The sequence below is a fragment of the Phycodurus eques genome, chromosome 10 (assembly GCF_024500275.1).
Source record: "Phycodurus eques isolate BA_2022a chromosome 10, UOR_Pequ_1.1, whole genome shotgun sequence".
NCBI classification, from domain to species: domain Eukaryota; kingdom Metazoa; phylum Chordata; class Actinopteri; order Syngnathiformes; family Syngnathidae; genus Phycodurus; species Phycodurus eques.
The window spans coordinates 518,770-807,127 of NC_084534.1; the positions used below are offsets into that span (position 1 = coordinate 518,770).

The 288,358-nt window shown below is 43.9% G+C and overlaps 6 protein-coding genes across 16 annotated transcripts in view; all 6 read left to right on the top strand.

Annotated features, from left to right (window-relative positions):
* The first annotated feature begins 468 nt into the window (after nucleotides 1–468).
* plxnb1b (plexin b1b) lies at nucleotides 469–115,530 on the top strand. Its single transcript, XM_061688818.1, is given in 41 exon segments — nucleotides 469–964; nucleotides 11,246–11,306; nucleotides 44,604–44,653; nucleotides 44,942–44,995; nucleotides 45,141–46,308; nucleotides 48,612–48,794; nucleotides 52,727–52,855; nucleotides 53,134–53,234; nucleotides 53,960–54,092; nucleotides 61,844–62,000; nucleotides 68,081–68,094; nucleotides 68,096–68,190; nucleotides 69,330–69,438; nucleotides 71,354–72,232; nucleotides 72,634–72,768; nucleotides 72,927–73,049; nucleotides 79,664–79,757; nucleotides 79,871–80,037; nucleotides 80,179–80,330; nucleotides 80,451–80,556; nucleotides 80,937–81,073; nucleotides 83,312–83,488; nucleotides 83,602–83,809; nucleotides 83,888–84,130; nucleotides 84,560–84,739; nucleotides 84,857–85,005; nucleotides 86,571–86,671; nucleotides 89,397–89,614; nucleotides 89,695–89,873; nucleotides 89,959–90,025; nucleotides 91,752–91,898; nucleotides 92,022–92,187; nucleotides 97,168–97,271; nucleotides 97,390–97,474; nucleotides 99,347–99,513; nucleotides 102,634–102,794; nucleotides 102,874–103,021; nucleotides 103,095–103,159; nucleotides 103,270–103,345; nucleotides 112,961–113,035; nucleotides 113,568–115,530. Coding segments are annotated over 38 exon segments (6,720 nt in total). The 5' UTR covers nucleotides 469–964; nucleotides 11,246–11,306; nucleotides 44,604–44,653; nucleotides 44,942–44,978; the 3' UTR covers nucleotides 113,673–115,530.
* Nucleotides 115,531–127,173: 11,643 nt separating this feature from the next.
* Nucleotides 127,174–138,274, top strand: si:dkey-19e4.5 (UBA_like_SF and PTH2 domain-containing protein). 3 transcript variants are annotated; one of them, XM_061689124.1, is made up of 7 exons: nucleotides 127,176–127,418; nucleotides 128,697–128,813; nucleotides 129,005–129,076; nucleotides 129,182–129,253; nucleotides 134,139–134,236; nucleotides 135,944–136,058; nucleotides 136,212–137,772. In XM_061689124.1, the coding sequence occupies exons 2-7, from the start codon at nucleotides 128,703–128,705 to the stop codon at nucleotides 136,296–136,298; spliced, it is 555 nt and encodes a 184-aa protein (XP_061545108.1). In that variant the 5' UTR covers nucleotides 127,176–127,418; nucleotides 128,697–128,702; the 3' UTR covers nucleotides 136,299–137,772. The 3 variants fall into 3 exon arrangements, with proteins under 3 accessions (XP_061545111.1, XP_061545108.1, XP_061545109.1); XM_061689125.1 differs by lacking the exon at nucleotides 127,176–127,418 and adding an exon at nucleotides 127,719–127,795 and having other exon boundaries at nucleotides 136,212–138,273; XM_061689127.1 differs by lacking the exon at nucleotides 129,182–129,253 and having other exon boundaries at nucleotides 127,174–127,418; nucleotides 136,212–138,274.
* An 8,316-nt stretch (nucleotides 138,275–146,590) lies between these two features.
* Nucleotides 146,591–208,994, top strand: setd5 (SET domain containing 5). The gene is given in 26 exon segments (XM_061687026.1): nucleotides 146,591–147,049; nucleotides 174,746–175,037; nucleotides 178,140–178,242; nucleotides 180,258–180,493; nucleotides 181,585–181,643; nucleotides 181,754–181,941; nucleotides 182,033–182,071; nucleotides 182,155–182,439; nucleotides 182,607–182,755; nucleotides 183,187–183,304; nucleotides 183,400–183,509; nucleotides 183,705–183,945; nucleotides 185,391–185,468; nucleotides 185,573–185,719; nucleotides 185,799–186,029; nucleotides 186,031–186,207; nucleotides 190,319–190,579; nucleotides 190,746–190,863; nucleotides 190,997–191,226; nucleotides 191,506–191,562; nucleotides 191,689–192,168; nucleotides 192,436–192,528; nucleotides 199,150–199,430; nucleotides 199,506–199,627; nucleotides 206,284–206,375; nucleotides 206,550–208,994. Coding segments are annotated over 25 exon segments (4,491 nt in total). The 5' UTR covers nucleotides 146,591–147,049; nucleotides 174,746–174,966; the 3' UTR covers nucleotides 207,075–208,994.
* Nucleotides 208,995–209,563: 569 nt separating this feature from the next.
* On the top strand, nucleotides 209,564–250,792 carry mtmr14 (myotubularin related protein 14). 8 transcript variants are annotated; one of them, XM_061687582.1, is made up of 19 exons: nucleotides 209,564–210,239; nucleotides 213,046–213,194; nucleotides 214,725–214,833; nucleotides 220,304–220,379; nucleotides 228,897–228,957; nucleotides 229,068–229,190; nucleotides 232,385–232,458; nucleotides 233,182–233,252; nucleotides 233,350–233,424; nucleotides 233,761–233,827; nucleotides 235,885–235,970; nucleotides 240,131–240,207; nucleotides 241,836–241,872; nucleotides 242,006–242,076; nucleotides 242,811–242,869; nucleotides 244,951–245,083; nucleotides 247,757–247,933; nucleotides 248,160–248,357; nucleotides 248,551–250,792. In XM_061687582.1, exons 1-19 carry the CDS (start codon nucleotides 210,105–210,107, stop codon nucleotides 248,729–248,731), a joined length of 1,959 nt encoding a protein of 652 aa, XP_061543566.1. In that variant the 5' UTR covers nucleotides 209,564–210,104; the 3' UTR covers nucleotides 248,732–250,792. The 8 variants fall into 8 exon arrangements, with proteins under 8 accessions (XP_061543566.1, XP_061543567.1, XP_061543568.1 ...); XM_061687583.1 differs by lacking the exon at nucleotides 214,725–214,833 and having other exon boundaries at nucleotides 213,046–213,210; XM_061687586.1 differs by lacking the exons at nucleotides 209,564–210,239; nucleotides 213,046–213,194; nucleotides 214,725–214,833; nucleotides 220,304–220,379 and adding exons at nucleotides 220,428–223,972; nucleotides 224,166–224,252; nucleotides 225,991–226,162.
* A 3,858-nt stretch (nucleotides 250,793–254,650) lies between these two features.
* On the top strand, nucleotides 254,651–269,447 carry si:dkey-156n14.3 (zinc finger protein ZXDC). Its single transcript, XM_061687422.1, has 12 exons — nucleotides 254,651–256,599; nucleotides 257,083–257,235; nucleotides 258,960–259,038; nucleotides 261,370–261,500; nucleotides 263,831–264,001; nucleotides 264,317–264,939; nucleotides 265,393–265,471; nucleotides 265,572–265,714; nucleotides 266,269–266,370; nucleotides 266,452–266,534; nucleotides 269,250–269,384; nucleotides 269,438–269,447. The coding sequence occupies exons 1-12, from the start codon at nucleotides 254,916–254,918 to the stop codon at nucleotides 269,445–269,447; spliced, it is 3,393 nt and encodes a 1,130-aa protein (XP_061543406.1). The 5' UTR covers nucleotides 254,651–254,915.
* A 2,473-nt stretch (nucleotides 269,448–271,920) lies between these two features.
* aldh1l1 (aldehyde dehydrogenase 1 family, member L1) overlaps nucleotides 271,921–288,358 on the top strand; it is a 48,979-nt gene continuing 32,541 nt past the window's right edge. Inside the window, exons 1-5 of one of the 2 annotated variants that reach the window (XM_061688361.1) lie at nucleotides 271,921–272,012; nucleotides 273,495–273,639; nucleotides 277,945–278,179; nucleotides 278,257–278,422; nucleotides 286,088–286,189. In XM_061688361.1, coding sequence (XP_061544345.1) covers nucleotides 273,513–273,639; nucleotides 277,945–278,179; nucleotides 278,257–278,422; nucleotides 286,088–286,189 — 630 coding nt within the window. In that variant the 5' untranslated portion in view covers nucleotides 271,921–272,012; nucleotides 273,495–273,512. Of the gene's footprint in view, nucleotides 272,013–273,494; nucleotides 273,640–277,944; nucleotides 278,180–278,256; nucleotides 278,423–286,087; nucleotides 286,190–288,358 lie in introns of those variants that run through there. The other variant, XM_061688362.1, reaches the window with a different exon arrangement.

Consider the following 288,358-nt stretch of genomic DNA (forward strand, 5'->3'; position numbering starts at 1 on the left):
TGGTGCTTCGTGGGACGCGTGTTTTTAGTCGGCCAGAGGGTGTCAGCAAATTCCCAGAGGTTTTTTTCCCTTCTTTTTTAAAGAAAAAAAAACAAACAAAAAAAAGATATTAAACCGGCAACTATGCTGCCTTCAATGTCTGCCGTACTTTTCAGTGGCGACTTCGCTCCTATTTATTTTTTTGGTCCCGCTCTTCTAAAGTGCCGGTTGACCAGCATGGTGCTTCGTGAGACGCGTGTTTTTAGTCGGCCAGAGGGTGTCAGCAAATTCCCAGAGGTTTTTTTCCCTTCTTTTTTAAAAAAAAAAAAAAAAGGTATTAAACCGGCAACTATGCTGCCTTCAATGTCTGTCGTACTTTTCAGTGGCGACTTCGCTCCTATTTATTTTTTTGGTCCCGCTCTTCTCTCTGACGCAAATGAGTTCAAAGAAAGGACACAGTGAGCAATCAGCGCGCTTCCACGACAACGGTAACGGGGGAAAGGGATTTGACGTCGTTGCACGATACGTCGAGCAGAGGATAGGGTTTTGGAAAGAACGAGCAGCCGTGAATGCGGCAAGATATGCCCCTTTGAACTCGCAGAAGAGCTGGGCGCTGTTTCCAGCTCCAAGCCGCTCGCACGACTCCATGCGGGCGGGGGGGGAGGAGAGGGGAGAGGGGGGGGGGGGGGGCATCTCCACCGAGATGATGGGGAACTTCGCGCGAATGTTAGCACGTGAACCGCCTGTTTGCGGAGACGCGTGAACGTCGGATCGTTGAGGAGGAATGCGCAAGTCCGAACTCGCCGGCGGTGGAATTTCGGAACTCGTAACTCGGGGGGGTAAAAAAGTTGACTGTCCGGGCCAACGGGATAGCGTGGCTATTTTGCGCGGAAGCGCTGAACTTCGGCGCACTGCAGCGAGGAGGAGGAGGAGGAGGAGAAAGGCACCGTTTGGGAAAATGGACGGCATCGTCGCACACGTAAAGGTGAGGGGGCAGTAAACTTTGAAGCTCGTCTCGCTCTCATGCCTAAATCCCGGCGTCCCGTACGTGCGAAGTCTCGCGATAGCTAGCCCCCGCGGGTAGCTCAACCAGCGCCGCTCCTTTGGGGTCGGTTGACGTCGGCGGCGTCGCCTTTCCGTTCGCCGCGTTTGGTAACGGAACGCAACGTGAGTTTCAAAACCGGTAGGCTTTTGCAAGGGAACCATTGGTTATCAATTCACAGCTGCGTTTAACACGTGATCTTTGCATTGAACCCATGTCAGAGTTGGGGTGTAACTTAATTACATGGAACAGGTTCTGTGTGCCCTGCGATTGGCCGGCGACCGGTTCAGGGCGTGCCCCGCCTCTCGCCCGGCGATTGCTGGGATGGGCTCAGAAAATGAATGAATGAATGAATGAATGTGAATTTCATTGGATGACAAAATTACGCAGTTGTAATCTTTTATATTCGCGGGCGAAAATGTGTAGCTCAATTACAGTTGCTTTTGGAAATTTGCATTCTTATGATTTTGGTTTGAATTGAAAAAAACCCCCCAAAACAAAACATTCTTTTTCCTATCACGTCCTCCTCCCGAAGAGGAGGCACGCGATTGGCTCTCTGTGGTCGTGTGCCATTCGACCGTCGTCTGTAACGTCACATAGTTTTCCAAATATGACCTCGAAGCTCGAAAAGGTTAGATTCAGTTACTTTTGAACGCATACTGTCGAAGAACATTGATTTTTCAAGTTTCAGGGTTGTTCGATGAAGCACTATTGTCTGAATTGTGCACATTGGCCACGAGGTTAGGGCTTATGAACTCAGTGGAGCTGTGCAATAGGGACTACGCAAGGGGCACCGTGTCAAAGGAGTATGTCGATAAGATGACGAAATAAGCGATGGGGAAGTAGTGTTATGTCTCGAAGGCCAGGATGTAATAACAGCTCATAACGTAATACGTTTGCCCTTTTTAAAATGTAATTAGGCCCAGAACGTAATAATTGGTGAATAACGCAATAAAAGTCCCGACGTTCTCGCAATGTTGTTTCATCCAACCATTCATTGTCCTTTTTATGTGAACCGTCAATCCAAAGGCGATGCAAATAGATTCCGTTCGGAAATGTCGCAACTTGTGGAGCTGTGATCTGGGGTCTTTGTCTCCTCTGCTACTATGGCCAGATTAAATACTTAATTTAATTTTGTCACCAAGCATTAAGTCGCTAACCTCATCAGTATGGTCTGCCTACTTTAATGGGGCTCTGTGAGCCAACAGATCCAATAAGATTAGCGACAATATGCTGCTGGGGCAAACCCCGATTTGGAGGTACACAGTGAGGCAATTTCTTTGTTTGCTGTCGACCGAAAATAGTGGATGCGATCTCAAAAGATGACTTGGAGACGAGGTCAACGTTTTAGTTTTTATTTCCAGGTACATCTGGATCGGGAACACATTTTATAATAGCTCGAGCTACCCACGATCCTGCCAAAAGTATTCGCTCATCTGCCTTGACTCACGTATGATTTGAAGTAATATCCCATTCTAAATCCATCCATCCATTTTCTCTACTGCTCCTCACGAGGGTCGCGGGTGCGCCGGAGCCTATCCCGGCTATCTTCAGGCGAGAGGCGGGGCACACCCTGAAACTGGTCGCCAGCCCATCGCAGGGCATACATAAACAAATAACCGTTCGCACTCACCTTCACACCTATGGGCAATTTGGAGTCTTCAATGAACCTACCATGCATGTTTTTGGGATGTGGGAGGAAACCGGAGTACCCGGAGAAAACCCCCGCAGGCACGGGGAGAACATGCAAAGTCCACCCGGGCGGGGCCAGGGTTGGAACCCCGGTCCTCAGAACGGTGAGGCAGATGTTCTAACCCATAGGCCACCGTGCCGCTCATTCTAAATCCATATAGTTTATTATGATGTTGGTCTACCTTTTACAGCTTCACCTCTTGTTGGAAGGCTTTCAACAAGGTTTAGGAGTGAGTTTATGGTCATTTTTGCCCATTCCTCCAGGTGCATATTTGGGATGTCACACATTGATGTTGGATGAGGAGGCTTGCCTCATTGTGCGCTCAAAATCAATGCAAAGATCTTCTATCGGGTTGCGGGCAGGACTCTGTGCAGGCCGATAAAGTTCATCCACGCCAAATTCTCTCGTCCATGTCTTTATGGACCTTGCTTTGTGCACTGGTGCACAGACATGCTGGAACAGGACCAGAGAACAGCACGGATGTACCAGGACCCGGAGCGACATCCGCCCCATCACGCATCGTGCCAGCCCCCCAGGGGACCCTGAATGAGATGTGAATGCGCTCGACGTGGGAAATACGTAGAGTGTGAATAAAAAAAAAAAGTGCTGAGTGTCGAAAGTAAGAGGCGAGACTCCTCGAGCACACTTTTGGATGAATACATTGAATCCAATACATCCATACATTGTGGAAATCTTTGCATGAAAATTGAATGAATGAACCAGAGAACAGGTCTATGTCAAAAGACACGCGACAAGGCTAAAAATACACTGGCTTTTGGATTCAAATATACTGTGCACGATGGCGTGAATGTCTTTTGCGGAGCATATTGATCGGATCGGCGAATTGCGACATTAAAGCCGATCGGCACAAAATGCTAATTATCGTCCGATACCGATAGGGCCGATAAAATCGGTGTAAAGTCTAGTTTTAGGTAGCGTACCGTCCCACAACTGTAGCTTGACACATAACGCAGAAGCATGGTTCCCAGTGTGCTTGTTGTCCTTCCCCCACCAGCTTAATGGCGGTTCAAAAATGCCCTCCCTCCCCCATTAGTTGGCTTTCTACAGACCAGTGAGGTTGAGTAATGGCAAAACACGACTGCCTGGAACTGGCTATTTAAAGGGGCTTTTGTCTGTCCCGTGCTACTATGACAGTAGCCTCATTCCAAAGAATGACATGCACTATACAGTTTCACATAAAATGTGATCTGTTGTTTAATCCACCTGGCTAGACAATCATTGCCTCTGTACTTTCTTGTACTCTACATCTATCACATATGTAGATTTGTGTTTTAGGATTTTTAGTTTTCACTTGTGATTTGGTTTTTGGTCTGTTGCATTTTCAAAGTGGTGGTGTGAAGCTCTTGTTTCCACAGAGGTCCTTTTGTTTCTGTTGTTGAGTGTAGCTGAACGGAGCAGCCAACTGGAGAGGAGGATTTGTAGTTGGGGAGGGAATAGGGGTGGGGTTGTGTTGTGGGGGCAGAGGGGGAGAGAGAGTTGAGACGTGAAGGCATTCCTCAGGGAGAAAAGTTTAGAGCCACAAATTAATCCGGTTCCTGACATAGTTTGCTTTCATGACTGACCCCCCCCCATACTTCTCTGTAATGTCCCAGTTTACATGCACGCAGTTAAATTTCAATCTTTACCCAAACCGTCTGCCTCTGAATGCTCGGTGGCAACAATGTTCCTTTCACCTGGTTTAGCTGTGGATTTTTCAACAAGGAATGGGTTTCTGCGCAGAGGTCGTGTGCGGTGTCTCCTTGCTAACTTGTGCAAGTCGACTGGTTCGTCGGAGAACTTTACAATACTTTCCATCTTGTGATGCTTGCTGATGGGTTAGGTTTTGGACAAAAGGGGCCTGAACTCACGGTCACGGTGGCGCTCGAAGGCAGAAAGAAATAATTGCCGAAAGCTCCCGGTGAGTTTTTTGCACTTTTGCAACAAAGGTCCTCGTGGAATAATGATTGTAGACTGCAAGTAAAGTATACAAAATATGTCAATAAACACTCCACAGCAACAATATGAGAAGCATCTGCTGTGATTTGTTTTTGCCGTCTTCATGGCCAGCAGACAAACATGATAAGCAGCTTTGTGTGATGACTTTTATGTGGACAGCTTGTTGCTAAGTGATGACACTGAAAACGTTCGAAAACAGCTAACCAGAAACCCATTTGCCCGAACACTGTCTATATCGAGTCGCTTTAGACACACGGGGAAAAGCGAACGTCTTTCCTGGGAAAAGGGGGTTGCCATGGAGCGCACAATGTGAATGTTAAGGCATGTCAAAAGTCCACAACCTTGGCTGAGTGCTGCAAGGAATGTACAAGAGCAGCACAGTGTTCTCGCATGCCTGAAGCTCCCAAGCTTCAGGCATGCGAGTAGAGCAGTGTGACACGATGCCCTTTGAAATTTTGCACGAGAGTCAAATAAGCAAGAAACTGTACTTCGTTTTTTGTTTGAATCCGCAATGAGTCAATTTGTCATGACTGAACAAGGAATACCGCTGATTATGAGGACAAATAGCAAAAGAAATATGGCTACCAAAGGTGATTGATGCGCCACAAATGAAAGTTTAATGTTGGAAGCAATCTAAAAAGTAGATATTGTGGTACAATTTCTTCACCTCGCGAGCTCATTATTGTTAACGTAAATGAACGGAATTGCAAAAATGAATTGTTTATGAAATAAAAACGATTGTTTTTTTTTTTTTTTTTTTTTAAAAAGGAAGGTATATTTTACATTTCCAAAAACAAAGGGAACTATAATTATTAGGCTTTACATGATCAGGATTTTTGGGGCCGATCAGTGAGTTTAAAAAAGGGATAACCGATCACAAGATGGAGCAATGTGTCTATTTAAATGACCTGTTCATTTCCTGTATATATACTTGTGTACTTAATTGCTCCAAAAAAAATCTATTTACAATAAATGTATCTTTGTGACAGACAGAACAAATGAATGGTCTTCTCTTAGATGGCAGGAAGGAAATACAGACTTTTGCGGAGTCATTGATCGGATCGGCAAATTATGACATTAAAGCCGATCAGCACAAAAGGCTAAATATCAGCCGATACCGATCAGCCCGATTAAAATCGGTGTAAAGTCCAATAATTATACTGCGTTCCAAATATATTGTGCACATCTTTTTCTCTCTGCAGCATTCGGAAGTCGTGCGTCGTGAAATCCAAATCAATTTCATTGTAAAAACGTCATAAGTCAAGTAACGAGGGCTTGTCAGGGAAAATGACTTCCGAAAAGTATCCGGAGTTATGACTGACCACTTTCCTCAGTGGTACCAAAAGAAGAACCATGCTGTCATGAACAAAATCAGCTTCAAGCATGACAGTGCGCCATCGCGAAGGAAATTCAAGCAGAAACTCTCCAAAAACTCACAATTAATGGAGGATGATCCTCAACTGCCATCAAATGAGGTTCTATGTCAAAATGTCAGTCGGTAAGTCATTTTTCCGACCGGCTTATCCTCACTAGGGTCGCGGGAATGCCGGAGCCTATCCCAGCATTGTTGTGTGTTGCCAACAGGCAACACACAACAACAATTAACACATATAACAATTCGTTACAGTATTAAAGGGCGATACGAGTATTGAAGTACATTCATTATTTAGTGTCGAACGAAACAGTTTTTTAAAAAAAAAAGCAGTGAGAGCCTCATTTGTTGTGGAGAAAATTGCAAAATGAATCAATCAAAGGCTGGACCTCGATGTTATAGAAATGACAGATTTTTGTATTAGTTCTCTCTTACTAACACTCATTCACAAGAACTGCATTTTCTCTTATTTTTGTAGATATTTCTCAACATCCGAAATATAATCCAAATGCAGATGCCAATGCACTTAAAGCACCTCATTGCTCGAGACAAATGTAAGGAATGAAACTTCTTGATGAACTGTCAAACTACTGCATGCTAAAATACAATGAGACAAAAGGAAAATGTTTCTTGGTCAATTGATTAAAATCCAGATGGCATAGGATTTTTAAGGCAACCATCTCCGGCAGATGGGAAGCACTGAAGCGGACTCAGACGCGGGGGACTGGAGTGACCCGAGACGTTTTGACTGGTGGTGGAAGGTGTCCATTGTCATTCTCTGCATCTGCAACGTGAGCCTCTTTATGAATGACATCACGCTTGTAACCTGAGCCACAACCCTCCGAAACTCCGGAAACTTCATGCTCGCTTTCCTTGGGGTACCAATTACCTGGTTATCCCTGCGGTACGCGAGCCAGCTGTCAAGGTCTTTTGCATCAGCATGCGAATGGTCCACTTCTTTGTTGGCAAACTCATTTGGTAGTAGCTTGTCATCCTGTCTTGACAAGTCAACTCCTCCCAACTTTTGAGTTTTACTCGCGCACAATTCTTTCGGCTTTCGTGGCACGTACTGCCCTAATGGACATGCCCCTTTAAATGAGATCATCCGTTCAACTACCGAGACGCATTCTGGTCGAGCCTGAGCCTGAAGGCGGCAGCCTTTGATTATTCTCACCCTCCAGAGGTTTTCTTCGGTTTTCCTCGTGTCTTCGGGAAGATCATCATCGATGACCACTTTCAAATGGCTCCGCAGTTTGAAGAACCGAGCACGTTACATTTTGATGGCAAAACGATCTCATTAAGTCCACATTCAAATCAAAACCGAGAGCAGAGACAGATGGCTGACAGATATTGTAGTTATTTAGCTTTTGGGCTAACTAGCAATTGACTGTGGTAAAAAAATGTTCACTTAAGTGTTGATCAAAAGTATCCTTCAGTTCTCTATGAAAAGATAACATGGAATAATCTTACGTTACCACAAACAGCACTCTAGTAAACATAATTGAGATACTTTGTGTTGCAGCTTCAATACATGTACAATCCAGTCTCCCTTTAGGGCCAAGGGTTGTATTGGTTTTGCACAATGACTTCGTGACTTATACACGAGGCAATCAAACGACAATGGCATCATTTTTGTCGGTCACCTCATTTACACCTTTTGTTTTAAAAACATTTGTTCAAATGTAAAAGTAGGTGCTTCTTAAGGGCAAACGCATAGTCCTGTTGAGCTGCATTAATTTGCAGCGAGCAAGGCAGCTGCGAAGCAATTAGTTCCTTGTAAAGTGGATTACAGGTGTGATCAGCTAAAGGAGGAAGTCCTCATCTCAAAAGGACCATGATTCAGGTTATCCTGATTTGACATTAAATCTAACATTCCAACCAAATGATGCGTCCTGGACAGTATGATCCTCTCTATTTACGTAGAACAATTAATTCAGTTACTGTGAACACGCATTGGTTGGTAAACGAATACAGTTTGGTGGGCTGAAATTAACACCACAAGGCAACACACTGGGAAAGTATTGGAAAAACAAATTGATTGACCCTGGTCGTGTTGCGCGTATCATGCCCAATCAGATACAGATGCAGTCGTAGGTTTCTGCTCGACACAGGCAGAACTACCTTTACGGAGTTAAAAGTCTACTCTCATTGTGGAGCTACGGAACTGCAGTCTGGTCTGGCTGCCTACAGGAACTCCGACCCCGACTCCTGCATCGCTCCGCCCCCCCCCAGTGGACACGCCACGAACGGCAAAGGAGGAAGCAGCCACCACAGCCGGTCCGTGAGAAAAATGCCGACTCCGAACCGGTCCGCGGTGCGAAGAAGGTTGGGGAACGCTGCTGTACATGACTCTGCCAGTCCGCCACCTCCTTGCTGATTTCGCACCCTTGTTGGGACATGGTAGACCTCCACCAAGCATCCACTACTCCATCCATCGGGACCATCTAGGCTTGCACGACATTCATCAGTGGACAATCTCATGCTGCAAGATATAACTCTGAATCATTTGCTATTATGGGCATAAAAGGAGAGAAAGTCATGTTGCACTCATCCTCCCCTGACCTCGAACCCGATTAAGAACCGTCAGAGCATGGCGTGGGGGCGGCATTGCGGAGGTGGTACAGTGTTCGTCTCTTAACCCAGAGGTTGTAACCATCTCCCAAGTGTCCTTGAGCAAGATACTGAACCCCCGGTTGCTCCTGATGCTGCGTCATCAGTAGGTGAATGAGGAGACAGTGTTAAAGCGCTTTGAGTATCTTAGGTAGAAAAGCGCTATTCAAGTGAAAGCCCATTTACCATCCTCAAGCAAAAGACTGTTTGTTGACTTTGGGAGGCAGTTGACATCCAAACGGCAGCCCTTGGGAGGCTTTTTTGACACCCTGCAAAGAAATTCAAGTAGAAACTCTTCTAAAACTCGTATTGTACATATTGTATTTGGGCAGAAACATGCAGAAGAGCGAGCTTGTCAGCACCTTTAAGGTCCCTGAAGGTGTGAAAATGACCTGAAAAGTACATGGCGTTTCTGACTGACCACTTCCTTGGTACCAAAAGAAGAACCGTGCTTCCATGAACAAAATCATCTTCAAGGATGACAATGCACTATCTCAAAGAAACTAGGGCTGGTCGAAGAATCAAAATTGAATCGTGATTTTGACTATGAACATTATAATCAAAGCGAAACGATTAACGCGCCGAACAGTGGCGTGTGTATGCACGTTCCTGTGTTGCAAAAGCACCCTGACCGCTGTTGTTGCTTGCTGCCCTTCCTGAGTGTGCTCAAAGCTGTTTATTGGCACTGCCGTTGGAGTTTACTGTATAACTAAATACAAAACAACTACAATTACACACATTGTATATTTAGGTACAAGACACACTTGGGTTTAGAAACAAATTAAGCTGTAGCACCCTCTCAAAGATGATCCGTGGAAACATGATGCGCCTGAGCTCAATTTGGAGCTTCGTGGCAAAGACTGTGAATACTTATGTACATGTGGAAAAAACTCACAAGTTTAAACCGATTTTAAGAATTGTGAAGCTGCTCTCAAATAAGGGGCCCTATGTCAAAATGTAAAAAAAAAAAAAAAAAAATGCTCCAAATCTCATAAATTACGATTTGTATTTCTTTAAAACCTCTCAAATGTCTTGAAACGCTGTTGTGCGTAATAATTTGGAATAGTGCCTTTGAAGTTGTTTTTTTCGTCTTGGGCCAGAGGGGAGAATCTGTTGTTCAGATGGATGTGGTGAATGGGAGAAGAGCGGTCGGCTCTTCTGCCATGACCACCAATTACGTACCATTCCCTTTTACTGTCACACAAGTTTAAACCTTTGCTGGGGGGGAAAAAGCATTCTGCACTTCATTGGTTTCCGTCATTTGTGGTTTTTATATCCAAAAGTTGTGACTTGGGGGACCAGTATCACTCCCACAATGATGATACAGTGAGAATGGGCTTCTCTTCAGCGAGGGTTAGGACTGATCAACAGTCAGTCATGAAAGTGCTATTCCCAGTGTGTGCTCGCATGCCGATATGTCACGTTAGATTGTTGTTCATTTTATATTTCGTCTTTAAACCAAACATAAATTGAACAACAGTCAAGTCTTTCTCATCATCACGTCTCAAGTCAAGTCCCAAATCATTAATACCCAAGTCACAATCAAGTCTCTTTGTTTTTGTCAAGTCGCAAGTCAATACAGTGACTCCCAGTCAGCTCGAGTCTCAAGTCACAATGACTCCAGTCCCCGTCTCTTGTCACGGGTTCGAATTTTTTTACTCCGATGAAAAATGGGCGGATTCAAGCAAATTGTGCTGTCTTCTTAGTTGTTTTAAATACCTAGAAATATAAGACATGACATGTTGATCTCTCATTCATCTTTTCATGTCAAACAGTTCAGTCCGCGGGGAGAAAAAAAAGAATAAATTGGCCTCACTGTCCCAATACTTTCAGAGAAGAGTGTCAATGAATTGCATCCCAAACCTAACCCTAGATCCGGTAAGTGTCAGTAATGAGCAACATCAGCCAACATTTGCTTCAGCTAGCCTCAACTAATAAGTGCAATGGAGACACAAACCCTATGGGCCACAGGAACCTTTTGCTACCACGAACTCCTGCTACCATCCATCCATTTTCCGTACCGCTTTATCCTCACAAGGGTCACAGGCGTGCCGGAGCCAATCCCAGCCATCTTGGGGCCAGAGGCGCGGTGCGCCCTGAACTGGTCGCCAGCCAATCGCAGAGCACATATAAGCAAACAACTGTTCGCACTCACATGCACACCTACGGGCAATTTAGAGTCGTCAATTAACCTACCGTGCATGTTTTTGGGGATGCGGGAGGAAAGCGGAGTGCCCGGAGAAAAGCCACGCAGGCACGGGGAGAACATGGAAACTCCACACAGGCGGGGCCGGGGATTTGAAGCCCGGTCCTCAGAACTGTGAGGCAGATGTGCGAACCAGTCGGCCATATACAGTTTAAACAATGATTGCTTAGGGATAATGTGTTGATGTGTTGGCCTTATTCCAAACATACTGAATCTCTTTTTGATTTGCATAACTCCCAGACATTTTGTGATACCTTTTCATACTGAGACTGGTATAACGTCACTTGACTTTGTCACCCGTCCACATCTTTCATATCTTGTTTTGATTGTCGTCTTTCAGTCATTCTCTCAGTCACAGTGTATAACTGAAGTCATGTTTTCCTCTAGGTTTTGGAACTCAAGTGAACCATGGAAAGAAATAAAGGAAACTAGCTGTTTGATTCCACAGGTAAGAAAACAAAAACAACTTTGTGTAGATTCTGTGTCCAAACATAAATAGCAAGATTAAGGGGGGGTGATCTTGCAGCCATTTTGTATCGTTTCCCTCAATTCATCAGAAGGACGCAATAACTCATCAATTTGAATTTACTCCACCTGCAGTGTCCAGTCCGCTTCAGAGCCGTATATAAAGATACAAATATAGCATATAAGTATAATATATACATATATCTTTATATCGGGCTCTGCTTCACTTCCCTCCTTGCCACACACCACAACCCAGCAGTTATTTAAAGCGTAAGCGGCTGGTCCCAATTACTCCTCCCCATGTTAAACCAGTAGCCCTAGCCACACAAACAGACGCCTCCCTCCCGAGACTTTTCTCTTTTCATATTTCCCTTCCCAAACCCTCATCTCTTGCACTTTCACTGTTTGTCTTTGCCAAGATGGCGCCTAACTGTGTGGTCGCCTCGGTTACGGGCTCTCAAGTATTGCCTCTGTTTTTGTGTCTTTGGAGACATTACGGGACTCACTTATACAAGGGAAGACTTGCTAAACATTGGGGAGTCTACCCCGGACTTTGTTTCACCGACTTTCAAAAATCTGCCCAATTCTTTTCTCCGAGTCACTCAGCGGTGTATGGCGTATGGAGGTGTAGACGACACAGGGGGAACCGAGCAGGAGTGCAGATCAAGCTGCTACAGGCAAAATCTTAAATGTGTGAAAACAGTGAAGAAATTGACTAATCGAGCAAAGATAGAACTTCGAAGCTGTTTGGACTGCACAGACTGGAGTGTCTTTGAAACTTCAATTGGCAGCCTGGATGAATATACGGACACTGTTACATCCTATATCCGTTTCTTTGAAGATGTGCGTGTACCAACAAAGTCATATTGCACGTTCAATAACAACAAGCCGTGGTTCACTGCCAAACTTAAGCAACTTCTCCAGGCGGAAGAGGACGCCTATCGAAGTGGGGATAGAACCCTATGTAATTGCGCTAGAAACCAGCTGACGAAAGAAATTAACATCGCAAAGAGAAATTTGGCAGTAAAGCTCGAAAAACAGTTTACCGCTAACTCTGAATCAGTTTGGCGTGGATTACAATCGCAAACCAGTTCCAAGCGACCATCCCCCTAAGTCGAGAACAATAAAGGACTAACTGACGACTTGAACACCTTCTACTGCAAATTTGAAAAGGACGCTTTCAGAAACCACATCCACCCAGCCGCACCACCGACCACCATCACACCTCTGACTCAGCCTCCTGCGTTGACCAGCCACGAACAGAATGTGAGACGTATCTTCAAACAACAAAAGATCAACAAAGCGGCAGGTCCAGACCTTGCGTCTCCACCCTGCCTCAAAGTCTGCACGGACCAGCTCGCTCCAATCCTCACACAGAACTTCAATAGATCTATGGAACTCTGTGAGGCACCATCCTGTTTCAAAGCTCCACCATCATCCCAGTTCCCAAGAAACCTGCAATCTCGGGTTTGAATGACTACAGGCCTGTCACCCTGACATCTGTGGTCATGAAGTCCTTTGAACGCCTCGTGCTGGACCACCTCAAGAGCGTCACAGGTCTCCTGGTGGACCCTCTGCAATTTGCCTACCGAGCAAACAGGTCTGCGGATGACACAGTTAACATGGGACTGCACTTCATCCTAGAACACATCAACAGTGCGGGGACCTACGCGGGGATCCTGTTTGTGGACTTCAGCTCTGCCTTCAACACCATCCCCGAACTCCTTTCCTCCAAGCTTCTCCAGCTCAGCATCTCGCCTGCGATCTCCCAGTGGCAGCTTCCTGATGGGCAGGACACAGCCGGTGAGGCTAGGGGACACGCACCCCAAGGATGTGTCCTCTCTCCGCTGCTCTTCTTTCTCTGCACGAACGACTGCACCTCAACGCACCCGGCTGTCCAACTCCTGAAGTTTGCAGATGACACCACTGTCATCGGCCACATCAAAGACTGTGACGAGTCTGCGTATTGACAGGAAGTGGAGCGACTGGAGCTGTGGTGCGGCCGACACAGCCTGGAGCTAAACACGCTCAAGACTGTAGAGATGATTGTGGATTTCAGTAGGTATCCTTTGCCACAGCTGCCCCTCACAATGTCCAACTGCCCTGTGTCAACCGTCGAGACCTTCACGTTCCTGGGAATTACAGTCTCTCAGGACCTGGAGTGGGTGACCAACATCAAGTCCTTCCTCAAAAAGGCCCAACAGAGGATGTACTTACTGTGACTTCTGAGGAAGCACGGCCTGCCACAGGAGCTGCTGAGGCAGTTCTACACATTACTCATCAAATCAGTCCTGTGTTCATCCATCACAGTCTGGTTTGGTACTGCTACAAATAAAGTTGAACAGTTTGAAGATTAAATATTTAGTCTTTGGAGTGTATTCAATTAAATATAGGTTGAACATGATTTGCAAATCACTGTATTCTATTTTTATTTATGTTTAACACAACGTCATTGGAATTGGCGTTGTACATTTAGACAAACAAAAACAACAGCTTTCATGTATTGTAGTATTTGTCTGGCACTGTCTGCCCAAACGTGGATATTGCAGCTCACTTCTAACTTGAGAAAACACCGTGCAGTAAATTGCAGAGGTTTTGTTGTAGTTTTGACTGCGCATACACACACACACGCACACACAGCAATATCAGAATTTGCACATTCACATTTTATTTTGTAATTCTTTTTTTATTGATGTTCATGCTGTGGTTAAAAAAATCTGAAGTTACTATTTTTGAGTAATTACTTCATTGTGTACTTTTTACTCTTACTCAAGTAATTTTTTAGAGGACTACTTTTTACTTTAATTGGGTCACATTATTGTCAAGTAACACTACTCTTACTTGAGTACAATGCTACTCGACCTACCTCTGAAGCGGACATCCTCTGTTGTATGTATGTATAATACGCACCCCCAAAGTTGACCTCAAAATTCTGGAAAACCCTTCTACCCATGTATAATGCATTTTTACAATGCATGATTTTGCTTCTACCCATATGATCAAAACATGAAGTATTATCTGTATTTCGTTAGTTTTTTCAAATAATGATTCAGAAGTTAAGCACTTTATTTGAACATGTAATACTTTATTTTTATTTACTTGCTCTTATTTAGAAATTCACAGCCCTACTTTTATTTGGTAAATGAGAAAACAGTGCTCATATGTTTGATTACCCGGGCAGAATTTATGAGATGAGTGCAATTCTTGAAAGAAAACATGAATGCCCAGTCGAAACACATTTAGTTTTATTTTAATGGGATTCAAATTAAACTGGCAAGCATTTCAGAAAAGCATTATCATTAAACAAAACATAACCGTAAAGAAATTAGTCATCAGTCGTATTTACAAAAAACAATATTTCACAAATTCCGACAGGGTATGTAAACTTATGAGCACAACTGTACATACTATGCAGTCATACGTATCCCTGTCATATTGGAATGAAAGTGTAGACTACACCTTTTTCATAGCTTCTCGGTGGAGCTGACATATTAGAATGAAAGTGTACACCTTTCTCATAATCTCTAGGTGGCAGTGGCATATTAAAATGAACATGTACCGCTTTTTCATAACCTCTAGAAAGAGAATACATTTATAAAATGGGAAAGTTCTTTTTCATTTTGCCCGCTACCTATGTATAATGCGCACCATTTATTATTATTTTTTTAAAATTGTGTGTGTGGGGGGGTGGATGCGCATTATACACGAGAAATTTCTTTAAGGATGTTAATGTTAAATGTATTAAGCGACGGAGCGATGTTAGGGATTATGTCACAACACAGAATGAACTTCAAATTCAGAAATGGATGATAAAAACAGAAAATTATTGTACTTAATATTTTCCTGGAGGATGCATTTGGGATTAGCCTTTGAAGTTGGTCAGAGTGAAAAATGAAGTGAAACAATGATTTTCGTCAATTCTTTTCCAGAATGAGTGTTCTTAAAGAAGAGGATGTTTTTCATGTGGCACAGCTTCAGAATCAGAATCATCTTTATTTGCCAAGTATGTCCAAAAAACACACAAGGAATTTGTCTCCGGTAGTCGGAGCCGCTCTAGTACGACAACAGACAGTCAAATGACAGAGAACACTTTTGAGACATAAAGTCATGGACAAAAAACAGTCACTGAGCAATAAAGGGTTGCTAGTTATCTGGTAATGCCGGTACATCACAGTCACTGAACAATAAAAGGTATATAAATAATGTGGTATTTGCCAATATTAATTTATTTTATTTTTACAATTGTGCAAATGATGCAGAGTCCTCTAGCAATTTAGAGCCGTTTGAAATGTCTACAAGACCAATAGTCTGGTATCGTGACCATTGTGCAAATGGCACAGAGACTTGAAGAAATTTAGGCAATTTAAAGTGACTAGTAGTGCGATAATCTGGAAGTGTCAATTGTGCAAATGGTGCAGATACATGAATGGCCAGTATTGCTCAACAACAGATATGCAAGTAGTGCAGAGTGGCGAGACTACTCCAGTGACTGCACGAGTAATGTATAATTGGCCCCACAGAAATGTGACAACGAACTCAAGTCAAAAAATTGCCAGCATGTTGCAATGGAATTGTAGGTTAACCTTTGAGGAAATGAATGTCAAGAGGGAAGTAGCTGTTTGGATGCCTGCAAGTTTTTGTTTCAATTGTTCGATAGCGCCTACCCGAGGCAGACATGCAAACACCAAAGGCATGAAAAACGTGACCAAAAAAAAACGATTGCGTGGGGGGGGTTCAGGGGGAGAGAATGTTTCAGATTTTTACATAAATTAAGCAATCTGGAAGACTCCGAAGAGTACAATAAGGCAGATTTTACAAAAAAACTTCATGCAGAAAAACATTTTACACCGCTCAAGTACATGTTAACGTACAAATTTAAGTTTCAAATTAAATTGCTTTGCTTTTTTTTTGTGTTCTGGCCTCCAATTTGAGTCAGGCCTCTCACCACCTGCACCTGATTCCTGCTTAAAGTTCAGTTTCTGTGAAGAGGTGTGTGTACCAACAAAGTCATTTCGCACATTCCACAACAACAAGCCGTGGTTCACTGCCAAACTTAAGCAGCTTCGCCAAGCCAAGGAGGGCGCTTATCAGAGCGGGGACATGGCCCTGTATAATCACGCTAGAAACAAGCTGACTAAAGAAATTAACATTGCAAAGAGGAACTATGCAGCAAAGTTGGAAAAACAGTTTAGCGCTAACGACTAAATCAGTCTGGCATGCATTCCAAACGCCTACAAATTACAAGCGACGATTCCCCCCAAGCTGAGAACAATAGCACACCAGCCAACGACTTGAATACCTTCTACTGCAGATTTGAAAAGGACAGTTTCACACCACACACCCACCAGGCCGCACCCGCGACCACAATCACACCTCTGACTTCTGCGTTAACCATCCATGAACAGGATGTGAGACGCATCTTCAAACAACAAAAGATTAACAAAGCGGCAGGCCCGGACCATGTGTCCCCATCCTGCCTCAAAGTCTTCGCGGACCAGTTCGCTCCAGTCTTCACTCAGATCTTCAATAGATCTCTGGAACTGTGCGAAGTACCATCCTGTTTCAAACGCTCCACCCTCGTTCCAGTCCCCAAGAAACCTACAATATCGTCTCTAAATGACTACATGCCTGTCGCCTTGACATCTGTGGTCATGAAGACCTTTCAAGAACTCGTGCTGGACCACCTCAAGAGCGTCACAGGTCCCCTGCTGGAACCCCTGCAGTTCGCCTCCTGAGCGAACAGGTTTGCAGATGATGCAGTCAACATAGGACTGCACTTCATCCTAGAACACCTCGACAGTGCAGGGACCTATGCGAGGATCCTGTTGGTGGACTTCAGCTCAGCGTTCAACACCATCATCCCTGAACTCCTTTCATCCAAGCTTCTCCAGCTCAGCGTCTCACCTGCCATCTTGCCAGTAGATTTACAGCTTTCTGACGGGCAGGACACAGCAGGTGAGGCTGGGGGAGGCCACCTCATGCACACACCCTCTTGCAATCAACTTCTTAAAACACCTAACCTACAATTCCATTGAAACATGCTGGCAATTGTTTGACTTGAGTTTGTTGTCACAGTTCTGTGGGGCCAATTATACATTACTCGTGCACCCACTGTAGTAGTCTCGCCACGCTGCACTATTTGGATATCTGTTGTTGACCAATACTGGCCACTCATGCCAGAGTAGCATCTGCTCCATTTGCACACTGATTTGAGGAGTATCTGCAACATTTGCACAATCAACATTGTCCCAGATTATTGCACTACTCGCTTGAAGTCTGGGCGCCCTTTGCACAATGGTCATTGCACCGAACTATTGCAATATTAGTCTTTTGAACTGCTCTAAGAGCTAGAGGACTCTGCATCTTTTTGCACAATTGTCAAAAAAAAAAAAAACAAATATTGGCAAATACCACATTATTTATATACCTTTTATTGTTCAGTGACTGTGATTTTATGTTTTTCTGTCTCAAAAGTATTCTCTGTCAATTGACTGTCTGTTGTCATACGAGAGCGGCTCCAACTACCGGAGACAAATTCCTCGTGTGTTTTTGACATACTTGGCAAATAAAGATGACTCTGATTCTGATTGTTTTCTCTTCTAGCTGATCTTTGTTGCATAAACTGCGGACCCTCTGTTCTTCTGTGATAGCCCTACTTGTCTAATTCTTCTATTGTGTCCAACTTTTCTGTCAGGCTCCTCTCCTCTTGGCACTCTTAGAAAACCAAGTGTTTTGATTACACTGTATGCAAGCCAGTCGTCTTTATTCCCAGGCAGGCAGAATGGAGTGTTGTTAACTTCCACCATTGCCAAACCCAATCCAGAGCTCTCTCTGCATTGGGAAATTTACCACCCTACTTTTTCTGGCATCACCTGCCTGTCAGACCTCTACCGAACGCTTCAACACGCAGTTGTTTGCGCGTTCAGCCGGCAAGCTACCAGCTGGTTGCCAACGCTAGCTACTCCTGTAAACAAAATTCCTCACATACTCAACATTTGAATTACTCCTGAGTTATTTTTAAGCACCTTCCATCACTTGATAGGCGCTGTGTTATTATTATTATTGTTATTGTCCTTGTTATTAGTGGCTGTTCAATGAGGCTTGTCAGTGACAGTTCAACTGCCGCTACTCCTGATATAAAGGACATTTCTTAACAATATACAGGTAACGAGAAGCCGTGCATGCTAGTGTGAGTGTTTCATATATAAGGTACAGTAAAATAAAGCATGGCAGTTTCCCCCCAATTGTGCTACATTAGTGTTGTGCATGGACCGTAGTGCAAATGCTTCTCCAGCTGAGTCCCAGAATTAGAATAGCCGACTCAACACTTAATTAGTCCACGGTTAACACATCACCCTCCACTTCGTGGGATTGTGCCACTGACCTTTGGAATGCTAGTGCAACCTTCTTCGTAGATACATGCAAACTGCTTTTCAGCCTGTGGACACAATCAATGCAAGCAAGCAGTGTGCTGCTCTTGGCTCACTTCATTGAAGTCATGATGGTTGCATATGGGCAGCAAGATGAAATAATGTTTCGTATGTCTGCCTCACATTTCTGAGGCTCAGGGTTGGAATCTCTCTCTGATGCGGTCTTCCCGTGTGGAGTTTGCATATTCTCCCTGTGCTTGAGTGGGTTTTCTCTGGGTAGGCCAGCTTGCTCCAGTATTCCAAAGACATGCATGTTAGGTTAACTGAAGACTCTAATGTGTCCCTAGGTGGGAATGGGTGGGAGTTTTGAATGTTTGTCTTCATGTGCCATGGGATTGGCTGGCGACGGATGGCAACCAGTTCATGGCGTACCAATCCGCTCGCATAAATGAGGACAAGTGGTATAGAAAATGGATGGATTGACGGATGAATGCATGTTTTATAACAAAGTATTTTGTCCTTAAAGTAAGAAAAACATATTTTGCCGTTCTAGGAGAGAGCGCACAGAGCTGTAAAACGTGCACTTGGTAACAGCCACATAAAAAACTGTGGAAATTCCCTCAGCTAATTAATGGCGGAAGACTCGTACAATTATAGGATTTTTGAGTATGATTGTAGCGGCTGTGTTGGATGTTTACAAAATGGTACCCTCAGGAGACTGTCCGGTGGATACATAATTTGAAGAATAATACAAATAATGTTGGAATGTCAATAATGAGATGATGTTCATTTGCTCTCTTTATTGTTTGCATGTCTTTTTGTGCCACATTTTAAATACACAAACCATCTGAAATTAGCAATGGAGCCCTACGGTTACTTGCGTTTGTGATATACTGATATTTTTGTAACTGCAACATATGTGAGCGAGTGTTAATATGGTTACACGATGAGCATGCTAGCGAATAGAGGGCGGCATCGACTTTATGATATTATGAGCCCAAACATGGGAGAGGTCAGCATGTCAGCGCAATGGGCCTCATTCACTAACTGTACGCAGGTTTGACGCAAAAACCTGTGATTTATCAGTATGTTCATACTTGATTTTGTTTGTACTCTGCAAACAAATTTCGAACACCCTCAGACCAGTGACGTGCGGTGACGTTCATGATTGGCGAGAGACTGACTAAGTCGCGTGACGTCTGGAGCTCGATGAAGCTCAACTCAACACTGCCACATGCCGGCTGTGGCAGCGTACATACCAGACTCCACCGTGCACCTTTTGTGGCTTTTCTGGTCGATAAAAAAGACACTTTCATTCAATATATTACAGTCTGTTCCACGTCAGTAAGTGCAGTACATGTGTGATAAAACATATATTGTTGGCGATGAAATGAGGAAACACCAATGTCTCTTGTGTGAAGCCACGGACCAATCGCAGCCTGCCTGAATGGATGTGTGCGTGGTCTCTTGAAGCATCAAGATGACTCCGGTGACTCAACGTGACTCGCAGCTGCGCTTCCTATGCATTTGAACAGGAAATATGAAAATTCAGCTATTTTAATGAGGAAATTATTGGATTGAAAAAGAAAATCGATGTAAAGCACGGACCGTAGAACTAAAATGGAACAATTTAATGTAATCATAAGGTTTTATTTACGCTTCACATGTAGTAGAAAGGAAATACCACCAGGGGGCAGTGAGGCTCTGCCCCACTTGCCTACCCTGACTCGGACCATGCGTACGCACAAATAATGTAGGATCAGCTTTGGAAAAAGAAAACTTTTACCCAAGATGCACAATGTATTGATACACAATCATTCATAGAAAACTAAGAATTGTAATGATAATGACGTAAATTAGGAATTTGCTAAAGAGTTGGCTAATGTCCTAACCATGAAAAGTACACTTCTCGTCAAATTGACCCTTGTTTCTTTCAAGTGCTGTGTGTACCGCTGCTGTCTGTGGGTCGGCAGTTGTCACGCAAACAAGCAGATTTTGCGCGAGTTCATGCTTTGATCGCGCACCTGGAAAAGCCATCAACTCTCAAGATGTGAAAATAAAAACTTCTGTATGAGATGGTCCTCATTTAAAACTAAAACAGCGATTGTAAATGATCTGTTTATTGTTGTTCAATCGAACAATCTTCGGGTGAGAGGAGGGGTACACTCTGAACTCTTCAATCAACCTACCACACGTTTTTGGGTTGTGGGAGGAAACCTGAATGGGCCTGGAGAAAATCCAGGCAGGTACGGGAAGAACATGCAAACTCCACACAGGCGGGGCCGGGATTTGAACCCCAGTCCTCAGAACTGTGAGGCGGATGTACGAAGCAGTCCCACACCGTGCCGCCTTCTCACAAAATAAAACAACAACAACAACAACAACAGGGCATCGTGAAAGCACTATTTCAAACCAAAAGAAAAGTCCCCATTCCAGTCCCCATTTGACAGTCCTTGGATTGGGAAAATCCACATATAAGCCACATCTTTTTTTTAAAAGACACAGGTGTTAAAGCTGGAGAAACATAGTCCAAAATAGTCCAGACTTTACAGTACACACAGCAGCATTTCTACACTAACGCCAAGGCTTGATGGAGCAGGGCTTGGCAAGCTGTGCCTGAGGGCCTTTACAGTGGGTACGGAAAGTGTTCAGACCCCCTTCAATTTGTCACACTTATGTTATATTGCAGCCATTTGCAAAGATATTTTCAGTTCCTTTTTTCCTCATTAATGTCCACACAGCACCCCATATTGACAGAAAAAAACGGAATTGTTGAATTTTTCAACATTATCTTTTTTTTTTGTAGCCCGCTGCCTTTAACACCCTCCACAAACTTGGGCGGGTAATTTTGCCAATATTTAATTCCATTTGCGTGCTGGCCACAAAGGGATTAATACACTGCATCTCATCTACGACGACCTCTTTGAATGTAAAACAAAGCCACATGGGGCTTTTTGCCCAGTTTTCAACCGCGATTGAGCTCGGCGTGTCGCATTTTAACGTCTGCTAGCTGCACGAATCTCCCTCCGACTGACTTTTGACCAATCAGCGATCTCGTAGCTGTTTACCTCTGCACGCTACACACTTTTCATTTCTGTGATGACTCAATCCTCTCTGCATCGAGTTACGAGAAATAATCGCTTCAAAACATGCATTGCATATTGTACCGATGGAAACTGAGAAATACATCGGCAAATACCTCATTTTACGTCACATTTGGTGACGTAATACCGGATATTTCGGACCCTGGAAGATGATGATCATTTTTCTTCAAATATCATGAGCTGCCGAATAATATTTTTGAATGAATAACATTTCAAGTGTCATGTTTCGTTGTCAATGATTCCACTGCTTTTACCGAGGTTTTCGGTTTTTGCCATGATATGGTTTCACTATTAGTATCGAGGTACTTTATGCAAGTATAGTATCGAAGGCATCATTTTGGTCTCATGTCCAATATTGATCTTTATGCATTTCCTACCTTGTTAAACCATGTTCTGTCTCTGTTTTGAACCTTCATGAAAGCGTTAAAGGACAAGTGAACATGTTTATCTCCACACCCAAAGCAAGTCAAGGTGACATTCCTGGAGCAAAGTAGGCATGCTTGCAGTAAGCGGAACAATATCATCAAATTCCCCTCCTTGTTTGTCAGGAGCTGAATGGGCCATGCCCAAATATGACATAAGTTTAACAAAGGAGACAGAGAAGAGGATTCCAATGCTGTCATTTCGATTGTTTTGTTGCTCTTCTTTTCAAAGTCACCTTATTTGTCTTGTTTTCCCTGATAGGTAGTGTATGATACGCTAAACTGAGCACTGTGACCGTCCTGGGCCCGGTTGTTCAAAACGTACTTATTTTAACCAGCGGTTAAATTCTTAACTCTCCGTTAGCCAACTGACCGTTAAATATGCGTTGTTCAAAACACGGTCAGTCGTTAGTTAACGGCACCGTCAAAAGTTAACCGTGTGGTTGACGTCACTGGTCGGCGCCAATGTAGCCCACAATTCCTCATTTTGTTGACTTCCGGTTTAGCGCAAAAAGCTGTCGCGAGCAGAGCCGGGCCATTTCGCACAAATGTTGGCGAACTTTCCTGTAAGATTACACAACCGTAAACGTATGATTGTTTCGTACACTGTAACATAGTCTGCAGGAACGATTGTGGCGTCCCTGTCGTGATAATGGGTGACATATTGAAACGAAATTCACCGAATTTATCGGTAATATTAATGTTCCAAACACGTACAGCTCTCTGTTTTGAATACAGAGAAGGGGCATCACCTACAATTACTCGAGGTTTTATAGGCGATTCATTGATTTTTATGCTTCATATCAAGCAATAATTACCACACCCCATATTTAATTTTGATACGCATGATTTGAAAAAAACAACAACAAACAAACACAAAAATGAACTCATCTCTTTTATCATTATTATACTGAATGCCAGTTTAGGTTTCATTGTACTTTCTATTGTTTATTTATTTGTTTATAATACTTTGAAATATCACAATCAATATAAACACGAATGACTTCTACATATATTCATATAAAAGGCATAATCATTGCGATGTGTCTTTGAACGAACTTCAAATGGTCCTCAATGATCCAGTGAAGAGAGAAAATCAGTCCAAACTTTACAGCTGATATTTTGTGGGTGCTTCACATGGACGTAATATGATTCTGTCAATATCTCTTCCTGAAAAACTGATGAATAAATCCCCGAGCTCATTCTTTTGGATTGTTATATCTATTTTAACCTATATTATATCGAATCGAATCCAATTTTAGACTGTTATTCAAGTTACCGTGGACAAGGAAATTGAGATTGTACGGGCGCTTCATACAGACGCAATGTTTATCTATCACAACTTCATTATTTAAGATCGTTCAAATGTCCAAATAGATCACAGTCATTCATGTCTTATTTATTGACTAAATCTATGAAATATATGTTATTTTCCCAACTTTGAATGCCCCATGTCTTGAGATGATACACACCAAGTTTGAAGCCATCGTGAGAGTTAACCACACTGTTAAAATGTTAGAGGTGTGTTAACTTTAACGTCAAGTTACCAGCCGGTTAAAGTTAACAGAGTTTTGGGACAACAAGATAACGGTGCCGTTAAAGTTAACGGTCGGTTAAGTCTACTTAACCGGTGGTTAAAAAATAACCGGGTTTTGAACAACCGGGCAATGGTCGATAAAAGTAGATCATCTCAGCGGGCTTTATCGGCTTCACCCTGGACCGGTCGCCAGTCGAACACTGGGCACACAACCATTCACAGTCGCATTCGAACCGCTGGCGTTCCCGAACGTACACGTCTTTACGATGTGGGACGTAGCCGGTGAATCCAGAGAAACCCCGTGCAAAACACTGGGAGGACAATGCAACCTCCACGCAGGAAGACCGGAGCCAAGACCAGAACCCCCAGCCTCACAACCGCGACGCAGACGTGCTAACGCTACTTACCGTGCTGCCCAAAACTACCGTTAATTATTTGGAATGAAATAAAAGAAGAATTAGCTCTTGTTTGGAAAGAGAGATTCTAACTCAGTACATAAGAACCGCCCTCTGTCACAGACTAGACACTAGTGTTTTAGTGAGCTTGGATGAGTCCTAAATCAAGCGTATGATGTGTTCTACCTCCCCCCCCCCCCCCTTTTTTTTAATCAGATGTGCATCTGGTTTCTCTGGGAATAGATTTATACCATCATGTGATGTAGGAGGAGGGGTGAGGTGCACTATTATCCCCTCGGTTTTATAGCACTCTCAGACAAATGGATTTTCACTTGGAGCAGAGGCGTGTGAGAGCGAGGACCAATATTGACAGTGACAATGGACTGGAGTAAATCTTTTGAGTTTGTCAGGTGGCGTTTTCCGAGCTTGAAGGCTGCTCTTCATCCGAAGTCCTCATTCTATCTGCATTTACGATAAAATACATATTTTAATGAGAGACGACAACTCTCATCCGTCCATTTCCTGTACGGCTTTATCCTCACGCGGGTCGCGGGCGTGCTGGAGCCTATCCCAGCTATCATCGGGCAGGAGGCGGGGTACACTGCTGAGAGTGTTGTTGAATGCGGAGTGTCTACATATGGGGCGCACATAGCACATGAGGAAGAAAAGAGACAAAGAAGAATTTAGTGTTGTAGAAGAAGAGTGCTGTGAACAGAGTGAGTTGGCGGAAGCTAATTGCTCTGTGCAAACTGAACAGTCGGGCTGAGTAACAAGAATTGCAAGTGTGTTTCTTGGAAGTACGACACACACACACACACACACACACACACACACACACACCTTCATATGAAGTCTGCTGTGTGTAAAGCCAATGTGCTATTTCCTCGTATCCATACAATCGATTGATTGCCTTTTGAAATGATTGAGACTAACTTTCTGATGACAGTTGGATTGTAGAAATATAAATCGATCAACCGATGTAATGAATGAATTGTTACACGCCGAGTGAAGAGCGTATTGTAAAGTTTTTGCTCACATTGTGTCCACTGAAATTGCACCTAGTTAAAACAAACTAGACTCATAAGCACTCATAAGATTTGGAAAACTAAGACAAGGTAACTAACTGGTATAGCAGAACGTTTCTCGCATGTTATCCAATCAAAGCAAAACATTATACTTTTACATTTTTTCACACAGTCAATGGACTTGCATTGGCTCCAAACCCTGAGATATCAGAATCGGGATCATCTTTATTTGCCAAACATGTCCAAAAACACACACGAGGAATTTGTCTTCGGTCGTCGGAGCCGCTCTAGTACGACAACAGACAGTCAATTGACAGAGAACACTTTGGAGACAGAAAGACATTGAGAAAAAACAGTCACTGAGCAATAAAGGGTTGCTAGTTATCTGGTAATGCCGGTACAATTAATTTAATTTTTTTGACAATTGCGCAAAAAGATGCGGAGTCCTCTCGCACTTAAAGCAGTTCGAATGACTCATATTGCAATAGTCCGGTGCAATGACCATTGTGCAAAGGGCGCCCAGACTTCAAGGAGTGGATGCGGTTTAAAGTGACGAGTCGCGCGATCATCTGGGACGATGTCGATTGTGCAAATGTTGCAGAAACTCCTCAATCAGTGTGCAAATGGGGCAGATGCTACTCTGGCATGAGTGGCCAGTATTGGTCAACAACAGATATGCAAATAGTGCAGCGTGGCGAGACGACTAGAGTGAGTGCACGAGTAATGTATCATTGGCCCCACAGAAATGTGACAACGAACTCAAGACAAACGAAATTGCCGGCGTGTTGCAATGGAATTGTAGGTTAGCTGTTTAAGAAGTTGATGGCAAGAGGGAAGAAGCTGTCGGAATGTCTGCTAGTTCTGGTTTGCATTGATCGGTAGCGCCTACCTGAGGGAAGGAGCCGGAAGGGCCGGTGAGCGGGATGCGGAGGGCCCGAAAGGCTATTTTTGTCCTAACAGCTTTTACAAACATCGTTGCGAGCGTGGCTCATCAACCAATTAATTATTCCTGCCTTCTGGCCAGATGGAAGCTGAGTGCGGCCTGACCTCCAAGGTCAGGTCACTCCGAGTTTGTTTAATGCGGATGATGCTTTGTGTGAATTCAGAGCCGAGGCAGTAGCTGTTATCCGGTCTTCCAGTATAAATATATTATACAGCGTGTGTGCATGTCTGTGCGTAACGAGTGGTGGATCAGTGACCCTTGTGCTGTCTGGGCCCCATGACGAATGGGCCTATTCAAGTGGATATGTTGTATTTAATTAGCGATAACAAAAACAGGGGCTATTTTCCAAAGCAAATTAAAATGTAGGACACACAATTATGCAGCGTGTGCCTTTAGATTGTGATTAATTCACCCATGTAGAAATGACAAGTGAGCTGCATGCTGAAAACTAGTGCTGGGACCAAAAAATGTATATCACTGTGTTTAACATTTTCACGCGATATGGAGTATTTTTTATTTTATTTTTTTTAATGCATAATCAGGTGTTCACAACATTTTTTTTTTTTTACTAATTCAGAGAGGAATGACTGTACTAGATTGACTTAGGATGGACTATATTTGTGTTATGATGAGTCGTGGTTCATTCATTACATTGACGTATCGATTCATATTCCGACTATCGATCTGTGCTCAGCAAGTTAGCCGTTCGTAGGAAAATATACGGAATCAATCGTTTCGATACAAGGAAAAACCGCATTGGATTTACGCACGGCAGACTTTATACAGAGGTGGATGGATACAGATCAGTCCATATCACTGAAATACAAACATACAGATATTTACATTCAGCTAAAATAACATGATTCAATGTACAGTCCACAGTCTAGACACAAATCTGACAGCTGCGTTTAGGGTTGGCTACACCAGTGATAATGTCGTTTTCCGACACGTCAATCCCGCACATACATTTACAAATACGATTTTAAAGTACGGCAAGGTAGGTGGGATAATGGTCGTCTCAGGCTATTCAGTCTATATCTGCATCAAAGGTGGGCAGTATAGTGGGGAGTCCAGAAGCTTTTAAATGGGGCTACCTTAACAGGAACTGAGCACATGCTAAATTTATGACACAGCTTATTTGCTTGTGCGTACAATTTCCAACATTGTCTGTTTGTACCTTTATCATCCGAAAGATCATTACTGATAAAAATGTCCAAGGTATTTAACCAGTTAAAGAAAAAACAGGGAACTTAGATTGGCGCTCTTTTTAGCACTGAATTTAATATCACACTCTATCCCATATTGGGCGCATACTCTCGGTAGGTTGTAGACCAACATTGCACGGGCTGAGTCGCCAGCCGTCCAACCTGTACGACATGAATTGAGACTCTTGTTAAGATCATCCATATAAATATGAAACAAAAGAGGTGACACAATTCCGCCTTGGCGAACACCATTGCTCACATGGATCGAGTCGGATGTAGAATGGATTCAGAATTGCATCGCTAACGTCAAAGGGAGTAACCAACCCCTCATCAAAGTCTACCTTAGCAGCAGCTAATTACTTTAGACACAGTTAAACACATCGTATTTCACTGCCACAGCAGGGAGAGTTCATCTGGGCCACTCACACCAGAGTCCTTATTTTGATTGCAAGACAATTCAAATGTTCGTCTTCCACAGTAGTTCCCCACTAATAGTTTTATAAATCTCGCGTTTAGCACGGAGGCGCACAGAGCCACCCGCTCATGCCGCCGCCATGGCCACACATCGATCAGACGAGAAGGCGGCGAGCAAGAAATTAGCGATAAGGATTGCGTGTGTGTGACTCGCGGCACTCGCCGTGCGCGTTGAAGCCTTTCAAGCTCGCTAGCTTAACTTAGCACGCAAGCCGCTAACGCGTTTGAGATCAACACATGGCTCAGTGTGTACAGTAGAAATGCTGAGAGTGTTGTTGAATGCGACACCACGTGCGGCCGTCGAAGAAATATTTGCAGCTTTTGAAATAACTCGTAATAGTTGTACTATTCCAAAATTATAGTCCAAGAAATGAAAAGTCCAATTTGATTCTTTGAAGACTATCTTTTGAACCGGTAACAGAGGATGCGGGCATGTTTAGACTTTTGACTGGTGCATTTTAGCTACCGTGTCTCCGTAAAGAAAAGATCCGTTGCTATAGCTCGGCCACAGGTCGAATCTCGGCCGGATCTGTTTTGCGCCAAAAATCCTCACGGACCAAGCTGCTACCTTTCCAGGCTGCCGGCTGCCGAGCTGCTGGAGTTTCACGCCAGTGGCCGCGGCGGCGGTCACGATCGCCTCCCTTTCCATGATATCCATGTAGCAAGCCGGGCTAACGGCAAGCCTCCATTAGCCGTGACACCGTTTTTTTGTATTTTTTTTTTTTTTTTTAAACTAACTTTATGATGCTCCCTGTGAAACCACAATGCGAAATACATGCCTGAAAATCTGGGACAATGTCAATTGTGCAAATGGTGCAGATACAGATATTATTTTTAATTTTTTTTGTCCTGTTCGGCTCTTAGGTCAAGCAGAATGGATGATCTGTATCCTTTTTATGCCGAAACAGTTTTACTGTGTCACGGTGGAGTTTTTAAGCTGCCGCTGTGTTCTCTTACTATTATAATGGATATTTATTGAGAATCAGAGTCGATCAGTCAAACACAACAAAGCTTCTAGAGGTGAGTGAGAAAAGAAGACAAAAGACAAAGCACTAATTGTAAACAGGATGAGAAAAGTAAATCATTACATATCTACAACAATGAAGCATTCGATATGAGTGTTGTATGCAGCTGTAGTGCGACACCCTGTGAGGGAAGGACAGGACAAGATAGAACAGGACAAGGACAGGAGAAGAAGCATGCAGGACAAGGGTCGTGAACCCGGCTGTACAACTGAAGTGTGGTGGGATTGACTACGTCAATTATAAAAATCCATAGGACGAGAGTGTGAGTAAGGGGATACCCAAGCAATTCACATATTCATGAGTTATTTGATGTGCCTCCGGACACATCCAAGTGAATTGACACCGTTTCGCATGCACAATGACGTGGCAAAAGTGTCCTGTAATGGCTGTGCCTGCACCGCAGTGGCTGAGGACCCCACACAATCAATTGAGAGGCGGGATCGGGCCCAGGAGTCCACCAAAGAGCAGCCCGGCGGACGGGATAGGTCCCACACCGAGGGACCCGGGGTCCCAGACTGGCAGTCATTGGCCCTACCCCGTGTATCAGTGCCCATGAGTGGTGTGTGGTGCATTAACATCTGGAGAGGCCAGTGAGCCGGGGCGGCAGGGCTGCCAGGCCCTGCTGCCTAACAGCCAAATCCCCCCCACCCAAGACCCACCGTCCCCCAGCTATGGGTGTGTGTGATGCATTAAAATCCAGGGGGGCAGGCAGGGCCGAGGAGAGTATTCAGACCACTGCACAGGTATTTATTTCACAGTCACACTGGATGAATGTTTGGCTAAAAAGATACTGAGCCGATTTCCAGCCACTGAATCGTTTCGCATTGTCTCGTTCTAAATGAACCAATATCGTCCTTGAATAGAATCGGCAACCACGAATCGGGATACGAATCGAATCGTTGCGAAAACGAATCATTACACCCCTAATGATCAGTGAATATTGTAGAATAATCAAACACCAGTAGTAATACAGGTGTGCGCACCCACCCACCCACGCACACACACACACACACACACACACACACACACACACACTGCTGTTTACTTAGAAGAGCCACTCATGATTCTAATGAAGTGAGGAATCAAAATGCAAAGACAATTGCAGTCAAAATACAGCACTGTTACTATGGATATTTCAAAAACATCTTTATAAAATATATAAAATAGCATATATGTGAAGTGTAGTCTGATTTTCACCTGCTGTAAATCACCAAAAATAAACAAACAAATGCTACTTCAACAAATGCAACCAATTATGCACTTTTTTTTTTTTCTTCACATTTTTTTCAATGGAGCACAACATGTACGCCCATACTACGATATACTACGCCCCTCCACCATGCTTGACAGTTGGGGAAAAAGGTTTTATGTTTGTGTGCTGTGCCATTTCTCCTCCGCACATGACATTGTGTGCCCCTCCCAAACAATTCAACTTTGGATTCATCCGCCCACGGAATATTTTAAACGTAGTGCTGTGGAACATACAAATTCCCTTTAGCAAACTTCAAATGTTATTTTTAGACGGCAACGGCATGCTCGTTGGTGTTCTCCCACGATCCTCATTCTTTTTTTAATGGTTTACGTATGATAGTTTTGTCAATGGAGATGCTGGCATGTGCCAGTGATTTCTGGTAATCTTTAACTGGCACTCTTGGGTTGGTTTTTATCTCATTGAGCATTCTGTGCTGTGCTCTTGCAGTCATTTTTACAGGCGGGCCACTCCTTGGAAGAGAAGTAACAGTGCTGAAGTTCTCCATTCATAGAAAATGTATCTATCCGTGGACTGATGAAGATCAAGACTTTCAGAGATCGTTTTGTAACCTTTCCAGCTTTATACAAACAAGCAATTCTTAATAGTAGATCTTCTGAGAGCTCTTTTGAGCAAGCCATGGTACACATCAGGCAATGCTTCTTGACAGGAGACAATGCTAACCTGTTGTGTATTTCCTAGTGGCCAAATCAGCTATAAGCCACACCTCCAACCTTGGATCATTGATTGGACTCCAGGTTGGCTCAAACTTGAGTGGTTAACTCATGGAGCATCCAAAGCCGAGAGGTTTACTTACGTTCTCCACCCTGTCCTGTGAATATTTACACGTTACGTCCAAGTACAACCCCAATTCCAATGGAGTTGGGACGTTGTGTTAAATATAAATAAAAACACAATACAATGATTTGCAAATCATGTTCGACCTCTATTTAATTGAGTACACTACAAAGACGAGATATTTCATGTTCCAACGGATAAACTTGAGGCGAGGTTCACCTCTCTGTGAACAAATGCCTGAGGAAATAGTCGAGCAGTTTAAGGGCTGCTGGCAAAATACAAACGAAAATCCACTCTCACGTTTGCACCCTTTTGGAGTCAGGTACAGTTGACGGGTGCATCACGAATTGCTTCATAATGTTGACTTCAAAGAGACATCATGTCTTTGTCTTGATTTGAAGCGGAAAAATAAAAGCACTCCCTAAAGCCCATTATTATGGGACTGCCATAAAATGAGGTGTTTCAATTGGTCTTTAATGCCCATGTGTGACGTTAAGTGTGTCGAATGGGAATTGGTGCTTCTGACGCTTCCCTTTTCTTCTCCCTCGCTCACACCTCTCACACCTCCCCTGATTAATAAACAGCCTGACGTGTGCCCTTCGGGACCTTTGAAATGCTTGGCTTTCGGAACAAAACACGGAGGAGACGAGGACAGTCAAGGTGATTCTATTTCTAATTGTCTTTCGGGCATGCGCACAAAAACACAGACTAAATCTATGCTAATGCTATTGGGAATATAACTTGTTAGTCCCCAGTTGCATATCAATGTGGAGATTTTTTACATATGGTCTTAGTTTGTTATTTACTTTATTATTATTATATATGTTTTCATTATTATATTGAATGTCCATCGTGTTCTTTGGCGAGTCACTCGACCGTGATGGCAAGTCCGCCTTCAGGGTGGCCCACTCTGGCAGAGCAGGTTTGTTGTCGGACATTGCTGATAGATTCAGACAGTGTTACTTTTTCTCGTGCCGCGCTAAACTGAAAGGTAGCTCGTTCGAGTTGTCGCCGAGTTCAATTGAATTATGCGACTCGCGTTGTGAGCTTGCGCCGGTTGTTGGGAATGCATCCGGACAGACAAAATAAGAGCGGAGTGCTTTGTGTGTCGAACAGTGGAAAAGTAAAGAACCCAACTCCAAGTCAAAACACAATAATGCAAAATAGAAAACGTGAAATGATTGATAACACCCTCGCTGTCATTGCTAAGCAATTTATAGATACAGATTCATGGAATGTCACTCGCTGTTTTTAGTTTCTATGCATGAGGTGAAGAACATTGAAAAAACATCAAAACCAAACAAGCCTTGACTGTGTCGAATATGAATGTTTGCTTTTCTGATGAGACCTATGACTTATAATTTCAGTTATGTGTTGTTGCTATTTACTGTACTGTACATTTTGTGTCTGCTCAGTTTTTAAATATCGATATTTCCAAGCAGAATGTTTCTTAAATTGTAACGCTAGACCCGGGGTCGGCCCTTTCGCTTCCTTGTACTGGCTCTCTTTCGACCTTGACAAAAAAACAACAACAAACGTAACTTAAAAATGGAAACTTCATTTGTGATTTATTTCTATGTGATCCTTTTTACATTTATTTTGTTCCACAGTTGGAGTTTGAAGTGATACTTTAACATTGAATTTGACATTAAAACTGAGTTATTGCCTGCACACTATCCTGAGCAGTGCAAGCTGTCAGTTGGATGATGCCACCAAACACACTTTTACGGTTAACATCATTTTCCTCCCTGTATTTAATATATAGGACTAGCATTTTGTGCTCTCATCTACTATCAGGGCATGCCAGGGTGCCTTTTTAACACTGCACGTCGTCTTTCATTGATTGAGTTCACAAATTCAAAGGCATAGCTTTTACTTGGCCAGCTTTCTGGTATACTTACATACTTTGCCATGTGATCGTTGACCGCATGGATGCATTCATTATGATAGCAAGTAAAATATTGTCAATGAGAACTTCAACTTGCCCGGGGTCAGATTTTGCTTTGTGTGACAGCTCGTTGTTTTGCGCTCGCCCGCAATAATGCACCGATCCCCTGTCCCGTCTTGAGTCTTCGTACAATTCCAACAGCGTTCAAATGACATTTCTGCTGAATACGACGCTTGAGGTGGTCCAACCTCCATTCAGTCCACATTTGTCCCTCCGAAAACTCACTTGCTACTTTGGCTTCGCTGCATGTTTTGCACGGTACACCTTTCTCACTAGAAAAGGATCAAATATCACCCAGTCTCATCGCTCGTTCTTCTAGTTGCACGTACTCCGGCAGCCATTCCATCTTAAAAGAACCGCATTTCTTTTTCACGTTGGCTTGATGAGTGGATGTGTCGCTGCCCGTTCGTTTCGCCATGACAAGGGGTTAGCGTTTGCGTCTCTTAACTCCGCCGTTGTTAGCCAACTGTAGATGAGCGAAAGAGAGCAATTTTGGAACTGCAACGGAAAGTTGAGCAGAGTAAACCTGCTTTCAAGGACTGGATCACTTCTCCACAGAAGATAACTACAGCTGCTGGGTTTGTGGCAGCTCAGGAGATCGCAAGGAGGGGGGAGCCGTTCACAGATGGAGAGCACACGAAAGAATTGTTTCAAACACAAGCAGGAAATTGTTCCGAAAATGAGAAAAATGTCTCTCTCTGCAATGAGCGCCAAGGAAAGGACCATTAAAAGGGCAACAAACTGATGATAAATTCAGCTCGGGCATTTTCAGTTGCCTGTGATGAGTCAAGCGACATCAAGGATATTTAGCAGACAGCACTGTTTATGCAGATATGTGAAGGAAGAGCTGCTGGAACTCATACCGCTAAAGTGCCGAATGCAGAGACAGGACATCTGTGAGAGGCTGTTGTGAGTTGTCTAGCAGCCGAAGGAATTAAACCACTGACTGTGTATAACCCGTAGTGGTGGTGGCCATCGTGCTCGTATGTTTCATGTTGCGGGTGGGACATCTCTTACCCAACAGATGGGATAATAGTTGAATCTAATTTTAATCCAATGTTGGGTAAAATTGACCCAACCTCTAAGCCAACACTGTCAGACCAACAGTTGAATTATAAACTTGACCCAGCGGTTTCAAGGGTGTAATCAATGGTTTTGCCACTCTTTGCAGCAAATAACTGAAATCCAGCGTTTTGTGATAACTGGTGATGATTTTTGCACACCCTTCTTCACAGGATTAATTTAACTCTGTCATATTGGAGGATATTCGAGCGTGAGCATCTCAATTGGATTTAAGTCTTTTGTTGTTGTCCTGCCGGATAACCCGAGAGTGATTGAGCTTGAGGGCACAAACTGATGGCCAGATGTTCACTGGCAGGATTTTCGAGTAGACGGCAGTATTCTTTTTTTCTATTAATCACAGCGAGTCATCCAGTAGAAAACAACCTCAAAACATCACGCTCCCACCACCATGTTTGACTGTGGGCATCGTTTTTGTTGTTGATCGAGTGCGGTGTTAATTTTACACCAGATATAACAGACCTCACACCTTCCGAAAAGTTCTGTTTAACTCTTGCCAGTCCAAAGAGTATTGCTCTAAATGTCTTGGGGCTCATCAAGATGTTTTTTGACTAATGTAAGACAAGCCTTGGAAATAGTTTATTAACCATTTCCAGGCAAATATATAGATTTCCCTTCGCTTTGTTACTCATTTGTTTTGGAATTTCTCAATGTCGTGTCACGATGCGTTTATCTTAAAAATGTTGTCTCACTTTGTCTGAGAGCCCACAGTAGATGCGAAGGAAAATGAAAATCTAAAATGACGATATCAACGTTTTTATATCACAGCTACGATATACAGGTATGTGCCCAAAAAACATAACATCGAGGGAAAGTCCATTTATTTCAATAATTTATTTCAAAAAGGGGAATTTTGTTATATTAGTTCACCACACACAAAGTGAAATATTTCAAGCCTTTATTTGTTTCAATTTTGATGATTATGACAGAAAGACAAAAAAAAAAACACAAATTCAGGATTTCACAAAATTAGAATATTTCATTCATTCATTTCATTAATTTTTCTGAACCGCTTCTCCTCACTCGGGTCACGGGCGTGCTGGAGCCTATCCCAGCTATCAACAGGCAGGGTACACCCCGAACTGGTCGCCAGCCAATCGCAGGGCACATATAAACAAACAACCATTGGAGTGCCCTGAGAAACTCCACACAGGATTTGAACCCAGGTCCTCAGAACTGTGAGGCAGACGTGCTAACCGGTCGCCCACTGTGCCGCTTTCCTCCTGACAATACCCCATAAACTTTCAATGGGGTTCAAGTCAGGGGAGTTTGCTGGCCAATAGTTTTGGCTTTGTGGGCAGGCGCCAAGTCCTGCTGGAAAATAAAATCATTGCCTCTAAAAAGCTCGTTGGCAGCGGGAAGCATGAAGTAACTCTAAAAGGTCCTGGTAGCCGGCTGCGTTGACTCTGGACTTGACAAAAGACAATGGACGTGGAAACGATCGTGGAAACTTCACACTGAACTTTAAGCCGCCGGACCTTTGTGTTTCTCCAGTTTTCCTCCAGACTCTGGGACGTTGATATCCAAATGAAATACAAAATGTACTTTCATCTGAAAAGAGGACCTGGGACCACCGGGCAACAGACCAGTACTTTTTCTCCTTAGCCAACCACAGACGCTTTTGATGTTCTTTTTGGTTCAGGAGTGGCTTGACACGTGGAATTCTACAGCCGGAGCCCATGTCACGCAGACGTCTGTATGTGGTGGTTCTTGATGCACTTTAGAAAGAAAAAAAAATAAAAATAAAAAATGAAAAAAATAAGGTTCCGGCTTGCCATTGTGCTTTCCAGCATTCAAGAGCAACATGACCCATCACTGTTATGAGGCTTCCCATTCATTTGTTTTTGGGCAATCACATCTTCATGGTTTGACAAAATGTCCTCTTTTTTTGCACGTATGCCGGGAATTATTATTGGGATTCCTTATGGTCAGATCTTGCCCAAGCTTCTCATAACATGAATGTGAAGCTGCCTGGCTTCTGTCTCTCTCCCACCACTAATTCTAATCATAACTTTGCTTTGATACTTTCTGTACCCAGGGAGTGAAAATATTTGTCTTTCCGCCCATCGCTGCCCCCACCACTACCAACAATTGGAAGCTAAAAGATCACCTCGCTGCAACTATCTGCCTATTCTTCACTTACAACTTCATTAATGCATTTTTTTTTGACATCAGGTTGACTTAATAAGCTTATTTGTTATTATTGTTGAAATTGATGGGCAGGAACTTATCTGAGGCGGCACGGTGGCCGACTGGTTAGAACATCAGCCTCACGTTTCTGAGGACCGGGGTTCAAATCCCGGCCTCGCCTGTGTGGAGTTTGCGTGTTCTCCCCAGTGCCGGCGTGGGTTTTCTCCGGGCACTCCGGTTTCCTCCCACATCCCAGAAAACGTGCACGGTAAGTTCATTGAGGACTCTAGATTGCCCGTAGGTGTGAATGTGAGTGCGAACGGTCGTTTGCTTCTGTGTGCCCTGCGATTGGCTGGCGACCAGTTCAGGGTGTACCGCGCCTCCCGCCCGAAGATCGTTGCGACAGGGTCCAGAACCTGTACAGAAAATGGATGGATGGATAGCTTAGCTGAAATGACATGGATTTTGGAACCAGAGGGATCGTGGTTAGAGACAAAAATAAAGGAAAATGGCAACTTGCTTTTGGAGAGAGGCAAGTCTATATCTGACTACTGTAGAGGAAGAAAGAGTTTCAGTGACAGAGAGAGGTTGAACACAATCTGATTTCCAATTCCTTTCGATTTTCAAACAGTTTCCCCATGTAATGGAAATAGAAATACAATAGTCTACCGTGTTCCAGGTTCGAAACACATAATATGTTTCGGTGAGACGCGTCCTCAAGCATCATGTTATGAACATTCTTTTCCTTCATACTCATACTCAAAGTTCAGTAAGAAGTGACCATGGGTATAGCTTGCCAGCAACCAGCAGCTACATTGTAAATTGGGTGTATGCTCCAGGCCTAAATGATAAACTTCAAACTGTGTCAAATCAGCAATCATCACCGTTGTTCTGTGTGTCCTACTGCTGAGAATGAGACATTCGGGGGAAATCCTTTTATCCTTCATTCATTTTCCATCAGACTGAATAGATTCTATATTTGTACTGTGAGCTGCTGGACAGAACTGACGGGTTCACTCGGCCTACCACAACACACAGAGTGGGTCCACAAAATGTCCACCAGTCTGGAGCAAAGTCCAAGAAGTCTTGCGGCAACAGGCTCGTGGCCATAACTGGCCCTTTCCGTGTGATTGGCAGGGCCAGAGTCAGTGAGACATGGCGGACCGATGTCAAAGGTTGTGTTTGCATAATTTGCCTCTCGATGACTGTTGCTCTGCCCGCTGAAGCTCCCGGCGGGACAGCAAAGTCGTTAACGGCTCTGGCGTGACAGAGTCTTACTCCAATAACGAGCCCTCTAATCATCTCAGTGTAATTTTTGGATGGATGATGTGTGCATCCCCTTCCTCCTCTGGCTTTAAAGGTTCACGTATTACATTCAACCTATCTTTATAACTGGGAAATTGATGGCGATCTCATTTCACACACCCTCAAGCTGTTAAATGCACCCTAATACAGGGGTCACCGACGGTTTTGTAAAGCGACAGCTACCCGGTACATCTTGGTCATGATTAAAACCAAGGGCTACCAGTTTGATACACACTTCTGAATAGGCATGATCAGGGATTTTATGCTACTTTTTCATGTTGCAAATTGGCCCAAATTTACCTGACCAGAAATCAACGGGAATCTTTGGGAAATTTGCAATTTGTTAATGTTATTGACAATACAAAGCCAGAAAAAAAGACATATTAAGTCGCCTGTATGTCGAATGCAGCTGCTGCTACCTTGCTGCTGATGCTGGAGACTGTGCATTGCAGCAACGTCAGTCCCGACAAGGTTGTTGTAGTAAACGAAAACAAACGGAACACCTGAAACTAAAATTGAAAAAAAACAAAAACATTTTTCTCAACGAAATAAAAAATGAGTGTTTGAAAAAAAAACTTTAAATACAACATTTTATGTTTGAAAAACTAACAAACCAACTATAATTATACCAAAAATGTCCTTCGTTTTCGTCTTTGTCAATTAATTTCATACATGAGCTTTCGGCGTTGATTCTAAATGTCTTTATTTCGATACAGCCATAGATACAGAACGGATATGGAAGGACGCTCGAACAGTCGTTTGGGAATTGTAGTTCACTTACTGTGTCGCCTGGAAGTGACGTCCTTAGGCAGCTCCGTCGTGTTTGCTGCTTCCCAGCCCAAGCGGAAGTTTTGCCTCGAAGCTAATTTTTACGTCCGAGCTGTTTTTGTTGCTACATGTTGCGAATGGAAATGGCTAAAATGGCTACCAACTAGCTCTTGCCTTCATGGAACCTGCACGTCGGTTATTCGTCTTTTGGGGAAAACTCAGAAAATGATAACTGCTAAGCGTCTCAAAATGCCGCTGTTTCCCGCCACGAAAGGCAGATGGAGTGTAAGTTACCCATGCCATTGGCACTAACACAGCCCCATACCATCACAGATGCCGGCTTTTGAACTTTGCGTCCATAACAGTCCGGATGGTTCTTTTCCTCTTTGGCCCGGAGGACACGACGTCCACAATTTCCAAAAACAATTTGAAATGTGGACTCGTCGGACAACAGAACACTTTTCCACTTTGCATCAGTCCATCTTAAGATGAACTCGGGCCCAGAGAAGCCGGCGGCGTTTCTGGGTGTTGTTGATAAATGGCTTTTGCTTTGCATAGTTCAGTTTCAAGTTGCACTTACGGATTTAGCGCCAAACTGTATTTACTGGCATTGGTTTTCTGAAGTGTTCCTGAGCCCATGTGGGGTGATATCCTTTACACATTGATGTCGGTTTTTGATGCAGCGCCGCCTGAGGGATCGAAGGTCACGGGCAATCAATGGTGGTTTTCGGCTTTGCCGCTTACATGCAGTGATTTCTCCAGATCCTCTGAAGCTTTTGATGATGTTATGGACCGTAGAAATGCTAAAAAAAAAAAAAAAACATGTTTGGAATATTCCACAGGTGAGCAGGTTTATCGGAGAGAGGTGAGTGTCATGATTATGTATAAAAGGAGCATCCTCGAAAGTCTCAAGCCAGAACAGGTAGAATTTCTGATATTTAATTTTTTCTTTGCTTTTGAAGAGTTAATGCACTCTCCCGTTCCAATGCTATGAGATGTACACAAGTGAATTGTGATCCATCCAGATAAACTCTCAAGGCTTTCTGTTTGGCAACTGTGGCTGTTTGTTTATGATTCGTGATTACCTGCTCGTTGCACTATTTGTTGTTGTTGAAGTGTATACCCTTCAACATCTATTGTGGCAAAGTGTTGTCACTTCAGAGCTGAATCAAATTTTATTGACTGAGAAAAGGGAAGGGGGGGGGACAAAGGTCCACTCAAATTTGTGTAATTTCTGGGATCCGGATATCTGTTCTGTTATGTCGAGGCTAACCTTTAATTAGCCGGGGTTAGTTCTTTGGTCTATTAAGTTCAGCAATCATGGGAACGTCCCTTGACCCATCCAGTTCCTCTGCATTGACAAGTGGAGCAACCACACACCCTGTCAAAACTTGAAGTCACTTTGAGTTCATTTCTGGAACAGGTTTGCATTCATGGCCAGATTTAAGGCAGTGATTGCTGCTTTATGCTTACGATAAAAAGGTTCAAAGCCAACACGATAGCCCATAAGACCTTTCGTGATGCGCTACACTGTATTTCTGTTGGAGTCTGCCTTTTGCCTGTTTTGACTACTGTACTGCCATCAGAAAATGACACATGAATATAAATAACCATGCACTTTCATTGTATATAAAAATAATCTCTGGAGATCAGAGTTGATGACAAGCATTCAGTTATATTACATAGCTAGCCTTGTATCCAAACGTTATTCGTAGACACCATAATTATAGCAATTCTGGCAAAATGTTACCACCAAGATAGGTCAACTTCATTTTCACAGCATGTCTCGAATTAGATGCCTTATTGTGGTTTATGTCAAATTGAAATATAAAATGGATAAGATTTGCATATCTCCCTGATTGTTTGGTTGCCTCCAATTTTTCTCTCTCAAAGCAAACCACAGTGCGAGCTAATTATATATGTCATGCCTTTGTGCCTGTGCATGTGGGGAGGAGGTTTTTTCCAAAACATATTTGCTCAAATTGTACTGGGGAGACAAAGTAGCACTTCTCATTAGAGAATGAGTGGGTGTTGAATGAGACATTGTGGGTATGCCCTATAATTAATGTCTGTCTCCCACTCTTTTTATCATGATTAATCACATTCCATCGTTTTTCTGTGCTCACTCAGGCTTGCAAGTACAAATATACTTGTGTGTCATTTCCTTTGCCATTTCTCCAGTTTTGTTGTGTTACACCACAGATCACTCGAGTAATTATTCCAGCATTTTGCTGCAGGTGACGAATGTTGGCTGGTTGAGTTTAAAATAAAAGCCAGGTAAAGATTCAATGACTGCACTGAATGTATTGGGCATCGAGATTCGAGAAACGACGGGAACCGAGACTAACATGCCGTTTCTCCCGGAATCGTTCAAATTTAAAGAATTCGGTTTTCGGTTTCGCCGAGAGTGCACCGAGGACGAAGAAGAAAGTGGCGAAAACCAACGAAGAAGAACGCGCACGAAAAGGTGCTTTTGCCCAATGGCAGCGGCGAACAAAAGTGTTAACAGTGTTAAAATAAATGACCAGTCACCTCAGGGCAGCACTTGGGTTCAGATTATATTATGGAAAGGACGCTTTCACGATGTGTAGAAGTCTGACGCGCTCCCTCCCGCTTCGAGCCTCAGCCTACACCGTGCGAAACTTCAGTCAATTGAAACCAACGTTGAGGCAGCTAACAAGTTAAACGGTGGGTTGCACTCTTTCTTGCACTGATGGTTTGGAGTGATTATTATTTATATATTTATTATTAAGCAAGGGAATTCACTGCCATACTGCTTGTGGCTGTCTATATTCCTCCAAACTCCAGCGATAACAGGAGTCAGGCGCTAAATGAGCTTTACCATCATATCAGTGAAAAGCTGATGCTTTCCTCATCCTAGCTGGGGACTTTAACAATGGTGACCCCAAGGCTGTGCTTCCGAGACTCTACTCAAACATCGACTTTCCAACACGGGGAAATGACACTCTGGACAATGTCTTTAGACCCCTGAGAGGGGCCTACAAGGCCTTTCCCCTCCCCCACCTCGCCGCCTCAGACCATCTCACTGTTATGCCAATGCTTACAGGCCACTGGTTAAAGTCTTCCACCAGTTAAGAAACAGGTACGAGTGTGGCCATAAGAGTCCCTTGAGGCACTTCAAGACTGTTTCGCCACCACAGACTGGACCATGTTCAAACAGGCTGCCACCTACAACTCCATCACAGACCTTCAGGAGTACACAGAGACTGTTACTGCCTACATCACCAAGTGCATGGATGATGTCACCACCACTTAGTCCACCACTGTCTGTGCTAATCAGAAGCCAAGGCTGTCGAGGGAGGTCTACAGACTACAGAAGGTCCGTAACACGGCTTTCAGATCTGGGGATGGGGAGGGCCTGAGGACAGCCAGGGTCAATTTGTCCCGTGGGATCAGAGAGGCCAAGAGGGAGTACTCCAGGAAGATCGCCCACCACTACAGCAGTGACGAGCGACTAGTCATGCACCACATCAAGTCCTCCCCCCTTGGACTCCTTCCAGTTTGCATATCGGTCCAACCAGTCAACCGATGACGCCGTTCTCCACCGCCCTCCACTCTGCCCTCACACACCTGGGGCCTCATGTACAAAGACTTGCGTGGATTTCCTCCTAAAACATGGCGTAAGCTCAAATCCAGAAAACGTCGTACGCACAAAAATATCCAGATGTACGAATTTGTGCGTACGCAAGAATCCAAGCACATTCGTACATCCCAATCAACGTGGAAATGTGCGCACATGTTGGAGTAGCCGACCCCTCCTTGTCCACGCCCACATTTAAATATGCGAATCATATTTAAATGAACCCTGCACCTGAGATCCCGATCTCTGCATGATCAGGGGAAAAGAAGGAAAATGAGCAAGGTTAATGAAGAAAAATCATTTTGCTCAATGTGAAGTTGCTCAATGAAGTGGAGGCGCGCAAGAAAATTCTCTTTGGCACGCTGTCCTCCGGCGTTAACAACACGCGAAAGAGGAACGAATGGGACACCGCGTGTGCGGCTGTCGATGCTGTGGCGACAGAATAGCGCGCGCACGCTGAACGAAAAAAGAAGTGGTTAGTCATTAAGGTGGATGTGAAGCGGGCGACTTCTGCCCACCGCCAAAGTGTGGCCAAAACAGGCGGAGGAATCGGCGCCGAGGGCCTCACCCCGTTCGAGGAGAGAATCGCTGCGATCATGGGTGACGCTGCCCTCTCAGGGGTGATGGGAGCACACGTGGCTGACTAGGATGACCCCACAAGGTTAATACCTTGTATTTTTAGAACTCATAACAAATGTGTTCATACAGTAACCTACACTCAGCCCCGTGAGATAAAGGTTCATGCGGAAATGTTGGATGTGTGGTATTTTTCATAAATCTTTTGATTTCTCTTGGAAGCACATCAGCATATCAAAGAAGATATCAAAAACTTTGCCTCCTTTTTGGTGACTCAATTTATTATTTTAACACACAGGAGAGGACACGCACACTGACAAAAAAAACAAAATGTTTTTTCTTTAGGAGAAGAGGGGTTAATTATGTCCATTTCAACACATTTGAATCATGTGCAACCGATGCACATGTATCAGTGCAGTCGCAGCCACGCGCTACATGTTCGGCGGATTCGTCCACCGTCCCTAACGTCGGTGAGAAGAAGAGGGAAGATTCCAACAGCTTCTTCTAAGAGGGAAGAAGCTGTTGGAATGTCTGCTAGTTCTAGTTTGCGTTGATCGGTCGCGCCTACCTGAGGGAAGGAGCCGGAAGAGCCAGTGACCGGGATGCGGAGGGCCCGAGAGGATTTTGCACGCTCTTGTCTTAGTTCTGGCAGCGTGCAACTCCTCAAGGGTGGGTAAGGGGGTACCGACAATCCTTTCGGCAGTTTTGATTGTCCGTTGCAGTCGGAGTTTGTCCTTTTTTGTAGCAGCACCAAATCAGACTGTGATGGAAGAACACAGGACCGATTCGATGACCGCTGTGTAGAACTGCCTCAGCAGCTCCTGTGGCAGGCCGTGCAGAGTCCTGACGTCAACCCGATAGAACACCTTCTGGATAAATTAGAGCAGGGACTGAGAGTCAAGCCTTCTTGTCCAACATAAGTGTGTGGCCTCACAAATGTGCTTCTGGAAGAATGGTCGAGAATTCCCATAAACACACTCCTAAACCTTTTAGACAGCCGTCCCAGAAGAGTTGAAGCTGTTATAGCTGCGAAGGGTGGACCAACATCATATTGAACCCTATGGATTAGCAATGGGATGTCACTTAAGTTCATATGTGATTCAAGGCAGGTGAACGAATATGTTTGCCAATATAGTGTAGATGAAGACCCCAAAGACTAATTTATTGTCATTATGGGAGCTGAGGTATGTGTTACGTGGGATCGACTCCTGTTGGCTCCCATTGAACTCAAACCCTGATGAAACGGATGGTTTTCTTTTTACATACCCGTTTGTTTACCTCCATTTCTTCTTTGTGACCACATTTGGACACACTTGCACAGCTTTCCACGATCACCAAATTCATTAAATAGTCGCAATAATGTGACATGAATTTATACTGATAAAATGGTAGTTAACGATATTTTACAGTGAGCCTGCAAATCGCCTGGGGCCTCATGTACAAAGATTTGCGTGGATTTCCGACTGAAACAAGGCATACGCTCAAATCCAGAAAACGTCGTAAGCGTAAAAACATCCAAATGTATGAATCTACGTCCATATGAATCCAAGCACATTTCCTTCGTAGATCCCAATCAACGAAGAATTGAGCGCACACGTCGAAGTAGCTGGGGTCAGAAGAGCGCACACACGGTGAACTACAAAAGAAGTGGTCAGACATAAAGGTGGATGTAAAGCAGAGGATTTCCTTATTTTCCTTTGTAAAAAGGGTATTTGATTGTTGTTACTTTTCTATTTACACGTGCAGAATACAGTTTTACTGTAATGGAAAATAACCACCAATAAAGAATGGATTCTAACTCTTTCTTTGGTAAGGAAACGGGTAAATGTGCTCTAATTGAAGAGTCACATTGTCGAACAGTATTTCTTTCCATTTTCTTTATCGGCTCAGCCAATTGAAGATGCCCCTGAACTTGTCAGTGATAATCCTGTTTCTCAGATTTGGCATGCTGGGATGTTAAAAGAGTCAAGGGAAAAAAAATGGTTCACAAACTGAACATGGGACGACAGTCAGGTTCTTTGGTTGTGTTGTTGTTTTGGCTGTATCTTTGAAACGAAAGACCTTTTGTTGAAGACCTTTTACGAGGACCAACTCACTGGAGGGTACTTCGATTGACACGATTTACTGGGGGCTTTTTCTTTTTTTTTTTTACATGCAAAAAGGATGTAGTCAGTCTAACAATAGTGTGACAAGAATTTGATTTGGAAAAGGCTTCCCACGGTCTTTTACAACACGAGCTTTCCTGCCAAAACTCATACTGTATGGAAATCACATTTCATCCCAAAAATAATTTTGATTGATTTGGTCTTTCTCGGTGTGTTTCAGATTATGTACGCCACAACTGCTGTACGAATAAGAGGTGACGAAAACAAATGGTAAGTTGTCAAAACATATTAATAGTTTATACCATAAATGTACCACAATGTACGATCCCAAAACACCTCAATATAATTTCAAACTCATTTTACCCTTAAAAACAATGGCTGAACGATGATTTGATTTCGACAAAATGCCCCAGGAGTGTGTGTGTACTGTTCCTGCACATGCGGCGAAGCGTCGAAGCTAAATTAAGCTCCTCTTTGACTTACGAAGATGTTGGCCACTCAGTTGACATGTATCCCTGCAACATACGTCCTTGACACCAATGACTGCTTTCCTTTTAGGAGCCATCTTGTGGCATCTTAGTGTTATAGGAAGAGTATGAAAACCGGGAATAGGTAAGTTTTTGAATGAATAGCTGATGAATAGAATAGGTTCTACAGCAAAAAACACAAATAGGTGAATTCGCAAATAGCCAGCAGTGACTGTCGGGATGTATATTCTGTTTTTAAGAGCCTGCTCTTCCTTTTTTCTTTTCATTAGATCTGCTGCCATGCCAGTGTGGGTGATATGTCATCTTCCAGTGGTCGCAGTGCGATCACTGCTATCACTTGTGCTATTAGCAACAGGCTGGGGCCTTACCTCGAAGCCTGGTTTTGTGGTACAAGGAAAGGACTCGTATTCTGCCTTATATCCGACTTTCGTACGGAATGACACAGAATTTGAGCACTTGGCCTTGCATCCTCACCCCAATGTGGGTCGAGTTTATGTTGGCGCTTGTGACAACTTGTTTCAGTTGGACAAATTGCTCCAGCCTGAGCTCCAGGATCACACTGGACCAGTCAAAGACAGCCCAGAGTGCTTGCCACCTGTAACCGAGAGTAACTGCCCTCAAGCAAGGCTCACCAGCAACCACAACAAGCTCTTGCTGATTAACCCGTACTCCATGGAACTTATTACTTGCGGCAGTGTCAACCAAGGTATCTGCCAGAAACGAAGTCTTGATTCTATCAAAAAGGTGCTGTTCTCCACTGAGACACCAGTGGATACTCAATATGTAGCAGCTAATCACCCCAATGTTAGTACTGTTGGACTCATCGTTCAGTCCCATCCGCACAGGCAGCCGGTTCTTTTTGTTGGTCGAGGCTACACAAGCAGCCACCCACCCATCGCCACACGAAACCTGGACCAGGAGCCCATCTTTTCTTATGAGGAAACTGCAAAGTTGGCTGTGGCTGGTCGCCTCTCTGAATATGACCATCATTTTGTAGCATCCTTTGCCCACCATCATCACGTGTACTTCCTCTTCTACAGGCGAGACTTGAAGTCAAAATCACGCGAGTACCGCACCTACATCTCACGTGTATGTTTGGATGACCAAGCCTATTATTCGTATGTGGAAGTGCCCCTGACATGCCATTCCCGGGCAGGGAAAAATTATAATCTCCTTCAAGCAGTCCAGCTTGGGTTCTCCAAAGATGGCACAGGGAGTCAAGGGTCTGAGATTGTTCTCGGTGTTTTTTCCACTCGGTTGGCTTCATCAAATCGACCCAGTGAGGACTCTGCCCTATGCATGTTTAACCTGGAAGATGTGGACCGCAGGATTAACTCCACCAGAGACCTGTGTTACACAAAGATGGGCAGAGTGTCCGGAACGGAGGCAGCCTACATCGAGTACGAAGTCAAATCTAAATGTGTCAACCTGCTAGAGGTGAGTTAACCCAAACAAAAAATTTAATTCAAAAGAAAGCCGTGTCTTCATGCTTTGAATTACTGAAGTGTACCCTGCCATGATTATTATTATTATTATTATTATTATTATTATTATTATTATAATACATCCAGTTTCCGTACCGCTTATCCTCACTAGGGTCGCGGGCGTGCTGGAGCCTATCGCAGCTGACTCTGGGCGAGAGGCGGGGTACACCCTGAACTGGTTGCCAGCCAATCGCAGGGCACATATAGACAAACAACCATTCGCTCTCACATTCACATCTACGGGCAATTTAAAGTCTTCAATTAACCTACCAAACCATGACCATTGGTCAGAATGAACTTGAATGACAGTATTTCTGCTTATTAAACAAGTTCCACTTGTGAAGCGCATTAAGAGCACTTTTGGGATGCCCTCAACTCCTCAAGTTTTCGTTTGAAGCGCTCCACTCGTTTGTCTTAAATGTGTTTTTAGCTAGCCTGTTGTGCCGTACATGATGCATGAAATAAGACGCTGCACAGAAGAGAAATAAAATGCAGCAGCAACACTTTTGACACTTTAGCGGTGTCAGCTTTAAAGCTTTTAAACAAACATATCAGTATGCCAACAGTTTAGAGACATAACAAAGGGCAAAACGTGAACGATAATCCCCCAACCTCCTTCGCGTTATATTTCATTTAAGACAGCCGAGCATGAAACATCGAACTGGCCAATTGTCTGCTTGTTTCATTCGTCTAAAATCATTGGAGAAACGGAAATATAAGCAGCAACCCGAATTCAATGTGACCTTACTACAGAGGCTGAGGAGTGTGATGGCCCTGTAGTTGGAACACACCCTCCTTAAAAAGGGGGACCACCACCCCAGTCTGCTAATCCAGAGGCACTGTCCCCGATGTTCACGCGATGTTGCACAGGCGTGTCAACCAGGACAGCCCGCCTCAGAGAACCCAGACTCTGCTCCCTCATGGGAAGGCGTGTCGGTGGAATTGAGGAGGTCTTCGAAGTATTCTCCCCACCACCTCACAACGTCCCGAGTCGAGGTCAGCAGCGCCCCATCCCCACTATACACAGTGTTGATGGTGCACTGCTTCCACCTCCTGAGACGCCGGATGGTGGACCAGAATTTCCTCGAAGCCGTCCGGAAGTCTTTCTCCATGGCCTCATCGAACTCCTCCCATGCCCGAGTTTTTGCTTCTGTAGCCGGGGATCGGATCGCCAAGGTCCCCGCCTTCGGCCACCGCCCAGCTCGCACTGCACCCGACCCCTATGGCCCCTCCCACAGGTGGTGAGCCCACGGGAAGGGGGACAAACCTTATATAGGGATATTCGGCTTTTTCGGGTGAAATTTCAGGATGAACCTAAAATGCACTGTAACCTTTACAGGTACAGTCGTGCTCATCATTATTGGCACCCATGAAGTTTAGGTACTAAATGTGGAATATCTCCTCAAGAAAATCTGCCTCACAGTTCTGAGGACCGTGGTTCAATCCCTGGCCCCGCCTGTGTGGAGTTTGCACGTTCTCCCCGTGCCCGCCTGGGTTTTTTCCGGGCACTCCGGTTTCCTCCCACATCCCAAAAACATGCATGAATTGGAGACTCTAAATTGCCCGTAGGCATGATTGTGAGTGCGAATGGTTGTTTGTTTGTATGTGCCCTCCGATTGGCTGGCGACCAGTTCAGGGTGTACCCCGCCTCTTGCCCGAAGATTGCGGGGATAGGCTCCAGCACGCCCGCGACCCTGGTGAGGATAATTTCCTGGTTCAGTTTTCCTTGTTCAATGCAAATTGGTATTTAAACAGACCTCTTCTTCATGCTATTTCCATTTGGATATATTGAGAGGTGTCTCGCACATGGCATGGTTCACATTTGGAACCGGGGGAGAATAGGAAATGCAAAACCAGTTTGGGGTTTTTATCGGGCAGGGCAGCTCTAACCAACACTTCCAATCTCTTCATATTGATTGGTCTCTGAGTCGGCTGAGTGCTGACTCTGATTTAGCTCTTGAAGAAGTCCGTAGCCGAGGGGTTCACATACTTTTTCCACCCTGCACTGTAAATCATTGCATGATGTGTCCCATAAATACATAAAAACATAATTGTTTGCGTGATATTAGTTTTAAGGAGACTGTGTCTATTGTTATGACTTAGATTTAAAAAATCTGCTCATTTGATGACCAGTTTATGCAGAAATTGTGTTATGGTGTTTCCAAAGGGTTCACATACTGTTTCTTGCAACAATACGTTTTATGAGCCGTCATTTCATGACGTGGCAGCAACTGACTGCCATATCCTGTCTTACAGAATACTCTCGATAGGTACCCTTGCGGCTCGGATCACACGCCCAGCCCCATGGGTAGTCGGATTGCTGTGGAAGCTGAAACCATTTTGGACAGCCCCTCTGCTCGACTCACAGCGGTTGCCGTGAGCATGAGGGCGGGCCATACAATTGCATTCTTGGGAGACTCCAAGGGAAACCTGCACAAGGTAAATCTTCACAGAGGCAACTTGCACCTTCACGTTTTCACATAAACACACGCATACACTTGTGTCTTGATGTTGAGTTCGTGTTTTACTTCCTGGAGATGCAGTTGTAATAAAAACGAAATAAATACAAACATTGCATCCATCCATTCTCTTACACTGTCAATATTTATTTCGCTCTTGGAGTCACACCCTCTATTCACCAGCCGCCACTGACTTCGTGCCGCCTATTCATTTCCCTAAAATGAATGAAGTATGTCCTGTCTGCGTGTTTGTTCGCTACGGTCACGGACGTGCTGGAGCCTATCCTAGCTATCTTCGGGTGAGAGGCGGGGTACACCCTGAACTGGTCGCCAGCCAATCGCAGTGCACATATAAACAAACAACCACTCACATTCACAACTCCGGGCAATTTGGAGTCTTCAATTAACCTACCGTGCATGTTTTTGGGATGGGGAAGGAAACCGGAGAACCCGGAGAAAAGCCACGCGGGCACGGGGAGAACATGCAAACTCCACACAGGCGGGGCCGGCGATTGAACCCCGGACCTCAGAACTGTGAGGCAGACGTTGTAAGCATTCGGCCCACCGTGCCGCCTGCACAAAGTTATTATAAATAAAGATAAAAAAGCCTGAAAATGTTTGCAAATTTTCATCGAAGCTTACCATGCTGGTGTGCTTGATGACATTGTTGACGTACTCATCATAGGCGAATTGAGGTCGCTTTCAGTAGCCCCGAGGAATTGTTGTGCTTCCTAGTTCTGAATCCGTTGTCATAGATGAACAGCTCCACACAAAAAAAAATGTTACTGTACTAAAAATAGCGCATTCCAGATTCCAGAGACTTGTTTTGTATTCCTCAGTTAAAACCACCGCCATGCTCCTCTCTCTCTCTCTCTCTCTCTCTCTCTCTCTCTCTCTCAGCGAGACATTCAACCTGGCCGCCACATAGGCACAGGAGGGAAGCCTGATGGTTGGATTTAGTCATATTGTATCTCTGCGACTCGGAAAAACGGATGTCCTATTCTCTGCCTCTATTGCGCCACAGCGCCAGTAAACAACAGCGCCCAATTCTGGAACGAACAGACTTTGTCAACGGCGGTTTTAAATGGAAACAGTTCTCGGCCGCATTGTTCAGTCTCAACGGTCCGTTTGATCCGATATCCGTTATATCGGGGTCCGTTTTATCGAGGTTCCACTGTAAACCAAAAAAGAAATTGATGGTAGCTAGATCATGTGAATCTGCTCTGGAATTATGTCAGTTCAGATTGCATTAAGCTTGATTTAGAAAAGCGCTGTTTGAACTGACCTCCCAAACGAGTACCATGAGGTCACATATGGGTAGTGGTTTTCTGGGTTCAGCGACAGTTCATGGTGCAGCACAAGGAAACAAAAGGAACGTCATGTTGCGGATGTGTTAGTAGAACATCTTTGTAGTTGGGAAGCATGAAAAATGACACATAATAGTTGCCGTAATGACAAAATGGCGACGTCTTTGCATTTCGATGAATTACACAGTATGTGACTTAGGCCTGAAAGCCATTTACACTTTGACACTGATCAGAGCGGTGATGCTTTTGGAAGACCCTTGATATATCATAAATTTCCGTATTTTTAGCACACCTGCAAACACAGGCCTCTTTGTATCATTTTGTGGCGTGTGGTTGAGCCCCCCGCCCCCACCGCCCTGTCCAAGCAACAGCCGTACAATGGCACCCATTCACATACAGTATTACGGCAAGATTACATCACTGAGAGTTTACAGACCACCCATTGCTTTGCGTGGACATCCAACAGAGCTTCACACTCTTGTCGTGCACAGCTCCAGCTGACTGGTGCATGTACTTCCGAACAGAAAGCCACATTCAGAATGATGTGGAGTTGAGTACATGACCTGACAGTCCATGATGTCTCGCTACCCCACCACCGATTCCAGTTGCTTGCACTCGTAATTAGCAAATTAAAGTGTTTCAATACTATTAACTTGTGGTGTTAAGGCCCGGCAAAGAAACTAACCCGGAGGGGAGCCCGGTCAGTCTGGCTTCTTGGTAAATGCTCACGCCATATCATGTTGTGTGATTGACTGTGATTGACAAATTAATTGTTGTGTGATTGACTGTGATTGACAAATTAATTGACTCTAAAATAAACTCTGGATTTGGCCCGCGATGTAGTTATATTTGGCCCACAAGACCGTATCAAATGTGTATTAGAGCTGGCCCGCGAGTATACAGACCCTTTCCAAAAAATGTGAATATCATGGAAAAGTTCATATTCATCCATCCATAATTCCATTCAAAAAGGAACATTTTCATAGGTTATTGATTCGGGGCCCACAATTTCAACAATTTCAAGTATTGATTGGTTTATTTTTACATAATTTGGGCTTCCAGCTCATAAAACCCACAAAATCAGGCAAATTTTGCATGCCATTAATGTTTTAAACTGAATGTAGCTTGTATGTTGGTCGTTGAATCACATTGGCCTTGGTTTGAACCAAAACAGCTCCTCACAAAGCCGTTGGCATCCAGAAAGGTTTGTATAGTATGACCTAGAATCCAAGAGTTTCTTGGTGCTGCGTTATCAACGATGATGAGCAGATCCTTTTTATGCTGTTCCATCTGCTTCTTTTTTGTCCTGTTTGGCTGTTAGGTCAAGCAGAATGGGGAATCTCTATCGAATAGCACAGGGACCGAATAGCACATATCTGGGGGTTCGATACCCCATACTCCAGTTGACCCCCCACGGGACTCCCCGAGGGACATGGTTAAACGCCTTCTCCATGTCCACAAAGCACATGTAGATTGGTTGGGTAAACTCCCAAGCAACTTTGAGGACCCTACCAAGGGTTTAGAGCCTGTCCACTGTTCTACGGCGACAACGAAAACCACACTGCTCCTGTTGAAACTGAGCTTCAACGTTGCCGTGGATCCTTCTCTTGAGAACTCCTGAATAGATCTTACCAGTGAGTCTGAGGCGTTGGATCCCCCTGTAGTTGGAACACACTCTCTGGTCCCCCTTCCGAAAAAGGTGCCGATGTCCACCCGACATTTTTTAAATGCATGTCAACCAAGACAGGCCCACAACACCCAGAGCCCTTTAAGAACTCTTATTTACACCCGGGGCCTAGTCAATGAGGAGGTTTTTAACTACCTCAGCGACCTCAACCCCAAAGACAGGAGAGCCTGACCTACCTCAGCCTAGCTATGTTCCGACCGCACATATTCAGAACATTTTCAGCCTCACACACCAGCTCGGGCTCCTTTCCTGCCAAAAAAGTGACATTCCACATGCCTAGAGCCAGCTTCTGTAGCTGGGGATCGGATGGCCAAGGTCCCCACCTTCAGCCATCGCCCAGCTCTCTATGCATCCTACCCCCTTTTTTCCCTACCCCAGGTGGTGAGCCAGTGGGAAGGAGGACCTATGTTACGTCTCTAAGCTGTGTCCGGCCAGACCTCTTGTGTGCAGGACCAGCCTCCTGGCGCTTGCAATTGAGCCCCATCTCCAGACCCAGTTCAAGATGGGGGGCCCTCGTGACCCGCGTCTGGGCAAAGAAAACAAGGCCTCAAAAATTGGCTTCATCATAGGGGGTTGCGAGCCGTGCTATGCCTGGTTCCTCACCTTGGACCTCCTAATCCTGTGTGGCCCTGCCATGCAATTTAGCTCCTATGATCACTGGGATACACAAACCAGGATAAGGTGACTTCTCAGTGTGGGGCAACAAATACACTGATAAATCTCACTCATTTCAGATTTGCTAAGGGTATTAATAATATATAGCAATGTGCTGTATACTTTATATACAAACTACCTACGTTTGTATGCTCACACATCACTTTGTCACGGTTTCGTAAAATTGATGAATGATTGTGATCAACTAGTTCTCCGCTGTCCGAGCTAGCATTAGCATTTTCTATGTTCTTTTCCATTCCTCAGGTGTTCCTGGGGCCAAATGGTGAGGTGGAGGAATACTCCATAAGTTCCATTCAGCAGAACACAGCCATCAACTCAGACCTTGTCCTGGATAAAGAGGAGCAGCATCTCTTCATCATGACCCATAACATGGTAGACATATAACTTGTTGCCATTTCCTGTGCCTTTTTTTCTGAACTTCCTTGCCTCTTTTGCAATACTACTCATAAAGAGAAAATCTATGGGAATGATGCTTTGGTTTTTGATGATCCAACTTTGTCCCTTCTAATTTGGCAGCCTGTTGTTGACCTGTCCTAATCACTTTTCCATTTGTATTGTTCTGGGTCAAATTAGGTCTTTCATTCTGTTTCAAGAGAGCTTATTATGGAAGATTTGCATAGCTGAACTTAGAAGTGTTGTCATGGTTCCAGCTGCAGAAGAGGCCGGTAGCTGAATGCAAGCAGAACCCCGACTGTCACTCCTGCCTGCAGGCCCATGATCCTTACTGTGGCTGGTGTGTCCTAGAGGGAAGGTGAGATGCACTCCAGGAGACTTGTATGACGGAATTAAAACAGTTCATTGACCAAGTACAGTGTTCCTTTACAAATGAGTATTCTCTGGCATAATCTGTTTTTATTTTGTCCACGACAATGACAAAAATGTCGGTGTTCTTCAGACTTTCAGGACAGTTTCTCTTTGTCAGAACAATAGGCTTCTGATTTAGAAAGACATAATTGAATTCAATTTTCTTTATCTACATGGTGATCACACTCCCTGGTGGTGATGACGATGTTTTTTTTTTTTCCATTGTGAGCAATTTGAATGTTTCAGCTGGTTTTCCTCATTGCTTATCAGAGATTGTGCACAGTGATTACATACAGTAATCTGTGTAGATATTTATTTTTATAGTAAGAATAATACAGGCGGCACGGTGGACGACTGGTTAGAGCGTCTGCCTCACAGTTCTGAGGACTGGGGTTCAAATCCCGGCCCCGCCTGTGTGGAGTTTGCATGATCTCCCTGTGCCTGCGTGGGTTTTCCCCGGGCACTCCGGTTTCCTCCCACATCCCAAAAACATGCATGCTAGGTTAATTGAAAGTGACCTCTGAAAACAAAATTAGATGAACAATATGTACAGTATGTATTAATTCAGTATACTTTACAGTGGAGTTGTGCAGACAAAACCGATGCTTTTAGGATCGCATATTTGACAGTGTTGACAACAAATTAAAAACAGTCTTGGCGTTTTCTATGCAGATGTGTTTTGCAGTCAGAGTGTCCTCGTGGGGACCACCCCGGCCAGTGGCTTTGGAGCTTTGACATGGAACAGCAGTGCCTGGCTGTCCAAGAACTCAACCCATCAAACATCAGCAGGGGAGAAAGCAGGACAGTAAGTGCAGATTAAAATATATAATACGCCTAATATATATATTAAAAAAAAAAAAATAAAAAAAAAAAGCTCAGAATTTACTTAAAAATTCAATGTCTCAACAATTTTAAAAGTAATAAACTTGTGGGAATACATTTATAATTTTACAATTATAAAGTCATGAGATCATGAGAGTAATTTGTTTTTAAAATTTAACAACAGTTCTGTTTTGATGGAACAAACCCAAAAAGAAGCCAAGGAGAAGAATCAGTGGAGTTCTGTCTTTGGAACAGAGACAAACTCCTCAGAGGCCTATTTTCTTTCTTGTAAAATTACACAATTGGTTTATTATTACTACCCTAGATTTTCTTTTGTCAAATTACAATTTGTCCCTATTACTATTAGTGAACCTTCATTCTTGTAAAAAAAAAACAAAAACAAAAAAAAAAAAACAAATATGGAAATATTTTGACCTTATTCCATGGTCTCCAGAGTATCATCATTGGTCCTAATACTCTTTGTGTATGACAAGGTCACATCAATGTCGTTTAGCAAGGAAACCCACCTCTTGCATGTACTTGAATTGTATATGCAGTACAGTGCCGTTATGTCTTTCTAAAAAAATATATATATACAGCCCCAATTCCAATTAAGTTGGGACGTTGTGTTAAACATAAATAAAAAGAGAATACAATGATTTGCAAATCATGTTCAACCTATATTTAATTGCATACACTACAAATACAAGATATTTAATGTTCAAACTGATAAAATTGATTGTTTTTAGAAAATAACCATTAAATTAGAATTTTATGGCTGCAGCAGGTTCCAAAAAAGCTGGGACAGGGTCATGTTTACCACTGTGTTACATCACCTTTTCTTTTAACAACATTCAATAAACGTTTGGGAACTGAAGACACTCATTGTTGAAGCTTTGGAGGTGGAATTCTTTCCCATTCTTGCTCAATGTACAGCTTCAGCTGTTCAACAGTCCGGGGTCTCCGTTGTCGTATTTTACGCTTCATAATGCGCCACACATTTTCAATGGGAGACAGGTCCGGACTGCAGGCAGGCCGGTCGAGTACACGCACTCTTTTACTGTTGTTGTAACACGTGCAGAATGTGGTTTGGCATTGTCTCGCTGAAATAAGCAGGGGCGTCCATGAAAAAGACGTTGCTTGGATGGCAGCATATGTTTCTCCAAAACCTGTATGTACCTTTCAGCATGAATGTTGCATTCACAGATATGTAAGTTACCCATACCATTGGCACTAACACAGCCCCATACCATTACAGAGGCTGGCTTTTGAACTTTGCGTCCATAACAGTCCGGATGGTTCTTTTCCTCTTTGGCCCGGAGGACACGACGTCCACAATTTCCAAAAACAATTTGAAATGTGGCGGCACGGTGGATGACTGGTTAGAGCGTCTGGCTCACAGTTCTGAGGACTGGGGTTCAATCCCCCGCCCCGCCTGTGTGGAGTTTGCATGTTCTCCCCATGCCTGTGTGGGTTTCCTCCCACATCCCAAAAACATGTGTGGTAGGTTGATTGAAGACTCTAAATTGCCCGTAGGTGTGAATGTGAGTGCGGATGGTTGTTTGTTTAAATGTGCCCTGCGATTGGCTGGCAACCAGTTCAGGGTGTACCTTGCCTCCTGCCCGAAGATAGCTGGGATAGGCTCCAGCACGCCCTCGACCCTAGTGAGGAGAAGCGGCTCAGAAAATGGATGGATGGATATTTGAAATGTGGACTTGTTGGACCGCAGAACACTTTTCCACCTTGCATCAGTCCATCTTAGATAAGCACGGGCCCAGAGAAGCGGCGGCGTTTCTGGGTGTTGTTGATAAATGGCTTTTGCTTTGCATAGTAGAGTTTCAACTTTGAATGTTGGGACTATGGCAGGAAAATCTCAGGAGTTGCTTGACATGATGATTAGGAGAAAGGTTTATTCATCGCGTGTCCAGGAGAGCAGGTGGAAAGGCAGTAAGGCTAGAGGTGGTGCATGACTAGCCGCTCGAAGCGCTTCATCAGGATGGGAGCGAGCGCTACCGGACGCTAGTCATTGAGGCAGGAGGGAGAGGACTTCTTCGGGACCGGCATGATGGTGGTGGCTTTGAAGCACGTGGGGCAGCAGCAGCCGGTTGTCGGAGCGTAATTGCGTCGGAGACGCTGGGGATGCCGGATGAGCTGCCAGGAATCCTTTGCGTCTGTGACACCAGTGTTGCCAGCACTGAAAAAAAGACTCCTTTGAATTTAAGTTGAACATTTACATCGGTCGCACATGACTAAAATGATTATTATTTGGGTTTTTTTTGGAGAAGAGGGGTAAATGATGTCATTTTAACACAATTTAATCACGTGCAACAAATCGGCCCTGGCTGTCCTCAGGCCCTCCTCATCCCCAGATCTAAAAGCCCTGTTGCGGACCTTCTGTAGTCGGTAGACCTCCCCCGACAGCCATGGCTTCCGATTAGCACGGACGGTGATGGACTTCGTGATGGTGACATCATCCATGCACTTGCTGATGTAGACAGTAAGTCTCTGTGTACTCTTGAAGGTCTGTGATGGCGTTGCAGGTGGCACCCTGTTTGAACATGGTCCAGTCTGTGGTGGCATAACAGTCTTGAAGTGCCTTCTGGCCACACTTGTACCTGTTTCCTAACTGGTTGGGAGACTTTAACCAATGGTCTGTAAGCTGGCGTTAGCATAACAGTGACATGGTCCGAGGCGCCAATGTGGGGGAGTGGGAGGGCTTTGTCGGCCCTTCTCAGGGGGGTAAAAACATTGTCCAGAGTGTTATTTCCCCGTGTTGGAAAGTAAATGTTTGAGTAGAGTTTTGGAAACACAGCTTCTCTCGCTCACTCTCGTAAAGTGCAGACGCTTTTTTGCTCGCTCGACTTGCTTCGCCTCTGTTGACATATTTTCTTGCTGATAAGCTTGTTTTGCTTCTAAAAAAAAAAAAATAGAAGCAGCGACTCCTCCAGCCTTGGGAGTGCTGATTGGACTTGTTTCCTGAAATTGATCCGTTGATAATGCGCAATACCTGAACAATTAGTATGCCTATGGGCAGATCTGGCTTTGGTAGACCTGAATGGATCCGGTCCAATAGAGTGCCTGCAAAGACAATCTCAAAAACGGATCGGGGGCACACGCATCCTCATATATACCTGACCTAATTTGATTGACTTTCCAGCATTTGCGTCTGTGTCAACACGAGGTCATGTCAATAACGAGCGAAGGGTTTCGAGTAGTCTGGCAATTGAAGGACTTTCTTCCGTTGGATAAAATCCGTGTCAGCGTTTTTTTGTCCAAGGGATGCCAATGACACGGTCAGTTAAGCATAATTACTGATCCAGGACGTGCAATAATTTGTCAAAAATAACATCTGTACCATTATTAGATTTTTCCTCTGAAGTGTGGGGGTTTGAAATTTTGAAATTTTGTTTTTCAGGCGACAGTTAAAATGTATCTCTGCTGACCGTATGCCAGTATCAGCTCAGAATTTTAGTAAGGCCCGTGTGTGCCTTTTTCAACCATAAACATTCTATTGTCTACAAGTCTTGTACTTCGTGTAATTTGTAATAGACATACTGTTTGTAGACAGCCACTATATCATACCATGTTGACCTAATGACAAATGTGCACATTTTAGTCTATATCGTTTCATGTGTCAACCCAAATAGGTGAATGTTCCATAATGAGTTCAAAATGATACACATTGTGTTTGTAGAACAATCATCATATGTATCACTGTAATAATGCTAATATCGGTGCTGTGTTTGCAGCCTGTTGAATTGGCCGTTGAGTTTTCAGACCGCCTTAAATTTTTCTCTCTTTGTTATATTGCAGCCATTTGTTAAAATCATCCATCCATCCGTCCATTTTCTGAGCCGCTTCTCCTCACTAGGGTCGCGGGCGTGCCGGAGCCTATCCCAGCTGTCATCGGGCAGGAGGCGGGGTACACCCTGAACTGGTTGCCAGCCCATCGCAGGGCACATACAAACAAACAACCATCCGCACTCACATTCACACCTACGGGCAATTTAGAGTCTCCAATTAATGCATGTTTTTAGGATGTGGGAGGAAACCGGAGTGCCCGGAGAAAACCCACGCGGCTCACGGGGAGAACATGCAAACTCCACACAGGCGGGGCCGGGGATTGAACCCTGGTCCTCAGAACTGTGAGGCTGACGCTCTAACCAGTCGGCCCCCTTGTTAAAATCATTTAAGTTAATTTTTGTTCCTCATTAATGTACACACAGCACCCCATATTGACAGAAAAACAACGTAATTTCTTCTGATCATCCTTGAGATGGTTCTACACCTTCACTGGAGTCCAGCTGTGTTTGATTATACTGATTGGACTTTACTAGGAATGCCACACCCCTGTCTATATAAGACCTTACAGCTCACAGTCCGTGTCAGAGCAAATGAGAATCAGGAGGTCAAAGGAACTGCCTGAAGAGCTCAGAGACAGAATTGTGGCAAGGCACAGATCTGGCCAAGGTAACAAAAACATTTCTGCTGCATTTAAGGTTCCTAAGAGCACAGTGGCCTCCATCATCATTAAATGGAAGACGTTTGGGACGAGCAGAACCCTTCCTAGAGCTGGCCGTCCGGCCAAACTGAGGAATCGGGGGAGAAGAGCCTTGGTAAGAGAGGTAAAGAAGAACCCAAAGATCACTGTGGCTGAGCTCCAGAGATGCAGTCGGGAGATGGGAGAAAGTTCTACAAAGTCAACCGTCACTGCAGCCCCCCACCAGTCGGGGCTTTATGGCAGAGTGGCCCGACGGAAGCCTCTCCTCAGTGCAAGACACATGAAAGCCCGCATGGAGTTTGCTAAATAAAAAAAAACACCTGAAGGACTCCTAGAAATAAAAATCTCTGGTCTGATGAGACCAAGATAGAAATTGTTGGCCTTAATTCTAAGCGCCATGTGTGGAGAAAACCAGGCACTGCTCATCACCTGTCCAATACGGTCCCTACAGTGAAGCATGGTGGTGGCAGCATCATGCTGTGGAGATGTTTTTCAGCTCCAGGGACAGGACGACGGGTTGCAATCGAAGGTAAGATGAATGCGGCAAAGTACATGGATATCCTGGACGAAAACCTTCTCCAGAGTGCTCAGAACCTCAGACTGGGTCGAAGGTTCACCTTTAAAAAAGACAATGTCCCTAAGGACACAGCTAAAATACCGAAGGAGTGGCTTCAGAACAACTCCGTGACTGTTCTTGAATGGCCCAGCCAGAGCCCTGACTTAAACCCAATTGAGCATCTCTGGAAAGACCTGAAAATGGCTGCCCACCAACGTACACCATCCAACCTGACAGAACTGGAGAGGATCTGCGAGGAGGAATGGCAGAGGATCCCCAAATCCAGTTGTGAAAAATTTGTTGCATCATTCCCCAAAAGACTCCAGGCTGTGTTACCTCCAAAGGATGCTTGCACTAAATACTAAGCAAAGGGTCTGAATACTGATGGCTGTGTGATATTTCAGTTTTTCTTTTTGAATAAATTTGCAAAAATGTCAACAATTCCGTTTTTTTCTGTCAATATGGGGTGCTGTGTGTACATTAATGTGGAAGAAAATGAACTCAAATGATTTTTAGCAAATGGCTGCAATATAAAAAAACAAGAGTAAAACACTGATAATTATCTCAATCTAATAATGTAATCCAATCAATATCATTATTTTGTGTGAACGTGGAGTTGTACGATAAGATTTTGAGCAGGCTCCTTTTCTCCTTTATTTCCCCAACGGGATCGACTTTATCAGTAGGCTACTCCCGTTCAGGTCTCAAGGCCTCATTCTCACTACTTCATGAAAACAAAACAAAGCTGAAGGACAGTGGAATTAACGAGAATTTGGATTTATCGAGTACCAAAAAATAACAAAACCTTTATTTCAAATTTTCAATCATCAATCAAAAATATGCATTTTTAATTCTTTTTCGCAGACCAAATAGCCACAAGTGAATAGTTTCTCGAAAGCTTGACAAATTACAATTCGTTTTACATTTCGGATGATTCCTCGATCACCTTAAGTCCCAGATCAAACATCTCCGCGGGGAATAGATCCTCAGACAATTACAAGTCATAATTCAACATTTCAGGTACTTCAATTTTCAATGTATCTTTGTCATCCCTCGTCGTTTGTTGTCATGACAACAAAAACAAACCGCAACAAAAACAACAAGCGAAGCAGTGTTACCAGTGCCAAGCGCCTTGTCATTACAGAAAAATAACAAAAAGAAACAGCAATGATGAATGCACGTGTGTCTGCATATCGCCACTTAAGCGCCGCTCTGTCTTTGGGGCAGGCGAGAGTCAGCCAGAGGTCGGACGACCTGGGTCCCCCACCATCGCTCACCACCATGAGTGCAAAAAGCCGGACAGTCTCTGATCCAATGTCTATCCGATGTCCCTTCTTTCCACAATGGAAGCATCTTCTGCACCCTCCGCATCCCCTCCCATGTTCAGCGCCCAGCCTCAACCTCCTCAAATCTGGTTCAGCGGCGCTTTGCTGTCCATGAGGCCGTCATCGAGTGCATCCCGCAAGGCTTGGGGAGGGAGGTGGCTGCTCTCGTCGTGACACCGCTGCAGGCTGCGTGAGAAGAGAGGGGGAGGGGGGCTGCAGAAGTGCTCCGTGTGGTTGGGCGAGCTGTGGGTCGCAGGAGGCGGTTGCGTTGTTGGTCTTGTTCCAGATTGCACGCTCCTTGATCTTTGTCAAAAGGTGATTGATTTGGGGAGGCCACTGTGGAACCCAGCTCGCAACCACAACCTGACATCCTCCCCTTGGCCAACTCGGACAGATTAGACCGCAGGCAGTAACTTGCCCTTCTTTTTTTTGCCACTAAGCTTCTGTCCCTATTCGCATCTAAACCTAACAGTCAACCACATATGCAGACATTTAGCATTTTTCTCAATTTCTTCAAAAGCCAGAACTTTCATTATTTTGTTTTTGTTCTCCAAATGACTTTTTGCTTCCTCCGACCTTTCCTTCAGTCGCTGCAACTGCCGCCACTGGGAAACCATATTTAGTTTTCCACTTCTCCTCACACGCTACAGATTTTTCCCTCGTATGGGTCATGACAGGTGACGTACACACCAGTCATTCTTTTTTGCTCTTCCCACCTCCCATTTTCCAATACCCGTGAGAAGCGCTTCTCTTTGTTCACAATATTCGAATTCGAATGAAATATAGGCACGCCAGGACCATACCTGCAGTGAAGCACTGTGGTGGCAGCATCATGGTTTGGAGCTGTTTTTCTTCAGCTGGAACTAAGGATGGACGATGGAAGAAAAGTTGTGAAGTGATTTATCCGGGTTTCATTTGTTTTGACCACAAATGCCTGGCATTTGAACACGGTTGAGGAGACTTTTCATTTCCACTGTATCTAATAGGAACCTCTCAAGAATGCACAACAGTTCAGGCTGCCAAAAAGGTGAAATTCCACATCCCTAGAGCCAACTTCTGGAGACCACGGGTGTAAGGTCCCCACCTTTATCATCCAATTATATTGTCCCTGCTGCAGGAATATCGAATGCAATGTTTCCAGCATTATCAATTTGACAGTGAACAAGCCGGCCAGTTCAGTGATTGAGCGGGCAACGTCATCAATTGTGGCCATTTATTGCGACTTTCAATCAGCGCAGGCTGTTATTGGAAAGTTATTTGTATTTCAAATGGTCGGAAATTGTTGCGATTTTACATAAATGGATGGCGAAATGGGATATTTCAAAAGTGATAAATCTCTGATCTCTCCATAGGTCTCTTTATCAGTTCCAGGGCTTCCAGTGTTAGAAAAGGGGGAGTCCTTCTCCTGTTTCTTCCAAGGGCTCCACAGCCCTGCCGCAGTCACTGGAAGTGGTGTCACCTGTCATTCTCCACACACCAGCCAAGTGCCTATAGTCCCTCCGGGACAGGGTGAGTTTTTGGGGCGTGTGTAAAATAAAGCGTAAACCTTTCTATTGGAATTTGCATTTGTAATTAAAGCAGATGAAGCTTGTGTTGAATTATTGGTTTGAACTGTTGATCTATTTCATGTTTTCCTGTAAGACTTGGACTTTCCCGACTTGGGTGTAATCCGTAGTCTGAAAGCATGCAGCTCCATGATTCGATGTCTTCTCGTAACTCTGCTACGCTTTGACGCGAGCTGCGGTTCTCAAAGGCGAGCATCGTTTAGCGTGCGTCAGTGGGGAGAAGACGTATTTGACACACCGCTGATTCTGCAAGCTTTGCCATGTCCAAAAAAAGGGAGAGATCTGTGATTTTCATCGGAGGTACATGGCAACTGCGAGACAAAATCGAAAAAAGAAATGCAGAAAATCACATCGTATGATTTTTCAGTCTTACGTTTTTATTTTAATGCGTGAAATAAGTATTTGACCACCTATCAACGTAAGCCACATTAACAAAGAAATTGTTGAATTAGTTTGCAGCTAGAGACATGTCAGTGATGTGTGCTTACTAGACTGGTAGTGGTTAGGATATTGAAGCCTCCAATATCTTGTTTTCAAATCCCTATTTTGTTAATCATAGATTTTAAAACTTTCCACGTCTTCTTAATATTGTTTTTGTTGTTGACCACAAACTTATTATAGTATTCCATTTTGCATGACCTTAGTTAGCTTGTTTTCGTATGCTTTATATTTTTGTTCAGATACCGTGGTTCTTTTCTTCAAAAATTCTGAATAGAATGAGTTTTTCTTATTTGCCAGCAATCAATATTCCCTTCGTTAACCACGGTTTCTCAGGATATTTTTGGATCACCATTTTCTTAACTTGAGGGAAATGATGAATTCTATTGTGTGTTGAAATGATTCATGCGCTTCCTTTACATCTTCAGACGTCCTGGATTTTGGCTATTTCGACCTCCATAGAGTGACTCTCACATGGATTTAGTACGTGTCCATTTCATTTCAAAAAACACCGTGGTTTTGTCGTACGAGTGTCCCGAAAAGGCCCATCTGACAGCTGCTTCTATTTGACCCAGTTTTGTATCTGCTTTGTCCATATTTGGCTAAGACCGCCCCCTTTCCTCTGATTGGTTGCCTCTGTGGAGAAGACTCACTTGTGAGAGCGCACGTTTGTTAAGTTGATAGGGCTGGCTCAGGAGGAGAGAGGTCGCCGGAGATCTTTGCCAGTGACGTAGATATATTCACGAAGTTCGAATGACCTCGAATGATTTCAGGCCTCTTGGCAGAAAAACATCTGAAACTCAAGAATGCGCGGACAATTTTAATTAATATTTCAACTGTTTACTGAGGCACTCGAGAGACTATTACATACCAAATACTCGAAAAAGTTGGTTTGGCAAAATATGTCCCCTTGAACATACTGTATACTTTGGGTCCAGTCTTGAGTCTGCAGATCTTCTCTGAAATAAATTAAAGCACTTTCGGTTTTTTTTGTCTAGTTGGGTTCGGCTGCCAGTTGACCGTCCCTGCTCTCTTTACTTAAGGAGACCTCTAGACCCATACTGTGATGAAGACAATTGTATGATGAGACAGGACAAAGAAAATAAGAAACATTTATGCTGTTCCCCCCGACCACTTGTTTTGGAAAAGCCTGTATGTGTGTTCTCACTTGTCAAGGGTGTGGGTTGCTCATGGGTTTTATTAACTTTCTCCCGTGTTATCTCAATGTACAGTGGATACGGAAAGTATTCAGACCCCCTTACATTTTTCACTCTTTGTTATATTGCAGCCATTTGCTAAAATAGTTTTAAGTTCATTTTTTTCCTCATTAATGTACACATAGCACCCCATATTGACTTCTTCTTTTCCTTTTGGCTTGTCCTGTTAGGGGTCACCCCAGCGTGTCATCCTTTTCCATGTCAGCCTATCACTTTGGTCTTCCTCCAGCTTTCTTGCCTGGCAGCTCCATCCTCCTCATCCTTCTACAAACATACTCACTATCTCTCCTCTGGACGTGTCCAAGCCATCAAAGTCTGCTCTCTCTAACTTTGTCTCCAAAACATCGAACCTTGGCCGTCCCTCTGATGTGCTCATTTCTAATTTTATCACTCCGAGAGCGAACCTCAACATCTTTATTTCCGCTACCTCCAGCTTTGCTTCCTGTTGTCTTTTCAGTGCCACTGTCTCTAATCCGTCCATCATGGCTGGCCTCACCACTGTTTTATAAACTTTGCCCTTCATCCTAGCAGAGACTCTTCTATCACATAACACACCTGACACCTTCCTCCACCCGTTTCTTCACTTCCTGACCACACTCCCCATTGCTCTGGACTGTTGACCCCAAGTATTTGAAGACCTCCACCCTTGCTATCTCTTCTCCCTGTAGCCTCACTCTTCTCCCTCAACCCCCATCATTCATCCGCATATATTATGTCTTACTTCGGCTAATCTTCATTCCTCTGCTTTCCAGTGCATGCCTCCACCTTTCTAACTGTTCCTCCGCCTGCTCCCTGCTTTCACTGCAGATCACAATGTCATCTGCAAACATCATGGTCCACGGGGATTCCAATCTAACCTCATCTGTCAGCCTATCCATCACCACTGCAAACAGGAAGGGGCTCAGGGCTGATCCCTGATGCAGTCCCACCTCCACCTTAAACTCCTCTGTCACACCTACAGCACACCCTTGTTCTTAAAAATGGGCACCAGCAACACTCCTCCATTCCTCAGGCATCTTCTCACCCACTGGAGCTACGTTGAACAAGCTGGTCAAAAACTCCACAGCCACCTCTCCGAGCTGCTTCCATACCTCCACAAGAATGTCATAAGGACCAACAGCCTTTCCATTTTTCATCCTCTTTAATGCCTTTCAAACTTCCCCCTGACTAATCATTGCCACTTCCTGGTCCACCACACTTGCCTCTTCTACTCTTCCTTTTCTCTCATTTTCCTCATTCATCAACTCCTCAAAGTATTCTTTCCATCTGTCCAGCACACTGCTGGCACCAGTCAACATATTTCCATCTCTATCCTTAATCACCCTAACCTGCTGCACATCCTTCCCATCTCTATCCCTCTGTCTGGCCAACCTGTATAAATCCTTTTCTCCTTCTTTAGTGTCCAACCTGCCATACATGTCATCATATGCCTCTTGTTTTGCCTTTGCCACCTCTACCTTTGCCCTGTGTCGCATCTCAATGTATTCCTTTCGCCTCTCCTCGGTCCTCTCAGTGTCCCACTTCTTCTTAGCTAACCTCTTTCCTTGTATGATTTCCTGTACATTGAGGTTCCACCACCAAGTCTCCGTCTCTCCTTTCCTGCCATAAGACACACCAAGTACTCTCCTGCCTGCCTCTCTGATCACCTTGGCTGTAGTGGTCCAGTCTTCTGGAAGCTCCTCCTGTCCACCGAGAGCCTGTCTCACCTCTTCCTCTCACCTCTTCCCGAAAAGCTGGAAGCCGAGACAGGACGAGTGTTCGTCCTGTCTCAGCTTCCACCACATGGTTCTCTGCTCTGCCGTTGTCTTCCTAATCTTCCTCCCCACCACCAAAGTCCTCTGACACACCACCATCCTATGCTCGCTAGCCACACTTTCCCCTACCACTACCTTACTGTCTGTAACCTCCTTCAGATTACATCGTCTGCACAAAATGTAATCCACCTACGTGCTTCTACCTCCGCTCTTGTAGGTCACCCTATGTTCCTGCCTCTTCTGGAAGAAAGTGTTCACTACAGCCATTTCCATCCTTTTTGCAAAGTCTACCACCATCTGTCCCTCCAAGTTCCTTTCCTGGATGTCGTACTTACGCATCACTTCTTCATCACCCCTATTACCTTCACCAACGTCTCCATTACAATCTGCACCAATCACGACTCTCTCTCTGTCTGGGATGCTCAGAACTACTTCGTCTAGCTCCTTCCAGAATTTCTCTTGCACCTCTAGGTCCCATCCTACCTGTGGGGCATAGCCGCTAATCACATTACACATGACAGCCTCAATTTCCAGTTTCAGCCTCATCACTCGATCTGACGCTCTTTTCACCTCCGAGACATTCTTAGATAACTCTTCCTTTAAAATAACCCCCACTCCATTCCTCTTCCCATCTACACCATGGTAAAATAATTTAAACCATGCCCCCAAACTTCTAACCTCACTGCCTTTCCACCTTGTCTTCTGGACACACAATATATCAACCTTTCTCCTCATCATCATGTGAACCAACTCCCAAAATGTTCCTGTCATAGTCCCAACATTCAAAGTCTCCACATTCAATTCTAGGTTCTGTGCTTTCCTCTTCTCTTTCTGCCTAAGAACCCGCTTTCCACCTCTCCTTCATCTTGGACCCACAGTAGCCGGATTTTCACAGGCGCCCTGCAGGTTAACGATGCCGTGGGCGGACGTTGTTAACCCGGTCCAAGACCGATCCGTTATGGAATTCTTTAGATGAACGCTCATATTTGTTTTGACAATGTTTTAAGATGGATGCCCTTCCTGATGCAACCCTCTGCATTTATCTGGGCTTGGTCTTGGCTTGGGCCTACAGTTTTCACTGGCTTGGGCCCCCCATAAGGCTGCATTATTGACAGAAAAAAAACTGGATTGTTGACATTTTTGCAGATTTATTAAAAAAGAAAAACTGAAATATCACAGCCATAAGTATTCAGACCCTTTGCTCAGTATTTAGTAGAAGCACCCTTTTGAGCTAATACACCCACGAGTCTTTCTGGGAATGATGCAGTTCTGTCAAGTTGGATGGTGAACATTGGTGGACAGCCATTTTCAGGTCTCTCCAAGATGCTCAATTGGGTTTAAGTAAGGGCTCTGGCTGGGCCAGTCACAGAGTTGTTCTGAAGCCACTCCTTCGTTATTTTAACTGTGGGCTTAAGGTCATAGTCTTATTAGAAGGTGACTCTTCAGCCCAGTCTGAACTCCTGAGCACTCTGGAGAAGGTTTTCGTCCAGGATATCCCTGTAATTGGCCACATTCATCTTTCCTTCGATTGCAACCAGTCTCCCTGTCCCTGCAGCTGAAAAACACCCCCACAGCATGATGCTGCCGCCACCATGGTTCACTGTTGGGACTGTATTGGACAGATGGTGAGCAGTTCCTGGTTTTCTCCACACATACCGCTTAGATTTACGGCTAAAAAGTTCTATCTTGGTCTCATCAGACCAGAGAATCTTATTTTCACCATCTTGGAGTCCTTCAGGTGTTTTTTTTAGGAAACTCCATGCAGGCTTTCATGTGTCTTGCACTGAGGAGAGGCTTCCGTTTGGCCACTCTGCCCTAAAGCCCCGACTGGTGGAGGACTGCAGTGATGGTGGACTTTCTTGATCTTTCTCCCATCTCCCGACTGCATCGCTGGAGCTCAGCCACAGTGATCTTTCGGACGGCCAGCTCTAGGAAGGGTTCTGGTCGTCCCAAACGTCTTCCATTTAAGGATTATGGTGGTCACTGTGCTCTTAGGAACCTTAAGTGCCGCAGACATTTTATTGGAACCTTGGCCAGATCTGTGCCTTGCCACAATTCTGTCTCTGAGCTCTTCAGGCAGTTCCTTTGACCTCATGATTCTCATTTGGTCTGACATGCACTGGGAGCTGTAAGGTCTTATCTAGACAGGTGTGTGTGGCTTTCCTCATCAAGTCCAATCAGTATAATCAAACACAGCTGGACTCCAATGAAGGTGTAGAACCATCTCAAGAATAATCAGAAGAAATGGACAGCACCTGAGTTAATATATGAGTGTCACAGCAAAGGGTCTGAATACTTATGCTTTGTGATATTTCAGTTTTTCTGCAAAGATTTCAACAATTCGATTTTTTTCTGTCAGTATGGGGTGCTGTCTGTACATTAATGAGGAAAAGAATTAACCCAAATGATTTTAGCAAATGGCTGCGATACAACAAAGAGTGAAAGATTTAAGGGGTTCTGAATACTTTCTGTACCCAATGTATATTATTGAAAGAACCGAGTACTCATCTCTTGAGGCTTCCCTGCAGCAGACTTGATAAACCTAACCATTTATTTATTTCATTGTTTTTCCTCATGTTGTCCTTAAATCTGCCTCTGGTTTTTGTTCCTCACAGATTTCCTCACAGTCCCTCTTGTCTCTTCGTTTTGGTGATGTCACAGTTGCAGAGAGTGATTTCACCTTTTATGACTGCTTGGCTGTTAAGCAGCTTTCAGGGAGTATGCTGTGAGTATACTCTCCCCCCACCCCCACCACACACACAAACACAAAATCGTTGTACTCACATTATTTGGAGACGAAGATGGACTTCAACTGATTTTGCGCCGCTCGTTGCCCTGATTCCTATACTTCACTGGTGAGCAGATCAGACTTAGCCAAGGCTAAGGATGCACGGCTAACTGTTCTATTAATCCTACAAAATGGCCAGCAGGGCCAGCACATTTTTCATACTCTCAGATCTGCTCAGTTGTACACGGACTGTGTCGCCTTGTTGGAGGACACTGCTCCATTGACATGTAACTATTGAAAAGTAAAAGTGAGAGTAAACCACCAGACATATCGGCAGATTCCCTTCAGACAGCGACGGGCAAGTCGGAAAAAGTAGTCAAAAATAATCATAATATGAATTATATAAGTTAGTATATAAATGATCAGTTTGGTGGCACTCCAGTGAGCTCATGTGGCTGTATGTAGAATGGAGGAACACAGTTGAAAGGGCGTGTCGTGGTTCTGCCATTTCAAAGTCGACACAGGTGTGTGTATTTGAATACCGAGATTTTCGATTTCGATACAGAATCGTCACAGCCTAAACGGCAACATAGTGCGCATTTCCGGTGGAATGCTTAGATCGTATAACAGTTTCCGCTGTCAATGTGTTACGAACGACTGTGACGCCATCTGACAGAAAAATAGCTTCTGTTGTTAAATGTGATAACATGAGCTTGTGCAATAGATGCAGAATATTCGGTAGTTCGGTGCTGGTACTTTCGTGGTTGAAATGGCATCAAAGGTTTTTACTTTTCAAAGACAAGCAGATATCTCCTTCAGCCAAAACCTTTTAAGAAACGTAACATGCTTCCCATGTTATCACTATGCATCTACACGCTAACCGTAAGTTAACATGCCACCTTACACCGGACGTGGAAGTGAATTCTATATATTCCCAACCCCCATATCAAAATGTTTTGCTCATGAATTATCAGCTCGGGTAGGTGAAGAGCTGTGTTTTTTTTTATGTGACAGCTTGGATGGAGGTACTATGATATCAAAGAGAAAAGCTCAGCAGAGATGCAGTGTGGGAAGCAGAGACTTGCATGCGCTCAAGCATTATCTGTACATCTGCTTTGTGTTCGATCCATTTTCAGCTGCCGTGGTTGTGTTCTGAGCCGATGGGGTTGTAATTGGTGTGTTCACCAGCACTTATGTACCCACAAGCCCACCTGTGAGGAGGGCGTTATCATCTATAACCAACATGTAAGTTACGGACAGCACGGTACCAAATATCCAAATTATAAACCAGCAATGACCGGACAAAACCCCAAAAGAAAGTTAGCCATTTTCCTTGTCTTATTTTTGTTTAGAATTTTTTTCATATGCCAAATGTTATTGACAATGTTGAGAATCTTGAAGATCCTGCTTGATAACTACTACCACAATCTAACCATTCTAATCATGTACTGTATAAATAATTTGCACAGAAGAAATTAATATTGGCATGTATTTATTTTAATTCCCATAAATGTTTGGCTTAGTATGGTATACCAATACCAGCTGCATACGTTTCAATGTTGTGAATGTATTTTATGTTTATCACATCAGCACAGGCTGGTCGAAGACAAAGAATAGGTAGATTTCTAGGAGACAGAGCAAGAAAAGGAAGGTTAGAAGTGTTGGACTGAGAGCTGAAACGTTAAATGTAGCCTCAATAACAAGCAAAGGTAGAGAGCTGGCTGATATGATGCAGAGGAAAAAGGTAGACATTTTGTGTGTGCAGGAGACTAGATGGGTGTACAGCAAGCCTAGAAGCTTTGGAGGTTTCGAACTGTTCATCACAGCCTGAATAGGAACAGTATGCAAAGAATGTTATCGAGATGAGACGAGTCAGACAGGATGATGATTGTGAAGCTAGAAATTGAAGGTGTTGTGATGACTGTTGAAGAGAAGGCAAAGTTCTGGAGTTGAGTTGGATGAGCAGAGACTGTAAGGTGGTGACAGGAGAGAGCGTAGCCAGACAGCATCAGATGTTCGTGTGTAAGGTAACTATGGTGGAGAAAAAGTAAGAGAGTTAAGTTATAGCAGAGAGATGCTAGTCTGCTCCCAGGCTACGGTTGAGGTGCCCATGAGTGGTAAAGGTATGGAAGTGCCTCGGCCAGATGGCAGTGGATTCCTTTTTTTTTTTTTTTTTTTTTTTTTTCCAACAAGATTGTTCAACATGAGCTTAAAAAAATTTAGAGTATGCCAGAGGACTGGAGAAAAAGTGTGCAGGTGCCAATTCCCACGAACAAGGGTTAAGTACAGTTATAGAAATGACAGAGGAATTAAGTTGAGCCATAAAATTAAAACCTGGGAGAGTAGTGTCGCCCGGGTTGAGACAAGTAGAGATTTGTGAGCAACAGTATGGTTCCGTGCCTTGAAAGAGCACTACAGATGCAGTATTTACCCAGGAATGCTGCTGGAGAAGTACAGGGAAGGTCAGAAGGAGCTGCCTCATGTCCTTGTGAATTTTGAAAAACACATGACAGGGTGCCAAGGGAGGAGCTGTGATACTGTATGAGGAAATCCGGAGTGGCAGAGAAATATGGTAGACTAGTCCTGGACATGTATGAGAACAGTAAGACAGTGGTGACGTGTGCTGCTGGAGTGACAGAAAACTTGGTTTGGAGACAGTAGCAATGACTAGACGACAGGAGACAGTTGGAGGTGGCAGAGTTGAAGGTGCCGAGATTGCCTTATGAAGAGATGAAGATGGACGAGATCAAGAACGAGCATCAGAGCTACAGTACAGGAAGGTTAGCAGACAAAGCTACACAGCCCAGATTGTGATTATTTGGACATGTGCAGAGGAAGGACAGAGGCTATATCTGAAAAGGGTTCCTGGAAATGAAGCTGCCTAATATGAGGCAAAGAAATAGACCAAAGAAGAGATGTGGTGAGGGAAGACAGATAGCTGGCATTAGAGCAGAAAATGCAGAGGACAGGGAGAGATGGTGACTCCTGAACAGGGTTAAGATGAAAGGGAAAGAAGAACATTAACAATAAATACTAGTGTAGGAAGTTTTGAGTTCTACTGTGTTTTCATTTAGTTACATTTTTGTTTGTTTTGCCTGTTGGTTTTATTTTTGTCTCACCTTCTCCCCATTGTCGTACCCCACCACTTAAACCACCACAGTTTGAACTCCCCACCTCAGCTCCTACCACTACCAAAACGCTAAAGGTTTTCACAACGCCCACCACCACAGCTGTGGCCACAGCCACCGCGACAGCCATCACATTAGCTCCCACAACAATGGCAACAACTATTGCCACAACAACTACAGCTCCTGTTGCGCCGTTGACCACTCAGGCACCTATCACCCCACATTCCATTGCTCCTGAGATGACTACCACCCCTCAGCCTTCCAGTAGCTTGGCAATCACCAAACCCGCATCTATCACATTCCCACCCATAGACATTACAACCAGGAAAGAAGACTCTTCTGATGGAGTTGAAGTTATGTTCATCACCGAAACAGGCTTGGAGGGTGCTGACGTTACTCCAAGTGCAGAATTATTGCCTGTGACCATTGGTGGGGATCTAAAGCCCATAATGCCTCTGGTGATCCCACCTCCTGACTCTGACTCCCTGGAGGTGATGACAGAGTTACCCCACACTGAAACCCAGGAACTTGGGGGAACACTAAGCTGGGTGGATCCACTCACCCCGACATCATCTGGCTTCCCTCTGCCAACACCCTTTCTCACAGGCGAATCAACCAACTCTGAGTCTTCCATCTCACTGGATCTGATTGAGGCAACAACTCTGGTACCACCTCTAGACTCTCAAACTCAGTCTCAAAGCAGGGATGTCAACCCTGATGTGCTCTGGCCCAAGGAGGAAGACGACATCCCTGGTGATGGCACTTTCCTTGCAGACAACGACACCGCCAATTTTTCAGCTGCCACCGTGCTTTCAGGTGATGGTGAAGTTGACCGTGCATCTCCAGTTTATCCCCACTTGGTGGATACTGAGCTGGACTACCAGTACGATCCTGCTGAAAGCTTCCTCCCGGTGAGTTTAGACACACACTTTCCACAACCACTTCCTTGTATTACTCCATTCCACATCTTCATAAGCCCCCGACAGCCACCCCCTCTCTCAACCCTGGCTTGGACTCCACCTCCAACTGTAGGACTTTCCAAGTCGTCCTTTAGTTAATTGTTTAAACATTTTGACACCTGTCTTTTCTTGTGTGTTTACTTTTGATAGACAGATAGGTGTTGATCTGTGTTTCTATTTTCAGGTTCGTTTTCAGCTCTTTTTTTAAATTCTTCTGAAATTTATGGGAGTGTACTTTAGTAAACACTTTTAGGGATTTGAGCTTGCTTTGCTAAGGTAGTTAGACCTTGATCAATTGGCAAGCGAGAACCAAGGAATAGTGTTTTTGTGTATGCGCATGTGTTGAGCAACAGGGGGATGAGGGCTCCTATGTCAGCTGGGGTTCTTCAGCTTGCCCTTGTGTGGAGAAGGTCCAGGGTTCATCGTTACTCCCTGTCAGAGTTGAGAGGAAAATCACTTTACTTGCCCGCAACCTACATCTGTATCAGGTACAACATTACAAAGAACTACACTCAAACACAGTCTCACACACACATACATGCACACACACTCACACACACATAACCATGCAGAACCTCTGTATTCTCTATCAAGCAGGGTTACCATTGCCAGTAATCCTTCACCAAAACAAGTCTTGTTTCTGCAGGATACTGAGTTGGACTACCAGTGTGTGTTGGTCATTGAGGGGCAAACGGTGGTGGTGGATGCCTATGTGGAGACTGATGACATGAATCCATCCAACTTTGACATCACCTGTCAACTACACCAGGTGTGTTGTTGTATGGTGGATATAAAACGTCTCCACAGCCCTGTTTAAGTGCCAGGGTTTTGTAATATAAAAAAATGAGACCAAGATCATTTCACGACTTTCCACCGTTCATTTGATTTATAACCTGTACAACTCAATTGAAACAGAAGTAGCAATAAACGACTGAGATAATGTGGTTGCAAAGGATTGATCCCATTAGTCGACAAGTCCACTTTTTTCACGCGTTTTTGGGATCTCGTCTTCTATTCAGCCAATTTAACTTCGGACTTCCACGTTACACATTGCTGCTAGTGCTATAACACTGTGGAGCAGTGAAATGTCCAGCTTCCAGAGATGTCGAAAGACTGGTGTTCAGTACTTTGTAAAAGTACTGACACTTGAGCAAAAACGTCACATTGTGTCAAGTTGCTCTTTGTATTATTAAAATAGTTATATACCAGTGAGGTTTTAAAAAAGAAGATACATTTCAATTATTTGCCCACTACCAAACATAACGAGGAAAAAACTGAAACTAGTCGAAAATGAGCAATTTATGACGACTTTCATTTTTTTTTTAACAGTTTTGTTTTGGCATTGGGGTAATGTTTGAAATAATGTTAATGCTCAAACTGTTGACATGCTCTAATTTACTGCCAGCGAGCCAGACCTTAACAGGCTAGCTTTCTAACCAACTAACATGGTGCACCCAAAGTATCGGACGGCGAATTCTTGAATGCAAAACGTTTTTTTTCTGGGCAAGTACAGAAGGCACTGCATCCGCCATGAATCATTCTTACTGTCAACAACTTCGAAACGTTCTTTCAGGTTAAGGTCATGGGTGTCAAGTTTCTTGACTTATGGTGTCTGTGGTGTCATCATTGATTACACTGTTCGCTTTCTTCCATATCGACTCAGACAAACACAGATGTGTGACCATCCATGCGTTTGACTAGCGTACTTCCTCTAGTTTCAGGTTTTTCAGCGTTTTGGTTTTGACCCAGTCTTACGTCTTTTACGTCATGTTATCGCTCACTTGAAAAGTTTTTTAAAGTAATGAGCTAATTTTTTTAATGTAAGGAATAAAAAGCACAGATATTTGTGGGGGGGAAAAGTAAGGAGTTAAAGTAAAAAGTCGCCAGAAAAATACATGCTCAAGTATACCTATCTGAAGAATCTACTTACTAAGTACAGTAACGGAGTACAAGCACTTTCCACCTCTGCCGGCTTCATACGTATGCATGAGTCTGAAAGTATGAAAATAAACGGGTTGTGGATGAGCATAGTGGTTAGCCTCAATAGCTTCAGCTAGCGCTAGTCCGATTGGCGCTAATCTTAAAACATTAATACCAACGCTACCATGGGACACAGGTGTTGCAATGCTGGTGTGTGTTGTAGCAAACAACCTTCATGATGAATAAAGTTCTTGTTGGCACACAGTTGTTGTAACATTTTGGCAACAAAGATAGCGCTTCATTTTGCGCCGCTGCCCTCGTTCCTCACTGCCAGTCCCGTGGTCCCACTGGTATGAATCTATGAAAGACTAGCAGTGATCAGAATAGTCAAAGCAAGCTAGGTTAACCGCTATTGTCATCCACCAGCTTATTTTCATACTCTTGGACCCGAAGAATATGATAGTATGAAGACTGTGTCGCCTTGTTGGTCAGACAGAGCGTTATAGTCCGGTGACGGAAGCAGACGGGCAAGTCGAAAGTCCTCGATGGAACACAAGATGAGACCGACTGGTTTGTTGAAGAGAAACTTACGCAGGACTCACAACACATCACACAAATCACAACAACTACGATTAGCGGAATGGTGAGTTGTAATTTGAATCTTTATTAAAAATTAGTTTTTATGCATGTCCGTCAAAATATCCATCCATCCATCCATCCATCCATTTTCTGAGCCGCTTCTCCTCACTAGGGTCGCGGTCGTGCTGGAGCCTATCCCAGCTATCATCGGGCACGAGGCGGGGTACACCCTGAACTAGTTGCCAGCCAATCGCAGGGCACATACAAGCAAACAACCAGTCACACTCACATTCACACCTACGGGCAATTTAGAGTTGTCAATTAACCTACCATGCACGTTTTTGGGATGTGGGAGGAAACCGGAGTGCCCTGAGAAAACCCACGCAGGCACGGGGAGAACATGCAAACTCCACACAGGCGTGGCCGAGGCCGTCAAAATATGTCTTTGTGAAACCGGTCTGTGGGACAAAAAAGGTTGGGAACAGCTGTACTATGCTGAAAATAAATAAATGACATTGATGAATCAACCTCATCTCGACTTTCATCACATTATAGTCAGCAACAAAAAATCTTAGTTTAACGCCTCGTGGTTGGGGCAGTCTGTCATGACAGACAGCCAATTTGTCAGCCAATCACTTTCTACTAGCCAAAGTGATACAACCCCTATTTAAGGCTTTGTTGAAGATGCAGTCAGTGTCAGAGTGTCCGTCGGCCATCCGTGCAATCCACGAATCCAGTCCGCTTTCTGTCCCAAAACCGGGAGTTCTGTCAGATCATGTTTGTGTGCCCTTCCCCATCTCTGCTCTCTTTCAATCGTGGATTAAGACAATAGTGAAATCTGACCGGGGGGGGGGGGGGCGGGGGATGCACCCAATGAGGACATGCAATAACTAACCAAGAAAACAAGATAAGAGAGGACAGAAAACGGCAGGACAGGATGTGGGGAAATGAGCAAGGCCGCGCTACTGACGAGTGGTGTCGAAACACCTGTAGGAACCTGTGAATTGATATGTTCATATAACCTGTGTTGTTGTTCGTGATCCGAGCACAGTTAATTAAAGCCTATAGTGTGTCTAGTGAACTTATTATTGAAAGAACACCATATAACCCGAACCCTAACCCATCCCAGTCACCAGCTCTTCCAGCTCCTTCGCTCAGGTAGGCGCTACTGATCAATGCAAACTAGAACTAGCAGACATTCCAACAGCTTCTTCCCTCTTGCGATCAGCTTCTTAAACACCTAACCTACAATTCCATGACAACATGCTGGCAACGGAGACAAATTCCTTGTGTGTTTTTTGGACATATTTGGCAAATAAAGATGATTCTGATTCTGATATGATTTTGATGTCCGTATTAATTAGTGACAGCGGTCGGTAATTAGCTGGATGAGTGGGGTCTTTTCCTGGTTTCACTCGTAGTTTTATTGCGGCTGTATTCATATGACTTCTAAATAGGCCTTTATCTTTTATCTCGCTCACCATTCTGAAAAATAGTGGTTCTGGTATTCACCAGAAATGTTTATAGAACTCTGTGGAAAACCCATCATTGCCTGAAGCTCTACCTGTTGGCATATCGTTTAAGGCCTTATGTAAGTATAATACATTTTTACAATGCATGATTTTGCTTCTACCCATATGATCAAAACATGAAGTATTATCTGTATTTTGTTAGTAATGTAAGGAGAAAACACACAGTTGTACTCATATGTTTGGGCAGAATTTGGAAGATGTGTACAATTCTTTCAAGAAAACATGAAGGACCAGGCGAAACACATTTAATTTTGTTTTAATGGGATTCAAATTAAACTGTCAAGCATTTCAGAAAAGCATTATCATTTAACAAAACATAAGCATCAAGAAGTTAATGGTGGTTGTTGTTCAGTCGTATTTTTTTTAAAAAAATGTAAAAAAAATTTCACAAATTCTGCCTGGGTATGTAAACTTATGAGGACAATTGTACATATATGCATTCATATGTACCCCAGTCATATTGGAATGAAAGTGTAGGCTACACCTTTTTCATAACCTCGAGGTGGCGGTGGAATATTAGAGTGAACGTGTACAACTTGTTCAAAAACCTCGAGATAGCGGCATACATTTATAGAATGTGAAAATCTTTTTAATTTCCCCCTATATCTATGTATAATGCGCACTATTGACTTTTGACAATTTTTTGGGGGGGAAAATGCGGTGAGTGATCTTGCCCATAAAACTGCCGTCTGCAGTATAAGCGTTGCGGTGACGTCTTACTTGAAAGGTTCTAAGGTGCATACGTCTAACGAGGACGGAGTTGAGTAAATTTGCGTCAGAACCAGAGTCAATCAATACAGATGTATGACTCTCGATCTGGAGAGCATAGTGTCACTTTAGGAAGAACCTGGGTAGGGTCTTCCTGAATGATGTTTAGACTCACCGCTCCCGTACCCTTGTTACTGGCACCGGCAACATTGACGTGACAGTTGCTCACGGAATGACCTAACTGCCCGCAGTAGAAGCAACGCCCTTCCCTCAAGGGAGAGACGGAACCTGCCCAGTTGCATGGGTTCATCCGTGGTGACACTAGCCAGTGGATTGAGACCGGCAACAGGGGATCTGCCTTGGTTTGGCTGGTCACCGAGGCTCGTCCTCCAAGTGCACGGTGACGCATCCTTCCGCCGATCTCCGTCCACATCGCGATCCAAAGCCTTTTGTCGATCTTTATGGAGAGAGCGATGAGAGTGTCCAAGTCGGTCGGCAGATCTAGTGGGACCAAATGATCTTTGACGGCATGGGATAGTCCGTGACAAAATGCATCGAGTATTGCCCTGTTGTTCCACTGACTCTCAGCTGATAGAATGCAAAACTCAATCGCGTAATCTGAAACCCTGCGCTTGCTTTGTTGTATGGTGACAAGGGAGCGAGCTGCCTCATGATCTGGTGTGGAATACTGAAGAATTTGCTCCATAGTCTTTACAAAAGAAGCCCAAAAATGACACGCGGCGGAATTGCGGCTCCATTCAACAGTAGCCCACACCTCCGCACGACCAGTCAGGTGGGAAATGACAAAAGCGATCTTTGCCCGCTCGTTGGGGAAGGCGGCTGCCTGCAACTCAAAGTGGAGTTCGCACTGAGTGTTGAACGGCTTAATATTCCCAGAATCTCCAGAGAACCTCTCCAGTCGAGAGAGCTGTGGGTAGACAGCAGCGGAGGTGGCAGGTTGGCTGCATGGTGACTGCTTTACATGGAAATGGTGGTGAAGTGGCGGTATCGGGTGCTGTGCCAGCTGGTTCGTTCTTCTGATTAGATTCATTAGAACTTCAAAACTGTGAGGCCACCTGTCTCATCATAGTGTCCTGATGCTCCGACAGTCCCTTTAGATGAAGGTGGAAGGCAGCAAGCTGCTCATCCTGCTTCGATATGCGTTGACCCTGCGCTTGAAAGGCTTTGCGCACCGGGTCTGAGTCTGCTGGGTCCATGTTATGGCCAGTTCGTTATGTCATGAACGGAACAAAGGACAGTACCCAAAATGCACGACTCCAAAACAGATGGACAGTTTCAAAAAGAGAGGTTTAATAAACAAGCAGAGGTCGGTTCACAGGCAGGCAATCCGAAAAGGCAACAGTAGCCAAAAAAACGTGAGGCAAAGAGGCAAGATCAAAAATCAGAACAGGGTCTAGTCTTACTATGAGTCAGCGTCGTGGAAACAAGGAATGCTGGAACGTGACAACAAGGTGCAACGAACTGGCGGCCAGAAAGAATGAGACACGAGGTTTAACGCATGGCGTAATTAGGGTGAACGAGGCACAGGTGGGGAAGATGCTCTAGACGACAATAACCGGAACACACACCCATGACAGAAATACTCATATTGTATTCATACTTGTTACAAAAGGTCTGTGCTTTTCTGGCAAAAAAATAGACTAATAATAACGTATTGAATAAATAGATAGACATATTATTATTGTTATTATCGATTAGTGGTGAGGCTATGCCTATTTTGGATCATCCAACAAATGGTCTTTTTCAAGATGTAAAAAGTTTGATCAAATTTTAGAAGGGTACTTTCCAAAATTAGCTCAGCCCACCCAAAGTACCTGACCTAGACTCGCCCCTGATACCTACAATAAAGCATAGTGGTGGAAGAATCATGCTTTGGGGCTATTTTTCTTCAGCTGGAACTGGGGCTTTCGTGTCAAGCAGAATGGAGGATCTGTATACCTTTTATGCCGGAACAGTTTTACGGTGTCACAGTGGAGTTTTTAAGCTGCCGTTGTGGTTTCTTCGTATTATAATGGATATTTATTGAGAAGCAGAGTCGATCAGTCGAACAGAACAAAGTTTCTAAAGGGGAGTGAGAGAAGAAGACAAAAGACAAAGCACTAACTGTAAAGAAGAAAAAAAATGTTCACGTGCTAAAAAGAGGGGTATATTGTTATATGTTTTTCCATGTTACTCTAAAAGGAAAACATTGTCAGGAAAACCCTACTAGAATAGCTTCATTTTTATTTGGGGTTAATCAAAGGTACTTTAAATGGTGGCAGGTGTGTGCTGACTCCCATTAACATGTTTGAATGTGATTCGTTAATTCTCGTCAGAGGCACATCCACAGTGACAAGAGGGTGTGCACACATGTGCAACCACATTATCTCAGTTGTTTATGTTTACTTCCCCTTTCTAAAATGTCTTCTTTTGAAGAATGTCATTGATTGTCATATACTACATATACAATGATTGCTCAATTTATGTTAAGAAGGGATTTGGTAGACAATTGTTTTTGTCGTATCTGATAAAAGTGGAGAAAAGAACTAAGCCAATTTGCAAGAAACAAGTAGACACACTATTTGTTTTAGTGGGTCCCTGGGCCTTGATGTTGACACCTGTGCAAACCATGTTGCTTTTGTAGTACACATATTCTGCTCCTGTGGAAGAATATCAAGCTATGGTGTATGTGAAGAGGAGGGACAAATTCCATGTTGACAGCTCTCCCGATCTTTATGGTGATTTGTTTTCCTGTTTCATATTGTCTCCACTCAGTCTCTTTACCGCATGGACTTTTAGCAATCAACCAAACATCCATGTCCGCTCCTCTCGTGTGCTTGTGAATCTGCAGTGACTTTGTACAACTGCTCGGTGGGACGGTCTGACTGCAGTCGTTGCCACACAGCAGAGCACAAGTATGGTTGCGTGTGGTGTGGAGGTGCACGGGCCAGTTGTTTATATTCTGGCTCATGCAGTGAAGCGGTACAGCAGACATGCCCAGCTCCGGTCATTCATTCTGTGAGTACTTCCATTTCTCCGCTGACCCCTTACAAATGAATTATCTTTGCAAAATGTGATGTTCTGCGTCATGTAATAGAAATGTTTCAAGTAACAAGCACCGTTCTACTCAAAAGAAACCTTTTTTTCTACTTCCTTCAGATTGAGCCACTCTCTGGCTTGCTCGAAGGTGGCACTATGGTGACCATAACAGGCTCCAACCTGGGCCAAAAAGCAGAGGACATCCTCAGTTCTGTGTCGGTGGCTGGTGTGCCTTGCGTAGTCATAAGCAGTCTCTATGAAGTCTCCTCCAGGTACTGAACAGTTGGATTGAAGGACGATTTAATTTTGTCTATTGTCATTTTTAGAATTCCTCAAGTTAATGGTATCGATCATTGCTGAAGCAATTAAAACTGAGGACGACTGTTTTACAGGATTGTTTGCAGAACAAAAGCTAGTGAAGGAGAGAAGGTGGGCCATGTGTCTGTTAAAGTGAGCAAGGGAGAGTTTGGCTTTTCCAGACAGACATTCAGCTTTCAGGTAATTAAAGAAAAAGGCTATAACAATCAACAACAAATGCTTAGCATTTAATTCATCCCTGCGGAGTAGTAGGCAGGGACCAATACTGTGTCCTTGGTCAAGGAACATACTAGAAATTGCGTTTACATTTTTTGGGGGCAGTGGGGGGGAACTGGCGCATCTGGAGAAAACACACACAGGCATGCCAACTCCACACATGTAAGGGCCTTACACGTGTGGTGCTTCACGGTTAAAGCAGGGACCATCTACCATCAGATAATACAAAACCTCTTGGTGTAAGATTGTGAATTGGTGATGTAATCAGTCAACGCAGAACTCATTCAATGTTTTTGAGAAATAGAATATTGGTGCATTTTTCAATATTCTGTCTGGCCCTTCAGGATCCATTTGTGATGGGAGTATTGCCCGAAAGAGGTCCCGAAGCTGGCGGAACAACTCTGACAATCAGTGGCCGAAACCTGTTGACAGGACGTCCTTCTGATCTCACCGTCACTCTGGGAGGAGTGCCCTGTAACATGTGAGCAGTGTTGTGCAAATTAATTGGAAAAAAAGTCATTTGTTGGAGTTACTAAGAGTGTTCCCACAGTTACCTAGAAAAGGTACCTTAGTTACTTTACTGATTACTTGATTGTTTGGCATGACCGGAACCCTTCCTCGAGCTGGGCCGATCGGGGAAGAAGAGCCTTGGTGAGAGAGGTCAAGAAGAACCCCAAAGCTCACTGTGGCTGAGCTCCAGAGATGCAGTCGGGAGATAGGAGAAAGTTCTAGAACATATATGTCAAACTCAGGCCCAGGGGCCACGCTATAATTATATTTGGCCCGCAACACCGTATTAAATCACAGTCTGAATCATCTTTATTTTGCCAAGTATGTCCAAAAAACACACAAGGAATTTGTCTCCGGCAGTTGGAGCCGCTCAAGTACGACAACAGACGGTCAATTCACAGAGAATAGAGACTGGTTGGGCGAACTCCCATGCACCCTCGAGGACTCTACCGAGGGTGAAGTCCACTGTTCCACAGCCAGGACGAAAACCACACTGGTCCTCCTGGATCTGAGATTCGACTTCCCGATGGACCCGTCCTCTCCAGCACCCCTGAATGGACCTTACCATGGAGGCTGAGGAGTGTGATCCCCCTGTAGTTGGAACACACCCTCCGGCCATTTAGAGCAGTTTGAAATGACGAATAGAACAATAGTCTATTGTGCAAATGGCGCACACTTCAATAAATGTATGCACTTTAAAGTGACTAGTGGTGCGATAATCTGGAACGATGTCCATTGTGCAAATGGTGTAGATACTTCTAAAGCACATGAGTGGCCAGTATTGGTCAACAACAGATATGCAAGTAGTGCATCAAGGTGAGACTACTACAATGAGTGCACAAATAATGTGTAGATGGCCCGACAGCGATGCGACTACAATCTCAAGACAAAATTGGCAGCATGTTACAATGGAACTTCATTTTTTTTCCTCTTTGTTTTAAATGTTGATAAGCAGGTTTTTTTTTAATTTTATTTTTTATTTAAATGCTTTTAATCATGTAAAGCACCTTGTGTATGCAATGCGCTTTATAAATAAATTTGCTTTGATTTGCTTAACAAGTCCATGGCAAGAGGGAAGAAGCTGCTGGAATGTCTGCTAGTTCTACTTTGCATTGTTCAATAGCGCCTACCTGAGGCAAGGAGCTAGAAGAGCTGGTGACCGGGATGCGGAGGGTCCGAGAGGATTTTGGACGCTCTTGTCTTAGTTCTGGCAGCGTTCAAGTCCTCAAGGGTGGGTAGGGGGGTAACGACAAGCAGTTTTGATTGTTGCAGTCGGCGTTTGATGGATGAACACAGGACTGATTCGATGACCGCTGCCGATGTAGAACTACCTCAACAGCTCCTGTGGCAGGCCGTGCTTCCTCAGAAGCCGCATTATTCTGAAGTAACATTACTCTTACTTGAGTACAATATTTGCTCACCCTACCCACCTCTGGCAAGAAGTATGTGCTCAAATACGTCTGTCATGTTGTGTGATCCACAGGCTGAATGTGTGCCGCAGTGTTTATTAAACAGTTTCCCCGAAGTGTCTCTCTAGTATGGACCCACACACAACACTGAGCGAGGCGGTGACGTATTAGACGCCGCCACCACTGGTCTGTGGTGATTTTAGCCTGTGAGATAGCTAGCTAGCGGTTAGCACCGAGTCGTCGCGGCGTGGAAAGTCCCTGCGACGACTCGGTGGTATGTATTCCAGGCACCGCAGGCTTTGAGCGGACCTATAATCGCAACTCACGCACGTAGAGACGTGTAGGCATACACTATGCTCGGCGCACAAACGTATTTGAGTGACGGGTGATTAGTGGAGTGGGGCGTGTTTTCAGATTATTCAGTGGACATGCCCACGCCGTTTGAATGCTGAGAGAATGTCTCACTTCTTCACCATTTTGAAGCCGTATTTCATATACTATATACAATGTCCACATTCTTCTCTAAGGTGTGTCAAAATTTGCGAAGACATTTTGATATTTTCATTTGACCGGGGTTTTAAGGTAACGTGCCACATAATTCAGCAGTGCCGGTCACGGCGGTATCATGATTGAAAAAGTCATTCATCAGATTCCTGAAAAAAGAAACACGTTTGTAAAGTGTTGACTTATAACACCGTCACTGCCATCACTGCACGTGAGGCACACACAAACACACAGGTTTCATTGTAAAACGGTGAGTTGAAAGAATCAATCGAATACCCTTTGTGTACCCGTCCCAGGGTGTCAGAGGTTCAGAGCTCCCGTGTTCAGTGCGTGACAGGTTGCAGCAACAAGACAGGAAATCACCAGGTCACTCTGCATTACGGCAGCAGCCAACGCCACCTCCGCACTTCAGCTTACCGCTACACTCACAACCCCAACATCACCCACGCCAAGCCAACTAAGAGCTTCCTGAGGTAAGTCTCAAATAGTTTCTTGGTCACTCCACGTTAACCTTTTTACAATTCTAAGCTGCTCATTTCCATCATATGAAGAGATGGGAATTTGACATTATCGTTCTCCTGTTTAGTGGTGGTCGACTGATCTATGTGTCGGGCCGCAACCTGGATGTGGTGCAGGTACCCCAGATGGTTGTGACCGTGTCTCCTTACGAGTCCATCCAGAAGAATAAGAGGAGAAGAAGGAAGAAGCGCAGGAGCAGAGACGAGAAAGTGGAACAGACCAAAATGGTTCCCGACCCAGTTTGTCCGGGAGATCCGCTCTGCTCTGTCAAACAGGTCCGTCTGTCTCGGTCTGTGTGCTTTCGCTGCCCATTACAAAACCTGTCGTTAGTTTGTCTTTTTGCATTTTATCAGTTCACAGAACGTTGCGAGGTGAATTCCTCATCCTTGATCCTGTGTCGATCTCCGATGGTGGACTCTTCTGTTTGGCGGTCAAAGGTCACTGTGGAGTTTCTGCTGGACAACCTGCGCTTTGATGTTAAGATTGTGAACCCGCAAGCCTTCAGCTATGAGCCCAACCCTGTCCTGCGCCCGCTGAATCAGCAGGACCCTCTGAAGGCATATCGCTACAACCCTGGCAGCTTCATCCAGCTCGAGGTCAGATAACTTGAAGTTCAATATAATGAGGCGAACCTATTTATTCATGGCAAGCTATTTGTAACAACACATACCATGCAACTTACTGTTGATAGCAATGCAAATGTGGTTGCAGTAGCTGAGGTCCGATGTGAAGCTAGTGTTTGTTGCAACTTTCATTCTTTTTTTTTTTTTTTTTTTTTTTTTCCCACTGCTAATAAGCGATTGAGCACATTATCAAGTCGAGTCTATATTGAAGTTTCTGCTCTGTAAAAATTCGAAAACGAAACTGCATAAAACCAATGGGAAATGATATCCTTTTTATGCATCTCCATGCTTTATACTGTATGAGTTCTTACTGAAGCTGTTGGTGTCTTCCCTTGAACCACGCAGACAGTATGTTGGATATGATACCGTATAATGAATTATAATCCATTGTATGTTTCTCAGGGGGAAAATTTAGACCTGGCTATTACCAAGGAGGAGGTGGTTGTGTTAATCGGGGAAGGTGTGTGTGCTGTGAAGACACTTACAAGAAACCATCTGTACTGCGAACCGCCACCACGTCAGCCTGCATCGGGAACTCATGGCAAGAAACGAGACGGTTCTGACACCCTACCAGAATTCACTGTGAGTCCTCCATAACATTCCGAACGACATAACACTTCAAAATCGCTTTCCCTGTCAAGCAGGGACATTGGATGTAGTTTGCCTCTTACTGTATAATTCATGTTTTGTGTTTGCCAGGTCCATATGGGAAACTTAAACTTCTCCCTGGGTAAGGTTCAGTATGACAATTTAAGCCTGGCCACCTTTCCCTTGGAAGCTCAGATTGGAGTCGGAGTTGGGGCATCCATCGTGGCACTCATTGTCCTAATCATTGTACTTGCATACAGGTTTGTAGTTCAATTGGCAGAAGGCAGACATGACATATACAGTACATAACAGAGATGGGGACTCGAGTCACTGCTTTTATGACTCGGGACTTGACGAAAACTATGACTAGACCTACGATGACTCAACTTGGACTTCACTTGAGATGTGATGGACTTGATTATTGTTTATTGTATATGTTCTGTTTCAAATGTAAAAACGAATGAGGCTATCATATAACATGTCGGTATGTGAGCGCACGCAGGAAAGGGCGCTATCGTGATTGGAGGATTAACCTGTCAACTCGGTCAAACCCCTCGCAACGGAGAAGCACTGCCTCTCATATCGGACAGCGAGGTCATGCCGGCTGGAACTTTATGATTTGAAGGCCCATTCTGCCCTGCGAACATCTGTACATTTTTCCGCCTGTTCTGAAAGGTCCCATAGTTTAGCTGTTTCGACCTCCATAAAGTGAATCCCGGACAAGGACATTCAAGTGTAAACCACCTGGGTTTTGTCAGGCGAATGTCCAGAAAAGGACCCTCTGAAAGCAACTTCTGTTTGACCCAGTTTTGTATCCGCTTTGTCCATATTTGGCGAAGACACATCCCCTTTCCTCTGATTGGTTGCCTCCGTGTAGAAGACCCCACTTGTGAGAGGACACGTGTTTGTCATGTTGGCAGCGCTGGCTTGGGAGCGGACAGTTCGGCGGAGAGCTTCGCTCGTGATCTAGATAAGCTCAATCAATTTGAACGACTTGATTTCAGGCTTCTCGGCAGAAAAAAACGTCTGGAACTCAGGAATGTATGGACGATTTTAATTCATATTTCACATGTTTACTGAGGCATAGAGACAATATTACATCCCAAATACTAGAAAAAGTTGCTTTGGTTTGTCATTGGGTGCATCTCATTTCTATATTTGGAACTTCCTAGCTCCTCGGTCTACAATTTAGCTCCTCCCACCAGAAATTCCAGTGAGGAGCCAGGACAGGAGGAGGTAGGACTGTTTGGGGAAAAATAAGACAATGGTTCCTCTATGACGTCATTTCATTGAGACGTCTACTAAAGATGACATCACGTCGTTGACGCGTCCTTATTACTATCGCCACAAATGTCCACTTGATGCTTTATGTATTAAGTGGGATTACGTTCGACTCAAATATAATCAACACAGTCACTCTTACTCTCGCATTTTTGGAGTTAACTCTTAAATATATGTAAAGTGTTGAGATGCTGCTTTTTGTATAAAACTGGAGAACCAGCAGAGCATTTTTTTTTTCTTGAGGTGCACAAATGTATTTCACAAAATGATTACTATACAATCCTCGCTCCTCCATGCGCGTTTAAGACACTTGAGACTCTCCTTAATATGGCGGCGTGACAACAACTTCCGGGTCGCGGGAAAATGGAAACAGGGCCAGATTTGGTCCTGGCCCTGTTTCCATTTTGCTTGAACCCCGATCCCAACACGTACAATATAGTGATTTGAAATGACCTGGATCAGCTTGACTTGCCATTCGTCCGATGGAAACCTGCTTTGTTCTCTTGTCTCTATCCACTGATTTTATTTTTTTTTTTAATTCCAGGAGAAAGAGTAAGCAGGCTTTAAGAGACTACAAAAAAGTTCAAATCCAACTCGAAAACCTTGAAACCAGCGTGAGGGACCGCTGCAAGAAGGAGTTCACAGGTAAGCACAACTAGAAGAGAATGGCAAATATTGGTTGGAAAACATTCCCCCACTATATTGCGGTTCATCTTTCACGTCCCTTTCTTTCCTTCTGTTTCCATTTAAGCCCTTTATTGAACGGCAAGTAAGACACAAAGCACAATGGGCCTCAATCACTAACCGTGCGTCCGCACAGATTGATGCTAAAATCGCGCATATGCACGTTTGACGCTCAAACCCGTGATTTATCAATATGTTCGGACTGGTTTTTGTTCGTATTCTGCCAACAACTTTAGAACACCCTCAAGACCACGCGTACGCAGAAAATCGAAAATATCAAAAATACTGTACGTCAAACACACAACTTTTACCCAAGATGCACAACATTGGAAACCTAGTCATTCATCAAAACAATAATAATAACTTTGGCGGTAATAACTCAAACCAGAAATTTAGCTAATGGGTTAATTGTCCGAAATAACAATTAAAAGCAGCGCTAGAACGGGACGAGGGTAAAAGAGATGAGACGCGTGTCACGTGTGGGATGTAGCTGGACCCAAGAGCAGGCGGAGGCTGATGTAAAATGATGAACAGTTGATTGAGCAAAGGTTATGGAGGCGGTCCTGGATGTGTTGGCAGGCGGCGGCGTGGACAGGTGCCAGGCGGCTCATGTATTTCCCTTTGCTTCCGACGCTAATTTCATGAATCTTATCAACTAAAAATGCCTCTTTACTGTGCTATATGTATTACGTACTAGGTAACATATGCAATGTTTGCTCATTCTCAGCTCTTCAATTGTTTTTGTGTGGTTGTTTTGTGCCACATTCTGTCATTGAACTTTGAAATTAATTAGAAATGATTCATATGAGTATTATACAGTCTGTTGTTGTTTTCTGGGTTTTGCGAGCTTTGCAACGCTACCAAGCTTTTGAATATCGGATAAAGATTAAGAACGTAATACCATTTTAAATGAGGCAACACGAGCAAGTAAAAAATGTCGAACAGTTGACCAAAAAACTGTAGAGAAAACGGTTCAGCAGCTGAAACCATCGAGCTGTCTTGACTCAATACCATCTGACTTTTTCAAAGCTATTGCGAAGTCTGAGCTCGCTGATTTGCAGCAAACAATCAATTGCTCACTTCACTCAGGCGCGTTTCCTAAAGCTCTTAAAGTAGCTGCAATTAAGCCTCTGCTAAAAAAAAATAGAACGCTGGACGCTTCCATGTTAGCAAGCTATCGACCTATCTCAAATCTCCCTTTCATAGCCAAGATTGTTGAGAAAGTTATTTTTAACTCAGCAATTTCTTGAACTTTTTGACAGGTTTCCGAACTCATCACAGTACTGAATCTGCTCTTATCAAAGTGCTAAATGATATAAGGTAGAATACTGACTCGGGAAAGGTGTCAATTCTGGTCTTGTTGGACCTCAGTGCGGCTTTTGATACGGTAGATCATAACATACTGCTGAACAGGTTGGAAACGTGGGTTAGGACTAAATGGAGCAGTCCTTAAATATTTCAGGTCCTACCCGGAGGAAAGGAGTTATTTTGTAACCATTGAAAGTATTCAATCTCATCAAATGCCAATGGCCTATGGGGTCCCTCAAGGGTCAGTTCTTGGACCCCCTCCTGTTCAGCCTGTATAACAAAACTTAGATAATTGTTTTTGGCCATAAAGAAAAGAGGATTGCTGTTAGTAAATACCTGGAGTCACTGTCTTTAAAAACCAAAGACCAAGTCTGAAACCTTGGTGTACCGATGATAGATTCCGACCTGATTTTCATCAGTCATATTAAAATAAATTACTAAAACCTCCTTCTACCATCTGAAGAACATATCCAGAGTGAAGGCTTGCATGTGCCAAGGAGACCAGGAGAAGCTCATCCATGCTTTTATCTCAGGTCGACTTGACTATCGTAATGGTCTTCTGACTGGACTCACCCAAAAGAGCATGAAACAGCTGCAGCTCATTCAGAATGCTGCAGCTCGCATTCTGACCAGAAAGAACAAAGAAGTCAGAGCATATTACTCCAATTCTGAAGTCTCTACACTGGCTCCCAGTCAGCTTTAGAATAGATGTTAAAGTTCTGCTACTGGTCTATAAATCACGAAACGGTCTAAGTCCTGAATACATGATAGAAATGCTAATGGGACATAGACCCGGTAGGGCTCTGCGATCGACAGACTCAGGTCAAATAGTGGAGCACAGAGTCCAAAGCAAACATGGTGAAGCAGCATTTTGCTATTATGCTGCACACAAATGGAAGACGTTGCCAACAGAAGTGACGTGACGTCAGCCCCAAGTGTGCATGTTTTTAAATCCAGGTTAAAAACGCTCCTTTTTTCGCATGCTTTTTAGAGCATTTCTACTTTTAAATATGTATTGCACCGTGTGCTGTTTTAATTGTACTCTTATTCTTTTTTTATCCCTTTGTTTTAAATGTTCATAAGCTGTTTTTTATCTTTGTTCATCACGTAAAGCACATTGAGTTACCTTGTGTATGAAATGCGCTATATAAATAAATTTGCTTTGCTTTGCTTTGCTTTGCTTTTATTTGGTGTCTCTATCGCAGATTTTCCCCTTAAGCGGGTCGGTCCGGAGCGTACCCCCTGCAATTAGGGGTTCCCTGTATTATGGTATCGAGGGAACATCTCAGAAACACATTGGAGAGTTCATTTTTTTGTCTTGTCGTCTCTGATCAAATACTGTCTGACCTTTCACCCCTGCCCACTCTCTCTGTTCCAGACCTGATGACAGAGATGATGGACATGTCAAGTGACCTCGTTGGTTCTGGAATCCCTTTCCTTGATTACCGGATGTACGCCGAACGCATTTTCTTCCCCGGCCACCGGGAGTCACCACTGAGGCGAGACCTGGATGTTCAGGAGTGTCGCAGACAGACAGTGGAGCAGGGTCTGGTACAACTATCTAACCTTCTCAACAGTAAACTCTTCCTGACCAAGGTACTGTAAGCATCATCACTATCTGTACATTGAGAAAACTTTGTTTTGGTTAATATTGAAACAACTTCTTTCCCCATAAGTTCATTCATACCCTGGAAAGTCAACGGACTTTCTCTCCCCGAGACCGTGCCTATGTCGCCTCTTTACTTACGGTGGCGCTGCATGGCAAACTGGAATACTTTACTGATATCCTCAAAACCCTCTTGAACGACCTTGTGGAGCAGTATGTGGCCAAGAACCCCAAACTGATGCTGCGGAGGTAAGAGAAGAGAGAGGGACTTTATCAACTCAAGTCATCATTCAGATGCTTTTACAGGGTTTCAAACTTTGTTCATCTTCTGCAGAACCGAGACAGTGGTGGAGAAGCTGCTGACCAACTGGATGTCCATCTGTCTCTACGCTTTCCTCAGAGTCAGTCGGTTTTCATTTTGAACTTGTGCTACTCAATAGGACACAGAGGAGCGATAAGGGAATTTTGTAGAGCAGATCACTGGCAATTAAAAGCAGTTCATACATGATCTTAGACCTGCACAATATTTTGGTTGGGCATCGACATCGTGATGTTCATGTGCGCAATAGTCACACGCACACACCACACATATATATATATATATATATATATATATATATATATATGTGTGTGTGTATCTAGATAGATAGATAGACTGAACAAATATATAAACGCAACACTTGTTTTTGCTCCCATTTTTCGTGAGCTGGACTCCAAGATCTAAAACTTTTTCCAAATACACAAAATGCCATTCCCCTCAAATATTGTTCACAAATCTGTCTAAATCTGTGTCCTGATTAGACAGCATGATTATTGCACAGGTGTGCCATAGGCTGGCCACTCTAAAATGTGCAGTTTTATCACACAGAACAAGGCCACAGATGTCGCAGGTTTTTAGGGAGCGTGCCATTGGCATGCTGACTGCAGGAATGTCCACCAGAGCTGTTGCCCATGAATTGAATGTTCATTCCTCTACCATAAGCCGTCTCCAAAGGCGTTTCAGACAATTTGGCAGTACATTCAGCCGGCCTCACAACCGCAGACCACGTGTAACCACACCAGCCCAGGACCTCCGCATCCAGCATGTTCACCTCCAAGATCGTCTGAGACCAGCCACCCGGACAGCTGCTGCAACAATCGGTTTGCATAACCAAATAATGTCTGCACAAAGTGTCAGAAACCGTCTCAGGGAAGCTCATCCGCATGCTCGTCGTCCTCGACGGGGTCTCGCCCTGGCTGCAGTTCGTCGTCGTAACCGACTTGAGTGGGCGGATGCTCACGTTCGGTGGCGTCCGGCACGTCGGAGAGGTGTTCTCTTCACGGATGAATCCCGGTTTTCAGTGTTCAGGGCAGATGGCGGACAGCGTGTGTGGCGCCGTGTGGGTGAGCGGTTTGCTGATGTCAGCGTTGTGGATCGAGTGGCCCACGGTGGCGGTGGGGTTATGGTATCGGCAGGAGTATGTTATGGGCAACGAACAAAGGTGCATTTTATTGATGGCATTTTGAATGCACGGAGATACCGTGACGAGATCCTGAGGCCCGTTGTTGTGGCGATCGCCCGCTCCCTCAGAACTTGCGCTGTATGATAAAACTGCACATTTCAGAGTGGCCTTTTACTGTGGCCGGCCTAAGGCACACCTGTGCAATAATCATGCTGTCTAATCAGCATCCTGGTATGCCACCCCTGTGAGGTGGGATGGAGAAATGCTCACAAACACAGATTTCGACAGATTTGTGAACATGGCCTTTTGTCTGTGTAACAGAATTGTTGCGTTTATATTTTTGTTCAGTGTAGTTCGCGGCGAAAATGAACTTTCCCAACACCGAGCCTGTATTATTAAACATCGAAATATATATCGCAGGTTTAAAACAAATTGCCCCTACGTGATCTCACTGGATCCTGTCATCCCTGTGCTTTTCCAACTGGTGATTGTTAAAAAACATAAAAATAGTAACCATTTCTAATCTTCACACTAAGCAAAGCACGTGGGCTTTATCACATTAACACTGGCATTGTTGTTTGGGCTGGTGGGACATCTCCGCTCATTCACTCACTCAGTGGAGTGTTGTAGTTCATTGAAGGTTTTGAAAGAGGTAGAAGAGCAAAGTGTGTCTTTGTTTTTACAGGACTCTGCCGGGGAGTGCCTTTACATGCTTTTCAGGGCAATCAAACACCAGGTCGATAAAGGACCGGTTGATGCTGTCACAGGCAAGGCCAAATACACACTCAACGACAACCGCTTGCTGCGAGAGGACGTGGAGTACAAAACCTTGGTGAGCAGGAATGATCCTACTTCATGGTTCTATTTCAGGTTACCTCAACATGCATGTCTTTGGAAATGTTTTGGTGGGTGGGGTGCAACCATTTACCTTCTTCCTTTTTTTCTGTTTTTGCAGACACTTAATGTACTGGTGCAGGGCGGAGGAATTAATGAGTGCCAGCCGCTACCCTCGAAAGTGCTGGACTGCGACACCATCACACAGGTGAAAGAGAAGCTGCTGGATCAGGTGTACAAAGGCACCTCTTTCTCTTACCGACCACATACAGACTCATTGGACCTGGGTGAGAATACACTGCTTTATCCATACATACTCTGCATTCCATATGTATTCTAAAATGAACACTGGGTACTTAGCGTATTTTCACGACCGTAAGGCGCACTTAAAAGTCTTAAATTTTCACCAAAATGGACGGGGCGCATCTGTAAATGTTGTTGCGTGAGTTTAATGAGCGCTCCGCTTGACCGACTGGGAGCATCTCCTGCCGACACGCTGCTTATATAGAGGAAAGGCGGACGTGACTGAGGACAGCATGCGGACGTAAAGGGGGAAGGGTGCGCGTGACAGAAGACGCTAAAGACACGCCCCCAGTAGGTATATAGTTCCGGTATGTGCATCGGTTTGGCTAAGGACCCCCGAAAATGGCGCCTACGAAGAGACACGCTTACGAAGCACAGTTTAAACTGCAAGCTATCAGTTACGCGGAGGAACGTGGGAATCGAGCAGCCGCGAGAGAATTCAAGATCAACGAATCCGTGGTTCGCAAGTGGAGGAAGCCTTATGGTCGTGAAAATACGGTATTGGTTTCGTCAATTAACCTACCATGCCTGTGATCAAATGCCATTGACATTCGATGACTCAAAGTGAAGTGTGACATATAATGGGTGCGTGTATGGTAATTTTAAATTCCGTATTTTCCCCACCATAAGGCGCACCGGTTTCAATTACGGGGTCTATTTCTGTACTTAAAGCCATACCTATTATTCGGTGCATGCTAAAACAAGGTAACGGAAGCAAATCAGTGAGTTTGGTTGAACTTTATTCTACTACATATTTAAAAATACACTCACATTATTTTTTGGATCCATCTTTTGTCACAAATCCATCGAAGTCCTCATCTTTTGTATCTGAATTGAACAGCTGGGCAATTTCACCATCAAACATGCCGGGTTCCCTCTCGTCATGGTCGGAGTCAGTCTCGTTGCCGGGGGGCCGTTCAGCAATGATGCCGGCTTTCGCGAAAGCTCGGACAACAGTCAAAGCAGATACCTTAGCCCGGGCATCCACAATCCATTCACATATGGTGGCGTAACTCGCCTGGCGCTTCCTCCCTGTCTTAGTAAAGGTGTGTTTGCCGTGTCTCATCCGTCGCTCGCAACTTCACTTTGAACACCCTGTTCACACCAATGTCCAGCGGTTGGAGTTCGCTGGCAGTTGCTGCGCCATGGTAGTCCTTCCGCGGATGGCGAGATGGCACCTTTTCATAAAACGAACGCACCAAGACGGACCTCCTTGAAAGTGTTGGATCTTCATGTCTTGTGCTTAAAGTTGTACTTAAAGTCTTGTGTTTAAAGTTTGCTGAACAACATTTGGACAAGCCAGTTAAGTAATGGGAGAACATAGTCTGGTCGGATGAGAGTAAAATTTGACTGTTTGGATGCCGTAATGCACACCACATTTGGTGGCGAAATGGCACTGCACATCCCCCTAAAAACAGCATACAAACAGTAAAGTTCAGAGGTGGGAACATGATGGCGTGGGGTTGCTTTGCATCAAATGGCACTGGTAAACTTCACATTGTTGAAAGAACGATGAATGGGCAAATGTACCGAGACATTCTTGACAAAAATCTGCTGGCATCTACGAGGATGATGAAAACGAAACGAGGGTGGACATTTCAGCAGGATCATGATCCAAAACATACTGCCAAGGAAAATCTCAATTGGTTTCAAAGAAAAAAACTGCGAGAATAACCTGACTTGAATCCAATCGAAAATCGATGGAAAGAACTGAAACTCAAGGTCCATAAAAGAAGCCCACAGAACCTTCAAGATTTGAAGACTGCTTGTGTGGAGGAATGGGCCAAAATCACACCAGAGCAATGCATGCGACTAGTTTTTCCATACAGGAGGCATCTTGAAGCTGTCATTCCAAACAAAGGATTTTGTACAAAGTATCAAATAAATACCAGTTGGCGTGTTCAATACTTTTTCCCTGTGTCATTTCACATTATTACACATAACTTAATTTCTGAGCTTATTTGTTCTACTTTCTTTGTATGTATGGATTACTTGGGTTGTTCCCAAAATCTGGTGACATTTTCATGTCAATAGCACCTTTGGAAATATATTTAATGAGAAAAATGGTGACGTGTTAAATACTTATTTCAGCCACTGTATCTGCATTTATTGTTAATTTACATGTATTTTATTTTTTCTTGGCTGACTCAACATTCGCCATTAGCTTGGAGAAATGGATGCTCATGAAAGCTATCCCCCGTGAGGACGTTCACTGAATAATGTCATGCCAACATTACAACAGTCAAATCGTGGTATTATTTTTTTTCCCTCATCAACAAGATGAGAGAGGACAGAAAAGGGCAGGACAAGATGTGGGAAAATAAACAAGGCAGTGCTACTGACCAGTGGTGCGGTTCGATTCTTTTCAGTGTCTAAACGCCTGTAAGAACCTGTGAGTTGCTATGTTACAACCCCAATTCCAATGAAGTTGGGACGTTGTGTTAAACATCAATAAAAACAGAATGCAATGATTTGCAAATCATGTTCAATCTATATTTAATTGAATACACTACAAAGACAAGATATTTCATGTTCAAACTGATCAACTTTAATGTTTTTAGCAAATAATAATTAATTTAGAATTTTATGGCTGGCACACAAAAACACTGGGACAGGTGGCAAAAAAGACTGAGAAAGTTGAGGAATGCTCATCAAACACCTGTTAGGAACATCCCACAGGTGAACAGGCTCATTGGGAACAGGTGGGGGCCATGATTGCTTCCCTGAATTGCTCAGTCATTCACAAGCAAAGATGGGGCGAGGTTCATCTCTTTGTGAACAAGTGCGGGAGAAAATAGTCCAACAGTTTAAGGACAATGTTCCTCAACGTACAATTGCAAGGAATTTAGGGATTTCATCATCTACGGTCCATAATATCATCAAAAGGTTCAGAGAATCTGGAGAGATCACTGCATGTAAGCGGCAAGGCCGAAAACCAACATTGAATGCCCGTGACCTTTCATCCACCAGGCGGCACTGTATCAAAAACCGACATCAATGTTGCAGAGGATATCGCCACATGGTCTCAGGAACACTTCAGAAAACCAATGTCAGTAAATACAGTTCGTCGCTGCATCTGTAAGTGCAACTTGAAACTCTACTATGCAAAGCAAAAGCCATTTATCAACAACACCCAGAAACGCCGCCGGCTTCTCTGGGCCTGAGCTCATCTCAGATGGACTGATGCAAAGTGGAAAAGTGTTCTGTGGTCCGACGAGTCCACATTTCAAATTGTATTTGGAAATTGTGGATGTCGTGTCCTCCGGGACAAAGAGGAAAAGAACCATCCAGACTGTTATGGACGCAAAGTTCAAAAGCCGGCATCTGTGATGGTATGGGGCTGTGTTAGTGCCAATGGCATGGGTAACTTACACATCTGTGAAGGCACCATTCATGCTGAAAGGTACTTAGAGGTTTTGGAGAAACATATGCTGCCATCCAAGGCAACATATTTTTCATGGACGCCCCTGCTTATTTCACCAAGACAATGCCAAACCACATTTTGCACGTGTTACAACAGCGTGGCTTCGTCGTAAAAGAGTGCGGGTACTGTTTCCCATTGAAAATGTGTGGCGCATTATGAAGCGTAAAATACGACAACGGAGACCCCGGACTGTTGAACAGCTGAAGCTGTACATCGAGCAAGAATGGGAAAGAATTCCACCGACAAAGCTTCAACAATGAGTGTCCTCAGTTCCCAAACGTTTATTGAATGTTGACAAAAGAAAAGGTGATGTAACACAGTGGTAAACATGACCCTGTCCCAGCTTTTTTGGAACCTGCTGCACCCATAAAATTCTAAGGTAAAGATTATTTGCTCAAAACAATCAGGTTTATCAGTTTGAACATTAAATCTCTTGTCTTTGTAGTGTATTCAGTTCAATATAGGTTGAACATGATTTAAAAATCATTGTATTCTGTTTTTATTTAGGTCCCAGAACAAGCAATTAAAGCCCATTGTGTGTCGAACGAGCGTATTAGTGAACGAACACCGAATCACATGCATGTTAGTCAACTGGTATATGGAGTTGCTGAGCCGGCACATTCCGGAAGGATGTCAAAGCATGTCGCGGTCCTATGCGTCACTCCTCCATTCAGAACATTCAGTTCAATTCAGTCCCTCCCCCGCCTGCACGGTTCTGCCTGACGCTTGCTGCTCATTGGTCATTTGCCGAAGTGAGTGACAATGCTGACGGATCCCAAATCACATGGCAGTACGTGAAGTCCTGCAACACTGGACGCTCATTGGTCATTCGCTGAAGATTCAGAAGTGAGTGACAACATTACAGCAGTTCCGTTTCTGCTCCTAACCGACTCGCTCACGGCGGCGGCCAAACTCAATGAACGAGTCATTTCATAAATTGATTCAATTCAGTACGTTCACGAAAAAGATTCTTTCATTTGAACGAAACAACACTAATATTGACATGGTGACTATTCTCATTCATCCAGGACAAATGCAATCCTTTGAGGATGTTTGACCGTGCATCCATAACGTGACTCTCCCATTTCACTACATCCCAAAGTACCTCGATTAGATTAAGATCTGGTAATGGTGGGTGCCGAACACATTATGTTGAAGTAACCAGACTGACCAGACTTCTTTGGGTTTTGCGAACAGTTATCCCACTGCAATTAGCCACCAGAAGACAGTCACATGGTCATCAGCATTTCTTTATACAGCACTGCATTCTTCCAAATGTACTGCCTTTGAAACATTTTGGCATATTAATTAAACATAAACATACACACATGTATGTGTATGTGTGTAACCGAATGTGCTTTTTTTTTTCTTCTCCCTTCTACATTTTTATAAGTCCCAAAAATATATAACAAGTTTATCACTGTACGTATAAATATTTTAAGCAGTCCTGAGACATACACGACGAGTAAAATGTTTGGACACAGTTTCTCAATCACTATTGTACTCACTCACGCCGGGCTGGTCGTGTTGTGTCAATTAGAGTGGAGGTCTGGTGTTGCCGGTCATCTCATCTTGTCAGATGAGGACTTAACATCTGTGTTCCAGGGCAACTGGAAACGTCTCAACACCTTGCAGCACTACAAGGTCAGTTCTTACACACGAATATACACTTCATTTCAACTGAGAATATAATCAAATGTGTGTTAAAGTGATGAAAATTAATACTGACACTAACATTTATTTATTTTTTTGCTGTATTCAGGTCCCAGATGGTGCAACAATAGCTCTGGTCCCTCGGCACACTAAACACATTCACCATGACAACCATGACTACGTGGCTGGAGAGAGTGAGTGCTTTCCTGTGACCACTGTAAATGGGTTTCCCTTCACTAAAATGCAGTTTTTAGTCCAATGTACTGTAAACCTATTGACCTTTCGTGAACAGTAACTCTATTTGTCCCCATACTGAGTTTTTTTTGTTTGTTTTATATATATATATATATATATATATATATATATATATATATATAGAGAGAGAGAGAGAGAGAGAGAGAGAGAGAGAGAGAGAGAGAGAGAGAGAGAGAGAGAGAGAGAGAGACAAACGCATTACGCTAAATGATATCAGGTTGAATACTGACTCGGGAAAGGTGTCAATTCTGGTCTTGTTGAACCTCAGTGCGGCTTTTGATACGGGAGATCATAAAATACTGCTGAACAGGTTGGAAACGTGGGTAGGACTAAATGGAACAGTCCTTCAATGGCTCAGGTCCTACCTGGAGGAAAGGAGTTATTTTGTAACCATTGGAAGTGTTCAATCTCATTGAATGGCAATGACCTATGGGGTCACTCAAGGGTCAGTTCTTGGACCCCTCCTGTTCAGCCTGTATATGGGGTCAAATTCTTCAGAACTTTAATCTTGACTATCATAGCTATGCAGATGACACACAGGTATATCTAGCAGTGTCTCCAGATGACTACAGTTCAATTGAGGTGTGATAAATATCTGGATGAGTCAACATTTTCTTCAATTAAACCACAACAAAACTGAGATAATTGTTTTTGGCAATAAAGAAAAGAGAATTGCTGTTAGTAAATACCAGGAGTCACTCTCTTTAAAAACCAAAGACCAAGTCCGAAACATTGATGTTCTGATAGATTCCGACCTGACTTTCAACAGTCATATCAAATCAATGACTAAAACTGCCTTCAACCATCTGAAGAACATATCCAGAGTGAAGGCTTGCATGTGTCAGGCAAACCAGGAGAAGCTCATCCATGCTTTTATCTCAAGTAGACTTGACTATTGTAATGGTCTACTGACTGGACTCCCTAAAAAGAGCATTAAACCGCTGCAGCTCATTCAGAATGCTGCGGCTCAGGTTCAAAGAGGTCAGAGCAATTACTCCAATTCTAAAGTCTTTACACTGGCTTCCAGTCAGCTTTAGAATATATTTTAAAGTTCTGCTACTGGTCTATAAATCACTGAACGTTTAAGTCCTGAATACATGAATGAAATGGTCATGGAATATAAACCCAGTCGGGCTCTGAGATTGACAGACTCAGGTCAAATAGTGGAGCAGCATTTAGCTATTATGCTGCACGCAAATGGAATAAGTTGCCAACAGAAGTGTACATGTATTGTAGTCCCGGTTAAAAAACATGCTTTTTAGAGCATTTCCACTTTTAAATGATATTTCTTGCACTGTATGCTGTTTTAATTGTATTTTTATTTTTTTAAAAATGTTTCCCCTCTTTGTTTTAAATGTTTATAAGCTGTTTTGTTTCTTTGTTTTTAAATGCTTTTAATCATGTAAAGCACATTGAGTTACCTTGTGTATGAAATCCGAATCAGACAATCAGAATCAATGCGCTATATAAATAAATTTGCTTTGCTTTTTTTTGTGAAGTCGATGGAGCTTCTTCACCATGTACACATGCATTTCCGGTGCATTTTTTCAAAATGAAACAGTCTGTAGGCCAGGGTTGGGTAAAGGTGTTGTTAGATAAGTTTGGAGTGACATTTAGGGGTCTTGGTTTGCAGCATATTTATTTACTGTTTCAACTACAGTATTAATATAAGCTATTATAAACATTTTGAGGGGGTGTCAATCACAGTATTTTTGGATTCATGGTCGGGGTCGGTCCCCAACCCCGCCCCCATCGCTCTCCTTTACTATTCTGTGAAAAAGCAAGTTTTTGAAACCGTTTCACTGTGACAGAAACACCCATGTTGGAGGACGCAGAGGAAGGCGGCATGAGACTCTGGCATCTGGTGAAGGCCAGCGAAGAACCTGAGCTGCCCAAACATCGCAGAGGCAGTCTGAGAGAAAGAGAGAGGGCCAAGGCCATACCAGAGATCTACTTGACCCGCCTGCTTTCCATGAAGGTACACATAGGCTTCTGCACAAATCCTTCAGGGAAATGCATGTGTGCTTAATGGTGTTGGCATGACATTTCTTCATTTAAATAACACGCGATATTAGTTCTTTTAATTGATAAGTGCTTCTAATTTATTCCGCAGCAGTCACCAAATGTGGCTAGAAGATTAAGACAATTCAGCCTTCAAACTTATAAATGTAACCTCTGGTGGTGAGACTGTAGAATAGACCCACAAGGTTTTGGTACATACAGTGGGTACGGAAAGTATTCAGACCCCCTTAAAGTTTTCACTCTTTGTTATATTGCAGCCATTTGCTAAAACCATTCAAGTTCATTTTTCCACATTAATGTACACACAGCACCCCATATTGACAGAAAAAAACGGAATTGTTGACATTTTTGCAAATTTATTCAAAAAGAAAAACTGAAATATCACACAGCCATCAGTATTCAGACCCTTTGCTTAGTATTTAGTGCAAGCACCCTTTTGAGCTAATACAGCCGTGAGTCTTTTTGGCATTGATGCAACACGTTTTTCACACCTGGAGTTGGGGGATCCTCTGCCATTCCTCCTTGCAGATCCTCTCCAGTTCTGTCAGGTTGGATGGTGAACGTTGGTGGACAGCCATTTTCAGGTCTCTCCAGAGATACTCAATTGGGTTTAAGTCAGGGCTCTGTCTGGGCCATTCAAGAACAGTCACAGAGTTGTTCTGAAGCCACTCCTTCGTTATTTTTGTTGTGTACTTAGGGTCACTGTCTTTTTGGAAGGTGAACCTTCGACCCAGTCTGAGATCTTGAGCACTCTGGAGAAGGTTTTCATCCAGGATATCCCTGCACTTGGCCGCATTCATCTTTTCTCCGATTGCAACCAGCCTCCCTGTCCCTGCAGCGGAAAATCACACCCGCAGCATGATGCTGCCGCCACCATGGTTCACTGTTGGGAGTGTATTGGACAGGTGAAGAGCAGTGCCTGGTTTTCTCCACACATACCGCTTAAAATTGAGGCCAAAAACTTCTATCTTGGTATCATCAGACCAGAGAATCTTATTTCTCACCATCTTGGAGTCCTTCAGGTGTTTTTTTTTAGCAAACTCCATGCAGGCTTTCATGTGTCTTGCATTGAGGAGAGGCTTCCGTCGGGCCACTCTGCCATAAAGTCCCGACTGGTGGAGGGCTGAAGTGATGGTTGACTTTCTCGAACTTTCTCCCATCTCCTGACTGACTCAAGCATCTCTTGAGCTCAGCCACAGTGAGCTTTGGGTTCTTCTTTACCTCTCTCACCAAGGCTCTTCTCCCCCGATTGCTCAGTTTGCCCGGACGGCCAGCTCGAGGAAGGGTTCTGGTCGTCCCAAACGGAAATATGGGGTGCTGTGTGTGTGTGTGTGTGTGTACATTAATGAGGAAAAAATTAATTTAAATGATTTTAGCAAATGCCTGCAATATAAAAAAGAGTGAAAACTTTAAGGGGTTCTGAATACTTTCCGTACCCGCTGTATGAAATTATAATCCTGATACTTCCATGCCAAATGGAGCTACGGTGTCCAGATGGCGTATATTTGACTAACAAGTTCTCATCATCTATTATTTGCTCAAGAAAATGAAGCTGGCAGTAATTTCCAATAATATCAATCTGTTTTGGAACAATCGGTAAATAACTAATCGCCCTGGGAATGCGCCTTTTACAACCCCAATTCCAATGAAGTTGGGACGTTGTGTTAGCCATAAGATTCTAAGTTAATAATTATTTGCTAAAAACAATCAAGTTTATCAGTTTGAACATTAAATATCTTGTCTTTGTAGTGTATTCAAATAAATACAGGTTAAACATGATTTGCAAATCATTGTATTCTGTTTTTATTTATGTTTCTTCTTTCGGCTTCGCTGGCCCCGAGCTCATCTCAGATGGACTGATGCAAAGTGGAAAAGCGTTCTGTGGTCTGACGAGTCCACATTTCAAATTGTTTTGGGAAATTGTGAACGTCGTGTCCTCTGGGCCAAAGAGGAAAAGAACCACTGTTATGGACGCAAAGTTCAAAAGCCAGCATCTGTGATGGTATGGGGCTGTGTTAGTGCCAGTGGCATGGGTAATTTACACATCTGTGAAGGCACCATTAATGCTGAAAGGTACATACAGGTTTTGGAGAAACATATGCTGCCATCCAAGCAATGTCTTTTTCATGGACGCCCCTGCTTATTTCAGCAAGACAATGCCAAACCACATTCTGCACGTTACAACAGCGTGACTTCATAGTAAAAGTGTGCGGGTACTAGACTGGCCTGCCTGCAGCCCAGACCTGTCTCCCATTGAAAATGTGTGGCGTATTATGAAGCGTAAAATAAGACAATGGAGACCCCGGACTGTTGAACAGCTGAAGCTGTACATCAAGCAGGACTGGGAATGAATTCCACCGACAAAGCTTCAACAATGAGTGTCCTCAGTTCCCAAACGTTTGTTGAATGTTGTTCAAAGAAAAGGTGATGTAACAGTGGTAAACATGACCCTGTCCCAGCTTTATGGGAATGTGTTGCAGGCATAAAATTCTAAGTTAATTATTATTTGCTAAAAACAATAAAGTTAATCAGTTTGAACATTAAATATCTTATCTTTGTCGTGTATTCAATTAAATATAAGTTGAAAATCATTTTGAAAATCATTGTATTCAGTTTTTATTTATGTTTAACACAACGTCCCAACTTCATTGGAATTGGGGTTGTATATCTAACCTCACTATTTTCACTTATTGTCGAAATAAAATCATCCAGACAAAAATTACACTGCACGGCTTACCGCGCTTCCGCAGAATGAAGAAATAGTATCGAAGAAAAAGGTTTTACAACGCTTCTCAGATATTTTTAGGGTTCAAGATCATATATACATTCGTTCTCAAGCTATGTTCACCGCTTTAAACTGGTTAATATTAAGATAAAATAACAGACGAAGTGGATATTAATAGTATCGATATGTGAAGCAACCAAGAACGTACTAGAATAAGGAAATACTGTATGCTCGCCATTTGTGGCGGGCCAAAACTGGTTGAAAATCAAATAATGAACTATGTCAGAAATTGTTTTGCTGGTGCAAGCAAAAACATGCAATACAATTATTATTTCTCTTTATGGTTTTCAGGGGACCCTGCAGAAATTTGTAGATGATTTGTTTACAGTTATCCTCAGCACCAGCCGACCCGTCCCACTGGCTGTCAAATACTTCTTTGACCTGCTGGATGACCAAGCTGGTCAACACTGTATCTCTGACCCAGAGACTATACACATTTGGAAGACCAACAGGTCCAGTATAGACACATGACCTCAAGAATATATGGCCAGTGCAACTTGTTTTATGCAAATGCATCCTCTGTAACTTTAGTCTCCCACTGCGTTTCTGGATCAACATTGTGAAGAATCCCCAGTTCATCTTTGATGTGCAAGCCTCAGACCATGTGGATGCAGTGCTGTCAGTCATCGCCCAGACCTTCATGGACTCCTGCACCATTGCTGAGCACAAATTGGGACGGGTAAGGGGAGGAAGCATAGTCGCTTTTCCAGGCCAGAAATAATCTCAGTTCATGTCAATGCCTTTTCAAACAGGATTCGCCCATCAACAAACTGTTGTATGCTAGAGATATCCCCCGTTACAAACAGATGGTAGAAAGGTATGACCACATTTTCTTTACAAGTCAAAAAACGCTATTTGGTACAAAGTTTGTTCTTCTGCATCTGAGGCAGCTTTTAACCTCTTTCAACCAACATATCATGATTGCAGATACTATGCTGACATTAGGCAGACTATCTCTGCCAGCGACCAAGAGATGAACTCTGCTCTGGCTGAACTGTCAAGGGTGAGTGTAGCCAAACATTTTACAGAAGTCACTCTCCCCATAGGGACCAATTATATTTGAAATATGTTCCAGAGACAGACCATCACTGTCCAAAACAACAACATACAGCCTATGTTTTAGGTCAAATTGTAACATTCTTGAGTGTTATACAAGTATTCATCCAAGTTAGCCAAAATGTGTACACACCATACCTTCGTTGACCCGCAATAAACGAGGTGATGAGCATGAAGACGTAGGGTTGTTAAGTAAGCCATATTCTCTGATCAGCAGTGTCACACATGCCTGTACCAAACATCAGGCAAAGTCCAGATCAGTAAAATGAAATAAACAAATTTAAAAAACAGGCATTTGCTTTAAAGATTCGACCCAGCTCACTTTCTGGTTTCTATTCATCAGTGCATTGCAATCCGCAATTCAATATGTATTCAGCAAATGCTCTGAATCGATTCATCTCCTGGCCAGTGAGGGGCGCTTTGCGTGTGATTCACGTTGTATGAATGTTTGGAGTCATTTTGGATTCCCCTCTAAATCTGGAACACAGGAAATGGACAAAAGACACTCAAACCACGTTGTGCAACACCAACACGAAAACAGGTCAGAAGTCGCCGTCCCGAAGCTGTACACAGAGAGAAGACAACGGTTTTGGAGTCGTTTAAGTCGGCAGAAAGCGTGACTTTTCATTTTTAACGAGTAGGAATTCTGCAGACGAGAGCCCTGCACGGAAAGCCACACTGGGCCCAGAATAGCAAACGTGTGGACAGGCAATAAATGAATGGGGTTTGACAGAGAAAGAACTGGCAATTGTCACAATGCTGCATACATGCTCCTTAATAAGGTATTACTTAAAAATCCTGCATATAATCATAGTAATCCTAACCCTGATACATTGTTTTAAGTATACAGTGCTGAATAAAAAAGAAATGTCTTTCTAGCCCCAACTCCTCTTTATGATAAATTAGGAAAGTCCTCAGTGATTTGCAAGTGCACTTTAGGAGTCTACAAATGCCATTGAAGCTACCACCGTCATTCCATTAGCATTTCTTTCTTGTATTCAGGACCGAACCGATTGAGTGATTTATAGACCAGTAGCAGAACTTTAAAATCTATTCTAAAGCTGACTGGGAGCCAGTGTGAAGGGAATTGGAGTAATATGTTCTGACCTCTTAGTTCTGGTCAGCACCTGAGCTGCAAGCATTCTGAATGAGCTGCAGCTGTAAACACGCAGCAGCTGCAAACGTACATAGGCTCAGTTAACATTCACAGATAGGCGCCACCACACCCGCCACCCTACTGAGGGTAAGTGATTCAGAAACTGGATGGATGGATTCTTACAACTATTTATGGGATTATGGGACTAACTGACATGAAAGAGTATTTTAACAACTATACAATTGTGTAAATGTGGCCGGGAAAGGTCCACAAGTGACAGGGAGGACCGCAGCCTTGAGAGAATTGTCAAGCAAACGGCGATTCAGAAATCTGGGGGAGCTTCATAAGGAGTGAACTGAGGCTGGTGTAAGCACATCAAGAACCACCACATACAGACGTCTGCATGACATGGGCTACAGCTGTAGAATTCCACGTGTCAAGCCACTCCTGAACCAAAAACAATGTCAGAAGCATCTGCTGGGCTAAGGAGAAAAAGTACTGGTCTGTTGCCCAGTGGTCTTTTTTCAGATGAAAGTAAATTGTGGATTTTATTTGGAAATCAAGGTCCCAGAGTCTGGAGGAAAACTGGAGAAGCACAAAAGTCAATCTGCTAAAGTCCAGTGTGAAGTTTCCCCAGTCAGTAATGGTTTGTGGAGCCATGTCATTTGCTGGTGTTGGGTCCATTGTCTTTTATCAAGTCCACACTCAACGCAGCTGTCTGCCAGGAAATTTTAGAGCACTTCATGCTTCCCGCTGCCGATGAGCTTTTTGGAGACAATGATTTTATTTTCCAGCAGGACTTGGTACCTGCCGACAAAGCCAAAACTACCAATACCTGGTTTAATAGCCATGGAATAACACTACTTGACAAACTCGATGGGGTATTGTCAAGAGGAAGATGAGGGAACAGAAACCCCAAAATGCAGACGATCTGAAGGCCAATATCAAAAAAGCTACAATAACACCTGAACTGTGCCAAAGGCTGATCACTTCCATGCCACGCCGCCTTGATGCTGTAATTAATGCAAAAGGAGGCCCAACAAAGTACTGAGGGCATATTACTTCAATACACTTTTCAAAAGGCCAACATTTCTGTGTTTAAGATCCTTTTTTGTTGGTCACATGAAATGTTCCAATTTTGTGAAATACTGGATTTATTTTTCTGTCTTTCTGCCATAATCATCAAAAACGAAACAAATAAAGACTTGAATATATTTGACATTTTGTGTGGCGAACTAATATAAGTTTCACTTTCTGAAACAAATTATCGAAATAAATGGACTTGCCCTCGATATTCCAATTTTTTGGCAAGTACCAGTTTATCTTCTAAACTAAATCTGAGTGAAGAGGGAGAATAATTGCTTACCTAAATCTAAGGATAGCTAGAGAATAGTTACAAACAAACTGTGAGGGGGCAATGGGCAACAGTTGTCAAGCTTTCAGCTACTCCCTTACACTGTAATCACCTCTTCATAGCCCCTTCTCTCTCCCCCAGACATAGCAAAATGCTTCAACGATGGGACATGTTATTTTTATTGCTGCTTTGTCATGATCTTTGCTCTGCAGTTCCTCTGCGTAGCGTGGGTTGTGCCTTGTGCCTCTTTTTTCCGTCTCTCTCCAGCACTAATCGCCTCCTCACCTGCGCACCTGGTTCCAATCAGCACTCGTCACAGCCTGTACTTAAACCTGCCTGTTCCTGTGTTCCAGCGCCAGAGTATTCTCGCTCCTACACGGTATGACGGCCGACTCCTTGCTCGTGATCGTAAGAATAGATTCCCTGACATACATGCCTGAACTTACTCCCTGTTTTTCCCCCTCCTCCAGTGCCCTCCTGTGTCTCCTGCCACGACGCTCGCTCCAACCGCACTGCCAAGTTCACTCACCTGCTCACGCTCCAGTCTCCCGCACGCTCCCTGCTTCTACGGACCACCATCATGCCTTGGAATTCTGATAAACCCCTTCTAACTGCTTCCTCAGTCTCAGTCTGCTTTTCGGTGCAGTCCAATACCGAGACAGAATACTCTGGCCACTATGGACCCAGCAACTCTGGAAGCATTGAGGGAAGCGCTCATCCACCAACGTGCCCACATCGGCCGACAGGATAAGATTCTTCAGCAATTCATGGACTATATTAACACCTTCACACACAAGTATCCCTCATTTCCGCTCAGATGCACTCCGGCAACCCCCGTCTCACCGAACCCCCTGTGAGTATTCCTTCCAAGCTCGCTGCCTCCATATCTCCCCCTAACCCCCCGCCCCCCCAGCCCTTACAAGGAACCTGACGTTCCCCCTCCCGAACCATTCTCTGGGGATGTAGGTTCCTGTGGCCAGTTTTTATTGAACTGCTCTCTCGTCTTCGACCTGCAGCCTCTGAGTTACTCCACCGATAAAGGTAAAATTGCTTTTGTCATAAATCTCCTGCGCAGATGAGCTCCTAGCTGGTTTGTGGCATAATTCCTCACCGGTGTTAGTCTCCTTCGAACGATTCTCCGCCAAATTGAAGAAAGTTTTTGACCACCCTGTTAAGGGCAGGGAGGCGTCTCGGCAGCTGCTGGCCCTTACGCAAGGCTCCAAATCTGCCGACTCGCGTTTCGGATTCTGGCAGGTGAATGTGGGTGGGATGAGGCGGACCAGATGGGAATTTTTTTTTTTTTTTTCTTCTTTGTTGATAAGAAAGATTCCACTCTCCGTCCCTGCATTGACTTCCGTGTACCCAACAGAATCACTATCAAGAATAAATCCCCACTGCCTCTCGTCAACCTGCGACGCTCAGATCTTCACCAAGCTGGACGTGCGCAACGCCTATCACCTCATCCGCATTAACGAGGGGGATGAGTGGAAAACAGCATTCAATACCCCCCTCGGACATTTCAAATATCTGGTCAAGCCCTTTGGATTAACCAACGCCCCCGCTGTTTTTCAAACATTCATCAATGACGTCCTCCGAGATATGCTTAACACTGCCAGGCTTCCCAGTTAACATGGATATTTGACTTCTAAAGCCGTCAATGGCAGTTAATGTGTTCACCGGTTCGTCTTCGTCTACTTAGACGACATCCTCATTTTCTCCCGCTCACTGGAGGAACATCGACAACATCTCCGCTAAGTACTTCACCGCCTCCTGGAAAACCACCTCTATGTCAAACCCAAAAAGTGTGAATTGCACTCATCACATCACTTTTTGGGATACATTATTGCTGAAGGACAACTACAACCAGACCCATCCAAAATCGAGGCAGTCGTCAACCATACCTTCCACCAGCAAGGAGATGCAACACTTCCTGGGTTTCGCAAACTTCTACCGCAGATTCATCTGGGACTACAGCAAAGTGGCCGTTCCCCTCACTAGCCTTACCTCTAACAACTCCACGTTTCAGTGGACACCTGCTGGTTCCCAAGCCTTCAATGACCTCAAAGAACTGTTCACCAGTGCCCCTATCCTGAAACACCCTGACTCCTCCCTCCAGTTCGTGGTTGAAGTTGATGCCTCGGACACTGGAGCTGGAGTAGTCCTCTCCCAGCGGGACCCAAGACACAGAAACTCCACCCCTGTGCCTTCTTTTCCCGTCGCCTGTAACCCTCCGAACATAACTACGACGTTGGTAATCGTGAGTTGCTGGCAATTGTATGGGCAGAATGGAGGCACTGGTTGGAGGGGTCCGGAACTCCCTTCATTATTTGGACAGACCACAAGAACCTTGCCTCCCTCCACACTGCTCAGCGGGCTGAACCCCCGTCAAGCACGCTATGCACTGTTCCTCAGCCGTTTTAATTTCAGCCTCTCCTTTCATCCGGGGTCTCGCAACACCAAGCCAATTGCCCTCTCTCGCCTCCTTCCAGCTCTGAGGAGCCTGAACCCATCCTTCCCTACTCCTGTTTTGTCGGGACTGCTACCTGGGAGCTTGAACAAGTGGTTAAGGGGCCTCAGAGAGACCAACCAGACCCCAAGACTGGACCTCCTGACTGTCTTTTCGTGCACTAGTCTGCCCGCTCTCAGGTGCTTCAGTAGGGTCACAGCTCCAAACTCATGTGTCATCCCGGAAGCACCCAAGCCCTGGTTGCCCAGCCTGGCGAAAGATACCCGGGAGCTCGTCCCAGCCTACTCCGTCTGTCCACTACGTACCCCTTCCCAAGTTACCTCCTGCTTTCGAGACCACTAACCTTCTTGTCGTTCACGTATTGAAACTCCACGGAATTCCCATAGACATTGTCTCGGACCGAGGTCCTCAGTTCTCCTACCAGGTCTGGAGGGAGTTCTGTAAGGTAGTGGGTGCAGCAGCCAGTCTGTCTTCTGGCTATCAACCACAGTCCAACGGCCAGACAGGACAGACCAGGCAAATAAAAATTGCTCTTCACTGCGTTGCCGCACACAATCCCGCCTCCTGGAGAACCTTTCTCCCGTGGGTTGAATATACCCACAACTCTCTCACCAGCTCCTCCACAGGTATGTCTCCCTTCATGGCATGTTATGGTTTCCAACCGCCTCTGTTTAAGGAGCAGGAGCATCCTGTGGCGGTTCCGTCGGTGAGGGAGCACTTGCGGAGGATTCATACTATTTGGAAGGACGTTAGGGCAACTCTCACTCGTTTGGCCGAAAGAAACAAGCGGTTGGCGGATCTTCATCGCTCCCCTACACCGGAATACAAGATGGTTCAGATAGTGTGTCTCCCCTCCCGAGACCTCCCTCTCCAAACGGAATTACGTAAACTCACACCACGCTTCATTGGGCCTTTTCCTATCACCAAAATCATTAACTCCACATGCGTACAGTTATCAGTCATCGACAACCATCCTGCCTTCACCGTGTCCCGCATCCTTGATGTGCGGCCCCGAGGTCGGGGGGGTTCCAGTTCTTAGTGGACTGGGAGGGTTACGGTCCAGAGGTGCGTGCCTGGATATCCCGTAAACTCATTTTGGATGACGCTCTCATCAAGGATTTTTATGTGGCCCACCATGGGAAGCGTGGAAGGGCGCAAGGGGGCGGGTACTGTCATGATCTGTGCTCTGCAGTTCCTCTGTGAAGCCTGGGTGGTGCCTTGTGCCTCTTTTTTCCCTCTCTTTCCACCACTAATCACCTCTTCGCATGCGCACCTGGTACAAATCAGCACTCGTCACAGCCTGCACTTTAGCCTGCCTGCTCCTGTGTTCCAACTATCCATCCATCCATTGTCTTCCACTTATCTGAGGTCGGGTCGCGGGGGCAGCAGCCTCAGCAGGGAAGAGCCAGACTTCCCTCTCCCCAGCCACTCCTCTAGGTCTTCCGAGGGGATCTCGCGGCGTTCCCAGGCAAGCCGAGAGACGTAGTCTCTTTAGTGTGTCCTAGGTACGATGACCGAGCTTCTCACCCAATCTCTACGGGAGAGCCGGGCACCCTGCGGAGGAAACTCATTTTGGCCGCTTGTATCCGGGATCTTGTTCTTTCGGTCACGACCCACAGCTCGTGACCATAGGTGAGGGAAGGAACATAGATCGACCGGTAAATCGAGAGCTTCGCCTTTCGGCTTAGCTCCTTCTTTACCACAACGGATTGATACAAAGTCCGCATCACTGCAGACGCTGCACCGATCCGCCTGTCGATCTGCCGTTCCATTTTTCCCTCATTCGTGAACAAGACCCCAAGATACTTGAACTCCTCCACTTGGGGCAGGATCTCATCCCCGAACCGGAGAGGGCACTCCAACCTTATCCGACTGAGGACCATGGTCTCAGATTTTGAGGTGCTGATTTTCATCCAAGCCGCTTCGGCTGCAAACCGCTCCAGTGAGAGTTGGAGATCACGGCTTGATGAAGCCAACAGAACCACCTCATCTGCAAAAAGCAGAGATGCAATTCTGAGGCCACCAAACCGGACCCCCTCTAAGCCTCAGCTGCCTGTGTTCCAGCGCCAGAGTATTCTCACTCCTACGCGGTACACCGGCCGACTCTTTGCTCATGATCGTAAGAAAAGATTCCCTGATATCCGTGCCTGAACTTACTCCCTGTTTTTCCTCTTCCTCCGGTGTCCTCTTGTGTCTCCTGCCACGACGCTCGCTTCAACCGCACTGCCAAGTTCACTCACCTGCTCACGCTGCAGTCTCCTGCACGCTCCCTGCTTCTGCGGACCACCATCACGCCTTGGAATTCTTGACCTCGCGCTTCACCCTAATAAACCCCTTCCAACTGCTTCCTCAGTCTCAGTCTGCTTTTGGGTCCAGTCCAATACCGTTTGGTACAAACCGAGACAGCTATGAGGTGACCCATGACCTTTGAAAAAGAACTTTTAGCACAGCCAAGTGTAAAGCCTGAATTTGACAGTCATAAATGTCTATGAATGGACAATATAAAAGAACATCATGAGGATAAAACACTAGGTTAAGAATGAATGTTAACACAAGTTGAGAATTAGTCAAATTACACAACAACCGCACTTTACCTTTTCAATACAGAGCTGTCATCATGTTTACCCTTGTACTATGCGCAAATACGTTATTACGCTGCACATTTTTTTTAAATTAGAATTTCAAACGGGAAATAAACATTAAGTTTACATGCAATTGACCTTTTCAGTGTTTGTACGCAGCTGTCTTTTTTTTTTTTTTTTTTTTTTTTTTTTTTTTTTACTTTTGTACTCCATGACCACATGTAAGTTATGCGCACATTTTTGTTTTCAGATCTTTCAGATCAGAAAAAAACATGATCTAATTACCTTTTCTTTTTTGATTCATGAGAAAAAGGTAGGTAACAAACACCCACCCCTTCACATTTGCTATCATTGAAAAGCTCTTAATGTCCTCTGTAGAGGGCAAACGGAGTTAACTCAGTAGTATGCGGTGGGTCGGAGATATTCAAGTTTACAAATGTCCACGACAGAGGACACATTTGAAATAATATTGTCAAAATGTATTCTTAATTGTTTGTGTATTTCTACTTCTTGCTGAATTGATATCGGAGCATTTAAATCAATGTCAAATTTGATCTGCAACCTAAATAAACAAAACCGAATGAATCTTGAGGTTCTTCACAATGCCCAGGCCTAACATTCATCCTTTGTCATTACCAATATTGTACTGAGCTGTCAAGGGAGCGTTTTGCCTCATCGCATGTATATTTGCAGTTCTATAGTATATCCTACACAATAAAGTAATTCTCCTCTTTGCTATCAATGGTAACCTTTCTGTTGTGGCATCATAAATCCAAAAAATCCAAAACTACTACTGCTATTGATCTGAAATCGCACAGTCTTATGAGATATCTTCAAATTTGGATGAGAAGATTAATATAAGATTTGAGTCTAAGACACAAACTGTCCACTTACAGTATTCAGACCCCCTTAACATTTCCACTCTTTTGTTATATTGCAGCCATTTGCTCAAATCATCGAAGTTATTTTTTCCCCTCAATGTACACAGAGCACCCCACCCATATTGACAGAAAAAAAAATCATTATTGTTGAAATTGTTGTAGATTTATTAAAAAATGAAAAACTGAAATATCACACAGAGATAAGTGATCAGACCTTTTGCTGTGACACTCGCATTTAACTCAGGTGCTGTCCATTTCTTCTGATCGTCCTTCAGATGGTTCAACACTTTCATTGGAGTCCAGCTGTGTTTGATTATACTGATTGGACTTGATGAGGAAAGCCACACACCTGCCTAAATAAGACCTTACGGCTCAGAGTGCATGTCAGAGCAAATGAGAATCGTGAGGGCAAAGGAACTGCCTGAAGAGCTCACAGACAGAATTGTGGCAAGGCACAGATCTGGCCAAGGTTCCAAAAAAATGTCTGCAGCACTTAAGGTTCCTAAGAGCACAGTGGCCTCCAGAATCCCTTCTTAGAGCTGGCCGTCCGGCCAAACTGAGCAATCGGGGGAGAAGAGACTTGGTGAGAGAGAGGTAAAGAAGAACCCAAAGATCACTGTGGCTGAGCTCCAGAAATGCAGTCGGTCGATGGGGGAAAGTTCTAGAAAGTCAACCATCACTGCAACAATCCAGAGTCCTGACTCAGACCCAATTGAGCATCTCTGGAGAGACCTGAAAATGGCTGTCCACCATCGTTCACCATCCAACCTGACAGAACTGGAGAGGATCTGCGAGGAGGAATGGCAGAGGATCCCCAAATCCAGGTGTGAAAAACTTGTTGCATCATTCCCCAAAACACTCCAGGCTGTATTAACTCAAAAGGGTGCGTCTACAGAATACTGAGCAAAGGGTCTGAATACTGAATACTGTGTGATATTTGAGTTTTTCATTTTTAATAAATCTGCGAAAAGGCTCAACACTTCCATTGTTTCTGTCAATATGGGGTGCTGTGTATATATCAATGGGGGGGGGGGGGGGGGGGAAATGAACTTAAATGATTTTAGCAAATGGCTGCAATGAAACAAAGAGTGAAAAATGCAAGGGCGTCTGACTACTTTGCCTACCCACTGTCACTGCAGCTTTTATATTTTGGACTGACGGCTAATATGACTTTTGTTTCAGAACTATTCAGGAGAACTGAACTACTTGGTTGCGCTGCATGAGCTGTACAAGTATATCAATAAATACTACGACCAGGTATGTTAAGTGCTCAACCTACCTGTGTATCTGTGCGTTGTGGAGCCCAGTGAACTTTTGCAAGTGGCTGGGGAAGCAAGATGAATGAGCAGAAAAAAAGAATCAGCGCCATCCTGCTGCATCTGCAGCTGTGTGGAGTTGTCGTGTTCTCTGTGCTTTTGTGGAATTTTTTTGGGGATGGAAGATTGTGAGTGCGTATGGTTCGTGACCACCAAAATTGCAGATGGAAAAGCAACTTTGACAGCGAGACAGAGGTGGTTGTACGCCTAACTGTTTTCCATATAAAAACACCACTGAAACTGGTGAACACATACAATAATGTCTTGCCAATAGGTGACATCTGACACGATATTCTTTACAAATCGGGATGACTCAGCTGCAATGTGGCTGTGATCCAATTCAGTATGACAGGTGTGTAACATTAGATTATAAATGTGATAGGGGATGTATAATTTGTAACTTTCTAGTTTCAAAGGAATGATAAACCCGATCCCACACACACCCTCAACAACTTGTTCTTATTTGCCCACAGATAATCACAGCACTGGAGGAGGACACCACAGCCCAGAAGATGCAGCTTGGCTACAGGCTACAGCAGGTCGCTGCGGCTGTAGAGAATAAGGTCACAGACTTGTGACAGAAAACTCCCCCCCCCCCGGGTGATATAAGAAACAGTGGAGTGAGCGGGTATACCTTGCTGGTTGAACTGAAACGCACGATAGCACTGGAGATTTTTAGGACTGATCGCTTGCAGAACAGGGGCTGAGTTTTGAAATCAACTTCGCAATTTTATTATGAAGCAGCTGAAGATAAAGATGGCTGAAGTTGACCTCCTAGCTCTTTTTTTGTACTATTTGTATATTGTGGACTTTGGGTTTTTGTAAGAATATGACAATTACCTTGGAAAAATGAAGATGGGATATAAAATTAACACAGTTCACGCCTGCTGTTATGGTAATGTCAATTGATTTTGTTCTCTTGTTGCTGCTGTACGGTCAAATCGATTTTCTTGCTTAATATGTGTGAACAGTGATCCCTGGTTGTTTTTGCTGGTTGTCACTTAACCTGTATTGTTTTGGTGTCAAACCGCTCACAGTCACCGATGTTTTAAAGCGGCGAAAGTAGCTTGAGAAAAGCCCCTTCTGTCCTCCGTAAGTGATTCATTGTACAGGGAACTTGTGACAACATTCCCCCCCCCCCCCCCCCCCCCCCCTTTTCTTCTTTCATTTTCAACACATCCCCTATACCCGATTAGCCGCAAGTTTCTCGAGTGCTTCTCTCTACCTCAAACTGCTGCGCGACATGACATGCTTTTATTTCAGTGCACCAGCTTTGAGTGTATTGTACGCACAGAACATCGCGATACTTGCTAGACATTGTGGTTTGAACGAACGCACGATTTGAATTGAAATCCTGCTCATGAGTAGTTTAAGGTACTTCGAACCTGAAATTGTCATTTTACCCTTTTTTTGTCACTCATTTTAGGGCTACTGATTTATCTTGACGTTACTTTAAGTGCACAAGTCACTGGACCAATATTAAAAACAAACCTATAGAACAGATTTTAGGACGAGTACTACCCGGCGATGCGTCGTCATTTAAGGTTCTGCCTTAACATACCTTCTCATTTCAGCTTTTACATTCTCTTTTTTTTTTTCAACCTTGTGCTACCCTAAACTGTTGTGGCACAATGGTACATTATTGTTTGTACTACGTGCCATTTTGGGACAGAAACCATGTATAAGATAACAAAGGTTTGAAATGTAAGCGGATGTATTTCCTGTGCTGCTAGTCAGTTGGTGTCGATCTTCTGAATCTATTCTGCTTTTGATTGGCGCACAATTGAATTGTGATGCTTTGGTGGTGTTTTGGTTATTTAAAAAAAAACAAAAAAAACCAAGGGTTGATTGGGGGTTAAATGATGCTCTCTGTTGGTCTGGGTCTTTCCCTTCTTTTATGTGTTAATGGCTGTGGTTAGGTGATTTTGATTTAGAAGGCATCGCAGTCATGAACCGGTTGGGCTTTGGGTTATAGTTGGGTTTTGACAGGACGAGATAAACCATCAAATATGCATTTATATAATGTTTAAAAAGCGACCATTTGCATTTTAGTATCAAAGTTGGGTCAGTGCCTAGTGCTTACAGAGTCTCAGTCTCAGTTCTGACTGTTTCCTCGTGTACAGAGCTCCAAATGCAGCCAGAAGCAGCTTATAACTTGTATGAACCGATTTTCTGCTCAAGAAAATGCCAGTTCAGATTTGGATACAGGATTAGAAATGATCAAAACGATCTCTCAGAGAGATGTAACTATGAGATTGAATACTTTTGGAGATGTAGAGCAGGCTCTGCAAGGAGCAATTTTAAAGCTGTTTCTAATTTTGTGTGTTAATAACATTGTACAGACTGTTTTCAAATGTTACTGTAGTGATTTAACCTGTTAATTGAGAGGAAATGCAAATTCTCTCAGATGCCGACGTAATAAAGTATTCTAATTTTGCCGTTGTGCTTTCCTTCAAAAACATACTACTCTGGGTATGTTGCATAACAGTATGCACAAAAACATTCGCCCCCTTGGCTTTTATTTCTACATTGCAATCTCCAAACAATTTCTTGATTTATTCTTTATACACTATATAAAAAGACACTTTTATCCAGCTGACTATCTGACATTAAACCACACTAATGGATTAGGATGACCAAAATGATTTCTCTTTGCTGTAATGCCATAATAATGGTAGACATTCTTTGAAACAGTTTTTCAATACTTGCTTCAATGTTGGAAGTTAACATTTCATGAGTATTGAGTACCATGTACGGGTGATCTTTTCCTTAAAATGGGATTAAATGTGTTTTTTTTTCATTTTGTATATTTTATCATAATTTCTCTTACAATTGGTTGATTTGTAGAATATGAATACAATTAAATACATATATATTAAAGGTCCCATATTTTAACAAACCAACTTTTTGTAGTATTTGGGATGTTATATTGGCTCTATGGTGCCTCAGTAAACGTGAAATACGAATTAAAATCGTCCACGCATTTTTCTTGCCGAGAGGCCTGAAATCAGGTCATTCGAATGTTTCCATCTTATCTACGTCACGAGCGAAGATCTCCATCTACCTCTCCGCCCCCGAGCCAGCGCCGTCAACAAACACGGGTGCTCTCACAAGTGGGTCTCCTACATGGGGGCAACCAGAGGAAAGGGAGCAGTCTTAGTCAAATATGCACAAAGTAGCTCCAAAACGGCGGCACGGTGAACAACTGGTTAGCACATCTGCCTCACAGTTCTGAGGACCGGGGTTCAAATCCCGGCCCCGCCTGTGTGGAGTTTGCATGTTCTCCCCGTGCCTGCGTGGGTTTTCTCCGGGTACTCCGGTTTCCTCCCACATCCCCTCCCCCAAAAAACATGCATGGCAGTTCAATTGAAGGCTAAATTGCCCATTGGTGTGAATGTGAGTGCAGATGCTTGTTTGTTTCTATGTGCCCCGCGATTGGCGACCGGTTCGTGTTGTCTGGGACCTTTAAACTTTGTTTTCCTCGCGATAGCTGGGATAGGCTCCAGCACACCTGCGACCCGTGCGAGGATAAGCGGTACGGACGATGAATGGATGGATACAAAACTGGGTCAAACAGAAGTAGCTGTCAGAGGGGCCTTTTCCGAACACTTGTATGATAAAACCAGTGTATTTTTGTTTTTGTTAATGAAATTGACATTGATATACTAAATTCATGTTAGAGTCAATCTATGGAGGTCTAAACAGCCAAAATATGGGACCTTTAAACTTTGTTTTCCATATTTTTAATCGATAATTGGTTATTTAAGCTAATTTAGCATAATACTGAATAATTACATCTTAAAATGAGAACAGATGATTTGATTTGTAAAATAAACCAGTTTATTTATCATTTACTTTTTATGCATTCATCAAGTTAAATAATTGGCTGATTGATTTATCCATCCATTTTCCGTACCGCTTATCCTCACTAAGGTTGCGGGCGTGCTGGTGCCTATCTCAGCTAACTCTGGGCGAGAGGCAGGGTACACCCTGAACTGGTCTCCAGCCATTCACAGGGCACATATAGACAAACAACCATTCACACTCACATTCACACCTACGGGCAATTAAGAGTTTTCAAATAACCTATCGTGCATGTTTTGGGGGATGTGGGAGGAAACCGGAGTACCCGGAGAAAACTCACGCAGGCACGGGGTGAACATGCCGATTCCACACAGGGGAGGCTGGATTTGAACCCGGGTCCTCAGAACTGTGAGGCAGATCTGCTAACCAGTTTTTCACCGTGCCACCCTAAAAAGAAATGAACATAACTAAAATAATTTGACATATACATTTGAATTTTTTACATTTCAACAGTTGTTTCATTAGTACACGGCACAGTGACCCAAATTGCTTAAAGGCATAGAAATCGTACTGTATGTAAACTGACTTTGAAGAAGTCATGAAAAAAAAAAAAACTACCAAAGAAATCCTCTTATTATTCTGGCATGTAGCAAATACAGTGGATGGGAAAAGCATGTGATTGTGTTTCTCAAATTTCTGCATACATTGGTCATACAATTTCATCTGAGCTTGATCTAAATCACAAGAATAAACAGAGTCTGCTTAAAAAAATACCACAGAAACAATTATACTTTTTCACGTACACAGCATAACGTAAACATTCACGGGACAGGGAGTAAAAAGTAAGTGAACCCTTGGGTTTAATAACTGCTTGACCCTCCTTTGGCAGCAATAACCTCAACTAAACTTTTCCTGTAGTTTCAGATCATACCCGGGCCAACGATCAGGATGGATTTTGGACCATTCTTCTTAACAAAACTGTTGCAGTTCACTAAGATTCATGTGAACAGATCTCTTGAGGTCATGCCCCAGCATCTGAATCAGGCTGCGGTTAGGATTTTGACTGAGCCACTCCAGAACGCATGTTCGTCTTCTGAAGCCATTCTGTTGTTGAGTTGCATCTATGTTTTCGATCATTGTCCTGTTGTAACATCCATCCTCTTTTGAACTTCAACTGTTGGACAGATGGCCTCGAGTTCTTCTGCTCATTATCATGATAACCTCATGAATTTGTTTTTGCACTGGTGATAGCAAGCTGTCCAGGCACGCCCATACCATTATGCTCCCCCTACATTGTTTCACGTTGTACATTGTTTCTTCACAGAGGACTGGAAGAAACCGGTTTTATCAGGGAAACATGGAAGGTGGGGTGAATGCGGAGAGAGGCAGGGAGTTTAAGGCGTACGGCGCATGGATTTACCACAGCCAGAATCTCATAGGGGCCAATGAAACGGGGGGATAGTTTTTTTGGATTCAACCTTGAGTGATAGATGCTTCGTACTGAGCCACACTTTCTGAGCAACCGTGTAAGCGGGCGCAGGGATGCGGCGACGGTTGGATTGTACCTGAGACATGGCAGAGGACCGGAGAAGGACAGCGCGGGCCTGCTTTCAGACGTTGGAGCACCGGCATATGTGGGCCTGCACCGAAGGGACTGCAAGCTCATGCTCCTGCCGATGGCAACAGTGGAGGTTGGTACCCTAAGGAGCATTGAAAAGGGGACATGGCCAAGGAGGTGCTGGGCAGTGAATTATGGGCATACTCAACCCAGGCAAGGTGGGTGCTCCATGAAGCGGGACTGGGATATGCAACGGAGCGCCATCTCTAGCTGTTGATTGGTGCGCTCACATTGCCCGTTAGTCTGAGGATGATAGCCAGAGGATAGACTAACACCTATACCAAGCGCTGTGCAAAACGCTCTCCAAACCTGCGAGGCGAATTGGGGGCCCCTGTCAGAGACTATATCAGATGGGATGCCATTCCGGCGGAAAACGTGCTGGACCAGCAGGTCGGCAGTCTCCTTGGCAGATGTAAGCTTGGAAAGTGCCAGGAAGTGTGCTGCTTTGGAAAACCTGTCCACCACAGTGAGAATGACTGTGTTCCCATTTGACGGGGGAAGCCCAGAAACAAAGTCCAGGGCGTCTGGGAATGGGAAGCGGACACTGTAAACCAGAGCTTGGTTTAGAGGATGTCTGATTTTGAGCACATACTGTGCATGCAGAGACAAAGGACCGGGTATCTTCTTCCATGGTGGGCCACCAGAAGCGTTGACCAATGTTCTGCGGATTCCAGGGTTAGTCCACGAACAGGATCCTCACGTAGGTCCCCGTGCCGTCGAGGTGTTCTAGAATGAAGTGCAGTCCCATGATGACTGCGTCATCAACAGATCTGTTTGCTCAGCAGGCAAACTGCAGGGGGTCTAGCAGGGGACCTGTGATGCTCTTCAGGCGGTCCAGCACGAGGCGTTCAAAGGACGGCATGACCACAGATGTCACGGCGACAGGCATGTAGTCGTTCAGACGCAAGATTGCAGGTTTCTTGGGGACTGGGATGATGGTGGAGCGTTTGAAACAGGATAGTATTTCACACAGTGCCAGAGATCTCTTGAAGATCTGTGCGAAGACTGGAGCGAGCTGGTCCACGCAGACTTTGAGGCAGGATGGGGACACAAGGTCTGGGCCTGCCGCTTTGTTGATCTTTTGTTGTTTGAAGATACGTCTCACCATTGCATTTTTAAGTTTAGCCTCCTAATGCGATTTTACATCGTATAAGCTATCACCCCCTCAGTATGTTTGATTCCTTTTGGCGCATCCATTCGTCACGCCCACAGCGTCTGAGGGCTGAGAGGTGGCCCTTATTATTCAAGTTTTGAAGCCTGACTCTGATTCTTAGCATTTTCTTGTTTTTTTATTTTATTTTATTCAAATTTGGCAGGCTTGTTAACATTTCTCTGTGGTGTGTCGGATTTACATGACATTTTTGGGGCCTGTTTAGTGCCACTTTAAGTGTGGCGGCATTAATATGAATCACACTCACAATAACCCACCCTAATGTTAACCTTATAAGGTCTTTTCACACTTTCATTATTTCTTTTAGAGAATATGCTGGGACAGGGAAAAGGGGAGTACTGCAGGCTATGTCCACTGAAGACCCTCTTCCAAGACACTGCAGCCAAATGCAATAGGTCAACATGGGTTTTACACACTTAAAACTTAGACTGGACTAAAGGAGTTCACTGAAAGATATACAGGAGGATGAAGGTCTAAAAAAATGTAATTGAGTTTATTAGAAGAGCTTAGAAGAGAGGCAGGGTACACTCTGAACTGGTTGCCGGCCAATCACAGGGCACATACAAACAAACAACCATTCGCACTCACAGTCACACCTACGGGCAATTTTAGAGTCAGCTTGTTTTTCGACTAAAAAAAAAAAAAGATATTTTTAAACCTGTGGGACTGTACTTTTGTACAACAACTGTCATTTGTTGCTATATTCCAATATTTTCTGATTCCCTCTCACCATTATGAGAGCGTGGACTGCTAATCAGCACTAGCCTGCTATTACCAACAAGACCAGCAATCAAGATGTCTCCCTTTTCCACTGAGGACTATCACGGATTGCTGCAGAGGATGTCATTCCTGGAAACGAAAATCCACCGTCTTGAAGTGTATGTGGATGTAAATGGACAGCTGGGGAATGAAACCACTCTACCGATGTCTCAAAATGGTGAGCAGAAGTGTGCTAACAGACAGCCACTTATCTCAACAAGGAGGACGGATGTGGACTGTGGAAACGGTAATGGACCATCCCGCAGTTCTCCCTTGAATTTACTGGGAGCAAAGCCCAAAGATATGGGACAACATCTAAAAGGGAGGACACAACACTAGCAGATTACCGATTAATCCGGCTGGCCTGCGTTGCGGGCTGCTTCAACGCCGAGTGAGCGGCCGTGGACGGTCGCTACAGCGAAGGGCAAGAAAGAATGACGCGAGTCAATGCAAAACATTGACATCAGACTTACAAATAGATTTGAGCCACTTTTACGAGACCCTGGCCAAGAATGCTCATCCCCCACCACCCCTGAAAGGTATGAAACTAAATCATACAAGAAAAAATGGCACCCCAAACATTAATAGTTGGTGATGGAGCTGTCAAGGATGTGAAACGTTTTTGCAGTGAGAAGAACACCAAAGTACTGTGTTTTACCAATGACATGGTGTCTGATATCTCTATAAAAATCCTGGAGATCATTAATCAGCACCCAACTGTGAAGTTTGTCATTATACACACAGCGGCCCTGGATGTTCCCAAGCAGCAATCAGACGTACTGAAGCGAGATTTTATTGATCTCTTAACAAAAGTGCAATGTTTGGATGCTGAGGTTTTTATTAGTGGACCTCTACCATTTGTACGATTTGTAGATGAACGTTTCTCTCGGCTCAGTCAATTAAATAAGTGTCTCAAAGAAGTGTGTACAGCATTATCCGTTAGTTTCATGGACAATTTCTGCGTTGCTTTTGGAGTGCAGACATCTTTACAAGGCAGACGGTTTCTGTCTAAATAGACAAGGGGTTAAGTTATTGGCTGCCAACATTTTTTACTGTGTACGTCATTCAGCGGCCCAAAAAGAAAACACTGGCCTTGGTGAAGGACAAAAAGATGCAGTTGTTCCCAAACAATCAGAGGAACAGGAGATAAGGCGACACAAGGCGCAGACGAATTCATCGGGGTCATCCAAACAATCGGAGGAGCGAATGACAAATGAGATGAGCCAGCACGTTGAATCTCCCACGCCCCTCCCTGCCCCATTGGAGCAAAGCCCAACGCAAAATTCACTCTCTACTAGCCTAAATTCTCTGCTCGGTGTGACGGACAGGATGAAGACGATTGTCAATATTGGAATCCAACGCACACCATGCCAATATCTTCCTCCCATCCCCCTCGCCTGAAACCACCGTCCACTAAGATGCGAAGGGCCCCTTCTCCACCCATGAAGAAACTTATCGGACTGATCTCTGCGGGGTCTTTTCCAGAATAAGTCAGACCCCTATAGAGATCAGGCATTTTTGATCCCTGTAATTACAAGGGACAGAAAGTTGGCACAAAAAAAGTAGAACTACAAACTTAGCGAGGATAAAATGTGAATCTATCAAACCATTGTCTCCAGTTGTCTCTGTGAGACTAGCTCTTCTCCATATCAGGTCACTGGGTAATAAATCAATGTTGATTCATGACATCGTTACAACCTATGATATGGACGTTTTGTGACTAAATAAAACGTGGTTAACAAAAGTAGCTGCAATACCATTTTAAATGAGGAGACACCAGAACATTTTTATTTTATGAACAAGTGTCGAATAGGGAAAAAGGTGGTGGTGTTGCTTTTATTTTTAAGTCATTATTTCAGTGCAAAGAAATGATACTGGGTGATTTTAGCTCTTTTGAATATTTCAGTCTTTTTAGTGAAAGGTGACCCAAAGGTAATCGTTTGAATAATTTATAGGCCTCCAAGATACAATGGAAAATTTAAGGAGGACTTCTCATCACTGCTGTCAGTTATTTGCACTGACGAAATCTATTTTGTCATGACGGCAGACTTTAACATTCGTGTTGACGATAACATGGGGGGAAAAAAATCGAAAGAGCTCTCTGCTGTACGAGACACATTTGACCTCTCTCAACATATTCAGAGTCCAACCCACACTCCAGGTCACATCTTAGACCTGGTCATCTCTAAGGATGTTGAAATTCTATCAATTGACATGAAGGATATGGCTATTTCTGACCCTTTGTGTGTATTCTTTGAATTACAGATTCTCCCAAAAGTTCAGACAACCTCGATGTCTATTAAGAAAAGCTGCATAAACGAGAGCATCGCCACTAGGTTTATGGAGACCGTTGCTGCGCCGCAAACTGTCAATGCTGAGACAGTTGATGACATTTTGGATAATTTCATCTGTAAAATCTCAAATGTCAGGAATGCTGTCGCTCCTATGAAAACTAAGACAATCTTGAGGCGGGAGTCACTGATGGTGTAGTGGTACACTCGCCTGACTTTGGTGCAGGCAGCGTGGGGTCAGTTCCCACTCAGTGATGTTGTGAATGTGAGTGCGAATGGTTGTCCGTGTCTATATGTGCCCTGCGACTGACTGGCGACCAGTTCAGGGTGTAGTCCGCCTTTCGCCCGAAGTCAGCTGGGATAGGCTCCAGCGTCCCGCGACCCTAACCAGGATAAGCGGTGTTGAAAATGGATGGATGGACAATCTTGAGGCGACCTAGAACACCGTGGAGGAGCACAATGATGGTAAAGACCTCGAAATCAAAATGTAGGAAAGCAGAACGTAAGTGAAGAAAAACTAAACTCCAAATTGACTACGACCTCTACAGAAAAGTCTTTGTAATTTTACCAAGAGTTAATCAGGGCTAGACAGCAACACTTCTGAAATCATCAGTAAGAACTTCAACAATACCCACACTCTCTTTGCTGTGGTTGACAAGCTCACAACCCCCCCGAATCAGATAGCTCCAGAAGTCCTAACAGCAGATAAATGCAATGAATTTGCTTGTTATTTTAGTGAAAAAATATGATCCATCAGGTTAAATATAAGCACAAATCAGCAAAATTATAAAATGATACTACATCTGAAGCCACCCGGAAAAACTCTATTACCATGTCAGAATTTGATTCAGTTGACCAAAAAACTGCAGCTGCTAAACTGCAGCTGCTAAACTCAACTCTTGACTCAATACCATCTGACTTTTTCAAAGCTATTGCGAAGTCTGTGCTCGCTGATTTGCAGCAAACAATCAATTGCTCACTTCACTCAGGCGCGTTTCCTAAAGCTCTTAAAGTAGCTGCCATGAAGCCTCTGCTAAAAAATAGAACGCTGGACGCTTCCATGTTAGCAAGCTATAGACCCATCTCAAATCTCACTTTCATAGCCAAGACTGTTGAGAAAGTTATTTTTAACTCAGCAATTTCTTGAACTTTTTGACAGGTTTCCGAACTCATTACAGTACAGAATCTGCTCTTATCAAAGTGCTAAATGATATAAGGTTGAATACTGACTCGGGAAAGGTGTCAATTCTGGTCTTGTTGGACCTCAGTGCGGCTTTTGATACGGGAGATCATAATATACTGCTGAACTGGTTGGAAACGTGGGTAGGACTAAATGGAACAGTCCTTCAATGGCTCAGGTCCTACCTGGAGGAAAGGAGTTATTTTGTAACCATTGGAAGTGTTCAATCTCATTGAATGGCAATGACCTGTGTGTCCCTCAAGGGTCAGTTCTTGGACCCCTCCTGTTCAGCCTGTATATGCTACTCTTGGGTCAAATTCTTCAGAACTTGAATTTTGACTATCATAGCTATGCAGATGACACACAGTTATATCTAGCAGTGTCTCCAGACGACTACAGGTCAATTGAGGTGTTGTGTCACTGTCTAAAACAGATAAATATCTGAATGAGCCAAAGTTTTCTTCAATTAAACCACAACAAAACTGAGTTAATTGTTTTTTTGGCAATAAAGAAAAGAGGATTGCTGTTCGTAAATATCTGGTGTCACTTTCTTTAAAAACCAAAGACCAAGTCTGAAACCTTGGTGTACTGATGATAGATTCCGATCTGACTTTCAACAGTCATATCAAATCAATTACTAAAACGTCCTTCTACCATCTGAAGAACATATCCAGAGTGAAGGCTTGCATGTGTCAAGCAGACCAGGTGAAGCTCATCCATGGTTTTATCTCAAGTAGACTTGACTATTGTAATGGTCTTCTGACTGGACTCTCTAAAAAGAGCTTTAAACAGCTGCAGCTCATTCAGAATGCTGCAGCTCGGGTTCTGACCAGAACAAAGAGGTCAGAGCAATTACTGCAAATCTGAAGTCCTTACACTGGCTTCCAGTCAGCTTTAGAATAGATTTTAAAATTCTGCTACTGGTCTATAAATCACTAAACGGTTTAGGTCCTGGATACATGAATGAAATGCTAATGGACTATAAACCCAGTAGGACTCTGAGATCGACAGATTCAGGTAGAGCACAGAGTCCAAAGCAAACATGATGAAGCAGCATTTAGCTATTATGCTGCACACAAATGGAATAAGTTGCCAACAGAAGTGACGTCAGCCCCAAGTGTGCATGTTTTTAAGTCCACGTCCTGGAGCATTTCCACTTTTAAATGATATTTCTTGCACTGTACGCTATTTTAATTGTATTTTTATTGTATTTGTTTTTAATTTTTTTCATCATGTAAAGCACATTGAGTTACCTTGTGTATGAAATGTATATGTGTATGTTTTGACATCCATCCATCCATCCATTTTCTTTACCGCTTATCCTCACTTGGGTCACAAGCTGTTGGAGCCTATTCCAGCTATCTTCGGGCGGGAAGCGGGGTACACCCTGAACCGGTCGCCAGCCCATCGCAGGGCACATAGAAGCAAACAAACATTCGCACTCACATTCACACCTACGGGCAATTTAGAGTCTTCAATCAACCTACCATGCATGTTTTTAGGATGTGGGAGGAAACCGAAGTCCCCGGAGAAAACCCACGCAGGCACAGGGAGAACATGCAAACTCCGCACAGGCGGGGCCGGGATTTGAACCCCGCTCCTCAGAACTGTGAGGCAGATGTGGTCACCAGTTGTACACCGTTCCACCATATTTGGTCCAATAAATGAATAATCCCAGACTGCACACCATAAATAAATATATATCAATCCATCTTGGCGGCGCGGTGGATGACTGGTTGGCACATCTGCCTCACAGTTCTGAGCACAAAGCGGTGTTTGCATGTTCTCCCCGTGCCTGCGTGGGTTTTCTCCGGGTACTCTGGTATCCTCCCACATCCCACAAACATGCATGGTAGGTTAACTGGAGACTCTAAATTCCCCGTAGGTGTGAATGTGTGCGAGTGGTTGTTTGTTTATATGTGCCTGGCAACCAGTTCAGGGTGTACCCTGCGCCTCGCCCAGAGTTAGCCGTGATAGGCACCGGCACCGGCACGCCCGCAACTCTAGTGAGGATAAGCGGTACGGGAAATAGATGGATAAATCAAGTCACCAATGATTTAATTAGATGAATGAATAAATAGTCAATCATAAATCAACTGGTTTATTTTTTTCAAATAAAATAGTTTATTCTCATTTTCAAATGTAATTATTTAGAATGAAGCCAAAATGTATTGTGAGGGTCTGCTGGGAACGTCTGGCCGAATGCCCTGTCAGAAGGCGTTTCGATGCCCACCTCCGACAGAACGGGGTGGGGTCCAGGGTCCCTTGCTGAGGCGGCCGACCGGAGCTGTGGCCGTAAGGTGGTCGGTGCCTTTCGAGGCTGCAATCCCCGAACCTGTTGGTGGACACCAGCGGTAAGGGATGCTGTCAAGCTAAAGGAGGAGTCCTATCAGGCCTTTTTGGCCTGTGGGACTCATGAGGCAACTGATGGGTACCTGCTGGCCAAGCTCCTATCTGTGGGGTTGAGGTCACCGAGGTGGTTAAAAAGCTCCCTTGTGGCAAGGCCCCGGGGGTGGATGAAATTCGCCCGGAGTTCCTACAGGCTCTGGAAGTTGTAGGGTTGTCCTGGTTGACACGCCTCTGCAACATCGCGTGGACATCAGTTAGTGCCTCTGGATTGGCAGACCGGGGTGGTGGTCCCCCTTTTTAAGAAGGAAGTTGAATCTGGGATTCGGGACGAGCAGTGTGGTTTTCGTCCCGGCCATGGAACAGTGGACCAGCCCTACACCCTTGGTAGGGTCCTCAAGGGTGCACGGGAGCTCGCCCAACCAGTCTACATGTGTTTTGTGGACTAGGGGAAGGCGTTCGACCGTGTCCCTTGGGGAATCCTGCGGGGTGTGCTTCGGGAGTCTGGGCTACCGAACCCCCCGATACGGGCTGTTCGGTCCCTGTACGACCAGGGTTAGAGTTCGGTCCGCATCGCTGGCAGTAAGTCGGACTCGTTTCCGGTGAGGGTTGGACAGGCGAGGCTGTGTTTGAACCCGGTTCCTCAGAACTGTTAGGCAGACGTGCTAACCAGTCGACACTGTGCCGCCATTATTATTATTATTTTGATTATTTTCGGTGGTACTTGGTGTAAAACGTTTGAGAACCTTTTGCAGTGCATGATCCAATCTGTGGTGTTGGTGCCACTGCTATTAAATAGTGTTTGCAGTATTTGGAATTGGTTTTATGATGAACTTTTTTTTGTTTCGTACAACAGCTTTGTATCCAGTACGCCATGCCACCGTGATACTGCTGTTATTATGACAGAGGTGGAGCATGACCAAAACGGCCGCAACGACGCCTCACATCTGGTTTTATCAGTCGCGAGCTGTTCCAGTTGGGAGGCTTCAAAATGGAGTAACGCAAGGTTCGCCTGCAACGAGCTAGACAGACTCCGTAGGGGAATTCCGCAGTCGTGGAGGATCCTTTTGAGAATACTACTTCAGGATAAACACTGCGGTAAAGCACGCCATTGTACCTGTCACCGAAGTTGTGACTCGTCGTCCACGACAATTGGTGAGTCACGACTGAACTTACTGCTAGTGGCTAATGCTAACGCCAGCTCTCATTTGTAAAGCAAGCAACGACGAACAGTCCCAATACAAGTCAAACTGCACTGATATCAGGCGTGCTTCTCATACTTGTTTTTTCTTTTTCTCCCCCCACTTCCCTACATTTACTCAATGCTCGGTGTTCTTTGCTAGAACGATTGAATGTCATTTCCACAGCAGTGATCGCATCAATCGCTCAGCATGTTTGGCTAACCGCTAATAGTTACGTCGTTTTTCATATTCCATCGTCTCATATTCATACGATAGCGGCGCGGCCGTTTTCGTTTCTTTTCATTTTGGAATATGTGTTGAACCGGTTCAGACCGGAATCATCAAGTATAAGTAAGACGCATTGACGTATAAAGTCATTTCAATATTTGTACGTACAGGCTTACCAGAGAGATGCCCGCTGTAACCGCATATGTATTGAATACGTAGTTTATCGTGTTAAGTGGGAGTGTAACGTTGCAAAAATACATTTGTACGAAGACCTCGTTCTTCTTAGGCCTAAGCATTCTTATGCTGATGTTCGAAAGGGTATCTGGCCTGTGGGGAGGGGGATGCTTTGGCAAATCGTTTTCTGACAGAATAAGTAAGGAAAGCAATCTTGTCTTCGTCTTTACTGGGGTTTTATTACAGAAAAGCAAGAAAGCTCTTTGCAGTGAGAGGAAAAGGTACAAGTCGTCACGAGTTGAGCGCCCTGAGTGAGAGAGTCGGAGAAGAAAAGGAAAGAAAACAATTAGCTTTGTCCGGGCTGCACTCAATTTATTGAAAAACAGCTAGTAGTCACAACATGGCTGGGAACAGCTAGTACACACGTGGCCGAAAAACAGCTAGTAGTCACAACATGGCTGGGAACAGCTAGTACGCGTATGGCCGAAAAACAGCTAGTAGTCACAACATGGCTGGGAACAGCTAGTACACACGTGGCCGAAAAACAGCTAGTAGTCACAACATGGCTGGGAACAGCTAGTACACACGTGGCCGAAAAACAGCTAGTAGTCACAACATGGCTGGGAACAGCTAGTACGCGTATGGCCGAAAAACAGCTAGTTGTCACAACGTGGCCAGAACAATAAAACGTGAAGGTAGTGTAAAACTAATAGAAGTCATATTTGGTGTATAGGATACATACATTTTGCAACTCCGCGAACAGAAAGATGCAGATGCCGCTTTTTCCTCCCCCCCTTTTTTTGGTGTGCATTAGTTTAGTGTTGAGTTGTTTTGGTGTTCTTCTTTGCAGTTCAATATGGAGCCATCGAAGCAACCGAGCCCCCAAGAGTCTGCTTCTCAGGACGTTAACCCTGTGTTTCTGCAACAACTTCGGGAGCTGGATATTCCAGAAGAGGCAGCTAAACAGGTACCGCAGGAGGCTCGTATCTTTTGGGGATTATGGATTGATTGGTCAGTGATTGGATAAGTGTAAATTGGTAACACAAGGATGGTTGGGGTCACAATGGTGCATGTTTTCTGTTTGCAAATTCCCATATCAGGAATTGGCTTCACGTGCCTACACACTGATTGTAATTCGAATGTTCTCCTCATTTCTAGGCACTCCTGCGCACACGGAATGTTTCTGCAGAGGAGGCGGCCATTTTCTACTTCAACAAACTGGAGAATGAGGTGCCCTTAAAGCTAGCCTTAGTCTCAACAGGTACACATTGGTTCTTTAGACCTCCTGAGTTTGTCCAAAGCCATATCTCAGTTTCTCGTGTGTCTCCTCTGCAGGAGGGAGATGAGGACCTCATGTACAAAATGGTGTTTGTGGTCAACATGGACCTTGCTATGGGGGTTGGAAAGGTACATTTGGTGCTGCTGCTCTGGGAAATTGTCAATGTCGGCCAGGGGGTCCTAAGTTGAAATTTGGTCAATGTCAATTTTTTTTTTTACAAATCGATACTATTAGTCAGTCCCCACTGGGGTCTGTAATTTGTACAAATTATTGACCAATCTAAAGTGTTAGTGGCTTGCTGTCTTTGACGATGCAATGTCAATGGCTCGCAAACATGCTGTTATCTTGGTTTCCTGAAAAGTGAGGTTTTTTGGGATGCGAGGATTCTGCCCGATGCCAGTGATATGTCTGTAAAACGGTTCCTTTGAGTATGTGGCTGTCCAAATACAACCAGGTAAATAGATTTTTCTATCTATTGATCCAACTACAGTATGTCTTTACCATATTCTTCACTAGAAAAGTACTAGTGGGACAGTTGCCTTAGTACAAATGACATTCATCAATCTTCCACAGCTTCCTTGTGTTGAATTGTGATGAAGAATGTTAAAATGTTCACAAATCTCAAAATGGTTCCAATAGGAATGTAGACCTCTTCACTGAGACATACAACAGCTGTCCTTTCAGCAGCAGCGCGAGGAAGAGGATGATGTTGTTGCTCCTCCTCAGTGCAAATATACTGATCACCTTCACAATATAATGATCCGTAATACAACGGCTACAGTCCTCTCGGAAAGTATTGGAACGACGGGGTCCATTCCTTTTGATTTTGTTGTCGACTGGAGACATCTGGGTTTCAGATCAAAAGATGAATATGAGACAAAAGTTCAGAATTCCAGCTTCTATTTCATATTTACATCTAGGAGTGTTAAACAACTCAGGGGAGAGCACCTTTTGTTTGAAGCCACCCACTTTTCAAGTGAGCAAAAGTATTGCAACCAACGTTATTAAATGAATTTAAAGTGAATAACATTTAATATTTGGTGGCATAACCCTTACTTGCAATAACTGCATTAAGCCTGCGACCCATTGACTTCACCAGACTGTTGCATTTTTCATTTGAAAGGCTTTTCCAGGCCTTTACTGCAGCCTCTTTCAGTTCTTGTTTGTTTCTCCCTTCTGTCTCCACTTCAGGAGGTAAAATGCACGTCTATTGGGTTAAGGTCCGGTGATTGACCTCCGAAGACCTTCCACATTTTTCCCCGATGAAGTCCTTTGTTGTGTTGGCAGTGTATTTTGGGTCATTGTCTTGATGCATGATTAAGCTTCTCCCGATTACTTCTGATGCATTTTTCTGTTAATTGCCAGACAAAATGGTTTTGTCGACTTCAGAGTTCAGTCCGCTGCTACCATCATGGGTTACATCATCAAAACAGGCTCGTGAGCCCATTCCAGAAGCTGCCATGCAAGCCCAAGCCTTGACATGACCTCCACCATGCTTCACAGATGAGCTTGTGTGGTTTGGATCAAGAGCACATCCTTTCTTTTTCCATACTTTGGCCTTTCCATCACTTTGGAAAGTGACCCGACAATGCCCGCATTGCATCTGCGTCACTTGTCGCGCATACTGCAAAAGAATTTGCTGCACGTCAAATGCCGCGGACAATAATCTCTCGTGATTGGTCCGTTTTAGTCACATACTGCGATGACGTACTCGGCGTTCCTCTCGGTTCCACATACCACCTACGCTGCCGCCTTCTTGATCGGTTTTGCAGCATAATTAAACGTATCATCTGGTCATCTAGGTCCATTTGTTCGAGCAGACACTGTTCCACGGTTGCCATTGTTGTTGCTTTGTTCCTTGTTACGGAAAGGAAAGGGGGGGGAAAAAAACGGCTGCTGGAAATGGCCCCAAAAAATACAGAGGAAACTCCACCCTGTGGCGTCCTAGCCAATACCAGCCGTAGCGACACCCCGACTTGGAGGACAACTGCATTACATTTTCAAAGCTGCGCGCGTGGGTTGCGCTCGACAATAAAGGCAAACTGCGCGCGGGATAGCCGCAGTGACGTCGCTGCCCGCGCGGGTATAAGGAAGCCTGAAGTTTTCTTCGAACTGTGGATTGTGATGCCTTCACCCCTGCCGTGTGGAGGTTGGCAGTGATGTCACTGATTGTTGTCTTTGGGGGTTTCTTCACAGCTCTCACAATGTTTTTGTAATCAACTGCTGTTGATACCCTTCACTGACCTGTTCGATGTTTGTTGCTCAGTACTCCCGATACTTTTTCTTTTTCAGTACGTTCCAAATTGTTGTATTGGCTATGCCCAATGTTTGTGCAATAGCGCTATTTGATTTTCCCTCACTTTCTCTCAAGCTTCAAAATGGTTTGCTTTTCTCCCATAGACAGCTCTCTGGTCTTCATGTTTGCTTAACAGCAAATGCAGTTTTCCCAGGTGAAACCCAAAGCCAAGCACAAACGCCACTGTTGAAGCAATGAATCTAAAAGGCAGCACCTGAGCAACTAGAAACACCATCAGTCACCTGTTGCAATACCTTTGCTCGCTTGAAAAGTGGGTGGCTTCAAACAAAAGGTGCTTTGTCCTGAGTTGTATAACAAATCGAGATGTAAATATGAAATAAAAGCTGGAATTCTGAACTTTTGATCTGAAACCCAAATGTCTTCAGCATACAACCAAAACAACGGAATTGATCTTGCCGTTCCAATACTTTTGGAGGGGACCGCATATCAAATATTTTGCCTTTCCAACGATACTGTTCAGTTATGGTTGACTGTGTCAGAGAGGTACGATAAGAATAAAATATTGAATATGTTTATTGTCCATCCATCTTGAGCTTCTCTGGTTTTGGGTGGCTTGGAGAGCAGCCTAAACAGACAAGCCACAGACTTCCCTCTCCCCAGCCATTTTGTCCAGCTCTTCCAGGGGGTTCCCGGGCCAGCTGGGGGACGGAAGTAGTGATGGGCTTGGCAGTTCTTTTGAGTGGATTGAATGATTCGAATCAGTTCTTTAAAAAGATTTGCTCAAAAGATTCGTTCACCAAATCGTTCAGTTCTTTTTCATAAAAACATTCAAGTGTTTCCTCAGGCGGCACGGTGGACGACTGGTTAGAGCGTCTGCCTCACAGTTCTGAGGACCGGGGTTCAATCGGCGGCCCCGCCTGTGTGGAGTTTGCATGTTCTCCCCGTGCCTGCGTGGGTTTTCTCCGGGCTCTCCGGTTTCCTCCCACATCCCAAAAACATGCATGGTAGGTTCATTGACAACTCTAAATTGCCCGTAGGTGTGAATGTGAGTGCGAATGGTTGTTCGTTTCTATGTGCCCTGCGATTGGCTGGCAACCAGTTCAGGGTGTACCCCGTCTCCTGCCTGATGATAGCTGGGATAGAGAGACACAGAGGGAATATGTATGTGTACGAATAAACATTTATTATGAATTTACTTTTATTTTAAATGTGTGCTTGACTGACTCAACATTAGCTGTTAGCGTGAAGAAACGGCTGCTAGTGAAAGCTATCCCCACGAGGACGTCGGGACTTGCGGTTAAAATAATTCATTAGTACATTCACTGCATAGTACGTCGTTCGTTGCGCAAACGAATCACTCATCGTATTGGTACATTGCTCCTTTGCGGATAAAAAAATGAAGCAGTTCAACGAACGAATCACTCGTCTAACGGACCGCTAACGATAAGTTCAACGAACAAATCACTCTTCAGTTCTTAAGTCCCTCTCCCGCCTGCACGGTGCTGCATGACGCTGGCCGCTCATTGGTCACTCGCCGAAGTGAATGTCAGCGCTGGTGAATCGCAAATCACATGGCAGTACATTTAATGAAGTCCCGCTCCCGGATGCACGATTTTCCGCTCATTGGTCATTCGCCAAAGATTCAGAAGAGAGTGACAGAATGCTTCAACAGTTCCGTTTCCGCTCCCAGCCGACTCGCACGCCTCACGGCGGCGGCCAAGCTAAAAGAACTAATCATCTCGTAAACTGATTCAGTTCAGTTAATTCACTGAAAAGATATTTTCTTCTGAACGAAACGTTCGCGAACGAAACAACACTCGATGGGAGACATGCCTCTCCAGCACATCCTGGCTCCTTCTCGGGGCCTCTTCCTGGTGGGCATCTTAAACACTTTGTGGATGTCATTTGCAGTGGTGAAGAACTGTACTGCATCATTCTGGCAGCTGATCCTAAAAAAAATTTTTTTTTTTTTTTAAATTAATTAAAAAAAAAAAAATTCTCAACTATACTGAAGGTTACCAAAATATTACACAAAGTAAACATTATGCACCACAGTCTACACTGCAGACCACTCTGAAATGCAACCATCATCATAAACTTTGGTGTGAAATTGCTTTTAATTCAGGTTGGACTTGCAAGTTTAACATAAACAAGCTGTATGTTTGGTCGCCCCAAACATCTTCCATTTAAGGCTTATGGAGGCCACTGTGCTCTTAGGAACCTTAAGTGCAGCAGAAATGTCTTTGTAACCTTGGCCAGATCTGTGCCTTGCCACAATTCTGTCTGAGCTCTTCAGGCAGTTCCTTTGACCTCATGATTCTCATTTGCTCTGACATGGACTGTGAGCTGTAAGGTCTTCTATAGACAGGGGTGTGGCTTTCCTAAATCAAGTCCAATCAGTATAATCAAACACAGCTGGACTCCAATGAAGGTGGCGAACCATCTCAAGGATGATCTGAACAAATGGACAGCACCCGAGTTCAATATTTGAGTGCCACAGTAAAGGGTCTGAATACTTATGGCTGTGTGATATTTCAGTTTTTCTTTTTTAATAAATCTACAAAAATCTCAACAATTCCATTTTTTTTCTGTCAATATGGGGTGCTGTGTGTACATTAATGAGGAAAAAAATGTACGTAAATGATTTTGATAAATAGCTACAATATAACTGAAAAAAATTAAGGGAGTCTGAATACCTTCCGTCCCCACTGTATGTGATATATATTTATTTATTATTATTATTATTTTTTTTGTAGGTTGCAGCGCAGGTTGGACATGCTGCTGTGGGGTTGTACCAGGGTCTGCAAGAGAAAAACAGCTGGAGGGAGATGGCCTGGAAGTGGGACCACGCTGGGTAAGATCTTCAAGATGCATCGGTGGCTTTGTGTAAATGGAGCTCATTGTATGCATATAAAACCGTGTCAGGATTTCAGATTTGTATACAATATAGTGGAAAAGCCAAATGCCCCAAAATTCGAATGTGTGTGCAGCTTGCTGTACAAGCAGAAAAAAAGTAACATCCAATTACTGTTAGTACGTTCACCCACTCAAAGTTGTACAGTCCCCTCCAAAGGTATTGGAACGGCAAGGAGAATTCCTTTGTTTTTGTTGTATCCTGAAGACATTTGGGTTTCAGATCAAAAGATGAATATGAGACAAAAGTTCAAAATTCCGGCTTTTATTTCATGGTATTTACATCGTGATGTGTTAAACAACTCAGGGCAAAGAACCTTTCGTTTGAAGCCACCCACTTTTCAAGTGAGCAAGAGTATTGTAGCAGGCATTATTCAATTAACATAAAGTGAATAACATTTAATATGTGGTGTCATAACCCTTACTTTCAATAACTGCATCAAGCCTGCGACCCATTGACTTGACCGGACTGTTGCGTTCTTCGTTTGAAATGCTTTTCCAGGCCTTTACTGCAGCCTCTTTCAGTTCTTGTTTTTTTCTGAGGGTTTCTCCCTTCAGTCTCCTCTTCAGGAGGCAAAATGCATGCTTAATTGGGTTAAGGTCCGGTGAATGACTCTTTGCAAAATCCAATCTGGCCTTCCGATTCTTTTTGCTGATGAGTGGTTTGCATCTTGTAGAATGGCCTTTATATTTCTTCTCTCGAAGTCTTCTTCGAACAGTGGATTGTGATACCTTCACGCCTGCCCTGTGGACGTTGGCAATGATGTCACTGACTGTTGTCTTTGTCTCGTCATCAACTGCAGTCGATACCCTTTGCCGACCTGTTTGATGTCTGTTGCTCAGTACGCCAGTCGTTTCTCTCTTTTTCAGGAGATTCCAAATTATTGTATTGGCTATGCCCAATGTTTGTGCAATAGCTCTGATCGATTTTCCCTCTTCTTTCACAGCTTCAAAATTGGTTTGCTTTTCTCCCCTAGACAGCTCTCTGGTCTTCATGTTTGCTTCACAGCAAATGCAGTTTTCACAGGTGAAACCCAAAGCCAAAAACAAGCACTCTCTCATGTTTACGCAATCAATCTAAAAGGCAACACCTGAGCAACTAGAGCCACATGGTCCACTACTTTTGCTCACTTGAAAAGTGGATGGATTCAAACAAAATGTGCTCTGTCCTGAGTTGTTGAACACATCCATCTATCCATCCATTTTCTGTACCGCTTTTCCTCACTAGGGTCGTGGGCGTGCCGGAGCCTATCCCATCTAACTGCGGGCGAAGGCAGGGCACACCCTGAACTAGCCGCCAGCCAATCGCAGGGCACATATAAACAACACATCAAGATGTAAATGCTATGAAGTAAAAGCTGGAATTCTGAACTTTTGTCTGCTAGTCATCTTTTGATCTGAAACCCAAAAGCGTCGCTTTAAATGTCCCAACATTTGAGGAAAAACAAGCAATATGACCAAGCTTCGTCTTATGACGTTTAAACGTACCGACTGAGCAGATCTTGGCTATTCAGTTTGGTCCGGATTTGAGCATTAAAATTAAAAAAAAGGCACCATTTGGACTCTTTGAGTCTAGCCACTGTTCCTATTAATGCCAGCTACTGTAATAGTTTTGTTGTTGTTGTTTGTTTTTAATTGTGTGATACAGAGCCAAGAAGATTGTGGTCCAGGGTACCAATGTGGCGCATCTTTTAGAGCTGCAGGCCCAGGCCATGAGCCTCAGTCTGCCCACTTACCTGGTCCGGGATGCTGGGCTTACTCAGGTGTGTGTGCGCGTGTTGTGAGAGAGAGAGAGAGAGAGAGAGAGATTAATAATGATTTTATCATGCACAACTTTTTTTTTTTTTTTTCTTCTTTTTAACTGTAAACACAGTCACGAGTCCCATGACTAAAACAGCCCAACTTGTCTTTGATAGGTGGCGTCTGGTTCCCGTACCGTCCTGGCTGTTATGGGTGAAGAGGACATAGTGAACAACGTCACTGGGAGTCTGAAGCTGCTCTGAAGGCCTCAAAGCCACCGGAGGAAGTAATGCATCTGTGATGCCTCAAAGTGTCCAACAGAGGGCAGCATTTAGCGAGCAAGTGTGTAACCTTTAAAAACAAACATGGAGGAGGAGGAGGGGTGCCCTGACAATTGTTTCCTTGAACTCTATGTATTGGTTGCTTTACTGGCCATTGTGAGTTGAAGAGGTGAGAGATGAGGTCTTTAACAGGGATCTAGTATAGCGGTTTGGGAGTTTTGAAGGTTTTGGTGGAAGTCTTACTCTCATTCAAAATGATGACTGCTGTCATGACTTAATTTGGCTTTATGTTGAAATCAGTCAATTAATTGCAGTTGGCAAGGAGTATCACAGTTATGAATAATTATTAAGGATGCTGACAATTCCGGCAAATAAGGTATTCCTGTGTAACTTGGCCGCCAACTACTGACATTTAAAACAATCGTGTCTACTGTAAATGCAACTTTGTTTCCCCCAAAATATGTAAAAGGCTGAATTCTCTAACTCTACTTGGTGTGGTCCTAAGTGGGTGTATTTTGGATATGTATGATAAAGGCATGGTTTGTTTTTGCCATAACTGATGAAATGATTCATGTTAACGTGCATGTACTTGTTCTACCGACTGTATTGTTCTTTACGGTTTGTGTGAATTTAATCAATACGCCAATAGTATCAATGAGTGTGTTCTCAATGAATATGTAACTCTCTCGTACACTAATACTGGTCCATAGAATGATCTTGTTCTAAGACTAATTTATCGTGATCATTTGCCATTTGAGAAATTCCTGCCTTTTCTCAGTTTAGCTTGTTAAATGACATGCATGCAGTATGACGTATAATTAAACAAAACGTAGCCTCCCATAGTCTCTGTGCCGTTTCATTATTAAACTTCCTTGTCGACGTCGCACCAATTTGCACTGCTTGGTTCAATGGCCATTTAGATTGATGTTTTATTTATTTTTTTGCTCTCAAATGAGAAATTTGATATGCTTTACGGAGCCTGGAAGGTGGGGGGGGGGGAATCTTGCAATAACTTGGCGTCACCTCCCAATTGCAATGCGAAATAACGCAGCGATTGCGTTATCCTGCGTTCCGACGCAGTCTTTTTGAATACGGTTAATGTACTTCCCGGTCAACTTTCAGGTAAACATGCAACGACGAGTTAATTGGATTCTATTTTGAAATTGGCCTCAAATATACAAAATGCAATCAGTTCTTGATGTTAAACGCGGTTTCCAAATTGGCAAAAGAGATGTGAAACGAGTGCTAAACAATTTGGTCGAAAACGCCTTGTCAACTGCCCTGCTGGAATTTATTGAGCGAGAGAAAGTCGGCTGGGTGTTTGATATTCGCCTGACCTTCAGTTTTCACGCGCTCGTACTGGGCCTCATACCTACATTTTCGACTATCACGTCGTATGTGGAGGACCATTTTGCAAACTGTCTGTTGCAAACTGTCCACTAATGTGCCTGAGGAGCATCTGCACCATTTGCACAATCGACTGAGTAGTATCTGCAACATTTGCACAATCGACATTGTCCCAGACTATCGCACGACTTGTCACGTTAAACGGCGTACGTTTCTTGAAGTCTCGGCGCCCTTTGCACAATGGTCACTGCGCCGGACTTGCGCTATTAGTCGTTCAAACTGCTCTAATTGCTAGAGGACATCTTTTTGCACAATTGTCAAAAAAATAACACAAATTGTACCGGCATTACCAGATTACTAGCAACCTTTTATTGCTCAGTCACTGTTTGTCTCCATGTCTTTCTGTCTCCAAAGTGTTCTCTGTCAATTGACCGTCTGTTGTCGTACTAGAGCGGCTCCAACTACCGGAGACAAATCCCTTGTGGGTTTTTTGGACATACTCGGCAAATAAAGATGATTCTGATTCTGATATGCAATAACGGCGCTTGATTCGACATGTCTCTGACCATCTGTGTTAGGGGCCGTCTACAAATTACCCATCCCATGGCGACATGTCTAACAAATTACCATACATGAAACAAAAGATGGTTTTTTTGTTGTTGTTGTTGTTGTTGTTGTTTTTCCACTCATTTTGCTGTAGTAGTTTGGAATGGGAGTCTACCACTTACTCCAGGTCAAACTTTGTTGATATCTTGCATTTTGGTTAAACTGTGTGCAATTAATTGTAAAAAAAAAGAATAATAATAAATATTCACCAAAAATCAGTAAAAACACTTTTTCTCCTTCAAATTGCTGTAGTAGGTGGCAATGGGAGTCTACTACTTACTACAGGTCAAACTTTGCTGATATCTTGTATTTTGGTTACAATAGTGATCGTAAAAAAAATAGTTTCACTTATAGGGCTCTAAAAATGCTCGAGTAATCTTTCAAAATAGTTGAATTAAATATTGATATAATACAGTGTCGGGATGGAATGTATGCAGTTTTACATGTTTGGAATAAATTGTCACATGACCAGAGCTCTTTGCCTCCTAGTTGCACCTTCAAAGGAGGATGGCTGCCTCAAACCTCCCCCCGAAAAGGTGAGTAAACTATGTTAAAACAAAGGTAGGACAAAGATTTTCTGTACACGTGATCTTTCGGGTGTTTAGTAATTATATATGTATTTGCAAGGACTCAAATGTGTTTGGAGAAGATGTAAACATGCATGGTCACAATGGTGACAGCATAATGAACACATGGGAGGTGTAGACCTTCATGACCAACAGGTCTCCAGATACCGCATCACAATCAGGTCCGGGAAGTGGTGGTAGCCCATCTTTTCATGGCCTTTCAGCAGTGCGCTCGTAATTAGCCATGACTGATGATGCAGAGGTTTGGGACAAGGCCTTAGTCTCACGGAAGGAGATCGCTACTGTCTGCTACAGTGCAAGATATGACCAACACTCTCACTGGTCAAGCAACACAGGGAATAGATTCTGATTCTGATTCTGATTCTGAGATCGTTTCTATGATAAACGCACAACCTTTGCCTTTGAGAACTGCAACGCATCGGTTCACATCGAGTGCTTCAAAAAAGATGACGGAAAGTAGAAAAGGAGCCGAAGGACTCGACCCGAGAGGAGCGGCGATAAGGCGGGCAAAGACGTCTGAGACGACGGTGCTCGTTCTCAAAAGGGCCAAACTTCTTTTGGCACACGGACTCTCCTATGATAAACTGAAACCGTGTGGAATATGTATCACTGGAAGTCTAGATGGCTTCTCGAGGAAAATAATATGGCTCAATGCTTACACAACCCGATGTTGATTGGAGGTTATTATTAGGGGTCTGTCCGCGAATGGTGAGAGTTTATTTTGGAACTGAAAATGGCCATGTTAGAGGCTCCCGACGTTTCCTGGCCCCCGTGCACCCACAGGCAGCACCCTTGACAGTTACACCGCCAATCAAAGACTTGCGTATTGGACTGCGGTCAAGCCAGCCGCCCCTAATATTCTTCATACTTGGCATTACGGTAATAAGCTGCCAACAAGCGCCGAAAGCCAACTTCAAACTAAAAGCCTCCCGGTCATAGGCCGACAGGGACGTCAACGCTTCGGATTTAAAATAATTATATCAAATGAGGTCTCTGTTATAACGCAACCAGTCCACGTCCAAGAGAAAGTAAACTGTGCCAAGATTGAAACCAGCAAGGGTAATTCGAATCTTGAGATGCATTAAACAAATAGTTTATTTTTTCTTAAATCTGCATACATGACCGCAAGTATACAGTGGGTACGGAAAGTATTGAGACCCCCTTAAATTTGTCACTCTTTGTCATATTCCAGCCATTTGCTAAAATCATTTAAGTTCATTTTTTTCCTCATTAATGGCGCCCCATACTGACAGAAAAAAAAACGGAATGTCTGAAATTGTTGCAGATTTATTAAAAAAAATGAAAAATCAAATACCACACAGCCATAAGTATTCAGACTCTTAGCTCAGTATTTAGTCGAAGCCCCCTTTTGAGTTAATACAGCCTGGAGTGTTTTGGGGAATGATGCAACAAGTTTTTCACACCTGGATTTGGGGATCCTCTGCCATTCCTCCTCGCAGATCCTCTCCAGTTCTGTCAGGTTGGATGGTGAACGATGGTGGACAGCCATTTTCAGGTCTCTCCAGAGATGCTCAATTGGGTTTAAGTTAGGGCTCCGGCTGGGCCTTTCAAGAACAGTCACGGAGCAACTGCTTCGTTATTTTAGCTGTGTGCTTAGGGTCATTGTCTTGTTGGATGGTGAACCCTCGGAACCAGTGTGAGGTCCTGAGGACTCTGGAGAAGGTTTTCGTCCAGGATATCCCTGATGATGCTGCCACCACCATGCTTCCCTGTTGGGACTGTATTGGACAGGTGATGAGCAGTGCCTGGTTTTCTCCCCCCATACCGCTTAGAATTAAGGCCAGAAAGTTCCATCTTGCTCTCATCAGACCACAGAATCTTATTTCTCACCATCTTGGAGTCCTTCAGGTGTTTTTTAGCAAACTCCATGCGGGCTTTCATGTGTCTTGCACATGAAAGGAGGAGATGCCACTCTGCCATAAAGCCCCGACTGGTGGGGTGGCTGCAGCGACGGTTGGCTTTGTAGAACTTTCTCCCATCTCCCGACTGCATCTCTGGAGCTCAGCCACAGTGACCTTTGGGTTCTTCTTTACCTCTCTCACCAAGGCTCTTCTCCCCGATTGGTCAGTTTGGCCGGACGGCCAGCTCTAGGAGGGATTCTGGAGGCCACTGTGCTCTTAGGAACCTTAAGTGCAGCAGACATTTTTTTTGGAACCTTGGCCAGATCTGTGCCTTGTCACAATTCTGTCTCTGAGCTCTTCAGGCAGTTCCTTTGACCTCATGATTCTCATTTGCTCTCACATGGACTGTGATCTGTAAGGTCTTATATAGACCACACCAGGTCTCAACCAAAAGTGGGCCCATCCAAATTTGATGTTGCATTTCAAAATAAAACTCCCTTGAAATGTTTATATTTCATTGACACTACCGTTGATTTCAAAATTTCACACAAAAACATGTATTCGGTATCCCAACACCAGTCCAGTTCTGGGGGACACTCTACCACCCCAGGTCTCCACCAAAAGAGGTCCCATCCAAATCTGCTGTTGCATTTCAAAATAAAAGTCCCTTGAAATCAGCATATTTCACTTTCATTACCCCTGATTTAAAAAAAAAAAAAAAAACATCTTTCAAATAATTAGGGCTGTCAAAACGTTAACTTTGGAGACAATATTAAATGATTTAAAGCGTGAAACAAAATTAACACAGTTAACGCAGTTGTATTTACTTCCTGTAGCGGCCTATAACCTCTGCTCGCGTACGTGTACAGCCTAACTTCGAGGAGTCACTGGTGCGAAGATGGACAAAAACACGGACGACGGGTACTTTTACTTTGCAGTTTTACCTGCTCGGCGCTTGTTGGAGGAAGTCATCTGTGCCCTTTTCACAGCCAAATTCAAATAGCATCATCTCAGAGCAAAAGACCCTGCTCAAGTGACCTCCACGGGGCCTCGCAAATCAACGCCGCTGGAGCGGACTGGAAAATAGTAGATGTAGAAAATTGGGATTCATCGAGACGAATGACTGAAAATTGTGCAATGAATTAAACAGGTCACCGCGAGCTGGGATAGAATTCAACTTAACAGCAATACAAATGATACTTTCGGTATCGCAAGACCAGTTGATTACAAAAAACTATTTTAAAAATCCAAGTGGTTCTCACCTGTTGTCACCCTGGGACCCACATTTTCCTATTGTCACTAAATTGTGACCCAATTTTATATTATTCAAGAATAAAGAAAATGTGTTGTTGGAAAATTGCCTTTGTAAATATGTGTACTGTATCATATTTTCAACAAACACACTATCGGACGTGTCATAATTCATAACACAGTCAAATTCCAAACTCCACTATGGCCAAGACCAAAGAGCTGTCAAATGGCACCAGAAACAAAATTGTAGACCTGCACCAGGCTGGGAAGACTGAATCTGCAATAGGTAAGCCGCTTGGTGTGAAGAAATCAACTCTGGGAGCAATTCTTCGAAAATGGAAGAAATACAAGACCATTGATAATCTCCCTCGATCTGGGGCTGCACGCAAGTTGTCACCCCGTGGGGTCAAAATGATCACAAGAACGGTGAGCAAAAATCCCCAAACCACACGGGGGGGACCTCGTGAATGACCTGCAGAGAGCTGGGACCAAAGTAACAAAGGCTGCCATCAGTAGCACACTACGTCGCCAGGGACTTAATTCCTGCAGTGCCAGACGTGTACCCCCTGCTTAAGGCAGTACATGTCCAGGCCTGTCTGAAGTTTGCTCGAGAGCATTTGGATGATCCAGAAGAGGATTGGGAGAATGTCATATGGTCAGATGAAACCAAAAGAGAACCTTTTGGTAAAAACTCAACTTGTCGTTGCATCCAAAGAACACTACTACTACTACTACTACTACTACTAATGTGAAGCATGGGGGTGGAAACATCATGCTTTGGGGCTGTTTTTCTGCAAAGGGACCAGGACAACTGATCCATGTCAAGGAAAGAATGAATGGGGCCATGTATCGAGAGATTTTGAGTGAAAACCTCCTTGCATCAGCAAGGGCATTGAAGATGAAACGTGGCTGGGTCTTTCAGCATGGCAATGATCCCAAACACAGTGCCCCGGGCAACGAAGCAGTGTCTTCGTAAGAACCATTTCAAGGTCCTGGAGTGGCCTAGCCAGTCTCCAGATCTCAACCCCGAAGAAAATCTTTGGAGGGAGTTGAAAGTCTGTGTTGGCTGGGAAGCCATGTTGGTTCTATCCCAGCTCGCGGTGACCAAGCCGTGTGCCCACACAAAAGACAGCGGAAACGGGTTTAAAATCATATTCATCTAAAACACTCCCAACGTATTACTCTCACGAATCGAATCATTGTTTAAACTTTGGTAGGGGCGGATCGGTTGCTTATTGTTCAATTCAGCATTTCGTACTGTTTGATTTCAAATCACGAGGAACAGTTCTCAACATCTTGCAGAGGACCTGTAAAACTGACAATAGTGACACAGACACCAAGGCATACATTTGGAATATTTCTACAGAATTCGTAAGATATCAAAACGGACATTTTATCTTCAAGCGTTACCAAACATCACAGGCGAGGCCACGGATTTGAGCTTGCAGTTCCTCTCAACGCCAGTTGGTGGTGTCTTACGTGCGTGTTTGAATATTAACCACACAGTCTTCTCGGTGGGAGGATCCCTCAACCTTTTGGTCGGGGAAGGAAGGAGTCTTTTGAAGCCAGGAATCAAGATTTGACGGGGAAACTGCTAATTAGGTTAAGGTCCACTTGACGTACACCAGGCATTCTCCTCGTGGCCGTCTCACAGCAGGGCGGCGTGGAGCAATGGGGCTATCAAGTGGTTGGGAGTCCTTGTGGCACCTCTCATCGCGGGAGTATATCCGCTACAGTGGGTCACATGGAGGACTTGGAAAGGCCCCAGCCAGCGCCGATGTCGCCACATTTTCCGCCAGAAGTTCTTCATCAGCATGAAGTCGCCAGGTGTGACGGCATGCGGGGATCCGTCGGCCAGCCTTGGGAGTGCCGATTGGACTTGTTTGCTGAAATTGATTCGTCGATAATGCGCAATACCTGAATGACTTGTATTGCCCGTCGGCAGATCTGGCTTTGGTAGACCCAAATGGATCCGGTCCGATCCGGTCAATACGCTCCAACCCAATATCCATTCTCAACTTTATACGAAGACTGATAATCAAAACATGACTAAACGTAAATACTGTACATACAAAAAATGTTGAACACACTGACAACCAGCACAAGCAAGTACGCTCCAGAGTACAGAATTGCTTACGACTACCAAACAGTACCTTGTAGAGCATTGCAAAATACAATTGGCCTAATTGTATTGACTGGATGGTCACTTGATTACACACACTCGACACTCACGGTTTCATCATGACATAGTGCCATAAATCATTTATAAATACGAAAGAAGCATACATGTTAAATAACACATGCATGCAGCTAACAATGAGGAAAACACACATTAATAGCAAAGATAAACGTCTTTTTTTTGGCTGGAATAATTGCCATTTGCATGTCGCAATGGATTATGGGAACCGCGTGGCTTTTCCGTCATCATGCCAGCGGCTACTAAGCCCGACAGAGCGCACCTGTTGTTGCCCGAGCTCGCAGCTTTCCGTTGTTCGGGGGTGGAATGCTCGTTGCGGCTAAATACGATGCGAATGTGCGTTGTAAGCGCAGCATAGGTCACTGCTCATCACCTCCATGGCAGCCGATGAACGACATTTTCAGACGAGTACCGTAATAACGAAGGACGGGTTAAGGGTGAGACAAGAGACAGACGGCAACGCCATGCTAATCGCTAAGCTAGCACATGAAGTCGGAAAACCCCCAAAATAAGTGATCGGGTGGTACGGTACACTCGTCACATTGGTCTGGCCGGAACCGCATTATACAGAAGGTTAGCCAACTTTCAACAGCAAAATAGCAGGCACATTCATGTGTTTATAGAGGAAGATAATCATATTTGATGCCGGGCAGCCGTAACAGCGACCGGAAAGGAATGAGCACGTCACTGCTATTACGTCACATGAGAAAAGGAACCTATCAAAAGTACATTCATATCATACATCTTTAGGACATAAGAAAACCTTTGTCAGTGCCACAAATGGGGACATTTGCATCATTTCAGCAGCAATAATGGCGAGAGCAAATACAAAAATAGCACGCAAGAGAAGACGTTTGGCTGCAAATGCATCCGCCATTCCAAGGTTGATGCAATAAATAACGTTGAAATAACAAACGTTGAAGTCGTAATTTATTCACCATTACAAAGTAATGGTTACGTTGTGAAATTGAACAGTAGGCAGAATTATTTGGATCCTATTACATCACACCTATGTATAGTGCAAGAACTGTTCCCCGGTAATGTGCTTGACATAATTGAAAACATATGGAAATTCAGACAAATTGTTCTAGAAGTGAATTTCTATAGGTTGGCAGCTCTGCAGTCATAGCCATAAATGCAATTTTACGAATAATAATTGACGGGTTTGGTTTATTTTTATATTTTAATAAATGTAGAGCGCTTTGTGGTGTTTTTTTTTTTTTTTTTTTTTTTTTTGCATGAAAAGTGTTTCTAAATAAAGGTTCATTGATTGATTAATAATTGATTTCAGTATTTTGTCTTTTGGCTTTCCGCCCCACGTTCCCCAGTTTCGGTTTTTCGGTTTCGGTCAAGAATTTTCATTTTGGTGCATCGCTGACATAATGCAACCAAAAACAAAAATGTGTATGGTGTATTTATATTCCATCATGCTTTGTTATCATTGTATTGTTTGTGGAAAGAAAAAATATGTGGTGAATTCCAATGATCTATGGTTTTAATCCAAGGGATGCATTGATTTAAAAGTAAGAAAAATATAATGAAATGTACTTAGTTATATTACGGCGGGCGACCGGTTAGCACGTCTGCCTCACAGTTCTGCGGGCCCGGGTTCCAATGCGGCCTCAGAACTGTGTGGACTTTGCATGTTCTCCCCGTCCGTGCCTGCTTGGGTGGCTTTTCTCCGGGTACTCCGGTTTGCTCCCACAAAACCCGCAAACACGCAGGGTAGGTTGAAATTGAATGTGAGTGCGAATGGTTGTTTGCTTCTGGGTGCCCTGCGACTGGCTGGCGACCAGTCCAGGGTGCCTCTCTGGGATAGGCTCCAGCGCGCCCGCGGCCCTCGTGAGGAGAAACGGTACAGAAAATGGATGGATGGTTATATTGCCTGGACAAAGCGATTAGAAATAATGACATTACTGTTATATTTTCAACAAGGTAACTTGTCATTGTAACCAACTTTATTCCTGAGTAACTTCCCAACACTGGTTACAATGCAGTAAAGTGAACGAGCGATAAAAGCGTATACCTACCCCCCCAAAAAAATCCCTTTTAAGAATACAAAACCATTTATATACGAATACAATGATAATTTCTCGGGTCAAATCCTTTGTTAATCATCGAATCTCCAGAAACGACTTTGCTTGTCGTGCGACTTAATGGCATTCGCACATACAATGCGCTATCCGCTTCTTTCTCCCACCACTCCTCAAAGCAAATAACGCCCCTTGTTGGCTTATTCGGTGAAAAAAAAACAATCGACGTTTGACTCGCAGCCAATCGGTGAAAGGTACGGCTGCATTTCCCGCGACTGACACACGAGTAGCCAATCAATGGACGTAGACCGATGTCGTGGTAAGCACCACCCAATCCAGAGCCCCTGCACGGTCGCCAGGGAAACCCCATGGCGTGGCAGTGTGTCAGTTTCGCTTGGACCCGCGGTCGATGCCGGCGAGGCGAGGGGGAAGGGACGGGGAGGGGAGGGGTGGGGGGGGGGGGATGGGCGCTTCTCCAATGCAAAGATCCGACACAGAATCAGAGCCCTGTAACATATACAGCAGTACCCCCTATTAAAAAAAAAAATTGCATTTGCAAATACATGGTACTTTGAAATCAATCGAGTTATTAACCTGGAATATATCGGAGGCATCCAATGGAAGTAACACATTTGGAATTAACAGGGGATTTAACTTTCCCTTTTTTGGTGGGAGCCGCGGAGAAGTTTGTTTCCTACTGCTGGAGAACGAGCTACTTTTAAAGGCAAAGGATACAGGAGACACCGCGGCCGACGGACGGGCCTAGTGGCTTGATTGGAATTCATGTTGGGTTACTCCAAGGAATTCTATGAATTTGCCTCGTTTGTGCAAGATTATGATGCATCTTTAGGTGAGTGACTCGTTGTTTTGTAACACTAGAATCAGTTGTGCGAGACACTAACAATATAAGCAGACACGTTCTCATGATAGCAGTCATCTCGACAGAGCTAAGAAGCTAACCTAGCTAGCTAACTAGTTAGCATCCACTTAAGTTGAGCAGAAGTAGTCGGATAGCGTCCACTGTCTTTCCTTTTTCACGATTGTGCGGGTGACCTGAATGTCCCTCAAACATGAGTCGATCATGTCGGGCTTCTCCTGGTTTGGGACTGGACTTCGTGGCTTCTTGGGAGCTCCTCGTGTTGTTGTTGTTGTTGTTTTCTTAGAAATATAGCGATCTCCAACGCTCATATAGCAATTTTATATATATATATATATATATATATATATACACACACGCACACATATGTGTGTGTGTGTATTTGCATATATGTGTCTGTGTTCTATATATATATATATATATAGGGAGAAAGAGAGAGCACACACACATATATACATATACACATATGTATATGTATGTGTGTGAGCTCTCTCTCTCTCTCTCTCTCTCTCTCTCTCTCTCTCTATATATATATATACACACATATACATACACACATATGTGTTTGTATATATATATATATATATATATATATATACATACATATATATAGACAAATTCCTTGTGTGTTTTGGACATACTTGGCAAATAAAGATGATTCTGATATATATATATATATATATATATATATACTCACACACACACACACACATCACAAGATGATCCGATCACAAGATGGAGGAATGTGTCTATTTATATGACCTGTTCATTTACTGTATATACTTGTGTACTTAATTGCTAAAAAAAAAAAAATCTATTTACAATAAATAATGTATCTTTGTTCCTCTATTCATGCCAGTGAGGCAAAGTGACAGGCAGAACAAATGAATGGTCTTCTATTAGATGGCAGGAAGTAAATACAGTATTTAATGTATCCACTCTTTGTGACATTGTTGGTGTGCCGTGAGATTTTTCAATTGTAAAAGATGTTCCTTGGCTCCATAAAGGTTGGAAATCACTGCTCTTGTCAGATCGTGTATTCTAATCCGTCAGGTCAAAGCAACATTACAACATGACAGAAATAATGGGTGCTAACTTACTGTAATGCAATTACTTTATTTTTAATTAAATGACTTCACCCACACCTAAACTTCAGAGCGCGATTCGACAGAACGGCGGCATGTTGACGTCCAACCGTTCGTGCTACCGCTGGCTTGCTAGGCTACGTAACATTTTATTGCCTGCTTGTGAGCCGTGTCGTATTAAAGGTACGTGAACATACCTCAAGCAACCCTTAAAGGAACATCCTCTCCTGTCCTGAGCACCGGTGACCACCAACACACGTTTTTCCCAATATTTTGTCCTTATATTACAAAGTTCCACTCTTGTTGTCGTCGCCACGGTAACGAGTGTATCCGTTCGCATTTGAGTTGACAAGATAAAGCCCAATGATTGTAAAAAACGGGATGCGGTGGTATCGGAATACAAGATTTTATTGCAGTAGTCTGACAATGCAATCGTTAAAGAGCAAATTTGTCTTGTTGTTTGATCCGGGCATTACGTGTTGCCTGTCGCAGACATGTTGTCTGTCCCGCACCGCCGACATGTTTTTTTAAAAAAAATCATTTAATTGGCCATCAGATATTTACAGTACTAGGTCAAAAGACTCGCGGCTACAAATAAACTAGCTTTTGGATTCATATATACTGTGGACACGGCGACGCGGAGTAAATGTCTTTTGCGGAGCCGATGAATGACGTCATTGATCGGATCAGCGAATTATGATCAGCCGATCAGCATAAAATGCTCAATATTGGCTAATACCGATCAGCCCGATAAAATTGGTTAAAGTCTAGTGTGTGCGTGTGTGTGTGTATATATATATATATATATATATATGTATATATATATATGTATATATATGTATATATATATACATCAAGCGATGATGTGTCATCATTGCGTTGTATATTTGTACATACACCTATGATCCAAGTATAGTGCCATTTGTTGGAGCCCAAACATTTTGTGGCCCAGTCGAGTTTTCCTATCAAATACCCACGATGCAGTTAGTGTTAGCTAAAGCGACCAGGTGCTGTTGTCGTTACCTTAAAAAAATGTGTGTGTGTGTATAAAATTATGTCCGTCTTCGGTGTTTTGCTAGCATATGTCTCTGGTTACATTCCTAACTTCACTCGGGCGTGTGAATCCAACTCAAAGGCTCTGTTGTTTTTTCCTCTATTTGTGCATTTCCCCCCTCCTGCGTGTGGGTCGTCGACTGAACAGATCCGCTTGGTTGGTGACTTGCTGTTCTCCTCCCCCACCTACCAACCCCCAGCCTCGGTGGCGGTGAAGATAAATGCGTAGGTATTTTAGAGGGGAGCTCTTGCTTCCTGTTTTAGCCTCCGTTTTGTTTGAAGTGCAAGTGCAAGTCAAGCCGCGGAATCGAAATGTTTTCAATCGAGCTTCGTCAAAGTGAAATCTGATAGACATTCATTGTCTTGCCATCATCCGAAACGTTTTCAACCAACACGAGTTCAGGTGATTTCCTGTGATAGAATTGGAACACGCAGTACACTACAGTACAGTAGGCACGTTTGTGCGGGAAGAAAATGCAATTGGCCCGATTTAGCATTATTGTCAGCGATTTTAGATTCAGACACTTTCTGACTCAATAGCTGTGCGCTGGTGTATCCTGGTTGTAGTAGTCAAGAAATAATTCCTACTTTTGCTCAGTTCATGTACTCCGTGATGTGAGCCTTTCCAAGCAGTTAGTCTGTCATTTGTGACACCTTTCACATTACAAGTCACGTGAGCTCAGAAGTTAGGCACTATTTTTTTAGACAAATTGATATCGTGCCATGATGATGGCACGATATCGTGTACTATGTTTTGTAATATGTGTTGTGTATTTGGGCCGCGTGTCTCGCCGTTTGCCACCGCAAAAGTTGGGTTGCGAGGCAGCAGCCGGACAAGATCCGGACCGGACGAGACCCGCCTCCCAGCGGCCCATTGCCAACCCGAATGCGGTGAGAGAAGCAGCTGGAGGTCCGGTAAAACAGCGTTACAGCCGTCAGCCTCAAAGTTGCCCAACCGCTCGTCGCGAGGAGGAGGAGAAAAATGTATGCACTGGGGACCAGTGCGCGTCGCACGCTGAGGCCGCATATGGCGCACCCCTAAGTGGCTACAGAAGCGCGTTGTCCCGCTGAATTTCAACGGAGGGAAATTTGTCCTGGCGGGCGCGGCTTGTGGTCATTATGCCAGCTCGGAGGCTGCTTCCCTGCAGCCTGTGGGAGCATGTGCCATCTCCGTCAGTGGAAATTCCGCTGACGAGCCGTGAGAGAAGAAAGCAGCCTCCGTGTATTTGATTGACAGCTGAAAGGTCCGGGGAGGTGGGATTTTCAGAGCTCTCAGCGACCTGGCCACAGCGCCTGGAACCTAAAAGAACGTCTCAATTCGTGACCATTTTGAAGCCTGATTCCACATTGCGATGTTTTAAAAAATCGATTCATTCATTGTCCAGCTTGTTAACGGGTCTTTTCTGTGATGTGTAAAATTTACAAGACATTTTTGTTGCTCTCATTTTGGGGTGTTTAACTGCAATCAACCTTTTCATGAACATTTTTAAATATATGACCATTTCATCTGCAAAACTGCGGGCGATTCTGATTAATTTTAAAAAGGGCTAAAATACCCGATGAATCGGTCGGGCCATTATTAGTTTGAGGTTTTGCGTTACAACGGTGATTTTAACCGCGCCACACTAACATTGTATGAACGATGAATGAAGGTTAATGTAACTGCTAGCAACACAGTACTGCGCTGTAACATGTTTACATCACTCGCAAATACCCGTTTCCAGCGCTGCTCGAGGAGCATGAATGTAAACATTGGACATTACATTACAATGTACACAACAGCAGTGACCATTCCTTGAAAAATCGTTGTACGACCGGTACACTACCTGGTATTTTCCCCTGGAAATATGTGTTTTATTCTATTTTTATCTTTTATTCATTTTCATTCCTTTCATTCAAAAAATGTTTTCTAAATAGAGAAAAGAGAGGAGAAAATTCCCATTAATTTCATGTCATTTTAAGGAAAAATACTATACAGAATAGGAATACATATCGCTATCGTTTGATAAAATAACCTGTATTGCGATATAGAATCTTGTCCATATCGCACACCATTGGTGTGACCACTGCAAACTGCACCGATAATAGAAAACACATTGCGAGGTAACACAGCTCATGTATTATATGTTATTGCACATGTATTTTACCCACTGAGATGCTCGTCTGCTTGCTGGCTACTGTCAAGGTGGCCTTGAGCAACCGCCCCAGCTCAAGTGGTGCAGCACTCTCTGTGCACCTCATTCACTCTGAATATCTCCTTGTATGTCTGCATGTATGTGATCTGGTTCTGTGTGTGGTGTGCAACACGAAGTATACATCAGAGTGGGAGACAGATTTCCCCATGAGGGGCTTGAATAAATATACAAACTAAATAATGTATTCAGACCCCCTTAAAGCTTTCACTCTATTGCTATCTATATTGCAACCATTTGCTAAAATCCCCCTCATTAATGTACACACAACACCCCGCATTGACATTTTTGCAGATTTATGAAAAAACAAAAACTGAATTATAGGTGACTGGTATCGGCTGATAATTGGCATTTATGCTGATCGGCTTTAATGTCGTAATTCGCCGATCCGATCTATGACGTCATTGACCGGCTTCGCAGAAGACATTTACTGTGTACAATATATTTGAATCCAAAAGCTGGTTTATTTTTAGCCTTGTCGCATGTCTTTTGATGTAGTACTGTAACTATCTGACACCCAATAAAGTTGACATGACAAAAACATGTCGGGGTGTGGGGCAGACAACCCGTAATGCCTGGATTAGACTACACGACAAATTTGGTCTTTCTCGATTGCACTATGTCAGACTGACTGCAATAAAATCTTGTATTCCGATACCACCGCGTCCCGTCTTTTACGATCACTGGGCTTTATCTTGTCAACTCAAACGCGACCGGATACACTCGTTACCACGGCCACGACAACAACAATTGATCGCGTCGTGTGTATTATAAGAATAAAATGGGGGAAAAAACGTGTGCTGGTGGTCACCGGTGCTCGGGAGAGAACTTTCATTCAAGGCTTGCTTGAGGTATGTTCACGTACATTTAAAAACGTTGGTTTTTGTTGCCTGGTACCGTGACACCACTAGTCAATACGCAGGTGGTGGCCCAACACGGCGGCATTAATGTCGGACCCTGCAGTGCCGCCTGTGGGATCGAAGGTCACGGGCCTCACGACCTTGCCGCTTACGTGCAGATTTCTCCCGATTCTCGGAATCTTTTGTTGATATTATCCACTGTAGATGATGAAATCCCTAAATTCGTTGCAATTGAATGTTGGGAAACGTTCTTAAACTGTTGGACTATTGTCTCATGCAGTGAACTTAACCCCATGTTTGCTTTTGAACAACTGAGCCTTTCGGGGAGACTCCTTTTACACCCAGTCATGACACTCACTAGGGCTGCACAATATGGAGAAAAAATATCGTCATTGCAATATTGGCACGTGCGATAAATTAATGCTGTACGTACAGTTATATGGTATTGTATGCTTTATGCTTTACGTGTGGGGGCGTTAATCTGAGTTTGACCAATCAGAAGCGATTTTAGATGCATATCACCAACCGCCCCCCTAGTACTGGCATTGGTCACCTATTGGCTAGCGCGGGCCCATAGGCGTTCAGTGAGAATCTGAGCGGCGGCGGTCATAGGAAGAATGGCAGACGCAGGAAAGGAGGACGGACATGAACGAGGCCAAATTGAGCTGTGTATGTATTTCAAGAAATATGTATGAATATTTCTATATTTTAGTGCATTAGTCAACACAACACACGCACGCAAATCAGTCGCCTTTTGGTGAAATCCGCCGTTTTTAACTCAGAATAAGCCATTTACGTGAATCGTATAGATCCGATGCGTTTTTCCTGGGGGGGTCGCTGCAACCGCTGACGTCATCGGATGTTTCGTACTCCTTGGACGCTGGCAGCTAGATACATTCCACATATCCACCATCCACACACACGGAATTTCTGAATATTAGTCCGCGGCGGACTGATACATGTGAGCGCATCGGCCTGAGCTTCCGCCTGCTTTCGATAAGTCGCAGGAGTTGACGAGACCAGAAAAAACACTTCCGCTGCTGTTGTTAAGAAATAACGGCACTTTGACTCCGTTACAATGATCTAAATGTCGATCGCTGCTTTTATTTATCAATGAATACTTATCAACTATTTCGTGCGCGAGACTTCGACCTCCGCATTGGGCGCTGTTTGCGCCAATCGTTTAAGCCTAGTTCACTCGTCATGTGACCTCACACGTCTTCCATTGGGCACGCGCGCGCACATACACAGCAACATCAGAATTTGCATATTCACATTTTATTTTGTAATTGTTTTTATGTATGTTCATGCTGTGGTTAAAGTTTACTCACTATTTAATCAGTACTTGAGTATTTATTTTACTGTGTAGTTTTTATTCTCAAGTATTTTTTTTCTTTTTACTTGAGTCACATTATTGTCAAGTAACGTTTGGCTACTCTACCCACCTCTGGAGCGCACATCCACTCTTTTGCTACTCTTATGTTTGAGCAATATTTTTGCTCATCAGATCAGCCATTGTCGTATTTGTTGCACTGGTCTTATGTATCTTCGCATTGAGGTGCGGCGGGTCGTGACCCTGGTTGCGGTCCCAGCGGAACCGCGAAGCACACGTAACATCGCCGACAAGAGTTGATCCGCTAGTACATCTTGTATTAATTGGATGGAGAACAGATGGGATGTGCCAATGTGATTCTAGAGGAGTAAGGGGTTCTATTGGTGCCACGGTGACCTGAAATCAGTGATGCTGGTAACGCGTTACAAAACGCGTTACTCAGAAAATGTGGTCCAGCGACGCCATAAGTACTTTTTATAGTAGAATAGTCAGATTACAGTTACTTTATCTTCCAATAGTTACTTTTTTGTTCACGAGAACCAGCTAAAATACACTATTTTTGCTTCGGCAACAGATATTTATCGTTAACAAACTTACAGTGCTTGGGAACACGAGGCAAGTCAATAGCCAAGACACTTGATTCAGTCAGGGTACATGTCATAAGTGTCGACTAATTTTCAGCCTTTGTTTTAGTCATGTCTAATGAAACACAAAACACACTATTTTCTTAGCTATCCATAACTAAAATGCACACGACGACTAACTTAAATCTCGAAAATATCCTCGCGCTTGGCTATCGGACGCCTAATTCCACGGAGATCATCATCTCGGTGAACGCGGATGACATCATCACAGCATGCGACTAAAACGGATCCGTCACGAGAGATGATCTCCGCGGCATTCTACACGCAGCAACACTTTTTGCCGTGTGCGCGTCAAGTGACGCAAAGGGGCCGCGCGGGCCAATTCGTCGGTCACGTGATGCAATGCGGGCGTTGTCGGCCGCGCGAGCGTGGGAGTATAAAGAGGCCTTAAGTCCAAATGCTGTCAGTCGTAAACACAATCTCAAAGTATTTTGTATTTTTTGTATTTGCCGCGTGGCCGCAGTTACAGCTCTTGTCAGAATAAAGTAGTATGATATTCTAAGATTTGTCCTGATTCGAGTTCGAAAATTCTGATTTGCTGATCGCTTTTCCACACCCACTCGAATCCCAAGTCAAGTCGCCACCGATTCGTGGACAGTATAGCCCTACTAATGACCCAATGCATCTGCGTAACTCGGGACCGTGTGCTATACTGCGCTACAAGCAGTGCTTCGTCAAATGAAACTGGTGGGCAATAAATAAGATGCTTATCATAAAATAATTCACGCACGCTTGACATGAAGGAAGTGATAGAAATGTTTTACAAATTAACCTGTACCTCTTTGAATTGGTGGTAGAATTCCACTGCATTTTTTATTTTATTTTTTTCAAATGCCGGGACTTAAAAATGGAAGTACCAAATAATGGTTGCCAGCTAAAACTCACGGTTCCGTTTTGGTACTTGGTGCAACCCTACAATAAAACACAAATATCCAGTGGGAAAAAAATACAATTCAGAATACACTATATTGCCACACTGGCTTGACTTACATATTTTAAGTGATATCCCATTCTAAATCCATATGCTTTAATATGATGTTGGTCTACCCTCTCTACTCTTTTCAAGGTTTTCAACAAGGTTTAGGAGTGAGTTTATGGGGATTTTTGCCCATTCTTCGAAGAGCATATTTGTGAGGTCACACACTGATGTTGGACGAGAAGGCCTGGCTCACTGTCCACTCGAAATCAACCCAAAGGTGTTCTATCGGGTTGAGGGCAGGACTCTGTGCAGGCCAGTCAAGTTCATCCATTCTAAATTCTCTCATCCATGTCCTGGGTCATCCCCGGGGTCTCCTCCTGGTGGGATGTCCCCGGAACACCTCACCAGAGAGGCGTCCAGGAGGCATCCTAAGCAGATGCCCGAGCCACCGATCCGCCTGTCGATCTCCCGTTCCATTCTTCCCTCACTCCTGAACAAGACCCCAAGATACTTGAACTCCTTCACGTGGGGCAGGATCTCATCTTCGACCTGGAGAAGGGCACTCCACAATTTTCCGACTGAGGACCATGGTCTCAGTTTTCCAGGTGCTGATTTTCATCCCGACCGCTTCACACTTCCCGAACCGCTCCAGTGAGAGTTAGAGATCACTGCTTGATGAAGCCAACATAACCACATCTGCAAAAAGCAGAGACGCAATACTTAGTCCACCAAAGCGAACCACCTCTACGCCTCGGCTGCGCCTCGAAATTCTGCCCATATAAGTTTATGAACTGAATTGGTGACAAAGGGCAGCCTTGGCACAGAGTCCAGCCTTCATCGGAAACGATCCAACTTACTGCCACCAATGCGGACCAAACACCGGTCGTACAGGGACTGAGCAGCCCATATCAGGGGATTCGGTACCCCATACCTCCGAAGCACCCCCCACAGGACTCCCCGAGGGACACTGTCAAACGCCTTCTCCTCGTCCACAAAACACATGTATACTGGTTGGGCGAACTCCCATGCACCCTCGAGGACCTTGCTGAGGGTGTAGAGCTGGTCCACTGAAAACCACACTGCTCCTCCTGAATCTGAGATTCAACTTCCCGACTGACCCTCCTCTATAGCACCCCTGAATAGACTTTACCAGGGAGGCTGAGGGGTGTCATTCCCCCTGTATTTGGAGCACACCCTCCTGCCCCATTCTTAAAAAGGGGGACCTCCAGCCCAGTCTGCCGGTCCAGAGGCACTGTTCCCGATGTCCATGCGATGTTGCAGAGGTGTGTCAACCATGACAGCCCCACAACATCCAGAGCCTTTAGGGACTCCGGGCGAATCTCATCCGCCCCCAGGGCCTTGTCACCGAGGTGACCTCAACCCCAGACTGCTTCTCCATTGCAAGGCGTGTCGGTGGAATTAAGATCTTCTTAGTATTCTCCCCACCGACTCACAACGTCCCGAGTTGAGGTCAGCAGTGCCCCATCCCCACTTTACACAGTGTTGATTGTGCACTGCTTCCCCCTCCTGACGCCGGATTGTTGACCAGAATTTCCTCTGAGCCGTCTGGAAGTTCTTCTCCATGGCCTCACCGAACTCCCCCCTTTTTGCCTCAGTGACCACTAAAGCTGCCTTCCGCTTGTCCAGCTGGTACCAATCAACTACATCAGTAGTCCCAGAGGCCAAACAAAAGGACTCCAAAAAGGGTGGGTACTCTGAACTGCAGTTTTGTACATCGGCACAAACAACAGTCAGGACCTGTCCCTCCCCCTGAAAGCTGAGGGAGGCTACCATCTCGTCCAACGGGGTGAACCCCAATGTGCAGGCGCCGAGCCGCAGGGCAACAAGTACACCCACACCTGCTTAGGGCCTCTCACCTCTGGCAGGGAACATCTGCCTCCTTTCTAGCTAGCTAAGTGGCTGCTGCGGTCGCCCACTCCATCAATGACTCTTTGGTTGTTTCGCTTTGGTTGTGGCTCTGGTTGTGGCACACCTGCTTAGCGCCTCTCCAGAGTGGGAGAGAGACAACCCCTCTCGAGAGGACTGGTACCAGAGCCCAAGCTGTGTGTGGAGGCCAGCCCGACTATATCTAGTCCGAACGTCTCGACTTCACACACCGGCTTGCGGTCATTCCCTGCTTGAAAGATGACGTTCCAGATCCCTAGAGTCAGCTTCTGTAGCCGGGGTTCGGATAGCCAAGTTCTCTGCCTTCGGCCACTGCCCAGCTCCCACTGCACCCGGCCCCTATGGCCTCTTCACAGGTGGTGAGTCAATGGGAATTAGAAAACCATGCACTTCTGGAGTTCAGTTTAAAAAAACTATAAGAAAAAAAACCTACAGATTCAATAGACACAGAGTAAAATCCTTTTATTTGCGGTGTCCCGATCCAATCTTTGAAATCGGTCGAAAGCGAGTACCGGATCGGATCGGACTGGATCTAATAGCTCCGATTTTACCGCTCTTATACCAGCAGTCCATTCCATGCCCCGCTCCAGCACATCTATCTGGCAGCACCTGGACGGCATTAGGGTTTGGAACGATAACGTGAAGCGACCGGATATCCTATCGTAAAGGTGAGAGAGACGACTGTGTCGGCAGCAGACTGGACTATCGATACAACATTTGCCAGCAACCCTTAGATACATCGGTTGTAGGGCTGTGGACCAGATATTGCGAGGCTACAAATCGGTTCATGGTTTCCTCGTAAAACAAGCACGAGCGCTCTCGCGCTGTGCGCCGCAGTTAACGTGATGTTTACAAACAAACAGCAGTGGTGGAGACTAGCGACACTACTAGTTTAACGAGTATAATCATCACAAAGCAATAAATTACTTGTCCTTGCAGGTATTTCAAAATATAACAATCTCAAAATTAGTGATGCATGAAATGAACATTCTTTACCAAATGCTATAGTAAAATGTTGATTCCTTTACCAATACACCGATGAGACAACTTATATTTTATTTTTGTGTCTGTCGTCACGTTGGTGTGAAGACTAAAATAAACGCTAAAAATCATCAGTGCAAAAGTGAAACCAACCGTATACCTTGTTAGCTGTCTCAATGTTGGGATAGACTAATTTTATTGTTTCACTCACCCAACTGACTTAAATTCTGCACGGAGTAGGCAGAGGCTCGGAGCGGGATGGAGTGCATGAGACTTCTACACCTGGTGAAAGCCTCCTTTGTACAATATAATCTTAAGCCAAGTGTTGCACTGAGGTGACTGGTCATGTATTTTAACAAAGTTAACACTTTTGTTCACCGCTGCCGTTGGGCACAAGCACGTCTTCGTGTGCGTTCTTCTTCGTTGGTTTTCGCCACTTTCTACTTCGGGGTCGGCGGACGGGAGGCATCAAAACTGAGAACCGGAATTTGTGAATTTGAACGATTCGGGGAGAACCGGAATGTTAGTCCGGTTCCTATCGGTTCTCGATTCTCGATGCCCAACCCTAATAATATACATAGCGTACAGCATTCATAACATCAAGGCACAAGATAAAGCATTGTTGGAATGTCATGGCTAAGTAAATATTTTTATAATTTTGTAATTGATTTATTCTTTGAAGCATTATTATTAATTTGTGCAATTGCCATGCCTTGATTTTAGTGAGGTGAACAGAGTCCTAGCCATGAATGCAGTTGACTACTAACAATTTCTTCAAGGGTCTCAAATAAAATAATACAGTATAAAGAGGCTAAATACAAAATAATGACTCAAATTGAACATATCAGGAATATACCAGGCCAGTAACCGGTTCTGACAGGGCCACCACAACTTGGCTCATGGTGGAAAAGGCCACCACTGAAAAAGGCTTCATGTCGGACTCTGCTTCGTTATTTGCTGGAAAATCTTGTGCAGACATCATTTGGAAAAAAATATATATAATGGTTGCCTTTGGTGTGGAAGACTGTGTAGAACAACTTTCTCCTCCTCATAAAACTACTCAATCGTTAAAAGAATCTTCCATCACAGGGGGAAAACTCGAATCCAATATGACATTGTATTATGCATAGGTTATTTTATTAAATTTTTTTTTTTTCCTTATCCTTCTTAAAGGTAGCGTCCTGATGTTTTTTTTTTTTTTTATTTTTTTTTTATTTATTTTTTTTTTTTTTACTGTTGTGTCCTTTTCTTTCTGTCACTCCCTTTTAAAACCTCGTTCTGGCCAGTTTTCAATAAATATCCATTGTAATAGAAAAAAAAAATAGTGGCAGTATAAAATAAAACTGCACTGTTGCAAAGGAAAACTGTTCTCGCATCAAAGGGATGCAGTCTCCATTCGGCTTGACCGAGCAGCTGAACATGACAGGTTTTTAAAAGAAAGAACTACATAAATAAGGAATTGGCTTTCTGAAAAGTAGTTTCTTGTGTTGGATGGCTGTATAATTCACGAGCGTCACTTTTGGAATTGCAATGCTGAAATACAATGACCTCTCCGACGGTGTTCTAACTTATTGAGGTGCACTTGTCTGTGGCAATTTTTGTGTGCTCGCTGCAACAAGCTTTGCAGACACAAACAGACGTCATACACCAGAGCACAGTAGTGCGGACGCGCCTACGCGGGCAGTTAGGTGGGGCTACGTTCCCATGAAATGCAATGCATGTATAGTACTTTGAAAATAAGTCATAACTTGCTCTTTTCTCAACCGATTTTCACGAGGTTTATGTTTTTGTCAAAGCATGTGGCGTTAAGAAAGGATGTTTGAAAATGAGAAAAAAAAAAAATCTTTCCTATGAAGTTCCCTCGTTTATTTTGCTTTTCCTGCCGTCCACAAACGGAATGCATTGACACGTCGTCCCGCTCCCCACTCACAGCTTTGCTTCACGGCCGTGGGCCATAGGCAAGATGCTCAAACAATTTGCACAAAAGCACACTTCTCCAAGCTTCTGTCTGAGATTTACAAAAAAAAAAAAAAAAAAAAAAAAAAATTTGACTCCCATCAGCCCTCGCAGCGCTGTTTCATCCAATTCAAACAATTTTAGTATCTGACTAAACTGAGCTCTGACGTGTGCGTCAGTGTAATGGGTGTACCAGGAAATAGTGTACTAGCAAATGTTGCACATTGTTTGGAACACAAAATGCGATTAAAAGGTATGTGTTTTTTCTTCTTCCAACTAACTAGACTATGCAGTTTTCGGAAGAAATTGCATGTGAATTCTGAAATGCTGACTGATATGAAATTACGTTGAATGAGCTGAACAGTTTGAAGTCGGAATGGTTTGAATCAGGCAAGAAATGTACATGGAGGAGTGAATAATGTAGAATGTGTCAATGTGGGCAAAATGTGGGTATTTTAATGTTGAAAAAATATGGGATTTGGGTAATGTGGTAATTCTGGGAAAGTGAAACATTTTGTAGTTCGAATGGTTTAAATGGGTCAAGAAATGTTGAAGGGGAAGAAATAATGTAGAATGTGGGAAAAATGTGGAAAATATTTTCTAGTTTGAAGCGGTCAAGAAATGTTGAAGGGGGATTAATGTAGAATGCGTGTTAATGTGGGAAAATGTGGGTATTCGAATGTGGAATTTTGGTAATGTAGGAAATGTGGAAATTATTTGGGAGTTTGAATCGGTTAAGAAATGTTGGAGGCGGGACTAATATGTAATATGTGGGAAATGGGGGGTATTTTAATGTGGGAAAATAGGAAATTTGGGTGAAAAATGTGAACTTTGGGTATTGTAGGAATTTCTTAAATGTGGGAATGTGTTTTGAATATGTTCAGAATGAGATGAACATTTAGAATGTGGAATGTGAATTAATGTGGAACTATTTTGTTGAATGTGTTATTGGAAGTGAATGGGGAATTTTGGGTATCAAATGTGGATTTGTGGGAAGTGTGGGAATTTTTTGAATGAGAAAAATGGATGCCTCCTTCTCCTTGGTGTAAATTTTCGGAATATGTTGAAGTTGGAATGTTGTGAATCGGATGAAAAATGTGGAAGTCGTAGAAGCATCGATCGTTTTACGCTTGAGACTGAGTCCCGGGATGCACACGTCATGGAAACAATGAGTCCCAGCCCTGGAGCAATGACACCCTTGCAACTTATCAGCACGGAATACAGATACAGTTCTGCTCATAAGTTGACATACCCTGGCAGAATTTATGATTTCTTGGCCATTTTTCAGAGAAGATATGAATGATAACACAAGAACTTTTCGTTCACTCATGGTTAGTGCTTGGGTGAAGCCATTTATGATCAAACAACTGCGTTTACTCTTTTTCAATCATAATGACAACAGAAACTACACAAATGACCTGCTCACAAGTTGAAATACCCCAGTTTTCAATACCGAGCATTGCCCCCTTTAACATCAATGACAGCTTGGGGTCTTTTGTGGTAGTTGTGGATGAGGCTCTTCTTTTCTCTGATGGTAAAGCTGCCCATTCTTCTTGGCAAAAGGTCTCCAGTTCGTGGACATTCTTGAGCTGTCCCGTATGAACTGCACGCTTTGAGATCTCCCCAGAGCGGCTCAATGATATTGAGGTCAGGAGACTGAGATGGCCACTCCAGAACCTTCACTTTATTCCGCTGTCGCCAATGACAGGTCGACCTTGGCTTTGTGTTTTGGATCATTATCATGTTGGAATATCCAAGTACGTCCCATGCGCAGCTTCCGCGCTGATGAGTGCAAACTTTCCTCTCGTATTTTTTGATGACATGCTGCATTCATCTTGCCATCAATTTTTGACCAAGTTTCCCATGCCTTTGGAGCTCACACATCCACAAAACATCAGCGACCCACCTCCATGTTTCACAGTTGGAATGGTGTACTTTTACAGTAGTAATGGCTTTCTTCTGGCGAGTCGACCATGCAGCCCATTTTTGTCCAAGTGCCTCCTTATTGTGCATCTCGAAACATCCACACCACTTTTTTTTTTTTTTTTTTCCCCCAGAGAGTCCCGTATTTAAGTTGAAGTCATCTGTGGGTTTTTCTCGAACAATTTTCCTGGCCGTTGTGGCAGAAATTTTTGTTGGTCGACCTGATTGTGTTTTGGTTTCAACAGAATCTCTCATTTTCCACTTATTAATTAGAGTTTGAACACTGCTGATTGGTAGTCTCAGTTCCTTGGATAGCTTCTTATATCCCTTTCCTGGTTTATACAGTTCAATTACCTTTTCCCGCAGAACTTTTGACAATTCTTTTGCTTTCCCCGCGACTTAGAGTCCAGAGATGTCAGTGTAAGGGTCTGCCAGGAGCCCAGAAAACTCACTGAACCTTTATACACACACTGATTACAAGCAGACAGATCACAGGTGTGCATGGTTACCTTTTGTGCCAACTTGTGTGTTATCAGGCCAAAATCTCAAGGGGGTGTACACTTACGATCAGGGTCATTTGTGTAGTTTCTGTTGTCATTATGATTGAAAAAGAGTAAAAAAAAAAAAAGAAGAGTACTTCTTTCATCACATCAAATGGTTTATATGTGCAAGTTTTAACTTGACTTCCTGTTTTAAGCTTGTAGCCTTTTATTTCGAAGGGTACGCACTGGAACTCAGCATTTTGGCGCGAAAAGTAATTTCACACGGCACTGGTGAATTCATTTTTTTGTTTTTAAATGGATGGAACCAAAGGCTATAAAATTGCTGATTCCTTTCCCTACCCACCGATGAGGCACAAGGTCAGTGTTTGTGATACTGTGAGTCAACGTTTATGTGAATTTTGTCCCAATTCGTCGTGATGTAAAGTTGCTACAGTGAAGTTTTAGCCCAATGTTAAGCTCCCCCCCCTCCTCCCATCGCCGCTCACGTTGGTTTGAAGACTAAAATAAACCCGAAAAACCATCAGTGCAAAGGTGCAACCAACCGTTTACCTTGTTAGCTGTCTCAATGTTGGCATAGACTTATTGGGTGTTTCACGCACCCAATTGACTTGAGAGTTGACCTCACTGAAGCTCCATGCGGTGTTGCACTGGGGCGACTGGTCATTCGTTTTAACAAAGTTAAGACACACTTTTGTTCACCGCCGCCATTGGGCACAAGCACGTCTTCGTGCACGTTCTTCTTCGTTGGTTTTCGCCACTTCTTTTTCAAGGGCGGGCAGACTGTAGGCATCGAAACTGGGAACCGAAATGTTTTAATTTGTACGGTTTCGGGGGAACCGCAACAATAGTCCCGGTTCCAATCGATTCTCGATGCCCAACTCTACGTCCTCAGACCTGTGAGGCAGATGCGCTAACCAGTCGTTCACCGTGCCGCCCGTGACGAAACCTTGACAGAAAAATATTTCCTTCATTTCCCTTCATCAAACCCTCCTCTCTTTAGGTACATGATGATGATCCATTTTACTCTCATTTTATTCCTCTCTGGCCACATTTGCCACGTTTTCCACCTACTTGACTCAAAGTTTTGCAACTTACAGATCATCAGATTGGCCATATGTCACACAGTGACTACACTGAGAAATAAGCACACCGTGTGCATCGTTATGGTTGCGTAAGACTGTCCTTGTCACGGTAAAAAAATAAATAAAAATAAGCCACACATTTTATATTACTCCGCGGCGGACGAATATGCCAGCGCGTTTGCCTGAGGTTCCACCTGTGCGCTCGGGACCTGGTTTGGACAAGTCACAGGAGTGGACGAGGCCAGAAAAACACGTGTGCTGTTAAGAAGTAACGGTACTTTTACTCCATTACAATGATCTAAATGTCGCTCGCTACTTTTATTTACCAGTTATTGCTTATTTATCACCTATTTCGTACGCGAGACGATGACTTCGACTTCCGCATCCAGTTTAAGCGCTAGTGACTTTTACGTCGAGTTCACCAATCAAACGACACAAGAAAGTCACATAACCTCACACGACGTCTTCTTTTGGGCTTCCCGGGCATAGGTAGTAACACGAGATAAGCCAGCCCGGCCGATTGGTGCGCCTACGTGGCAGCCATGTTGGGAAGGTCGTCGTTACCACGAAGGGAATGGCGAACTGTTTACATTTAGACGAACAAAACGCTTTCATGTATTGTCGTATTTGTCTGGCACTGTCTCCCCAAACATGGATATTTCAGCTCACTTATAACTTCAGAAAACACCGTGCAGTAAAAAACATTTTTTATTGATGTTCATGCTGTGGTTAAAAAAAAAAAAATCTGAAGTTACTCACTAGTTACTCATTATTCACTTTTTACTCAGTACTTGAGTAATTATTCATACATGCAAATCACTCGCCTTTTGGCGAAATTTGCCGTTTTGAACTCAAAATAGGCTATTTACGGAATCGTACAGATACGATGAGTTTTTCCTGGGGGGGTCGCTGTCGTCATCATAGGCTCTTTCGTACTCCTTGAACTCTGGCAGCTAGATCCGTTCCACACATCCACCATACACACACAGATGTAATTTCTGAATATTACTCCGCGGCGGACGAAAATGCGAAAGCGCATCGGCCTGAGGTTCCGCCTGTGCGCTCGGGTCCTGCTTTGGAGTCACAGGAGTTGACGACACCAGAAAAAACACTTCCGCCCGCCGCTTCAGCTGTGTAGTTCACCAATCAAACATCACAAGAAAGGCACATGACCTCACACGTCGTCTTCTATTGGGCTTCCCGGGCATAGGTATTAACATTAGATAAGCCAGCCCGGCTGATTGTCGTGCCTACGTGTTGGCCATTTTGGGAAGGTCGTCGTTACCGTGAAGGCAACGGTGCACTACTCGTGTTTACATCTAGACAAACAAAAACAACAGCTTTCATGTATTGTTGTATTTGTCTGGCACTATCTGCCCTAACGTGGATATTTCAGCCCACTTATAACTTGAGAAAACACCTTGCAGTAAAAACATTTTTTATTTTATTGATGTTCATGTTGTGGTTAAAAAAATATATATCTGAGGTTACTCACTAGTTACTCAGTAGTTGAGTAATTATTTCACTGTGTACTTTTTACTAAATACTACTACATTTTTTAGAGGACCCCTTTTTACTTTTACTTGAGTCATATTATCATCAAGTAACAGTGCTCTTACTTGAGTGCAATATTGGGCTACTTTACTCACCTCTGGAGCAGACATCCTCTATTGCTACTCTTACGTTGAAGCAACATTTTTTGCTCATCAGATCAGCCAGTGTCGTATTTGTTGCACTGATCTTTTGTATTTTCGTGTTGACGTTGTGGTCCCAGCGGAACCGCGAAGCACACGTTACATCGGCGACAAGGGCTGATCCGCGAGTACATCTTGTATTAGTTAGGAAACGCGCCTACGATTATCTAATTAGTTTACGGATGTTGATGTTAAACGTGTTAAGCGACGGAGCGATGTTAGGGGTTATGTCACAACACAGAATGAACTAACTTCAAATTCAGAAATGGCCAAAAAAAAAAAACGTAACATTTTCTTGGAGGATGCATTTGGGATTAGCCTTTGAAGTTGGTAATTGTAAAAAATGACGTGAAACAATGAGTTTAGTCAATTCTTTTCCAGAATGAGAGTGCTTAAAGAGGAGGATGCTATTCATGTGGCACAGCTTGAAGCAGGACTCCGGTGCCGGTGGAGATGGGCCTGGCTCAAGTTGGAGGCCAGAACAAACAGACAAACACAATTTTGATCTGAAATTTGTACGTCAACATGTACTTGAGCGGTGTAAATGTTTTTCTGCGTGATTATTTATTTTTTGCCTTATTGTACTCTTCAGTCTTCCAGATTACTTAATTTAAGTTACAATTAAAAAAAATATACCTGCGGGGGCCCCGGGGATCCTCCCGCAAATCCCCCCCACTATGTTTTTTTTTTTTTTTTTGGTCACCTTTTTCATGCCTTTGGTGTTTGGATGTCTGTGTTCTTCACCCATCTTCCTCCAAACCCTTGGACCTTGATTCTTGGATGAAAGGCACACTTTACTTTCATCGGAAAAGAGGACCTTGGACCACTGGCCAACAGTCCAGTCCTTCTTCTCCTTGGCCTAGTTGAAACACTTCCTTCATTGGCTCAGGCTCAGAACTGGCTTGACCCGAGGAACCCGACAGTGGTAGCCCATCTCCCAGATGCTCCTGAATATGGTGTTTTTTTTTTTTTTTTGTGGTGGTTTTTGAATCCGTGACTCCTACCTCATTGCACTCTTTCTGGATCTCTGCTAGAATCTTGAATCTTCTCTTGTTTGATAATCCACTGACACCCACGGTCATCTCTTTTGCCAGTGCATCTTCTCCTGACACATTTTGTCCTTCCGCTAGACTTTCCATTGATATGCTTGGATTACAGTCCTCTGTGAACAGCCAGCCTCCTTAGCTATGAACTTTTCTGGCTTACCAATGCTATGGCGGGTATCAATGATGGTCTTCTGGCCAGCTGTCAAGTCTGCAGTCTTCCCCACATTGAACCCAACTGAGACAATTGAACCAAACTGAAGCAATTTAACGACACCTGGGGAAACCTGCGGAGGTGCTAATGAGTTTAGTCGATGATCAGTGTGTGAAACTCAGTTTAAAAGATTTTTGGGCTGATTTCTTCACAGTATTCACATTTTTGGAATTCCTGATTTTGTGGGTTTTATGAGTTGGAGGCCCAAATTATGTAAAAAAACAATAATAATAATGAAAAAATAAATAAATACTTGAAATTGTTTAAATTGTGGGCACTGAATCTATAACCTGTGAAAGTTTAACATTTTGAATGGAATTATGGAAATAAATAAACTTTTCCATGATATTCAACCCAAATAGATTTTTGTTTGCCACTCCAGCACACACTGGCATACAAATTTGGCTAGGACGCTGCAGAAAGAATTGCATTTGATGGCATTCTTCATGTCTTGCCAACGTTTACTTGCTTTGTCATGTGGCACGTGTTTGCGAAATGACTCGGTGAGGGTTTTCTGAGTATTCCTCGTACTCGGGGGTCGGGAGGGTGACTTAAGAAATGTATTCCGATACAGTTACTAGTTACCCATGACGATGACGGTATGTGACGTCATTACCATGGAATCTCTTTTTATTTCCTGTGACAAGTTTAGCAGCTGGAATTGGTAATAGGTTTTAAATAAGTAAAGCAATGGGTGATCGGTGACGGGATAGTGAGATATTTACTTATGGTGGGGCTGTAGGCCTATGCTAGCTAGCTTCTCCATTAGCCTCACCATCAGTCGGGAAGACTTTGACAGCAAACAGTTTACCACCTATATTTTGGTGAAGTTTGGTTGCAGTTTTGTGTTGCTAAGCGACCTTAAACTTTTTCTGTAGGCCTATAGTGAGTTAAATGGAGAGTTGGGGCGTTCCAACTACCATAAAATCCAAAAATATGAGTGATTTCGTTCTGATATTTTCAAAGGTTGAAGTGGGCATTGGTAGACATGTCCAAATATATTCCGGTGACGATTGATCGCAGTTTTGTGACATTAAGAGACCCTAAGCTTTTTCTCTATAGTGAGCTCCTATGGGGAGGAAAACGCTTAATGTTCATAAAATAAAAAAATATTAAGGATTTCATTCTGATTTTTTTCAGATCAGGAAGAGGGGCATAATTAGAGATGTCTCCATACATTTTGGTGACGATTAGTCGCCGTTTTGTGACATTGAGCAACATTTTAAAAAAAAATTACATTAAGCGTGGACTGTCTCAACACGGGGATGAAAAAAAAAAAAGATTAAGTACTTCGCACAGTTCCAGAGATCTATTGAAGATCTGTGTGAAGACTGGAGCGAGCTGGTCCATACAGACTTTGAGGCAGGATAGGGACACAAGGTCTGGACCTGCCGCTTTGTTAATCTTTTGTTGTTTGAAGAACATCCTGTTCGTGGAGGGTCAACGCAGAAGGCAGAGGTGTGCTTATGGTCGGTGGTGCGGCTGTGTGGGTGTGGGGTGTGAAAGTGTCCTTTTCAAATCGTCAGTAGAAGGGTGTTCAAGTCGTCGGCTAGTCTACTATTGTTCTCAGCTTGGGGTGATCGTCTCTTGTAATTAGTTAGCGATTGTGATGCATGCCAGACTGATTTAGATTCGTTAGTGCTAAACTGCATAGTTTCTCTTTGCAATGTTAATTTCTTTCGTCGGCTGGTTACAGCCCTTCAGCCCGATTACACAGGGCCCTGTCCCCACTTCGATATGCGTCCTCTTTAGCCTGGCGAAGTTGCTTAAATTTGGCAGTGAACCACGGTTTTTTGTTATTGAATGTACAAAATTACTTTGTTGGTACACACACCCCTTCACGCCCCACAATATCAGATGGAGAGAAGCCCATCTTATGCATATCGTACCGAGTAAAGTGTGTTCTATGGAGCACTTTATATCGTATAAAACTGTATATTTGTTTTTTTTGTAATTCTAAACGTATTGTTACATACCTGTATCCAGTAGTTACGATCAACGGACATGGAAAGGTCTTGATTGGTAAGTGCATGAAAGTAGTTTAAAAAGTTTTGAGCGATTTCTTTTACTTTGCGGAGGAAGCTTCACAATTTGCTTGACAAACTCCGTCAGTTCGAAGGTACTCTCAACTGTTGGTGTTGTTGTTTTTGTTGCTGCTTTTAATGTATTGTATTGAAGGTTTCCGCCTGTTATTTGAAATTCTTGTAACAGTTCATCACGTCCTAAAAACGTTATCGTTAAATAGTTGTTGTAGGTGATCAATTCCATGTTGTTCCCATGTGCTAAAATGAAGGGGTATATTATTAATTTTCAAATATGGGAGCGCATACTGGGAGCTAATTGAGATCCTGTAGCTTCTAAACTTTTCCACCAAGCCGTTAAGGAGGATGTGATTATTGGTTTCTTGTTGGAAAGAAATGGGAGTTTGATGTTGTTGCAGTCCATTTGTTCCAATTCTCGCCAAGAATGATACTCCTCATTGTGGTGCATCCATTTGATGAGGTCTTGTAATCGGTTAGCTCAATAATAGTGCTTAAAGTTGGGAGCATTTAGGCCTCGCTCCTGTTTACTTTTCTGAAGAGTGGCTTGACTAATAATATTTTTTGAATAAAAATGTATTACATCAGAGTCTAATGTTTGAAACCATTTAAATGTGGGTTTAAATGGTATCATTGAAAATAAATCATTTGTTTGAGGTAATGTGTTCATTTTTATTGTGGCTATTCTTCCCAGTAGTGGTATAGGCAAGTTATTCCAGCGTCTTAAGTCAGCTGAGAGTTTTTCCAGAAGTAGTGTGTAATTTAAATTGGATAGCTCTGTAAATCTTGGCGAAATATTAATCCCTAAATACGTAATGTTTCCTATAGGAATGGGGTAATCTGGGATTTGATCTGCAGGAGTCCATGAGTTTGCTATTATTGGGAGTATTGTTGGTTTTGTCCTGTTGATAGAGTAAACTGATATTTGTGTAAATGTTTTAATGAGATTGAAGACTGTCTGAAGAGAAGATTTGGATTCCTGTAAATAAAGAATAATATCAGCATACAGATTGAGTTTGTGTTCTGTCACTTGCGAGCAGATACCTTTAATCAGAATCAGAATCATCTTTATTTGCCAAGTATGTCCAAAAAAAACACACAAGGAATTTGTCTCCGGTCGTCGGAGCCGCTCTAGTACGACAACAGACAGTCAATTGACAGAGAACACTTTGGAGACATAGACATTGACAAAAAAAAACAGTCACTGAGCAATAAAGGGTTGCTTGCTGTCTGGTAATGCCGGTACATTATTTTTTATTTTTTGACAATGGTGCAAAAGATGCAGAGTCCTCTAGCACTTAGAGCAGTTCGAATGACTAATAAATCAATAATCCGGTGCAATGACCATTGTGCAAAGGGCGCAGAGACTTTAAGGAGTGTATGCGGTTTAAAGTGACGAGTCGCGCGATAATCTGGGACGATGTTGATTGTGCAAATGTTGCAGATGCTACTCTGGCATGAGTGGCCAGTATTGGTCAACAACAGATATGCAAATAGTGCAGCGTGGCAAGACAACTACAGTGAGTGCACGAGTAATGTATAATTGACCCCACCGAAATGTGACGACAAACTCAAATCAAAAAATTGCCCGAATGTTTTAATGGAATTGTAGGTTAGGTGTTTAAGAAGTTGATCGCAAGAGGGAAGAAGCTGTTGGAATGTCTGCTTGTTCTAGTTTGCATTGATCGGTAGCGCCTACCTTGAGCGAAGGAGCTGGAAGAGCCGGTGACCGGGATGTGGAGGGTCCGGGAGGATTTTGCACGCACTTGTCTTAGTTCTGGCAGTGTGCAAGTCCTCAAGGGTGGGCAGGGGGGTACCGATAATCCTTTCAGCAGTTTTGATTGTCCGTTGCAGTCGGAGTTTGTCATTTTTTGCAGCAGCACCAAACAAGTCTGTGATGGAAGAACACAGTACTGATTCGATGACCGCTGTGTAGAACTGCCTCAGCAGCTCCTGTGGCAGGCCATGCTTTCTCACAAGCCACAGGAAATACATCCTCTGCTGGGCCTTTTTGAGGACAGAGTTGATGTTGGTCGCCCACTTCAGGTCCTGAGAGACTGTAATTCCCAGGAACTTGAAGGTCTCGACGGTTGACACAAGGCAGCTGGACAATGTGAGGGGCAGCTGTGGCGAAGGACGCCTCCTGAAGTCCACGATCATCTCTACACTCTTGAGCGTGTTCAGCTCCAGGTTGTGTCGGCCGCACCAGAGCTTCAGCCGCTCCACTTCCTGTCGATATGCAGACTCGTCACAGTCCTTGATGAGGCCGATGACAGTGGTGTCATCTGCAAACTTCAGGAGTTTGACAGCCGACAGCAGTAATATTAGCCTTCTGACGTATAGCGGTAGCAAAAGGTTCGATGAATATTGCAAACAGCATTGGTGAGAGTGGACATCCTTGTTCGGTTTGTCTTTGTAAAGTAAAACTTTGTGAAGTAATCCTATTTGTGGTGACTGTCGCTTTCGGCGACCTGTATATTGTTGCTATCCAATGTATAAATTTGCGCAGTACTGCAAACAGGAAAGCCAAGTTAACTTTATCGAAAGCTTTTTCTGCGTCAAGTGACATGATGATTGCATTTAGATTTTTACGCTGTGACATGGTTATTAAATTTAACAGAAGTCTGACATTATTTGTGGAACTTCTACCTTGAATTAAGCCTGTCTGGTCATCGTGGATTATCGACGGGAGTACCTTTTCAAGTCTCGGGCTGATAATTAGCCGGAAGAGTGGGGTCTTTACCTGACTTTATTAATAATTTAATTGAAACTGTGTTCATGTGGCTACTTATTTGACCTTTATCGTTTATCTCCTTGACTGTTCTGAAAAATAGAGGCGCTGGTATTCGCCAGAAATGTTTAATGAATTCAACGGCGATTCCGTCCGGGCCAGGCGCTCATCCCAATTGCATATTTTTTTGTGTGCATTATGTAATTCTGTGATGGTTAAAGGAACACAAGGGTGTCTTTAATTTGTGTATTTAATTGTGGAATGTTTAGATCCTTAATAAAAGTTTAAATTCTTTTTGGGCTGGGTTGTTCGAACATGCGTATAAGCTGCTACAATAATTGTAAAATATTGAATTTTTTTCTAGCGGTGGCTGTACACTTGCCGTTTGAATCTTGAACGGCTGTAATTAATGTCTTTTCTTTATTGCGCTGAAGTTGGTTCGCAAGAAAATTTCCCGATTTATTACTGTACTCAAAGTTAGTGTATCTTCAAAACAGGGATGTGTTAAAGTGCCATGTTGGTGGGGGTCCCAGACTTGGCTCAATTTTTAGATTGAGAAAAATTGGTGCATGGTTGCTGATGATGATTGGATGTATTTTGGAGGTACATTGTTTGAGAGAAAAAAATCTATTCTTGAGAAAGAGCGGTGAACCGACGAGAAAAATGTATATTCTCTTTTTGTACGGTATTATGTCAACAAGACCAAAGTCGTCCATATACTGCTCTAGTATAGTGGGGCATTGTGCCTGATTGCTATTTTTGAGACTTGAGCGATCTATTAGGAGATTTAGTGGAAGGATAAAGTCACCTCGCATGATAATTGTAGAATTGGCTGACAAGTTTAGCAAGTGTGAAAAGAGCATGTGAAAAAAGGCTGCATCATCTTTATTAGGAGCGTATACATTGACAAATGTGTGCAGTTTGTTAAATATTGTAGCCTGTATAATTATGTATCGGCCTTTTGGATCTGCTACTGTACTTACTATTTATTGTAAAACGTTGTCTTTTATGAACTTGTATTGAGACTCCTCTTTGTCTGCAGTTATAAAAGGCCGAGATAGCCGGAGGGAAATTAGAGTCAATAAGGCATATTTCTTCTGACTCAATAAGGTCTTGTAATAGGAGGAGGTCTATTTTAAATTTAGTGATATAATCCATAATCTTAATCATCTTTGCCTGTGATCGAATGCCATTGACATTCCATGACACAAAAGTTAAGTGTGACATATAATGGGTGCGGGTGTCGTAATTTTAAATCGATGGGGTACTATGTATTCTCTGTTGTATTTTTTTTGACAGTTTTCGGGAGATTTTTTTGGGTTGTGTTGACAAATGTTATTTGGAGAGGGTGATAGCGATGCTATATTTAAGTACAGCAAAGCCAGGGATCATAGAAGGGTAACGAACAAACACTGAACATAGAAAACAAACATTAGTGACAAGGGGATAGATAATATGGTGTGTGGTGGTTGGTTGTCATGGGCAAGAAGAGTTTTGAGCGACTTGTGTGCTTAGTGTGTGCGGAAACAAGCAGCGCAAGAAAGCAGACATAGGAGTGAGAATTCATTCTTGTGGCATGCGTGATTCCGTTGTTTGTTTGTTTGTCTCAGCAAAAGTGGAAAGAATGAAAGCAAAGACAATACGCTTTTGACAATTAATAATGACAGCAGATCAAAAGAAGTACTTGTCTCGAAGAGCCAGGGCGTGACGGCATCACCAAACAGTCGGCCATCGACATATAGTTTATCGACAACTAGCCATGCTCATTTGCCTTTCTCACGGTAATTCTTCATCATTGAGTAGAAGATTTTACGCCTCACTTTGATTTCCTTAGGGAACTGGTCGTTCATTCCTAACGAAGTCCCTTTGAGCTCACGACCTTTTGAGTTCACGAACACTTTTTGCTGAAACTATTCAAACTTTGCCATGATGGGACGTGGTCGGTTTCCTGGACGAGGGCCTCCCAATCGGTGAACACGGTGAAAGGTAATCTCGTCGACTGTATCTTGAGCGCTGACATCATGAACTGTTTAATCTGCGCCTCAAGGCCTCTTTATACTCCCGCAGAGGACCCGACAAAAATAGTTGCTCCGCGTCGAACGCCTCGTGATTGGTCCGTTATAGTCACATGCTGTGATGCCGTACTCAGCGTGCCCCTTGGGTCTACATACCATCTACGCCGCCGCCTTCTCGATCGATTTTGCGGCGTAATTAAACATATCGTCTGGTCACCTAGGTCCATTTGTTCTGTCGCGGTCGCCATTGTTGTTGCTTTGCTCCTCGTTACTGAAAGGAAAGTAAAAACGGCTACCGGAAGTAGCCCAAAAAAAATGCAGACGCAAATGTGGTGTCCCATTGTCACAAGAGCGTGTGCGGGTTGCGCGCGACTATAAAGGCAAACTACGCGAGGGACAGCCGCAGTGCCGTCAGCACGGTCGCCGTACGCGCGAGTATAAAGAAGCCTTCAGGGTCTTCTGGAGCATTTTACAGTGAAATTGAACTGCAGTGTCAATGGACAACTTTAAGCAAGCAACATTCACGCTTAGTCCTTGTTACTGAGGTAGCACCTTAGCAGCCTGTTGTTGTGATCACGTGGCTTTGCATGCTTTCTGGATATAAGTACTGGAGTGGAGCATGGAGTGGACTGCTTCTATAAGAACGGTAAAATCGGCGATTTTAGATTTGTCCGATCTGATCCGCTACTCTTTTTTTTTTTTTTTTTTCCTCCTCTTTCTTTCCTGTCATCGGACTGATTTCGGATCCCATACGTCGGATCGGGACACCCCTAGTTATAGTCGCGTAATATTTTAACCTTACCTTGAATTTAAAGAGTGGTGGGTGATGTTCTTGTGAACGTGATGTCCATCGTTTTCCAAGTCGCGGCACCCTCACTGACCGATGGAAAGTTTGAACGTTTTTGAAACTGACTTTTTAAAACCATGGTATCCCTTGAAACCGGTAACTGGCCCATGCCTCATAGAGGCGTTACAAAAACATGGTTGCTAATTAGACAAACATCGAGTCTCATTTATCAGGCTGAATTGGTTCAGTAAAGCCTGACATCGGCGGCATGTGGCATCTCCAAAATGTGACAAGCAGCCAGCATCACTTGTCAAAGAGCCCGTATCTCCCCAAAGGACCCGAATTGGCTTCAGCATCTTATGACTAGCAACAAGCTATGAGGTTGAAGTTTGGTCAAATTAATTGTTGACTCGATGATGACAGAGCCGACATGAATTGACATTTGAATGTTCCATATCCTACGGTAGACTGTGGTTACTCGCTGTAGATAGCTTATTTTGACAGACACCAGTAAAGGGCACAGGTGTAATTTACAGTGTTTTGATTTATGGCTGTTTTAATCGGCCCTAAAATAACCCAATATCTCCATACGATATCGTTTGGAATGTGTTGTTGGTCTAACATCAGACACGTCTGTCTTTCATGTCTGGCAAAATAAATGTATCCATTTCTGTAACAACTGCCTCCATTCCCCTCTTCTCTGTCCTCAGGTCCCCAATGACCGCAAGCCGAGGGCTACGGCTCAGCGGCTCCCCACCATCGGAGCGGTTTGTCACTGTCGTCGGAGCCCTGTGATTTCTCTCCCCGCTATTGCCCCCCCCCTCCCCCCTCCCCCCTCCCCCCCACAATTCCATCCTGTCTCTCCCCTCCCCCCTCCCCTTTCCCTTCCCCCCTCTTCCCCTTCCCCCCAAGTGTCGCTGTGCTGGACGTCATGAGCATAGTAATCGCTCTGGGAGTCAACACACCTGAAACGTCTTACACAGAAATGGCTGCTGGATCAGAGTAAGTTATCATTGGCGAATGAGTTATTATGACACCAGTATGTATATATGTCAATATTTTTCCTCCCAGCAACACCACAAACTAAAAACATTGCTCTCTACCTTTTAGGTATAATAAATAATACATTCACATAACACTCGGTCCATAACATTACAGGGATTTCAGTTTCCTGTCAGCTTTGTTATGAGTAACCTGGGCATTCTAAGGTTATCCCAAGAATTTCCTTTTTTTTTTTTTGTAGGTCGCGATTTGGTTTTACAACAATAGACATCATGCTGTATTGAGGAGTTCCTGGATTGTTTTGTCTCTATTTCACAGTCCCATCTTCCCATGTCTGTCATGAAACGTTCTGCTTCATATTCATAAAAATGTATCACACCTATTGAGGAATACGAACGGTCGAGATTTCAACCGAACACTTGAAAAATATTGGTTCTTCTTTTGAAGATCTTTTCTTCATTGGAGATCCTGGAGGGAAAGGGAAAGGTTTTTCACTGTTGGAACCTATCTGTGCAAAGCAGAGGGAGTTGCATAACAAAAGTGACACCCACATTCTGGTTGCTAAATTCTTGCTCAGCCTTCTGGAAGCAATTTCTGGGTTTTGGTTCCTTCTAGTGGCGAATCGTGTCCAGGTACATCTCAATCAATTCGAATCGTGTCAAAAGCTTAAAGCTGTGGTTCCCAGCCTTTTTTTGTGTCGTGTACCCCTGGAACAATTTTGTCATACCGCGAGTACCCCTTCACTCGTGCGTGTTGGTGATTCTCCAAGAGTACAACGGAGCACAACTGATTATTGAACACAAATAGTTTTATTTGATCTCCTGAATTTGAACAGTTAATTCTCAAGCATTGTCCTTGTTTCAACTCAAATAAAAAAAAAAAAATAAAAATGTCACTTTGTAAATAAGTCATAAATAGAATAAATGTGAGCGCTAAATAGATGATGAACCTCCTTTTATGATGCATAAATCTTATAATATAACTCCCACCAAGTGTTTTATGAACCCCCTCCTGAATCCAGACCAACTGGGTGGATTTAAGGACATTTGAAACAATTGCTGATAGTTGCATCAGCAAAGCTGCTTTCGAACTGTCCCAGAAGGCAACACCTTACGATAGATGGGTAGAGCTACAGTGCCAACAGAAAGTATTGTCACCCCCTTCACTTTTCGCCACATTTTGCTACGTTACAGACTTATTCTAAAGCTGATTAGAGTATAGTTCAAAAAAAAAAAAAAAATACCCCATAATGACAAAGTAAAAACATATTTTCAGACAGTTCTGCAGATTGATTGAAAATGTAAACATTTCAACATAATAGGTACCTAAGTATTCAGACTCTTGGCTTAATATTTGGTTGAAGCACCTTTTGGCAGCAATCGCAGCCTCAAGTCTTCTCTGGTATGTCGCTACGACCTTGGCACACCTGTTTTGGGGCATCCCCCCCGCCCCCCCCCCCCCCATTCTTCTCTGCAGATCCTCCCAAGGTCAGTCAGGTCGGATGGGACAGCCATTTGTGGGTCTTTCCAGAGATGCTCGATTTGATTCAAGTCCAGGCTCTGGCTGGGCCTCTCAAGGAAATTCACAGGCTGCTCCCGAAGCCACTCCTTTGTTACGTTGGCCGTGTGCTTTGGGTCATTGTCGTGTTGGAAGATGAAACAACGCCCGAGGCGCCGAGTTCCAGAGCACTCTGGAGCACGTTTTCTCGAAGAATTTCTCTGTATTTGGCGGCTGTCATCTTACCCTCTATGCGGACCGGTCGCTCAGTTCCTGCAGCAGAAAAACAGCCCCACAGCATGATGCTCTCACCGCTACGCTACACAGTAGTGACGGTGTTAGCCAGGTGATGAGGAGTGCCTCGTCTTCTTCAATTCAGGCCAAAAAGTTTGTTTGTGCAGGTCTGAGAATCCTTAAGGTGTCTTTTGGCAAACTCCAAGCGGGCTGCCACGTGCCCTTTCGTGAGACGTGGCTTCCGTCTGGCCACTCTAGCATAAAGGCGGAGGTGGAGTGCGTCAGCTAGGGTTGACCTTCTGGACGGTTCTCCTATCGCCGCAAGGGATCACTGGAGCTCCGCCTTAGTGACCACAGGGTTCTTGTTCACCTCTCGGACCGAGACCCTTCCTCCCCGGTTACTCAGCTGTGTCGGACGGCCAGATCTAGGAAGGATCCCGGTGGTTCCATTTCCGAATAATCGAGACCACAGTGCTTTTCGGGCCCTTCAGTGCTGCAGAAATTCTTTTGTATCCTTCCCCCTGATTTGTGCCTTGACACAATCGAGTCTCGGAGGTCTGCAGACAATTCCTTAGACTTCATTGCTTGGTTTCTGCTCTGATATGCACTTCCAACTATGAGACCTTATATAGACAGGTGTGTGTGCCATTCCCAATGATGTTCAGTCAACTGAATTTACCACAGGTGGACCCGATTCGAGTTGTAGAAGCATCTCAAGGATGATCAGTGGAAATCAGATGCACCTGAGCTTAGGTTTGTGTCATAGCAAAGGATGTGAATATTTATGTACTCATTATGTTTGAATGTTTGCATCTTTTTTTAAATTTACACAACTGTCTCAAAATATGTTTTGACTTTGTCGCCATGGGATATTTGACGTACATATTTTTATTTGAAAGAAAACTACACTCAAATCAACAGTCTGTCTGTCTACAATATAGGCCCATTTAGTGAGTTCAATTCAAAAAGCGAAACTCATCGAGATGCACAACACAGAGTGAAATATTTCACAATTTAGTCAATTATACTGCATGGTGTTTGTACTTTACAGCAAACGAAAACCTAAACTTCACCATCTCTAGAAACTAGAATATCACGTGACAACCAAGAAACATTGACAATTATTTTGAATGCAGTAATTAGGCAGGAACTTTTCCTCTGGAAATGATATTCCCAAGTGTTTAATGAATCCATAGAATGTATGAGTACTGAAATAGATGAACGCTTAACCTACCAGATTCTAATTTATTGAAATGTACCGGTATATCGAAAGGCATGATGTTATATACAGTGTTCGTCATGCCTTGTATTCATGCAGGTTTGTCCTCACAGTACATTTTTTTTCAATTTTTTTTTTTTTTTTTATTTCAGCCCGGAGTCCGTTGAAGCAAGCCCTGCCGTAAATGCGAAAAACTTCAACAACCACAGTTGTGGAAGTGCACAAAGTCATGGGTATCGGGGCCTACCATATGCTGTGAGTACAAATTCACATTTCCTTATTCTATTAAAATTCAGGGAAATACACAATTTGAACGTATGCACGCGCGTTTGTACAGTACGGCACAAACAGTAAGTACACCCCTCCCATTTTTCCCAAATATCTTTTTGTGGGCGAAAATTCAACTTTGCTGCAATGTAGTCCAAGTAATCAGTCAAGTCAAAGTCAAAAGTACTCCTCCAAATAATTCCTTGAGTTAAGAGTCAGTATTCAGTGGGGGGGGGGGAAAAACAAGTAAAAGCACTGACTAAACTGGTGAGGAACTTTCCGATGTATCCATCCATCCGTTTTCCATACCGCTTCTCGTCACGAGGACGCGTCGGCGAGTGCTGGAGCCGATCCCAGCTATCTCCGGGCGAGAGGCGGGGTACGCCCCGAACCGGTCGCCAGCCCATCGCAGGGCACACCCAAAACAAACAACCATTCGCACTCGCATTCACACCTACGGGCAATTTACAGCCATTATTCAATGAACAAAGTGAAGAACATTTCATATTTGGCGGCATAACCCTTACTTGCAATAACTGCGTCAAGCCTGCGACGACTTTGACTTGACACATTTGAAACGAGCAATAATGTCAAGGGTGTATGTGGTATCATAACTGGGGAATGATCATGTTTATCATAAGGTGTCTTCATTAACCCATAGTAGGCAGTTTATTTTGGATCTTGTACCTCCAAAAATACTCAGGACTTCAAACTTAGTGCTCTGTTATAGTTTTCTACATTCGTTGCACTGTTGAATGAAAATTGTTGTATTTTTCTCAAATTATTTTACTTGCTTTATTTACTTAGTATGACAATACCATACATATATATCACATTATTGACTGTGAGGAGTGTTGTTAACCAAAACTGGCTTTAAAAGTTAAAAAAAAAAACAAAAAAAAAAACATTAAAAATGTTTTGATAATATTCGAGATTGAACGATATAAAAAAAAGAAAAATTCATCGTGATTTTTTTTTATTCTTGCCAGATCGCCCAGCCCTACTCTCAGGCATATATTCGTCAAACTCTGTGAAAAACGAGTTTTATGAACAATATTCCATCGTGACTACTTCTACTTTCAAGTGTGTATCTCATTATCTGCACCACACTGCCCTTAGCGGTTAACAGCAGCAACAGCGATCCCTACGTCATTCCTAACTCCACCACGACATTGTCAGTAAAACTAAACCCAAGAAGTTCCAAAGTTCCACTTTTATTCATTGCTTATTTATCAACTATTTAGTAAATCAAGGGCTTGTACTTTATATTGCAGCAAAGTGTCATTTCCCCCCCCCCCCCCCCCCCCCCATGTTGTCCCATGAAAAGATGTAATACAATATTTGTAGCGTGTACTCACTTTTGTGACATACCGTGTTCTCCATTTGGAATGCATTTTAAAAATCGAATTAAACAGCAGAAGAAAAAGTTAACATCTTCACAAACCAGGGTTGCGATGAACAAACAACATCCAAAGCTTTTTCCTCCACAATTTTTACTTTGCGTGTGCTTTGTTTCATTCTTTACGTCACATTTGTCGAATTCTGCTACGGCCTTTGCCCCCAATCTCCATAACACTTGTCCTTAATCATGTCAACAAAGGTGTCGTGAACGCCCCCAAACCAGGTGTTTTTTCATAACTCGAGAATGCCACCAATGTTCTCCAACTCAAACTTTTTCCAGAAGAAAACGTTTTCTGCTGATGAAAGTTGGCGTCATGATATAGATATCATTTGTGTACCTGTGGAACTATTGCTATGATAACTTAAAAAACCCCCAAAACAGCCCTGATGTGTGAAGACAATATACAGTCTAGTCAACCTCGAACCTTTGTAACCGCAATCTATTTCTGTTGTTAACAGCTGTACTGTTTCACATACTTGTTTTTTTTTTTTTGTTTTTTTTTTTGCCCTCATTTTCATTCGTCTCCATTTTTCCGTTTCCCTTTTTTTGCCTGAACACCCGTTGTTTGAAGAAGCAACAGTCTTCCGTTGTGTGTTGTCAGGATCACAACTATGGTGCGCCCCCTCCTCCCACTCCTCCCGCATCCCCGCTCTCTCAAACCATCATTCCTCGAATGGATCTCAATGGCGTGGTACGCAGTTCCTGCTACATCCAAACGGCAGAGGACAACTCGGCAGACAGCGATAGCTCCTCAGAGGAGGACGGAGCTATAGCCGGCTGGTGTCACTGCACTCTGATGCCAGATGGCTCGTTACTCATTAAATGTGACAACTGCAGGTGAGATTTGGAAAATGTGCTCCGTCTGTACGGGAGCGTGTATGTGAGTTGGGTCAGCAGGTTGCTTCAACTTTCCCCTCATTTGCCATGAACGTTGGACAAACAAATGGGAACTGAGATGCATCTTCAAAGTCCATAATATGGGAGTTCACAGAAAACGTCATGAGGATAAAGTACAGAGGCTACACCAGAAGACGCAAACCGCCCATTCGAAGACCGTTAAGAAAGCCAGGGTAGAATTCACTCCAAAAAAATAAGCAGACAAGCCGAAACAGTTCTGGAAGTTTATCGGACTGGTCAAAGATGAACCAGAAAAAAACGGATTCGGAGATCCTTCATCGTGCTTCTTCACCATGACCTCAAATACGTTGAAAAAACAACACAGGAGTTCATTAATAAGGTCGAGAAGGTGGGAAGGCTTTAGACTGGTGAAAAGTGTCACGAAAGAACAACTAAATCATCAGTCTCATCCACTTTGATCTATTTGAACTCCATCTTTTCCGATACTTTGGCTCAGCTGAAAACCAGGCGTTTCGTATAATGTTTATAGAAGATATTATATATATATACAAGTTGCGTATCAGTAATTACCTGCTGAAATATTGATCTCCTTTCGCATATTCATTTTTACATTTAAAAACATTTTTTGTTTTGTTTTTTATGTCAAACCCACCTACCGCAAAAATACAATGGGGCAAAAAAAGAACCATCTCGACGATGAGCAGACGAAACGGACAGCACCCGAGTTCAATATACGCGTGCCACGGCAAAGGGTCTGAATACTTTTGGCTGTGTTATGTTTCAGTTAGTTCTTTTTTGAATACATCTGCACAAATGTCAACAATTCCTTTTTTTGGTTTTTGTTTTTTTTTCTGTCAATATGGGGTGCCCTGTGTACATTAATGAGGAAAGAAAGTGAACTGAAATGATTTTGGCAAATGGCTGCTGTATAACAAAGAGTAGGAAAATAAAAAGAAAATGTATTTAATATATATATATATATATATATATACATCATTCAAATGCATTAAGATGCACCTGCAATATCTATATCTATCTGTAATGCTGTTCTGGCTGTCGTCTTGTTGCAGAGGACTTGATGGGAGGAAAGGAACAGATGGGCAGCACAGGAAAAATGAAAACGTCTCAGGTATTTGCCTTTGTTTCTTCAACCACCTCAGTTCAGTTTCTGGATCTGTTACGAAGACCATAAAAACAAAACAACAACAACCAAACAATACACTTGTGCTGTCATGGTAGCTGGAGAAAGCAGTGCCACAGAGAGTGGTGATGAGGAGGTGTCGCCTTCCACGATCTCTTACACTGCCACCCAGCATACGCCCACCAGCATCAAACTCACTGTCAACAGAGTCAAGAGAAGTAAATCGAAAAAGAGGAAAAAGAGCACGGAAAAAGCCAGTGGAACACCAAAGGGCAAGAAAGTCAAAGTATGCCAAACTACGTCACGTTCGTGTTCGCGCCGTTTCTTTCCGAACGAGTATATACTTTGAATTGAAAGCATGAAATGGATTCTTTCAGGCTTTTCGAGAGGGTTCTCGAAAGTCGATGAGGATGAAGGTACGGATGACGTACAAGTACGAAGGAAGTGCGGTTTGGGTTTGTGCCACCGTGACCTCCGCGCGTCTTTTTTCTTTGTCAAGAACTCGACGACAGACGCCAGCGTGCCGGACGAGAACACGGCAGAGGGATGGGAGAATAGAATCCGCCAGTGGACCGACCAATACGAGGAGGCTTTAGCCAACCAGTACAGCGCTGACATCCAAACGCTGCTCCAGCTTCACCGCACTGCCGGCACCGCTGTTGGCGACACAGAAAGCGGACCGACGAGCCTCCCGTCGACTGCGCAGACCTCCGCCGACGCCGTGGACACTATCAACCGCACCGAGCTGGCCTGTAACAACACCGTGCTCAGCTCGCAGATGCAGGTTGGCCCAAAAATCATATTCAGTAATAATACCTAACGGTGTATCGATTCACTCGGAAAACAACTGCGAACAGCACTGTCGATGCGATCGTTTGACCTATCGACTTGCGGCATTTAGCATGCTCGTGTATACTATATAATACGTGCACCTTTTTCTTCCGTGTGTAGCTGCAGTTGGGGCGCGTAACGCGTGTTCAGAAGCACAGGAAGATCCTTCGTGCCGCCAAGAACCTCGATCCTGACATTCTGATTATTGAGTATCGGGGGAAGGTCATGCTCAAGCAACAGTTTGAGGTCAACGGGCACTTCTTTAAAAAGTAAGTGCGAGTATGTATCGTACCTCACAGAGGTGAGTACGCCTCACATCGGAAGAACCCTCGTGCGTCTTCTTGGGAAACAGGAGTGTATAAAAAGCGTTTTCCTTTGTTGTCCTGCATTCCTGCTGCAAAACTGCAACGCTATTGACTATCGTTTCGTGCATGATTAGATGAGAGACATGTCAGTTTATTAAAAAAAACAAAATGATTGTGATGCCATTTAGTGTGTGTGTGTGTGTGTGTGTGTAAGTGATGGGAACCATATTCGACGCTTGGCAAGAAATCTTATTCCCTGCTTAGTACAAAATTGGAGTCCCAAAAACATGACCATTTGGCGAAATTGCACAATGACGGGGATTGTAAGTGTAATTACTTTTGGGTGAAAGTTGTATCTCGCGCGACACAGTTGATGAAGTTTTCCCATCTTTTAGGCCCTACCCTTTTGTGCTGTTTTACTCCAAGTTTAATGATGTTGAGATATGTGTGGATGCAAGGACCTTTGGAAATGATGCCCGCTTCATTAGAAGGTCCTGCACGCCCAATGCTGAGGTCAGTTAATCATTGAATTTATTCTCACCCTCATAGGTGGCCATCTTGCTTGCCTTCTATTGAGTTCATGAGTCATGTATCTACTCCTTTCTCAGGTGCGACATATGATCGCTGAGGGTATGGTGCATCTGTGTATCTATGCCATCAGTCAAATCCCAAAAGATGCTGAGGTCACTATTGGATTTGATTATGAGTTCAACAGCTGGTCAGTACTGTTTCCCGCCACACAATATACTTTCCACCCTCATTGAATTGATAGGTTTTGTCTTTCTCTGACATTTTACCGCTCAACCCATTTCTTGACGGATCGATGCTTGCCTTTCCACTGGGTTGTTTACTGCCTTTTATTGGCATGTTCTCCAGTTGATATTAGCTTTCTGTTCTCCTAACGATCCATCAGTAATTACAAAGTGGACTGCGCTTGCCATAAGGGAAACCAGAATTGCCCTGTGCAGAAACACAACACGAGCCCCAAGGAGAGCTTGCCGAATTCCCCCGCTGTACCGTCTCCCTCACCTTTGGTTGGGGCCGAGACACGGCAGAGAAAGGCCCGTAGAAGAGAGCTAGAAGTTTGTCCAGATAGCAACCAGGCTATTCAGCACCAAGAGTCGAAAGAGCTGCAGGGAAACAGTGATGCAGAGGTATGTGGCTGATAAGAGATTTCTATATATATATATATATATATATATATATAGAAATATTTGGTGAACATGAAGGCTAAACAATCAAGAATTTTACTTCCGCCACAAGCATTACACTCCATCACATCGTGCATGTCCCCAAAACTTCAGTTATACAGACAGATCCGTAAATATTGGAACGGCGACAGAATTCCCATCTTTTTGGCTCACGACATCACGACCATGGATTTGAGATGAAACAAACTGGATGTGCTTCAACCGCAGACTTTTAACTTGAATTGGAGGGTATTTACATCCAAATCAGGTCTGTAGGTATGCCTTCCACTTTGTGATGGCACAAAATAACAATCATGAATCGAACTTTGACTTTTCAACTTGATTGCAAATCCTTTGCCGTCAATTAGAGCCTGATGTGTGGAACGCATAGACAGAAGGCTGGATTTCATCCCTGGTGATGCTCCGCCAATCCTCCGCCGCGACTGTCAGTTCAGCGCCTTCTTTTTCTTGCGGCATTTTCCCTTCAGTTTTGTCTTCAGTGAGTGAAATTGCATGCTTCGTCGGATATTCAGGACAGGTGATTGTCTTGGCCGTTGCATCACGTTCCACTTCTGTGCCCTAAAAAACAAAAATCCTTTGGTTGCTTCCGCAGTATGCTTCAGGTCATTTTCTCTCTGCGGCATTTGGCTGAATAGGAGCAGATTCACCATTCCTCCTGCCGTTTTTGTCAGCACATTATCAATAAATACAAATTGTGATTTATGATTGTTAATTTGTCCAATTACCTTTGGTCCATTTAAAAAGGAGGCGTATGTACACAAACTGTTGTAAAATGGTACACCGTTCAACAGATGTGGATGTAAATACCTTCGAATTAAAGCTGGATGTCTGCAGTTAAAGCACATCTTGTTTTTTGTTTTTTTCCCCCTCCCCATTTCAAACCCACGGTGGTGGTGTTTACACCCAAAAAGAGGAGAATTGTGTTCCTCTCCCAATATTTACGGACCTGACTTCATGTTCGAACTCATTCATTCACCTTCCGTTCCGCTTGCCCTCACAATGGTCCCGGGCCCATCCCAGCAATCTTCGGGCGAGAGGCGGGGTACACCCCGAACTGGTCGCCGGCCAATCGCAGGGCACATAGAAACAAACAACCGTTCGCACCTACGGGCGATTTTAGAGTCTTCGGTCAACCTAGCGTGCATGTTTTTGGGGTGTGGGAGGAAACCGGAGTGCCCGGAGAAAAGCCACGCAGGCACGGGGAGAACATGCAAACTCCACACGGGCGGGGCCGGGATTTGAACCCCGGTCCTCAGAACTGTGAGGCAGACGCTCGAACCGGTCGCCTCACCGTGCCCTTATGCTCTAACTGTTGCCCCAAAATAACCTTGCCTGTGTGTCACCTATTAAGATTAATTCCGGATCTGCCATATGTCTTTTGATATTAGGGACCGCTGGATGAGATGAAGCTCGAAGAGGCTGAGGAAGGAGAGGTGGATGAAAATGGGATTGTCATCTCCAATAAAGTAGGATATTACTTTGTTTCTGTTGAAAAGTTATTCATGCCGTGTTTGTCTTTCCACTGAAAACACATTCCACGAATTTAGTTCAACTTTGTCTGTGATTTCAGATATTAAACAGTCTGGAAAGGAGGCGGAGAAAGACAGGAGGAGATATAAAAGAGGATAGTGTCGAAATCGAAGAGGGCACAAGAACGACCCCCATTGCCCATAACGTAGGGGTAGGCGTGAGCACACGACGTGCTAGCTATGTCACGGTCAGTACTGGTATTAAAAACATCTTAGATTTTCTCTCTTTGAATACCCCATATTTAATAGTGTTTGAATTTTCCATAGGAGGCACCATCTATTGAAGAAAAGACCTCATTACCAAATCTGCCTGCCCCACTTGCCCCTCCTAAACCCGTACGCTCTTCTAAGCCTCGTCCCAAGAGCCGAATGTCTCGGTACCGCTCCAGCTCATCCCAGCGTGCCAGGCGGCAGCGTCAAGCGCTTGCCCAGCAGGCTGCTGCTGCCGCCGCCGCCGCCGCCGCCGCCGCCGCCGTCGCCGCCGCCGCCGCCGCCGCGGCGGCTCCGTCCGCCGAGCAATAGTGCCGTTCTCGACGAGGAGGGTTCTCACGGCCCGTATGGTTCTGAGCTGGGCCACGGGGAGAGTGGGCTGGCCACTGGTCATCTCTTAGATGGAGATTCCCAGAGTCTTAACTGCATAAACAGAGGCAACTTGCGTTACCCCAAGACCAAGAAGGTTAGAGGACATTGGACTTTTAAGTTGTTTATTGTCATTCCCTGTGAAGCAACAGCACAACATAGAATTTGGCGCAATTGAATGTGTTCAGACCAGACTGCCTTTCAAAATGCATCTTTGATGATTTTTGCACAACAATAGTACACGTTTTGTAAGTTATCTGCATGAGCTCACGGTGAAAGATGAGATTGTCCGGTATAGGTTCTTGCTATAAGTTCCTCAACTCAGATTCTTCGAACCTAATCATTGTATCCCACTATGGATTTGCTCGTTGAGATTCAACTTCCTAGGGGGATTCTCCTCTCCAGAACACTCAAATAGACCTTACCAGGGTGGCTGAAGAGTGTCAGACCCCTGTAGTTGGAACCCACCCCAAAGTCCCCCTTCTTAAAAAGTGAGACCACCAACCCCAGTCTGTCAATCCAGAGGCACGGTCCCCAATGGTCACGCAATGTTTGCGGAGACGTGTCAACCTGGCCTACAACAGCCGGAGCCTTGAGGAACTCCGGGGGGGATCTAGTCCGCCCCTGGGGCACAAAGAGCATTTGTAGTTGATCAAATTCACGAAATTACCATTGGAAGCCACAGAAAATATGAGCGCTTACATTTCTCTGGTCCGCGTTATGTCACAGCTTCAAGCAACCACGTTATGCGGTGGTTCTAATCAAAGTGCGGGATCAGTTTACATCACATTTTGCAGAAAATGTACAGCGGTGTGAAAAAGTGGTTTTTGCTTTTGTTTTTGTTTTGTTTTTTTGCATGTTTGTCACACTTAAATGTCAATCGTCACACAAATGTAAATATTAGTCAGACTACACAAGTAAAGCCTCACTCGTGAACAAGACCCCGAGATACTTGAACTCCTCCACTTGGGGCAGGATCTCATCCCCGACCCGGAGAGGCCACGCCACCCTTTTCCGACCGATGACCACGGTCTCATATTTGGAGGTGCTGATTCTCATCTCAGCCGCTTCACACTCGGCCGCGAAACTGCTCCAGTGAGAGTTGGAGGTCCGTTGTGGTAAATTAAGGAGCTAAGCCGAAAGGCGAAGCTCTCAATGTACCGCTCGATCTACGTTCCTATGGTCACGAGCTGTGGGTCGAAAAGAACGAGATCCCGGATACAAGCGGCAGAAATGGGTTTCCTCCCCAGGGTGTCCGGGCTCTCCCTTAGAGAGAGGGTGAGAAGCTCGGTCATCCGGGAGGATCTCAGAGTAGAGCCGCTGCTCCTCCGCATCGACAGGAGCCAGACGAGGTGGCTGGGGCATCTGATTCGGATGGCTCCCGGACGCCTCCCCGGTGAGGTGTTCCGGGCACGTCCCACCGGGAGGAGACCCCGGGGACGACCCGGGACACGCCGGAGAGACGACGTCCTTCGGCTGGCCTGGGAACGCCTCGGGATCCCCCCGGAAGAGCTGGATGAAGTGGCTGGGGAGAGGGAAGTCTGGGCGTCCCCGCTAAAGCTACTGCCCCCGCGACCCGACCTCGGATAAGCGGTGGAAAATGGATGGATGGATGGATGCACAAGTAAACACAAATTACCGTTTTTAAATGCTATTTATTATTAAAACAAAATCCAAACCTACATGGCCCTGTGTGAAAAAGTGATACCCCCCATGTCCCCCGTTAAAACGTAACTGTGGTTTATCATACCTTAGTTCAATTTAGCTGGCCACACCGAGGCCTGATGATGCCACATTTGTTCTCAATTAAGAAATCACTTAAATAGGACCTGCCTGACAAAGTGAAGTAGACCAAGAGATCCGCCAAGGCTAGACATTATGCTGAGATCTAAAGAAATTCAGGAACAAATGAGAAATAAAGTAATTGAGATCTATCAGTGTGGAAAAGGTTCTAAAGCCATTTCTAAAGCATTGGGACTCTAGCGAACCACAGTGAGAGCCGTTATCCAAAATTACCCCAAGAGCGCAGCGACGACTCATCCAAGAGGTCACAAAAGACCCCACAACAACATCCAAAGAACTGCAGGCCTCACTTGCCTCAGTTCAGGTCAGTGTTCATGATTCCACCATAAGAAAGAGAACAGGCAAAAATGGCCTGCATGGCAGAGTTGCAAGAGGAAAACCACTGCTGAGCAAAAAGAACATGAAGGCTCGTCCCAATTTTGCCAGAAGACATCTTGATGATCCCTGAGACCTTTGGGGAAATACTCCGTGGTCTGACGAGACAAGTTGAACTTTTTGGAATGTGCGTGTTCCATTAAATCTGGCGTAAAAGTAACACCACACTTCAGAAAAACAACACCATATCAACAGTAAAATATGGTGGAGGTAGTGTGATGGTCTGGGGCTGTTTTTGCTGCTTCGGGCCCTGGAAGACTTGCAGTGATAAATGGAACCATGAATTCTGTCTACAAAAATATCCTGAAGGCGACTGTCCTGCCTTCTGTTCGTGACCTCAAGCTGAAACGAGCTTGGGTTCTGCAGCAGGACAATGATCCAAAACACACCAGCAAGTCCTCCTCCGAATGGCTGAAAACAAACAAAATGAACACTTTGGAGTGCCCGAGTCCATCTGACCTAAACTGACCTGAATCCTATTGAGATGCTGTGGCATGACCTTAAAAAGGCGGTCCATGCTCAAAAACCCTCCAATTTGGGCGAATTACAACCATTATGCAAAGATGAGTGCAGCAAACTATAGTTAGATAATCATCGGGAATTGAAATAAATATCTTACTCGCCTTTGCTTTTGACGGTCGTTTTCAACTGTACATTTTGGGAAAGGTTTGGGTTTTGTAGCATGTGTATTTCTTCGATACGAAAACTTTGAAGCCGTGGATAAACTAGGAACTGCGAGCGGTTTGATGAGTGTTGCACAAGAAAACGTACTCGTGCAAACGGCTCATTGAGTGACAACTGCCAACAGCCCGCCAGCGGGGGATACACACATACTATAATTTCTCGTGTAAAATGCGCATCCCCCCCAAAATTGTCAAAAGTCAATAGTGCGCATTATACATAGGTATTGGAGAAAATGGGGGGAAAAACGTTTTTATTTTTATTTTATAAATGTATGCCGCCATCTAGTGGTTATGAAAAAGCTGTGCACTCCAATATGCTACCACCACCTAGAGGTTATGAGGAGAGTGTACACTTTCATTCTAATATGCCATCGCCACCTAGAGATTATGAAAAAGGTGACGCCTACGCTTTCATTCCAATATGATGGGTATGTATGACTGCATATATGTGCAGTTGTACTCATAAGTTTGCATACCCTGGCAGAATTTGTGAACTATTGTTTTTTTTTAAATACGACTGATGACTGAACAACCATCATTAATTTCTTTATGGTTATGTTTTGTTAAATGATAATGCTTTTCTGAAATGCTTGACCGTTTCATTTGAATCCCTTTAAAATAAAATTGTTTCGCTTGGCCCTTCATGTTTTCTTTAAAGAATTGTACCCATCTTATAAATTCTGCCTGGGTAATCAAACATATGAGCACAACTGTTTTTTCTCATTTACTAAATCATAAGTAGGGCTGTGAATTTCAAAATAAGAGCAAGTAAAAAGAAAGTATGTGTTCAAATAAAGTGCTTAACGTCAGAATAATTCTTTGGGGGGGCGGGGGGGGGAAACCTAACAAAATACAGATACTTCATGTTTTGATCATATGGGTAGAAGCAAAATCATTTATTGTAAACATGCATTATACATAGAAGGGTTTTCCAAAATTTTGAGGTCAACTTTGGGCTTGCGTATTATACATGGGTGTGCGTTATACACGGGAAATTGCGGTACGTACACCTAAAGCACATACTTCATCAAATCAGATTTGATTCGACATATGGACATCTGTATGTTTGCATGTGGTATTTGTTATGGACCATCCATGACAAGCATAAACACCCCAATAACAAAGCAAATTTCTCCATGGCAACTACTTCTCGCATCAGCCGCTCACTGTTAATTAGTGATTGATTGCTCCATTTGAACCGCAGTTTTTTTTTTTTTTTCACCCAATCGCTTTTAAGTACACCTATATTGTATGTGCAATACACATTTATACTTACTGGTCGTCATTAATATGTGGCATACGCATTTCTCCTTACCGGTGATGATTAATATGCGGCTCTGGTTTCAGTACCTGGTGACCGAGTGGTTGAATGAAAAGATTCCCGGAGTGGAGAAGATCCAACAAGAACCGCCGATTGAGCGGCCACTGCGGATAACCTCTGATCCGACAGTGCTGGCCACCACCCTCAACATGTTGCCAGGCCTCTCACACTCATCTGTTATCTGCACCACACCCAGACACTATGTTCGCTTCGGATCGCCTTTTAATCCAGAGAGACGCCGGCCCCGTCCACTCCAGATGGACGGAACTTATGGCTGCTTTAAAAAGGTGACTGATGTATTCTTGACTTACTGAGGGGTGTTAAATGTTGACTCAGCTTGTAAAAGTCTCAATGGCATATACATCTGTTACATTTGGTTTTCTGTTTATACTGTACAGACGTTTCCCTTTATCGTCGTCAATATCATTTTTGACACGTTGTATCTTGTTGCAGAGATGGATAAAGCAGGTGGAGGATGAGAGCTGTTCAACCAGTGTGGCGGATGGCACAGAGTCCACCTCCTCCCAGCAAAGCACCAGCAGCAGATCCACTCCCAATCCCTTGTCCAGTGGTATACGTTTACATTCCTCAATTTTGAATTCTTCACACAACATTGGAACCGTTCTGTGCCGTTTTCAAATTGTGTTTTTGAGACTGAATGGCCTACTCAATAGTTTGCCTGTCCTGTGCTTTTTCCATGATAGAATTGAATACACCCTTCAAGAAGCGCCATGCCAAGTATATGACAGAGACGATACCAATGTCCTCCGACCATCTGCTTCGCCCACTGTCACCCATCACGCCACCCGTTCCTGGGAACCCCCTACTTTCACTGCTTCACACCCCCTCCAGCTCCTTGCTATCAAATGGCCTCGCATACTCACCAATGCCCTCACAGCCGGTCAGCCGCTGCAACACGCCACTGCAATTTGAAGTAAGAGGACACACAGAAACATAGGAAATAGCAGCATAACAGTTTATAGCAACAAATAAGGATCAGATATTTTTAAACCCAATGCTGGCGGGATGTAGAAAAACATGCTAGCTGAAGTGACCTATTGCGTAGTGCTTGGTGGAAATAAGGCTTTATACACTCACATCATATAATTATAATCTTCTATGCTTATCACTTGTATGGTTAGGTTGTATAAGATTTGGGTTTTACGTTTGACACTGGCAAGCTTTTCAAAGCCACCTGTGTTTTTTTTTTTAGAATATATCATCCCCCGAGGCATCACCTGTTCGCCGGCCGGAGTCCATCTCTCCTGAGGTATTTCCAATTTGAGTTTGAAATGATGATACGCCACAACATTATTTTACAAATTATTTTGTGTGTTTTTAATACTCCCCCCCCCCCCCCCCCCTCTTCCTGCCTGTCCCACTTCTCTGCTATCAGCCATGTCTTCAGACAGACTTCGACATCCCTCGTACCCAGTTCCCGGATCTTTCGCTGTCCAGCTTAGAGAGCCCCATGGCTGTGGCCTCAGATGACTTTTGCATTCCTGGGTCCTCTTTAACCAACGATTGCCAAGACCCGTCTGTTGGGATCAAATCCTTAAAGCCAGTGTCAAGTTCCACCTTAGAGCAAACCCTCCAAACTCGGGAACAGGCCTTCAGGACAGAGTTCAACCTCATATACACCTGCTCACCCCTCAATGCAAACTTGGGAAACACTGTGGCCACTGACCAACGCCTCTCTCGATCAGATGGGGGGTTCTCTCCTGCAGAGTCTTTACATAATTCTTTGACTGGCCAGGGGCTGTTTGGGGACGTAGGGCCTGGGTGTATGTCACCATACAGTGATCTTCATTATGGTGGCGGCTACCCAGAGAGTAGCACATCTCCTCACACCAACAACCCACCACAAAAAAAGAAGGCAAGTACACAACATTCTTCTGGCTGATGCATTTTCCCCTCAGTTTTTAAGTCAAATGGGTTTTGTAAGGTGGCCGAACCCACGGACAATAGGCTTTTAAAAAAAAAAAAAAAAAAAGATTTTTGCATAAATTTAACAATTTAAGACACTGTAGCTTTTACCCTTCCTCTCTCTCACCTACCCCTCTTCTTCTTCAGTTTCTCCTTCCCCCTTGCTGCTCTTTGATACTTTTTGCCAAGTCTTTCTTCCACTTTTCTTCCAAGGCAGAGGGCCAACCAGCATACCATTAGTCTGCTGACAGGGAAGCCAGATTACCAGGCTATAGCTGTAAGAAGTGAATACAAGGCAGTACAAAATATGGTGAATATTCTCCCTACAACTACATCTCTAGAAGTGTGCATGTAAATATATGTATATTTTTTTGGTCCATCTGCATAAAGCACGCACCCCATGTTCAAACAACATGACTTTTGTCAAAACTTACATTGAGTTCTGACTCTAAAACTTTTCCTTTTAGTTCTGACATGAGATGGCTGCGTACATAATCATTTTCAGAGCTCCGGGAGCCCCATTTTTCCAACTGATCAGATTTGATAAGGTCACACGTTAAAAATCTGTACGTTTCCTTGTCAGCAATCTGACAGACCACTCATCCTGCAACTTCAAAAACCCTGTGAAGTGAAAAAAAGTATTGTAAATATTTGACACACCACAGAGAAGTGTTGTTAACAAGCCTGCCAAATTTGAATGAATTAAAAAAAAAAAAAAATGGACAAGTATATAAAATGAAATCTCCAAAATCGTGAAAAAACCCCACTCCTCTTGGCTGTTGTACATGTGTCCACTGTGTGCTGAAATTACGCCGCACTCGAACTTCACCTATCGATCAAATACGTTTGTTCGGTATTTGCTCAAATGTCTGTTGTGTGAGCTACAGGCTGTGTGCCGTCGTGTTTGATGAACAGTGAACTTTCCCTGAAGTGTCTCTCATGTGGTGACTCGGGTTCGGGATCGATAAAGCTGCATCGGTAGCAGACTACGTTATCGATACAAAATCCCCCAGGAATCCTTAGATACATCGGCTGTGGACCGGATATCGTGAGGCTCGGAATCGGTCGGCTGAGGCTTTATGGTTTTCACCTCGTAAAACAAGCTGTCTCGGGCTGTGCTCGGCAGGTATCGTTGTGTTTACAGCCAAACGTAGCGATGGTCGGTACTAGCTACATTTCTCCGTAGCGTCACGATTTCAACATCAAATAGCTTTTCAGTAGTTAAGCTACTTTCGTGGTCACAGCGATAGCAAAGTAGAATTCCTCCAGGAGTCGTAAACATTGAATGCAACGTCACGTTACGTACCTTCTCTCATGTCCGCCGTCGACGCTGGGGCCGGCGGCGCAACGTGCACCGCAGATTGTAAACATGCAGACAATATGGCAAAGGTAGGTACATCTCGACAATTTCCACGGGCTACAACACAGCAAAATAATGCTTCTTCTCGAGTCCTTGCGTTCCACTTACACCTTCCAGTGTTGGTACTGTGCGACCCGAAGAAAAAAACACCCAGGTATGTCCTGAAGCTGAGACAACAATTGCCAGTTAAACTAAGCTAGTCATCGCGATTTCCAGTTCAAAAAGCCAGTCAAGTCACCACTCGGCAAGCAAAAAAAAAAAAAAAAAAAAAAAAAACAGTGCCTGTGTGTAGTGGCGGTCCTAGGTTGAATGGCACGGTGTGTAAATGTCGACAACATAGATAAATGGCAGCCACAATGGCCACTGGCTGAAGGGCTGTGTTGCCTTCCCAAAAGCGGCTTGTTTAAAAGCGAAGGAATAGACGCTGACTCCGGATTGAATTCACTGGAAGACTCATTCATATTGGATAACATTTACAAAGAAAACTGAGCTTTCAAAGTCATTCGGACTGCTGCTGACTTAGGGTATGGGGGATCTAGCGTAGCGAGCTAGCCCAGGAGTCCGCAGCTAAGTTGTCCATCCATCCGATCAGTTGACAGCGCCGACCCTCTCGTCACCCGAGTGTCCAAGACATGCGGCCCCATAAGTCCGATTGACACGACCGCAAAGTCGATCATCGAACGGCGACCTACGGTGTCCTGGTGCCAAGTGCGCGTGTGGGCACCCTTATGCTTGAACATGGTGTTCGTTATGGACAATCCGTGATGAGCACAGAAGTCCAATAACAGAACACCGCTCGGAGTCCCCGGCGGGAGCGCTCTCCAGCACCTCCTCCAAGGACTCCAAAAAGGGTGGGCACTCTGAACTGCTGTTTGGCGCATAGGCACAAACAACAGTCCTTAAAATCCATCCAGTTACTTTGGATTCAGGAGTGGGTTCATATAGCACTCGGTAATGTTATAAGAGTTATGAATAACAAAGGCAGGTTTTATTATTTATTTTGCCTTCATATTTGTTTTATTTGATATTACTTATTTTCAAGATGACTTTTTGATATGTTTAATTTGCATTAAAAAGAAGACAATGCCTGAGAATTAAATGTTCAAAGTAAGGGAATAAAATGAGGTGATTTGTCTTCAATAATCAGTTGTGTTAAGTTCTACTTTTGGAAAATCATCACGTATGAGTGAGGAGGGGGTACTCTTGGTATGACAAAATTGTTCGAGGGTACACACAAGACAAAAAAGGTGGTGAACCACTGCATTATAGGACCCTGCCGCTGGTCTAGTGAGCTCACTAGTCCAACAGCGAGTGAGCTTAATGAACTAACTTTCCCTGAAGTGTCTGTGTGGACACGCGCGGCACATGGAGCGAGGCTGTGGCGTATTCGACGGCCCCAACGGCGATCCGCTAGCCCGCTAGCGTCTTCAAGGAAGGTGCATTTTTTTTCTGGTTGTAGGCATAGCTTGATGGCCAACTGCATGCTACCGTGGTAGAAATGGGTCGTTATTACTCAGTAACCCGTCGATTAGTCACTGATGGAATGAAGGCACTCAGTGCTTATATCGTGGTTAGTATATTTTGGATGGATGGATGGATGGATAGTTACAACTTTGCACCGATGTTGCACACTGAGGACGACACAGTCATCAAAGGGGGTATTCTTGCTATCAATTGAGGTTTATCCTTCGCAAGTGGTTAGTGTTTCTAAGTTCTGAAGGAGAAGAATGTCCTAAAGTCATGTTTCTATTCGTGCCAGAATGAGTGTTTTGCTGGCCAGTTAATTTGATTCAACTCCCCCTGCCAGCAAACGTTGTCATTTAATCGCCAATGGAGACATTTGTTTTTCCCACATAGAGGCCCTTGGTATGAACATGGGATCGACAGTATATTCTGTTCTCACACAGCTGACAACCTGCCCAATTGAGAATGATCTCCTCATTATGACCTGTGTTACCAACCTTGTTCTGTGCTTCCTCTGTCCGTCATGCCAGCAGGGAATGCATTGAAATGAAAAAAGCTGTTTGAAGATATGACCAAAAAACAGTTGTACAGTACAGCAAACAGTAATCCCATGGCGCTGTTACTAGTGACGTGCGGTCAGGGTAGGCAAGTGAGGCAGAGCCGCACTTGCCCCCTGATGGTCTTTCCTTTCCACTGCATGTGAATAGTAAAAAAAAACCTTACGATTACATGAAATAGTTCTATGGTCCGTGTTTTACATTGATTTTTTTTTCAACCCGATAATTTCAATGATTTCATCATTAAAATCGGTGAATTTTCATATTTCCTGTTCAAATGCAGAGGAAGCGCCGTTACGAGTCACGTTGAGTCATTGCTCGCATGATGCTTCAAGAGACGACGCACACACGACTGGCACGCTGCATTTCCGCTGTACTGCAAAGCAGAGCGTTTCAGCTATTGAGAAGCATACAATTCAACAATACAACATACGAGTAAATCAAAGTTTGAACTGCAATATAAGGGCGGCTTCCTGTATCTGAAATTTATTTTTCAAAAGGCTAATTTAGCAGTGATGGCAAATCTAAAACCTGACGCAGGGAAATATTACAGATGACTTCCTGATGTCAAACAAATGTAATGATCTTTCTTATACTGTCAACGCAAAAGATCGTATTTGTTCTTATCGAAACACAGGCATCATCAAGCACAATAAGGCAAGTCTGAATTGACCACAGTGATGGTTAATGTTTGGTAGTTATTACTGCCATGAATTCCGGTTTTCTCATCTTTTCTAGATGTCACACACTTTTTCTGTAAATTGCCAGACCAAATGGTTTTGTATACTTCAGAATTCATTCTGCTGCTACCGTCATGGGTTACATCATCAATAAAGACGAGTCAGCCTGTTCCAGACGCAGCTATGAAAGCCCAAGCCATGACATCGCCTTCACCATGCCTCACATAGGAGCTTGTGTGTTTTGGATCCAAAGCAGATACTTTTTTTCTCCATACTTTTGGCTTTTACTATCGCTTTCTTTGAGATCGATCTTGGTCTCATCAGTCCATAAAACTTTGTTCCAAAACCTTTGTGGCTCATAGCTGTACTTCTTTTCAAAGTCCAATCTGGCCTTCCGATTCTTTTTGCTGATGACTGGTTTGCATCTTGTGATATGGCCTGTATATATATTTCTTCTCTCGAAGTCTTCTTCGAAAAGTGGGTTGTGATACCTTCACGCCTGCCCTGTGGAGGTTGGCAGTGTGATGTCACGGACTGTTGTCTTTGGGTGTTTCTTCACAGCTCTCACAATTCTGTCATCAACTGCTGTCGATACCCTTGGCCAACCTTTCGATGTCTCTTGCTCAGTACACCGGGAGTTGCTGTCTTTTTCAGGACATTACAACATTTTGTATTGGCTCTGCCCAATGTTTGTGCAATAGCGCTGATCGATTTTCCCTCTTCTCTCAGCTTCAAAATGGTTTGCTTTTCTCCCATAGACAACGCCCTGGTATTCATGTTTGCTTAACTGCAAATGCAGTTTTCACAGGCGAAACCCAAAGCCGAAAACAAGCACTAGCTAATGCTTAAGCAATCAATATAAAAGGCAACTGAGCAACTGCAAAAACCCATCAGTCACATTCCAATACTTTTGCTCACTTGAAAATTGGGTGGCTTCAAACAAAATGTGTCCTGATTTGTTTAACATATCTAGATGTAAATACCATGAAATAAAAGCTGGAATTCTGAACTTTTGTGTCTTCAGTATACAAAAAAAAAACAAAGGAATTGACCTTTCCGTTCCAATACTTTTCGAGGGAACTGTATGTCAAGAACATTACCGCAGGACAGTTATGGCAGTATATTATCGAATAGGATAAAAATAATTCTGCACACTGTTTAACTGCACAACATAATAATTACTCTGTAATTGTCATCGTTAATAAATGATGGCTTCAGTATTGATTTTAATGTATTTCTTCGGGTTTGGCTCTGTTGTAGGTGTTCATCACTTAACCCTTAGGTGGCAGCCATGCAATTAAACATGCCCAGTCTGCAAGAAATCAAGAAGAAGAAGATGAGCAGAAGAAGAAGAAACGTCATGGGAAACGAATACAATGCGATGATCTGTAAATACAGTGAATAAAGAAAGAAATCCAAGATTGATTCTTGAGAATGCCACACTGTGCAAACCCAACTATCTGGAACAGTTATCTGAGACGGCGCGGGCCGGCCCCTGGCAAACTATTTTGGTGATCGCTCGCGCAGTGATGCTAGCTAGTATCTGCTAATGCTAATGTGAACAAAACCCCATGAACACTTTCTATCTCGTCCGTGAATGACAAATAATATCTTATCCCATCCCCCCCCGTTCACAGAGCCAACACACAAACACAAGCGCTTCAACTGCCACCACGATCACTACGTTCTCCACGACATTTATGTTACAGAAGTGGCACGGAGTCGTGGTTCTCTTTAACGCGATACGTGTCGCACTCGATAGCGTGCTACATCTTCAGTAGATTTTATACGGATATGCTTGCCTTCGTCATTACATCTTTTATACACGTTTTGCAGACAATAATAGATGTGGCTTTTTTTGGGGGACTATTTATGGCCCGCTGGTCGCTAGCATCTTCTCCTCCATGTTGGCGGAAGTCTCACAGAGTAGCAAAAAGTATTGAAAATGAAATCGAGGATCCCGTTTTTCCTAATCGAGCATTCATAAAATATCGATCGAACTGAGCTTCTCAATATATCGCCCAGCACTTCTGCGTGGTCATCATTTCCCTGCCATATATCCCCTCATTGCTTTCTGTGCCCTATTACAACATTAAGACGATGACGGCTCTCATTTTCATTGAGTTGTTTTATATAATTTGTGTGTGCTTGAACCTTACGGGGCTGTCTTTTCAGTGCACCGTAATTTCTCGTGTATAATGCGAATTTCTTTCCCCCCCCCCCCCCAAAATGTCAAAAGTCAATGGTGCGCGTTATACATAGGGATTGGGCGGGGGTGGGGGAGAATCCCATTTTATAAATGTATGCCGCCATCTCGAGGTTATGAAAACCCTTTAGCCTACACTTTCATTCAAATGTGACGGGGTACATAATATATACAATTGTGCTCATAAGTTTACACATCCTGGCAGAATTTGTGAAATGTTTTCTTCTGAACAACAACTGTCATTAATTTCTTTATGGTTATGTTTTGTTTGATGATGATGCTTTTCTGAAATGCTTGACAGTTTCATTTGAAAAATTTTGAGATCAACTTTAGGGGTTCGTATTATACATGGGTGCGCCTTATACACGAGAAATCACGGTAGTTGCATCGTGACGATCCTTTCAAATTGCCGGATTTTTCATCAAACATTCATCACAGTACATTCAGACACCTGAGTGATCTACAGTTATGTCTTAGGAATGTTTTGAAATTCAAACTCAATTGTGTTGTGTTGTAATAAATACGAATAGTTCAAGGTACTGTTTCCAGAAGGTGCATGTCGTCCTTACTTCCGAAATCAACAGGCCAACACCAATTGTAATGACACATTTTCTGTAAAAGTGTGCTTGTTATCAGACGATATCACATAGCATTTCTCCCTCAGGTGTCCTTGTTGGAGTACCGTAAGAGGAAGCAAGTTAGCAGCCGTGACCCCGAGCCATCCAGCTGCAGTTCATCCATGGGTAGCACGCCTACTCGACCTGGCTCTCACCACATCCAGGAGACCCATCATCCCCTTTACTTGATGCATCCCCTCGCATCCCCGCACAACTGCACGCCTTCATCAGGACACAGTGGTTCCATCCCTCAGATCGAGGAGGTCAGTCCTCCAGACCACCAGGGCTCATCTGTGCAGGCGAGCCATCCAGATAGGAACACCCAGTGGTGAGAGCAACCAATTAGAATGTATTGAATCAACTTTGTATAACGTGTTTGATCATCTCTTTTGTCTCACATTAGGATGGTGCCCACCAGTGTCGAACGTCTCCGGGAAGGTCAAGGGGCACTGGAGCGAGTGCTGAGAAGCATGAAGATGGAGCAAATGCTCAAGAGGAGCAACAGTTCTACAGAGAGAGAATCTGGTATGAAGAGTTGAAAGTCAAAAATAGGATGTTAAACTGAGAAGGAAAACATTTGATTGATTGCCTAAAAAACATTCACTCACTCACACTTTGATAGAATGAGACATGCAGCATTTTCCACTTGTGTGAGTTGCAGTAAACAGTTTAATGCAAAGACATCTGTCTGTTACTCTCGGCAATATAGCTGTCTGAAGATTCGAGGAGTGCAATTCCTTACGATGAATCGTAATGTGATGATTAACATGAACAGATGTAATTTCAGTCCATCATTAAATCTCCAGCCAGCAATTAACAGGCCCTTGCAGCCCCACGCCCATGAAGAGGAGCTTTTTTTTCCCACCAACCACCCCAGGAACTTTGTGTTCCTGGTAGCAGGAGTACCTGGTATTCAAAGGTTGCTGATGTTGCTCATTACTGACACCTACTGGATCTAAAAAAATGATGGTATTTCAAGCTTTAAATGTCTTATATCTTCATCTAAATTTCCAATATTTTTGATACCTTTAAAACCTAACCCTTTATCCAGGCGAGGCAATTGAGAACTGATTCTCAATTACAATACCAACCTGGCTGCAGACAGTCTTTGAGGTAGGGAGTTTTATTATATGCAGGTACATTTCAATAAATGAGAATGTATTCTATTTTATCGCGATGACATGCCTAAATCGAGATGTCTAGACATGCGATTGATCAGCTGGAAAATGCAACAGGGACATGAGCCAGAATCCTTACACGGTTCCACTAAAAATGTGAGAACAACAAATCACATCTGTAGTCATCTGCAGGCTCCCACATTTATTTATATATTTATTTACTCACAAAGACAAGTTTTTCTACTGTCTTGGCTTTCAGGCAATTATATTTTTCTTCATGTTCATGCAAGTTCTCCAGCTTTAGAGAACATCAGTCCACATGCCTTTTATGGACCTTCTATTCACCATGTGCTATGATGTAATGTAATATTTAACTTGTTACTATATGACATTGTACAATTTGCATATGTATTTGCTTCCATTTTGCTTTGTTTTACTCTGCTGTCTGCAGCCAGGTTGGCATTGGACATACCTTACCTGGGTAAGGTTTAATAAATAAATAAATAATACTTGACTTCATGGACAGCTCTTTGTGAGTTTTTAAATACAGCAGTGTAAAGTATTTGGTATCTGTAAACATGTTTGCATGACAAAAAAAAAATTGACTGTAGATTGCAAATAGTTATTTGTGAACGGGAGGTTTTTTTATTCCACACCCCCACCACCTCCGCGACTGACTGGATTAGAGCCGCCACGGGCTCCGCGGCAGACCTCGCGGACTTCGCCGCTGTGTCCGCCGCAGCGGCGAAGTCGGCGGGCCGAAGTTTTGACGGCAAGCACAGAGTTTGTCCGGCCTGGTCCTTGTCCACCAAGTGCGGCTCAGCGGGAAAACGTAAAGATCGGTGTTTGGAAGCCTCGCGCTCCTCAGCCCCGATCGAGTTAGACGCACACGCCCCCTTGGGCTCGGACCGCCGCTCCTGAGTGGAAAAGAGTCGCCCAGCGGTGGACCTTGATCTCTCCGCGGGCCCGTGGCGAGGTCCGCTGCCGCAAGCTCCGCCACCGCCATACAAAGTTTTGCTTTTCAATGTACTTTAATCCTCTTATTCCGAGCCTCGCGTAATGCCGCATAATCAGTGGCTCTGTGAATGAAAAAGTAAACGCCTACAGAGGTCTGCCAACCGATCAGCGTTCGTCAGCACAGCACAGCCCCCCCCCGCCCCAAAAAGAGTTATTGGTACTTCACGGAAGACCGTATCCGCCAGGAGGAACGAAATAATCCAGGGTCCCGAGGGGAACCTTTTGTATCCTGGTCGTTTTTTTTTTTGGGTGAGGACATGGCGGGAACTAGCTCGGGAAGTTCCTGCAAAGGTTTCTGCGGTGGGTCTGGCTTAGCAGCGAACACAGAACTCCTTGAAGGAAATTTGAGCTTCCATCCTGCCACTATTTCAATTTTAAACTGCCCAGAATCCAACAAGACCTGCATTGGGCCCTACAGAAACATTATTTGCTTTGAAGCTGTTTGCTGACCAGACTTGAAAGTGTGTGTGTGTGTGTGTGTGTGTGTGTGTGTGTGTGTGTGTGTGTGTGTCTGCGCGCGTGTGCTCGGAAGAGAGAACGAGAGAGAAACACCTGCAACGTACCACGAGCTGTTTTCTCAAGTTAGAAGTGGGCTGCAATATATGTTTGGGCAGTCACAATTTAAGAGTCGCATGACAAAGCTGTTGTTTTTTGGAGTCTGTAAAGTAAACACTCGCGCGGCTGTTTTTTTATTTCCGTAAAATGAGCCACATTGGTTGGCCCACGAAGGGTTTGTGTGCGGTCATGTGACTGCCTTGTGCCGTCTTATTGGTGTATTGGAGTCAAATGACACGAGTGATCACGTTGGATTGGCTGCAACGGCGCCCTATTTGGAAGTCGATGATGAAGTGCTAAAAACAGATGGTGCGCGCACCAAGGGATAAATAAAAGTAGCGAGCGGCACGTCGAACACTTAAACAGTGTAAAAGTATCGATTCTTCTTCACATAAATCCTGAAGTAGAAAGTATTGTTCATTCAAACTACTCCCACAAGTACAATTGAACAAAAATGTTACTTGAGTAAATGTAACAGAGTAAATGTGTCGTGCGTTACTACCCACCGCTGCACAGATGGAGAAAACCCGAAATTCTGGAAACGGGTAATGACATCTTTATGAATGGTGAAGCCCTGTATTTGCCACACTGCTCTGCCAACAATCATTGGTTGAACTCAAAAGCGTGTTTCTGGTCATCTGTTTGCATCCGATGTACCTTTTTAGAATTGGAAAGTAAACCTTTTTGAAGGACGAGCTGACATGTCGTAGTGTGCCCATCTGAGACAAGAACTCGACAAGACAAGACCGAGACTTTTGGAAGTCGAGGCAAGACCGACACTTAGACAGGCCAAGACCGTGACAAGACCCGAGACCCAAAAAATGTATAGAGCAGGAAAAGGTTGAACAGTTAGAGCATTCTATCTTTCATTTAAATGTTCTTTTAAATACATTTGACAGTGTCCCTCAGTCACAACAACGCGAAGGTTGCAGGCATTACGGGAGTGGGTGGGGGGTTAGTAACACATGAATTTAAGGGGACCCTACCATGCACCATATAACAATAATTATTTGGTCCCTCACTGATTTTGTACATTCACCCAGTGACAGACGTGAGGGGTCTCGAATTTTAATGCCAGGTTTATGTTCACAGTGCGAGACAGAATATCTTCAAGAAAATCCAGAAAAGCACATTTAAATAAAGATAAAAATGTATTTGCATTTCATTGAGTGAAAAACGGTCCTGCTCACAATTATTGGCACCCCTTCATTTTTTGAAATTATTATTTTTTTTTTTTGCATAACCTGTATAAGATCTTCAGAACTAAATGGAAACGTACCAAATTTATATCATCGGGGTCTTTTAATTGGAGGTCTAAAGTAATTTAACACAGATTATTATTATTTTTTTTTTTAATTTAGACATTGTAATTTCTAAGGGGGGAAAAAAAACAGAAAACAGTATTGTCACCCCTCCTTAATATTTGTTTGCACCCCCTTTGGCAGTGATTACAGCCTCCAAACATTTCTTATATCCATCTATAAGCTTTTTTTTTTTTTTTTTTTTTTTTTTTTTTTTTTTCTTCCCCTTTCCCCAGTGTGAAAAAGTGTTTGCACCCTCCCTGATTTCTATTTTTTTGGGCATGTTTGTCACACTTGGTAAATGGACTGCACTTATAAAGCCTTTACAAAAAATGTGAATATCAGGGGGAATTGTATTCATTTCCATAATTCCATTCAAAAAGTTAAACTTTCATAGATTATAGGTTCAGGGCCCTGGATATGGATGTGTGCCCAGATGTGACGAGTGAAAAAAATCTATACAGTGAGAGGTGTGTGTGTTTGTGCGTGCGCGCTAGGCGAGTGATTAAGTGGCATAAGAGGCCCCCCCACCCCCCCGGTGACCAGCTGTCTTCGTGTATACAGTGGGTATGGAAAGTATTCAGACCCCCGTTTATATGGCGGCCATTTGCTCAACTCATTTAAGTTCATTTTTCTTCCTCCTTAATGTACACACAGCACCCCATATTGACAGAAAAAACAATTGTTGAAATTGTTGCAGATTTATTAAAAAAAGATATACTGAAATATCACACAGCCACCGGTATTCAGACCCTTTGCTTAGTATTTAGTGCAAGCACCCTTTGGAGGTAACACAGCCTGGAGTCTTTTGGGGAATGATGCAACAAGTTTTTCACACCTGGATTTGGGGATCCTCATTCCTCCTCGCAGATCCTCTCCAGTTCTGTCAGGTTGGATGGTGAACGTTGGTCGACAGCCATTTTCAGGTCTCTCCGGAGATGCTCAATTGGGTTTGAGTCAGGGCTCAGGCTGGGCCATTCAAGAACAGTCACGGAGTCGTTCTGAAGCCACTCCTTCGTTATTTTAGCTGTTTGCTTAGGGTCATTGTCTTGTTGGAAGGTGAACCTTCGGCCCAGTCTGAGGTCCTGAGCACTCTGGAGAAGGTTTTTGTCCAGGATATCCCTGGACTTGCCCGCATTCATCTTTCCTTCGATTGCAACCACTCGTCCTGTCCCTACAGCTGCAAAACACCCCCACAGCACGATGCTGCCACCATCATGCTTCACTGTCGGGACTGTATTGGACAGGTGATGACTTGTGCTTGGTTTTCTCCACACATACCGCTTAGCATTAACGCCAAAAAGTTCTATCTTGGTCTCCTCAGACCAGAGAATCTTATTTCTCACCATCTTGGAGTCCCGTCAGGTGTTTTTTTTTTAGCAAACTCTATGCAGGCTTTCATGTGTCTTGCACTGAGGAGAGGCTTCCGTCGGGCCACTCTGCCATAAAGCCCCGACTGGTGGAGGGTTGCAGTGATGGTTGACTTTCCAGAACTTTCTCCCATCTCCCGACTGCATCTCTGTAGCTCAGCCACAGTGATCTTTGGGTTCTTCTTTACCTCTCTCACCAATGTTCTTCTCCCCCGATTGCTCAGTTTGGCCGGACGGCCAGCTCTAGGAAGGGTTCTGGTCGTCCCAAACGTCTTCCATTTAAGGATTCTGGAGGCCACTGTGCTCTTAGGAACCTTAAGTGCAGCAGAAGTTTTTTTGTAACCTTGGCCAGATCTGTGCCTTGCCACATTTCTGTCTCTGAGCTCTTCCGGCAGTTCCTTTGACCTCCTGATTCTCATTTGCTCTGACATGGACTGTGAGCGCGAAGGTCTTCTATAGACAGGTTTTGTGGCTTCCCTAATCAAGTCCAATCAGTACAATCAAACACAGCTGGACTCCAGTGAAGGTGTCGAACCATCTCAAGGATGATCAGAAGAAATGGACAGCACCCGAGTTCAATATGAGTGGCTGTGTGATATTTCAGTGTTTCTTTTTTAATAAATCTGCAAAAATGTCAACAATTCAGTTCTTTTTCTGTCAATATGGGGTGTTGTGTGTACATTGAGGGGAAACCACTAAATGATTTGAGCAAATGGCTGCAATATAACAAAGAGTGAACAATTGAAAGGGTTCTGAATACTTTCCGTACCCACTGTATGTAATTAGAAGTTTTTCGTTCCGCTGATATTTTTTCTCAGGAAATATATTCTATGATGCGCTTCAGCCGGTGATTGATGTTAATAGCTTGTTTGTTTTTCCAGTTGAAGAGAAATCTTTTCTTCACGGTAGCTAACGCGACAGGTAATGATTGCGAATACTTGTTAGGGAGGTCGATGGTGCTTAAAGTCGCCAAGTATGCCCAATCTTGGGGAAAGTGAAATCCTGCAATTCAAAATGTAAGAGAGTTTCTGTATCACCGAAGACCAAAAGCATTGAACTGGTGTGCATTCCCAAAGAGCATGAAAACAGCTGTCTGGTTTGGTGCATTGCGCGCATATATCAGATGCCCATTTTATGCATACTGTACTTAGTAAATAAAGCGTGTTCTATGGAGAACTTTATTTGTATTCACTTTTTGGGGGTCTTGTCATTCTAAACGTATTGTTACATACCTGTATCCAGTAGCTACGCTGGATTTATTGCGCTGAAGTTGGTTCGCAGGAAATGTTCCAGATTTATTATTGTACTCAAAAGTTAGTGTCTCTTAACTGTTATTGTAGAACATCTGTTCTTTTATGATTAAAACCTCATTCTTGAGCAACTTTAATGATCGGATTTGATGACTGTATGACTGTCTATGCCCATGCATTTTGGTTAGAAATACTATTGGCTTTCTCAGCCCTTCTGTAGATCACGTTCAGCCCCGATGTTGTCAAGTTCTTCTGAGACTTGTCCTTTGTCCTCTGAGACTTCTGTCCTTTGTAACGGTTATTGTTCTGGGAAGTTGGTCTGGTCTAGTTTGACCAGCCACTTAGCATTGTCGTGGTGGGTTTCTTCCAGTGTCTTTCCAGTATTGTTCCATCCACTTTTTCTGGGTCTTCTGTTAAAGTAACATGCCATACCTTTGTCGATTCTTGCCCATCATTGTCTCTGTAAATCCTGTTTTCCAAACACCTGACGTCGATCTTATCAATCCAGTCATTTTCCATGACAGAGTTTAAAAACAAAAAATCAATGTTCTTTTCTTCCCGTGCTTTTAGATGCAGATCCGTTTGACATGCAGTCAGTGAGCATTCCTTCACCAATGAAAAGTCCACCACACAGATACAGTCCATCAATGTATTCACATCAGGTATGTAAAAATCATGTACATTTACGGTACATGTACTCACACCACTCTTACACCCATAATCATCCTATAGGTACTCAAAACTGGATGAATATTTGACCAGTTTAGTATGATGTGATAATACACGAACAAGTGACATTTCCGTTGCTATTAGTGAGCGTTTGTCCTTGTGTCAAGTCATCAGACAGACACCTGCAGACCGACAGTCCGTCGTTGCTTCAGCAAACTCCCACCTCTCCATTTGGAAGTTGCTACAGCCCCACATCAGGCCAGAGCTACTACTACTCCTCCTCCCACACAGGCCCATCTCAGGACCACCCTCCATCCTCCTATCCTGCTCCTACCCCCTCAACTTCATCAGACTCCAAGCTGTCAGGAGACTTGAGGGGCAACAGTGACGCAGATGGACCCCTCAGCTGCAGCAGCCACCTAAAAGCGGGCCATTTGAACAGGAGTAGCCTCGTGGGGTCTCCTATCCCAGGACCGTGGGCTCACGAGTTGACTAACACAGACCTGAGCGCCACGGCACCCGGGGGGAATCAACAGCAGGTTTCTCGAAACCTCAAATCGGGCACCCCGAGCTCGAGGCTGCTGTCGGCCTCTGGACCGACAAACTACTCGCAGCGAGGGACGAGCCTCAGTCAGTTCCAGCGCTCTCCGCTACAGGGCCCCGGTGTGCGGACACAGTCGGGAAGCTTCTAGGACCTCGTCTGTACCAGCCGGTGCAAATCTGTCAGACCCAGTCGTGATTTGGGGCACAGGTACTTTGGCTCGCGGAACTGTGGAAACCGAAGAGGAGCACGAACTGGTTTATACATTTACAAACCTCTTTGTTTTTCTTTTCTTTTCTTTTCTAACAACAAACAAACATCATATTCTGCACGAAGCCAGTTGACTTTGGACATCCTATTGGAAAATCAGTGAACAATTTGAATGACGCACTGAAATGACTAAATCATATCTAACTTGAAATTGTCCCCGGAGTTTCCTCGCGCTGGGTTTTGCAAATGAGTTTCACTAACTTCCACACAAATGTCTGTACAAAATGATGAACGCGCACCGGGTCGTTGTGCCCCGCCGGGTTAATTGCTTGAGAGGCGAGCATATCGGAAAGAGTTGTTTGACTTTTTTTGTCACCATAAATCTCATTCGGCAAAGAGCTGTATCGATGCTGCAGTACTCGAGCGTCGGGATGGCAAAAGGAGCGTAAACGCATGATTCACCCACGACGGGAGTAGGATCCCTGGATAGGATCATTCCCGATTATTAACCAGCTCCGGTTTTGATCCCCTAGCAACACGTGAAACTTTTCCACCTTTCATGTCATTTTGTCACGCCCACTGGTGAATTGTCAGTTGACGTGGGACTTCACTTTCGGACACGCGGTGTTGTACTTGAGCCAGCTTATGATTTATGGTGCTGCAATCGTGTCGCCCCCCCCCCACCCCAATAAATTTGGACTCAAGCTATGTCCTTTACACATGACTTAATTCGTCCCGTCATTGTACTTGGTCAAATCTGTTTTCTTAAAATGGCATTTGTCGTCTGCTGTGGTGGTGGAATGCTGGGAGAAAAAAAAAAATCTACACGTAAACGATCCACTCTGCAAGCGTTGGGCTTTGATTGTTTCTAATGCTACAGGGTTTCTTGAAAGAAATAAGACACACATTCCCCTGTTGCTTCGACACACCTGTATACACTATATTTCGGCATATCTAAAAAGAAATTGCTATTGAATGGGTGTCAACGTGTAGCCATTTTTCTGACCAAACCAGGGAGGGTATTTGTAACAGCGTTTGGAAGATGGTTAAAAACTCGATTTGTTTTTGAAAAACGCTGCTCCGTTCTCCCGTGAGAGCTGCTCGCCTTTCTGTAGAGTGCCGTATTGTAATACCGTTTCCCCCCCAAAACGGACTTTGGAAAAGATGGTCGTCGCCCACGACGGAATCTCAAGTTTGGCTAATCGCCCGACCGCAGCGAGCGTCGCCCGATCTCCTCTCGTCACCAGGAGACTCGCGGTTAGCGATGAAGGCGATAACGGCTGCATTTGTGTGGAATACCTCGAAACGGAGGGCCCGGTCGAGTGGCGGGATCCCATCTGCCACTCAGATACACCAACACGCAAAAAAAAAAAAAAAAAAAAAAAAAAGGGGTACTCGGGTTACATGAATGTTTTGACAGACAAAAAAAACAAACAAAAAGTTGTGATCCAAAATGAACCAGCACCTTAAAGTGATACCATTTAAAAGACCCAATAGGACAGTATGTATGAAATATAAGAACTTGTATAGAAAGAAATGTTATATAGACTTTTATGGAGAAATATAGTACACTGAATTTATCGCATGATATTTGTTTTTGGGGTATGTGTGACCAGTTTTGCCAGTTGGTGGGAAGTTAATCATTGGGTCTATTCTTGAGTTCCCTTCGAAAAACAGATGCTGCGTTACTTTATTTTGTGCTTTTGTAACAATTATTTTTGTTTTATTTTTACAAGGATCATATTAGTGACTATTTCAATTGTTCCCCTCCGAAAAGATTGAAGAGGCAAGAGATGCTCATGCAAATGTAATGCATTTTGATAATAAAATAATCACGATGGTAATGTATTTTGAAACCTAACCACTGTCTTGTGTCTGAGTCAGTTTTCACGCCGCCGCTCTACAATACAGTCAAGTTCATAAATATTGGGACATCGACAATTCTCATCTTTTTGAAAAAACTGGGATGATGGTTCGAAACCGGTTGGTACTTCGTGCAGTTGCGGAGGTCTATTGAAGATCACCGTGAAGACTGGAGGCAAGGATGTCTTACTGTCTTACTTCACAATAAAAAGGGAAAATGTGGTGCGTGTGACAGTATGCTCGAACAGAGTTTTATAACGTTTATGAAAGAGTATATATATATATATATATGTATATATATGCATGTATATTTTTGTTTTTTTTAAATGTTCTCTTCATAGGATTATATATATAGAAGAGGGCAGCCACGCATGCAATAATTAATCACTGGCAGTCCTCCAGTGCATGAGTGAAATAGGCCTCCAATGAAGAATTCCGACGAAGACATGTATTTTGTGCGGCCGCATGTCGCCCGGTCGCCTCACTTGGACCGCCGCGAACGAAAGGGGAAGGCGACGCGTCACGTGGACGCAGCTACTTCCTGTTTACCGCAGCTCCGGATTGAGATTGGAGCGTTGGAACGTATTCCTCCACATGAGGACAGGCAGCCTTTTTTTGTGGGTTTTTTTTTCCATTTGAATTTTGGCAAATTGAAATTAGAAATTCCACGGAGGTACCACCTTGTAACTGGCTCCCTAGCCACGGTTGCTGCTGCAACGTGATGAGATGAACGCGAGCAGGCCGCGACGGATCCCGGGTGTTTCCTGACTCGAGCTGCCCGACTGCAGTGCGGCCAGGCGGGTTTAAGGTGTCTGCTGCCTCGACAGCCCCCAGCGAACACTGCGAGATTACTTGTGGATTTTAGCAGCGTTGCTAGTTTAGCTAGCGGTAAGTGGGGCGCTCTCGTGGCCGGGTCCTGCCGCTTTTCAACGCCGGTGCCCGGAATTGAGAAAGACCCTCCGGCACTGGCCCCGTCGACAACGCAGTCGGGAAGAGACTGGCTGCCAAGGGATGGCCCGGTCGGTCTTCCCCTTCTAGCGGACAAGGGGCTGCGGTGTTCGAAGGAGATCCCAGTCCGGTTCGAGTCCGCCGCCGCCGCCGCAGTAGTATGATGGCCGCCTCCCCCTCCGCGACCTGTGGCTTCAAGGCCACCGGGCTGTCGGCCAGGAAGAGTAAAGAAATAGGGCATTTGATAGACTTGTTTTCCAAGACGCAGTACAGAGCCAAGGAAGTTTCTCCACGGGTACGTTTTCTTCCGTGTGCTACTCTAACGTTTTGCTAACATGGTAGCCTGGTCCAACACGCTATTATTTTATATATATATATATATATATATATTTTTTTTTTTTTCGTACCACAGTGTTCACAGGCAAACTTATCAACCAACCCTGGGCAAAAGTGATGCTAAATGGCACAATTAACTTAAGACAGACAAATTGAATTGGTTCCAGGGCCCCCGTTCTCGAACCGAAACATTCGTAAATCGACGTCATGCTTCTCACGGGAATGAATGAAAATGCAATGAATCCGTTCCAGCCGCAGAACGACGTTATATTGACCGAATTTTAATTTTTTTAAAAGAAAAACTGCTCATAAACCGAATCGTTCGTATACCGGTTTGTTCGTAACCCAGGATTCCGCTGTATTTTGTTGTACAGCTTTTTGAGGCATTCACTAGAATCCAATGATTGGTGTAACAGTCAGTGGAACTTGTGCACCTGTCCACAGGTGTTTTGGCACGCTCCCTGTGAGCAAACTGCTCCAGTTGTTCCAGGGTTGAAGGGTGCCTTCTCCAGACAGCGTGTTTCTGCTCCTTACTGAGATTTTCATTAGAATAGGCTAATGTTTTGCTCCTAGCCATTATTGGGTGATTGTAGTTGTTTTTTTTTTGGGGGGGGGGGGGGGGGGGCATTAACATGCTTGATCAAATACAGTGGGTACGGAAAGTATTCAGAACCCCTTAAATTTTTCACTCTTTGTTATATTGCAGCCATTTGCTAAAATCATTTAAGTCCCCCCCCCCCCCCCCCCCGGCGACCTATTCCACGGTCGCCATTGTTGTTGCTTTGTTCCTTGTTGCTGAAAGGAAAGGGAAAACGGCTAGCGGAAATGGCCCAAAAAAATGCAAAGGGAACTTCACCCTGAAGTGTCCTAGCCAATACCAGCCCGTAGCGACACCCCCGACTTGGAGGTGAACTGCAGTACATTTTCAAAACTGCGCGTGTGGGATAGCCGCACTGCGGGATAGCCGCAGTGACGTCAGCGCGGCCGCCATCCGCGTGAGTATAAAGAAGCCTTTACAGTGCACGTCAGAGTAAATGAGAGTCATGAGGTCAAAGGAACTACCCGAAGAGCTCAGAGACCGAATTGTGGCAAGGCACAGATCACGATGAAAGCTGTCTGTAGCCCACTTGAAGCCGAAGTGCCTGCGTTATCTGATACAGTGACTTTCAGCCAGGCTGTTAGGAACCACTCGTCCACATTTTACTATTGGGACTGCTTTCTGGTGGTTGCTGGGATACTTTTCCTTCTACACCTGGATGCTGTGATGGTGACAGTGCCATATTTTCACGTCGCAGGTCAAATCAATTATGCCAGGTACGGCGCAGTCGAAAGTCCCCTCCAAAAGTATTGGAACGGCAATGTCGATTCCTTTGTTTTTGTTGTATCCTGAAAACATTGGGTTTCAGATCAAAAGATGAATATGAGACAAAGGGTCAGAATTCCAGCTTTTGTTTCATGGTATTTACATCTTGATGTGTTAAACAACTCAGAACAGAGCACCTTTTGTTTGAACCCACCCACTTTTCAAGTGAGCAAAGTATTGGAGCAGACTTTTTATTAAACTTAGTGCATAACATTTAATATCTGGTGGCATAACCCTTGCAAAAACGGCCGCAAGCCTGCGACTCATTGACTTCACCAGATTGTTGCATTCTTCATTTGAAATGCTTTTCCAGGCCTTGACTGTAGCCTCTTTCAGTTCTTGTTTGTTTGTGAGGGTTTCTCGCTTGAGTCTCCTCTTCAGGAGGTAAAATGCATGCTCTATTGGGTTAAGGTCTGGTGATTGACTTGGCCAGTCTCAGACCTTACACCCAAAATGAAGTCCTTTCTTGTCTTGTTGCATGATGACGCTTCTCCTGATTAGTTTGGAGCCATTTTTCTGTAAATTGCCAGAAAAAAGGGTTTTGTAGCATTCCGAAGTCATTCTGCTGCTTCCACCATGCGTTACATCCTCAATAAAGAGTAGTGAGCCTGTTCCAGAAGCAGCAATGCAAGCCCAAGCCATGACATTACCTCCACCATGCTTCACAGATGAGCTTGTGTGTGTTGGATCATAAGCACCTTTGGTAGAAATGAATTTTTCAGTCCACAAAACTTTGTTCCAAAACTTTTGTGGCTCATGTCTGTACTTCTTTGCAAAATCCAATCTGGCCTTCCGATTCTTTTTGCTAATGAATGGTTTGCGTCTGTATATGTCTTCTCTCAAAGTCTTCTTCGAAGAGTGGTTTGTGATACCTTCACCCCTGCCCTGTGGAGGTTGGCAGTGATGTCACTGACTGTTGTCTTTGGGTGTTTCTTCACATCTCCCACAATTCTGTCATCAACTGATGTTGATATCCTTGGCCGACCTGTTCGATGTCTGTTGCTTAGTACACCAGTCGTTTTTCAGGACATTCCAAATTGTAGAATTTACACCAATTTTATCGGCCTGATCGGTATCGTCGATAATTAGCATTTTATACTGAACGGCTGATCGGCTTTAATGTCATAATTCGCCTTTGCGATCAATGACGTCATTGATCGGCTCAGCAAAAGACATTGACTCCGCGTCACCATCGTGCACACAATTATCTGTTGATATTTGACTTCGATAGAATTACAGTACGATTTGGTCATAATAACAAAAGATTGTTTTGTGCAATAATGGATGGTGACTTCAAATTTGAACATTTGTATATTTTTACAATGAGAGCAATTGCTGATTATCCTTCAGAGTTGTCAAATCCCTCATTAATCATCATACCTTATTTTATGTTCATTTGCAGATGGAGGCAATAGAAACCTGTTGTCTGGAGTTATTTGCCAAAGATTACAAGTACAGTGTAATCCATAACGCCAGTGGTGAAGTTTGTGGCCATTACCCACGGCGGATAGTGTTCCTGGAATATGAATGCACAGATGTTGATCGAGACAGGTACCACTTTGATCTGGTACTGTGGAATATAATAATTTTCATATTTAAAACAAAAAAAAAAAAGCGCTGTCCAATGAGTCATACCATAATTTCTCGTGTATAATGTGTATTTTTTTCCCCCCCAAATAATTGTCATAAGTCAATAGTGGGCATTATACTTAGGTTGAGGGGAAAATTAAAATTGTTTTCAAATTGTATAAATGTATGCCACCATCTAGAGGTTAAGAATAAGCTGTACACTTTCATTCCAATATGCCACCGCCACCTAGAGGTTATGAAAAGGGTGTACACTTTCATTCTAGTATGCCGCTGCCACCTAGAGGTTATGAAAAAGGTGTACACTTTCATTCTAGTATGCCACCGCCACCTAGAGGTTATGAATAGGGTGTACACTTTCAGTCTAGTATGCCACCTAGAGGTTAGGAAAAAAGTGTGCCTACACTTTCATTACCAATAGGACAGGGGTACATATGACTGCATATATGTACAGTTGTGCTCATAAGTTTACATACCCAGGCAGAATTTGTGAAATATTGTTGTTTTTTTTTAAATACGACTGACGACTGAACAACAACCATCATTAATTTCTTTATGGTTATGTTTTGTTTAATGATAATGCTTTTCTGAAATGCTAGACAGTTGAATTTGAATCCCATTAAAATAAAATGTAATTTTTCGCCTGGTCCTTCATGTTTTCTTTAAAGAATTGTACACACAGTACAAAGACTGCCTGGGTAATCAAACATATGAGCACAACTGTTTTCTCATTTACTAAATAAATGTAGGGCTGTGAATTTCAAAATAAGAGCTTAATAAATAAATAATAATAAAGTGCTTAACCAGAATATTTCCTTGAAAAAACTAACAAAATACATATAATACTTCATGTTTTGATCATATGGGTATATGCAAAATCATGCATTGTAAAAATGCATTTACATAGGTAAAAGGGTTTTCCAGAATTCTGAGCTCAACTTTGGGGGTGCGTATGATACATGGGTGTGCATCATACACGAGACATTACGGTAATTTCTCGTTTGTATAGTATTCTTTCCTTTTTCAACTTGAGTGCAAATGTGAGTCTGTGTTCCAAGTTCGAACCTGTTGCTCACATTAAGATTGCACAAGAAAGTGAATGATTTGTTACAGGAGATTATGTCATCACAGAGTTGGCCTTATGAATGTTTCATATTACATTCATAAGGTTTTATTAACTGGCCTTCTCTCCTAGGATAATGCATGAAATTACAGCGTGCAATATTGGAACTGTTGATTCTGGTGATGAACATAGACAGTTTGCTGAAAATTGCCATTTTAATCGTGTTTTCTGAGCTCTACGAAAGTTCAACAGAAAACTTTCACCAAAAACCTTAATTGACTGTACAGGCAATATTTTAAATGAGAAATAATGCCCCACAATTTAAAAGTTCACAGGTGTCTTAATAATGTCCGTGATATGCTTTTGTCAAGTGCACTTTGGTTTGATGACCAAGTAGACTACCTAATAAAACCAAGGGTTTGTCTTTGTAGGTTTGAGAGCACAGTGCAGCTCAGTAAACTTCAGGATTTGGTGAACCGGAGTAAACTGGCCCGATGCAGAGGGAGGTTCGTCTGTCCAGTCATTCTCTACAATGGCAAGGTACAGCTGTGCTACTGGAAACTCCTCATCTTTCCTTTGAGCCCGTATTTCCTTTTTTAAAGCACGGGGTTTTCACGATAGCACTCGCAGACCTGGAAGCTATTTGCCTCTTTTACACACACATCATGCAAAATCGCCACTGTACATCAGAGCTGTAACAAAAGACCCAGCATTTATGTGTTTGCACCTACACAGAAACCAATTGCACTGCAGGCGAAACACATTTTTTTAATGGGATTCAAATTAAGCTGTCAAGCATTTCAGAAAGCATTATCATCAAACAAAATATAACCATAAACAAATGAATGATGGTTGTTGTTCAGTCATCAGTCGTATTTATATAAAAAAAAAAAAAAAAAAGATCATTTCACAAATCCTGTAATCTGTAAATTTATGAGCACAACTGTACATATTATGCAGTCATACATACCCCTGTGCGGCACGGCGGCCGACTGGTTAGAGCATCTTCCTCACAGTTCTGAGGACCGGGGTTCAAATCCCGGTCCCGCCTGTGTGGAGATTGCATGTTCTCCCCGTGCCTGCGTGGGTTTTCTCCGGGCACTCCGGTTTCCTCCCACATCCCAAAACCATGCATGAATTGGTTGATTGAAGACTCTAAATTGCTCGTAGGTGTGAATGTGAGTGCGAATGGTTGTTTGTTTGGATGTGCCCTGCGATTGGCTGGAAACCAGTTCGGGGTGTACCCCGCCTCCTGCCCGATGATAGCTGTGATGGGCTCCAGCACGCCCGCGACCCGAGTGAGGAGAAGCGGCTCAGAAAATGGATGGATGGACGTACCCCTGTCATATTGGAATGAAAGTGTAGGCTACACCTTTTTCATAACATCTAGGTGGCGGTGGTGTATTTGAATGAAAGTGTACACCTTTCTCATAACCTCGAGGGGGCAGTGGCATATTGGAATGAAAGTGTACAGGTTTTTCATAACTTCGAGATGGCGCCATACATTTATAAAATGGGATAGTTTTTTTCATTTTCCCCTACACCAAAGTATAATGCACACCATTGACATTTGACATTTTTTGGGGGAGAAATTACGGTATTAAAGCCTATCGAGAAGGACTCGGCCAGCAAGAAAAATAGTTTTTTTCGGTTGTCCTGCATTCGCCTCTTGGCTCCACTTGTACCGTGTACCTTCCTGCGCTACCGTGAGTCTTACTGCAATACCGTGAGCTTTCTCACAATAATTATCGTACCATTGAGATTAATACAGTGATAAAACTGAACCGTGAAATACAGATATTGTTTCATCTCTGCTGCACATACATCTATTTTCTACATTTAGTAGAGCTTGGACACGCTGTGTAAATCCTGACTCGCTATTCACATTGACAGTCACAAATGAATAGCGAATCACAATCGAATCGTTACTTCTTGTACTATTCCGAAATAAAGACATATCATTGTCCAGCAAATGAAAAATCCAATTTGATTATGTGAAAACTATCAATAGACCACTGGTTAAGTCCTGGATGCAGTTTTATTTTATTATTAATTTTTTTTTGTGTGTGTGGGGGGGTCGCAAATTTGATCAGAAGACAGTTAAGGCTTTTCCCTCCAGATAAATCTGTTGCCTAAACGCTTCTTTTTAGTTTAAAATGGCTTACTTTAACCAGGATCCCTCACTGCATCGTGGCCATGGTCTGTTTTGCGCTGGCCCCAGTGCCATAAAATGTGTGAATCCCCACTGGCTACCAACATCTGCTTCTACTAAGCCAGCTACAGTGGGGCAAAAAAGTATTGTTAGCCACCAGTTGTGCAAGTTCTCACACTTAAAAATATGAGAGAGGCCTGTAATTTTCATCATAGGTATACCTCACCAATGAGAGACAAAATGAGAAGAAAAAAATCCAGAAAATCACATTCTCTGATTTTTAAAGAATTTATTAGCAAGTTATGGTGGAAAATAAGTATTTGGTCACCTACAAAAAAAGCAATGTTTCTGGCTCTCACAAACTTGTAACTTCTTTAAGAAGCTCCTCTGTTCTCCTCGCGTCACCTGTATTAATGGAACCTGTTTAAACTCGTTATCAGTATAAAATACACCTGTCCACAACCTCAGTCACACTCCAAACTCCACTATGGCCCGTCGCCACTATGGCCAAGACCAAAGAGCTGTCGAAGAACACCAGAAAAAAATTGTAGACCTGCACCAGGATGGGAAGACTGAATCTACAATATGGAAGCAGCTCGGTGTGAAGAAATCAATTGTAGGAGCAATTATGAGAAAATGGAAGACATCCAAGACCACTGATAATCTCCCTCGATCTGGGACTCCATGCAGAATCTCACCCCGTGGTGTCAGAACAAGATCAGAAGAACGGTGAGCAAAAATCCAAGAACCACACGGGGGGACCTAGTGAATGACCTGCAGAGAGCTGGTACCAAAGTAACAAAGGCTACCATCAGTAACACACTACGCGGCTAGGGACTCAAATCCTGCAGTGCCAGTCGTGTCCCCCTGCTTAAGTCCAGGCCTGTCTGGAGTTTGCAAGAGAGCATTTGGATGATCCTGAAGAGGACTGGGAGAATGTCATATGGTCAGATGAAACCAAAATCGAACTTTTTGGTAAAAACCCAACTTGTCGCGTTTGGAGGAGAAAGAATGCTGAGTTGCATCCAAAGAACACCATACCTACTGTGCAGCATGGGGGTGGAAACATCATGCTTTGGGGTTGTTTTTCTGCAAATGGACAAGAACGACTGATCCGTGTAAAGGAAAGAATGAATGGGGTCATGTCGCATGAGATTTTGAGTGAAAACCTCCTTCCATCAGCAAGGGCATTGAAGATGAAATGTGGCTGGGTCTTTCAGCATGACAATGATCCCAAACACACCACCCGGGCAACGAAGGAGTGGCTTCGTAAGAAGCATTTCAAGGTCCTGGAGTGACTGAGCCAGTCTCCAGATCTCAACCCCATAGAAAATCTTTGGAGGGAGTTGAAAGTCTGTGTTGCCTGGCGACAGCCCCAAAACATCACTGCTCTAGAGATCTACATGGAGGAATGGGCCAAAATACCTGCAACAGTGTGTGAAAACCTTGTGAAGATTTACATCAAAACCTTTGACCTCTGTCGTTGCCAACAAAGGTTAGACAACAAAGTATTGAGATGAGCTTTTGTTATTGACCAAGTACATATGTTCCACCATCATTTGCTAATCAATTATTTAGAAATCAGACAATGTGATTTTCTGGATTTTTTTCATTTTTTTTTCTCCCCCCCCCCATTTTGTCTCTCATAGGTGAGGTATACCCGTGATGAAAATGACAAGCCTCTCTCATCTTTCTAAGTGGTAGAACTTGCAAAATTGGTGACTGACTAAATACTTGACTAGTTAACCGCGAGTTAGTGGTAGCTGGCTAGCTCTCGTCAATCATCTGCCACGATGTGTTGAATGAATCTTGTGCAACTTTATCCAATTCATCTGCCGTGGTAGCAGTCTTCCACGAACGCCGGTGCGCCTCCTCATGGTTAAACCAATCCGAGCAGCTTTCCATGTTCTGCGAGATGAGAGAGTACGGCCCCGTGATCCATGTCTGGCACGTGAACTGGGGCGACAAGTGCGCTTATGCACATACGCAGCAAGTCCAAATGGCAGTGGAAGTAAACAAAAGCATTGCAGCTCTTGTCAGAATAAAATATGGACTTTGATTCGTTTTCATTCCAATGTGAAAATTGTGATTTGGGAGTCGTTTTTTCCCCCAAGCGAAGTCGCAATTGAATCCGGATTGCCACACATTTGTTTTTTAGCACAACCTTTTATCCTCATTAAGGTAGCTGGTGAGCTCGAGCCCATCTCAGCTGACTTTGGGCGACAGGCGGGGTGCTCCCTGGACTACTCACCAGCCAATTGAAGGGCACCACAGTGGAGACAAAAGGTCCACACACACCCCTGCCCAAAATTATAAATTTTTGTGATAGAAAAAAAAAAACGAGACCAAAATAAATAATTTCCCAATTTTTTTCCACCATATTATTTATACCCTTTCAATTGAAAAAAAAATATATATATATTTTAGAGAGGGGAAGTAAAAGTAAACAACTTAAGTAATGTGGTTGCACAGGTGTTTACCCCTTCTAACTGGGAAATGGCTGTGTTCAGAAATAATCAATCACACTCCAATACGTGAAATGGGAGTCGGCACACGCCTCCCACCCTTTACAGTGCCTATGATTAACCCCAAATAAAGTTCAGCTGTTCAAGTTGGCATTACCTGTCAATTTTTTGCAATCGAGCAGAAGCCTGATGGTTTTGTGATGCTGTTCTTTTTTGTGAAATATGGGGAAATGTGTTACGGTCCAGTGAAATCAAAGTTGACGTTTTTTGGCCATAATTAGAGAGTGGTGCATGCATGTACAACCACGAGTTCAGTTGTTTCATTTTACTTCCCCTCTCAAATCGGTAAACTTTTTAAAAATTGAGTTGTAAAAGATTTAAGTGAAATGAATGGTACAATAGGTTTGTAAATTATGGATCGATGGCTATTTAGGTCTCATTTTTCTGTCCCAAAAATCTGGCTTTTGAAAAGGGGTGTGTTGACCTTTTATATGCACTGTACATATACAGAAGTAACGAAATAATGTTCTCTCATCATTTTACTTTTTTTCCGGCTGAAGAATAAACAGTTCAGATGTACAATACCGAAATAAAACATGCATTTTCTATACTGCTTGTCCTGTTCAGGGTCCATAAATACCATAGAAATTAAACTTGGATATATTTCACAATAGTTTGTGTACAGCTTGTATAGCAATGTAAATATTACAAAATATAGTTATTATTGTCCCTTAAAAATGCATTAAATGGTTGCTGAAATGTAAAGTGTGTACTCTGTGGCATGTAGGCTTCTTACAGAATGTACAGTGGGTACGGAAAGTATTCACACACCCATACTTTCTTCACTCTAGTTTTTCCTGTGCATCAGGTTACAGTGGCTTACAATATTAAATGGACTTTTTAGGAATGAAGGAACTTAAGACTTAGTACGTACTGTAATTTGTTTGTTTTAGAGGTGCAACAATTAATCGACAACTAATCGATTATCAAAGTAATCAGTAATAATTTGTGAAAAGCGAGTAATAGTCGAGCATATTTTTGAATAATGGGATGGAAATCTAAAAACTTCTTTAAAAATCTGATTCATTGATCAATAGAAACAAATAATTGACAGATTAAACGATTATTAAAATAATTGTTGGTTGCATCCCTAGTGTCTTTAAATGTCATTATGGTGGTACTTGGAGAGCTTAAGCATTTTTTAAAGAGGTACTTGGCACAAAAAGTCTGACAATCACTGATCTACATTAAACAAAAGGTCGGACAAAAGAAATGTAAAACTCAAATGTCTTTCTTGAGAATAAATGGATATGCAAATTCATTTGGGGGCACAATTTCTATTATTTGACATTGCGTTTTAAGTCACCACTCTGCCTTTTCTCCCTCACTGCAGCACATTTGTCGCTCATCTACTCTGGCGGGCTGGGGGGAGCTCTATGGACGGACAGGCTATAATTACATCTTCTCTGGTACAGCACAGACACTCACATACCCCAAACAGTCACAATGTAACACGTAAACTTACATAATAACCGAAATAGGTAAGTTGATTTTTGGTTTTCTCCGTCTGTCGCTTCAGTTTCACGTGCTCTCTGACGCGTCAATAGTAACCAGACATCGAGGAAATATTGCTCCTACGTGATGTCACTGCTTCTCTAAAATAGGATGTTTTCAATGTAGAGGTAAAAAAAAAAAAAAGATATCTATATCGTGCAAAAGTTCAACTATTTTGCCATTCATTCAGAAAGTGAAACTTACTTTGAATAAATTCATTCCACATAAATATTTCAAGCTTTCTTGTAATTTTGATGATTATGGCTGAAATATAATGAAAACCTAAAATTCAGCATTTCAGTCAATTAGATTAACACAGAAGACTAATAAAAATACAAAAAAATTAAAAAAAAAAAAGGCTGTTTTAAGCACAGATGTCCGGCTTCTGAAAATGTTAATTTCTATGCACTCAATAGTTGGTTGGGCCTCCTTTTGCATGAATTACTGCATCAACGCACTGTGGCAAGGAGGCGATCAGCTTTTGGCGCTGCGTAGGTGAAATGGAAGCCGAGGTTGCTTTGATAGCTGCCTCCAGGTCATCTGCATTATCGGGTCTAGTGTCTCTCATCTTCTTGACAACAGCCTATGGATTTTCTGTGGGGTTCACGTCAGGAGAGTTGGCTGGCCAATCAAGAACAGTAACACTCTGGTCATTGAACCAGCTTTTGGTATCTTTGGCAGCGTGGGCTGCTGGAAAATACAATCCACTTCTCCGTACAGCCTTTTAGCAGAGAAAAACATTCAGCTCTAGAATTTCCTGGTATATGCCTGCATTGACGATGGACTTCAGAAAACACAGTGGACCAACACAAGAACATGGCCTCCCAAATCATCACTGACGGGAAACGTAACATTTGACTTCAAGCAATGTGGGTGCTGTGCCTCTCCACTATTCCTCCAGCCTCTGGGACCCTGATTTCCAAGTGAAATGTAAAATTTACTTTCATCTGAAAAGAGGACTTTGGACCCTTGAGCATGTCCTGTTCCTTTTCCTACTTTGCCCGGGTGAGACATTTCTGACGGCGTTTTTGTTTCAGGAGTGGCTTGACACGAGCAATGTGACATTTGCAGCACATTTCTGGTACCGTCATTTCTCGTGTATAATGCAGTTTGAGAGTTGAACTTCTCTTTTAAGACAGTATGGCATTGGAGATCAATCAGTTCCATCTGCAGCTCCCGTGGTGCTGTTTCAAGGTCTTGTGTGACTGAATCTTGGGGGGCAGTTTGTCAGATAAAGGTGTTCTGCTGAGCCTGCAAGCTTGATTTTAACCGCTGAGCCGTAGCCTTCAGTCCCTGCGTTGATTGGCTGTTAGCATAATCAGCATGTTTGGTAGAAAGGTGACGGCTGATGTTATATTCGTCTAAAACCGTAATGGTTTTTTAACAAATTAGACATACGGTCTTTCGACCGGACTTCAGTGAAAAAGTATTTAGTAGTCCATTCTACATTAAACACTTGGCACTCATTGTCGACTTTTCTTTTCTTTGGGCCACTCATGGTTGAAGGAGGGTTGAGAGCAATAGCAGAGTAACTATGTATCACTGTACCTACCGCGCTACCTGGTGGAACCACTGCGCATTACAGGGCAACCTGGTGGAACTACTGGGTCAAATGAATGTAGTCATGATTTGATATGATTTGGGCGATTCTGTACAAATCTTTGGCGGGCCGGATTGAAACGATCAACGGGCCAGGATGTGGCTCACGGGCCATAGTTTGCCCACCCCGGGCTCCAGATGGAGACTCCAGACTGAGCAAAATAAAACACAGGAAATACTCATATAATACATTGTCATGGCTAGATACGCACGACCCCGCTCTGGTCGTGTGTACTTGGCAGCAGAGCAAAAACGCGGAGCCAACATAGACACATATAGTTAGAGCCTATAAGGAGCAAGTTGGGTCGTTGCCAAGATATGTCAGCGCAGCTGCCATTTTGGATGTGGCAGAGTTACCCGTAAATTCATATAAAGTAAATGAACTGAATTTCATCGCAACGCGTGAACCCACATAAAGTATATACCTCTTCTTCGCCCAATCATAGCACATGGACACACTATTATATTGCGGAAACAGAAAGGCACGCACCAAAAACAAAGCACAGAACTTTTAATATGATGATTATAAAAACTTGCTCTTTATTTGCGCCGGATCATTTCAAATGTATTTAAGTGTGCTCAGAATCTTTCAAGGGTAAATAGGACAAAACCATCATATGATGGAATTTTTACTGCTTCTAATGTATGTTTTATTTCTGGTATGCGCAGCATATGCTTATGATCATTTTGAATTTAATTTATAATTGTATTCTTATAATCCCTCAAGGGTCAATCAATCGTATGTATGTGTCTTCTTCTATTCCTTTCGGCTTGTCCCGTTAGGGGTCACCACAGTTTTTCATCCTTTTCCATGTAATCCGTATCTCCTGTATCCTCCTCTCTAACACCAGCTGCCCTCATGTCTTCCCTCACTACATCTATCAACCTTCTCTTTGGTCTTCCTCAAGGTCTCTTGCCTGGCAGCTCCATCCTCATCACCCTTCTACCGATATACTTACTGTCTCTCCTCCGGACGTGTCCAAATCATCGAAGTCTGCTCTTCTCTAACTTTGTCTCCAAAACATCGAACCTTGGCTGTGCCTCCGATGAGCTAATTTCAAATTTTATCCAACCTGGTCACTCTGAGAGAGAGAGAGAGAGAGAGAGAGAGAGAGAGAGAGAGAACCTCTCCATCTTCCTTTCCGCCACCTCCAGCTCTGCTTCCTGTCGTCTCTTCAGTGCCACCGTCTCTAATCCGTCCAACATGGCTGGCCTCACCACCGTATTTTAAACTTTGCCCTTCATCCTAGCAGAGATTCTTCTGTCACATAACACACCTGACACCTCCCTCCACCCGTTCCAACCTGCTTGGACTCGTTTCTTCACTTTCTGACCACACTCACCATTGCTCTGGACGGTTGACCCCAAGTTTTCAAAGTCCTCCACCCTCTCTTCTCCCTGGAACCTCACTCTTCTCCCTCAACCCCCATCATTCATGCGCATATATTCTGTCTTACTTCGGCTAATCTTCATTCCTCTGCTTTCCAGTGCATGCCTCCACATTTCTAACTGTTCCTCCACCTGCTCCCTGCTTTCACTGCAGATCACAATGTCATCTGCAAACATCATGGTCCACGGGGATTCCAGTCTAACCTCATCTGTCAGCCTATCCATCATCACTGCAAACAGGAAGGGGCTTAGCGCTGATCCCTGATGCAGTACCACCTCCGCCTTAAACTCCTCTGTCACACCTACAGCACACCTCACCACTGTTCTGCTGCCCTCATACATGTCCTGTACTATTCTAACATACTTCTCTGCCACTACAGACTTCCTCATGCAGTACCACAGTTCCTCTCTGGGTACTCGGTCATAGGCTTTCTCTTGATCTACAAAGACACAACGTAGCTCCTTCTGACCTTCTCTCTACATCTCCATCAACACCCTCAGGGCAAAGAATGCATCTGGGGTACTCTTTCTAGGCATGAAACCATACTGTTTCCCTCAAATACTCACCTCTGTCCTGAGTCTAGCCTCCACTACTCTTTCCCATAACTTCATTGTGTGGCCCATCCACTTTATTCCTCTCTAGTTCCCACAGCTCTGCACATCACCCTTGTTCTTCAAAATGGGCACCAGCACACTTTTCCTCCATTCCTCAGGCATCTTCTCACGCGCTAGACTTCTGTTGAACAAGCTGGTCAAAAACTCCGCAGCCACCTCTCCAAGATGCTTCCATACTCCTACAGGTATGTCATCAGGACCAAATGCCTTTCTATTTTTCATCCTCTTTAGTGCCTTTCTAACTTCCCCCTTACTAATCATTGCTACTTCCTGGCCCACAACACTTGGCTTTTCTACTCTTTGTTCTCTCTGACTTTCCTCATTTATCAACTCCTCAAAGTATTCTTTCCATCTATCCAGCACGCTGCTGGCACCAGTCAGCACATTTCCTTCTCTTATCATTAATCGCCCTAATCTGCTGTGCATCCTTCCCATCTCTATCCCTCTGTCTGGCCAACCTGTATATGTCCTTCTCCAACCTGTCATACGTGTCATCATATGCCTCTTGTTTGGCCTTTGCCACCTCCCGTCCACCGAGAGCCTGTCTCACCTCTTCCCGAAAAGCCGCACAACACTCTTCCTTTCTCAGCTTCCACCACATGGTTCGCTGCTCTGATTTTGTCTTCCTAATCTTCCTCCCCACCACCAGAGTCCTCTTACACACCACCATCCTATGCTGTCTAGCCACACTCTCCCCTACCACTGCTTTACAGTCAGTAACCTCCTTCAGATTACATCGTCTCCACAAGATGTAATCCACCTGCGTGCTTCTACTTCCCCTCTTGTAGGTCACCCTATGTTCCTGCCTCTTCTGGAAGAAAGTGTTCACTACAGCCATTTCCATCCTTTTTGCAAAGTCTACCACCGTCTGTCCCTCGAGGTTCCTTACCTGGATGCTGAACTTAGCCATCACCTTTTCATCACCCCTGTTTCCTTCACCAACATGTCCATTAAAAACTGCACCTATCACAACTCTCTCTGTCTGGGATGCTCAGAACTACTTCGTCTAGCTCCTTCCAGAATTTCTCTTTCACCTCGAGGTCACATCCTACCTGTGGGGCATAGCCGCTAATCACATTATCCAGAACACCCTCAATTTCAAGTTTCAGCCTCATCACTCGATCTGATACTCTTTTCACCTCCGAGACATTCTTAGCTAACTCTTGCTTTAAAATCACCCGTACTACATTTCTCTTCCCATCTACACCATAGTCAAATAATTTTAGCCCGGCCCCCAAACATCTAGCCTTACTGCCTTTAGACGTGGTCTCCTGGACACACAATATATCAACGTTTCTCCTAATCATCATGCCAACCAACTCCTGAGCTTTTGGAGTAAGTGTTTTACAACAAAAACCTGGCATTCGAACAGCGCTGTGTATACTTTTGACATCCACTGCAGCCTTGTTTCTGTTTTTGTAATCTGCCTAGTGAGCCTGACAGTATTGTGCTGTAAGTGGAAACAAAATCGGAGAAGACCAATTTCTTGGAGCTGAATTTGCCTTTGTTATTTTACAAAGATTTTATTTTTGTTTTAGATTAAGTGATATTGTTCAGCAATATCTGAATTTTCACATTCATGTTTTACTCAGTTATTTTTGTTTTTATTTGACGTTAATGCTCTGGTTTAAAAATAAATCAAAAGTTACTCAGATCTTGTAGTTTTTTCACCGAGTACTTTCTTCCTCTTAATTATTTGGAGGACGACTATTTACTTTTACTTGAGTCATATTATAATAAAATAACAGTACTCTTACTCGAGCACAATATTTGGCTTACACTACCCACCTCTAATCGCCCCTTTCGTGAAAACGTTGACACAAATAAAAAATATGGTTATAATCATGCATTACACTTCTATAGCGACATTCAAGGCACTCAAAGACGCTTTAGAATTACATGCATTCTTTATTCACTCCACAGTACCAGCCTGGTGGTGGTAAGCTACTGGAGTAGCCACAGCTGCCCTGGGGCAGTCTGGCTGCCATTCTGCGCCGACACCAAACATCAAAATGCATTCATTCGCATAGGACTGCTATGGGCGCCCCATCCCATAGGGGTCGGGCCTGTGGGGCCGTGGCCCCTCGATGCCATGGTGGGTGTCCCTTATTTTCTTTTCTGAAAGGTGGCAAGCCTACCTACCTCCTTGTGAAGGGTGTTGACCATTGTCTTCTGGACATGTCAAGTCAGCAGTCTTCGCCATGATTGTGGAGCCAACTGACCCAGACTTAGACCGTTCAAAGGCTCAGGAAACCTTTGCAAGTGTTTTGGGGTTTCAGTATCTGTCAGCCATAATCATCAAAAGCACAAGGAAAAAGGCTTGAGATATTTTAATCTAGCTGTAATGATTCTATATAATCAGTTTCACTTTCTGAAATGACTGACAAAAAATATTGACCCTTCTTACCATATTCTAATTATGTTAGATGTACTTTTATACACAGTAGGTATGGACAATAGTCAAAGCCCCTTAAATTGTTCACTCTTTTTCATATTGCAGCCGTTTGTTAAAATCATTTGTTGATTTTTTCCTCAATGTACACACAGCATCCATCCATCCATTGTCTTCCGCTTATCCGAGATCAGGTCGTGGGGGCAGTAGCTTCCCATATAAAAAAAAAAAATAACACAAAAACAATTGATTCCCCCCCCCCCCCCCCCCTCCCCAAGATTTACTGAAAAAGAAAAAAATAAATATCACATGGCCATAAGTTTCAGACCCTTTGCTCAGTATTGAGGAGAAGCACTTTTATGAGCTAATGCAGCCATGAGTCTTCTTTAGAATTATGCAACAACATTTTCACACACAGATTTGGGGATCCTCTGCCATTCCTCCTTGCAGATCCTGTCCTGTTTTGTCAGGTTGGATCGTGAATGTTGGTGGCCAGCCATTTTAAAGTTTTACCAAAAATGCTCAATTGGGTTTAAGTCACAGCTCTGGTTGGGCCACGTCAAGAACAGTCACAGTTGTGCCAAAGCCATGCCTTCATTATTTTTACCGTGTGTCAATACTGTCCGCTCCAAAGGTATTGGATCGGCAAAGTCAATTCCTTTGTTTTTGTTGTCATTTGGGTTTCAGATCAAAAGTTGAATATGAGACAAAAGTTCAGAATTCCAGCTTTTATTTTATGCTATTTACATCGTGATGTGTGAAACAACTCAGAACAGAGCACCTTTCGTTTGAACCCACCCACTTTTCAAGTGAGCAAAAGTATTGAAACAGACCTTATTAAATGAACTTAAAGTGAATAACATTTAATATTTGGTGGCATAACCCTTACTTGAAATAACTGCATCAAGCCTACGACACATTGACTTTACCAAACTGTTGCATTTTTTTTATTTGAAATGCTTTTTCATGCCTTTACTGCAGCCTCTTTCAGTTCTTGTTTGTTTCTGGGGGGGTTCTCTGGTCAGTCTCCTCTTCAGGAGGTCAAATGCATGCTCTACTGGGTTAGGTCCGGTGATTGACTTGGCCAGTCTAAGACCTTCCACTTTTTACCCCTGATGAAGTCCTTTGTTGTGTTGGCAATGTGTTTTGGGTCATTGTCTTGTTGCATGATGAAGCTTCTCCCGACTAGTTCGGATGCTTTTTGCTGTAAATTGCCAGACACAATTGTTTTGTAGACTTCAGGATTCATTCTGCTGCTACCATCATGAGTTACATCATCAATAAAGACGAGTGAGCCCGTTCCAGAAGCAGCCTTGCAAGCCCAAGCCATGACATGACCTCCACCATGCTTCACAGATGATGAGCTTGTGTGTTTTGGATCATGAGCATATCCTTTCTTTCTCCAGACTTTGGCCTTTCCATCAATTTGGTAGTTAATCTTGATCTCATCAGTCCATAAAACTTTGTTCCAAAACGTTTGTTGCTCATCTCTGTACTTCTTTGCAAAATGCAATCTGGCCTTCCGATTCTTTTTTGCTGATGAGTGGTTTGTATCTTGTGGTATGCCCTGTATATTTCTTCTCTCGAAGTCTTCTTCGAACAGTGGATTGTGATACCTTCACGCCTGCCCTGTGGACGTTGGCAGTGATGTCACTGACTGTTGTCCTGGGTGTTTCTTCAGGGCTCTCACAATGTTTCTGTCATCAACTGCTGTTGATACCCTTGGCCGACCTGTTTGATGTCTGCTGCTCAGTACGCCAGTAGTTTCTTTCTTTTTCAGGACATTCCAAATTGTTGTATTGGCTATGCCAAATGTTTGTGCAATAGCTCTGATCGATTGTCCCTCTTCTCTCAGCTTCAAAATGTTTTTTCCCCCCCCACAGACATAACAGCAAAGGCAGTTTTCACAGGTGAAAAACCCAAAGCCAAAAACAAACACTATCTAATGTTTAAGTAATCACTCTGAAAGGCAACACTTGAGCAATTAGAAACCGCCATCAGTCACATGTTCCAATACTTTTGCTCACTTGAAAAGTGGGTGGGTTCAAACGAAAGGTGCTCTGTTCTGAGTTGTTTAACACATCCAGATGTAAATAGCATAAAATAAAAGCTGGAATTCTGAACGTTTGTCTCATATTCATCTTTTGATCTGACACCCAAACGTCTTTAGTATACAACAAAAACAGGAATTGACCTCGCTGTTCCAATACTTTTGGAGAGGACTCTATAATTACAGAATATATAGTACCAAATCATATGAACAAACTCAGGTGACACTGGCAAGATAAAATTCTTCAACACACAATTCATGTAAATAGTTTATTGAAGCGCGATCAACTCTCAGGTGAAAGGCTCGTTTGTGATTTTAGATTCCTGGCATGAACTGAAGTGTTTGAGAGATGCTATATACAGGATAACCTACATGTGTACTTTGTAGGGGGCAGTGATGATACGGTGACAGACTCTGAGGAGGTTCCAGAGGATGACTTTGCAGTCAGGTAATCAAACCCAGTGTTATTGGCAGCCTAGGTTGTGACGCTCAGGGCATGTAACACTCGTGCGCGATAATTAAGCTCTGTACTTTTTGTTTTTCTCACCTTCTACTCAGGAATGGGGACTCACAGCTTTTTGACAAGGTCCGAGGCCATGATATTAAGCTCCTCCGGTACTTGTCAGTTCGCTACATCTGCGACCTTATGGTGGAGAACAAGAAGGTTAAGTTCGGCGTGAAGTAAGAAACTGTGTGCTGTGTGCTTTGTACTTGATACTTCATACTTGTGCTGGAGTTTGTTGACAGAGTTGTAAAGTGAACAGTGTATGTTTATGAACTATGTGAGTGATTTATGCCAGACGCACAAAATTGCCAAACAGCGCGTTGTGCGTTCTGGGAATAGTACAGTGGAACCTCAATTTAACGGACCCAGAAGCAACGGACTTCGGATTGAACAGTAGTCGTATTAGTGTCCGGTTGGAACTCAAAAACGCCCCCTTCCGACGGACAAATTTAATTCTGGAATTGGGCGCTGTTGTTTACTGGCGCCATCAACAGAGACCGGTACCTGTATTTTCGGGAATGGTCGCAGTTGTTTACTTGGGCGCTCGTCGTGCACACGTCTCTCAGACATGGAATACTGATTTTGGTGCAGTATACGGTTGTTTTTATCAGACTTTTCACTACGGCATCCAATCTTAATATAGGTGAGAAAAGAGAGCGCGTTAACCTTGCGACTCATGAAAGCGACCATTATGTCACCCCTCCCAAGCACCAGCGATCACTGCCCTTTCACGACAGTATTAGACCATCACAGCAGTGTTTAAAGGTAAGTTGAGGTCAACTTTAACATTTTCAAGCTTTTTTATTTTACATTTATTTACAATAATTTTGTGCTGTACTGGGTGCTTCAAACCTGCTTCAAATTAATGGACAAACTGCTTTAACAAATGGTCCCGCCCTCCCTATTAGTATGTTAAATCGAGGCTCCACTGTATATGCAAATAGATGAATTGCACAATTCAAATACTGTGACACGCAGGTGCAAACAAGCACGCAAAGCAGGCAAATTGAGAGGCAGCAGGGAGAACTTTTCCAATTTAAAAAAAAAAAAAAAAAAAAAACTTTTATAGTCAAACAGTACAGTAACATAACAATAGAGCATTGTCCTGAGATTGGGCAGTCATTCACAATTTGGTGTTTTTTTATTTCATTTTATTTTATTCTTTTTGGGCAGTCATTCACAATTTGGAGTTTTTTTAATTTTATTTTTTACCTATAGTACAAAAGAATTAAAAAAAAAGAAAAAGGACTCAGAGTCATATTGAGTTAAGGGCCAAAACTGGTCTCCATCTGCTTTCGAAGATGGGGGCCTTGAGTTGCAGTTGTGCTGTCAATCGTTGCATTAAGTGTATTTGTTTGAGCTTTTGTATCCATTGGTCAATTGTAGGTGGTCCTTGTTTCAACCAACAAAACGTTATCATTTTTCTTGTAGACATCAAAAGGAGGCGGCACGTTGGGTGACTGATTAGCACATCTGCCTCACAGTTCTGAGGACCGTGGTTCAAATCCCGGCCCCCGTCTGTGTGGAGTTTGCATGTTCTCCCCCGTGCCTGCGTGGGTTTTCTCCGGGTACTCCGGTTTCCTCCCACATCCCCCAAAACATGCACGATCGGTTAATTGAAGACTCTGAATTGCCCGTAGTTGTGAATGTGAGTGCAACTGGTCGTTTGTCTATATGTGCCCTGCGATTGGCTGGCGACCAGTTCAGGGTGTACCCCGCCTGTCGCCCGAAGATAGCTGGGATAGGCTCCAGCACGCCCGCGACCCTAGTGAGGAAAAGCGGTACAGAAAATGGATGGATGGATGGACATCAAGAGGAGATGTAACAAAAATCTTTGATCGTGGGATAAACCATCAGGAAAGATGTCCAGTAAAAAAAATAAAATAAAAAAATAAAATGGCCCAGGGCGGTGTTCGCTTTGAGTAGATTGTCTATTATTCATTTCACACCAGTCCAAAAATGTTGGATACTGGGGCAGTCCCAAAATATATTTTATCCAACCTGGTCACTCCGAGAGCGAACCTCAACATCTTTATTTCCGCCACCTCCAGCTCTGCTTTCTGTGGTCTCTTCAGTGCCACCGTCTCTAATCCGTACATCATGGCCGGCCTCACCACTGTTTTATAAACTTTGCCCTTCATCCGAGCAGAGACTCTTCCGTCACACGACACCTTCCTTCACGCGTTCCAACCTGCTTGGACTCTTTTCTTCACTTCCTGACCACACTCACCATTGCGCTGGACTGTTGACCCCAAGTATTTCAAGTCCTCCACCCTTGCTATGTCTTCTCCCTGGAGCCTCACTCTTCTCCCTCACCCCTTTCATTCATGCACATATGTTTTGTCTTACTCCAGGCTAATCTTCATTCCTCTCCTTTCCAGTGCATGCCTCAATCTTTCTCCATATAACTGTTCCTCCACCTGCTCCCTGCTTTCCCTGCAGATCACCATGATGCAAACATCATGGTCCAAGGGGATTCCAGTCTAACCTCATCTGTCAACCTATCCATCACCACTGCAAACAGGAAGGGTCTGGGCGCTGATCCCTGATGCAGTACCACCTCCACCTTCAACTCCTCTGTCACACCTACAGCACACCTCACCACTCTTCCGCCGCCCTCATACATGTGCTGTACTATTCTAACATACTTCTCTGCCACTACAGACATGCAGTACCACAGTTCCTCTCTGGGTACTCTGTCATAGGCTTTCTCTAAATCTGCAAAGACACAATGTAACTCCTTCTGACCTTCTCTGTACTTTTCCATCAACATCCTCAAGGCAAATAATGCATCTGTGGTACTCTTTCTAGGCATGAAACCATACTGTTGCTCGCAAATACTCACTTCTGTCCTGAGTGAAGCCTCCACTACTCTTTCCCATAACTTTATTGTGTGGCTCATCCACTTTATTCCTCTGTAGTTCCCACAGCTCTGCGCATCACCCTTGTTCTTAAAAGTGGGCACCAGCCCACTTTTCCTGCATTCCTCAGTTCTAGGCTCTGTGCTTTCCTCTTCTCTTTCTGCCGAAGAACCCGCTTTCCACCTCTCCTTTGTCTTCGACCCACAGTAGCTGCGTTTCCACCGGTGCCCTGCAGGTTAACGGTGCCGGGGGCGGACGTTGTTAACCCGGGCCGCGACCGATCCGGTATGGAATTCTTTAGATGTACGCTCCTATTTGTTTGGCGAGGTTTTAAGCCGGACGCCCTTCCTGACGCAACCCTCTGCATTTATCCGGGCTTGGGACCGGCCTACGGTTTGCACTGGCTTGTGCCCCCCATAGGGCTGCATTATTCCAGTAATACAGTGCTGAATAAAATTCATCAAATTATCAGATACGCAGCCTCACATCTTGGTCTCTTTTGTTGCCAGTGTGACATCCTCCGAGAAGGCCGACAAAGCCCAACGCTATGCAGACTTCACTTTGCTCTCTGTGCCTTATCCAGGTAAAAAAAAAAAAAAAAAAAAAATTATGTTCATGTTTTAACTGACAAAAATACTTTTAACATAAGTATGCTGTAAAATTGTGCTTGTACTAAAGTACCGCAAAGCGCAACATCCTGTAGCGTGTATTGTGTTTGCTTAGGCTGGATGTACACTGCAGATCTAAGTTACCAATTTCAATTTAGTGCCTGGAGTGCCAGTTTTGTTATTTGATCGTATGCATTTTCAAACGACACAAATTCATATTGTTTACAATTACTGAAACAACACACAATTACGTGTCAACATTGGCTAGTGACAATATAAACTGACGTCAACAATAATGCAAATAATGTCAGTAATAAACAGTATATATCATTTAGTTGGCCTTGACTGACATTTCTCTGTACCGGTTTCAATGCAGGGAACCTTGAAATTACTCCACAAGCCGGTATCTGCAATTGTTTTCCGTGCTCAGTGATTGAGCACGAATGTACCATTTTTAATGGTACAGTATGTGCTTTTGCTATGGTATAGATTTACTCTGGCAATTTTTACCTACATTGGGAAGAGACCTAATTCTGATCTGAGAGTATCAGTTGCCTGTTTTTTTTGTTTCTCTTAATGCTGCGTATTATGCACATTATCAGGAGGAAGCAAAAAGTTTGTTTGTTGATTGTTTCACTTGAAAGCTGTAGTGTAAATCCCGCGCTAAATTCATCACCAAGGCTGTGTTTTTTGTTCAGGGTGTGAGTTCTTTAAAGACTACAAAGATAGAGACTACACTGCTGAGGGACTTGTGTTTAACTGGAATCAGGTACTGCTTAATTGTTCATATGATTCAATAAAATTTGTAGTTGACTTTGTTAAACAACAGGAATGCCCAATCTGACACCTTTCTTCTCCCCTGACAGGACTATGTGGATGCTCCCTTGACAATTCCTGCGTGCTTTAAGAAGAACCTAAACATTGACTGGGCTGAGTACCAGGTACTTCTCTTATATGGGCAAGCAGTTGTCCAATGTAGATCCAAACTGATAAGGGATTTTCGAAGCCGATACCGATATTGGGAATAAAAAAAAAAACACAAAAAAACTGATATCCGATATACTGGCCAATGATCGATAATCTTTATTTAACAAAGATACCATAACAAAAAGTTAACGTGGTCACATATTGACTGATTTATCGGTGCTAGGCTACAGTCGGCCTGGCGATGAATTGGTCGGGCAATGCTAAACCTCCATTTGACCTCCCTCGCTTCCAATTTTAGCCCCCTCAGTACAGAATCCGTTTTGTGCGTTGTCCTCCTTGTGTGTTTTCAGTCATGGGACCTGGTGGAACAGACGCAGAACTACCTGAAGCTACTTCTACATATCATCAACAGTGATGGTAGGGAGTTAAAATTTTTTTTCATGAGGAATCGCTCCACCAGTGAGAATTATACTGCACTGTATGTTATTATTAATAAATAATTTGTAATGTAAGATAATATAACCGTTATTACTCCCACAATGGGGAAATTTGCATCGTTTCAGCAGCAATTATGGGTATATTGAAATAGAAATGTCATATAAATAGCGTGCAAGAGCAGATGTACAAAAAGTACATTGCACAAAATAGAGACCAGAACTATTGCCGATACATAAGCTATCCAATACAATCTATCAGCAATGTTATTTGTTGGTTTGCAAAATAGTGGATGTGGTCCACAATTTCCAACAACAATTTGAAATGTGGACTCGTCGGACCACAGAACACTTTGCATCAGTCCATCTTAGATGAGCTTTGGCCCAGAGAAGCCGGCGGCGTTTCTGGGTGTTGTTGATAAATGGCTTTTGCTTTGCATAGTAGAGTTTCAAGTTGCACTTACAGATGTACAGCCGACCTGTATTTACTGACATTGGTTTTCTGAAGTGTTCCTGAGCCCATGCGGTGATATCCTTTACACATTGATGTCGGTTTTTGATGCAGTGCCGCCTCAGGGATCGAAGGTCACGGGCATTCAGTGTTGGTTTTCGGCCTTGCCGCTTACATGCAGTGATTTCTCCAGATTCTCTGCACCTTTTGATGATGTCATGGACCGTAGATGATGAAATCCCTAAATTCCTCGCAATTGTACGTTGAGGAACATTGTCCCTAAACTGTTCGACTATTTTCTCACGCACGTGTTCACAAAGAGGGGAACCTCGCCCCATCTTTGCTTATGAATGACTGAGCAATTCAGGGAAGCTCCTTTTCTACCCAATCATGGCAGCCACCTTTTTTGGAACGTGTTGCTGCCATAAAATTCTCAGTTCATGATTATTTTCTAAAAACAATAAAGTTGATCAGTTTGAACATTAAATATCTTGTCTTTGTAGTGTATGTAGTTTAATTTTTTTTTTCCCCCCTTTTCTCTTCGATATCTTGACACAACAATGAAGTCTCAAAAAATTCACATAGTTTAATTTTACAAATCTTAACTGAACCGTTTTAGAGGTTATGTTTTTTTTGGTTCATCATGGTGTTTCACATATTATATGCACTTTTAATAACAGCTCCAAGTGGGAACATCCCACTTAGCAGCCTTTGTGCATATGCACTTAAACAGCTAGCAATTTGTGACATATTAATACATTAGGTTCATGACTGTGCATTTATGAGCTTAGACCAGCTGACTCGGAATAAGACTCTTTGTACTTCTACAAGTTTTGGAAATGTTCAACTCGTTTAAACTAAAATGAAGAAACCTTGAGTGAGACAAATGTTTCCTTCATCTCCCTTCACCTATATCCTCCTCTGTTTGGGTACGTGATGATGATCCATTTTGCTCTTATTCCTCTCTGGCCACATTTGCCACGTTTTTCATCGACCTGACTCAAAGTTTTGCCACTTAGGGATCATCAGATTTGCCTTAAGTCACACAGTGACCACACTGAGCAAAAAGTGACTCCACTGTCTGTTCCGTTATGGTTGCGTTATACTGTCCTTGTCACGGTAAAAAAAAGAGCTACACATTTGATGGTACTCATAATTAAATGAGACACTCTGCAGGGCTAACGTTATGTTAGTAAAGTAGACGAACGTACAGCTCACCGATTAGCGCTTCACCTTTGTCTCTCGGGTCCCGTGATGCAGTGTCATACTCCACGGAGAGAAAGGTCCGTGTTCTAACGAACGGGTGCTCCCCTTGCATTTCACTGTGAAATGCGAATACACTTTCGGCATTTTTGTCTTTACTCTCGCTCTTCTCAATTCGGCGTCGCATTTTGCAACCTCTGTCTTGGCGCTTCTCAGTCGAACGCTCTGCAAGTTCAGGTTCTTTGTGACGGAATGCATGGAACATTAAAATACCGCTGCGTGAGAGAATTTCCTTTGTGGAAAAATAATACGAACTAACAAACAAAAGTGAAGGTGTTTAAAAAGGTGTTTAAAATAAAAAAAAATTCACATGCTCTTGTTTCCAGATGAGAGTGGCCTACTTGTGCACTGCATATCAGGCTGGGACCGAACACCTCTGTTTGTTTCTCTCCTCAGGCTGTCTCTTTGGGCCGTAAGTTGATACTTAACACTGTCTGTCCGTCTGTGCACCCTAAAGGGTGCTTTCGCACAAGCATGACTAAGTCAGTCGAGTCAATTCTAAGTGCCGTTCATTTAGTCAAGTGTTAACACAGTAATTAAACTTGTGTTACTGAGCATGTCTTTAAATGTTAGCAGTCTGATAGCAATAGGCGCTACGTATTAGTTTCACTGCGTGAATATGGATAAATTAAATTTCTTTAAAGTGAATTTAGTTATTTGCTGTGACACATTTTGGTTAGCTTGTTTTTACAATTTCAAAAATAAAAACTCATCAATGGATTTGGACCAGAGGAAATGTGCTACAGGTCTTAAAAGGAACCGTGATTGTAATGACAAATACTTCCTAAAATAGAACTGACTTTGACTTTGCAAATACAGTGCTACATGTTTATAAATAGTTTTTGAAGTTATAAAAATAGTTTTTGCGTGCGCAAAGCATTCTGGGATTGACGACGCGTAATGGTTGCTGTTTGCCGGCGTACATTGCTGCCGTAGCTCACAGTCGGTACGGAACGTATTCAGACGCACTTAAATTTTTCACTCTTCATATTGCAGCTATTTGCTAAAACCATTTGTTAATTTTTTCCCTCAATGTACACACAGCACCCATATTGACAGGAAAAAAACCAGCATTTTTGAAATTTTTACAGATTTATTAAAAACGAAAAACTGAAATATCACGCAGCCATAAGTATTCAGACCCTTTGCTGTGACACTCGTATATTTAACTCGGTTGCTGTCGATTTCTTCTGATCATCCTTGAGATGGTTCTACACCTTCATTGGAATCCAGCTGTGTTTGATTATACTGATTGGACTTGATTAGGAAAGCCACACCCCTGTCTACATAAGACCTTCGCGCTCACAGTCCATGTCAGAGCAAAAGAGAATCATGAGGTCAAAGGAACTGCCTGAAGAGCTCAGACAGAATTGCGGGAAGGCACAGATCTGGCCAAGGTAACAAAAACATTTCTGCTGCACTTAAGGTTCCTAAGAGCACAGTGGCCTCCAGAATCCTTAAATGGAAGACGTTTGGGACGACCAGAACCCTTCCTAGAGCTGGCCGTCCGGCCAAACTGAGCAATTGGGGGAGAAGAACATTGGTGAGAGAGGTAAAGAAGAACCCAAAGATCACTGTGGCTGAGCTACAGAGATGCAGTCGGGAGATGGGAGAAAGTTCTAGAAAGCCAACCATCACTGCAACCCTCCACCAGTCGGGGCTTTATGGCAGAGTGGCCCGACGGAAGCATCTCTTCACTGCAAGTCACATGAAAGCCTGCATAGAGTTTGCTCAAAAAAAACCCTGACGGACTCCAAGATGGTGAGAAATAAGATTCTCTGGTCTGAGGAGACCAAGATAGAACTTTTTGGCGTTAATGCTAAGCGGTATGTGTGGAGAAAACCAAGCACAAGTCATCACCTGTCCAATACAGTCCCGACAGTGAAGCATGATGGTGGCAGCATCGTGCTGTGGGGGTGTTTTGCAGCTGTAGGGACAGGACGAGTGGTTGCAATCGAAGGAAAGATGAATGCGGGCAAGTCCAGGGATATCCTGGACAAAAACCTTCTCCAGAGTGCTCAGGACCTCAGACTGGGCCGAAGGTTCACCTTCCAACAAGACAATGACCCTAAGCAAACAGCTAAAATAACGAAGGAGTGGCTTAAGAACAACTCTGTGACCGTTCTTGAATGGCCCAAAAAGACTCATGGCTATATTAGCTCAAAAGGGTGCTTCTATGAAATACTGAGCAAAGGCTCTGAACACCTATGGCTGTGTGATATTTCAGTTTTTCTTTTTTAATCTGCAAAAATGTCAACAATTGTTTTTTTCTTTCAATATGGGGTGCTTAAATTAACTTAAATGATTTTAGCAAATGGCAGCAATATAACAAAGAGTGAAATATTTAAGGGAGTCTGAATACTTTCCGTACCTACTGTAGATATCGTAATATAACCTGTGTTGTTATTATTAGTGGTCCCAGCACAAGCAGTTAAAGCCTATAGCGTGTCTATGGAACTCATTAGTGAATGAACACCATATCACATGCACGTTAGTCAACTGGTATATGGAGTTGCTGAGCCGACACACTGAGGATGGGTGCGCCTGCAAGGAGGGGGTCAAGCCAGCGAGCCCATCCCACGAGGGAGACAAATCCCTCGTGGGATGGGCCTATGAGAGACAAATGAGGGGGGGAAAAAAATCCAGAAAATCACATTGTCTGATTTTTAAAGAATGTATTAGCAAATTATGGTGGAAAATAAGGATTTGGTCGATAACAAAAGTTCATCTCAATACTTTGTTATATATCCTTTGTTGGCAATGACAGAGGTCAAATGTTTTCTGTAAGTCTTCAAGGTTTTCATACACTGTTGCAGGTATTTTGGCCCATTCCTCCATGCAGAACTCCTCTAGAGCAGTGATGTTTTGGGGCTATCGCTAGGCAACACAGACTTTCAACTCCCTCCAAAGATTTTCCATGGGGTTGATATCTGGAGACTGGGTAGGCCACTCCAGGACCTTGAAATGCTTCTTACAAAGCCACTCCTTCGTTGCCCGGGCGGTGTGTTTGGGATCATTTTCATGCTGAATGACCCAGCCACGTTTCATCTTCAATGCCCTTGCTGATGGAAGGAGGTTTTCACTCAGAATGTCACGCTACATGGCCCCATTCATTCTTTCCCTTACACGGATCAGTCTTCCTTGTCCATTTGCAGAAAAATAGCCCGAAAGCATGATTTCTCTACCCCCATACAGTAGGTATGGTGTTCTTTGGATGCAACTCAGCATTCTTTCTCCTCTAAACACGACAAGTTGAGTTTTTACCAAAATGTTCCATTTTGGTTTCATCTGACCATATCACATTCTCCCAATCCTCTTCTGGATCATCCAAATGCTCTCGATCAAATTTCAGACGGGCCTGGACATGTACTGGCTTAAGTAGGAGGACACGTCTGGCATGGCAGGATTTGAGTCCCTGGCGGCGTAGTGTGTTACTGATAGTAGCCTTTGTTACTTTGGTCCCAGCTCTCTGCAGGTCATTCACTAGGTTACCACGTGTGGTTCTGGGATTTTTGCTCACTGTTCTTGTGGTCATTTGGACCCCACGGGGTGAGATCTTGCTTGGAGCCTCAAATCGAGGGAGATTATCAGTGGTCTTGTATGTCATGTAGGTCATTTTCTAATAATTGCTCCCACGTTTGATTTCTTCACACCAAGCTGCTTACCTATTGCAAAATCCGTCATCCCAGCCTGGTGCAGGTCTACAATTTTGTTTCTGGTGTCCTTTGACAGCTCTTGGCCAGAGTGGAGTTTGGAGTGTGACTGTTTGAGGTTGTGGACAGGTGTCTTTTATACTGATAATGAGTTCAAACAGGTGGCATTAATATAGGTAAGGAGTGGAGGACAGAGGAGCCTCTGAAAGAAGAAGTTACAGGTCTGTGAGAGCCAGAAATCTTGCTTGTTTGTAGATGACCAAATACTTATTGTCCCCCGTGACCCCCCCCCCCCCTGTAAATTACCTCTATTACGCCACTCAAAAATGACCAACTCGAGCGTCTTCGCGCCCATCATCGTAATTGTCATCTCCATTTTCATTGCTGATTACTTCCTCTCCTCATGTCTTTGTTCACATGTGGCTCAAACTGAAAAGGTGAACAGTGTTCTTCGCTGCAGCAGCTACTACTGTAGCTAATGCTAAAAACACTGGCGAATCTGGGCATATCCCCTTTTGACGTCACTACCCGTCGACGCAAACAATAATGGCGACCAATGTTGAAATAACATTTCGGAAAAATATATACACCTGCAAATGATTTTTGAAAGTTGCGTCTTATTGTTGGGTTACTTACATCGAAAGAGATCATATAAGCCAAACATCATTACAATCCGAGTTCTTTTTAACGCACGCAACCATGTAGCTTCTGTTGTCCCTCGAACATTGCTATCACTGGGATCAACTCTTTATAGCGATATGCTTTCCATTTCAAACTTACTTCTTCAACAAACATTGTAATGGAAGCTTATGATTTGTGAATACCGGGTAAAATAAACTGTCGGGGAAAAAAATGTAGTTGCGCCGTAACTGATGATGGACTTGATAGGTGACCATCTTTTGACTTGTATTTTTTGCAGGACGGAGCTGTACACAACAGTCTGGAAGCAGCCGAGATCCTGTATCTGACTATTGCTTATGACTGGTTCCTGTTTGGGTAATAAATAATAGTGAATATTATAAACAAACAGTGCTCATGTAACAGATGCTAGCAAGCGCCGTGCAAAGGTTTGGTAAAGCCTCACTTCTGTGATGCCTTAAATGGGAACTAAACCCAAGATGTAATAACTTTGTCATATTCTAAATGTGCTTATGTTCATTAGCTGCTGTTTACTAAAATCAACAAAGTATTTATTCTAAAAAAAAAAAAAAAAAAAAAAAGGTTCAAAACATTGCATCTACTGGCTTATGGTGGCCGCCGTGTCTTTTCGCTCTCTCATTTCCGAGAATGTGACGTGCATGAGCCATTCCTGACGGTTTTATTTACAAAAAAAGTTGGAAATTATTCAATGACAAGCTACACATTTGACAGTTCCACTAATCTAGCCAGCTAATGACGGAGTGTCAGCTGACTGCTGTTTTGGCATCGTTCAAGTTGGCAGCCGACCTTATAATTACCATCTCATACTGTTGTCACCAACATCAACACAACACCATCCCAAAAACATATTCAGTTGCTGATTAAATACACTAAAGAAATTGCTAATTAAATGCGCTGTCCTTGGTTAAAATTGTATAAATACAACGCTGGTTTGCCAGCGTTAGCAGCTCGTGGCGAGTGCCCGATAGGCTCGCGACTGCCGGCGGACTACTTTTGAATTGAATCTGCACACTTCCCTTTGATACGGACTACTACTGACACAGTTGCAGTTTCTACTGATCCATGGTTAACAAACCAGGCTGACTCAAATGTGCGGCGTTCGAAGGTCACGCGCTCCTTGTAGTTTCAACGTCACTTCCGGTCTGCAGCTGATGGTTTCGCTAAACATGGCGAAATTATCCTGTTTAATTCTTAGTCACTGAACACAATATTAATCAAGAGTGCCGTGTTTTGACTAGTGCTAGCAGATACAATGCAATCTTGCACAAAAAATGTTGGGGGTTTAGTTGAGTTTTTTTTTCTCTCATCTAATAATTGAAGCAGATCTTCGGCATTGGTCTTCTTTCGTTGATTAGATCACATTTCAGTTGGTAGTCCAGCTTTGAGTTCGTATTTAGATTTTGTCTCTTAATCGTCAAGAACCTGCACTGGTTCCCGGTCAAAGAGTGAATGAAATACAAGAGCCTTCTCCCTTCCATGTTCCTCCCTAACCTGGCACCCTCTAATCTCGCTTCCCTCATCTATCCCTACGTTCCATTTTCTTCTTTTCTTTCTTCATGCTCCTTACTGTACCTCGAGCCCATCGATCTATCTTTGAGTCCAGAGCTTTCGGCTCGACAGCCTGTCATTTCTGGAACTCGCTTCGACAATGCCTCCGTGATTTTCAACTTGCGTTCTCCAGCTGACGTTTTAACACATTTGAAAGCTTTTATTTGTACAACATTCCTGATTTTTATATTTGTATTAGTGTTATACGGTTTATTGCCCTAACTGGTGCCTACAAATAAGATTATTATTGTTGTCATACAATGCAATATAGATGTTAAAGGACTTTTTCATGTTGTCTCCATGCTGTCGGACAAAAAAACCCTAACGGCTGACGACAGTCTTTTTTTCAAGTGCAACTTCTGTTTTGGTTCTGACTTTCTCCTAAAGATGTTTCATTCTTCTGTTTCTATTTCTAGTCACATGCTGCCAGACCGACTCTCCAAGGGGGAGGAGGTACATTGTTACTTATGATGTACAGGAAAAATATGATGAGAAATGTCAAAGATAATTTGAGTCAACCAAAATTGTATATTATAAAAGGCTTTTTGTTTCACCCATTGATTAGAAACAATTCTTTCTCCTTCAGATTTTCTTTTTTTGCTTCAACTTTTTGAAGCACATCGTCTCAGAGAAGTTCTCTGCTATTAAAAAAGAGAGGTGTGTTCATTTGTTGTTTTATGGGATCATTTCTTTTTGCCACCTGACGTGATTCACACACGTGGCCAAAGTTGTTGGTGCCCCCTCTGTTAATGAAAGAAAAACCAACAGTGGTGACTGAAATAACTTGAATCTGACAAAAGTAAAAAATAAATACAAATATAATGAAAATGAACCAATAAAAATGACACAACAGAATTATTTTAAAAAACAAACTCGTGAAACAGGCCTGGACAAAAACAAAAATGGTGTGTGTGTGTGTGTGTGTGTGTGTATAACAGTATTTCGCCGTAAATTTCGACTTGATTATACTGATTGTATATATGTGTGTGTGTGTGTATATATATATATATCTGGCCAAGGTTCCAAAAGAATTTCTGCTGTACTTAACATTCCTAAGAGCACAGTGACCGCCATAATCCTGACATGGAAGACGTTTTTTTATATATATATATATATATATATATATATATATATATATAGTTTATTTAAATACTTCTGTTAAGCCACAATTCAAAATTGATGTCTGATTTTCATTGGTTAATTCTCATTCCATTTTGCTGGGTTATTACTTTTGTTATTTCTGTGGCCACTGTGGGTTTTTCTTTCATGAACAGAGGGGTACCAACAGTTTTGCCCTTGTTTGTACATATCGTAAAAATGCTTTCCAATCCTACAACTCATCGTGCCCTCTTGATTGTATTTTGTTCTTCAATGTGTTGCGTTTGTTACAGAAGGAAGAACTCCCAGTGCAAAGATGGTGATTTTACAGTGGAGGACCTCTGCCAATTAAGTAAGTCAACAGTAGCTCCTCCACAGGGTTTGCAAGGTTATCCCAACACTCCTGGCGCTGACCTAAATGTTCTTATATTACATTTGCATCTTACATTTTTTTTCAGCACAAAACATCAGTGATATATTATAAGGACAAAAATCAGAACCATCTCATTTGCCGAAACACACGAGGAATTTGTAGATGGTAGTTTGTCATGCTAACGCTTTAGCCACAAACACTTCATTAAAAAGAAAATGCAATTTTTAACACAAATCAACTAAGGATAGAAATAAGAAATAGTGCAGCAGTACTGTTCGACAACAGAGGTTTCCAAAAAGGAAAGTGTCAATGCTACATTGATGAATGATGTTGTGTGTTACAGTGAACATGCAGATTGATTCTGTTGCTTGATAAGGTAACGTAAAGAGAAAAGCTGTTAGAATGTCTTGTGGTTCTGGTGTGCACTGTATGCTACCTAGCAGCAGAGGTGTGTAGTAACACACTACATTTACTCCGTTACATTGACTCAAGCAACATTTAGCAAACAATTGTGCGTAGGTGTGGATGTGTGTGCGATTGGTTGTTTATACAGACCCTCTCCAAAAAAAAAATAGAATGACATGGAAAAGTTTCTTGATTTCCATAATTCCGCCCGTGCGCTCCCAAGTCACAGGAGTTGACGAGACCAGAAAAAGAATCTTCCGCCACTTCTTCACTGATGTGTTAAATACTTATTTCAGCCGCTGTAAACATTCACAATCAACACTCGTTACGCTAGCTATCGCTAAGAAAGCTATTTTGACCAAACTGTCTCTATTAATATTAATCACTGGTTAATCCTTACCATAGAATATATTGCATTAGAAAAAATATCTGCGGAACAAAAAAATCAATTACATAATGACACAGATAGCTGGTCACCCTTCAGCATGCTGAACCTCGATCTTTGATTCCTCTTCTTGTGTAGACAATAGCAATATGATATTGGAAATGGAAAATAAAGTTTTGTCCCGATATTGTCCTGTACTTCTCTCACAGGGTGTAACACTACTGCCCCATACAATACTCGAATCTGTGTCATTATACACGCATAATATGATTTATTTTCCTTATCTTTCTCACAGCTAGTGTCTTGTCTGTCTCCCTATCTTATTTCATTATATTTTCACTCTCTCATCCTTTTTTTTTTTTTTTTTTTCCTGTCACTCCCCTTTCAAACTCTGTTCTGTCCGACTGAAATTTTCAATCAATATCCGTCAGAATTCATCAAACCACAGTGCCAGTATGAAATAGTGAAAAATGAAGTGAAACAGACAATGATTTGAGTCAGTTGTTTTCCAGAATGAGAGTGCTTAAAGAGGAAGATGCTATTCACGTGGCACAGCTTGAGGCGGGCTTCGGGTGCGGGTGGAGATGGGCCCGGGTCCAGTTGGAGGCCAAAACGAAAAAAAGCAAAGAAATGAGGCAACTTTTATTTTAATCTGAAATTTGTACATCAACATGTACATGAGTGGTGTAAATAAATGTTTTTCTGCGTGAAGAAAATTAGTTGATTTTGCCTTGTAGTACTCTTCAGAGTTTTCCAGATTTCTTAATTTATGTTAAAATCAAAAGAAATTCTCTTTTTTTTTTTGTCATCTTTTTCATGCCTGTCGTGTTTGCATGTCTGTAACTAGAAGAGAGTGTTGTACATTCGAGATGTACAACACTCTAAAGTTGTCCCTTTTATCTCTCGACAACTTCGGAGGTCGCTAGTCACCTCTGTTTCAAAGCTTTTAACCATAGGTGTCTTCAGTTTGCTTCACATGCCGTCCTTGACAATAGATATGCAATATGTTCTGACATTTTCCGCGGGTCCTTCCATTGTTTTTTTTTTTTTTTTCCTTTTTTCCTCAAAGCTTGTTTCCAGTAATTCTGCGACTTTTATGTAACCACCAACTGTAGTCATTGTGACATTGACGCAATACTGGTCCTCACACTTGTAGCTTTTGTTCGTCTCCCCAAACTGTAAGACCACTCAGTGGTGAGAAGGCACTGTACTTTCTCTCAGGACAATGTGAAAAACATTCTGTAACAGACTCCTCTTGCGTGTGTCTCAGAGTCCAGGGATCGTGGCAGTGTGACAAGTCTGAGCAGTGACTTTTCCCTCATCACTGAGGAGGTTGGTGTGACTTCCGGCTTCATGAGCGACACTCTGGACTTCTTCTCCAGCCAGCCTCCACTTCCCACTTGGTTAGTGTCACACACACACACACACACACACACACTTGATTGAGTTTTGGGCAGCTTTTCAAAAATATTGCAAGATGGTTCCGGTTAGGTATGCAAAATAATTTTGGAAAAAATTCATGTTCCGCTGCCCTGTGCTTCACGGAGACATGGCTTTGTGAATGCATTATTCTTGGGGACTTTAGCAAAGCAAACTCAACCACGAACCCCTGAAATACAAGCAACACATGGACTGTCCTACCAGAGAAAACAACATTCTAGACCACTGCTATACTACGCTAAATGACACATACTGTGCTATCCCCCGTGCAGCTCTGGGCTCATCTGAACACTGCTTAATTCACTTGGTACCAACATACAGGCAAAAACTTAACTGCGAAGCCTAGGGTCAAAACAGTGAAGAAGTGGACCTATGACGCAAAGTTAGAACTTCAAGACTGTTTAGACTGCACAGATTGGAGTGTCTTTGAAACTGGCAGCCTAGATGAATATACAGACTGTGTCACATCCTACATCACTTTCTGTGAAGATGTGTGCGTACCAACGAAGACATTTCGCACGTTCAATAACAACAAGCCGTGGTTCACTGCCAAACGTCAGCAACTTCGCCAGGCTAAAGAGGACACCTATCGAAGTGGGGATAGAGCCCTGTATAATTGCGCTAGAAACCAGCTGACTAAAGAAATTAACATCGCAAAGAGAAATTAGGCAGAAAAGCTACTACCCGCTTACTTAGTCAGTCTGGCATGGATAACATTTGCTAACCAACTACAAGCGACCATCCCGCCAAGCAGAGAACAATAAAGGACCAGCTAACGACTTGAAGACCTTCGACTGCAGATTTGAAAAGGACACTGTCACACCCTACACCCACCCAGCTGCACCAGCAACCACCATCACACCTCTGACTACCCCCCCTGGGTTGACCATCCACGAACAGGATGTGAGACGAAGCTTCGATCAACAAAGCGGCAGGCCCAAACCTTGTGTCCCCATTCTGCCTCAAAGTCCTCAAAGTCTGCCGCGGAGCAGCTCGCTGCAGTCTTCACACAGATCTTCAATAGATCTCTGGAACTGTGTGAAGTACCATCCTGTTTAGAACTCTCCGCCATCATCTCAGTCTCCAAGAAAACTGCAATCTCGGGTCTGAATGAATACAGGCCTGTCGCCCTGACATCTGTGTTCATGAAGTCCTTTGAATGCCTCATTCTGGACCACCTCAAGAGTGTCGCTGGACCCAATGCAGTTTGCCTACCGAGCAAACAAGTCTGTGGATGACGTAGTCAACATGGCACTGCACTTCATCCTAGAACACGACAACCCGGGGACATACACTAGGGTCCCGTTCGTGGACTTCAGCTCTGCGTTCAACACCATCATCCCCGAACTCCTCTCCTCCATGCTTCTCCAGCTCAGCGTTTCCCCTGCCATATGCCAGTGGAATAACAGCTTCCTGACGACCAGAACACAGCAAGTGAGGCTGGGGGACACCACCTCATCCACATCAACCACCAGCATCGGGGGGCCCCCAAGGATGTGTCCTGCTCCATTGTCTTTCTTGCCCGGTTCCTCCAGGGTGTCGAAATGCCCCTGTGTGTAAATATAAAAAAACTCTATTTATAAAACGTGCGTACACCAGTCAATGCAAAGAGGGCAGAGAAGAGGAATTTCTTCCGACACAACGATTTCAGACACCGAGAGACATTGTGAGAGAAGGAGAAACAAACGAAGAAAAAGTTGCAGTTGTGACAACAAAAGAAAAATATTGACCTGCAATAACCTCTGCAATTATTTTTGTTGGATCAGAGGAAAGAGCCTTCACAGATTATGTCACAACACAGAATGAACTAACTTTTTAATTCAGAAATTAAAACAAAAATATCGTACTTAATATTTTCCTTGTGGATGCATTTGGGATTAGCCTCTGAAGTTGGTAATAGTGAAAAATGAAGTGAAACAGACAAAGATTTGAGTCAATTCTTTTCCAGAATGAGAGTGCTTAAAGAGGAGGATGCTATTCATGTGGCACAGCTTGAAGCTGGCATCAGGTGCAGGTGGAGATGGGTGTTTTTCTGTGTGAAGAAAATTGATTTATTTACCCTTCTTGTACGCTTCAGTCTTCCAGATTGCTTGATTTATGTTAAAATAAAAACAATTCTCTGCAGGGGGCCGGGGGATCCCCCCCCACTTACAATATTTAAATTTTATTTTTTTGGCACCTTTTTCATGCTTTTGGTGTTTGCAAAAATAATGGCCTCGTATGTGGGCTTGTGTCTTGGGTCCTCTGGCGGTTTAAGGGTGGAATTACACCCACAACCTAATTTTCCTTTTTTTTTCACACGCCCGTGCTGAGTTTAATTCGGTAATCACGGGAAAAGCATTATAAGACATCAGTTTTACAGTATATCGAAAAACGGAATATATTAGTGGATAGTCAATTTGTTGCTATTTTTTTCTAATGACTTACAAATTGGTTCATGGTCTCATTTTAAAGTGTAACTTGTTCAAAACTGCCTGGCAAAATTTCAACCCTGTACAGTGTTTTTCTGGGCTTTCTAACTTTGCACAGAAAAGTTGTTTGGAGTTACCACGGCTGTTGTTGATTATGGTGGAATAGAACCTGGACTGTGCATCCCTCAAGGCTTTCATAAGTGAATATGATTATTCATTCCTTAGGAAAAAAGGCACCGCCTCCTCTCCTCCAATGGTCATATGGAACAAACAAAACCCTCTGGATGAACAGCTCCCACATCCCCTGAGTGAGGCCAGGCCTTCCAGTTCATCCTCCTCCAACCACTCGGACCACGCCGTCACACGCGCAGGGAGCAGCCCCTTGGCTGTCCCCGGCCCAAGGTAACAAAGTTATTTATACAAATTCTTAGTCCCCAATCATTCGCACATGGCAGCGGAGCGACTGCTTTGAAATTGACAACCATGCATCCTTGACTCGGCATGTTTTTGTAAGCTTAGATCAGTGTATCAGTGTGAACTGGTCCGACGTTAACCATCTTCATTTTTTTCATGTGACAATTAGTGTGGAACTAAAAATCATTATTATTGTTCTCATTTTTATGCACAGGTTTGCAGCAGACTGCACTCGGTCAGGGTCTTCTCTGTCTACAGAGTATGGTAGTTGGCAGATCGTCTCTGGTTGCGGTAGCATCCACGATCGTCCTCCCTTCCATCCACCTCTGACTTCGGCCTCGTCCGCTGTGGCTGCCCCCTATGACTCCCTCCTGCCCTTCAGCTTTCAGGAGGAAGGACCCAATGGACGGATGTGAGTAAACCTGCCGTCCCGCTCAACTTATGGGCAATATTTATTCAATTGTAATTTAGCTCATTTTATGATGAAAGTTGGATCCGATGAATCCGAGAAATCGGTTTTCTCCGATGTCATGTAAACATACTGCACATGTGCCAGCAGGTCAATGATAAGCGCTCCCTCTCAACCCCCCCCCTCTCCACATAAGGTGTCCCTTCCCCTCAGAACGTCAAGCGCGTCTCGAAGCTGTGCGGGAAATCTTCCTGGCGGCCTACAGCTCTACTGTGGGTCTAAAGTCTGGAGCGTCCAGTCCCTCTGGGGCAATCACAGGCCTGCTTGAGCAGTTCGCCCGAGGTGTCGGCCTTCGAAGTACCAACAGCCTTGTCTAAGCCCCTTTTAATGTGATTGCTGACACCTCCGCTTCATCAGATCCATCCATCAAATAATTTGTGGACGCCAACGAAGTGCCAAACATTCCTTCGTACAGGGGTTTTCTACTCTTAGTGAATCTGCGTCGGTGTTTTTCCAAACTTTACATGTGAAGATGAGTCTCAAACTGATCCTTTATGGTTTAATCTATTTTTGCTTGTTCCTCCATGAAAGGGATGGAATTGTTTTCTGTCACTGCATCACAAGAGCAAAGTGAAAGAAGGCTTGCAGCGTGGAGTTGCTTGTTGCCTTCTCTAACTTAAAGTGAGGGTGACATTGTGATCTAGACAAAGTCAGCACTGCTTGTCACTCTTCAGGTTACAGTGTATTTGATTGAGTCACTACCTAAATACAGTCAAAAGTTCAGATACACTTTCACGTGCTATTGAATGAGAAAGTGTTTTGACTGGTGCAGTACATGCCTGTATACAGTTGAAACCAGAAGTTTACATACACTAGATAAAACCTTTTTTTTTCCTCACTGTGACATGAAATCAGACTAAACGTTTCCTGTTGTCGGTCAATTAGGATTACCAAAATTAGATTTTTTTATACACAAATTTGCATGACTTTCTTTAAAGTCAGAAGTTAACCTAAATTGAATTCGTATTTGATACCATTGCCTTTAAACTGTCTGACTTTGAAACTTTTTGGATATCCTTCCACAAGCTTCTCACAATAGTTGTCAGATATTTTGGCCCATTCCTCCTGACAGAACTGGTGTACCTGAGCCAAGTTTGTCGTCCACCTTGCTCGCACATGCCTTTTCAGGTCTGCCCATAAATTTTCAATAGGCTTGAGATCACAGCGTAGCGATGGCCACTCCAAATCATGGACTTTATCCTTAATCCTCTTTGTAAGCAGTTCAGCAGTATGCTTCGGGTCATTGTCCATTTGGAAGACCCATTTGCGCCCAAGCTTTAACTTTCTGGCCGACGCCTATAGCTGTTGCTCCAGTGTTTCCGCTAACTGTTCGTTTTTTCACGATGCACCGGTCCCTCCTGCAGAAAAAAGCCACAATTGCCACCGCTGAATTTCAAAGTTGGGATGGTGTTCTCAAGCGTGCACAGGCTGAAATATTGTTAACTCTGGAAACATGCATATAATTGCATTTCAATACAAAACAGTCGAAAAAATTCCCAGCTAAAATTAAACAGAACCTAAAGCTAAAATGCCATTTCAGGACACATTTTTAGAACAGTATGGCCTTTAAATGGTTTCTGCATGGCAGTTGAAAAGTTAGATCAACTTTGGTGATATGAAAACTCCTTTTTGCACAATTTGCACAAAACCACGCTGACCAAGGCTTCAGTCTGATAAAACATGCACGATAGGTTAATTGAAGACTCTAAATCGTCCGTAGGTGTGAATGGTTGTTTGTTTCTATGTGCCCTGGGATTGGCTGGCGACCAGTCAGGGTGTAGCCCGCCTCTCTCCCAGAGTCGTGCTGGGATAGGCTCCAGCACGCCCGCGAAATCGTTCGTCGGGGCGAATGGTTGGTATGTGCCCTGCAATTGGCTGGCGACCAGTTCAGGGTGTACTCTGCCTCTCGCCCAGAGTCGTGCTGGGATAGGCTTAAGTACACCCGTGACCCTAGTCAGAATAAGCAGTATGGATAATGGATGGATGGATTTCTTGTCAGTGAGAGAAAAAAAAAGCATATAGTGTATGTAAACTTCTGGTTTCAACTGCATATGTTTAAAGTCCACGATGTTTGTGCGTTCCAAGTTAAGATGAGACATTGGAAATACAGCTATATGGATCACAGCGGTGTCTATATGATTTTATTGAGTTAATTGTGAGGCAGGAATGACCTCAGCACATTTGCAAGACTATATAAATTAATTCCAGAGGGTGCTTTTTTGACATCAGGATACCTTAAGATTTTGGTTTATTTTTGATATCTTTTGTTCAGTTGAGTCTTCCTTTGAAGGTATTGAATCCCGCATCCGATGACACTTTGTTTCAGCTGTGGTTGTTTGGAAGTACTCGATAAATAAAATTGAGTTGAGCTAAGATTACACTCGCTTCACAGCACATCCACTGTTATACTATAAGGAAAGTAGCTACTGTAATTTCCCATGTATAACGCGCACCCCCAAAGTTGACCTCAAAATTCTGGAAAACCCTTCTACCAATGTACAATCCATTTTTACAATGCATGATATTGCTTCTACCCATATGATCAAAACATACAATATTTGTATATTTTTTTTTTTAGTTTTTTTCCAATAATTATTCTGAAGTGAAGCACTTTATTTGAAGACATAATACTCAATTTTTATTTAGTTGCTCTTATTTTGAAATTCACAGCCCTACTTTTATTTAGCAAATGAGAAAACACACAGTTGTGCACATATGCTAGATTACCCGGGCACAATTTGTACGATTCTTTAAAGAAAACATGAAGGACCAGGTGAAACACATTCAATGTTATTTTAATGGGATTCAAATTAAACTGTCAAGCATTTCAGAAAAGCATTATCATTGAACAAAACATAACCATAACAAAATTGATGGTTGTTGTTCAGTCATCAGTCGTATTTGGGAAAAACAATATTTCACAAATTCTGCCTGGGTATGTAAACTTATGAGCGCAACTGTAGATATATGCACTCATACGTAACCCCTGTCATATTGGAATGAAAGTGTAGGCGACACCTTTTTCATAACCTCTAGGTGGTGGTGGCATATTAGAATGAAAGTGCACACCTTTCTCATAACCTCTAGGTGGCATATTGGAATGAAAATGTACAGGTTTTTCATAACCTCTAGATGGCGGCATACATTTATAAAACATGAAAGTTTTTTTCCCCCGATACCTGTGTATAATGCGCACTATTGACTTTTGACAATTTTGGGGGGGGATGCGCATTATACACGAGAAATTACAGTAACTCAAACTATTTCAAGCATTTTCTTTTTCTTAGGAAAAGCTACAATTTGATGGTGGTAGAGCGCTGATTTCCATTGAATTTGGCGACAAGATGTTTACTTGGGCTGCCAGCTCAGATTCAGAAACCTTTGCTCTCTACTGTATGCAAGCATTTCTACTAGAAGAGAGATTAATTTGCCATTTGTGTGATATTTGTTGTGATACAATCAAAACCAGCAAACAATCTTTACTCATCCTCCCATCCACACATGCTTTTCAAGATTTATGTATGTTTTCCTTCTTCTTTAGACTGATGACTTCACTTTCAGGTCTAAATTGCAACTTTTGAGATAATTCTGTTGAAGTTTTATTCAAACAATCCACTAGTTTTTTATGGCTCAGGATCTTTTTTGTGCATTTTTGTTCATCTCCATTAATGCCCATAAGACCCCAATTTATTTGCTGTTTTTTTCTACAACCCCAATTCCAATGAAGTTGGGACGTTGTGTTAAACATAAATAAAAACGGAATACAATGATTTGCAAATCATGTTCGACCTATATTTAATTGAATACACGACAAAGACAAGAGATTTAATGTTCAAACTGATGAACTTGATTGTTTTTAGCATATAATCATGAACTTAGAATTTTATGGCTGCAACACGTTCCAAAACAGCTGGGACAGGGTCATGTTTCCCACTGTGTTACATCACCTTTTCTTTGAACAACATTCGATAAACGTTTGGGAACTGAGGACACTCATTGTTGAAGCTTTGTCGGTGGAATTCCTTCCCATCCTTACTCGATGTACAGCTTCTGCCGTTCAACAGGTCTCCGTTGTCGTATTTTACGCTTCATAATGCGCCACACATTTTCAAAGGGAGACAGGTCTGGACTACAGGCAGGCCAGTCTAGTACTGCACTCTTTTACGACGAAGCCACACTGTTGTAACACGTGCAGAATGTGGTTTGCCATTGTCTTGCTGAAATAGGGGCGTCCATGAAAAGGACGTTGCTTGGATGGCAGCATATGTTTCTCTAAAACCTGTATGTACCCTTCAGCATTCATGGTGCCTTCACAGAGGTGTAAGTTACCCATGCCATTGGCCCTAACACAGCCCTATACCATCACAGATGTTGGCTTTTGAACTTTGCGTCCATAACAGTCCGGATGTTTCTTTTCCTCTTAGGCCCGGAGGACACGACATCCACAATTTTCAAAAACAATTTGAAATGTGGACTCGTCGGACCACAGAACACTTTTCCACTTTGCATCAGTCCATCTTAAGATGAGCTTGGGCCCAGAGAAGCCGGCGGCGTTTCTGGGTGTTGTTGGATCAATGGCTTTTGCTTTGCATGGTAGACTTTCAATTTGTACTTACGGGTGTAGCGCCAAACTGTATTTACTGACCTTGGTTTTCTGAAGTGTTCCTGAGCCCACCTGTTTCCAGTTAGCCTGTTCACCTGCGGGATGTTCCAAACACGTGTTTGATGAGCGTTCCTCAACTTTCTCAGTCTTTTTTGCGACCTGTCCCAGCTATTTTGGAACGTGTTGCTGCCATAAAATTCTAAGTTCATGATTATTTGCTAAAAACAATAAAGTTGATCAGTTTGAACATGAAATATCTTGTCTTTGTCGTGTATTCAATGAAATATAGGTTGAACATGATTTGCAAATCATTGTATTCTCTTTTTATTTCTGTTTAACACAACGTCCCAACTTCATTGAAATTGGGATTGTACATATTCATGTTTAGCTTTCAGTTCCAGGATCTTGAGGGACTGGCGGCTATTGCAGTTCACGTTTTAGCACAGTCTTTGGGTGTTATTTCCTTGAGCAATAACGGTACAACAGAAATCATCTTAAAAATGACACCATTTTTGAATATGAGCTTTTACATTCAAATGAGAAGGTTGCTATTGTACTCATTTTTATGTGCCTACCAGCACTGCAAACCTGACTACTTTTATTTTCTTTACACCGATAAATATTTAGCAGGAAAATTCATGTTTCTTTTTGCCACCATCTCCTTGTTAACAAAGACCATGGTGTTACTTTTTGCATTATTTGGGTATTATTACATTAGTAGAGTCCTTCTCACCTCACCGCTGGACAAAATGTTTTTCATCCAATACTTAACACCTTTCACTTACAGTTGTGCTCACTATTATTGGCACGCCTTGATTTTTTTTTTTTTTTTTTTGCATAACCTGTATAATATCTTCAGAAATAAATGGAAATGTACCAAACTTATATCATCAGGATCTTTTAATTGGAGGTCCCAAGTAATTTAACAAAGAAAAATGTTTATTTTCGAGCTCTTGAACATTCGACATTTTGCTCTGAAATCTCTTGATAATTTCCTTATGACATGACACCTGTGGTACCGACGAGGCCTCCCAGTACCAGATTTAACAAAGCAGCCCCCACAGCATGATGGATCCTCCACCACGGTTGACTGTTAGCAGGGTGTCCTTTTCCTGAAAGGCTTTATTGCGCCATCTGTAAACATACTGTTCGTGTGCATCGTTACAAAGCTCTATTTTTGTTTCATCTGTCCATAAAATAGTGTTTATCATTTGCTCTTTTGTATTAAGTTTTTCCCGAGAAAAATGTTGTTCCACTTCAGTCAACATACAGATATATGGGTAAATGTCTGCGCTTCGTCCTATTTTCAAAATGTTATTGATGATTTAAAATGGAAGGCAATCCTTATTGACAGACTCAATGGTGGTGGCCCCACTGAAATACACAAAAGTGCATCACAATAAAGAGATGAGTAGCTTCATAAAAAAAAAAAAAAATGGTGCAAAGGTGTTGCCCGTCCAACAGGAATACAGATACAAGTGCAGAAAGGATGCTAATTACTCATTGAATCGAAAAGGCATCTTACGCCACAGGAGCTGAATCCTCTATATTCCAAAAAGCAATTCGCATCTTCAGAGGAATTGAGCAAATCATGAAACGTAATTTTGGACATTTTGCTTTCAAGGTTTGCGAAATATTACTTTGGAGTTGTCCCCTTAGAAATAAATACGAGCTTGTGACGGGATCATGGGCAATCATTCGAAGGGTCGCATCAGGAGCATATGGTTTGACTTTCCCAACGAAACTCGAGCGTTCTCGAGCAAATCGTCCCGACATATCGTATCGCGGTGGCCACCTGGACGTTCCGGCGGCGCCGGCGGGCCTGCGCCAAACGCGAGGGTCGCCTTCGTCTCGCTTGGGCGGGTCTCTTGTGCGGTCGGCGCTACAGGGATACCAAGATGGAAATGCAGGGGCTGCCAGCTGCCCGAAACGCTCACTCGCAACATGGCGCCTTGTCAGCATGTCGGCTCTCTTCCGAGGGAAAGAAAGCGGACCTCCAATTGGGGGACGAGAACAGCACACCGGGGACGTGTCCGCAAAACGGGAGCGAGGCGGACAAAGACGAGCGACGCAACGGGACGCTTCGTAACGTGAGCGCCGGGCGAGACGACGAGAAGCGCGACATCTTGAGCACGTCGAGCTTTGTTCGTTGCGGTCGGAGCCCGGATTCGAAATTGCAAATGGCGCCGATTCCAGCCGAAGGGGAAGAGGAACCGACGCCTCGGCCGACGTTGTCACCGTTGCCAGGTTCACGGCACCCGCGCGGGGACGGGCCAGATCGACTTCCATCGCGGGAGGGCGACGGCAACGCTCAGGAGCTGCTTGTAGTCTTCAATGTATTTGAGGACGACCGAAATTGGGATCGAGTGGGCTCCTCGGCCAAAGTGAAAACGTCCCGTGAGCCCATGGAGGTCGGAAACGCCGCTAACGCTCACCTCGGCCGCCCGGATCCGCCGGATTTCGCCGGCAAGGTCTGTAGCGAACAGCGCGACTGCTACCGCACCGTCGAAGATGTTGTTTTGACCAACAAATACGGCGAGAAGCTATGCGGCCAGATATGTACCGAAAACGGCGACGGGGAGGCGTTGCGCGAGCTTTCGTTCCAGGCACGCCACGACGAGCTCCTCCCGACACATTCCGACATTGCGGAAACTATGGAGGCCTCGCAGTTGATTCTGGAATCTGCCGCATTCGATGACGCCGCCGCCGACCCCGGCGGTCTTTCCTCGGCCACGGACGCGAACCAAAGCTTTTCTGGGACCATTATGATAAACAATCAAACCATAATCGTGACCATAGAGAACGGCACACTGACTCTGGCGGCCCCATCGGACGGGTGTGTTCGCAAAGACGACGATCTGCTCACTTTAAAGGAGCATTTGGGAGTCAAAGATAACCGAGACATCGTTCTTCTCAACTACGACGGCGGCTGCACGAAAGCAATCGGGAAGATCGTTTCCAGTCACCAGGAAGAGGTCCGGCCAGGGGCGTCCGTACGGGACTCTGAGCAGCCCCCAATGGACAACGCATCTTTGCCCACCCCGGGTACCTCCCTCCCTCACTCCTGTGCCATGCTCAAGAAGGAGGCAGGCCAAATAACACGGGGGGATTTGCTCGCCTCGTCGCCGCCGCAACCTACGATAGCAAACAAACGCTCTAAATGCGGACCGCTCTTCCGGGCCAACAAGGTGATAGCGCTTTCTTTTGCTTGCCCGAAAGCGGGCTGCTCCTGCGCGTTTGACACGCGGCAAAAGCTGAAGGTTCACCTCCTGAACCACGCCGAAGACCCGCGCCCCTACCGATGCACAGTGGAAGGCTGCGGCTGGGCCTTTGCCACGTCCTACAAACTGAAGCGCCACCTTCAGTCCCACAACAAGCAACGGCCGCACACTTGTCATTTTGCGGGCTGCGGCCGATGCTTCACCACAGTGTACAACCTCAAGGCTCATACCAAAGTCCACGAGCAAGACGACACGTTCGTTTGCGAGATCTGCAATGAGAGGTTCCGCAGCGCAACGCGACTGGGCAATCACCAAAGAGTCCACTTTGAGCCGCAGAGGCCCCACAAGTGCGAGTTCCCAGGTAACACGTTTGCGCCGCCGAACGGTACGCTATGGAGTTCTGTCAGTTTGTACTGCGCCGGCTTCTTCAGAGATGCGATTGTTGTTGGACTTACCCAAATTGAATAGGGTGAAATTTTCCGGGGGGGCGACACTCTTCGATAGAGCCCATCCAAGTAGGCCTACTGGTCTTCGTGCTCGTCGGTTTTTCTCGTTGAGTGTTGCACGGGGATGAGGGGAAACTGTCCCCTTGGTTTTGCTGTGACGTTCCAGAAGTTGACTTTCACTATGACAACCGCTCGACGGCTGACGAATGCGTTTTATGCTTCGCCGCCGAGAAAAGGTCCTCATCCTGAACGGGTGTTGTTGGAGGTCTCCACCAACTTGCCGAACCCCGCCCCCCCCCCGAGTTTGGGAAAGCGTGCTCTACGTCATTCATAGCATCATTCGCTCCGTGTCATTTGTCAAGGGACTTGTATGATTTGCTCGTTGTTTTGGTTTCAAGGCTGTGAGAAAACGTTCATCACCTTCAGTGCCCTCTACTCGCACAACCGCACCCACTTCCGAGAAACGGGCCATTTCACCTGCACCTACCCGGGATGCGCCAAGATGTATGACAAGGCCTGTCGCCTCAAGATCCATTTGCGAAGTCACACCGGTAAGCTGATTCTCAGTCAGAGTTAAAACACTGCCGATTGGCTCGGCGCAGAAGCCGATAGCTGATGGGCTTTCATTTGTAATTTACATTACAATGCCAATGTTCAATATATTCTGCGAGTTAATTGTTCTTAAAAATGACTTACTTGCATTATTACGCTCTAATACCGCTATATCAATTGGCATAAGAAACATCGAGATTATCGTTTGTTGTGATCATTTTGGGGTAAATAGAGCATTATTAAAAAACTAAACGGATAATATATTGAGCGAGAGAGCCATGGATAACAAAAATATTGTTCAAACAGTTTAAAAAAAAAATAGCGGAACAGCTATCATAAAAATCTGCGATATAGCGGGACAGCGAAGCGGATACCGCGTTATAGTGGAGGATCACTGCATCTGTAATCCGTGCCAAATTGCTGGGACTCATTGTTTCCATGACGTGCATCCTGAGACTCGCATAGCTTCAATTGTAAAATATAATCTAAAAGTACGAGTTACTTTTTGTCAAGGATGAAGAATATATCGTGTGTAATGTTGTATTAGCTGTCTGTCTTGTTCCACCATATGCGTTCAAATAGCCGTCCATTCCGTAGGACTTTATTTGCGCCCTTTTTTCATTTCAAATGGTGATCGCATTCTTCCAACAGTGCGTGCGTCGTCTGCAAGATGTGTCCGTGTGGGAAAACATGGAACGTTGAGGCAGAAATTTTGCATCGACCTAATTTTGTCGTCGACTTAGTAGACTTCTTTTCATTTGTTTCCCCAATCCTACATTCTGTTGTGCTTTATTTCACATAGCATGTACAAAATGTGTTCCCGGCATCACCTATTTGTTATTTGTTTTTGGTTTCCCCCCCCCCGCTGTAAATTAGCCCTCAGTATACTGTAGCTCCCGAGAAAGTAAAAAGCGCAACTGATTGCGCCATTTGTTACTGCAGACTCTGTAGAAATAGGTCGGCGCGGTGGCACCGAGCCTGGGGGAAACGGTGCGTAAAAGACGGAGACTGTCCAATGTTTGGGATCACTTTAACTTGAAAAAGGAGATGACCAAAGAGCAATGTGTCTGCTGCAATGCAGAACAGGCTGACGCAAGGTAACGTAATTGTCGTGAGCGGATTTAATATAACCTACCATCGCCAGCTAGTTTTGAAATGCCCCCCACACAAGTGGTCAAGGATAGACACAGCTGCCGGTGCACGTCGAAGCGCGCTATTGAACAAATGGTAACAAAATAAATGCATCGTAAGCACGTTCATACACGAGCTGCAATGACCCCAACGACCCCCAGGGACTCAACGCGCAGACCGGCTAACCTGAGCTCACAACAGCCAACGACAGCGTTTTAAGGCCACGCACTTTCAAAGTCACAGATAATAAATACACTGTAGAACGTTGTGGATGGCAACCATAAGTGGACGAAAAATAACTGCCCTTCACGTGCGTATTTTGTCTTGGTATTTGTTGTTTAATAATGCAATATCCATTTGTGGGAGATGAATCGAAGCGATAATCGGTGGATTCATCAGTTCTAAAAATATTCAACAGTGCACCCATCTGTCCATCGATGGATGGATGGATGGGTTTGGGATTTGTTTAGTAGTATTTCTTAACTTTATGAACTGTAAAACTCAGATACTATGCCAAATTAACCTGGATAATTGCTGTTAACTTTTCAAATGCCAGCCTCATTTTATGGACATCCCGTTTTTGCCTTTCCAGGTGAGAGGCCATTTGTTTGTGACTCCGAAGGGTGCGGCTGGTCCTTCACAAGCATGTCAAAATTGCTCCGTCACAAACGGTAAGTACGCTTTCACTTTGAGTATCAAGAGTTATGCCCAGAGGTGCGCATACCGGTCATTAGAAATGTGTGCCACATTAAAGGAAGATTGCTGGCTCTGCATGGCTAAAATTGGCGTCATAATTCATTTTGGGACATGGTTGACGCAATGATTCTATGCTTCTTGATGATTGGAAGAGAAGGTTGTTCTCAGGATATTTTCACATCGGTCTTTTCAGCTGTAGAAACAAACTACGAGCAATTAGAGTGCATGTTTTGCACCTGTGAATAATGTTCGGGGTCGAGCCCTGCCGCAAATAGCGAAAATCCAACAGTAATTGGCTTTGCCCCCAAAAAATGGTTCATAATAATTGCCGATAGACGCCACAAGAAAAAAAAAAACACCCACAAACCACGACATGAAACTCCTTTACTCACTTCAACATGGTTCCGTCCCCTTGTAGTGCCGTGGACATTTCGACCCAAGGTAATATATGGGGGGGGGGGGAGAAAAAATATATTCTTAACTGCCTATCCTCACTAGTGTAGCGGGTGAACTGATAATTAATACTTTGTACAAAAGCCTTTCTTTGCAATGTCAGCTTCCTGTATGGAGAAACTAGTCACATGCATTGTTTGCATATATATACAACCCCAATTGCAATGAAGTTGGGACATTGTGTTAAACATAAATAAAAACAGAATACAATGATTTGCAAATCATGTTTGACCTCTATTTCATTGAATACACGACAAAGACAAGATATTTCATGTTCAAACTGATCAACTTGATTGTTTTTAGCAAATAATCACAAACTTAGAATTTTATGGCTGCAACACGTCCCAAAGAAGATGGGACAGGGTCCTGTTTCCCACTCTGTTTCATCACCTTTTCTTTGAACAACACTCAATAAACGTTTGGGAACTGAGGACACTCATTGTTGAAGCTTTGGAGGTGGAATTCTTTCCCATTCTTGCTCGATGTACAGCTTTAGCCAGTTCAACAGGTCTCCGTTGTCGTATTTTACGCTTCATAATGCGCCACACATTTTCAAAGGGAGACAGGTCTGGACTGCAGGCAGGCCAGTCTAGTACTGCACTCTTTTACGACGAAGCCACGCTGTTGTAACACGTGCAGAATGTGGTTTGGCATTGTCTTTCTGAAATAAGCAGGGGCGTCCGTGAAAAAGACGTTGCTCGGATGGCAGCGTATGTTTCTCCACAACCTGTATGTACCTTTCAGCATGAATGGTGCCTTCACAGAGGTGTAAGTGACCCATGCCATTGGCACTAACACAGTCCCATACCATCACAGATGCCGGCTTTTGAACTTTGCGTCCATAACAGTCCGGACGATTCTTTTCCTCTTTGGGCCGGAGGACACGACGTCCACAATTTCCAAAAACAATTTGAAATGTGGACTCGTCGGACCGCAGAACACTTTTCCACTTTGCGTCGGTCCATCTTAGATGATCTCTGGCCCAGAGAAGCCGGCGGCGTTTCTGGGTGTTGTTGATCAATGGCTTTTGCTTTGCATAGTAGAGTTTCGAGTTGCACTTACGGATGTAGCGCCGAACTGTATTTACCGACCTTGGTTTTCTGAAGTGTTCCTGACCCCATGCGGTGATATCCTTTCCACATTGATGTCTGCTTTTGATGCAGTGCCGCCCGAGGGACCGAAGGTCACGGGCATTCAATGTCGGTTTTCGGCCTTGCCGCTGACATGCAGTGATTTCTCCAGATTCTCTGAACCTTTTGATGATATTATGGACCGGAGATGATGAAATCCCTAAATTCCTTGCAATTGTACATTGAGGAACATTGTCCTTAAACTGTTGGACTATTTTCTCCCGCACTTGTTCACAAAGAGGTGAACCTCGCCCCATCTTTGCTTGTGAATTCAGGAAAGCAATCATGGCACCCACCTGTTCCCAATGAGCCTGTCCACCTGTGTTATGTTCCAAACAGGTGTTTGATGAGCGTTCCTCAACTTCCTCAGTCTTTTTTGGAACGCGTTGCAGCCATCAAATTCTAAGTTCATGATTATTTGTTAAAAACCATAAAGTTGATCAGTTTGAACATTAAATATCTTGTGTTTGTAGTTAAATATAGGTTTGTTCAGCAACTCATTGTATTCTGTTTTTATTTGTTGATACACAACGTCCCAAATTCATTGGAATTGGGGTTGCATGTGTATGTGTATACTTTATGCATTCCTTACAATAATATTAAATATATTTTTAGGAATAAAACCTCATGTTGGTCATCATCCTGGTGGTACTTGGAGCGCAAAATATCTTTTGGGTGGTCCAAGTCACACACTGCATTCCTCTTTTTTTTCCTGTTTAACAGAAAACATGATGATGATCGCCGCTTCATCTGCACTGAGGAAGGTTGCGGGAAATCCTTTACCCGAGCAGAGCACCTCAAAGGTCACAGCATCACTCATCTCGGCACCAAGCCCTTTCAGTGCCATGCTGAAGGTAGATTCTTCAACTATTATAATTTGATCGTAATCTACATTGTACAGATTCGATTAGAAAATAACATAATTATTGTTTGTAATAAAACTTGTATAACTCGTGCTTGTGAGTTTCTAACATAAGTTACAGTACCACCCCGTTTATTGTGGAGGATAGAAACACCGTCGCTGTCGTCATAGGCTGTTTCGTACTCCTTGAACGTTGGCGGCGTGATCCATTCCACGCATCCACCAGCCACGCGCAGATGTAATTTCTGAATCTTACTCCGCGGCGGACTACTATGCGAGCGCATTGGCCTGGGGTTCCGCCTGTGCGCTCAGGACCTGCTTTGGATAAGTCACAGGCGTTGACGAGACCAGAACAAAACACTTCCGCCGCTTCTGCTGTTAAGAACTAACGGTACTTTTACTCCGTTACAATGAGCTAAATGTCGCTCGCTACTTTTATTTATCAATTATTGCTTATTTAACAACTATTTCGTGTGCGAGACTGCGACTTCGACTTTGCATTTTCGCGTCGAGTCGCTGCGGGCCGTGGCCGTGGTTGTGGTCCCAGAGGAACCGCGAAGCACATCGGCGACAAGAGTCGATCCGCTAATACAGGTTGTATGAATTGGGAAGCACGCCTACAATTACCGAATTAGTTTACGGATGTAAATGTTGAATGTATTAAGCGACGGAACGATGTTAGGGATTATGTCACAACACAGAATGAACTAACTTCAAATTCAGAAATGCCCAATAAAAACTGGAAAATATCGTGCCGTATTTTCACGACCATAAGGCGCACCGCATTATCCTCATCTTCTGTATCCGAAATGAACAGCTGGGCAAGTTCTCCATCAAACACGCCAGGGTTCCCTCTCGTCATTGTCGGAGTCAGTCTCGTTGCCGGGGGAGGGGGGGGCCGTTCGGCAACGATGGCGGCTTTTACGAAAGCTCGAACAACAGTGCAAGCAGACACGTTACCACCTCGCCTTGTTTCCTTCGTCTTCTTGACTTGGCGAAGCTCGTTTTCCTGCTTCCTCCACTTGCGAGCGAACCATGGGTTCGTTGATCTTGAATTCTCTCGCGGCTGCTCGATTCCCATGTTCCCAACTGTAACTGGGATGTAACTGACAGCTTGCAGTTGAAACTGCGCTTCGTAGGTGCCGTTTTCGGGGGTCCTTAGCCAAACCGATGTTGATTAGCACAATGCACATACCGGCGCTTTATACCTACTGGGGGGGGGGGGGGTGCCTTTAGCTTCCTCTGTCACGCGCACCCTTCCCCCTTTAACGTCCGCACGCTGTCCTCAGTCACGTCCGCCTTTCATTTATATAAGCAGCGTGTCGGCAGGAAACGCTCCCAGTCAGTCGAGCGGAGCGCTCATCGAAGCCGCACAACATTTACAGATTTGTGCTGTATTATAAGGCGCCCCGTCCATTTTGGAGAAAATGTAAGACTTTTAAGTGCGCCTTATGGTCGTGAAAATACAAAATTGGTCAAAACGGAGATTAAATTGACTCTGAAAAGTCAAAAGTCAGTTTCGGCCGTGATCACAGAATCAGCAAGTCTTTTGCTTTGAATAGTCGACAGGGTCGCGAGAAATATGTTGGGAGAAAAAGACGCAAATTAGAACTGCCTAAGGATTTGAGAAGAATCAAGCGTGAAGCTACCGGGAACCTATTATCTTAAGTTCTGTCATATTTCAGAAGTGCCAACCTACATGGAATACCTCGAAGATGTTCGTTGTTCAGAGACATGACCGAGGTTAGGAAAGCTGAAACAAGGCTACCACTGAACAAGACACACAAGATCAGGTGTCTAGAGTGGGCCAAGAAAAGTCTGCAGACAGATTTCTCAAATATTTTATTGACTGATGAAATGAGAGTGACTCTTGATAGACCAGCCCGTGGCTGGATCACCAGCGGGTACACAGCTCCACTTCAACTGAGAACCCAAGCAAAGTGGAGGTGGGATACTGGTTTGGGCTGGCATTATTAAAGATGAGCTGGTTGGACCTTTTCAGGTTGAAGCTGGGCTCAACACGAACTCCCAGTTTGTAGAAGACACCGTCTTCAGGCAAGTGGTACAGGAATGTGCAGGGCACGGCTCCATCACATGCATCCAAGTGGTTCCTTGAGATACGCGTTTATTTTGTTCCATGATCATGTTCTGATCTCAAAAAGTCGTATCTCAAAACTTACTTCCCCATTAAAATGAATGAGAAATGTTGGAGTGACAACTGCTGAATGTCTGTGTGTGTGTGTGTGTGTGTGTGTGTGTGTTGTAATGTTCGCTGCTGATAGTGAAATTGTGTGTACAACTTTGGTCTTTTCTGTTCTTCAGGTTGTAATGCCAAATTTTCAGCTCGCAGCAGCCTCTACATCCACACCAAGAAACACAAGCAGGACGCAAGCACACTTAGGACTCGGTGTCCCGTGGCCGACTGCTCCAAGCACTTCTCCTCCCGCAGCGCTCTTAAGAGTCACATGCTCAAACAACACCAGCTTAGCCCTGGTCAGTAAGCGTTATTGTCCTCAAAATGTTGTCCATGTCGATTATCAGTCATCCAGCTCATGGTAATCTGCAAAATTTGCCTTGAGACAATTGGAATGTGTTGTTTGTTGACAAAGAAGCCTTTTGGATGACAGATGGCGTATGTTTAATCCAAAAGGCTTCTTGAGTTCAAAATTTTGGAGTGAATTGGACTTGATTCACTTTTCTCGCTCTCCCTGTATTTTGTGTTCCTGTGTTACTCAGGACTGCAAGAGGCTTCCCTTGCGCATCGTGTCTTTAGCAGTTTTAACAAAGATGAATCCTCTTCTATTCTAGATGTTCTGAACCAGATGGAGACCACACCCGCCCTGACCCCGAGCAGTGAGCTAATTAGCCCCACACAAGTAACCGTTTCCGGGCCAAGTATTCCTGGGAGTGAGCAGCTGACAAACTTGGACCTCAGCTCACTCTTCTCTGTGCCTGGACCCACCACATCTGCTGCTGGCACTGGTGTTGGGGTTCCTATTGGCGGGAGCAACTCAAACTCCAGTGGAACTTTCACTATGGACCTCTCCATGGTCAGCTCGGGCATCCTCACCATCGACCCGTCTCCAGTTGGCACAGCACTTTGCACTTCTAGCAGCGCCACATTCGCCAGGCCCGTGGACCCTCTCATACTGGCACAGAGTATTGAAATGAGTCCCCATCACAGTTTGGGTGGCACAGTGGGGGATGTTCTCCCCCCTCAGGGCACCCTCAATCTTGATGACGTGCAGAGTGTCACACCAGAGGCCTTGGGAGCGCTTGCGTCTCTCTCCATGCAGGGTACCTGTGCGCTTCCAGACCCCGCACTGCAGCACCCGCTCGGCTCCTCCGGGGCTCTTGGCGTCGAACCCTCCGCCTCCTTGGCAGCTGCCCCTGTTTCACAACTGTTGCTCTCGCCTACGAAGATGGCGGAGGTGGGTGGCCAGGGAGGGGGCGGAACTCTCACACATTTTGTTTTCCCTCGTCACAGCAGCATCTTAAGCTTGCGGAAAGACAGAGAAATTAATGCAGTATCACACAGCAATTTCTCGGTGAGCTGCATAGTTTTCGAATATGAAAATGTGGAATTATTAGGTTTTCTTCTCAGTCATATTTGTTGGGATGTGCGTATTTAATCAATGTCCATAAAACTGTCTGGAGGTAGAAACTATTAGATTTGGGTTGAGATTCAGATGGCGCCACATGCGTGAGTTGATTTTTTTTTTTTTAATTTATTTTTTATTGTGAACTGAAGCTCCACTGTAGGCTGTACCTGTGATTGCTAGCCAGTGGTCTTAGCCTTGAAAAATATAGCGGTTTGCCGTCACCCAAAAGAGCTTTGGTTTGCGAAAGGAAACCGTCGTGACCGAAATTATCTTTTGTGCCAGAATGGCGGCTCTGCAAGGACCGACTACAGAGCCATTCAGCTGGCCAAGAGGAAGAAGCAGATTTGCCCTTCAGTCTCTGGTAACACCAACGCAGACCAGCGTAGGCTGTTCTTTGAAGTACCCCGTGAAATACCCCTTCATTACGCAAGAATTCTGATTCTGTCTTCTTTTAAATTCAGGGGCTTCTGGATCAAGTCAGAGAAAATCAAAAGGAGACAAATCGGCTCAATCGAGTGGCCGCTACGGTGATGGAGCTGCAGCTGCTTACGGGGGCCTGAGCTCTGTCACCGGCTCTCAATTTGTCCAAATTCAGCTACTACAGGTGAGATTACAGGACGTGAGTACGGGGGGGTCCGGGGTGTATGACCGTACCGACAGAATGTTTTGGGGTTACGCGCAATGAACTGGTTTGCTTGCATCGGAATACGTTGCCGCGTAGCAGAAGAAGGCGTGCTCAGTTACTGCTGGACCTGTTCGTCATTGCTTAGATGTATGGTAGTACATCTAAACAATACCAGTACTTCAAATGGTCATGCGTCAGTCGACAGGAAACCGTGCCCTGCCAGCTCAGCTCAAGTGAATCTGGTGGAGAAGGGTACACGTCAGCTGGCTCCTGGGAAGCAAGTTGGCATGACCAAATCAAGTTCATGCCCGACACTGCCGCGACTTGGTGCGCCGGACGTGCTCACACGTCCCAGAAAATGTTCCAAAGAAACGCTCTTTGCGGTGGTGCCCGTTGGGCGCGCTCGATTTTCCCTTTTGAAAGAAAGCATTTCGTAAAAGAACGCGTGGCGTCTCGCCCCTTGAATTTTGGGGCGGTTAGAAGTTCAAACTTGTGGTCGCTTGTCATCGTGGTCTGTTTCTGACTTTGTTCAGGATGACCCAGCAAGTGAGGGTGATCTCGCCTTTCAGCTCAGCTCGCAGCCCTCCGCTTCTCATTCTCAGCTCACCGTTGACCTTCCCGTCAACATTTTGCAGGTGTGTTGTTTTGCATTTATAGTGCCTTCGATGCAGAACGCAAACCTAATAACCTTTTGACCTCCCCCCCCCCCCCCACAGGAAAGCATGGCAATCACCGAGGAAAACTGCGGCGCTGACAACTGCCAATTCACAGGGAGCACAATCAACCTTCAAGACCTGGAGTGAGTGACGGCACACTTTCCTTCCATGCCACTGTAGACTGTTTACATCAGAAAATGCAGCCAACTTTGACCAATATTTTAGATGCAGTTAATCTGACTTGAGGAGACTTGAAAAATATCATGATCCATCCACTTTCTACCGGAGTTGGAAAGCTTGACCCTCAATCCCTTGACCTTTGCCTGAGAGGCGGGATTTGGTCGATACCATTGAGAGTGCACCCGAAGAAGAGATGAAATGTGTTAAGGCGGGCGTCCTGTCGTTTGCGATACTGAACCGAATTCAAGCCCAGAGAACAAAGTCATTCGGGCATAGCGGTACAAGGTGCCCCGCTCGTCACATCGTGATATCGGTGAGAAGCGGCAATTAAAAATGAGCTTTCGTACTGAAGTCATGGACTCGTATCATTTTTTTTGTTCGCCCCCAGCCCGTTCCAATGCGAAAATGGATTAAGATTTATGGTTACACGAATGCCGCAAAATGCTACGTCGCTTTGCGTGTCGCCGTTTGCTGTTTACACTCTACTTGCCTTACAACTTTTCTGCCATTTCCATTTCTAATATGTGAACTTGTAGAAGGCAGCACGAAGTTCATAGTTGAAAATGAATTGTGTAATGATTATGGATGTTGATTTATGAATGACTTGTATTAAGGTGTCTTGGGTGATTATTAAATGGCAGAGACGAAGACAGACTTATAAAGTCATTAAAGGTACAGGCACCGTTTTTCCATATCTGTTGTCATTTTTCAGAAACCCACAGACCCAGCCAACGAAACATCCAAAACATTTAAAGAACCAAATTCAATTTAATGCCTATCTTTTTTCATTTTTATTTTTAATGAACCTGTATTTGTACGTCCATTTCAAGTGACCTCTATCGTCACGCGGGTCGCAGGTCGCGGGTCGCGGGCCGCGGGCGTGCCGGAGCCTATCCCCCCCGCTGTCATCGGGCAGGAGGCGGGGTACAACCCAGAATTGGTCGCCAGCCCATCGCAGGGCACATACAAACAGACAACCATTCGCACTCACATGCACACCTACGGGCAATTTAGAGTCTTCAATCAACCTACCGCGTGTGTTTTTCGGATGTGGGAGGAAGCCGGAGAGTACCCGAAGAAAAGCCACGCAGGCACGGGGAGAACGTGCAAACTCCACAAACAGGGGAGGCCGGATTGGAACCCGGATCCTCAGAACTGTGAGGCAGACGTGGCCACTGTGCCGCCCTTGTAGCGTGTGCAGTGAGCAGCATAATGTAACGCGTCTTGTTCAACATAAAATCCCCATTCTGCGTGAGTCTGGACCTGGTCTATTGCATATGAGCTTTCCTCCTCATGTTATGCTCAATGATTACTCCTAAAAATGGATCATCAACTCTTTCTAGGTTACCCCTGTCAATCGTTACCTCTGGCGTTCTTTCCAGATTGGTAGTCATGTTAACAAACATCATATATTTAGTTTTTGGGATGTTTAATGATATTTTATTTATGTCAAACCACAACCCCCAGATACTGTAGAAAATATTGGAAACATTGCACGTATCGTCCATGTGCATAATGAACAATTAAGGCCCCAGAATTGACCCTTGCGGTACACGTGATATCTGCAAGCGCTGACTTAGATTGGCGTAGCTGGCCGACCTGCTATTTTTTAATGTAGCGCAGTTCAGTTAAAAAAAAAAATGTACTGGAGAACTGAAGAGTGATTCGTTTAGGGGAGGGACTTAAGCGGACCGGTCGGTATACTGAAGAACTCAAGAGTGATTCGTTCGTTGAACTTGCTGACAGAGATCGGTAGGTGATATTTTGTTGTATTTTATTTTTTCCTCAATCTCCCCGCATTTCCTAGTTTACAATATGTGACAACAACGCGTAGTCCTTCGGTGAACATCGCTAAAGTTCACTCCGGGCGCGCTCCCCCCATTCCGGAACCTTCGGTAACTCGAGAGTGTTGTTCACGTCTGTGCCGCTCCATCCAAGTCAAACTGACACATTCAATATGGCGGACGCACTGACTTATCCCTAGCAATAGCCAACACCTTCGCGAGAAAAGTTATAGAAAGTGGAGCAAGCTCTGTCTCCGGTTGCCGCGGTCTCGGGAGCGTCGGACTGAATTTCCGAACGGACCGAAGCGAGGATTGGTCCGAGGCTGCCTGACGTCACGACGGGAAGCGGTTTTGGCCGGAACCCATCACTTCCGCAATGGTGTCAATCACTTGTTTTGGATTTATCTAATGCCAAATATAGTAAACCTTGGTTTATTCCATTTTTTTTCCAATCATCAATTAATTGCATTTTATTTCTCGAAAATAAACTTCTCGAAACCTCCGGAAACTGCGAAGAACTGTGCCACGTTTCAGGCGACTCCTCGATCACGTTCGGCCCCAGGCCAAGTTACAGCATCTACTGTGGAGTGTTCAAGCGGTCCCAAACACCCAGACCACCACCACCACCACCCACCCACACCTTAGCTCCCAGACCAAACATCTGCACGGGGAATAGATCCTCGGACAATTGCACATAATAATTCTACATTTCAGGTAGTTCAATATTCCCATCTTTATGAGTCATGGTTGTCGTAGTCTTGGTTGTCACGACAACAAAGCAAACAACAACATTAACAAAAGAACACACACAGGAAAAAAACAAAGAAAAACAGCACTGGGAGATCCAGATGTAATGCAAATTCTGTGAAAGGAACCCTTTTACTCCGTTTACAGGGACTGTTACGGTTGTGTGAGGAGACGAGGGGACCGCAGAAGCGCTCCGTGCGGTTGGCCGGGCCGTGGGTCGCAGGAGGCGGTTGCGTCGTCGGTCTTCTTCCAGATTGCACGCCCCTTGAGCTCTGTCACAGGGTGGTCGATGTGTGGAGGCCCCGGTCATGCTTTTTTGCTCTTCCCATTTCCAGTACTCGTTAGAAGCACTTCTCTTTTTTACAATATTCGAACGTCCTCGAAATTGTCGAGGACCCGAACTCCTGATTGTTGGACTCAAACCCGGGGACCCCAACCTCTGATTGTCATTGCCCTTTTATGTATTGGACTTGGATCAAACGTTTTGGATATCCTTCCATAAGCTTCTTACAATAGTTGGCAGGAATTTTGGCTGATTCCTCCTGACAGAACTGGTGTAACTGAGCCAAGCCACTTTGTAACCAGTTTGGCACTGTGCTTCGGGTCACTGGCCATTTGGAAGACCCGTTTAAACGCAAGCTTTAACTTCCCGGCTGATTTCTTGAGATGTTGCTTCAGCATTTCCACATAATGTTATGTAGCTCTTCAATAGATCTTTGAAACTGTGTGAAGACCCATCCTGCCTCAAACGCGCCATCATCTTCCCAGTCCCCAAGAAAAATGCAATTTCAGGACTGAATGACTATAGGGCTGTCGCTCTGACATCTGTGGTCATGAAGTCCTTTGAACGCCTTGTGCTGGACCACATCACAGTACCCCTGCTGGACCCCCAGCAGTCAACGTTGGACTTCATCCTGGAACAACTCGACAACGCAGCGACCTACGTGAGGATCCTGTTCATAGACTTCAGCTCTGCATTCAACACCGTCATCCCAGAACTCCTCTCCTCCAAGCTTCTCCAGCTCAGCGACTTGCCTGCCATTTGCCAGTGGATCTACAGCTTCCTGACGGACAGGAAACAGCAGGTGAGGCCGGGTGACACCACCTCATCCACACGCACCATCGGCACCGGGACGCCCCAAAGATGTGTCCTTTCGCCGCTATTTTTCTCTCGCTACATGAACGACTGCACCTCAACGCACCCGACTGTTACATTGCTGAGGTTTGCAGACGACACCACAGTCACCGGCCTCATCAAAGACGGTGACGAGTCGACGGGAAGTGGAGCGGCTGGAGCTTCGGTGCAGCCAACAAAACCTGGAGCTGAACGCTCTCAAGACGGGAGACTTCGGGAATCATCCTTCGCCACAGCTGCCCCTCACACTCTCCAACTGCCCCGTGTCAACCGTCGAGACCTTCAAGTTGCTGGGAATGAGAGTTTCTCAGGACTTGAAGTGGGAGACCAACATCAAAAGCCCAGCAGAGGATGTACTTCCTGTGACTTCTGAGGAAGCGCAGCCTGCCACGGGAGCTATTGAGGCAGCAGTATTCTTCACAGAAGTAATTGATTCGGTTCTGTGTTCATCCATCAGTCTGGTTTGGTGCTGCCACAAAGGGCGTAATCAGAATGCAACGGATAGTCAAAGCTGCAGAAAAAAATATTGGTACCCACCTACTCACTCTTGAGGACTTGCATGAGGCCAGAACTAAGATAAGGGCATGCAAAATCCTCTTGGACCCTCAACATCCTTGTCACCACCTATTCCAGGTGTCATTCCAACAGCTTCTTCCCTCTTGCCGTCAACCTTTGACACAGTTGACTTACAATTTCATTGGAACAGGCTGCCAATTTTGCACCGCTCTGTCGGGACGCTTCTACATTATTCGTGCACCGACTGTTTTATCACGCTGCACGAGTTGCATATTGTTGTTGGTTAACTACTGGCCACTTATGTGTTTGAGAACTCCGCACCATTTGCACAATCGTCACCGTGGCAGATCATTGCACTACTCGTCACTTTAAATTGCTCTGAATTGCTTGAGGACTCTGCAGCATTTGCACGACTGCCCTTATAGCCGCTTCGCTTATTATGATTGGTAAGGCATCAAAAATGTACACAAATGAAAGAAAGTTACTGCTCGACTTATCGTTACAGTTGCGACTCCTTTTCAACTAACGTGAATGCCACTGTGTTTCTGGAACTGCATATACGTCTTGCATTGGGTGGTCTTGATTATTGATGTCTGATGCCGTAGAAAAATCTTACAAATAGCTGTAACAACAAACATACACACACAGTATATCAAATAAATACTTAAGTATTTAAAACAAAAACCAGACTGGATCATAATTTGTTTGGACACAGATCTACTTGTGATTTTACATTCAAGGCCAATGCACACCTGTGAGGCTAACTTTACCTGCTCCAATATCATCTTTTATTGTTATCCTTAGCAATAATTTCTACAATACATATTGTAGTGGACAGTGCTAAAAATATTACGGATGTGTATCGATGTTTTCGATGATTGATATTATTCGGGCTACAAATATCCACCATACCACCCAGCCATAGTTATGCTTTAGTAACATAATCCATAGCAAGTCTTGGGAAACTACTGAGCCTTTGTGACACAAACAAAAACAATCTGCGTTCGAGAAATGCTGCAGCCATTCATCTGTTGCCAGCAGTTTGCGATGAGGTTCGTTCGGACATCGACGAGCTGATCTGATAGGCTGGGCCCTCGCAGTCTCATGCTTGGCCTGTCCAATCACTGCAAACGCCTGTGTTGCGCAATGGATCGCCTGCGCGTGAGGCTGAGAGAATAAACGCTCCCGTCTCAAAGTAATCGCTCTCTTTGGACTGTTGAGTGCGTGTGAGTTGTGAGTTGCTGGAAGTGCAAGCAGAGGTAAGAAACACACACACACACACACACACACACACACGTAGAAGTAACTGAGTCAAGTTTGCCAGACAAACTCAAATGTGTTTAAAATATAGACCTTGCTCCTTGCAGTGGGCATTCCTGAAAATATATTGGCATGTTATTCATCTTGTAACACACATTATATAATGCAATCACATATACATACTTCAGGACACCCGTATTATGTTGAAAACATCAGAATCCGAATTGTCTTTATTTGGGTTAGGGTTAGCGTTTTTTCCCCCCCCCCAAAAAAACAAAACAAGGAATTTGTCTCCGGTTGTTGGAGCACTTTGGAGACAGAAAGACATTGACAAAAAAAAAAAAAAGAAAACCGTCACTGAGCAGTAAAGGGTTAATAGTTAGCTGGTAATGCCGGTGCAAATTCCTCGAGCACTGAGAGCAGTTTGAAGGACTAATAGCGCAACAGTCCGCTGCAATGACCATTGTGCAAAGGGCCCGGAGACCTCAAAGGAATGTACGCAATTGAAAGTGACTCGATAATCTGAGACAATGTTGATTGTGCAAATGTTGCACAATTACGAAAGATCACGATGACTCAATTTGTACTTTGAACCCAGTCGGACGAGAGTGACTTTGCATGTTTGCACAAAGAAAGCAACGTCTGTATATCCCGAGTTGACATTTTTATCTCCAAGCATATGTCATTTGCGTTATCATGACCTGCTCACATACACTCAAGCTCCTCATGTCATGGTAAGAACTTTGCAGATGATATAAAAAGGCTCCATAGCCCTGTACAAAGGCCAGGTTATTTGTCAAATCGTTCAAAACTCTTTGCACCGTGAGAATCAAAAAAGCAGGATCTGTTTTAGAGAGAGGAGGGAAACACAAACAACACATTTATAACTGCGGATGCGGCTGTGTTCTGAAGTCAAGTAATGTTTGAGCAACCACAAAACCAACCATCACCAAAACAAACCGATGCCTGGAGGTTCCAAATATTAGTCAGGATCTTAGCCCAAAACCTTCAGGCTTCTGCTAGAAGGCAAAGAAGAAGAAGAAAAAAAAGTCAGGAAAAGCCTACCAGAACAGCTTAGCTTTATTCGGGGTTAATCGGAGGCACTTTGAATGGTGGCAGGTGTGTGCTGAATGTGATTGGTTAAGTATGAACTCTGCAGATCCCAAGCCGGAGGGGACGAGGGTGTGCAAACTTGTGCAACCACACTATCCCATTCGTTTCTTTTCAGATGCCCTCTCCAAAAGAATTCATTTTCTTCAATTGAGCTGTAAAGGTATAGGTGACCTTAGTTAGTGGAAAAACCTTTGGAAATGATTCACATTGGTCCCGTTTTTTCGATATCACAGAAAACCTGCCATTTGAACAGGGGAGTGAAATCAACTATAATGTTAAATCAAAGCAAAGAAAGCAAGAGCAAATGCATCATGTGTCACTTGTTGACAACTGCAAATCCTTTTTTACCTCCACTCAACCCCCTCAAGACCACGCCAAGGCCGAGGATGAAGATTGCTGTGATTGGTCAGAGTCTGTTCGGTCAAGAGGTTTATAAGGAGCTTCGAAGAGATGGCCACACCATCGTTGGAATATTCACCATCCCTGACAAGGACGGCAAGGCTGACCCACTGGGTAAGAACATCACATGTTGGGGCAGGGGTATTAGCATGACCTTTTATTTTGGTATCGTTGTTGCTGCAGTTTATTTTTGTCAAGATTGTCATCTGTAAGGAAGTTGCATTTATGTGCACACAAAGGTGGGTTTGACCATCAGGACGACCTCATCACTGGGGATTAGGACTGAAACCTTCGAGAAATAACAATGTCTAGTTGTCGGAGCAACATTCAATCGTGACAATTTACTGGACGCAGAGCACCTAGCTTTAAGACTGCATTTGGTTCTCCCGTCACGTGACGGTTTGTTTCTCTTTAAGTCGTAGCTTTCACAATTGCAAAGGCAGTTATTTTCGGCTTAGCTCGAACGTAGCTTCTGACATTTGAAGAGGTCGATTATATTCAGTAAGATAATTATAAACATGAGGGTGCAGGTTTAAGGATGTGGGCGGAGCTTGGCAGATCTTTTTGAAAAGCTTGCTGGGGATCAGGAGCAACAGGAGGTACAGTTCATGCAGCAAATAAATGGACAACTTTCAAACATTACTCTCTTCCTTTTCCAAGCCCAATTCCAATGAAGTAGGGATGTTGGGTTAAACAAAAATCAAAACAAATCATGTTCAACCTATATTGAATTGAATACGCTACAAAGACAAGATGTTTAATGTTCAAACTGATCAACCTGATTGTTTTTAGGAAGTAATCATTCATTTCGAATGTTATGGCTGCAACATGTTCCAAAACAGCTGGGACAGTTGGAAGCGGCAAGGCCGAAAACCAACATTGAACGCCCGTGGCCTTCGATCCCTCAGGCGGCACTGCATCGAAAACCGACATCAATGTGATATCACCACATCGTCACCATCAAATACAAAAATCCGTGTCATAATTGTGCACTGCATTGACAAAATCAGTCAAGCGCTTCCGCATTCAGTTAATGATCCATCCCTGAGGTTCACGCTCACTCAACACGTTCACCGAAGGACCGTGCGTTGTTGTTGTCACGTATTGTAAACCAGGAAAGACGGGGAGATTAAAAGATAATAACAATATAAAAAACTTGAGCTAAATTATCACCGACCTATCTCTCTCTCAGGAAGCTCTCAAACTCCGGCTTCGGTTGTGACTCGTGAACATGCGTGCAGTGAGGTCAGCTACCGAACATCCTTCCGCGTCCCCTTACGTCAGGCTCGGCTCTCGCCGGCCGCCGTGACTTTTCTGCATTCCACCGCGGTGGACAGCGTCGCTGACACCAGCACCCGCCAACCGGGCTTCCTGCTCACTCACTTTACTGTTATTGTCATCTGATTAGTGGAAAGCATCTTCGAGTGTCTTGAGAGGCGCTATATAAGTGCAATGTATTATTATTATTATTATTATTATTATTATTATTATTATTAATATTGTTATCCATTGGGGCTTACCAATTTGGGTGGGGTGACGGGTCCTGACTGTTGTTTGTGCCTATGCACCAAACAGCAGTTCAGAGTACCCGCCCTTTTTGGAGTCCTTGGAGCGGGTGCTGGAGAGCGCTTACGCTGGGGGACTACATCCTTCTGATGGGGGACTTCAACTCTCCTATCTGTGGGGTTGAGGTCACCGAGGTGGTTAAAAAGATCCTCGGTGGCAAGGCCCCAGGGGTGGATGAGATTTGCCCAGAGTTCCTAAAGGCTCTGGATGTTGTGGGGCTTTCCTGGTTGACACGCCTCTGCAACATTGCGTGGACATCGGGGACAGTGCCTCTGGATTGGCAGACTGGGGTGGTGGTCCCCCTTTTTAAGAAGGCGCACCGTAGGTGTGTTCCAACTACAGGGGGATCACACTCCTCAGCCTCCCTGGTAAGATCTTTTCAGGAATGCTGGAGAGGACGGTCCGTCGGGAAGTCGAATCTCAGATTCAGGAGGAGCAGTGTGGTTTTCGTCCTGGCCGTGGAACAGTGGAACAGCTCTACACCCTCGGCAGGGTCCTCGAGGGTGCATGGGAGTTCGCCCAACCAGTCTACATGTGTTTTGTGGACTTGGAGAAGAGGTTCGACCGTGTCCCTCGGGGGGTCCTGTGAGGCGTGCTTCGGGAGTATGGGGTACCGAGCCCCCTGATACGGGCTGTTTGGTCCCTGTACGAGAGTTTGCTCCTCATATCCGTCGGACTCGTTTCCGGTGAGGGTCGGACTCCGCCATGGCTACCCTTTGTCACCGATTCTGTTCATAACTTTTATGGACAGAATTTCAAGGCGCAGCCGAGGCGTAGAGGGGGTCCGGTGCAGACTTTGTATCGGTCCGTTGTAGTAAAGAAGGAGCTAAGCCGAAAGGCGAAGCTCTCAATTTACCGGTCGATATACGTTCCTACCCTCACCTATGGTCACGAGCTGTAGGTCGTGACCTAAAGAACAAGATTTCGCACAAGATTTCGGATACCAGCGGCCGAAATGAGGGTGTCCAGGATTCTCCCTTAGAGATAGGGTGAGAAGCTCGGTCATCCAGGAGGATCTCAGAGTAGAGCCAGTGCTCCTCCACATCGAGAGGAGCCAGATTAGGTGGCTGGGGCATCTGATTCGGATGCCTCCCGAACACCTCCCTGCTGAGGTGTTCCGGGCACATCCCACCGGGAGGGGAGACCCCGGGACGACCCAGGACACGTTGGAGAGACTACGTTTCTCGGCTGGCCTGGGAACGCCTCGGGATCCGCTCGGAAGAGCTGGATGAAGTGGCCGGGGAGAGGGAAGTCTGGGCGTCCCTGCTAAAGCTACTGCCCCCGCGACCCGACCTCGGATAAGCGGTAGAAAATGGATGGATGGATGGATGGATTATTAGCCATCCATCAATTTTCTGGACCGCTTCTACTCACGAGGGTCGCGGGCATTCTGGAGCCTATCCCAGCTACCTTCGGGTGAGAGGCGGTGTACACCCAGAACTGGTTGCCAGCCAATCGCAGGGCACATATAAGCAAGCAACCATTCACACTCACATTCACACCTATGGGCAATTTGAGAGTCTCCAATTCATGCATGTTTTTGGGATGTGGGAGGAAACCGGAGCGCCCGGAGAAAAGCCACGCAGGCACGGGGAGAACATGCAAACTCCACACAGGCAAGGTCGGGATTTTAACCCTAGTCCTCAGAACTGTGAGGCATATAGGATAACCAGTTGTCCACCGTGCAGCTATTATTATTGTTATTATTATTATGAAATTATAAGCTTTAATAAGTTACTGAATCGATTTCCAAACACTGAATCGTTTCGGATTGCATCGTTCTAGATGAACCAATATCGTCCTCGAATCAAATTGGCAGCCACGAATCGTGATGCCAAAATAAATCGTTACACCGCTACCGTGGATGGAATCAATACTTTTGGAACACAAACAAACCTGGTAACACCCTGAGACAAAGGCTGGTACACCCCAAAGACCAGATACCACACACACAGAAAAGCAATCTGGTGTATATGGTCGAGTGCAGTGAGGAACGCACAGATACATACATTGGGGAAAGCAAGCAACTACTGAGCAGATCCATGGCACAAGCCAGACAGGCAAACTCCTCAGGTGAAGACTCGGCTTTCCACCTGCACCTCCAAGAGTAACAGCACTATTTTGAGGACAAAAATGTGTATATTCTGGACAGGGAAGGGTTGAAAGAGGGGGCAAGAGAGGCCATATACGCAAAGGTGGAAAAACCATCACTTAACAGAAACTCAATAATTCTGCCTCCAACAAACAGCGCGGCTTCCTTGACCGTTAGGTGACGCCACAACCACTTTACAACTGAATGGAATATCAATGAGAGAGTTTCCACCCAACGATTCTGGTGGACTGACAATGGCCTCTCGGCCAGACGGCTTAATGGCTCTTCCCCCTTTTTTTGTATTCCAAAAGAATGATTCCATACGTGGTTTGGGGCATGCCTCGAAGTTGGAGCAGAAATAGTTTAGTCTTGCACACAAACACTGGCTACTGCGTCCTAGCTAAGCCTTGTTGCATGAATATATATATATATATATATATATATATATATATATATATATGTATATGTATAGCTAATGCCATGGCACATGGCTTGTTGAACTGGCTTAAAACTGCTTTCACACAAATAGTGGATAGAAAGGGAAAGCCGCCTGGTCATTTGGACAAATTCCAGTTCGACATTCGGGTTTCAAGTGGGGATATGACATGGCAAAAACTTGACTTACCTGACAAATACAGTCCATCCATCCATTTTCAACACCGCTTAGCCTGGTTAGGGTCGTGGGGCGCTGGAGCCTAACCCAGCTGACTTGGGGCGAAAGACAAATAGAGTTTAAGAGTTAAATCATGTTTTTACCACAGCTACAGAGGCAGAAAAGGATGGAGTCTCCGTGTTCAAGTTTCCTCGCTGGCGTCTAAAGGGCCAGGCCATACCTGAGGTTGTGGCCCAATACAAAGGCACAGCTGCTGAACTGAACGTCATGCCCTTCTGCTCCCAGTTCATTCCCATGGAGGTTATTGACCATCCCAAACATGGCTCCATCATCTACCACCCCTCACTGCTGCCTCGCCATCGGGGAGCCTCTGCTATAAACTGGTGAGTGATACACAGTATATGTTCTCAAGTCTATATTTCATCCAGTTTTTTTTTACCCGTTATCTCGTACCCAACAGGACCTTGATCCACGGTGACAAAAAGGGCGGGTTCACCGTGTTCTGGGCTGATGATGGACTTGACACAGGACCGATCCTGCTGCAGCGGGAGTGTGATGTTGAAGCAAATGATACTGTCAACACAATCTACAAAAGATTTCTCTTCCCAGAGGGAGTCGAAGGCACTGTAAGTGTGGTAAAGCGGGACTGCATATAGTCAGAGTAAGTGTTGAAATTGCAGAGATGGAAAACTCAAATATGACATATTTTCCACAAAGCAGGAGAGTTCAGTTACATTTGGTATTGTATGCACATTTTGCATTTCATTTTCTCTTTATCTTAAATTGTAAATCCATACATCAGTCCAGTTCGATAAAGGAGACCAAGTGTTCCCTTGTCTCTGGCCACCTTTTTCCAGCTCCATCTGGAGGTAGAAGTACCGTAGGCCTGCCCTGGGACATCCTCCTAGTTGGACATGCTTGGAGTACCTCCTAAGGGAGGTGTCCAGGCAGAGGTGGCGTAACCAGGAGGCACCCACTTGTTACCCTATTTGCACCTATCCCTAACACATCCTGCGAAGAAAACTAATTTTGGCTGCTTGTATTCGCGAGCTTGTGTTTTTGGTATGTGCCAGTGATAGAGGGCGCCAGGGCACTGCCCTACCCAGAACTGTTGCTAAATATTTTTATCTATAGCTCTGGCCCTACAAGGCATAATTGGTACCATATTACTTTCCTTGAAGACACATTTATTTACATTTTTTGATTTCAAGCTTTACATTCCATCATACCTCTGCAATGTTAAATGTTAAATGTACCTCTGCGGCACGGTGGATCCCCCCGGCCCCGCCTGTGTGGAGTTTGCATGTTCTTTGCATGTTGCCTGCGTGGGTATTCTCCGGGCACTCCGGTTTCCTCCCACATCCCAAAAACATGCATGGTAGGTTCATTGACGACTCTAAATTGCCCGTAGGTGTGCATGTGAGTGCGAATGGTTGTTTGTTTGTATGTGTCCTGCGATTGATTGGCAACCGGTTCAGGGTGTACCCCGCCTCCTGCCCGATGATAGCTGGGATAGGCTCCAGCACGCCCGCGACCCTAGTGAGGAGAAGCGGCTCAGAAAATGGAAGGATGGATGAATTTGTACAATATTTTTGTGTTAATAAGAGTGGTTAGTACATCTGCCTCACAGTTCTGAGGGACCGGGATTCAAGTCCCGGCCCCGCCTCTGTGGAGTTCAGGCTCCAGCACGCCCGCAACCCTAGTGAGGAGAAGCGGTACGGAAAATGGATGGATGAATAAATACAAAATATCAATAAATCACACTCAGGCTCTGTTTGAAAAAATTGCACTTAAACAAATATGAAACATTTGGCACATCCAGTAGGTGTTGTCATTAACCCAGTAAGAAGCTCAAAAAAATGTCTGAAAGCTTGCCAAGTTTAAATTAATTAAAAAAAAAACACCACGTCTGTACTCGAAAGCATTTGGGCTTTGTCACTGTTTTTAAATCCGATGCCATACATTTTAATGTCACTTATTTTTTTAGTCTTTAATTCCTGTATGAATGTTGTCTTATGTACTGTATAATTTCTGCTGCCTCTTAGCCTTTGAAAAAGAGATTTTATCTCTTAAGCTTCTACTTGGTTCAATAAAGAATAAATCAAATGTAAGATAAGGCCCGCCCTCGAGTTGTTGGACTGTGATGTGAGACCTTTACCTGTCAATCAAAGGAAAGTCCCACCACTAATATACATATAGTTTAACTCAATACTTTGTAATGAAACCTTTGTTTGAAATTGCCGAGGTCAAACGTTTGCTCTAGTTCTTGACCAGAATTGCACACACTGTAGTAGCTATTTTCGCCCAGTTTTCCATGCAGATCTTCTCTCGATCTGTCATGCTTTGGTGCTGTCCCTGCCCAACATAGACTTGGAACTCTCACCGCAGATTTTCTAATGAGTTGAGGACTGGAGACTGGCTAGGCCACTCTAGGACATTGAAATGCTGCATAAAGTACCACTCCTTGGTTGCCCAGGCTATGTGTTTGGGGTTGTTCCATATTCATTGCTCTTATGGGGGAAGGTTTTTTTCCCCCCAAAAGATCACGATACATGGGCCCAGTCATCCTCTCCTTAAGACGGATCAATCGTCCTGTCGCCTTTGAAGAAAAGCAGCCCCCGGAGTATGATGTTTCCAGCCCCATGCTTCACATGGTTGGGATGCCACTCATCATTCTTCTTCCTCCAAACGTGGCAAATGGACTTTATACCAAAAAGTTCCATTTGGGTCTCATCTGACCACATGACATTCTCCCAATCCTCAACTGGATCATCCTGACGGTCACCGGCACACTTTGGACGGGCCTGGACACGTGCTGGCTTAAGCAGGGGGACCTTTTGGGCGCTGTACAATTTGAATCCATGATGACGTAGTGTGTTACTAATAGTAACCTTTGTAATTGTGGTCCCAGCTCTCTTCAGGTCATTGACCAGGTCCCCCATGTAGTTTTGGGGTGATCCCTCACCATTCTCAAGAGCATTGATACCCCACAAGGTGAGGTGGAGCCCCAGGTTGAGGGAAATTGTCAGTCATCTTGTATTTCCTCCATCTTTTAATAACTATGCCAACAGTTGATCTCCTCTCATCAAGCGGCTTGCCTATTGTAGAGTAACTCATCCCAGCCTTGTGCAGGTCTACAGTTTTGTCCCTGGTGTCCTTAGACAGCTCTCTGGTCTTGGCCATGGTGGAGAGGTTGGAGTCTGACTGTTGGAGGGTGTGGACAGGTGTCTTTTATACAGATATGGAGTTAAAACAGGTGTCATTAATACAGGTAATGTGTGAAGGATAGAAAAGCCTCTGAAAGATGAAGTAACAAGTCTGTGAGAGCCAGAATTCTCGTCGATTTGTAGGTGTGTAAATATTTATTTGTCACAAGGTAATACACATAAATTATTTAAAAATCATACAATGTGATTTCCTGGATTTTTTTTTCACATTCTGTCTCTCACAGTTGACAGTGCCTATGATGAAAATTACAGACCTCTCTCATCTTTTTAAGTGGGACAACTTGCCCTGTCCAAATACCATTCTTCCCTCCACTGTAAAATGTTAGAAATGTCTTTATCTAGTGATGTCTTTCCCAAAATTCTTCATTCCTAACATTGAAAATAACACATTAACTAAATAATATCAGTCTTTGCAATGTTGTGCAAAAGAAAAAGAAAGCAACAGTTTACAATCCAGATTGACAATAATCACCTTCCGTTGTTTCCTCTTTAGGTTATTTTGCTAAGCAGCCCTTTAAAAAAAATAATTTTGCCATAAAGTTTCTGCATTCCTTCATTTTATCCTCCACAGCCCATGCCACAAAGTTATTTCAAATTTTAAGTCGAACTACCAGCTATAGCTGACTAAACTTCCTATGGAAGGCTTGTCAGGATAAGTATGTGGGCACAACTCGACTTGGCACCAGGACACCTTTCTTCACCTGTCATCGGACTTGCGGCCACATGTCTTGGAGACTCGGGTGAAGAGAGGGGCGGAGCTTTCAACTGAACACCACCTGGTGGTGAGTTGGCTCCGACGGTGGGGGAAGATGCCAGTCCGACCTGGCAGGCCCAAACATATTGTGAGGGTCTCCTGGGAACGTCTGGCAGAATCCCCTGTCAGAAGCAGTTTAACTCCCACATCCGACAGAACTTCACCCACGTCACGGTAGAGGCGGGGGACATTGAGTCCGAGTGGACCATGTTCCGCGCCTCCATTGCTGAGGTGCCCGTCCGGAGCTGTGGCTGTAAGGTGGTCAGTGCCAGACACTCTTAGCTAACTAATCCTTTAAAATAAGCCCGACTCCATTTCTCTTCCCATCTTCACGATGGTAAACTATTTTAAACCCTGCCCCTAAACTTGTAGCCTTACTGCCTTTCCACCTGCTCTCCTGGACACACAACTTAGCAACCTTTCTCCTAATCATCATGTCAACCAACTCCTAAGAGTTTCCCCCGTGTAGGTGTGGTTCCAGGCAGCAAGTCAACTGCACAGTCATAAGGTCTGTGGGATGGAAGGGATTTGGCACTGGACTTGGAAAAAAACTTCTTTAATTTCATGGTAACAGGTGGGCACTTGAGATAAGTCAGAATCCACAGATGAGGTCTTTGGAATTTCATTAGAAACATATCCCTGAACATTACATGGAGGCTTGAAACAGTTCTGGGTGCAATTGCTGCCCCATGACATATCATGCCCAGAGGACCAGTCAATGTGGGGGTTGTGTAATTTCAACCATGGGTTCCCTAAAATAAGGTCATAATTCATGGCGTCAAAAACATGAAAACTAATGCGTTCCGAGTGAGAATCAGGAAATGTCAATGTGAGTGTTTGGGTGCGGTGAGTGATCTTGCCCATAAAACCGCCGTCTGCAGCATCGGTGTTGTGGTGGCGTCTTACTTGAAAGGTTCTAAGGTGCATACGTGCAACGAGGAGGGAGTTGAGTAAATTTGTGTCAGAACGAGAGTCAATCAATACAGATGTATGAATCTCTTGATCAGGAGAGCATAGTGTCACTTTAGAAAGAACCCGGTTAGGGTCTTCTTTCATGAAATTTAGACTCACCGCTCCCGGCAACCTTGACGTGACAGTTGCTCACCCAACTGCCCACAGTAGAAGCACCGCCCTTCCCTCAGCCAGCATTGACGTTCCTCAGGGGAGAGACGGAACCTGCCCAGTTGCAAGGGTTCATCCGTGGTGACGCTAGTCAGTGGATTGAGACCGGCAACAGGGGATATGCCTTGGTTTGCTTGATCACCGAGGCTCGTCCTCCAAGTGTGCGGTGACGCATCCCTCCGCCGATCTCCGTCCAGCTCGCTTATCCAAAAGCCTTTTTGTCGATTTTTACGGCGAGAGCGATGAGAGCGTCCAATTCGGTCGGCAGGTCTAGTGGGACCAAACAATCCTTGACAGCGGGGGATAGTCCTTGAAAAAATGCATCAAGTAGTCCCCTGTTGTTCCACTGACTCTCAGCTGCTAGAATGCGAAACTCAATCGCGTAATCTGACACCCTGCGCTTGCCTTGTTGTAAGGTGACAAGGGCGCGAGCAATCTTGCAATCTGCTGTGGAAGACTGAAAAACTTTCTCCAGAATCTTTACGAAAGAAGCCCAAAAATGACATGCGGCGGAATTGCGGCTCCATTCAGCAGTAGCCCACGCCTCCGCACGACCAGTCAGGTGGGAAATGACAAAAGCAATCTTTGCCCGCTCGGTGGGGAAGACGGCTGCCTGCAGTTCAAAGTGGAGTTCGCACTGAGTGAGGAACGGTTTAATATTCTCAGAATCTCCAGAGAACCTCTCCGTTCGAGAGAGCTGTGGGCAGACAGCAGCAGAGGTGGCAGGTAGCTGCATGGTGACTGCTTCACATGGAAACGTTGGTACAGTGGCGGCATCATGCAAGCTGGTTCCTTCTTCTGAACCATATTCATTAGAACTTCAAACTGTGAGGCCACCTGTCTCATCATAGTGTCCTGATGCTCGGACAGTCCCTTTTGAAGGTGGAGGGCAGCAAGCTGCTCATCCTGCTTCGAGAGGCGTTGACCCTGCGCTTGAAGGGCTTTGCGCACCGGGTCTGACTCTGCTGGGTCCATGTTATGGCCAGTTTGTTCTGTCATGAACGGAACAAAGGACAGGACCCAAAATACACGACTCCAATACAAATGGACAGTTTCACAAAAAAATATGTTTAATAAACAAGCAGAGGTCGGTACACAGGCAGGCAATCTGAAAAGGCAACAGTAGCCAAAAAACGTGAGGCAAAGAGGCAAGGTCAACAATCGGAACAGGGTCTAGTCATACTAAGAGTCTGTGACGTGGAAACAAGGACTGCTGGAACGTGACAACAAGGTACAACGAACCTGCGACCAGGAAGAATGAGACAGGAGGTTAAATGCATGGGGTCATTAGGGTGAACGAGGCACAGGTGGGGAAGATGCTCTCAGGAGCAGGTGTGTACGAGACCGGGGGAAGACAACAAAAAGAACACACACTCATGACAGATAATGTTTTAGAACAAGTGATGAACTGTTCCAAGAATTCCAAATAATAGGCTGAAATGTTCGTCAATGCAATAAATGAATTTTTTTTTTTTTTCCCGGGTGGCCAGTTGTCGGGGCGCCTCGGTGGGGCAGGCGGACGGCCTTGGGTCCCTCGGTGTGGGACATGTCGACCTTGCCTGACTGAAGTGATTTATTATTTGCTGCAAATCAGCTAGCACAGACTTTGCAATAGCTTTGAAAAAATCAGACGGTATTGAGTCAAGACAGCTCGTTGATGGTTTCAGCTGCTGAACCGTTTTCTGTCCAGTTTTTTGGTCAACTGTAAATTTTGATATGGTAATAGAGTTTTTCCTGGGTGGCTTCAGATGTAGTATAATTTTGCTGATTTGTGCTAATGTTTAACCTGATGGATTGTATTTTTTCACGAAAATAACAAGCACATTCATTGCATTTATCTGCTGTTAGGACTTCTGGAGCTATCTGATTCAGGGGGGTTGTGTGCTCGTCAACCACAGCAAACAGAGTGCGAGTATTGTTGAAGTTCTTACTGATGATTTCAGAAAATAGTTGCCGTCTTGCCCTGACTAACTCTTGGTTAAAATGACAAAGACTTTGTCTGTAGAGGTCAGAGTCAATTTGGAGTTTAGTTTTTTTCCACTTACGTTCTGCTTTCCTCCACTTTGATTTAGAGGTCTTTACCATAATTGTGCTCCTTCACGGTGTTCTCGGTCGCCTCAAGAAGGTCACGTGACAGAATGATGTCGTCAACATGAACCATTAACTTAAATATTAGTGTAGTTGAAGCCACATTAAATCCGCAACTTAGTGCAGACTTGACCTGCCAACACAGGACAGTAAGCACCTAAACGTAAAAAAAAAACATTCTCAGTACACTTCTCTAAAGATGCTTAACTGATAGATGGATGCCGATTGTGGTCCATGAAGGCAACTGTGTGTGTGTGTGTGTGTGTGTGTGTGTGCGTGCGTTTGTGCACGTAAATGTGAAAGTGAGTGCCGCTATGATATTGGGGCCATACACACATACAAACCATTGCTCCAACCATCGTAATTTTGATGTGAAGAGCGATAAAAGATTATGCAACGAGCAAAACTGTGGGTGATTGACAGGTGAAAGGGAGAGAAGCACGTACTTACGTGACGTCAGCCGTGCAGCGCGTTAAACCGGCTCACAGTCCGGACTGCAGACGAAGTTGAAAGTTCTCACTTTTCATCGTAAATATTATTTAAAATAACTATTGTAAGTCCTTCAGTGAGTCAGTCCTTACCATCCATGACTTTGGTATGAATAATTAAACCACAATGCATTGCGCGCATAACAGGCCAGTAAAACGCTATTCTTAATGTGTAAATAAAAAAGTAACAACAATTAAATACACTTTTTACTAAGGAAAATAGCAAAAATAGTCTGGCGATAGTGAAATTGTGTCTTTCTTTGCACTTTTATGGTACTGTACCTTCACTGTGCATTGAAAACAATCACCTCGCAATCCCAATCACTGGTGTTGAATACTCACCACCAGCCACAAATTAATACTTAGTGAGAGACATGGATGACTCATAAGTAACTATTGCTGGTTTGAAGAAGTAAGTGTAATCTAATTACTACCCCGGGAAAAATAACGCGTTACTTTGCCCCTTACTCAAAATGGTGGCATTTTGGAGTCGCGTTACCGGCATCACTGCTCGTAAGTGAAGGTATCACTGTATATCTATTGTGACACCAGTCCTGGAAACTTTCTGACACACCTCGTACATTTGAAATATTTTTTTTTTTCTGGTTACAGGTAGAGGCAGTGAGGTTGATTGCAGAGGGCAAGGCTCCACGGATTCCACAGCCGCAAGAAGGAGCCACATATGAGTGCATCCAGAAAAAAGACAATGCAAAGGTAACACATTTTGAGGCAAACACCTCCTATTGGTTCCTGTTTTTATGTTCTTCAAGAAGTAAACTTTTATTAAATACTAATATAAAACCCCAGCGTCTTACTCAACAGTGAGGTCACAGGCTCTGTGGGGAGTCTATCTGCCATGATTGGTTGAGATGGTGAGGCAGAGTAGAGGGACAGAGAGTCAAGACAGAGAGAGAGAGAGAGCGAAAGACAGACAGACAGAGAGAGAGAGAGAGAGAGAGCGAGAGAAGAGTTGAGCAACCAGAGGAAGGACGAGAACAATGGGCAAATCAGTCCCATGATTTAGTTTCAGAAAACCTTTATCTTGGCGGGACATTTAAGGGAGCAGCTGAGCTGCACAGTTATTGACACAAGTTTACAACATAAATAACAAAAAAAAAAGTTAAGTACTGGTACAAATAAAATTAAGTACTACTGAAGGTCTGCGTTCTGAGCATTCGAAAGGAGAAGAGGTTCATCTGGGTCCCACTGGCCAGACATTGTAGCCTGCGATCAGTGATGGCCAAAATGGCCGACATTTTGAGTAATGAATGAATGAATGAATTTTATATTTTACAGCGCTTACAACATCCATCCATCCATTTTCTGAGCCGCTTCTCCTCACTAGGGTGGCGGGCGTGCTGGAGCCTATCCCAGGCGCCCGATGATGGCTACCATTCTATTGCCATAGAATGGGGACAATGAGATCTTCATAAGATGTCTATCTTTAACTAATTTGCAGTCTTTCTCCCTAGCCAGTATTTATACATAAAGCGATACAATGAACACATTCACTGCCATTGACGGCTTTAGAAGTCAAATATGCAAGTTAACTGTTCAGGCTGGCAGTAAATGAGTTACATAATAAAGTGACACAAAACATTGTTTAAAACACTAGATACAGTACAACTCACATTGAATGAAAAATGTTGATTATAAAACGAGCATTAATGCTAATCTCTGCAGCTGCTTAAAGGTGGTATGGGGTTTTAATGGTCCATATTTCACTAAAAAGTTGAATTTATGTATTATTTGCTCTAGAAAATGAAACTGGCGGTTATTTTGGAGCAATTGGTAACTAACGAATTGCCGAATTGCCTTTGGAAGGCCCCTTTTTTATCGCCAAAATCGAGATGCCCCCCCACCCCATGTCTTGATGTGACCTCAGAGGTAGAAGTGGGACCAAATTCACTGCGGAGCCGTTGTGGAAAAAGGAATGTGTTATACTATAAAGAGGCAGGATTTAGTCATAAGTGATGGGAAAGTTTGGCATCTGGGAAAATAAATGGTTCCTCCTTGAGTCATTACCTTATCGTGGTAGAGGGGTTTGTGTATCCCAATGATTCTAGGAGCTAAGTTGTCTGGGGTTTTATACCCCTAGCAGGGTCACCCATGGCAAACAGGTCCTAGTTGAGGAACCAGACAAAGCACGGCTCCAAAGACCCCTATGATGTTTAAAAATACTGGAAGACCTTTTCCCTTGGCCAGATGCGGGTCACAGGCTCCCCTCTCTGGAGCCAGGCCTGGAGGTGGGGCTCGAAGGCGAGCGCCTGGTGGCTGGGCCTGCACCAATGGGGCCCGCCCGGGCACAGCCCAAAAGGGTAACATGGGTCCCCCTTCCCATGGGCTCACCACCTGTGGGAGGGGCCATAAGGGTCGGGTACAGAGTGAGCTGGGCGGTAGCCGAAGGCAGGGACCTTGGAGAGCCGATCTTCAGCTACAGAAGCTGGCTCTCGGGACGTGGAACGTCACCTCTCTGCCAGGGAAGGAGCCCGAGCTGGTGTCAAGTAGTTCTGACTAGAAATATGTATGTGTCGGGCTCGCCTCTGCACACAGCTTGGGCTCTGGTACCAGGCTTCTTATGAGGGGTTGGACTCTCTTCCACTCTGGAGTTGCCCACGGTGAGAGGCGCAGAGCAGCTGTGGGTATACTTATTGCACCCCGGCTCGGCGCCTGTACTTTGGGGTTCATCCCTATGGACGAGAGGGTACCCTCCCTCCACCTTCGCATGGGGGGACGAGTCCTGACTGTTGTTTGTGTTTATGCACCAAAGAGCAGTTCAGAGTACCCACCCTTTTTGGAGTCCTTGGAGGGGGTGCTGGAAAGCGCTCCGGCTGGGGACTCCATCGATCAGAACCCGAGCGGTGTTATTTTCCTCCTTTGCTC

What these genes read in the sequence shown, in the direction of transcription:
- si:dkey-19e4.5 (XM_061689124.1), top strand. Translation starts at nt 128,703, where the DNA reads ATGGAGCCATCGAAGCAACCGAGCCCCCAAGAGTCTGCTTCTCAGGAC. An exon ending in CAGAAGAGGCAGCTAAACAG is followed by an intron (nt 128,814 to 129,004) that starts GTACCGCAGGAG and finishes CCTCATTTCTAG; the next exon opens with GCACTCCTGCGCACACGGAA. An exon ending in TGGAAGTGGGACCACGCTGG is followed by an intron (nt 134,237 to 135,943) that starts GTAAGATCTTCA and finishes TGTGTGATACAG; the next exon opens with AGCCAAGAAGATTGTGGTCC.
- mtmr14 (XM_061687582.1), top strand. Translation starts at nt 210,105, where the DNA reads ATGATGGCCGCCTCCCCCTCCGCGACCTGTGGCTTCAAGGCCACCGGG. An exon ending in GAGGATGACTTTGCAGTCAG is followed by an intron (nt 228,958 to 229,067) that starts GTAATCAAACCC and finishes CCTTCTACTCAG; the next exon opens with GAATGGGGACTCACAGCTTT. An exon ending in TTGACTGGGCTGAGTACCAG is followed by an intron (nt 233,425 to 233,760) that starts GTACTTCTCTTA and finishes GTGTGTTTTCAG; the next exon opens with TCATGGGACCTGGTGGAACA.
- si:dkey-156n14.3 (XM_061687422.1), top strand. Translation starts at nt 254,916, where the DNA reads ATGGAAATGCAGGGGCTGCCAGCTGCCCGAAACGCTCACTCGCAACAT. An exon ending in CGCCTACGAAGATGGCGGAG is followed by an intron (nt 264,940 to 265,392) that starts GTGGGTGGCCAG and finishes CTTTTGTGCCAG; the next exon opens with AATGGCGGCTCTGCAAGGAC. An exon ending in TCCAAATTCAGCTACTACAG is followed by an intron (nt 265,715 to 266,268) that starts GTGAGATTACAG and finishes GACTTTGTTCAG; the next exon opens with GATGACCCAGCAAGTGAGGG.